This window comes from Thermobia domestica, chromosome 14 (genome assembly GCF_964235325.1).
Source record: "Thermobia domestica chromosome 14, izTheDome1.hap1.1, whole genome shotgun sequence".
Classification (NCBI taxonomy): domain Eukaryota; kingdom Metazoa; phylum Arthropoda; class Insecta; order Zygentoma; family Lepismatidae; genus Thermobia; species Thermobia domestica.
Genome location: NC_137467.1, coordinates 9,277,179 through 9,520,971, shown reverse-complemented (window position 1 = coordinate 9,520,971; position 243,793 = coordinate 9,277,179). Strand labels below are relative to the sequence as shown.

Below are 243,793 nucleotides of genomic sequence, written 5' to 3'. Positions count from 1 at the left end.
GTACAATTTAGTCACGCATTTATCGTCACTGAAAAGCTGAATGCGTGCTGGTTGGCAGACGGGACCGCAGGAGAAGAGAAAATAAGGTAAAGCCTGAGGTCTATGGATGTGCTGAAACACCTCACACGTGCGAAGTGCAATGGATTTTTTTCCGTTTCTCGCACATATACTAAAGAATAACTCATAGTGTATCAGAGACGAGAAGAATCCACAGTAGAATTCCAAATCATTCTCTGCGAAGCTTATACTCAAGTTATTATGAAGGAAAAATAGAAACACTATCTTAATGTACTTCACAATTTCAAAATTTAATAACACCTGATGTCTATATATAAGTAACTTTTTTTTTTTTTTTTTTTTTTGCAAGAATTTAGGGAACAGACGAAAATTATTGAATTACATTTTGAACTGATTTACCATTGAAATACTACTGTGAAAGCAAAAATGAAGACAGACAAATATGTGTATGTGTTAAGGTTGTAATTCAAAATTATAAAACAATAAGCAAAAAATAGTCAATTGTCGAGTCATATAGGATAGGTTAAGGTACGCAACACTGATGGGGTCATTAACTTGAGATTTTTGATCCTCTATATCTTTTGATCAACTGGATGGATCACTTGCATACTCTACATCTTAGGTAAACGTGATGGTGATCAATTAACTAATTTTTTAGATGTTTGGTTGTCAATATCTTAGGATCAATTGAATGAATCATCTCCATCAACGTACTCGATTCCTATAATTTGATCCTCTATAAACCAACATCCTTAAAAAGAATCCTTCCTAGATCACAGATTTAAAAAAAAAAAAAAAAAAAAAAAAAAAAACTTTCACTGTGATTTTGAAAACAAACGGGATTCCATAACATTGAAATAACTACAAAGACATTTAAGTGTAAATACTTTTTATTGACTTGTACACTTTATCTATGGCATGTCACTCTCATACGATGACAGACATTTTCGACTAGTGGTCTTAAGTGCATTTTATTTTATTAATAGTAACTACTACAAGTCAACAGCCGACGCAAAGACTATTTATTATTATTATTATTATTATACAGACGTAAAATATGTTTTTGTATATATATAATAAACAATAACAGAAAATACAACAACCAATTAATACTTTCGCCATACAATGAAAATTTGCTTTGGTTCTAAAAGACAATATTTTTTTAAAATTATTTTATTACACATCAAAACATAATGATGTTACAAGTACACATGTTAGCTCATTTTTTCTCATCTTTCACATAATATTAGCATTAACAAAAAAATACTGCTAGTTTTTTTATAAACAAACACAAAAATCAAATGCACTATGTAAAATAAAACACATTTTTGTTTTAGGAACTAAGTGAACACAAATGACTATAAATGCTAACTAAAATTGGTTTCTCGTGTTTCTCTCTCTATATCATCATTTGACTACATTATATTAAAATATATTATGTATATTATACACTATATATGTTAATATTTTCCTATAAAGTAACTTCAAATGCACCATTAAATTATTACCTCTATATATTGTGTATATATTTGCTGATACATTTACTCACACTATTAATACTTCCGAGAACTCATGCTAATTTCGTTTCCCTATCAATTATCATCATCTTTCCTTACTAAAAATAATCTTAACAGGCGACTTGTATAAACCGTTTCTCATACTCGCTCACATTCATGACACTTGAAATATCAATTCACCTTAAAATACACCATATTTGCCAGCATTAAGACACTTTTTCTTTTTCCTTTTTTCTTTTTTTTTTTGCCAGTGTATGAGACATTTTTCTTTTTTGCCAGCGTGTAAGACACATTTTTTTCTTTTCTAGATAAGTGCAAAAATGAAATGCGTCTTAGGTACGCCAATACGGATTAAAAAAAAAAAAAAAAATTACAATATGTATTCCCGATTCTGTGGTCTTTCCTTGCGGTGTGACATACAATAAACGTTAGTTAGTTTGGATAAATTACTTTAGTTACCGTTTCATAGTATGTATGCTATTCTCTCGACGCACATGCGCTATCCGCGTACTATTCTACATTTACTTAAGCATTGTTAACTCTACCTATTTTCCTTGTTTAAATAAGCCTTTGCACTAAAGAAAATCATTTATATTATGCAATGAAAATATTTTTCCGTCAAAATCGAATTTATAAAATGTGATGAGTCTTATATGCCAGCAAATAGAGTTATTTTATTTTATTTTTTTTTTAATTTTCACAAGTGTTTAATATAGAGTTGTACTGAGTTGAAATAGAGACAGTGTCTGATAGGGTCTAGTGAACCCAAAGTGTTAGTTGGCGAAACTATCACACGTATATGTAGTTTTTAAATGTGAAATATATTGTTTTACTCAGCAAATAGTTTGCTTGTGTTTAAATAGAGACAGCACAGAGCTTGTGGATTGAAATTTAAATCAGCGATGAGAAAAATCCAAAGAATCGAGAAAATACTTTCCACCCAATTCCCATTTCAAGCACTGAGACTGTACATAGTACATAAAGAAACTTGTTGTCTCCAAATTCACGCCATATACAAATAACAAGTTTTCAATAGTACGAGAAATCTCAACAATTACCAGGAATGAAATAGCATCACCTTCTAAAAACAGAATAGCACAACACAAGAAATAAAAAAGTGATAGAATTTACGTGTAGTACCCCTTCCCTTTGAATTTACTTCCTTATAAATCTAGTAGGTTTAACACTTAGAACACCTGAATTTCGGTAAGAAAGCTCGATACACTAGGTATAACATTAGTAAGGATACAGTTACATAACAACTAAAATAGTAATCTAGGTTTAACTTGAAAAATAGTGGTTTTATAAGTTAATAACACGTTATTCAGCGTCATTTGTACCTGCATTCTGTAGATTATCAGAATATACATTCTTTAAAGACAACGAAATAGAATTAGCAGTACCATCGATATATACTAATACTTTTAAGAATATAGTTTTTAAATCTATTTACTGGATATGATGTTCACACACAATTCAACAGAAATACAAAGACCAAATGAAAAGAGATATATATCTCACGATAAAAGTTATATAGATGATCAAGACAGAAATATCTACAAGCTAAAACACTAACACTTCCAGTGCACATTTTTTTTCTTTCTTTAAAATTTAGTTTTGAATTAGACTCAAGTGTTTCCTCATTAGTGCCGTGCCGTGGAAAATCAGCGCCCGGGGCGAGAGTATACGACGGTGCCGCCATACATATCAATAAGGTTGACAGACCAGCCGCGAAACATAAGAAAATTTTCAAAACTAAACCCTGCTTTCATTTTGAGCACTTTTTATTACTTTTTTTCCTTCTATTTTATAAAAGTGTCTAGAGACGCAAAAAGTTTAAAACTTACCCTGGTCAAATTAAATATTAGATTGAAAAATACCACTGTTCATCTAAAATATTCGAAGTAATTTTTCTTTTTTCTTTCGAATTTTTCACCCCTTACTTCGGCGCCCGCGGCCGTCGCCCCACTCGTCCCCCATCAGGCACGACACAGTTCCTCACATATTTTATCATACGCCAGAATTGAGCTTTATTAACTTACTGATTTTAGAAAAAGGAGACTCTATTACGACGTTGACAATAAAACTTTCTAAAAAGTGGCTGTGTGAAGTTAAGAATTAGATCGGTTAAAAACTGAAAATAGACAATTAACAAAATATGAAAACTGATAGAATTCGATGTTGAACCTAACATTATTTACAAATTATATTTGTTGGATAAACTAATTACTATTTGTTAACATAGCTTGAACTGATTTTCACCTGTGCACAGATGATTTCCGAAATAACAAGAATATTACTCGACAGGACATAAGAATTTCACATATTCAATATGCAAGATATATTTATTGACTAGTAATAAATTGAAACATTTAAAATTACTTAATATCTCCTTATATCTAAGATAAGCACTCTAACGTTAATACTAAAACAAATGTAAATAGTTCTTTCAGAGGCGGTTCGTGGTGGAAGTTACATTAGTAAATTTGCTCACTTAAACTAAAAGACGGAAACTTTCTCAATGTACTAATTGTTGTATACGAGAATTTAGGAAATTTTCCCCCTTAGTTTGGAACGATAAATCACTGATATGACTTCTTTCACGAGCCGCCTCTGAGTTCTTTGTACATCTATCAACAAACTGTGTTTTCTGTTTAAGTGAATTTAAGGGAAAGGACGGTAAGCTAATATTTTCCCGCCATTTCTAGTATCTTTTTCTGAGATCACATGAACTAAAAATTGATTAAATAAAATAATTAATAAAAGCGATAAACTGAATAGTTACAATTATATATATTGTGAGAAACAGAATCTTTATTTCTTTCCTGAATGTTTTCTTAATTAATGTTTAAGAAATTTAAACAGTTCGTACATGTTATCTGGCAAATTAGTAGGTTATGTGTTGAAGAAGAAAAGCTACTTTGTTGAAACATTGCGCCCTTTTTCAGCATCGAGGCTTTATCAGAAGTAGGCCTACACTTTAAAGTGGAATCTGAACCACAATAGTGCGTTCAAATTTTAATATTCTCCCACCAGAAATCGAACCCAGAATCACGTATTCTAAATGTGTTCAATATTCACTGTAAATGAATATCAATACAGGTGCAGGAAGTTGAAAACTATCCTGTGTTCTAGCAAGATATTTTTTTTAAAGTAAGCAACAGAAATTAGGTAAATGCACGTCATATTTGGAAAAATACACAAGAACGTGACTTATTTTCATCTGAAGAACCTTCAATAATATTTAAGTAATTCTAGTGATTCGAAGCATGAAAGAAGACAGAAATGTAATAGTTATACATAGGTATTTTACAATACAGACTACAAATTCGACTTTTCTTTCTCTTCTTTGTAAAGTTGAACTATATGGCACGGTTTTACATATACAAAGAACTATAAAATCTCTATATTCTATATGCAGTTTACCTGCTTATTAGTACTAACGAAGTTTCACAGAATGACTTTTCGATATACGGTAAATTACCTTTATTACGCAAGGGAAAGAGTACGTAGATTGCGTATTACTGTTATTTGGACGTACGAAAACAATTCAGTTGATAATTCTAATATTTCACGTAATACTCTGTGGGACACAAGATTCTACATATAAATCACTCGTTTCATCGATACTTCGAATTTGTAATTTTTAGACAAGAAAGTGTTTTACAAAATTAAATTCGACCAACACAGACTAAAGGTTTACCATGTTCTAGCTTAAACCAGTGGTTCCCCAACAGGTGTATCGTGAAATTTCAGAATTTCATAATCCAATTAGTTAGAATCAGTGGCGTAGGGAAGGGAAGCCTCCCCAAAGGGTTCCGAAAATGTATTTTAGTATTTTGATGTTTTAATTTTTTTTCTCGGAAGAAACACCACTGCTTCCATGTGCTCTATTTCAAAACAATATATGTCACTAAAGAATTCTTAGACAAGATGTGTTCGCCGCCGCCGTCTTTATTCTTTAAAAAGGTATAGGTATGGAGGGTATGGAAATTGAATTTTCCAGGAATCTCTGCTGTTCAAAGGGAAGAAAGGAAAGAAAGTAAGGACTTATATGCATATAGTGACCTTGAAGTTAATGTTCCACTGTTTGACATTGCAATGACCACAGATTCACGTATCTTCTTTGACCCAAAAACTTTGCAGACTGAGCCAGGCAATAATGAAAAGAATCAGTTCCTTTAAATCATAAAAAGAGGTTCCGAAAAAAATTACTTTACCGTAGTTGAAGGGTTAAGAGGGAATGGACATATTTGAACCCAAGAAATTATTCACCTCGATAAAAATAACAAAACAGGTGACCAGTTATCGCCTATTCTGAATTATTCACCGCCGTTCTAACAGGATTAACTACAACAAGAATCTTCGATTTAATACTACTCACTTCTGGCCGCAATCGACATCGAAGAAAGTAGTGATCAATGAATTTCGATAAATGTTCAGCCTACAAGAAAAAAGAAAGGAGATGTAAAAAAAATATATAAATAAATAAATAAAGATTTTCCTTTGTTGTTTTGGTTTCATTCACATGAAAGATATTCGATGAAAAGTTGTTAACAGGAGAGCATGGGAAACAATAGTAAAGACTTGTAGCATGTGCTTATCTCACACCAATCTCTGATGGTTGATTAATTAGAACAGTTCAAAAGATTTATTTGAATTAGATGTGTTCAGGGTGGCGAAATAAGAACTTGTTTTGCAACTGGAAATGTCGAAAAGCAGAAAAAAAAAGGCAATTGTGTTAATTTCGGTCAGGAAAATGTGCAAAGACACCAAAAAACAAGGGAGAAAAATCTAAACAAGATATTAATTCAAAGAAAGACTCGAAAAACGTTTGAGAAAAATGGTTAGAACGAAAGACACTAGTGGTGTTAATTTTGGCGAAGAAAATGTGCAAAAACAGTAATCGAGAAACAACGAAGAAATATCTGAAGAAGCCAGTACTTCAGAGAAAAATATAAGTATTATTATTTTTATTATAAAACTAAACATTCTGGCGCAACAAACGTGTATCTATCTATCTATATCACAACACTAAGTATCCTCCTCCCCCCCCCAAAAAAAAAATCCTGCCTGCACTACTGGTTAGAATTAATTTTGAGACAGACTATGTCACTCTGAGCCTCCAGCGGCAGCGAAAATGTCCAATACTGCACAGAGGCATTACTTTAGATAAACATAGTTCTACACTATTATCAGTGGCGTGAGTAAGAGGGGTTTCGGGGTTCTAACACTCCCATGAACAAGATATAGAAAAATAAACATTTACCATATTAAGATTTTTATATATAATGCTGGATATAGGGTGGTGCAAAAGTGCACGTGCCCCCCCCCCCCCCGTTTTAAATACACACTACCTAAAGTGAGAAAGTAGCACTGAAAATAGCAATACTTGCCGGAAATTTCTACTGTCATGTTTCGTTTGGTCTTAAAAAAAACTTTAAGTCAATTTTCTAACAGTTCAAAGAAAAGGATTCACGAAGAACAGACACTTAGCATTTCCAGGCAGGCCCGAAACCAGCCACAGAGGTTGGAAAGGGGGAGGGGGAGTCATTAAAAATTATCTTACAAATATCTAAATTGCGTTTTTTTGTATTAATAACAGCATTTTGCATTAATGTCTGGTGGGGCCACGAAAAGTTTAGGGGGGCCAGGCGGACCCCTAGCCCCTCTCTGGTTGCGGGCCTGTTTCCAGGGCTTTTCCTCATTCACACCACAGATGCCTAACGGCATTTAAAAATTCCAATTACATTCAAATGTACTGGTGGTTATTGGTGCACTTCCCCTCAGAAAATCCTGGATCCGACCCTATATAATGCGTGTTCTGAAAGATGAGATTAAATTTTTGAATCCCATCCCAATGAAACTGCGTACGCAACTGACTTATAATTTAATAAAAAAAATTAACAAGTGTGTCGTAGGCGTATACAGTAAAGTGTATCACTAAAAAAAAAAAAAAAAAAGTTGGTAACCACTAGCTTAAACTGCAGTGTGGACATTTATCCTAGCACTAAGTACCGGAAAACCTGACAAAATTAAGACACTTGTCAGTACACGGTTACGTAAATAAGTTGAGTTATGTTTACACAGAAATTTCGATTAACCTATACATCCATAAACTTTTTAGTATTTATAGTACCAGAAGTTGGAAGAATACCGTGAATAGTGTTTTCAATTTATGATATTCCAAGCACATAAATACGAAAGAAAGAGAAGTTACATACAAACATACACCCGATTAATGAAAAATACATATAAATATGACTATTACGATAATAAAAACAAACATTTTCTTGCTGTAATATTCAAGTGATGTAAACATAACAACGTTAAGTACCATAATTTACCGTTAAAATGTAACAAAAATAAAAGCGCTATTATCATTATTGTAAATTAACTTTACCCTGCGGAATTTTAGGTTCTGAAAATCGAATTTTACGTTCAGTATGTAACTTTGAAATGGGTATACGATGGCTTAGTATTAAATCACTCATCTCGTATAAAATAAGTTCAAACACGTTATGTTAGCTTGTGACGAATAATATTAAGCGTACAACTTTGCTTCCGCCGTTTTCTTCTCTTTTGACATTCGAGGTTTTATTGTAAAAAATTGCTTACACATTTACGATTTTTCATCGCTGAGCACTACTTTCTCCCATCTTCCGGACAGCGTACGAATTCCGCGTCGAAAAAAACTACTCATCCTTTGAGGCGAGCCAAGTATCAATCCGATTTGTGTTTCCTTCATAAGAACGTATGTGCTCGTCAACCAGGCTGTGTACCATTGATCGAAACAAGTGATAATCAGAGGGAGTAATGTCTGACGAATACGGCAGGTGGTGCAGAACTTGCACGCTTCCAAGTATGTTTTGACCGACTTTGCGACATGGGGTCAAGCATTATCATGCTGCATGATCCCTTTATTGTGCCTCTCGTTGTATTGTAGCCGTTTGTCTTTTAATGGTAGGCTAACCGCAGTAATCGCTTATAAATTGTTTCAGTCGGTTTTAGCAGCTCTTATTACACTACGCCGAACTGGTCTCACCGAATACAGAGCATGACCTTGGAGTTGTGAATATTCGGTTTGGCTGTCGACGTGGATGCATGGCCGGGAAGGCCCCATGGCTTTCTGTGCTTGAGTTATCGCAATGAACCCATTTTTTGCCCCCAGTCACAATACGAAGCAGAAATCCATTCCGTCTTTGCCTTTCAAGCAGCCGTTAACAAGTAAACAAAACGCCGTTCAACATCTCTCGGCTTCAACTCGTACGGCACCCAATTTCCTTGTCTTGAAATGGCTTATTGAATAACTTCTTATGGATACTACCAATTCTTGTTGCCTGACACGAGTCTTCAAGAAGTAATGCCTCCAATTCTGCATCTTTAAAAACCTTCTCTCTTTCACCGCCATGCCGGTCTCCCATGTCAAAATCACAGTTCCTGAAACACTGAAATCATTCATGACATGTTCTTTCACTAACAGCGGTCTCGCCGTAAGTATCCGAGAGCATTCAATGAGCCTCTGCCGCAAATTTCTTCATATTGAAGCAGAAAATTAAAGACCTCCCGCAAATGACGAGAATTTGGCTCGTAAATTGATATTTTTTAATCGAGAATAACTTTATACGACATGGACACAAATCGATTAATGTTTTGATAGGGTTATGTTGACAAATGCCCAAGCTTACTGTATGACGTCTACATCTGTTTTGCTTCCACCACCACTTACCGCTCGAACCATCTATTGGAAAATGGAGGAAACAAAGTTGTACACCTAATATATTATCCGCGAGGATAAATTTCATTCTTTCGGCTCCACACATTTTATCCCGCACCAATGCTTTCATCATTACCAACCCGCATTTCTCATTCGGCCTGCAGGAGACAAAAGCAGAATGATACACTCAAAGACTCTGTTCTATTTTATTAAAAATGTAAAAAGCCTTCACCTAAAACTCCGCAGCCTAACTACCACACAAAACACATCCACTTTAGTTTTAATATTATTAATAATAAAAAAAAAGTAGTTTGTATTTTAAGACATATGTACCTAGACAAACTATTATCTGTTCAAACACCATTTCAATTCTAAATCAAGCACTTCAGCCGTAAGTTTTATGACGCTATCACAGAATAATATATATATTTATATTTATTGTCTCAAGCACTAATATTATGCTTTGTTTTAAGAATCGAACTGAACTCAAATCATTATAAAACTCTGCAGACTTTAAACTTTTAAAATTTCGGAATGTGATGCATGGTACATGAAGCAGTTCCAAATAATAAGGATGTGGTTTATTGCAGTGCCAAAAAAATAAATCCTTAGTGTAATCTCACTCAGCAATTTTGAGACATGGAAAAAGCTGTTTCAGAAATTACAAACAAACAAAGTACAAATTCTGTATTAAAATAAATTCACTTTTTGGTGTTCCACTGGTATTTTCTCTATTTTTTAATTTAAAGTTTCAAACGCACTGACTGCGTTTTTCTTCAAGCTTGATTTCAAAATTGCAGTACATAATTTATTTTTTAGTACAAGATAAATCACCAAACTAATTATTATTTGATTGCGAAATAATCTGAGAATAGCATGCTTGACATATTCTTATAGTTTTATCATAATAACTGCAAATCACATTTTTTTTTTTTTTTTTTTTTGAATTATATCAGGATGTGCATATGTGTAGAATGAATCAACAGTCTGTTGCTTTAGAACAGAATATACAATTGTAACAGTCAAGCTGTTGTCTCGAGAATTATACTCGGACATTTTACAAATTTCTTAAATCGATGTAAGTTAAATGAAAACGCAAAAAAACTGGAACTAAAATTTATCTTTGTGGGCTCTTTTGGCTGCAAAGATTTCTACAATGTCCTCAAAACATAGCTTTGAAGCTAATTTATGCTGTATGGATATGATCCTAAGGTTGGTGAGTCGCTGTTGTCCTGTTAAGTTTCTGAGGTAATATTTTATGATCTTTAGTTTGCTAAAAGTCTTGCGTTATAGTAAAAATAAATATTTGCACAATTTTGCGCCCTCCCAGTCCGGCGCCCGTGGCACAAGCTCCGTTTGCCCCCTTAGTTACGTCACTGTCCGGATGGTTCACGAACAGATAGAACTTCGCTAATGTGAGTGCTCTTCAAATTATGTCATTCACGTTCGAATGTCTCACATGCAAATTGACGGTTTCATTGAAATTTATGTAACATAACCGTTTATTATAGTAATAAGACATTCTAAACATCGCTTAATTGCAAACCTTCCTCTCTGTTCAATTTACTATCACGTCGCGTAGTTTTATTTCCCTTGCTTCTCTTAATAAACTTTTACACACATGAGTGAATTTGCATATAACGGACGCTTTTTTTTTTTTTTTTTTTTTTGTTCTTGTGGTGCATGCTGTGCTAATACTGGCTTCTATAGTTGATTTAATCATAAACGTATATCTTGTATACTCTTCGCGTCTGATTTTTATTCTACGTCCTGTTTCTGCAATATATGTTGTCATGGAACGTTAGTTAAAATAAGATAAATAAAACACTTAATGAAACACCAAAAAATGAGTTTAGTTAATTACAGATATCTCCGTAAAAAATATGTCGAATATATAAAATGCAAATTCTATTTGAATATTTATGCTTCAGAGTCATGTGGTATTTATACAACCAATTTTCAAAAGTAAAAGTTGGATATTCAAAAGACTTATAGTCTTTCATTTAACTTCATATTATGAAGTGGATTGTGTAAGAACCCTATTATTTTAAACACGAATATTTCGATACATCATTGTACATGCATAACATCTTATTGTTGTTCCAGTTACAAATGTTTCCACCTTATTTCGAAAGCAATTATTATTTTACATGGAAATATTTTAAATTAAAAAAAATAAAAAATAAAAATAAAAAATAAAAAAAAAAGCTAGCAAATTACCATTCGGCCTTTAACATCACACAAATTTCTGCAGGCTACACATAAATTTTTTATGCCATTTATATGATTTTAAAAATTCGTTGTAGACGAATGAATGAATCAACTTAATAATAATAATAATTTATCAAGCAATTATGCTTTTAGTTTCAGTCTTAACCAGTGCAATTACAAATCTTAAGTTGAACTTCATTATTTGCACTGTTTTGATGTAATCAAGTTAATACAATTGAACAAAACTAAGCAGTAGATGTCTAAATTAGCATTACACTGTTCACGTAGCTTTTGTCTTGTACTGAATAACACATTTAGTTATAAAAATTTCAACTCATGTATTCATTATGAACCAAATACTGCATAACAAATTTTCAGTAAAATGGTTTCACAATTTACTACGGTGTGAGATGTTACAACATACTCATATGTTTGCTTGGTACATAGAGGCGTATTTAGAATCTGAATTATTCTATTACAAGATTTTTAAAAAAAAGGAAAAAAATGTTACATGGTAGTAAGAGCCTGACATGCTACAAATAATACAAAATTAACCATTTTTCTTTTGATTGTTTTTCATAAGTGAAACGAGATAATGAAATGCAACTTACCAGAATGATAGATAACGTTATTTTACAACAGAAAATATGAACCTAAAGAATTTTCAACGTTGCATCCATAGAAATTACAGTGTTGCCAGAATAAAGTTTTCCCCAAAATCTAAGTTAAGGCAGCGACTAGACGAAAGAACTCAACAACATTTGTTTACGTATCATGTTATTTTGGTATCCTCTGTGAACTACTTTTTAAATAGTATTATTATTTAATTTTAGTAACTGTATGTCAAAACTATTTTGTTTATTATAAACCAAATATAACTATTATTTAAAAAATGTAGTTCACAAGATTCCAAGACAACATGATACATAATCAAATGCAGTTGAGTTCGTTTCTCTAGTCGCTGCCTTACCTTAGATTTTTGGGGAAACGTTATTCTGGCAATACTGTAATTTCTATGGATACAAGAATGAAAATTCTTCAGGTTCATATTTTCTGTTGTAGAATAACATTATCTATGATTGTGTTAAGTTGCGTTTCATGATCTCCTTTCACTTATGAAAAACAAGCAAAAGAAAAATGGTAAATTTTGTTTTATTTTTAGTATGTCAGGCTCTAAAGACTGATTGGTGTATGTCAAAAACAACGAGCGAAATACTGTAAAATTATACTAAAACGTAAGAACAACTTTTTTTTTTAAAAAAAAAAGTTAAAAGCAATTAAATGACTACAAACGTACGATAAATCTATTAATACCACTCTTAAAAATATGTATCACGACACAGAAGTAAATTGCTTTCATTAAATAACAGATACTGATATTTTCCTGTAGTTAATACTTTTTGGCAAATAAAACTTCAAATATGTTTTAAAGTTACCTACAGAACTGGTATGACTTCTGATCAGTTTTATACCATCGACACCAAAAGTTATGTTTCGATCACAAGTACTGCTCAACACAAATCGTGAAATTATTATTTTCGTATATTTAATGGAACAAATGGTTCTACGGAAATGTTTATGAAACAGCCTGAAGTAGATTGCCCGGAGAGAACGTGCTCAAACATACTAAGAATTCGGCTACATAGTAACTTCAACAAGTGATACAGATGGGGCATCCTCATGGGGCTGACCTCAATTTTTGAACTGAGGTTGAAGTTTCACTAAGTAATACCAAGTTGAGAAGCCATGACGACATGTGAGGTTGAGATCAAATTAAGTTTACAGTTATGTGCAACTAGATATATAATAAAAAATGGCTCCGTGCTTCATATTTTTCGTTAAAAATTTTAAAGTTACAACTCCCAAAAGATTGTAATCCAATCTTAACCTCATTTATGAAGTTAACCAGTCAACGTGACAAATGAACAGATGACATGAGGTTGAGATTATTAAATGAAGCACTAAGCAATGGATATTTCCGAGAGAGAGAGAGAGAGAGAGAAAGAGAGAGAGAGAGAGAGAGAGAGAGAGAGAGAGAGAGAGAGAGAGAGAGAAAGAGAAAAAATCGGACAGAAGAAAAAATTTGCGAAATCCTTCCTTCAGGCTTTGTTGCTTTACTATAATAATACTCAACTTGATATATGCACCCTAATCGATTTCCAAATCTTTGGTCTGGAGGTGTTCCTTCAGTAAAATAGGAGCCTAAAACATCAAAATAAACAAACCAATTATAACAGCATTTGTAGATAAGAGAAAGCTTTCGACAACATAGATTAGAATATCATGTTTAGAGCATTGAAGAATTTGAAGATGGATTACAGAGACAGAAGAATAATATAACAACTTTACAGGAACCAGACAGCTGTTATAGGAAGAGATAAAAAGGAAGCAAGAATAAGTAAAGGAGTGAGGCAAGGATGTGCACTTTCACCTATTCTGTTCAACGTCTATATAGAAGAGCCCAGGGTGGATTGATTTAAATTACAATTTAAATCACTTGATTTTTTATTTAAAAATCGTTGATTTAAATTAAATTCCGAAATAATTAATTTAAAGTGAAAATAAGTAAAAATCCCGTTTCTGTTCTGTTATTTCAACTATGGAAGATTATAATCATAATACAATGAGACTTAAATGTATGTACAGCACAGTATGAAAACGAGCGTTTCATGCAGAGAATAATTACGGAAAACCCCGTGCTGGAAATATTCAAGCTGGAAACATTTGAAATGTGGTGTTGGTGCAGAATGCTGCGCATATCATGGACCAAAAGGAAAAGGAATGAAGACGTACTAAAGGAAGCTAATGAAGGACGACAGATCATGAAGATAATAGGAAACATAAGAAAGAACATGCTTCTCTATCTTATTCGACAATCTGATTGGATCACCGTGTTGATAGAGGGAAAGGCAGAAGGAAAACCAGGAAGAAGAAGACCAAGGATAGAATATCTAGATGCAGTTACGAAGGAGAGACCTTATCCAAGTATAACACAGCTCTCCCAAGGGAGAGAAAAGTTTCAAAATTTCCTGTTATCCATCAACCTATGGTTGAGGTGAGAAAGAAGAAGAAAACATAACGTTCGGTGTCGACGATATATATTGAATCAATAGATGCAACATGATAAATTATGCATCACAATAAATACTTCCTGTATTCAAAGTTAAGATTCCAAATTTCAACATGTAGATTCAACATGAGTCTTTACATGAAGTAAATAAATACACAATACTTAATAGAAATAAAAATTTTCTTTAAAAAATATAATTCACACTGGTACTTAAAGCACTAATAATGCAGTGACTCAACTTCTGTTTAAGCAAATATGTTTTCTTGGTTTTAGTAAAATCAGGTGAGAGTGAAGTTTTTAATACGAATTTCAACATCTTTCTTATTTTCCCTTTTCAATACATACACACACACATACAGACAGACAAATGTTCGGGTATTTTAAATTTTTACTGTGTAATAAAATAATGCTTTTACTGACCATTAGTCACTACAATTAATGACCAAACTTCCTTAAAAGCCAGTTTGAGCGAATTATGGGTCAAATCAAGGTACGAACAACATGTGAATCAACAGAGACAAGAAAGACATTTAGCATTAGAAGTAAATTGTTTTGATGATTAGTTATAATTTCACTGTCTTAAAATTACCTTAAATATATATGTACACGAGAGAATTATGGTAGATATATGAAGAATATACTAAAATACACACTGTTTTCCAGTGATATTAGCAATTGTTAGATCGGGATGTTCTAAAAATAGCGTACACGAAATAACAGAAAATTACTCTCTAATTCAAAATGTTATATAACGCTATATCCCCCGGAGCCTCTTTTAGACCCAAAAAGGGCATATCCACCCAATACATTATTGACTCCCTACTTTCTTGACCAGTGAGTACCGGAGTCGATATGGATATGCAGAGAACCGATAGGCTCTATAGGTCACGAACACGTTGGTCTCGACATCGTAAAGTGAGGTGTGTTCGAACAGGAGTCGAAAAACCGATCAACAGTTCCGACAGTATTGTGGTTACTTCTCGGGTCACCGTAGGCCACTGGAGAGGCTTTCGGTGGAGATCTTTGGGTCTATTCTCATCTCCTGACTCTGCTGCGTAATTCTATATCTCACACTACCCATGAAACCACAGAGATCAAGCAGGTTCCTCACAAGAAGTGACGAGAACCGGTCCAGAAGCAGGGACATTTTACTTGTGGGGGGACGCGTATTTTCGGTAGCTGGCGGGCCCCTCTGGCAATGGTGGGTATGGGAAGAACAAGCAGACATGCTGGTTTTCGAATATCCAAACCCGGAAGTTGCATTCGAAGTTGTTTCAGTTGCAGAGTTCAAAACGTTCCGACACTGCTGATGACTCTCGGCTATTTCGACCCAAGTGTCAGATGAGCTTGGGTTGGTTCCAATTGGAATCCATTCTTGGGTTTGGTTGTGATATCTAGCAGGACCGTAGCTAGGAATGTGTTATGGGGGAGGCACATTCAGTTTCTTCCCTGACACCCACACCCACACACAAAAACCAAGAACAGTTGACCACTGCTAGCCGATAGCGATTAGCAGTGTCTTTGGGTCCTAGTACTGAATAACTTCAAATGCGACATCAGGGTTTGCGCGCCTCCAAAAGTAAAAAAAAAAAAAACGTGCTTCTGGGCCGGTTTTCGTCATTTCTTGTGAGGACCCTGCTAGATCTCTGTGGTTTCAATGAGGGTAGACCAGAAGACTCTCTAGTGGTGCACGGTGACCCGAGACGTGACCACAACACTGTCGGAACCGTTGATCGGTTTTTCGACTCCTGTTCGAACACGCCTCATTTTGCGACATTAAGACCGACGTATTCGTCACCTACAGAGTCTATCAGTTCTCTACATAGTCATATCGACCCTGGTACTCACTGGTCAAGAAAGTAGGGAGTCACTGGAGATGACCTTTGACGATGTGGCACCGTCACAGATAAATATTGAGATATTTCTGTGGTCTGTGGGCGCGATTTTTAGAACATCTGAAAGATATAAAATACATTAATAAATAAATTTAAAAACTGAGACCAATAAAAGAATTTTGAAGAAACCACTCAAAATTCTTCACTTCACAAACGACAATGAATAAAATTTTAGCTTTTTCGTGCAATTAGTGCATAATAAATAAAATAAATTATTTTGTTATACCCGCGAAAACGTACAAATATATATATACTTTTTAGAAAATGCAGTCATTCCTTAAAATCTTATTCTCCCTGAAATATTTAAGGAAAAAATAACAATTTAAAAAAAAAATCTTCAAAGACTTAAATTCTTTAAAAGATTAACTGCATTTATGTTTACAGTAATCTTATTTCTTTGAGTACTAAACGCACTATCAAATAACAACTATTCGAATACTGAACAGCAAAAGCTTATCTCCTTACGTCTTACTAAAAATATTTAAGGCTTTCATGATACTGAATGGGATAACATCCCATTGGACAAGCACTGTTTATGTATATTTATCAACAATTTTTTGGGTTTTTTACCCTGTAAAAACTTTTTCCTTTTTATCAAATACCTATCTTTACTTTTCACCTGATCTTTAGTCTTATTTTTACCTTTCGTTACTTTTCGCATTTTTTGGTCACAAATTTGTAAATCTCCGATTTCACTATCACTACTTTCCGTATGCACTCGAATCACACTAGAATCACTCATCTTTGCATTATTTCCATCACTGTTCTCTTTGGTGTGTATTTGGCCTGGATCAGTGCTGGGCGCCGTTCCACTGTCGACATCAACAGGTACATTAAATACTGAATGCGTCTTAGGTAAATCTTCTTCCGTATGGTTTATTTTACAGCTCTTATTGTTAGGCACAAACTGTTCCAAATGTGATTTACTTTTCGTTACTTTTAGCATTTTGTCACACATTTCTAAATCTCCAATTTCACTATTACTACTTTCAGTATGCACTCGAATTACACTAGAATCACTCTTCGTATTATCATTATTTTCATCACTAGTTTCTTTGGTGTCCGTTTGGCCTGGATCAGTACTGGGTGTCGTTTCACTGTCACCAATAACAGGTACATTAAATATCGAATGCGTCTTAGGAAACTCAACTTCCGTGTTATTTATTTTATCATTTTTATTGTTAGGCACAAACTGTTCCGAATGTAACTTAAATTGATGTTTTTGTAAAAGAAAGTTGCGGGTAAAAGTGGCACAGCAGAGTTTACATTTGAACGGTCGTTCTCCAGTATGAGTGAGAATATGGCGCTTCAAGTCAGTCGACCAACCAAATCGTCGCCAACAATAGGTACACACGTATTTCTTTTCTACTGACTTTTGACTGTTTTTGGCATTCATACTCTGCGCTTCATTCGGAAGAGTTCCGTTTTGAAACAGAAAATTATGGTTATTTCCAGTCAAAAATGTTGCAGATGGACTGTTTTGTTTTGTATCTTTGGTTTCTGCATCGTTTAATTCCACATTGCCTTCACCTTCTTCCAAAGTAACTACACAAAACTTTAAGGGGTTAAACTCCTCAGAATTTAACTCATTGTCTGTTGTCTCCCCGTTCTCTGACTGTACAAGTAGTTGATCTTCGTGTAACTCTGTATCACTAGTTGTCTGCGGATCTAATAATGCAGTTTGATTCTCGGCAACAATATTTGATGATTCAGAAATTTTTGTTACGGTTTTAGCCTCTGACTGATGAACACCTTTTCTTAAGGAACTATCGTGCTTGACTAATTTTAAGACACAATTTTCCAACCTCTTCTGCAAGTCTAGTTTTACAAACATAACATTACCCAATGATGAGCATTTCGTTTTTGAGTCCTTCGATATCTCTAGAAGCATCGCTTTCCTGGGAACTTTGGCACCAAGTTTCGCTATACAAACATCCTTTGGCAGGAAGTTGGATGAAATCAATTTACTCTTTAAAGCTGTACTATATTTGGTTTTGTTTAATACAAGTGCTCCTTTTGGGAAAGACAGGCCTTCGCGACTACCCGAGGCTACTGGGTCTGATGACGGACCACCCGCCACTGAACTTTTGAGAACTTTTTCTAAAATACTTTCTTCCTTCTCCACTTTCGAATGTAAATAGCCAAAGTCGCCATTGGATTTCTTCTGTTCATATGCATTGTAGCCTTCTTCCTCACTGTTTTTCTGGATAATGTGTTCAGCGAAATGCCGTAAGAGCAGCGAAGCGGAATTGAAACTTGTGTCGCACTCTGTACAACCCAATGATGACTGAGTACCTACGGGACAAACAACAATTAAAAGGTTCCAGTTCTTATTAAATTAACAACAATCAATTAAATAAATAAATACATCAATAATTTCAGTATAATTGATTGATTGAAGCTTCGTGGAAACGTCAGCAGCTAGGTCATATGTTCCCATCATGAGAAGGCCAATGACTGCCATATTATTCATAAAATAATTAGTCAAAATAAGACTTTTTAAAAAAGAAAATCTAACATAAGTTGGGCATAGACTACAAGAAAACAAAAGAAGTACATAAAAATTAAAATACAGGTCGTGAAAAACTTAAAAAAATAAACAACATAATCTATATACGTACATAAAAATCAAAGTGACTATGTTTATGACTTAAGTCTTGAACCACCCGACTGATCTCAATCACATTTTCAACATAGATGAGGTTCATGCCTGTTTTTTTTTTTTTTTTTTTTTTTTTTTTTATCATTGCATTTTGACGGTCCAACTTAGGGGAGGGGAAATATATATAAAAATGATCGAAAACGACCAATATCAGTGTCGAATCCATAGTTTTCGAGGTCGCTGAGATGAGCAGTGACACTTCCAATGTCGTTTAAATCCAAATTCAGCTCCGCAACTTCGGGGACGTGGAAGGGGAAACATATAAAAATGATCGAGAGTATCAAATCCATGGTTTTCGCGGTTGCTGAGATGAACAGTGACATTTCCGATACCGTTTAAATCCAAATTCAGCTTACAACAGTAATACTTAATTTTTACTTATACAGATATATATTTCTAGCGATTTGAGCGCGCTTCAGTAATAGTAAAAAGTGACTGACTAACGGAATAGGGGAAGATGGGGTAATAAGACACACTCGGGGTAATAAGAGAGAAAAGTAATTTAAAATGTTAACAGTTTTCAAGTCACATTTCTAATTTTTTTGTGTATATATACACATTGTTACTGGGGAACACAATAGAAAATTATTTTATTTCTTCCCAATGTGGAAGAAGACTGGGATTTTTTTTTTTTTTTTTAATTTCAGTTGTTGTCCCTTATCATCCCGTATGGGGTAATAAGAGACGCTGCCCAGATTTCTTTCATGCTGTGCCTTGTTATTAAACTGAGGTTACAAAGGATATGCCTTAGATGTATTCGATTGCCCTACCTTTTTACATGTTTTTTTATTCTGGCTACTTTTCTGTCAATTGTCATATGAAATTCAAGGTTAGTGAAAGTCGTACTTGAAAGTTGAATGTTTTTAATTACAAACTATACAAATTACAGCCTTTCATAATTTATGAAGTTTTTCACTCATTCTGAACATTTTGGAATGACAAAAGTACACATTGTAGTCATATAAACCTTATTATTATTATTATTAAAAAGGTAGGGCCTACATCGTAAAACAACTCTTTATGCTACAGTGACTGCTTACACAGTAGGCTATACAAAATTAAATAGGCTATACCAAAATGAAAAATAGCCTGCGTGAATACTTTTAACAATAATGGAATGAAACTAAGCACTAAAACAGAAAATAGGCCTAGACCGAAACTTTTAAAACCAAACATTCTCTCTTTTTAACAATGAACGTATTATTTCCTAATAAAATTACAGGAGCATAAAAGACAAATATTTCATTCACTTCCTGAATAACATCAAGAGGAGGCCAATGGAATTTTAATCTTCAGTTGGTGAACCTGGAAACACCAAACAACTGTCTCTTATTACCCCGACAAAAAAGACAAGAGACACGCCATTTTCTGGCAAGCTCATTTATCAGAGAAAACCTGGAACAATTCCACTTTGACGTATCACTAATGCTGTACAAATTTATGCAATCAAGTTTTTAAAAACATTAAAAAAAATCTTCACGTAAAAGACCGACTTTAGGTACCTAAAATTTTTGGTAGACACTTTTTCAAAGGCAGAAAAGAAGGTAAAGAAGTTACCTAAAAGCAATTATTTTTTTTAGGCTTGCACACAGAAAGATACAGTAAGCCGTGGATTTTTTTTTCGTTTTTTTTTTCTGACGATAAACCGAACTAGGCATTTTGTCTCTTAGAAGTCATGTAATATGCACGTATGATTTACTGCTGTGAAGTAATTGATTATTAAGTGAAATAATTGATTAATATGTTCTGCAACAGCTAATTTTATATGTAGTTTGCTACACGTTTTTGTCAAAATCGAACTGTGGCGTAATATATTTTATGGTGTTTCACGGAGCCAAAAACGGAGTATACATTATTGAGAAATAAGTGAAAGATATACACCAACCAAAGCATGGAGCCTGTTCAAGAAATTAGAGCAGACGAACACTCTTTTTAGAAATCACTAACTTGGATTTTCAGAATTTCATGCAGCAGATGAAAGAATTACTTGGTTGAAAATGGAACAGATGAGAAATAAATTAGAACGATTAGAGCAATCTCAGACGACCAAGTTGGAGCAATTAGAGCAGTGTCACAGTCTCTCTGTCTCTTGAGACTGAAAAGCAAGTTTGATGGAAATGGAAGTACGAATCTACAATAATTCTGCCCAAATCTCACAGTTTCAAAAAGAAGTTTTGGACCTTAAGAATAAATTAAAGACCAGTAACGTGACCAACACGAATCTTTCAATTAGAGAAGTCCATGGACCCTGAGTGATTCAGCATCAAGATAGAAAATTGTGTGACTGATGATGGAGCAGAGTGGGTAGCGCCGTGGTTAAAGCATACACACTATAAACCGGAGACACGAATTCAATTCTTGGGCCAGTCGCACATGTTTTGTCTCTTTGAATAGTACTAAATTCGCAGTTATAGAGGAAATATATATATTAAAAAAAAAAAAAAAAAGTTTATGGCGTATTTCTTAGCTGTGAACATCATATCAGAAAATGGTAATATCTCTATTTTGTACTATTATTCTAATCTGTCAGCACAAAGTTCTGTTACTCATCTCTGTAACAGCGTCAAAGTGAAGAAATACATTTAGTACATGAGACAACATTAGTACACATTGGCTGCTAAAATTACTTCAGCAGTGTTCAATAGCCGTATCCCACTGATTTCTGTAGGCATTATTCTTCTGCTGTCTTTGAAAAGAACTAAATTTTAATGGTTAGGTTTAATAGATTTCTTCTTCAAATCCTTTACACGTTCCTTACTTGGTTATATATAATTTTAATATTTAATAATAATATCCTAACCGAGGTCTAGAGGAAAAACACTGTACAACATTCCTACCGAATTTAGTATACCGAAAAAGCTAGTTAAACTAATTAAGATGTATTTAAATGAATCCCAAATAAAGTCTCAGTAGGAAAATAACTGTCCACAAGTTTTGAGGTCGAGAATGGGATCTGAAGCACGGAGATAGGTTGCGTCCATTATTATTTAATTTTGTTCTGGAGCACGCTTATAAGGAAGATTAAAATAAAGGAAATCTTTCCGTTTAACGTCCCATGATTATGTTCTTTAGGCTAAGGAAGCGAGATGATTAAAGCAAGTGAATGATGGAAGAATTAGTAGAATGAGAAAGTAGGAGGAAGCAGAGACCCCGAGAAAACCCACGGACACGATGTTGTTCACCACAAACTTACTTAACCGGGAATCAAACCAGGCACCTCATGCACCAGAGATAAGGGCTCTACAACTGAGCCACCATGAGCCCCTTTTATAAGAAAATTTAAAAATACCAACCAGAGTCTAAAGTTGAGTGACACTCACTAGGTTATGGCTTATGCTGACGATGTAAATACAAAGTGAACGGTAACTACGTGGACAAACTTGGATGGGTGATAGTACATCTAAAAAGAAACATAAAAGTCCTAGTGAACATGGGGGAAATTCCGTCCCGTTTAGGAGTGACAGAGTGTCGAAAGCTGGAAACATGAACTTCAGAGGCCAACAGCTTAAAAACAATACAAAGTGTGCAGTTAAAAACCTCACTTAGAAAGTCATACCTACTCTATTGAAAAATGCATGTTTGAATACGCAGCTACGTGTGCGCACGGGATTCCCCACAGGAACGGAGGGATTCCCGGACATGCTGTAAAGGCAAGAAGTGTCAGACGTTGTTGATCCCGTGCGCACACGTAGCTGCGTCTTCAAACATGCATTTGCCAACAGAGTAGGTAAAATTTTCTAAATGACGATTCTAACCGCACTCTCTACGATGTATTGTTTTTAAGCTGTTTGCCTCTGAAGTTCATGTTCGAACGCTTTCGATACTTTGATACTCTTAAACGGGGCGGAATTTCCCCCATGTTCACTGACTTTTTTTTCTTTGCTTCTTTTTAGATGTACTATCACCCGTCCAAGTTTGTTCACGTAGTTACCGTTCACCCTGTATAATAGGGGATGATACGTGGACAATAGAAAGAAATGCAGAAGTTTTATTTAAATGGCTGCAGGGACACAGGTTTAGAAGTAAACGCGGAGAAAACTAAATACATGAAAATTTACCAGGATCGTAATACTATAAATTATGGGTACGTCACAATATCAAGTAATACTTTCCACAAAGTGGCTGGGATCAATATTAACAGACCAAAACCATATCGACGAAAAATTAAATGCCAACTGAAAGCAAGGAATTCGTGTTGATACTTAGTCCAAACTCTTTTTATCTTCGAGAAGCCTGTAGAAGAATTTGGAGCTTGAAATATATGAAACAATAACTATGCCTATTGTCCCATATGATTGTGAGAAATGGTCCCTTACTTTGAAAGAAGGTCTCACACTAAAAGTATTTGAATATAAAATCCTTAGGCGAAAATTCGAACAGAAGATGTGGAATTGCAGAAAAGAGGAGCCTCCATAATTTATGCGATTTATCTAATATTCTTAGTTTCGGCAAAAGAAGCTGTGTTCCACAGTTTTGCACGCCGGGAGTTTCTAATTCGGTCTAATATATGTTCTCCATATATATATATATATATATATATATATATATATATATATATATATATATATATATATATATATATACATAGACCAAGCTGGGTGCACAAATGCTTCCTTTCGGAGTTATAGGCTGCCCAAAACATGAAAAAATTAACTTTAAAGATACATAACTGTAATACTATGGGACTATCGTAGTCGGGTCAAGACTTCACTTAGGAACTAACAAGTGCCCTATCCCAATATCCATGTTTCAGAATCCTAAGGTACTTACGCAACAATTTTTATAGAGAGTTTGGCCATAGACACATAATTTGAAGTACTAACCAACTATCTGTATAAAACTTGTTACGGAAGTACTTCAGGACTGTGAAACTTGGATATTTGGTTATCTCATATACTAGTTCCTAAGTGAGGTCGTGACCTGACTGCGGTATGTCCCCATAGTTTTGGAGCTATTGACCTTTAAAGTTCATTTTTTCATGTTTTCGGGAGTATATAACTTCGAAGGGAAGTATTTGTGCACCCAGGTTGGTATATACTTTTTGTCCTATCTTGATGTCAGGAATCACTTCCCAAACTTTTATATATATATATATATATATATAGCTCCAGTATTCTTAATCTTTTCGATCTATTTCTCTGTGGTATGTCTATTAAAATTTACCAACTGCGATAGCGAAAAGAAAGCATTAAACAACAAAATGGATGTTTAAATTTTATACATATTAACTGAGTTCCTACTCATCCGAATTATTAACGCGCGCGACTTCAGCATTCCGGATCCCTTACTAACCGTGGGACTAATAAAATTATCCGCTGTTGACTCAGAATCATGAGGAATTGAAGAGTTATTGTATCTGGATTAAGAAGTATCAAACTTCGGTATAAAAGAAAGAAGAAAGAAAGAAAGAAAAAAGCTAGAAATACTGGAATCTGGGAGGCGATAGAATGACCATGTATCACCCACTGAACGGGCGCCATCTGATAGGCAATAGAACTGTATGAACTGTAGCGAAAGGAAGTTTAGTATTCTCCTCTATCTGTTAACAAATTTCACCTGTTTCTCAATACCATGTAACTAAAGAAAACTGAATAGAAAATGACTTCTATATAATGCTTTGCTACATATTACGGGCAGGACATGAAATGTCAGGTCTATATATACACCTAGTCTTACCATAAATACTGTCCCAACTTTTGACAGTGTCTATACTTCCGCCTGTACAAGAGCGTTATCTGAAGCGAGAGTCATTGCTAGATGAGCTAAAGAAGTGTAAAGGTGTCAGTTGTAAGCAGGGTTTGCCCAAGTGGGCCCAGCCCGAAAAAACCCACACCCACCTGCGTTTTTGAGCTTTTTGTTAATATATTATTGATACAACCAAGGTGATCATATTGAAAGTGATTTTTATCAGATTTTAGACTTTCCTTGGGCGAATTGAATGCTTTCACGTTAAGGTATACAACAACATTCAACACAAGACCTTTATAAAGTTCTGAATGCACTGAATGAATAAAAAGAAACCTTACCTTAGCTTGAGATAATTAAGTAACAAATTAATGTATGGATTATGCTTATAGCCTATTTGAAGGGAAAAAAAATGCAATTTTATACAGGGTGTCCGAGAAGTCCTTACCTGATTACAGAAATTGATAACTCAGGCTAGAAATAAGATAGAAATATGAAACTGGTGTTTAATTGTTTACAAACTATAAAAGTTTTGGTCACATCAGTACACTTCCACATGAGCACCCTTGGTAGCACGTAGCACATCTAGGCGATATTCAATTTCCATCCACACATTAGCCAACATCACTGGAAGGATCGATGCAACAACTGTGGTTATTCGTTGCTGCAGGGTTTCAAGATCTGGTACACGTAGCGATTCACTACTCCACTGACAAAGAATGTCACTTCGTCGGAAAAGGCAATTCGTCTGAGATAACCATTATCGTCCTCAATACGTGATAGCATTTCGACCGCAAAGTCATATCGACGTGTACCGTCGTCGGGCAACAAGGCCTGAACGAGTTGCACTTTGTAAGCACGAAACAATAAACGTTTGTGTAAAATGTCATGGATAGAGCTTTTTGGCATCTGTAATTCATGTGAGGCCCTGCGCACCGATTTCTTAGGACTTCTCAGAAAAGACTGCCGCACAGCCTCCACCGTGTCTGCTGAGGTTCTTGGTCGACCAGATCTCGGAAGGTCAGCAACCGACCCTGTGTTCTTGAACTTCTCATACCAGGCTTTAATGCTCTTGACATCAGGTGGAGTCCTCCCAAATGTTGTCTGGAACTGTCTCTGCACCGTGGTTGGTGATCGTGTCTCATGGTACCACAGGACACACTGTGCCTTCTCCTGGTTGGTTGGCATGGCTTCTTGGGCTTCTTACTTACGTACTACAAACCTTAAAAAAAAAAAAAAAAAAAAAAAAAAAAAAAAAAAAATCCGAGACTTGGTAAAACAGAACAAACCTAACACAGACAAAAACTTTTATAGTTTGTAAACAATTCAACACCAGTTTCATATTTCTATCTTATTTCTAGCCTGAGTTATCAATTTCTGTAATCAGGGAAGGACTTCTCGGACACCCTGTACTTTAGAAAATGCTTTCCGTGAATAGTGTGCTCACCAACTCGGCGACGCCGAGGGACGTTGTCCCTCATACGTTTGACGCGTTTAAAGGCATAGATGCCGATGCTACCAGTAAACATGTAGTGTATTAGTAAAACTATTAGTATTATTTTGGGATACAAAATCTTATTTTTTAAATAGTTGAAATAGGAAAAGAAATGATAGAATTGTGGGTTCAAGAGATGCGAGGCCGTAGGCCGAGCGAAGAAAGCGTGTGGGGGGCGATGCCCCCGGGTGGACAGATTCAGGAAATATGAAGAGCAAGTTCACGAAACTCACTGTTGATGCAAAGGGCAATAGATAAGAAATGTGAGGCCGTAGGCCGACCAAACTCGGGGATCTAGGGACAGAGCCCCCAGCTAGCCAAAAGCTAGTTTATTTTGTAAAATATGAATTATATCTTTCTTAATGGTCTTAAATTAATTTTCTGGAAAGATCTCTCTTGAAACAAGTGCTCGGGAAATTCCCGTAATTGAACGCACAAGGTATCGAAAGTGAACTTCAACAATAAAAAACATTTATTTTACGCTGTTAAATTAATATATTTGGTATTCATATTTGGCAAACGTCACTAAGGCTTCTGGGATGATTCAATCTGCATTTGTTCGTTCGTCTGCTTGTACCACACATACTACAGGGAATCACTTCCGGTCTTTTAAGTGTAAATTTTCAGAGTACAAGCACGAGACACACTAAATTTCCTGTATAGATTTTGGCGGCATACCAACGTAAAATTTCAAAATAGTGACAATTTATTTTTTTTCAAAATAGCGGGTATGCACGCTACAAAGCGCAATTTTCGGTCTTTTAAGTCGAAATTTTTAGAGTAGAAGCACGAGATACTCTAAATTAGCTGTATATATTTTGGCGATGATCCAACGTAAAATTTCAAAATGGCGGCCATTTTTTCAAAACAGCAGTGATTAGAAAATTGTTGCAAGTTGTGACAATGATAATTTTGAAATATAAATCACATTTTAACACCTTTACCCCAAAGACATTGAAATATTTTGATAAAACCCAATTAAACCCAATAAAACCCGAAAAAACCCATATGGGCCCAGGTGGGTTGGGCTTTTTCAGAAAAACCCGGGTTTTTTCAAACCCTGGTTGTAAGTGTTCAAGATGGAATGGGCCGAGTATGATAATCGTGTGGTCGTGATAGCATTGCACAAGGTAGGCAAATCACCAGGAGAGATTTTCAAAACCCTCCAAAAGCTGCTAATTAGTAAAAAATTCGTTTACCACAGTATCCAGCGCTTTGCTGAGACTGGAACTGTGAAAAATCGCCCGCAGCAAGGAAGACTACGAACACCGAAACTTGCGAAAGCAGTGGCGGTGCCTGTCCGACGAAATCCAATTGGGGAACTGTCAGTTATGGCTCATAAGCTAAGGATAAGAAAATGTCGGTATCGCACGTTAAGCAGTGACCTGGGACTCCATGCTTACAAACGACGCAAAGGACATCACCTGACAAATGAACTGAAGTACCAAAGGCTCCTAAAAACAAAGCGCTTACTTAAGCGTTATGCAGTAAATTGGTAACGTCGAATCCTTTTCACTGATGAAAAGATTTTCAGTGGTGAGGAGAATTTCAATGCCCAAAATGACAGGATCTACGCCACATCCTCTACAGAAGCTGATGAAAAGGTTCCAAGAATCCAGGGGGAGGACCGGCATCCTGCCTCAGTCATAGTAAGGTGGGGTATGAGCCACGAGGGTACAACGGAGCTCCATTTCTGTGAAAAGGGGTCACGACATCAGCCAAAATATACCAGCAGACAGTGCTTTAGAGACTAGCAAAGAATTTCACCGACATCCTTTCCATAGAAAGTACTGGAGTTTCAGCAAGACTCAGCCCCAGCACACAAGGCAAGAACAACCCAGCAGTGGCTGAAGGTGAATGTTCCGAACTTTATTTCCACTTCAGATTGGCCTTCTTCAAGTCCGGATCTACACCCTTTGGACTACAAATTGTGGCCCAACCTTCAGGAGATGGCTTGCAAGAAGAGACTTCCCAAGATAGAAATTTTAAAGCAGTCTCTTCGGAAGGCAGTAGCAGATTTTCCAGTTGGTGAGTTGCGTAATGGAATTGATGAATGGCCACAAAGACTTAAGAACTGTGTGCATGCTAATGATGGCCATTTTGAATAATTACTTGTGATTTTGGTTCATAATGCATCTGTGTAACTCATGTTATTAGGATATTAAAATATCTCTAACCATTTTGTGTCAGTGTACTTAAAACTTTGGAACAGTATTTATGGTGAAACTAGATATATATGTATTCTTGTTTGCGTGAGCTCTTTCTTTATAAGTTTCTAGCTACGTCTGACATTTAGCTACACTGAAGACAATCACATAATTACAATTCCTTAAAATAATAATAATAATAATAATAATAATAATAATAATAATAATAATAATAATAATAATAATAATAATAATAATAATAATAATTATTATTATTATTATTATTCCCAATAGAAATCAATGAACTAAAAAACAAAGATGCTTAGGAACTCCACATCGTTAACTCCGTGTTAAAATATTACCTAGTTATATCATAAATACTGTCACAAAGTTTGGAGTGGCGCTGTAGGCATCCGGAGTGGCACAAAGGAGAAGAGTGGAAGATGCATGCAGTGTGTGTTTGACTGTTCATGACATACGTTGATATTGTACTGAGTTCTGATGGAATGGGGCGATTACGAAAATTATGTAGCAGTAATTGCACTACACAAGGTCGGTAAGACAGCAGATGAGATTTTCAACCTCCTGAAACCCTTACAAATCAGCAAGAGATTCGTGTATCGCGCCATACAGCGATACACCGAGACTAGAACGGCAGCTGACCGCGCAAGGAGTGGCAGACCACGGACGGCACGAATCCCGCAGGTCCAGAAACCAGTCGCAGCAAGAATTCGAAGAAATCCTGTTCGAACACAAAGTGTGATGGCTGCTGAGATGAACATCAGCAGAAATTCCATGTCTCGTGTGCTCAGGAGCGACTTACATCTACGGGCGTATAAGAGGCGGACTGGTCACTTTCTGACCCAAACATTAATGCCGCAGAGGGTCCTTAAATCAAAGAGACTGTTGCGACGTTACGCCAACAATCTGCACAGAAAAATTCTGTTCACTTACGAAAAGGTGTTTACAATTGAGCAGGCCTACAACGCCCAAAATGACCGTGTGTATGCCACGTCATTTACTGCAGATGCTGAGGCAGCTCCAAGAGTTCAGAGGGCACATCATCCTGCCTCAGTGATGGTTTGGTGGGGAGTGAGCTACTCAGGCACAACTCAGCTGCATTTTTTGCGAACAAGGTGTTAAAACATCCGCCAAGGTGTACCAGGACACACTGCTAACACCTATAGTGAAACAACTGTCTGCTACCATGTTCCCTGGAGAAAGGTGGACCTTCCAGCAGGATCTCGCTCTAGGTCACGAAGCGAAAACCCAGGACTGGCTGGCACGGAACGTCCCCGACTTCATTTCTACCACTGATTTGCCTTCTAGCAGCCCGGATCTTAACCCATTGGACTACGAACTTTGGGTAGTCCTTCAGGCAAAGGTCTGCCATAAACGGCATCCATCTGTCGACAGTCTGAAACAATCCTTGACCCGAGCAGTGAACAATTTTCCCATGGACGTGGTACGTAATGCCATTGACCAGTGGCCGGACAGACTTCGTGCCTGCATCAAGATCAAGGGGGGACATTTCGAAAAATAATTCTTGCGTCAGGTGTACAACATATCAATGTAAAACATGACCAAATAAATTGCCTTTGTGTTAATATTCTCTGTGTTATTCACATTCAAACTTGTGACAGTATTTATGATATAATTAGGTAATTATATTTTCCACGAAGAGAACCAATATGACTTCTTATAAGCTCCACTTCTGTCATAACGGTCAGCATTCGTCGATTAGTATGCTATACAAACTATAATTTTGACTTCCGTTTCAGTTATTTTTATGAAAAATAATACCGCATAAATTTTACATGGAAGAAACATTTAATGCAAGACTAAAATTACCTGATACTGATTGCATTACAGGTGACCTATTGATGGGAACTTCTACTACAGGTAACAGCTTTCATGGTTACTGAAAAGTATACAAAACTACATTAGACGAAATATCGTTCATTTCTCACTAATAGGAACATACAAGGATATATTATTCAAAAGCAAGCAAATATAACAACTAAAATATACAAATACTGAGTTCACCACACTGCTTTATCTTTCCTATATATTACAAATACTAGTTTATTTCTGCGCAAATTAATAAAATAAAACATACATATTTTGGCTTCAAATTAAAATGAATCAAATTACTTGCTAATGTTCGCAAGCTGTATAAGTGGTAGTGTTATTTGAAAAGGAACTGGTTTCTTGTTCAGGGAGCTAGTGTTCATACAGCGAAGAACACTTGAAAAACAGCATAGAAGAAAATATGTTGTACGTTTATTTACTATATATATATATTAATCGCGCGTTTTTAAAAATGGCGCTCACGAACTACAGAGCACTATTGTATTCTACAAGACAAAACACATCGAAAAATACATATAATTGTATACCTTTCGGGGCTTCGTCTGCAGATGCGAGCTGCATTATGTGGCAACGTCGCAGATAAAGAACCATAAAGTAGATATATATCAATCCATCAAATAGATACACCTATTCTTTCGAACTGTTAATCAATATCGATAGATTGACAGTGGCGCCATCTTTTGTCGTAATAATCAATGTATCTGCTTGATGGATTCGTAGAGAAATGCGAATGGTTACAAGTTAATCTACCACATTTTGCGACATAATGAAGTTTTTTCATTCTTCATAGCGGTTGAAGAAAGCCTCCGAGGATATACAGTTATATAGCATTTTCGTTTTATTTTGACTTGAATAGCGTTCTGTTGTCTCCGTGGGTGACATTTTTAGAATACCCGTTACACACACACACACACACACACACACACACACACACACACACACACACACACACACACACACACACACACACACACACACACACACACACACACACACACACACACACACACACACACACACACACACACACACACACACACACACACACACACACACACACACACACACACACACACACACACACACACACACACATATATATATATATATATATATATATATATATATATATATATATATATATATATATATATATATATATATATATATATTACATATATATATACATTACAGGGTGTTTGAAAACAACACCGACAACGTTTGGGAGGGGATTCCTGACAGCGTGATAAAACGAAAAGTATAGACCAAACTGGGTGAACAAATGCTTCCTTTCGGAGTTAAGGCTGCCGAAAGCATGAAAAAATGAACTTTAAATGTCCATAACTCCAAAACTATGGAACTTAACGTAGTCCGGTCAAGACTTCACTTAGGAACTAATATGTGCGCTATCCAAAAATACATGTTTTAGAATCCTAAGATACTCACGCGACGATTTCTAGAGATGCAGTTTGGCTACGGGCATATGATTTGAAGTACTCACCAACTACCTCTATAAAAATTGTTGCGGAAGTACCGCAGGATTCGAAACATGGATATTTTGATAGGGCACATACTAGTTACTGAATGAAGTTACTGTTTGAAGTGGCTGGTCATCGACACCTTAGAGTAAAAGACAGTAACTTCCTTCACTTATGTTGTGGGTCCAGGTAAATGGCAACGTTGCATATTCATATAACATTGGGCGCATTAAGAGTGTACAGCCCAAATGGCTCGTCCGATTTCAAAAATTCCTTCACCTTAGATTGAGAACATATTTGGAGACGGTTTCCCCTCTTCTACTTTCATGTAACTCTGATAACAGAATTATCCTATATCAAGGGACTTTTGAGACATCCTGTATATGGGTTATATCAGAAGTGCGGGGAACTTCACTTCTGATAGACCACCTCTGTTGTGAGTAAGGATACGAAATAAATGAAAAAGAGAAGAAAATTGTAGGAAATAGGCATTTTTAATCTAAAATGAGGAATTTTTGCAACTGCACCAGTCGTTTGGGCTGCATATTAGTAAGGTGTCCTATGTTAAATGGCAAAGCAACTTCACCAGTTTAACAGGCTGTTCTCTTGGCACACCAAGAATATAGCATTGTTGGAAAACAAGGTCGAGGTGTTCCAGGTTTCCTTACACAACACTGTGGACGTTCCGTGCGTTCGTTTTGCATGCCCTGACGTTGTGTTCGAATAGCCTCTGAACTGGAAAGACTGGTTTTTCATTTACCATAGGCCACCTTACTAGTATGCAGCCCAAACGGTAGTGAGATTGGAAAAATTCCATCTTTTGAGACTGAAAATCCTATTTCCAACGGTTTTCTCTCTTCCTTTTTTTGTTGTACCTTTTGACTTATAACGGAGTTGCCCTATGCTCCCGGACTTTTGATATATCCTTGTACATATACGCATGTAGTTAGAATAAATGAACATGTCTCTGCATCGCAACATGTCGCCCATCTTGACACTTGTCAGCTTTTTATTTGTTCTTTAATTTTTCTTTGTTCGCTTTATAGTTGCCCGAATTCATGAGGTCGGGCGCTCACATGCTAATAACTCACGCTTACAATCAGACCCAACTTCACGGTGCGTGAAATTAAATAAACGCGAGTTCTAAATTCATGATGTGAGTGTGTGTGGGATCGAGTGAACGAAGTGCCAGATTGACGATAACGAGTGTGTGTGTGTGATGTTAGGTCAAAGTGGGCATCTCTGTTCCCTATTTCATCCCTTCCCTATCTCATGAAGCGTTACAGAGTAAGAGCTCATAGTGTAACTATACATAAAAATGCTCATACCTTGAAACATGTAGAAAGCATAAAAAATAGTTGCCACTGACATTGATTTCTATGATTTTCCATACTGAAATTGTGATATTAATTTCCCTGACTATCCATGATTAAGTAAGTAAATTTTAATGAAATCCATGAATAACAAAGAAAATTTTACTGAAATTGAGACATTGATTTTCTTGACTTTCCATGAGTAAGGAAGTGAATTTTACTGAAATTGTGATACAGTGAAACCTCTGAATAACGGACACCAATGGGACGTGAATATTTGTCCGTTACTGAGAGGTGTCCGTTACAGAGAGGTTACAGAAATTTAATTTCTCACAACGGTAATTGTATGCAGTAATATACAGTAAAAATATAGTATGTATGAGAGTAAATACGTAAAATTCAATGTGAAAATACTCTATTTAGTACGTATTTGAATTACTCGGAGGGATGAAGGAGAAATTCATTTCTGTTTAATAATATTATTGCTGAGGGATGTGTTAATATATTCGTATACTGCAACCGGCTAAACTCTTTAGTTTACCGAAAAAGGCATGCTTTTTTCTCAACTCATTAGGAAATGTCCTCTGAGAATCTCAGTACGGTTTCGGAAGAAACATGTGCGTGGGGGGAAGGGGCTAAATTTGTTAGGGAAGGGAAGATCTTTCGCATAGAATTCTTGGGTTAAGTTTAGAGTTACCCCTCCGCTTTTTATAAAAATCAGGAAAATTTACAAGAGAAATGAGGTAAGAAAGGATAATTTGAAGTTTTTATTTGATGTTTAGGAATGTAAGTTCGGCAGGATAGTTATGTTTAATGCGAGAAAAGATATGTGGAAGTTAGTACTATTTGCCGGATGCGGAAGCATTCGCGGAAGGTTTCAGCACATGGTGCTTGTAAAATATGGCGAACAGGTGTAACGGATGAATAATGAAGAAAACCTTTTAAATTTTTGTGAAGCCCACGGACTACTGAAGTCAAGTGAAATGTAAAAATTTTTAATACTTTGAGCACTGTTTTTTGTATGTTGCAAAGTCCAAGGGCACCTTCAGACTGGAGGGGCAACTCTAAACTTAAGCCGAATTCTTGGCCATACGACTGACCCTGCATGAGCGTTATTGCTTATTGAAGGTTATCTAGGATTTCTACCAGAAAGCAGTTTATTGCGGACAGAAAAAAATAATTTCAAGTTCAGCTTGAAGCTATTCTGTTTGATAATTCACCAGGTCTAGACTCATGATAGATGCACTTGTGGGGAAAAGACTTTTCTGTCTACTGTAATATATTGCAGAGCCGAGAATAATTCCTGTGCGTTATGAAGAGGTTATTGAAACGTTTGGGGGGAAAAGGACTGTCCGTATCTGAGAGTGTCCGTAAAAGGGAGGCTTTTGTTCCGTAAGAGAACATATATTTTTGCCGAGACAAAAAAATCTGTCCGTATTATAGAGGTGTCCGTTAAGGGAGGTTTCACTGTATTAATTTCCCTGACTATTCATGATTAAGTAAGTAAATTTTAATGAAACCCATATGAGCTTCCTGGCGCATTACAGACCTTCAAATATTACAAACCATGAACACAAACATTAGATACTTTGAAATGGCAGAAAGGTTTTAAAGTAAAAATATAGTGCAAGACCGATTATTTCTATTTTTCGCCTGGAGTCGCTCTTTCGTCGTTCACCCTTTTTGCATTCGCCCTTCTGTCATGCTACCATTGCGAGAAGATGTATAAGAATATAAATAAATAAATACGATTGTTATATCTAAAAAAACATTTCGAAGGGAGACCCCCACCCACTCACATAAATGATTGTTAAAGTCATCCTTATTGGTCAGTCAAGCTAAAAGAAAAAAGAAAAACTGAACTTCCCTGCTATAGAAGCGTCGCCAAAATAATCTGGTCAATATTTGAATCATCAATTTCAGATGCAAAATCAAGAGCAAACTCATCAAGCATATTCCATATTTCTTCTAAGGATAAATCTCCCAGTTTGAGTCAAAAATGCATATAAAGACGCGAGAGTAATTGCTGCTAGCGAAGGAAGAATGCTACTAAACACGCGGGAAACGTATGCCAATTGTTATCACTCTAATACCCTCTGCACCGGATGTACTGCTACCTGGATTTTTTTTACAAGTACTAAAATGATCACAAAGTATATGACAAGTCGAAAGTCGTCTACGGATAGCCATCCAATGTTCAAATTAACGGAAATTTCAGCACGTCGGGAAGACATGATACGTCCACTGCGGAGAAGAGAAACACCATAGCTATGTGACGTGCTGAGACTCGAATGTGTTAAATATACGGTTTATGTAAGTTCCTAGGATTCAATGACTGCCGGGCATCAGTGTTACCCCTTCTGAAGTAATACTTTTTCTCTCACATTCCTTTCGAAGAGCAACACTCTCGTATCCCTCTTAGCTACTCCTTTCCAGGGATATACGATAAGGGGTAATTAAATAATGACCTCTACTCTTCCAGAGGTAAAACAATACATATATGCAGGGGTAAAAGAGTATCTGAAAAGGCTGGGGGACGCATGACGTCACGCTGTCCCCTGTGCCTATCTTTGCCCATTGTAAATTTTTAGGAAGTGGAGGGACGCCATACATATTTTCTGGAAGTGGCGGAACGGCATTCCCCCTCACCTTTACCCTTGCATATATGAAATCAATAGTATAGTATAGCCCTTGTGAACTACCAAGAACATTGTTAACACAGGAATTACCGTGAGGTGTTCTAGAACCCCACCTAAATTATGTTCTTTACACAGAACCATCAAACATACAACTGAAATTTTTAGTAGGCATCTTTAGCATACACTCGAGATAGAATGCAAGAAAATGCTAAATTGTAATCTCACTTGTTTAAAAGATATATCATGATAAACACCTCTGGGGTCCCAAATCACCCCATGGTAGTACACAGGGGATAGTAATACACTACCTATGATATAGGCGAAGAACCTTGGCCCCTCCCCTAAGAAAAACCGGAAATGACCTTCTTGTTCCAAGCTTCGTGTACGTTAAACTTTATATCTGTTTCCTTTTTTCCCCCTCCAAATAAACTTTAGCAAAAGTCTCTCTACTCTGAACTTACGACCAACTTATATGTGATTAAAACACAACGTGTACGTAGCTAAATTTACAGTGCTTTGTATTACAACTAAATTTGGATAAAAGTTTAGACAGAAATGGAAGACGATTAGTGGTAATGGCCTATTTATATATTCATTATATTTCTTATATGGTGCACGAATCAACTGGCTAAATGTAAGGGAAAAAAAAATATCGAATTTAAAAATAAAACTTCTTTTTCTGTGATATATCTTCCCATAAAATTATCCGCAGTTAATGTCATCCTCTTTAAAATGTTCGAATGAAACTATTAATTAGCACAACAGAGGCCTAAATGGCTTATACCAGTGTTTCTTGCAGACTGCAGCTCACTACCGCCTTCTTTCACCCTTCCTGGAACTAATATAAATTTTTAAAAATGCTATTACATGTCATGTCTTGTGCAGGGTACGTCATTTAGCAAAGTGTTCCAGTGTAAACCCCTTGTATATTGTTATCTCCTCCGATTATTAAAAAAAAAAAAAAATCTGGGTTACCCTAGCAAACTTTATTGTTCTATCGTTCATATGAAGTTATTAATAAATCCTGTCAATTGTATACTTATTGTATGGGATACTTAGAATTGACAAATGCTCCTACCCAAGTCAAATCAAACTGCTCCCTTTTCTGCACATCAAGGGAGATTCCTTCTCTTTTTCCCTTCTTGCGAAGTTAATAACGTTCGATTTTCATATGTGATATGATTAAAATAAGCAGTATTCACAATGAATAGCAGCACAACTAGCTTTAATATACAGTGTACACTGCTTTACTGAAACCAGAATAATTTACGAATTCAATATTCAAATTATATGGTATAATAAACTAAGGGAAGAAGATAGGCATCGCTACGAATCGAACCTGGGAAATGCCAGGCAGAGGGCGCTGTAGTTCAGTGGTAAAGTGCTCATTTCTTGTGTGTGAGATCCCTTGCTTCACCTGGAATCCCAAATGATACCCCCTGCTTCTCTTTTTTCCTCCCCTCCCACTTTTTTGGAAAGGTTTAGAAAACAGGTCCGCCTAATGAAATATATTTTATGTATCTTGTTTTGGTTCGTTTTCGTTCTTTATTCTTTTCTTCCAATTTTTGGACTTTTTTAAATCGTTGAAATATATTATTACCGAAATTAAGAAAATTGAACTTCAATCTTTGAACCGTCCACTACCATGTTTGTTTACTTAACCACACTAGTCATATGTAGGTCTATTGTTTCATACATAAAGCAATAATAATGTTTTACTTAATTATAATTTTGGATAAATGAATTTTTTTTAGTTATTTCTTTGATTTTACATTGATAAATTTAATTTTAGTTTGCTTTTGTTTTATTCGAAATTCCATTCCCTTTCGTTTTCGTATTCGGAGTCGATGTTGAATTATTCATTGGCGGTTGACGTTGCATGTGATTGTATTGTCTGAATCTGCCGAAGTATTACAATACATTGTTTTATACGTTGTTTGTTCTGTGTACATTTTATATTTTATTTTAGTGTTCTATTTATTGATTAGTGTGTGATGGGGTTTTACGGGTTTACATTTCTTTTTTTTTTCATCCAGCGTGGTTTCATTAAAACTCATTTGTTCGCAGTGGGTATATTGTTTTGCATTGTCTGATGTTATTGACGTTCCTGGTTACTTTTGTTTTTTGGGGGCAAATTGGGTGAATTACGACAAAATAAATTATTCGAAATTACTAATTAACTAAAATTCCATTTGCATTGAAGGATTTCTTCTAATAACATAATCTGGCAAGAGTACACTTTGTGCACAACAAAAGATTTTAGGTATATTTTAGTTTCTCCCCCAATGTAGCAAATATCCAGTGTTACTGTAGAAAACATAGCTGAGAAAGCGAAGGGGGTTAGAAGCGCCGCAGGGCTCGTTTAGGTATGGTTCCTACGAATGTTCTGCACGAAGTGCACTTTTACCTATATTCTAAAATAATATACGTTTGGACGGTGTGGAAGGGGGGGTGCTCCAGGCCCGTATCCAGGGGGGTCTAGGGGGGACGGGCCCACCCTAAAGTTTTGCTGGCCCCCTCTAAAATTTTCATGATAGGCTTGCAAATGAACTACAATATGGTGATGAACTATAATATTGTTGGATCGGGCCCCCCCCTAAATTTTTGGGCTGGCTACCGGCCTGGGGTGCTCTGCCCCCACTGTTACTTTTATTTAATAGTTTGAAATAGTTTACTTTGTTGCAATTCACCTAACTTGGCCTTTGGGACATGGACCTGGGGGGCAGGGTTTCCAAATAAAATTAGTCAAGATAAAGGGACGGGCTGACCAGTTTTAATAAGTATTACGAGAAGGATTTTGATAAACACGTTCTAGTGGTAAAAAAATGAGCCACACATCAAATAAAAAATGTAATCATTTTAGATTGAAAGAAATAGAAAAGTATGAACTAATACAAAGAGTTATTATAAGAAATATTAGGTAAATCTTATTTTTAAAACATTGGATTTAAGTTACTTAAACTTTCTTTAAAAAATCGTACTTCACGCTTGACTTAACTGTTTATTATTATTATTATTATTATTATTATTATTATTATTATTATTATTATTATTATTATTATTATTATTATTTAGGCTGTAGAAAAACTCATTGCAGCTTAAAGTTGATTGCTACCATAAGTTCAGCTCTCAGCAACTGGGCAGATCACATAATTCTTGTGTCAGTCAATTTCAAATTCATATCGTATGTGAGAAAACAATTTCCACAAATGAATTTGACGGTGGGATGCATAGGAAAAAGGAGACGACCTTAAATAAATTTGGCAACTCAGAGCTTTTCTGAAATAGCATGTCATTTACTGCCACACTCATGTTCCTTTCCGCCACCAAGATATCAATACAGTCTTTTACTAAAGAAAATTCATAAGTCGTCTAACGATACCTTGTCTTCAAGCTTCAACTGTTCAACAACAGCCAATAAGTCGGTAAATTGAAGCTTGTGATTTAGAGCTATTGGTCTTACAACATATAGGGGATTGCCATTTGGTCAAAATACGGTAATTTTGCCGTCCCGTATCGAAGCTTCCCAGGACGCGGGACAAAATCATAAAATAAGGGACTATCATTTAAAATCCGGGACATTTGGGAACCCTGCTGGAGGGAGACCTGCATTCTAGAACCTTGTAAGGTTCGATATTCATATATCTATATATATAAAAGAGAACGTACAAAATCCTTTGTCCGCTCATCACGCTAATACGGCTGAACCAATTTCTTTCATTTTTGGGGGGTTATTAGGATTTGGACCCCAGATGGTTTTTATCATATCACTTTAATTTTTAATTACCAGTGTCATGAGATAATTGACCATTCAAGTGTCCATAACGTACAAATCCTTTGTTATTAGTTCAATCATAGGTAAAAATAAACGTATTTATATGCAACCCGCATGACCGTGTCACTCGGCGGGTTAACATAAATGACAGGCGATATACAGCGGAAAATAGCTTGAATCTTCTGTTTAAAATTTTTTAATTGATTTGCTTATTTTTACAGACACTTTTACAATATGCCAGCACCGGGATGACCGCAGCAAAGCGGGGCGGGTTAACATAAATGACAGGCGATATAATGTTAAGATTTACTGCAATCTTCTATGGTTTTTATCATATCACTTGAAAGCGAAAAAGTAAAAATTATCTAAGTAACAAAGTTTATTGCGTTCCGGGGTGACCGCAGCGAAGCGGGGTGAACGCTGCTAGTATATGATATGATTAAATCAAGTAGTATTCACATTGGATAGCAGAGCAATTCCCTTTAACATACTCTGTACACTGCCTTACTGAAACCAAAAGAATTTGTGAGCTCGGTACTCACGTTATATGGCATAGCAAACGAAGGGGAGACGAAGATAAACGTCGTTACGAAATGAACCTGAGAAATGCCAGTCAGAGGGCGCTGTAGCTCAGTGGTAAAGGCTCATATCTCGTGTGTAGGATCCCTTGGCTTACCTGGAATCCCAAATGACACCTGTCCTCCCATTTTCTTCACTCCACTATATCGTTTCTCATCATCATCGTTTTTACTAGCCTAGGACCATTAGCCTAGGGACATTAAACTAAACACACACGCATAAACAAAAGCCTTGGGAATGCACTCTTGTAACTCACATAGACCAATACCAAAATGTTGGAATTTCCTTTGGACTCCCTATCTTCTGTAATGTACATTTCATTTCGATGACCATGTAAAAGTAATAACTTTTACATATGCCCTTCACAGGATTTGAAAATTTGGTGCCCAGGACCCACACCAGAACGGTAGCTAGCTCAAAAATGTAGGGGGCCGATCCAACCATATTATAGTTCATTTGCAAGCCTACCGTGAAAATTTTAGGAGGGAAGCAAAAAATTTAGGGGGGCCTAGACCCCCGTGGATACGGGCCTGACCCCAGTGGCGTAACTAAAGGTTTGGGGGCCCTCCCGGAGACAGCGTGGAGCGGGGCCTCGTCTCTAAGTCCCACTTCACGAATTGGGCATCCTGATGATTTGAGGCCCCCTCCGCAATGCGGGGTCTGCGGGGCCCTTATTTACGCCGCTGCCTGACCCATCCCCCATCTTGTTTCTTGGTTCTGCAATTCAAGTTAATATTCGAATATACGAATTAATAAAGCTTTGCACTAACTAATCTACGTATATAGGTAAGTTCAAGATATCATATACTGATATACGAAGTATGACTTCGAGAGATCAATGAAATTTTATCTCCTCTGATATCAGTCAACAGTAAGGATTAATGAAATAGGAGTTGGAACAATATGGACTGAATTGGGATTCCCCGGCTCTCGATAATATACACCACTACTATAGGTTTTATGACTAAACATCATTTAAATTAACTTTTCAGATCTTGAAAGGTAATTCGATACATATTACACAATATATATTTGTTTACATAGATTATTTTTAGTTTATTTATTTAAGACGGTATTTTTTGTTTAAAAAAGTCTCGGGTAGCCTACTGTCGGCTTTATTTCTAGTGAAGTAGGAGTGGTCATATAAAAATTTTACACGTTATTTATTAGTAAACGCAAATTACTTCCTTATTAGGTTATGTCTATTGTATTTCTGATTCACATGATACTTGTCAAAACAATTGAAGTAACATACAATGCAAATACACTGCAAACGTAATACGCGATCCTCCCATTGGGTTATCGGGATCACTAGATATGTTTACAATTTCGTCCGCGTAACAACTATGGCGTTTTTAATTTCAATTAAGAAAAGAACAAAATATTAACAATTACACAACAATATTATGATAAACTTGAACTTACCGAGATAGTATTACTTCCCCTGTTTGTTGTTTTATTAACTTAAATACTTTCCATGATGTCAACAAAGTTCAGCCATCTTTGAGAATAAGTGCTACCAGTCCAGTTGTTTCTTTCTGCTGTGGCGAGTGGCGATCGTGGTGATTGGCGCTGCATGCTCCTCACATTTCGCCTGCTACTAAACGTCCTGATCCCGGAGCAAATTGAACTGTTTCTGTTAATTTTTTTATATTTATATAAATTAAATATTGTATCACTTTGATTTATATAGGATACTTTGGGAGAATATGTACAGGTTTTGATAATAAAATAAAAACATGGAATCAATCTTTGTTTTCATAATACAACTTAAAAGAATTAAGGGATAATATATAGGAAGCAAATAGCATTGAATAAGGTCGTAACAATTTATGCCTGATACGCATGCGCTGAGAACTGAGAAGTTCCGCCATTTTGCATATGAAGTTGTAATGCAAGAGAGAAGTTGCATGGCTTTTGATAACATGAAGTTGATTAATATTTGGGGATAATATGTGAGTACAAAAATATTTCTTACTTCTAAAGCCTTATGTTGCCATTCATTACACTCCCTGGTTTCTACAAGGCCTGTTATACATTCTTTGATTAGTTAAAATGGAAAATAAGCATGCCTATTTTTTAAGGCTTAGGAAAAGAAACTCTTATTTATAATACCATAAAACTATCTGTACTTAACGTAAAGTCTAGTAGAAGTTATACTTTATCGTTTCAACATTCGTAAATCAGTAATAATTGTGGAGTTCGCCCAAAGAGAGAAATAATTTGTGCTGATTTCGCAAGATCTCAACATGAACCACTTTCTCACTTTACATAAGAGATTTTAAAATCTACATTGTGCATCATGTTTTGTCCAAGTTAAATAGGGAATTAAGCACATGAAAATGTGGTCTAGTATTGCATTTAGCTTTAATATTGTCGTTTAACTGTTTATTTTGTCTTCACGTGGTGATACGTTCTCTAGTATTGTTGCCATATTGGACATTGTTGACCATTATTATGATCAACCTAAGGGAGAATTGTTGAAGTCTACCAATGACTATGAGGATATATGCATATTTCCACACATTATAGTTCTCAGTGTAGAAAACGTTTTTCTGACGACGAAAGCGTTGCGTAACGACATGTATACCAATGTTATCAGCTGTAAAAAAAGCTAAAGGAAAATTTCGAAACTGCAATTACTTGAAGACAGAACATAAAATTAATTTAATGGTTTATTGGTTTTGGATGCAGCCTGTGGATGATCTAGATTTCATATAGTGTTCAATTTGGATTATACTTAACCTTGGCAAGTATAAATAAGAGAAGACTGCTCAAGGTCATCGTATAAGGAAATCAAAAATACGATTAACCACAATATTCATGGGACGGTTTTATGCAGTCATTTCCGAGTTAGCAAGAAATATTGTTTGTGGTGGCAAATAACGTATTATACACATTGTAGTACCGTAGGTTTTGCGGGAAATACAAAAGCTTTAACTCCATTTAAAGTAATAGCACTTTTTTTTTGGAGCTTATTTGTTTTACTGATTTTTGCTGTGTTCTCGGGAAGTGAATGTTGGGATGGAGCAAACAAGAAATGTGTCTTGGAAAGTTGCTGTTCCAGCATTCGCCTCGTGCACAAAGAAACAGCAAGGAAGTAGGTCAGCCAGAACTCATTTTATTTGCAGTGGCGGCCCTTGAGGAAAGTCCAGTCAAGTGGAAAAGGCTACCTAGATAGTAATTACGGTGTACAGATTTTGAATCTTTCTTCACGTAGCTTGTAGCGATATTTTAACTTTTGATACTGTGACTTTTCTCAAAAGCCGCCAGTGCTTAAGTCCAGTGTTAAACTGCCTCTAAATAGGCCTAAATGTTATACGGGTGGGATAATCACTCCAGATGTCTCTGTTTCGAACATTGCATTAACGATATACTACACAAATTTGTAAGCAAATCTTAAACTATTTTGAAGATTGAAATCACCTACGTAGGCCTATATAAAACAAGCAAAAAAAAAAAAAAAAAAAAAAGAGCATCTCCACTTTGCAAGGTACCATTTCAATATTCACATGGCAATAACGTCATCGTTGTGGACAAACACCGTGTGCATTTTTTTCTCATTTCGTTCTTCCTATCGTCTTTATTACTCCATTTCATTCATTATCACTACCGTGACCCGTAGCTTTGATGCACAATCGGGACGTTAAGCTAAAAGAAAAGAAAACCTCTGAGACTTGAATTCGTTTAACTTAGCGCAAACACATATTGGAGGCACGGTGGCTCAGTGGTAGAGCGCTTACCTCTGGTGTGTGAAGTCCCTGGTTTGATTCCCGGAGAAGGAGGTTTCTGGTGGACAACATTGTGTCCGTGTGTGGCTCAGTGGTAGAGTGTTCACCTCTGGTGCATGGGGTCGCGGGTTGAAACCCTGCTCCTACCAAGTGAACTTTGTGCTGGACAAACACTGTACGCATGGGTTTTCTCGTGGTTCTCCCGTTTCCTCCCACTTCCTTCATTCCATCGTTTCATTCATTACTCACCATCACCGTCTCCTTTAGCCTAGCCGGCATAACTGTGGGACGTAAAACGCAAAAATTTAATTCCATTTCATTTCGGGTACTCCCTTTTCCTCCCACATCCTTATTCCACAAATTCTGCCATTATCATTCACTTGCCTTAATCGTCCCTCTCCCTTAGCTTAAAGGACGTTCAACTAAAAGATTCCATTTTGTAAACACGTATTAAAATCACACCCCACAGATCATGCTCTTTAGTTGCACATTTCTCACTTCAAAAGAACAGGATTATAAGTCTTCGCCTCAGATTCCGAGTTAAATTCGTTAGTTTTACGTCCCACATTTATGTCATGTGAACTAGTGAAGACTGATAGTAAGCTTTAATGAATAATGAAAGCAATTGGGTTTGCAACAGTGGCGACTTCAGCGGGTAGGCACGGGCCTACCCAAACATTTTGAGAAATATATATAAACGCTTAAAGATACAATAAAGAGTGAATTTACTTCCACTATTTATATTAATAGTAGATAATTATTTAACAAATAGCATCAGCCACTACTGTAAAAGTAATTTCCTACTGTCATTACTCAATCAAATGTGTGTGTCTGTCTCCATAAGGGAGGAAGCGAGCCTACCCCAAATTAAAATCCTAAAGCCGCCCCGGGTTTGCAAGGGGAGTTCGGGGTGTAATCCCTCTTTAAGCAAGATATTATGGAAAATAGACATCTAAATATACTCTATATACAAAAAAAATCTTGTCCTAAAAAAAAAAAAAAAAAAAAAAAACGAGATTCAGTGCTTAAACTCCATTTGATGAAATTCTACGTGCACCAAAGGATGATAAAACTAGTTCAGTTAAGAACTCGAAAGAAATGGAAGCATTTCTAGGAAAATTGAAGACAGGACATGATCTTATTTAGAGCCATACGTATTTAATATTTTGCTACCCTCTAAATATTAATAAATAATTATCAATATAGAAAACCTGAAACAAAATGTAAACAGTCAATATTTCAATGGAAATGGGTAGTAAGCAGGGTGGAAAAAAATCATGATTTTTTTTAAAAAAATCATTTTTGTTGATTTTTTTGATTTAAATCAAATCTTTCTCCTCGTATAATACAAGTCGCAAACTGAAGAAAAAGCATTAGGAATTAGTATTAAATGCTAATTATGCCATTTAAGTGAAAGTATTGGGGTTGAATTTTGAATTATCCCCAATCGTTAACCTATATCTATCCCAAACAATGGTTCTTAACACTTTTAAATTATGACTCTTTTTAAAGGTAAATTATAGACTTTCAGTCAAGCAGCTACAGCATCATCCCTATTTATCCTAGGATCATGGTACATACATCACTCTCTTTAGAATAGAACAGCTTTTGAAACGGTAACATTCACATTTCCCTATCATGTACCTGAAACGGGAAATTTTTAGACTAATCGGCATTTCTTTAACTTTTTAAAATTTTGATCCCCTCTGGATTCCACTGTGTTAACGCACAGATCACAAAATCAATTGGGAAATACTAAGGGTGTACTAAATGTGTGTACAAAATTTCAAGCTTCTATCTTGAGTAGTAAGGGTGAGGAAACTATTTAACAATGAGTTAAGAACATTCCCAGAATGCCCCAGATGACCCGGATGTAATATAACAATTTCCTCAGACATCCCTATTTATCCTAGGATCATGATTTGTACATTATTCTCTTCAGAATAAAACAAATTTTCAAACGGTACCCTTCAAATGTCTCCATCATGTATCTTGGGGGGGGGGAGGATTATTCACGAAAAAAGGAATTTTCTGTTAAAAATATCTTTTTTTTTTTTAAATTTTTACCTCTGTGGACACCTCCTCCTGTTTTAAGGCAGAGATCTGAAACAAATCTGAAAAATACTAAGGGGTACACTGAGTAAATGTGCAAAATTTCAATCTTGCAGGTGCAAAAGTAAGCCCGCGAAAAATAATATTCTCCAAATACACCAGATTCCCGTATTAAACAGGATCTCAGATAACAGTTTCTTGAGACATCTCTATTTATGGTAGGAGCATAGTACGTACATGATTTTCTTCAGAATAGAACAGCCTTTCAAACGGTGCCATTCATATGTCTCCATCTGAGGCGGGAAAATCACGAAAAAAGCTAATTTTTGTTAAAAATATCCTTTAAAAAAAATGCTCCTCTGGACCCCGCTGTTTCCACGCAGAGATCTGAAAACATCTGAAAATTATTAAGGGGTGCACTGAACGAGTGTGCAAAATTTCAGTCCCGCCCAAAAATAATAATACGCATAACAAAAAATATATTTTTAAATTTATGACGTCATCACACACTATGCCTCAACGCAGAAATGCGTTAAAGCATATGTAGCATGTTCTAAAATGCCTCCAGTCGTTTTCTAAAAGAAAACGAAGTAAAAAGCCTTATTGGTACTTTTTTAATCGAATAATGAAGATTTTACCCTATCACCTAAAAATAGGTGATATAATTTAAAAGGTTAAGCATTAAGGAAAAAGTACAGCAACGTTTATCAAAATGACACTTTTTTTCACAAAAGTTACTGATATTTGGCAGGGGCCTATTTTTAAAAACTCAGAAGTAGCTTGCGGCATGAAATAGATAAATTTCGCCTAAAGTTATAAAATTAAAAAAAAAAAAATGGAGAGGGGTAGGACCCCTCTAAATACGCCCTACTATCTGGGAACAAACAAGCAGACACGCACAAAAAAGAATTTTCGTCTTAAATGTCGATGGTGATTTCCCCGTTGGAATAGTTAACGATTTTAAAACCCAAACCCAATGTTACGAAAAGAAGAAAGCAGGATTGCTCCGTTACCTGTTCAAAACGGGATTTTCCCCTAATCATCCTTTGCATGACACTTGTTTTTATACTATACTGTATATTTGAGTCTCATTTTATTATGATTATTAACTTCCATAATCGAAATAACAGAACAGAAACGGAATTTTACTTATTTTCGCTTTAAATTAATTTATTTCGGAATTCGATTTAAATCAACGATTTTTATTTAAAAAATCAAGTGATTTAAATCTTGATTTAAATCGTGATTTAAATCAGACTGATTTAAATCAATCCACCCTGGTAGTAAGTATAGTAATATACAAGCTCCAGTTAAAAGTTTTGGTTGATTTTATTACACATAAATATAAGGTCACTAGTGAAAATGAGTATTAAAATCCTGTGAGAAAATTTGCCCCCCCCCCCCGGGCTATGACTCATGCGTAAATACCGACTGAATCTTATCCATTACAAATAAAAACTGGGATTGAGTAGGTCAGTGGCTGGGATTCGAATCTGATAGTTGTAATCCGAATTTTTCTCAGTTCAACAGGGTGAATTATGGGATCGTACTTTGTACACAGTCTGTCTACTATGGCTGTCTACTATTTCGAGACTGGTGGCCTCTCTACCAAAATTTTCATTTTAATACCACAAAACTGCTACAAGTACGAAACACCACTTCAACGCTTGCACTCATATTGACACAAGGCAAAATGATGCAACAGAAATACTTGGAACGAATACCACTATGCGGAACTGGCAAGTAAACAGTCAAGGCCAGTTACGTTGATCATGTCTTTTTTTTTTTTTTTCTTGTTTTGAAAGTTGGGTTTATTTTTACATACCTCATATATAAGGAAAGGCCCAAATTTGGAGTGAACTCATTTTCTCGTAATCCTTTATCCTTGACCAGTTGCAAATCTAATTACTGGAATCAGTGTTCGAAGTGAAAAAGAAAAAAAACAGGCGCTATGTTTTATTACGATTTTGACTTGACATACCGGCTGTCTAAATGTTGAAATATAGTGAGAGTATATTGCCTAAGGATTGCATTTCTGTTCACATAATGATTCAAAACCATGGGAGAACTTCTCGTAGTCATGGGCGGGGCATGAAGATACTTGTCCACGCCCCCAACTTTCTGCGATAATAAAAAAAATAATTATCCCCTTATGTTTTATTATACACGAAAATGTTCTAAAACCGATTTTTTTTTTAAAACCATTTCCCGCGGGTAAACTCCCGGACTCCCCACTCGACTCAGGGGTATACCAAACCCTCGGAAGGTTGCTATCCAGTTATTAGAAAGACGCAAAAATACGTTTTAATGAAAACGTATAAGCTCCACCAATTTAATATTCTTGACACACCAGACAATAATCGAACACTTAAGCAAAATAACAAACATATTTTTTGATTGCATAAACTATGTTTTTCCTCATGAATACCGGACTCAGGTAGACACAAAGAATTCCGGCGAACATATACTTTCCGATTTCAGTTTAAACGAGTCGCCTCAACACACTGCCTTTTGTTTGGATTGCGCCCGTGACTGATTTCTTTATGTCATGTGACCATTATCTGCAACCAACACGAGTTCTTCCATAGAAGCAAGGGATGAACTTTGTTGACACCCCATTTTAAAAGCAAAAAATAGAAAAAATATTTACAAAAATGATCGTGTTGCCAACTTAGAAATTATTTCTACATAAGGAATAAAATCTTCGATGTGCAAAGCAATTCGTCAATTACTGTGAGTAAAAATTGATTTTTTAAAGGTATTTTAGCATCCACTTTCCAGTGACGGTGTCTTGATCACTGAAAAACCAGAGACAATATGTCTTCATCACTGAGAAATCAGAGGTGGTATGGCATACCAGTGCACACTGTCTCATTTCGACCACTGACCATGATGATGATAAATGAAAGAAATGGTGGAATGAAGAAAGTGGGAGGAAACGGGAGAACCCCAGAAAACCCACGCACACGGTGTTTGTCCACCACAAAGTTCACTTGGCGGGGGCTGGGATCGAACCCGGGACCCCAAGCATCAGAGGTGAGCGCGCTTCCACTGAGCCACCGCGGCCACCTTGAAACGAATAGTCTCTGGTTTCGTAACCATATGTTATTATTCCACATATCCCTACCCTATTGATGCAAGTAATGGCTCGGGAGTAGAGTTGGTAAGATTCCCTTCTGGAAGTCTTGTGGGATCCCATTCAGTTCAGTGATAACCTGTTAGATAGCAGAAATAGAGTCAAACGTCTTCCCCTTCAGATTGGATTTAACCTTAGGAAACAAGTTGCTGGGACTAGGTCGGGGAAATAATGGGGAAGTGCTAATCAGTAGGTCTACGAAACCGAAGAAAACGCGCTTTCAGAAGTCATGTGTGAAGACGATGTTGGTCTTTTGATTAAGGAAGACTTCGTATCCAAGGGTTACATCAACAGTTTACGAAGACTGTGAATCGATTGTTGAAGAGACTTCGAGGTGTGAGACCGGAAGTTAGTGATTCCTACGAATGGTTCCTCCTCCATGAAAACGCGCTTTGTCTCAAGGCGATTCTTGTTGAGCAGTTTTGACCAAGAAAAGTTATCTGCAACCACCACCTCACCCGACCTAGCCCCAGCTGACTTTTTTCTTTTCCTGGAGCTTAAATCCAAATTGAAGGGAGAGAGAAGTTTGGCTTTATTTCTAATATCCAGCAGGCTGTTACCAGTGAATTGAATGGGATCTCACAACATAACTTTCAGAAGGGAATCTTACAGTTCTACGTCCGTGGTACTACGAGGGTAGTCCGAAAATAAGTTTTCCCCAGGAAAGCGAACAGCAATGCGGGAAACAGGACAGCAGTTGAACGCGCAACACATCCAGACACAAGTCAGTATCGTTCGCCCGCGATCCTGCAGATGGCGTCTGTGCAAAGCAGAGACGAGTCGCCCAGTCTGAGTCTGGTAGCTATGGAATGAAGGCGCGTTTTGACGTGGTCAAAGGAGGAATCACGAGCGGTTGTGTGCTATGAATGGGCACGTGGCTTATTGGGAGCAGATATCCATAACTGCCTCGTAGAAATCTATGGGCTTGATGGGATGTCGAAGCAAATGGTGCGGAGATGGTGTTCCTAAATCAGTGAGGGGCAGCAGCAAGTTCTGGATACACCGAGATCAGGAAGGACGTACACGGCCACTATGGACGAAAATGTCAAGATAGTGGATGACTCTCGGCGGCACTTTGGAAGCAATGCTGAAGTCATAGAAGCAGAGCCCTCAATTTTTCCTGGAAGGGTTTTTGAAACTTACAGACCGATATGACCAAATGGTTTAATATATGCGGTACAAAGTACGCCTGATCTGTAATGTCATATGCTTGCATCCCCACCTCTGTGCACAGTCGTCTGGGAAAATTTCTTTTCGAACTCCCCATCTTACTTGTATTGGAAGGTAGGGTGTATTGAATAATATGTGGTTATGGTCATTCTGTCGTTTCTTTTTATGCCACCAGTCTCGAAACTTACTAGACGGACTGTGTATATAGGCTATGACTGATTTCCCCTTCCTCTATACATATTTGTTGATGTTGATTGTTAAGAATTCCAGACCTTTGCAAGTTCTAGCTATCTGAAAACCTATTGAGTATAGTACCAGAGTCTGGCATCAAAATCAGACTATTTGTTCCAATGTAAACACTGAGTCTTCGTGCTGTAAAGTTTTCCTATCATTCCAGTGCTTAGAGTTGCAACTGATCAAGGGTAAAGGGCTAAAAGAGAATGAGTTCACTTCAAATTTGGGTCTTTCCTTATAGATGAGCAATGTCGGACCTGCCAAGTTGAGGGTCCTTGGCGCAGGGTCCTTAAAGCCACCCACCCACCCATATACAGTATATTGTTTCAAAAGACCCCTGACAGGATAATTGTTATTATCAGAGTTACAACAAAATGTAAGAGGGAAAGTCGTCTAAAAATATGATGGTTTCAGTCTAAAGTGAAGGAAGTTTTTAAATCGAACTGGTCGTTTGGGCTCTACACTCTTTATGCGCCTAATGTTAAACGAAAAGCAACATTGCCATTTACCTGGACCCACAACGTAAGTGAATGAAGTTACTATCTTTTAGGCTAACGTGTCGATGGCCAGCCTCCCATATCAAAATCTCCGGTGCAATCTACATCAAGCAAAATCAATATTATTTGTATTAAATAGATGACACTAATATTCTTATTACTGACAAGGATAAACATCATTTCGAAACTAAAATAAAAACTACAACTAATGAACTTTTCAAATTGGTTTTCTCAAAATAAACTCAAATTAAATTTGCAGAAAACAATAAGTGTAAACTTCCACCACACCCAAAATAAACAACCAAATCTAGCAAATATCATGCTTAACAATACACTAATACAAAATGCATCAAAGGTTAAGTTTTTGGGATTATACATATCAGACATCCTTACATGGGATGATCATATACTGTCACTTACCGGGAAGCTCAGTCACGTGTGCTATGCAATTAAAATACTTTCTAACGTATTAAACCTTTCTACACTGAAAGTAATTTATTTTAGTCTGTTTCAGTCGATATTGAGTTAAGGAATTATTTTGGGGGGAAACACATCTAAATGTAAAGCAATATTCAGGTTACAAAAAAAGATTGTAAGAATAATTACCAAATCAAAATATAATGAGCATTGTAGGCTAATATTAAAAAAAAAAAAAAAAAAAAACTCAAAATACTGTCATTACTTTCTCTGTACATTTTCCGTCTGCTGTTATTTGTAAAGAAAAACCTAGGCCATGTCCTTACTCGACATAGCGATCAGCACGAGTACAACACCAGAAATAGAAGGAATTTTTCCTTAATAGCCCACAATACATGTATTTATGAGAAAGGTCTTAAATATGCTGGAATTCTTATGTATAACAAGTTACCAAGGGAAATTAAAAATATAAGTCCAGAAACTCATTTTAAGGGGGCAGCTACTAAATATTTTTCAAAAGCTAACAATTTTTCTTTTGCCTGTTTTTCGTAAGTGAAAAGAGATAATGAAATGTAACTTACCACATTAATAGATAATGTTATTCTACACCTGAAAATATGAATCGGAAGAATTATCAGTGTTGCTATCCATAGAAATGACAGTGTGAACTAAATTTGAATTACCCAAAAATCTTGGTTAAGTCAGAGACTAGAAAAATAAACTCAACGGTAATTGATGACTTATTATGATATCTGTGTTCCATGTTAACTACTCTAATAATGGCAACGTTGCATTTTCATTTAATATTGGGAGCATAAAGAGTGTACAGCCGAAACGGCTAGTTCGATTTAAAAAAATAAAAAAAAAAACCTTCACTTTAGATTGAAAACATCATATTTGGAGACTATATATATATACAGTGGCGGATCCAGAATATGATCAAAGGAAAGACTAAACCATAGTTTGCAGCTTTATCCAGTATAAAACAGGATTGAAGCCCATTTTATCCAGTGTATACCTGAGTGTCAAGGGGGGCGATAGCACCTATATCATCCCTCTTGAATCCGCGCCTATATATATATATATATATATATATATATATATATATATATTCTGTATTGAATAAATATGCAGTACAAAACAGATCACAAAAGAGCTACAATAATACTGAGATAATCAAACGTAATCGTGAAGATACTTTCATCACTTTGACAGCTTTTTACGTAGTTGTTCACTTGATGAGGCAATCAAATCAATTACTTTTTCGCGAGAATTCGACCAAGGCCTACAGGTCCTGAACCTCGTGATCTCTGTGGAACCTCTCGGGCTCTTGGCAGGCGTGTAGCCAGCCCAAAAATGTAGGGGAGCACGGCTGAAAGTAGGGGGGGGGGGGGCGATGCAACCATATTATAGTTCATGTGCCAGTCTACCGTGAAAATTTTAGGGGACCAGCCAAAATTTTGGGGGGCGGCCCCCTTGACCCCCCTGGATATGGACCTCGCTCTTGGCGATCGCCAAGTAGCCAACGTAGCCAGTCCAGCAATGTATATGAGGCTTGTTCAGAAAGAAGCCGAACTTTCAAAAAATTATGATCAACAAAAGTGTTCTTGACTTTCTGCTTGTCAGTTCCAAGTTAGTGGGATTCATTCCAAGCATTTTTACAGTAATTAGAACATCTTGCCTTGTGTCATTGTGAGTCTGGAAGCGTTGAAGTGGTTCTATATACGCTATTTGCATATTAGTTGCTTTGAATTGCAATTAAAACGGAATTCCTGTAGCTTTCTTAACTCCAAGGGAAGACAAATAACCAAAACGTACTCACGCAACGGCAAATATTATATGGCACCATTTTTTTTCTATGAACCAGTAATACATACAAAAACTTTACATTTTGAAATGAAACTATGGGATCACTTCAAGAAAGTGGGGGAAACTGCCCCCTCTTGCCCCCTAATCGCCGCCACTGTTAGGAGGAAGATGTTATAATTCTCATGCACTAGTTATTTTTTTAATTACATACTATTGTTTGATTTGGTTTAATTTGAAGAAATTAAATGATTAATTATAGCTCAACCTACAGGACTTAAGAATTAGATTTCTGGGCTTTCAGCATTTTTGGCCATGTTAGCCCTACACGTATGAGATAACGTCCCCAGGCGATTATACTATCCGATGGAAGGGAAGGAAGCGGTCTGGGATATGTGTAGTATATATGTCAGGTACACTCATGTCCAAAATGATTGTCGCATATCTATAACTGTCTTCTTGTGAGAATATAATTTGATAATGATTTTGCGGAATGCTTTTAATACTGATAGTATGCGTATAATCGGGAAATATATATTTGTGGTAAATTTCATAGGAAAAGAATTATAAATACGAAAATTAGAATGAGTAAAACAAAACGTTGCTAAATGGACAAGAAAGTTTTATTGTTCATATTTACTGCTCTTTTGACATGAAATTTGTCACATACATGTCTTTGCCAATTATACAAATACTAACATTATAAGAAATACCGGGCGAATTCGTTATCAAATTATATTTCTACCAAAACATATTTATAGACATGCGACAGTAATTTTGGGCATGAATGCACATCCCAGCATTTGCCTAGTGTGAATGAGGGAAACCACATTCATGATAGCTAACCTAAAAGAGCTTTTTACACTTTTTTCGACTGAGTGCCCCCACCGGGAATTGAACCCGGGACCACTCGCACTGGAGGTGAGGGCATTGGCGACTTCGCTAATTATGCGGGGCCACTACAGTACAAACCGAACTATCATTGTATTGTATTGTATTTATTTCGTCCTTTTTTCATTCATTTAGCACTGTATTGCAATGCATATGAAGTGGACACGTCATTCATATTCAAACACAAAAGTAAAAAGAACAATAATAATGAAAATTACACACACTATAGTACTCGCGCCGAGTCGTGAAGCTTGGGCTCTAAACCAATCATAGAAATATTTTGCTTGAGCTCCAACCCATCGGAAAACTTCGGTACAATTCGTGGAGCCGCTTCCCGAGCGCACACTTGGGGAAACGTCAAACAGCCGAAATTCACCAACAATGTTGCCAAACTTTGAAGACATAGTAAATGAGCATATAAAAAAAAAGCATTTAAAAATTACCAATAATAACACTGCACAACAATAACTACTGTAACAACTATTCTAAAATGGTAACAATAGCACAAATAGTAACAACGAAAACAACACAACAAAAAAGAATTAACAAAACGGAACTTGACGCCAATCCGACGGAACTTGACGCCAATCCGACGGAACTTGACGCCTCATTATTCTTTACCTTCAGATCTGGCAGCACTGGTTCGAATCGCACATTAGGCTGTAGATCAATATATCTAATTAGCCTCGCTGCTGAAAGGGACACTAAAATCAAATCAAGCAGTCTCGCCTACGATGATCATCACATTCCGTTTCCCTTATTCTAATAACTTTCATTGAGTTACATCTGACGAATTTCCCAATGGCCACTCTACCCCTAACATGTTGTGTGCGTTTGTCTCTTTTTGCCATCTCATGTGTGTAGGCATTAGCTTCTGTTTTCAAATCGGTATTGTTTTCATTACGTATTTCCTCACTTGTGAAACGTCCTGTTTCATGTGTTGTGATGTACACTCATGTCCAAAATTATTGTCGCATGTCTATAAATATGGTTTTCGAAGAATATAATTTGATAACGAATTCGCCCGGTATTTCTTATAATGTTAGTATGTGTATATAATCGGCAAAGACATGTATGTGGCAAATTTCATGTCAAAAGAGCAGTAAATAAGAACAATAAAACAGAAAATAAAACTTTCTGGTCCATTTAGCAACATTTTGTTTTACGCATTCTAATTTTCGTATTTATAATTCTTTTCCTCTGACATTTACCGTAAATATACATTTCCAGATGATACACATAATAACAGTATTAAAAAGTACCCTGCAAAATCATTATCATATTATATTCTTACAAGAAGACAGTTATAGATATGCGACAATAATTTTGGACATGAGTGTACGTACTACACTGCAGATGTCTCTGTACAACTATTTATTTCATATTAACTGCTTTACTATTTGAGTTGATTTTGAGTTTTTTACGTCCCGTTCAGCAGCGAGGCTATATGAGACGTGGACCTACTGATTAACGTGGAATCCGAACCACATGAGCTCCCGCCGGGAATCGAACCCGGGCTTCCCACGCCAAAGGCGCGTATGCTAACCGCTTAGCCACGGAGGAGCTCTGCTTTACTATTTATCACGATCACCGTCAGTGCCTAAGTGGTTATGCAACCACGCATAGCGGGTATAAGAGTGTCCACCATTTTGTCTTGGTATAGAGGCATTGTTATTATTATCATGTAAGAAACCTCTCCATCTATACACATTGCGACCCGTCTTTACTTGGCAAATTATCCGAGAATACCTACGTCCTTTCAGGGAAATTCCTTGAAATCAAGCGCATGCGTTCCAGGGTTTAAATAGAGCAGGCATGACTTCGAAAGTGATTTTTTAAGTCGCACTCTCTACGTAGCATAGTTTTTGGAATATACTCCCTCTGAAATTCATTTTCCTACACTCAGTGGCGTATCCAGGATATGATCAGGGAGGGGCTAAACCATAGTTTGCCGTTTTATCCAGTGTAAAGCAGGATTGCAGCCCATTTTATTCAGTGTAAACATGAGTGTCAAGGGGGGATATAGCCCCTATAGCCCCCCTTGGATCCGCACGTGCCTACACTTATATCTCTGAAACAACTCGTTGTAAGACACATGTTTACCGATATATTTTGCTCATTTTCATAAGAGAAAATTCTAGTTTGTCGGTTGAAGTTTTTGATACCCGAAGTATCAAACTCAGGGGGAAATAATTGCTCCCCCTCCCGAAGTTCCAAATTACGCGCCTGATTTAGATACTTAGAATAAATAAAGTACTAGTAGCAAGAGGAAACGAAAATCTTTTTAGAAACTTTGTAGGTAACGATATTTTGGAACACTTTCCAAATTTTGCTGGTGGTGACATAAAAAAATTATAGACCGTTAAAACAACTTTCTTATCACAATTGGCATGAAGAAAATTTACCAATATGCTTACAATATCAGTTCTCACGGAATTATTAGTTCTTTTTCGAAAGATTGGAAATATCGATTAACAAGAGCTTGATTTTGGTATTTGACTGGCTTAGATTTTTGGCTTGTGGAGAGTTAGGAGATTTCCACTGTGCATTTTGACATTTTATTGACGGGTCATATTAAATAACGTATGTCTCATCTCCAGTAACGATATTGAGGAGGGAGTTTGGATTAGTGCTGTCGAATTTTTGTGACATTGCGGTTTTCTAAAAACCGAAAACCGCAAAAGCGATTTTCAAAACCGAAACCGCAAAAGCGGATTTCCAAACGGAAACCGCAAAAGTTCTTTACTAAAGTGAAAGCCGCCCGAAACCGTGTTTGCGGATTTATAAGTGAAACCATGTTTGTCCTTTTCAAAGCAGAAACAATGTTTACTATTTTTAATTACACCTTTTAACAATTGTGAAAGCATCTACCAATCGAGACAATTGTATTGATTGATAATTGGACACATTCGCCCGACTGCAGTCACACCAGTGAATATCGCACGTGTTGAACAAATGATTCTTGAGGACCGGGGGCTGAGAGTTTTCTGTGTTTTCTTCTGTCATTGTAGACGAATCTTGAATTGCACCTTGAATGAAGGCAGCGGACGCTTTATTCCATTTTTTCCGGATTTATTCTTTCATTTTCCTCTACATGGTTAACCTAACGCTATAAATACGCGACGGTAATTAAACCACAACCAACCTTCAGAATCGTCTTTTCTCTCTCTCTACCATTTAAAACAAAACGCATTAATACATGCAGAGGAATCTACATACAGTATATTATTCCTGTTTTAAAACACAGAAAAGTCTTGCCATAAATCGCGCTACCAGACGTTTTCCCAAGGTATTGTATGTTCAGTTGACTATCGATAATAATTTCCTCCGCCTCACATATCACCTGTGCAAGACACCAGTTTTTTGCAATTTACGTATTGTAAGTACAATTTTTACAATGTTCTGGAAAAATTAGGCGAACAAGGCATTTTTTTAAAATCGACAGTAAATGAAGACTAAAGTGCAACTTTGAAATCCAAAAACACCCTCCTAAGAGCTGAACGGCAAACACACTCTGAAAACCGAACGCAGCAAAGCACTTTCGAAAATCATAATGCGGTTTTGAAGTACGAAAACCCAATAGCTATTTTCTAAACCGACGCAAAAGCGGTTTCTGACGAAACCGCGAAATCGGTTTGCGGTTTTTGAAAACCGAAACGGCAAAAGCGGTATTCAAAACCGAAGCCGCAAAAACGATTTTCGAAACCGACATTTCGGTTTCATGAAATTTCACTTTTTCAAATACCGGTTGTCGGCTTTTTCAAAAAACGACTTCGACAGCACTAGTATGGATCCCTGTTAGCGGTAGCAATCAATTCTTTGCAGTGATGAATCCCATTCATTTGTTGGTAATTTATTAAGGAATGAGGCACAAAACGGGCATAGACCTTCTTCTTGTTAAGATCGTTTTTTGCCGCACAGTTTCTTTATTCACGTGCAACTCCTCAGCAAGAATTCGCACTAACTAACTCTATGGCCTATGGAGCCCGGAGGTTCAACGCTGCGTTCACAAAAGCTCTCCGCTGACTTCTATCCTTAGCTAACTGCATCCAGTTTCTACTTTGTATTCCTATCTCTGTGAGATCCATCTTAATATTATCCTCCCATCTGCGCCTAGGTCTTCCTAATGGTCGTTTTCCGATTGGTCTTTCAGTCAAGACTTTGAAAGCGTTTCTACTTTCTTCCATTCTAGCTACATGACCCACCCATCTAAGCCTCCTAGACTTGACGACCCTAACAATGTTGGGTAAACCATATAACTTATGTAGTTCCTCGTTATGAAGTTTCTCCATTCCCGTTCCTCTTGGGTCCGAATATTCTTCTCAGGATCTTGTTCTCAAATACTTTCAGTCAATGTTCTTCCCTCAGTGTAAGCGACCATGTTTTGCATCCATATAGAACGACAGGCATGATTATCGATTTATATATTTTAAGCTTCAAATTCCTCGACAGAATTCGTGACGACAAGAGATTTTGAACCGAATAGTAATACGAATTTCCTGCTTTTAGTCGACATTTAATTTCCTCGTGGATATGATTTTCCTCTGTTAATGTTGATGCTAGATATTTGAAACTATCCACTTTATCAAAAGTATTATTTAATATTTTAACGCATCTATAATTTGCTGTATTACGGTCCCGACACACTTCCATGTATTTAGAATTATAAACATATCTATATATATAAAAGAGAACGTACAAAATTTTGTCCGCTCATCACGCTAATACGGCTGAACCAATTTCTTTCATTTTTGGGGGGTTATTAGGATTTGGACCCTAGATGGTTTTTATCATATCACTTTAATTTTTAATTACCAGTGTCTTGAGATAATTGACCATTCAAGTGTCCATAACGTACAAATCCTTTGTTATTAGTTCATCATAGGTAAAAATAAACGTATTTATATGCAACCCGCATGATCGTGTCACTCGGCGGGTTAACATAAATGACAGGCGATATACAGCGGAAAATAGCTTGAATCTTCTGTTTAAAATTTTTTAATTGATTTGCTTATTTTTACAGACACTTTTACAATATGCCAGCACCGGGATGACCGCAGCGAAGCGGGGCGGGTTAACATAAATGACAGGCGATATAATGTTAAGATTTACTGCAATCTTCTATGGTTTTTATCATATCACTTGAAAGCGAAAAAGTAAAAATTATCTAAGTAACAAAGTTTATTGCGTTCCGGGGTGACCGCAGCGAAGCGGGGTGAACGCTGCTAGTGGTGAATAAATATTTTACTTGTAGTTACAAATTGCTATTTTATTAGTTACAACAAGAAAAATGCCTCGAGCGAGACGTTTTGCACGTATGGTATAGATATTCCTCACTCTGTCTCTTGATAACGCGTTCTATCATTTATAAGGAGAGTAAGAAACTTTAAGACGGGTTTTCTGGCTATTGCAGTTTGTAATATTGACACTAAATGTGCACTCCTACCTCGCGAAAGGTAGCGCGGAAGTTCATTTAGCAAAGTCTGCTTTTCCTTTGTAAATAACCTGTGTTCCTACTCGGTTATACACGTTCTACAGTTATTTCCAGTAACCTTGAGCGACAGGGACACGAACACAAACACATCGAGAACATTTAAAATTCCAAAAGTTCTCCCACCGGGAATCGAACCCGGGACCCCGTACACCACAGACGCACGTGCTAGCCACTAAACCACACAGGGAAGTTATAAGGCCAGCGCGTTTTAGTAGTTCTACTGGAAATACTCGAGATATGCACTTGTAATACATTGAGTAATTTATTCGAGAGAGGCAAAGCATTTTACATTGAATCATTGTCCTTGTTTCGTTTTTGTGTTTATTCTTTGTATGTTTCGTATAGCGTATGAAATAAGAAATACATTTTTCGCTACGATGTCCAGAAATACTATTTTAACTGATCATAAAACAGAAATCTGTCGGTGAAGTAATATGGGGTAATATGTGGTATTCTATTTTTATACCTGGAATGGGAGACCCGGGTTCGATTCCCGGTGGGAGCTCATGTGGTTCGGATTCCACGTTAATCAGTAGGTCCACGTCTCATATAGCTTCGCTGCTGAAACGGATGCTAAACTAAAATCAACTCAACTCTATTTTCATACTGAGTTCCTTCGTTGCTTAGCGGTTAGCGTACGCACCTTTGACGTAAGAGACCCGGTTCGATTCCCGCTGTGAGCTCATGTGGTTCGAATTCCACGCTAATCAGTTGGTAAACGTCTCATATAGCCTTACTGCTGAAAGGAAAATTAAACTCAACATCAACTCAACGTTAGTTTTATACCATCAATAGAAGCAAGAGGTAGACGATACTATCCTGCTAGAACCATGCATTTATTTTTTTGGCACATATTCCAAAGCATCGGACTATTTGCGACATTAATTATAAAAGCTTTAAGAAAAAGAAGCTTTATGAACATTAAGTCGCTTCAAGAGTTCAAATCGCTTCATAAAAATCCAGATTATGAATTACAAAAACTTTTTACATTGTAAGTAAAAAATACAAGCATATATTATTTTTATCTCTCTCTCTCTCTCTTTTCCCCCTGTCTCTCTCACACACAAGTATCTCTCTTTCTCTACATATACACTTGTATATTGCAGTAGGTATCAGGAATATAAATCATTTTTATTTTCGACGTGTGGTTTAAGGTTGGTATTCAAATCAGAAATCTGTTCCCATTAAAACAATGTTAACGTTCCTCATTTTAGCGTCTTCGTATATAAATGGTAGACATTGTGAATAAATGTGACTGAGGTTTGAAATATGACGAAATGAGTTGACTTTATTTTTTCGAGCACTTCAAAACAGAACTTTATATTTAAGGAAATGTTTCCATATATATATATATAAACTTCCAGCACCGCAGTGGTCGAGCGCCTTGACAACTGAACCATGATTACTACTCATTAATTGATTCGTTTTTAGTCTGTTTACGTGTATATTATACGCGCAGTATTTACTTCAAAATAAAGGACTTTTGTATTAAAAAAAAAAAAATCTGCAATGTTGATAGTTTAGTATATACAATGGTATAATGCCCTGCGAGTCCTCAATTACATATTCTTGTTTTGCCAATCTATTTGACTATAAACAAGCTACTGTTTTGAGCTACAAGAAAGGGTTCTTTATTTAGGCGAGCCAGAGTAAGTAACGCTTTAGGTGAATGGTTAGCGTGGAGATTTTTCTAATTTTCCGGTCGGGGTTCGATTCGCGCCCTCTTCTTTTATACTTTTTCCTATGTTTCATTTACAAGGTTGAGCTCCAGTTGGGTGCTGCTAAACGAAGCTAATCTCCAGTGGAGAAATTCAGTGATTATGTAATCCTGAAAATAAAGGAAGAAAAATGAATGGAGAAAACGAGTTACAGAGTTAATTCTGTTAATGGTTCTATATTTGATATTATCCGTTAATTTCGTGCATTTTTAAATTGTTGTTAATTGACACTATATTCTCCCCTTTTCGTCTTGTGTCTCAATGTGTAAATTATCACAAATACTATACAAATCAGGAACTTTCAGTTATATTTGCAACCTAAGGGGAAATACGCTTAGTACGGATAAGTTCTCCAACTCGTTTGAGTATTATCGAATTTTGCATTTTTAATATTTACAAATAAATTACTGCATACCAATATTTAGTATTCTCTAAAGTCATTTAACGAATAATGAAATCGGATAAGTTCTTCTTTCGAAGTAGTATTACGTATCAATCAGTGGCGCCGGAACCAAGGAGCTCAGGCCCTGTTAGACCCCCAAAATTTTCATTGGAGGCTGGGCTCTTCCCTCGAATGATCGTTCCATATTTTAATTGGTTTGCAAGTAGGACTATTGTTAATAGTTTCAAAACTCAGCGCTAGGCTTTGTGTTTACTTAAAAAAAATGACCTACTACATATTAGGGTGGGCCGAAAAAACTCATTTTTTTATTTCGAAGTTGTAATAGCGCGGAAAAGTTGCGAATTATATAGACAAAGAAAAATAAAAAAAAAATAGCAAAATCGGTTGACATCTTCCGGTTGCGCATAGACCCTAAAGTTTGACAAAATATGAAAAAAAAATCATTTTTGCGATTTTTTTAAATTTTTGAATTAAATGTTTTCGTAATGTAATAGTTTTTAACGTCTACAAATAGAGCCTAAAAACATTGTATTTTAATTTGGTTTAGATCAGTTGATATCTTCCGGTCGCCCATAGGGCCTAAAATTTGTCAAAATGTTGAAAATGTTACATTTTTACGAGTTTTTAAAAATATCTTTAATAAACTGTTTTTAAACATAATACAGTATTTTCATTTTTGAACATAAGAACATTGTGATTTATTAAGATGCGAAAAAATTAACAACTTCTCATTGCGCAATGATCCCAATGCTATAAAAAACAGTACCTAAAAAAGATAGTCTTGTGACATGATGGGTGATAACAGTAACAACGTGCATGGTACTTTTTGACTTGCTCTATATTTAAAAAGCTTAAATATTTATTAAGCTCATTCAAAAAGGTTTCGTAGAATTATTATGGAAGAGCATTTCTCGCTGATTCAAGAACTCGGCTCACTGTACGTTGGCCACGTTACTCCAAATTCTGGAAGCTCTGAAGATATTGTCAAATCTGTAATTTCTTACCTGTCTGAGCGTGGTATTTCTCTTGAAAATCTAATTGTCATCGGATGTGATGGTAGTGTTGTGAATACAGTTTGGAAAACTGATCTGGTTCGACGAGTTGAACTTCATTTGGGGAAACCTGTACAATGGGCAATTTGCCTACTTCATTTTAATGAGTTACCATTCCGCCACATGTTTGAGCACCTCGATGGGCCTAGTTGTTCTAAAGGGCCAATCGGTGAAAATTTCGTAGGCTGCCAAAAACTTCCGGTGGTTAACTTCCAGAGTATTGATTGTCAGATCCCAGAGATAGATAGAAACGTGCTTAGCAAAGATCAGCAATACCTACTTCATATATCAAATGCAATAAAATCAGGAACCTGTGATGAAGATTTGGCTGTACGAGATCGTGGGCACTTATCACATTCGAGGTGTTGACAAAAGCAAACAGAACTCTCAGATTGTACATTAGTGAAGAAAGCCCCTCACCTGAACTTCAAGAACTAGTTTTGTTTGTATTAAAATCATACATGCCAATGTGGTTTACTATCAAAACAAGTAAACACTTTACAGACGGCCCGAAACTTGTTTACCAAGCAGTAGTCTACCAGATATTTGCCAAAACCTTTGCTTGATGTTGTCAACCCTGTGATCGAACGGAATGTTTTTTTCGCCCACCCAGAACACTTACTGTTAGCCTGACTCAAGATGACAGGAAACACATAAGAGAGCTCGGACTGCGAAGAATTCTGAAGGTAAGGCAGAGAGATGCAAGAAGGAGAACATTCATGCCACCAAAAATCAACTTTAATGTGCAAGAATACTCAGAAATTATCAACTGGATGGACTGTGAATTATTTTCTCCCCCATTGTTGGCAGAAATCAGTGACGACGAGATCAAATTGCATATCGGCAGTGATTCAATCCCTGACTGGAATATTACTTTCAAGCAATTCCCTGTTCACACGCAGGCTGTTGAACGCTGTGTAAAACTCGTCACGGAAGCCTCAGGAAAAGTTTGTGGAGCTGAATCACGAGATGCATTTATTTATTTATTTATTTATTTATTTATTTTGCGTTCAAGAGACCACAGTATTGTACATTTGTACATGCGGTATAGAACATGTCAAATTCTATTATTGTCTATATAATAAACTACTACTATACTACCTTATACATCACTTAGTCTTACAACATGATACATATATGTACACTCATGTCCAAAATGATTGTCGCATATCTATAACTGTCTTCTTGTAAGAATATAATTCGATAATGATTTTGCAGGGTACTTTTAATACTGCTACAATGTGTGTAATCGGGAAATGTATATTTGTGATAAATTTCATAGGAAAAGAATTATAAATACGAAAATTAGAATGAGTAAAACAAAATGTTGCTAAATGGATAAGAAAGTTTTATTTTAGTCTTATTGTTCTTATTTACTGCACTTTTAACATGAAATTTTCCACATACATGTCTTTGCCGATTATACACATACTAACATTATAAGAAATACCGGACGAATTCGTTAGCAAATTATATTCCTACAACAACATATTTATAGACCTGCGACAATAATTTTGGACATGAGTGTACATAGAAATACCATACCTTATCTATTCATCTACCTGATTTTATTCATAGTGCGAGAATCTATAGTTTTTTTCTTTACATTATGCTATCTTCATTTAGTATTTAGGAAACACGTATTCAAGATATTTGATTATAATAATATATAAATATGTAATAGTAAAATAAATACCTTCCTATTGATTCATACAACTACAAGTTTCTAGTTTGAGCATGTTTATAAAATTCCGAGACAGTATAAAAGCAGTGCTCTTGTAGGTACTTTGTTAGTCTTTGTTTAAAGAGGTGATCAGATTCTGAGTTTTTTTATGTTGATGGGTAAGCTATTATAAATTTGTATTCCTGTATATTTTGGACCTTTTTGGTAAAGTGCTGTATTATGAATGGGAATTGCAAAATCGCTTTTGTTTCTGGTATTGTATGTGTGAATGTCACTGTTGCATTTAAGAGATGGTTTCAGGTATTTTCTTATAAAGATTGCCGTTCGTAATATATAAAGGCAAGGCAGTGGGAGAATTTTAAGCTCACGGAATATTCTTTTGCATGATACTCTTGATTTTGTACCTTTCATTGTTCTCAGTACTCTTTTTTGAATCTTAAAAATTGTCTTGCTTTCTGCTGCGTTTCCCCAGTGTACTATTCCATACGTAAGTAGACTCTCAAACTGACTATGATAAATTACTTTTAAGGCTGATATGTTGAACACTCTGCTGTCCAGATCATTTATGCCTAAATTCACCAGCAAATCAGTCTTCAAAGTACCTTCGCCTACAAAATAGAGAAGAGTACTAATGGACACTGGACAGGTTCAACTAACATGGACTATTTATTCAGAACTCTGTTTCTTCCATTTTTTATAAAAGTAAGTTTATTGTAAATATTTAAGCTTTTTAAATATAGAGCAAGTCAAAAAGTACCATGCACGTTGTTACTGTTATCACCCATCATGTCACAAGACTATCTTTTTTAGGTACTGTTTTTCTATAGCATTGGGATCATTGCGCAATGAGATGTTGTTAATTTTTTCGCATCTTAATAAATCACAATGTTCTTATGTTCAAAAATAAAAATAATGTAAGTATTATGTTTAAAAACAGTTTATTAAAGATATTTTTAAAAACTCGTAAAAATGTAACATTTTCAACATTTTGACAAATTTTAGGCCCTATGGGCGACCGGAAGATATCAACTGATCTAAACCAAATTAAAATACAATGTTTTTAGGCTCTAGACGTTAAAAACTATTACATTACGAAAACATTTAATACAAAAATTAAAAAAAAAAAAAATATCACAAAAATGATTTTGTTTTCATATTTTGTCAAACTTTAGGGTCTATGCGCGACCGGAAGATGTCAACCAATTTTGATAATTTTTTTAAAATTTTTCTTTGTCCATAATTCGCAACTTTTCCGCGCTATTACAACTTCGAAATAAAAAAATGAGTTTTTTCGGCCCACCCTACTACATATACCACATAATCTATCCGTATATTATTTGATACGCATATATGTATAGCCATTTGAAGTAAGTTAACTTGTTTATAATCCCTCATTTTGAGTTAATTATAGGATTATTCAAGTCTCCTGACTGTTATCTTCTCATCGGCGCCTCTGGTGTCCGTATATTTTTCTGGTATTGTGCTGTTTACTGTGAGTACACATATCGAAAGACTCCCTTCTGTCATTTCGTCAGCCAGCGTTTCGCTCCAGTTTTGCACAAAAACACTCTTTACGATTTGTGCTTTTAGCAGTTGGGGGCAACTTCAATCTGCTGTGCTAGCTACTACAAGGGTAATTAATCTTGGAGCAGGCGTTAGTTGGGTTGCCTGTCTCGCGGACTTTGTACATCAAAAATTTCTGTGGCCCACTGTAAACCCATTGAACGTAGATGAATTATGTATTTTTGGATTGTGCATGCGTGACTCCCTTTGCGCTGATAAGAACCACCATCCACAGCTTCTCGAATTTGGAATAGGACCTCTTGAAATTTATTTTTTCCGCGATTTTGGGCAGCCCTAGTTCTGAAACTATAGACTTTTCCCCACAGGTCCATATGAACCTTTTTTTCCTCTTATTTTGATGTAAGGGATCACTTCTTACAGTTTGTCGGTATAGTTCATTAACAACCTGTATAAATTACACTCATTATATAAACAAGTAAGAATCGCCATTCTTCAGTGGAAAGAGTGACTTAGAAATGGCACATATTTGTCTTATTGTTTACGAGTATACTTGTTTATTTATAAGTGACATTGAGCACGTATTACCTGACCAGCGAACGAGTGCGGGCTGCCGGTTTTGGAACTAAAATGCAAGCAGCAGTGTTTCTAACTGGATTACTTGTAATCAATCTATCACAGTTCTTTTTGTCCTGTTCGTAATAAACCACTTCACGCATATACTCAAGTCAAGGGCAGATTCAGGGGGGGGGAGATCGGGGGATTGCCCCCCAGAATGGGATATTTTTTTATTTTAAAAATAAAACCTAAGAATTTTCATCTTTGTATTATAAATGTAAAATAAAACCTAAAATAGGTAGGCCTTACTTTTTTTTTGCTTTACGTTGCAGAAGTCAAATAATAAGTTGCAAGAAATTACTTACATTGGTGTTCTTGCTAAAAAAAAAAAAAAAAATGTCCACCTTCAAAATCGCAGGTGGCCATTTCCGTTCTAGAAATTGCAGACAAAAGCTACTTCTCCTCTTCTAAAGTTGTTTTACTTTTTTTTTTTTTTTTTCAATAAACTCTCAACTTGATTTGACTTCGAACGACCACCCTCCAAACATTCAGCCTGTATCCGTCCTTGGCTCAAGTTAAGACAAACAGTTTCAAAGGTTATTGAAGTTATTTGCAGAACATCTTAAGTAACAAGAAAAAAAAAACTCCATATTAACTTGCGAACAAACTAACGAGAGCAGCGTTTTACAGGTTGCTTCTGTTTTATAATGTCATCGAATAAAACGTAATCAGTTTTTATACAATCTTTTTAATACACGGTAGAAGCTCACTGAATTGTCAATTGTGCTGTGTTGTTCTTAAATTGGTAATTTCCATTCCTATATCACTATTCACAATACATCTGCATTATTGCAGGAATGGTTCACTACAATCACATAACTTACGGCGTTCTTTATTAAGCGGAAAGAGATTAGGTTATGCATAACATCTAAACTGCAACTTTTAAAAACCGTTGGATACACTGCAGAGTGAAACTCTCCGCCCCCCTGTCCCGCCGCGCTTGCCAATAAACTGATGTAAACACAACAGCAGCGCCATCCTCCCAAAACTGCACTGCTATCCTGGTCAGGTAATACTAGCAAAGGACTCCGATGACAAGTGATTCCGTATCTGTCGATATGAAATTCTAAGTGAAACTGAAGATCACTTCAGCGGTGTTGAAAGTTTTAATTACCATCGAGAATTCGAAGGAACGAAAATTAGTCGTAGTTGTAGTGACAATGAAGGAGTAAAACTCTTCTTCATCGAATATGAAATACAGGGTGGGCACGAAGTGTCGTCATCCTCTCTTGAAGTATACTAAATATTTAAACTATGTAAACTTTAATTATAACTATAGATGTACACACTATTGACTTATGTGCAACGGACACGTGTTGCTTTAATGTATAAATGTCTAACACCGTATGCGCTCCATCCAGGGGCGGTCTGGCCAGATCGGCAATCGCCGAGGGCCCCGGAACGGCCCCCCAGAAACAAAACGACAAATGTTTGGTTGGTATTAAAAATGTTTACATACATGTAACACTATTCCATCGCATTCAAGGATAGGATATGTGAAACTTATTTCAAACCTATAGGGATATACCTCGTCCTCACCAACTCATGTTTGCAAGAAGCTTTAATATAAACGTATCTTGTGGTCAGAGCCGTAGCTAGAGATTTCTGCGCCCGGGGCGAAGTAGAATTCAGCGCCCCTACACTCACTTTAGCAATCATTATATATATATATATATATATATATATATATATATATATATATATATATATATATATATATATATATATATATATATATATATATATATATAAGAAAAGCAGCGTTTGTTGTTACGCTGAATTTTTATTAATCTTCTTGGAAAGACCATTACAACAACCAAAAACGATCATTATGTATCCTTTTCCAAATAAGAGCTGTTTTCGAGAGTCTTATTTTGGACTTTTTGTTAAACTTGACAAAACTACCTTTGGTTGTATACAAATTCGCTAGGAGAACAGTTATGGAAAGTTACTACTATTTACAACATTTCATACTATTGATAAGAAATGAAATTTTAATACATTAAAAACTATGTGCTTTTAAATTGTTCCAAATGGGTGACAGTATTAATTTCCAGTAATAATTGTAAACTTTTTAATTTTATTCTGTATATGACCACATCAATAGTATGTTAATTTCGATCTTTTAACGGTAAAAAATATTTTGTGAAATGTAATGGAAATTCAGAAGGATCCTTCTTTGTGAATTTCTAAATATTGATCGATGGAGGTGAAGAATATGTTCAATGTTTGTACTTAAAATCCAAAATATACTTTGGCTACTACATATGTCTGAAATTATAGTAATTACTTAATTCCTTAATGAATGAAAATTCCGAATTTAAGGTACTTATTATTAATTAACATATTAAAACACACTAACACGTACATATATGAAGAATGTGTGTACTTATGTTTTGTATGTATGTAGATAGATAAAAACATCACACAACTAGACACGCATACACAAAATAATATGGTGCCCATATAAAAAGTTGATGAAAAATGACCTCAATAAATTCCTCCAAATTGGAAGCATTTGATATGTCAATGGAATTTTAAAATAAATCATTGGTAGTGATTAGTGTGTGTAAAAAAGTCGAACTTCGTCGGTCTAAGTTCTGATCCCTTAAGCCCTTATTCTACAACTGCTTGAAGTTCGAAAATGTTATTGTTTCCCTCGTTTACTCTTATTTTTAATATTTCCGCGCAAACAGCAGCTTGAATGTGTCTCTTCACTCTTCTCACTTTCATACCTTCATTCTCAACGTCGCACAGTGGGGCCAAACCAGGCAATTCTTAGCAAAACTCGAAGAATGAAGTAAAAGATTGACTTGATATAATTTGCTATAATGAAACCTTAATAGTGTATACATAAGATAGTGTGCAGGAAAAGAAGTGATAGCTATTTACAATGAATTCATGGGACGTGTAAATTTGGTTATCACCGAAGCAGGAAAGGTGCTGCTTAGTGACAGAAGATAGGAAATTGACTTTGAATGTGACTATTCCTACATTGCGTGTAGATATTCCGTGACTGGTAAACATGGTGACACGACCGACATGTATGTATCGTTTTGTATATTTAGAATGTTGAGGTAATGTGTAATCAATAATCATATTTGGAATGATGTTAATATCAGTATCATATCCCTATGGTAATCCCCTACTTAATATCATATTTGGAAAATGCTGTGGTACTGAAAGCATATAAACTGTAGTCAAACGATAGAATGGCATTTTAGTAGAAAATATGGCATAATAATGTTATGTCTGTGATTTTTTAATATATCGTAGCGGAAACATTGTTCTTACTGTATGCAAAGTGAAAACCTGCACATATTTGCACTTTTGGGAAATATAGCGCATGAAAATGTTTGAGGAAAACCGCATTTTGGATGCAATGCTGCTTTTGAATTGAGATGGGATGAATGTGAGAGCAAGTGTTAGATTATTAGACGTGTGATCCCCATGCACACAGTGACAAAGTTGAATATAGATCGATTCTGGGAATTTTGCCGCCAAACCTACTTGGTACTTCGCCCTCTAGGACCCATCTTGTTACCAACATCCAATCATACTTCTCTGGCATTCGCCAACAGAACTAAACTCTAGTCAAACATGTGTGATTAATAGTGGCGATATTTTGAAACGTCAATGTTTGCCAAACAATCTATGGACCATAAGGTAGAACCATATTTAAAATGGAGTTGATCAATTCAGTATTGCGTTTTTTTGTGATGCGATGCGTGCACAGAAGTGACATTGGAATCAACTGTAATGAGCCTCCGCTCGCTCCAGCTCCGAGTGTTCTAATCAAGCCCTGAAATCAGCCCACGTAATGCACGATGCAATATATGAAACAAGCTGAACAGGTTACTGATGCTTGTAAATCATAATATGTTTAATACATCTGATTTGTCGATACATAATATGTTTATGTATTTATCGAGAACTTGTGATGAGATAATTTTTATGTATTGAAGCGTCCTTGCATCTTCATTGTCATAACGAATCCTCCACAACTTGGAAATAATTTTGAGAAGCAAGAACTTTTCTTCAATTTTATTACTCTTCAGTTGTAAAAAGAATAAGTACACTTTTTCCTTTCATGCGTAAGAATGTAAGTCAATCGTAAGTTGCCAAATCAAAGCATATTGCCCACGCGTTTGTTTATGCCAATCATATAATCTGTTATATTATTTAGGCGCGAATATAAGGAATATTTCCTTTTATGATGTAACAATCTATGTTTTTGATAAAATAATGTCGAAATAACATTATTGTAGCCACTGCACACACCAAACTAATTGGTTTTCTTTCAATTTTCTGCTTCATATTGCGAATTCTTATTTTTGCCAAGAATTCAGTGCCTTGGCTCCACTGTGCGTCGTGATTAATCGGATTGGATAGGGGAAAAAATGAAATGAAATCTTTGATTTTTACGTCCCACGGTTATGCCGGTTAGGCTAAAGGAGACGGTGTTGATGAGTAACGAATGAAATGGTGGAATGAAGAAAGCGGGAGGAAACGAGAGAACCCCGAGAAAACACACGCAAGCGGTGTTTGTCCACCACAAAGTTCACTTGGCGGGGCTGGGATCGAATCCGGGACCCCAAGTACCAGAGGTGAACGCTCTACCACTGAGCCCCCAGGGGTAGAAAAACGTTTTGAACTAAGCAAACTCATCACTGTCAAAACGCCGAACACGACTTTGCTCGTTTCTGAGTTTGAAAATGCCCCTGCATACACTATAAGTCATTACTTGGCACCTTGTATACCACATGTCATTAAGAAATCATCTATAACTCTTTAAGTAATAAGTAAAAACTTGTTGTGACTTATTTAAACTTTTGGATTGCGAGCGAAGCGAGCAAGAAAATTTTTAAGAAATCTACGTATTTCATTGATAACCGACAGCAATATTGATCTAATAGGGCGCCAATACTTTCTGGGGGCGACTCGTCTTTTATTCATGTCCAACACACTTTTTCTTTCTCCTTGCTCGTTCGGCGCCCCCTTGTTGTCAGCGCCCGGGGCGGGCGCCCCGCTGGCCCCCCCTTAGCTACGGCTCTGCTTGTGGTACACACATTTGGTTAACATTCTCAAAGAAAGCAGTTATGGTGGACTGCTGAAATTTAGACCTTAAATATGAAACTTATATAACTTAAGTAATGCCCAGTAAACAATTGCGACAGTACAAACGTTGGAACGCACGGGGCAACCGCTGAGCCCTTTTATTACACCGTACTGAATATTTATATTGTTATTCATTTCTTATGTGTGAGAAAGAATTATTGCGAACATTTAATTACTAGCAATTTTGGTACCATTTTTTATGTTTTGCCCCCCCCCCCCTTTTCAATTGTCAAAATACAAGTAGGCCTAACGTTGAAAATTAAAAAAATAATTTCGCTTATTAATATTGTGTTTATCGTAAGGGTTAGCATGCGTGCATACGGTACTCATGATCCCCGGTTCGATTCCCAGCGGGGACACTCAAAAACTTCGGTGTTGACCCAGCATCGTGAGGATAATTGGGGAGCTATCTGAATCAAGAGGTAGCGGACTCCGGTCTAGAAAGCCGACATTAAGGAATTTGGATGTCATTGCGCTGATTATGCATCCCCGAGTTTGAAGTAAGTCTACTGGTAGACCATAGACCTTCGGGGCTGTTGTTCCATGGAGTTTAGTTAGCATTGTGTTCATTAATAAAGTGCCAAAAGACATAGAAGCTGATTATCAACAGGGACTAAAATATTCAGTGTGGTGGAAGTACCTCTCTGAGCTACTTTATATGAATGTAGAACGAGATTTGTTTGTAAATTTAGATAATTTGATTATAGATGGAACGGCAACAACGAGAGAGGAACATAGTTTAATGAAGCATTTAGGCGTTAGGCCTGTAGACCTGATCTAGGTGGGGCCGAGGTGGCTCAGTGGTAGAGCGTTCACCTCTGGTGTTTGGGGTCCCGGGTTCAAACCCTGCTCCCGCCAAATGAACTTTGTGGTGGTGTGGTGAACATCGTGTGCGTGGGTTTTCTCGGGGTTCTCCCGTTTCCTCTCACTTTCCACAATTTCATTCATCTCTCATCATTACCGTCTCCTTTAGCATAACTGGCATAACCGTGGGACGTAAAACTCAAAAATTTCATTTCACTTGATCTAGGTAGAAGGACACTTCTGTCCTTTCTTAGTAAATATTATTATAAATACATACTATGCCAGTATTCTTCTTCATCAACAGTATACAGTGTTAGATATTCAAAATAATAATTTTACAGGTGATAGTTTCGAAATGTTCTTTTTCTGAGTGAATTTAAGTAAAATACATACATTATTTGTATATATTTCTTTGATTGTATAGGATTTTTTAATGTAGATTTTTATACGCCTATGCAAAATCACTATTTTAAAGTTTGAAGTAACCTACGTATAGTGAGTTTCATGTATAAGGTAACCAAGAAAGCTCTGTCGCTTTTTCGCCCAACACCTTCGAACATCGATATTTCATCTAAGACGTACCTGGAAGATCAAAAACCATCCCCATCAGCATCGATGACCTTCTGCCAACTTTCTGGAAGGCCATGTATTCCATTGCTGTAGAACTTAGTGGGCTGTGAAGCGAAGGTATCAAGTGCATTTTGCACCTCTACTTAGATTTAAAGTGGCGTCCTCTAAGGTGATTGTTCACGGAATGGAAGTGATAATCTGACGGTGCAATGTCTGGGAAATGTGGCAGATGCAAGGCGTAGAATAGTGTCCCGGGTCATCCTAACCACGTGGGGCTTAGTATTATCCTGTAACAGGAGAACCCCTTTGCGATTCAGAAGTGCTGGTTCAGAGTGTTGAGTTTTTCTTGAACACGGCTCACCTGCTGACAGTTGTATTCATGCTCTGACCACCTTATAGCAGTTCCCGATGCACGATGCCACGAGCACTTCATGAAACACACAGGAGGACCTTCTTCTGCTGGTGTTGGTTTCGGATATTTTGGAACCGATTCATGGGATGCTAACCAATGATGACGGCGCCGTGAGCTTCTTACAGGACCCACTTCTCAGCACATCTCAACACCCTGTCCAGAAATGGCTCCTTCCTCAGACGCAATAGCAAGAAACACAGGTGTCTACTCGCGTTGCTTTCTGACCCGGAGTCAAATCATGTGGGATCCATCGACCCAACTTGTAGTGCTTCCCAAGCTGATGAAGGTGCTTCCGAATGGTTTCTCCACTCACACTGAATTGTAGTCCTCAGTTTCTCACATGTCTGGCCACTGTTCGCCTCAATTGGTGCCTGAAGATGTTAATTTTGTACATGTGTTGGTCTTCCGGCACGTGGTGCATCCTCGAGTGTTTCGTCGCCGTCCTTAAACTAGTTATACTACCGCTGCACTGTCAGCGTAGTCAATACAACCTCACGAAAAGCCTGGCATATCTTCCGCCCCGCTACAGCTGCGTTTGACCCCAGTTTGAACTCGTAGAGCATATACGCCCTTATGACGCTCTGTGGAGGTCCCATGTTCAGTCTGTCCTTACGCAAGTTTACGTTGGAACTGAACTGCCACAACCAGGTAGTATGTTGGATATACCCACACCAACAACTTACTTTAAAAAAATCGTGACCCAAAAGCTAAATTTCATGACTTTTTCGTGACTTTCATGACCGTTTTCTGATTTCGTGACTTTCGTGACCGATAGACACCCTGCATATGCTTTTCATACCTTATTTAGACTTACTTCAAACTCGGGAATGCGTAATCAGCGCAACGACATCCAAATTCCTTGATCAATGATATAAGGTAAGTGACCAATAAATACTACTAGGAATGCTTTATGCTTTTCATACCTTATTATAAAGGTAACCAAGAAAGTTCTATTGCTTTTTGTGGAGGTCTATGTTCAATTGGCCCTTACACTGTGAGTTGAATGCAAATGGAGATAAGGCAAATTGAACATAGACCTTCGCCTTATCTCCATTCATATATATTAGAGGCGGATCCAAGGGGGGAACTCCTTGGGTTGAGTATAAAACCATTCTGTCACAGCTTGCTGCACTTCTTCATCCGAACCATAGTCGTGCCCCCGGAGTTGTTTTTTGAGTAACACAAAAACGTGGAAATCACAGGGTCTCAAGTCAGGACTATACGCGGAGTGGTCTAGCACTTCCACGACGCCAAAAGATCCTGTATTTGTTTGGCAACATGAGGCCGGACATTGTTTTGCAATAAAATGATGCCGTTTGTGAGGTTACCACGGCGTTTATTCTTGATTGCTAGCCGCAGCCGACGGAGATGTCGCAGTTTTGTTGGCGTTTATTGTTTCTCCTTTGGGGAAAAACTTCACTAGCAGAGGCTCCTGCTCGTCGAAGAACAGTCACCATGACCTTAGCAGCGGACGTTGTGGAACGGATTTTCTTTGGTTTAGGCGACCCTGCATGCTTCCACTGCATACTCTCACGTTTGGATTCCGGTTGAAAAAAATGGGAATATGAATTCATCTTCGGCAATGATATTTCCAAGGAAATCGTCGCCCTCGTTCTGATATTGCGTCAAATGGTTCAGTGATATTCAAATTCTATTGTGTCACTGTTCCTTGGACAAATACTTGGGGACCCATTGAGCACAAACTTTCCAAGTAACTAAGTCTATTGCGTACACTGCCAGTGGATACCCGTACTTGAGCAGTAATGGCGTCCAAAGAGACCCGTCTATCAGTTTGAATGCAACTCTCAATAGCAGCAACTGGCTCATCAGAAATACAATTCCGTACTGCCCGGGTCGCGCATCATCAGTTAGTCTCTTCCTGCCAGGAAAACGCCAACATCACTTTCGCACTGTCTCTCTGTTCGCACTATATACATCCTGCATTCTCCCATGTACGTCTGCTGGATGGAGAACTTCCGCAGAAAGAAAGCGTATTACACCCTTCGCTGTTCTTCCTTGGTAACGTTGGTCACTGGCATCTCCACTGGTGTCACACGGCGCCACGTCTTACCTGGGGGAGAGGAAGAAACATCGATGTGGTCCACGCGTATGTGGATATAAACAGCAAACAGAGCTAACATTTCCCTCAACACGTTTTCCGCATATTTACAATTGGACCTTTTCACTTGAATTGAACCTTATATATATATATATATATATATATATATATATATATATATATATATATATACAGTGTTGGGTAAGTTACTTGTAAAAATGTAACGCGTTACAAGTTACTTTACTTTCTCTTAAAATGTAACGCGTTAGTAACGCGTTACTTGCCCCCAAAAAGTAACTGTTACTTTACAAGGAAAGTAACGCGTTAGTAACGCGTTACTTTTAGGTCCGAAACTTTAAAAATGTGAAAAAAAATTGACTTCAATTTTCCGTACTACTATTACTACCGCTATTATTATTATTGTTATTATTATTATTATTATTATTATTATTATTATTATTATTATTATTATTATTATTATTATTATTATTATTATTATTGCATGTTCTGAATCGCTTTATGTAAATGCAAGGACAAATTTTTACTTGATATATGAACATTTTCATATAATGTAACATTGATAAAATGCCATACTGCGTTACTCGTAGGGATGAACACGAGCGAGTTCGAGCGAGTTTTCTTTGACACTCGATTCGACTAGAAACAGACATCTTTTGAGCTCGACCCGAGAACTCGACTCGAAAAATTTCCTCCAACTCGACTCGAATTGGGGTCGAGTTCCGAGTCGACTCGAGCCAAATCCTGTGTGTAGTTTCGAGTACATTCTTCAAGTATATTACATAGACAGTATAATTATTATCAATGACACTACTACTACTACAACTTATATTATTATTATTATTATTATTATTATTATTATTATTAATTATAACAACACTGTATATAAAAAGAAAGATAGGTGGTTTGTATTTGTATACTAAAAAACTAGTTGATTGGCAACCTCGGTAGTCGTGAAGTCTAGGAGTCAAGGACATTGTACACGAGCTTCTGAATTTGGGTTGAGGGTCTAGGTTGAGTATTCGGGCTCGTGCCAAACACTGTTAAATTTATAGGGCACTGGCCAAATATCTTCAAAACTGCTCGGCTAGGGTTTAGAATTGTCAACGACTCGAGCTGCTCGGCTCACAGCTCATTCACTATCGACCCGAACCGAGAAGTGATCCGAGCCAACAGCTCACCCAACCGACTCGGCTAGAGCCATCGGATCAGTTGAGCTGAACCGAGCAAATGGCTCATCCCTACCAAGCCAGCTCGAGCCGATGGTTCACCCCAAGTGAGCCCGCTCGAGCCATCTTCTCAGTTGAGCCAAGCCGAGCTGAGCTCTTTATGAAAAGTCTCTTGTGGTTTCGCTATCGAGACGAGACGAGATGCGAGCAGTGTCCCCTTTCGTGAGCAACACTAAAAATATTCCATATTACTGTTTTGCTTACATTTCTCATGGCTTTCGTTTTCCAGTGTAATCAGGCCATGATTTCAAGACGACTCAAAACGAACGAGCCATTTATCAAACTCGACTGGACTCGAAACTCGACGCGAAAAACTGAATCGGCTCGGAACTCGACTCGAGGATATTACCCTTGACTTGACTCGAAACTCGACTTGAATTCGAGTCGAGTCGAGTTTTAGCTTGACTCGTGTTCATCCCTATGCGTTAGAAAAAATGGTTACTTATTATTATTGTGCTAAACTAATTATATAATAATAACAATGTTGTTATGTAAAATTAAAAATAAAGAATATAGAGAAACATTACACTACTCTATAATCAACGGGACTCTAGGATAAGCAAACTGATCTGAAAGAACTCCAATATTACATACCATCAGCAAACTATTTTCTAGTAATAAAGCAGGCCTGCTCATCAAAACACAGTTTATTCATATTAACTCCTTACTGTAAATCGTTAATTATGACACCCTAGTTGTTGATAAATATTTTCCGCCGGGGCACTTCAGACACTTTACTTTTAAATTCTGTCCACCATCATCCTCAGCTCTTAAGAAAAAAGTACTCTTTCAAATGTTCGAAGGGTAAACTATTTTCGTTCTCCATCTTTATAAAAACAACACCAATCAAAGTAAAATAGACTATCGGTATCATTGCACTCCTAGTTCACTCACTGAATGTATTGATTTGAAGCTGTCAAAATCTACGACAAAATCTTCCAGGTGCTTGCAATCAGTACACGTGATTTCTCTAAGGCTCTTCAAAAAACAGCAAGTGGCATTACGAACTTATCTGTTTCTCTGTGTGTCTGTGAGTGTCGGTCACTGACATACATAGTTCATGCTCGATTGTTTCATTCTGAGAAATCCACCTACAGGAAAGAAACATTTGTTTCCGAAAAAAAAATGTATATATATTGTAGTTACTCATCCGAAATGTAACGCGAAAAAAGTAACGCAAACTAGGTACGTTACTTAAAAATTTGTAACGCGTTACCGTTACAGTTACTTTGGAAAAAATGTAACGCGTTACTAGGAAACGTTACTTAAAAGTAACGCGTTACAAGTGACGCGTTACTTGCATTACGTTACTTCCCAACACTGTATATATATATATATATATATATATAGTAGGGCAAATAAAAGTGGCCCGGAGAATAGAGTTCCAGGGTGCAAGGAAACACAGCAAAGGAAAGGAAATAGTGCGCAAACCTGCTTATAGCAGATGTTTGAAATGCCAACCATTCATCTCTTGAATGACCATATGAATGAAAACGACAACAATTTCAGTTGTTCGGGTACTTTTCGGAATATTTTTGCCTTATTCAAAACAGATTCTATCTGATGCCATTTTATGACTAATCGATGCATTGCACTCTTTGCTGGCACTTTGACATCATGAAATTCATGAGCAAACAACTGCCCACACTCTTTCCACGAATTTGTTTTCACATAACTTTCCACTACGAACACCCTCTGCTGCATGGTGAGTAGTACCTTCACCTGTGTACTGCTCAACTCACACTGACAGAGCCCGCATTAAGATCTGAACCGGTGGTGTGGGTACATATTGTGTACGCGTCACGTGGTGTAGTTTGCAAACATCCACATCCAGTCCTATCCTTTCGTCCGGGCCACTTTTATTTGTACAGGGTGTCTCAAAAGTCCTCTTATTATCAGTTACAGCAAAATGTTAAAATATTAGAGGGAAAACCGTTTCCAAATATGATTTTTTCCACTAAAGTGAAGATTTTTTTTTTTTTTTTTTTTTTTAATCGGACGAGCCATTAGGGCTATACACTCTTGATGCGTCCAATGTTAAATGAAAATGCAACGTTGCCATTTACCTAGATCTACAACATAAGTGATTGAAGTTAATATATTTTACGCTAACGTGTTGATGGCCAGCCCTTATTTCAAACAATAACTTCATTTACTTATGTTGAGGGTCCAGGTAAATGACAGCGTTGCTTTTTATGATGATATTAATACTTGCATACTTACTGTATTACTACCGTTACTTCAATCGCTTATAACCATTCTTACTGGCTAGTAACGCTATCACTACTACTAACTTAAGTATACTGTACCGAACTAAATGAAAATAAATTAGTAATTATAGACGCTTACCTTATTATTTATATTATTTTTAAATTCCTCCCTGGGTCAAGTAGAGTCCTGGTTTTCAGAACCGTTTTGTGGAAATCTTCATGGGTCTTTTTTTTTTAATTCATCTTAATACAAATTTCGACCCATCGCAAATTCCCTTTGTATCATCTGATGCTAAACATTTGCGTGACTTGTGCTTTACTGACCGGTATAGCGAGAATATATTGCATTATTTTCAATAGGCTTGGTGTGTTTTCTTTCTCAAAAGATGCATTTCATAATTTACAACAATTATTATTGATTGATTTGATTGATCGGCGGAGAATCAGGGCAACACAATTATTATTATCCTTCCTATGAGCTGTTGATATTAAAGATTTCAAAACACAAGTTCATTTCCTTGGAAAGAGATCGTTGGCACTACTCAATAATACTGGCGCAACAATGAAAAATAAATAAAATAAACGTAGTCTTTTTTAAAAAATTATAATGTATAATCCTTGTAAATAACTAAGTACAACATATAAGCCATAAATGGAATGTATAATTAATAATAAATAATTTAATATTTGAGCCCGTAGCTTTAGTTTGTTGTCCCGTAGACCTGTAGAATATACCCGGACACTCAGGACTGTGCCCAGACATCTGCCAACACTATCCAATGCTTAACTTAACCCAGCGAATGTCCACTCCAAAACTTACGCAGGAATTGCTGTTAACATGGCCTTGTCAATCTGGTTTTCCAGTAAGTGCAAACAAACTTTCGCTGCTACAGAATATACCACCAATACAATTTTCAACCAACTTTTGTGCACACTTATTTGTATTTGTATTTACGTACACAGTGGCAAGACAACTTCATTTGCGTCTGTCAAAATTTAATTTAATACCTAAATATAAATTACATTATGTTCTTTCTTAGGGTTTGGGGAGAACTGTAGCTCCCAATGTTTCTATATTTCATCATTGTCACTTTTTATCGAGACCAAGGTTTCAGGTAGGAGCCGAAAGATATCATATTTTTAAGTCCGCAGTTTTTCGATTGATTTCATGCTGATTTCAATATTTCCTTAGCCCGACTTTTTATTTCTTGCAGTTTTTTTTCTTCCACATATATTGTGCTACTTGGTCCGTATCAGGACCGTGCCGGGGGGGGGGGCAAGTGGGACCACGGCTCCGGGCGCCGAAGTAAAGGGGGCGAAAAATTCGGGAGAAAAAAGGAAAAAAGATAGGAAAAATTGTTTGCAATCTTTGTATGGGGCGCCATCGTATACTCTCGCCCCGGACGCTGATTTTCCACGGCACGGCCCAGATCCGTATGTTTCAATATCGGCTTTCTGCCATGATTTCTCCATTTGGGTCCAATCATCGTACCCTTCCTTTCGAAAAAGTCTTCATTGTACTCCGTTTGTAAAGATCTTCGTTTACCAACGAAACGAAATCTCCTTTATATGTTTAACATGTCTGCCTAGGAGACAAAAAATGTCAAGGAGTACTTCATGAAGTACTGGATGGATATAGTATCATTGACATGTTCTATACTATATACAGATTTCAGCCAATATAAATGGTCATTGAACGCAGTAAATTTCAATTTCAGTTCAATCAATTTTGGCCAAAATGTAGATGGGCGAAAGTTAACATCGTGTATGAAGGTGATCCTTCCACCGGAAGCAGTAGAAATAAACCATTTCCGGTTTTAACGATGATGATTTGAGCAAAAATGGCAATAGATTGGTAGAAATTGTTTCCTGCAATCATTTTAAGTGCTCCAAGAATGCATTTCATCTCCATCCTTATCTCTATACTAAAGCCAGCGCTGATAGAAAACCACTGCAACTTCCGGTTTCAATATTGGTGTACATAGAACGAAAATGATAGGAGCTAGGAGGAGCAGTTTTCTTGGAATCGATTCAGTCTTAACCCTTGACTGAAATCGAGTGTGGCAGAAATCAACCACTTTCGATATTAATGTTAATAGCTATAGAGTTAAAACGGTAATAGATAGCGAAAAGCTGATATCTGCAATCAATTAGGCGTCTCAAGAATATATTTCGTCTCCACTCTAAAGGAGATGCGGTGGCTCACTGGTAGAGCGTTTACCTCTGATGCGTGGGGTCCGTGGTTCGATTGCATCTCTTACCAAGTGGGCTTTGTAGTTTATAAACACCCTGTGTGTGGATTTTTTCAGGGTTCTCCCGTTTCTTTCCACCTCCTTCGTTCCACTATTTTGTTCATTCTCATCATTACCGTCTCCTTCAGTCTATATAACATAGTAGTGGGACTTAAAACGGAAAGATTTCATCATTTTACATCTTCACTCTAATTTTTGTACTAAAATTGGAGGTTGTAGAAATCTACAACAACTTCCGGTTTCAATATTAATTGAGAGAATATCGTGCCATAGAAACCAAACTCTCACGTTCAGTACATGTGACACTACTATTTGTTATACAGTTTCCAACACTGTTATTTGATATATTTATCTACTCACTTAATTTTCAGCATTCTTCTTTAACACTATATTTCGGCGTATGCCGTATCTGTCCGCAGTGTTTTCCATTTATATTTAGAATGTTTTTGGCGTTATGATATAGGCCTATCTGTCCACATTGTTTTCCCGGTATACTGCCACAGAAATATATTTTACACGGAGCTGCAGATTTTATTGAATTTATTGCATTCAATGTACCTGATATATGTGCAAATTGCACCTTGGTACAGAGCATATGTCAGAAAACATTAACATTATTAGTATATATTATATTTACATGTAGTTAATTGATTGCAATATATGAAAATAATATTTACATACCGGGTCCACATAAAGCGTTGAGTAGTTCCTTTGTCATAAGTTACACTGTTTGCCAAATTATAATATTGTCTTTTGTTTTAGAATAGGATTCTTTTTAGAGGAAAATACAGCCAAATTTACGTTGGATAACTCTTAAGTGCAATCAGTAATCTGTTACGTCCCTTTTTGGCAATGAAAACTTCTTTTAATGTGTAAGTTGCTTAATAGTGTAGCGAAACCGATTTCTAGTATACGAATCGTTGTAGCAAATGGAGACGAAACTACTGAAAAGTTGTAAAATATTACCGGATAAGCTATGTATTTTTTTAAAATTATAGTTTCTAGTATACAAAGAATACGCGTTTGATAAGCTAACGTTGTCACAGTGTACGTAATGTAAAACTTGAAGTTTTTTTTTTTTTTTTTTTTTTTTTTTTTTTTTTAAGGAGTTCAACAATAGAAAATCCTTCCCGTCGTCTACCTATTAACAATTTCCGGCATTTTTCCTTGCCCGTTATTTCCCATGATATACTTGCAAGGAGATGGGAGGCGGCAATACAAATTTGTATTGCACGCTGCCCCAAGTCTCTTCACAACAATTAATTTTTCCTAACCCTACATACCCCACTCAAAAACTTCAATGTTGACATGGCAGTCGAATTTTATTACATTTAAGACTTACTAATGGCATTATTATATTTACTAATTGGGTGTTTCTCAATTAATATTGAAAACGAGATTTCTGCTACGTCCCGTTTTAATAGAGATAATAGAGTGGAGATAGAATATATGCTTGAGACACTTAATTAATTGCAGAAAATCACTATCTGCTCTCTATTACCGTTTTTACTCTATGGCGATCAACGTCGAAACCGGATGTGGTTGATTTGTGCCATTTCCGGTATAATAGAAACTTGAGAGAGATAATAAGTATTTTTTTAGAATGCTAAATCGATTCCAAAGAAACCGGAATCACCATCATTTATCGTTTTTGCTGTATGTATTGTAGATCAATATTGAAACCAGATGAGATTGTGTATTTGTACTACTTCCGGTTTTAGTTAAAACTTAAAGATGGAAATGAAATGTATTCTTCGACAGTGGCGGCGCTACAAGGGAACGAGGAGGGGCGACCGACACCCTAATATTTTTTTCTCGCCCCTCCTGTGCCCCAATTTTTCCTTGTACAAACAGTGAATAATAATAACAATATGTACAACCGATAATAATAATATTCAAAGCAAAACAAGTGTGGCTGCCTCGCCTTCCTAAAATTTTTCTTGTCTCCCCTCTTGCCCCCTACTATACAAGCCTAGCACCGCTACTGTTCTTGGGTCGCTTAATCGACCGTAGGAAAAAGGTTTTGCCTTTTTTAAAACTATTTTTTACTACTTTTACTCTATAGTGTTCAACGTTAAAACCAGAAAATAGGTGATTTCCAGCACTTTCGGTTTGAATATCACTTTTAACCTTTTACCTCCCGGTCAAAGCTGATGATGATCCAACAGGTAGAGCTTGAGATTTGTGTCTCTCTGACACACGTACAGACATATTACACAGTTGTAAAACAAACTCCTTAATAAAATAGACTTTAGTACTGTTCAAAATTGATATTTTATTGCTTGTAATTTCGACATAAATTCCGTCGTCGTTGTCGGACCACATAATAACACTGTTCGAAAAAAAAAAAAAAAAAAATGTGTGCTACAAATTGTAATATTTAATGGAAAGAAAACGCTTTCGTGTAAGTTATTAATTTTCTCAATAGTTGCGTTTGTGGGCATGAACCTTATTGTTTTTAGGTCTTCTTGTTTTTCCGTATTAAGTGCTCTGATGAAGACAACAAACTAAAAATGGCCGAAATAATTGACTACTAAGTACTTATTTTGAACGCTAGTAAGTTTAGTTTTATTTGAGAGTAAGAATTGCTTCGTTCTTCTGTAAGATTGAAGAAACGCTTGTTGTTCCAAAGAAGAACGTCTGTAAGATGAACGTAGAGTCAGAAGAATGTACGCCACTGTTTAATTAAAGGAAAAAAATAAAGTTTCTCAAAGAAATCTAGGAGAGAATTGTTTTGATCATGTTGGTAATCACGTGAAGCTCTATTTCCGAAAACATATTGTGCAACTTCGTACGGCAAAGTCGTGATGACTGGTGGCGTAGTACTGTGATCCAATACTCTTGGAGGCAAATTAGAGTGGTGAGGAGCGATCTGTAGTGTGAGAATTCCTCTTACATGATCTGTGTACTCGCTTACTGCACCAGATTAAAGGTTCGATTATGATCAACACATTAACTGTCACGCGATATATATATAGGGTGTTAATGAACTATACCAACAAACTTTAAGAGGTGATTCCTCACATCAAAATAAGAAAAAAAAAGTCCATATGGACCTATGGCGAAAAGTGCATAGTTCAGAGCTAGGGCTGTCCAAAATCGCGGAAAAGACAAATTTCAAGAGGCCCTATTTCGAAATGAAAATGAAATCGTTGAGTTTTACGTCCCACGGTTATGCCGGTTAGGCTAAAGGAGACGGTATGCCCTATTTCGAGTTCGAGAAACTGTGGATGGTGGTCCTTATCAGCGTAAAGGAAGTCACGCATACGCAATCAAAAAATGCATATTTCATTAATGTTCAAGGCTGTACAAAGTATTCCCTGCAGGTTGAAATTCCCAGACATGCCATCAACCGAATTTTGAGATATGCTCTGACTTTATGATTGGGCCAAAGTAAGCAAACGATAAGTCTTGATAACAATGAACACTGAATTTTTTGGCGCAATGTCGGAAGTGATAAGGGTGGTCAGCAGCACGATCTCTTGTACTCGGGAAAACGCATGCTGCGATGTTTCCTTTCACGCATATAAGTGAAGAAAACGTGAAATATACCATGATGAAATACATCGCATCACATGTTATTCTGAACACAAAAACCACTGGAGCTGCCGATTCCTAACATTTCCGACTTCCCTCCGAAGCACTGGAAATCCATTATTGTCAAGGTTTACCTCCTTCCAACTTTGGACCCCCCCCCCCCTTGTAAACGGTAAATCTGAAAACTGTATTGAGAGCATATCTGAGAATTACACCCTGTAGAGAATACCCTCTACACCTATTGAAAATTGATGAAATATGCACTTTTGGATTGTGTATGCATGGCTACCTTTACGCTGAAAAGGACTACCATCCACAGCTTCTGCAATTCGAAATAGGGCCTGTTGAAATTTAGCTTTTCCGCGATTTTGGACAGCCCTAGCTCTAAAACTATGCACCTTTCGCCATAGGTCCATATGAACTTTTTTTCTTATTTTGATGTGAGGAATCACCTCTTACAGTTTGTCGGTATAGTTCATTAACACTCTGTATATATATATATATATATATATATATATATATATATATATATATATATATATATATATATATATATATATATAATATGAGTCCACGTGCCAGTTAATGTGTTAGTAGTAAGTCCTATCCTTCATAACTTTTGTCTTGTATACGGACACAGAAAAAACGAACGAATAAACCCTCAAAACTTCAAATACTAAATTATATTTAATAACATGATTGCACGTATGCTAATATACAATAAAATAATGCATACTAAATAAGCCCAATACATACATATAGCTTAGAATAGTGTATTGAGGGGCACGGTGGCTCAGTGGTAAAGCGCTTTTCTCGGATACGTAGGGTCCCTGGTTCGATCTCAGACCAAGTAAGTTTGTGGTGGACAACATCGTGTCCGGGGTTTTCTCGGGCACTCCCGTTTCCTTCCGCATTATCATTCCACCAATTGTTTCGCCATCATTCACTTGCCTTAATCATTTTCTCCCATAGCGTAAAGAACATAATCATTTATTTATTTTTTAATATTGTAATAGAGTATAGTATAGTTAGGTACAATAATTCTCCATACTTCTTTTGACATATATATATATATATATATATATATATATATATATATATATATAGAGAGAGAGAGAGAGAGATAGATATAGATATATATATAGATATAGATATATAGATATATATAAATTAATTAATGTAGGTATTTGGCAGTAAGGCAAAATTTGGAGAAATGCCTCTACAGTTCACATAAACCTCGAAAGTCAGGAAAATTAAAATGAATCAGAGAAATGGTTCAAAATATGCCGAGAATCAGGGAAATTGCTATGTTTCGCAGAAGAGTTAGGGAAAATACGATCAGATTTCAGGAAAATATTGCGAGTTCCTACTACCTAAGCAATATTAACACGCATTACAGCTACTCACAGAAGATACGTAGAAAATTTGAAGATATGTGAAGAACACCTCAAAGAATCAGTATAGATTTCAAAAAGATGATGATTAAAACGCTGAAAAAAAAAAAAAAAAAAAGTATAGGCCTATATGTCTTTGGAAATAAACAAACTTGAAGAGCATCAAAATATGGTTTTTAAACTTAAAGCTTTGAAAGGAGAACAAGTTAAATAAAATATTTAATTGCTGCAAGGGAATAAAATAAGTTAGGCTTCTTGGTTGTAGATAGTCAAAGAGATAGGCCAAATTATAGTATGTATGTTTACTTGTTTATATTCGATTGCGCAGATATGGGAGATAATGGTGCAGCTCAGGGAAATTGTATTGTAATTGAAGTTCAAGGAAATCAATATCAGAATTTCAGTGTGAACCTTGTTTAAACTAAGACGAGGAACACTTTTATGCAGAATCACTCTAGAATTTATACAAAATAAGAGTGACCCGTGCCTTGCGTATCTCTGCAATGGTTCCAAAGTGTAACAATAAAATTTACTCCATAGGTGTTAAATTAATTTGCATTCCGCTAACTAAAATCTTAATACTTTTCAAGGAACCAGATAGAACACTATGTCTTTTTACGAATCTCGAATGCTCCAATTTATTCATAATGACAGACAGCACACGAAACCACCAACTGTGTAATGAAGTAGAGATAGAGATGATGTTTTAATATTCAGGTGTCAATATTGAGTGGTAAAGGATATCTTTTACTGAATAGAGGCAGAAAATTTTGTAAATATTTACTTCCATAGGCACTATGCCATTCTTGTAATAGTCGAAATGGTTAGCCCTCAGTAGCGGCTCGATACCATAATCTGAGGTAGTTCTGCACAGTGTGTTTTTTGTATATTAAATTTCCCGTTTGCAGTAATTAATTATAAAATCTACACGAACCGCATATCTTTTAGCACTCTAATCGTTATACGTAAATGACAATTATAATTGAAATTAACAAATATATATACAACTTTACTGTATCGCAACCAAAACACTATTGTTTTGCTTATTGGGTGTCAGTGGCGTATTTAGGATTTTGTTCCGGGAGGAGCTATGCACAGCATATGAATAAGCACTTAATTTTTCCTTTGGGATGCCTACAAGTTTAAATGAATTTCGGGGGATCTTGAGCCTTATAGCTCCTCTCTAAATACGCCACCGTTGCGTGTAACAAACTTTAAAAATACCATACCCATATCGTAAGAAACACTGTTTTCAAATATCATAACAATTTCGGATTCACGTAATGTATACAGGTAGAAATTGTATTAATACTGCTGAATTATAAATAGTTTATCGTTTGTAAATAGTCTATCCGACGTGTCTTCTGCTGTACAAAATGTCCTATTACTCTATCATTAAAGTTCGGCATGATGGATATGAAATCACGCTCGATTGATAAGGCAGCCAAAGCATTGATTCTTTCCTGACATATTGTGCTTCCCGAAAATGTTTTAACTATTTTAAAATTAGAGAAGTAACGTTCTGCTTCAGCTATTGTCGTTGGGGTAATTGAAGAATTTCCAAAAGGTTTACAGTTTCCTTAAAATTGTCACACAAATTGTGTTTGTTCAGAAAATTTGCACAAACTTGAACATGGAATGCTATTATTTTCAAAGCGCACAACAATTACACTGGACAGCGTTATCAAAAACAAGAGAAGGGAGCCTCATGTACATCACGTCGTGTGTCTTCGGCTTCTTCGGAAGTATTCGTGAGTTCTGAGCTGCTGGGAGTGCAGCTCTAGTAAATCCTATCCAAGAGACAAGGAAAACGTAATACAGTGCGGCTGGTGAAGATTTTGGTTTCAATGCTAAAGCATAGGGCAATCCGTGCACAGCTCTTGCAATATTATTAAGCTTCAGAAGGTGTTTCCAGTAATACTACGATATGTAGCATATCCAGCAGTACAATTTCAGGACACCGTTAGACCAAATATCATCATTACATGTTATTACCTTGATTCAATTAAACACAATTCAACTCAATTGAAAATACATTTATGCCACTAAAATAGCTGGTAGTTCTGCAGCTCTGCAGCACTTATAGGTAAGCCGCCCCTGTTAGCCCTTATCATTTTTACATTCTAGCTAACTTACAAAGAAGAAGATAATGACACTTACCACCGTTTGTGGAAAGAACAGTAACGTCCTTATCAACATTTATCGTGGATTACTTCTAGTAGCCAATTTATTCAGAAAGGCTTAGCGCCTTCTTTTGAACCAAAGGCAGTGGTGGTATTCAGCCGGTTTGCTAGAACCGGTTGTTAAAATATTTCGAGTTCGCAGAACCGTTTGTTACCCAGTCATAAACACATAAATACATACACACACATGACCTAGCCAAGAGTAAAAGAAAGAAGCCAAACAAATTATGTGCGTGAAACTGGAAGAACCATTTTCGGAAATCGAAAGTTAAACCAGATTATTTGTTCATCAATTGTTCACGAGTTACAAATAATTTATACCAAAAACAAAACGGTCGGTGCCAATTTCACGTATTAGAACCCATTTTCGGAAATAAATCGAAAATTAACCATGCACACAAGATTTCTTTATCTTTTGTACTTATATTAGCATAGGAACCGTGTTTTGCATATTTCAGCTGGAAAAGATAGCTTGCTGAATACAAATTTTTCACAGCCGAAAACAATTGACCTATTTAGAGAACCTTGCTTTGCTCTGTACATACCTGAAGAGTAATTGAGGGTAGGGGAACGGTAAATTTTATTTTAAGTGTCTTTGGTTTTAGAAATTCTTATAGCTACAGGGTTAAACATACGATCTCTCAGAACAAGGTATAGGCGTTTATTCCTTAATCTCAAATGCTCAGATATCAAGAAAGAAAATTGGATTTACATGAGTGAAGTGATGAGGATTAGTTATACATATTTGACACACATTGAGACCATTATCAACAATTGTCGATCCATTGCGGGATGAAAGTCTTTCCAATACTTCTTGACAATCATTTATCTTGGATAATTTTTCAACTCTTTTCCAGGATATTCCAAGTGCTATATAATTTCGTTACACAACCTTGTATTGGTATGCTGTGTAGGTCGCTATATGTCATAAAAAATTATATTTATCTATTTCCCTATGCATCACTATATATATAATATGTAACGTAAAGAACCGGTTGTTAAAAAATTAGAATAACACCACTGACCAAAGGCAATATCGGGAAAAATCTTTTTCTTATAACGTGAGTTAACCAATTTGCTAGATTTTAATAGGGAAATAGATTAATTTTTTTATCATTGAGAAACATGGGCGTCTAGGGGATTTTTCGCAGGGAATGGCAAAGTTTATTGTGTTTTATTTATTTATTTATTTATTTAAAATTTTATTTTTGACCTTTTGCCATCTAAAGATCAGCTCGGGACAAGGAAAGAGAATTACATGGAAACGAGTCATCCAGGGACTGACTCATATGATACTGTCTCGTTGTTTCCTCATGTGGCTGAGAGAATGATACTGTCTTGTTGTTTCCTCATGTGACTGAGAGAAAGCCTTCAAGACACTTGAAATTACATTCTGGCAAGCTGCTCCTGAATCTCACTGTATACTGCCGGTATTACTAATCCAACAATGAAAACTGGCATTATTCTAGCACTGAAAAGATATAATCTCTGCTCTTTGTTTTATGTTTCAAGTTGGACCTAATTATTCAAAAGGATTAATAATCACGGCATAGTTTTCAGCTCAAAGAGAAATGCTTTCGTATTTCGCTAATCACATAATATTATTTAACAGGTATTTTTGGAACAGAATTTGGAAACTGAAAGAAATAAAGAAAATATTGGAGAATTGAATTTAGGAGATATTTTTCGGGAGCTCGGAAACTGAATTCAAATTATTGATTCACTTAGGGAGATTTCATCCCCCCTCCCCTTTTGCTCCTCCTTGCGGACGTTCATGTTGGGAAAGCCAGAGAATATGGCATTGAAACTTTATATAAAATGTTCACACCCGTTACATGGATAATGCTTCCCCAATTTTCAAGTCTTACACTTTTTCGTTTGTTGAGAAGTACAATTTAAAACCGACTCAAGAACTCATCCTTTGATGCCGAAAGTTATTCGTAGGTCACAAATATTATTTCACCAAAAAATTATCCGTTATCTATCTGATAACGTGTGAGTGTGATGGCCATGCGGAACGTAAAACTTAGAACCAAAGAACACACAGCACTCTAAGGGACTTCGATACCTCAACTTAAGTGTTTTTGACGTATTTGTTTGAAAATAAAGGCAAAATATTCAAAATACAAATTTCCCATTAGTCAAAAAGGGTCAAAAAGGGACACATAGAAACAACTTACTTATGAATCAAATCACATAGCACCATAAATATTGATAAACACATTTTGAGAAGCACAAGAAATTAAATTGTAGGCAGTTTTACAAACAAAAGTTTCAGTAAATGCAGATAAATAATTAACGGAAATGTATTTTATTAGCAAAAGCATTTTATTAGCTGTCCAATTTACTTGCAGAACATACTATAAACATATTTTTTTTTTGCATTTTTTTATGTTATTATAAGTTTGCTTAAGTATAAGATATGTTTACACTACATGCAAAGTTGAAGAAAAATCATGACAGTACAAAATGGAAGTGTTCCCATCACTGTAACCCAAATATTGTTTAACCCCCCCCCCCCTTTTTTTTAAAGAAAGAGTTGGAGTCATTGAAGAAAATAGTTGATTTCCTTGTCGCTCAAGTCCACATTAATCCCCCCTCCTTCACACACACACACACACACACTCGATCAGAAATTATTAACTGTTTTCTTGTTCGCTGACGTCCACATTAAGATCTCACTCACTCAATCAAAAAGAATATGCTGTTTTATTGTTCGCTGACGTTCACATTAAAACCTCATTCACTCAGTTAAAAAGTATTAGCTGTTTTCTTGTTGGTTGACGTCCACATTAAAGCCTCACTCACTCAATTATAAAGTATTAGCTGTTTTCTTGTTCGCTGACGTCCACATTAAAGCCTAACTCACTCAAATCAAGAAGTATTAGCTATTTTCATGTTCGCTGACGTCCACATTAAAGCCTAACTCACTCAATCAAAAAGTATTAGCTGTTTTCTTCTTCGCTGACGCCCATATTAAAGCCTAACTCACTCAATTAGAAAGTATTAGCTTTTTTCTTCTTCGCTGACGTCCACATTAAAGCCTAACTCACTCAATTAAAAAGTATTAGCTGTTTTCTTGTTCGCTGACTTTCACATTAAAGCCTAACTCAATCAAAAAGTATTAGCTGTTTTCTTGTTCGCTGACGTCCATATTAAAGCCTAACTCACTCAATTAGAAAGTATTAGCTTTTTTCTTCTTCGCTGACGTCCACATTAAAGCCTAACTCACTCAATTAAAAAGTATTAGCTGTTTTCTTGTTCGCTGACGTCTACATTAAAGCCTAACTCACTCAATTAGAAAGTATTAGCATTTTTCTTGTTCGCTGACGTCCACATTAAAGCCTAACTTACTCAATTAAAAAGTATTAGCTGTTTTCTTGTTCGCTGACGTCCACATTAAAGCCTAACTCACTCAATTAAAAAGTATTAGCTATTTTCTTGTTCGCTGACGTCCACATTAAAGCCTAACTCACTCAATTAAAAAGTATTAGCTATTTTCTTGTTCGCTGACGTCCACATTAAAGCCTAACTCACTCAATTAGAAATTATTAGCTTTTTTCTTGTTCGCTGACGTCCACATTAAAGCCTAACTCACTCAATTAGAAAGTATTAGCTGTTTTCTTGTTCGCTTACGTCCACATTAAAGCCTAACTCACTCAATTAGAAAGTATTAGCTGTTTTCTTGTTCGCTGACGTCCACATTAAAGCCTAACTCACTCAATTAGAAAGTATTAGCTGTTTTCTTGTTCGCTGACGTCCACATTAAAGCCTAACTCACTCAATTAAAAAGTATTAGCTGTTTTCTTGTTCGCTGACGTCCACATTAAAGCCTAACTCACTCAATTAAAAAGTATTAGCTGTTTTCTTGTTCGCTGACGTCCACATTAAAACCTAACTCACTCAATTAGAAACTATTAGCTTTTTTCTTGTTCGCTGACGTCCACATTAAAGCCTAACTCACTCAATTAAAAAGTATTAGCTGTTTTCTTGTTCGCTGACGTCCACATTAAAGCCTAACTCACTCAATTAGAAAGTATTAGCTTTTTTCTTGTTCGCTGACGTCCACATTAAAGCCTAACTCACTCAATTAAAAAGTATTAGCTGTTTTCTTGTTCGCTGACGTCCACATTAAAGCCTAACTCACTCATTCAAAAAGTAGGCCTATTAGCTGTTTTCTTGTTCGCTGACTTTCACATTAAAGCCTAACTCACTCAATCAAAAACTATTAGCTGTTTTCTTGTTCGCTGACGTCCATATTAAAGCCTAACTCACTCAATTAGAAAGTATTAGCTTTTTTCTTGTTCGCTGACGTCCACATTAAAGCCTAACTCACTCAATTAAAAAGTATTAGCTGTTTTTTTTTTGTTCGCTGACGTCCACATTAAAGCCTAACTTACTCAATTAAAAAGTATTAGCTCTTTTCTTGTTCGCTGACGTCCACATTAAAGCCTAACTCACTCAATTAAAAAGTATTAGCTATTTTCTTGTTCGCTGACGTCCACATTAAAGCCTAACTCACTCAATTAAAAAGTATTAGCTGTTTTCTTGTTCGCTGACGTCCACATTAAAGCCTAACTCACTCAATTAAAAAGTATTAGCTATTTTCTTGTTCGCTGACGTCCACATTAAAGCCTAACTCACTCAATTAAAAAGTATTAGCTGTTTTCTTGTTCGCTGACGTCCACATTAAAGCCTAACTCACTCAATTAGAAAGTATTAGCTTTTTTCTTGTTCGCTGACGTCCACATTAAAGCCTAACTCACTCAATTAAAAAGTATTAGCTGTTTTCTTGTTCGCTGACGTCCACATTAAAGCCTAACTCACTCATTCAAAAAGTAGGCCTATTAGCTGTTTTCTTGTTCGCTGACTTTCACATTAAAGCCTAACTCACTCAATCAAAAACTATTAGCTGTTTTCTTGTTCGCTGACGTCCATATTAAAGCCTAACTCACTCAATTAGAAAGTATTAGCTTTTTTCTTGTTCGCTGACGTCCACATTAAAGCCTAACTCACTCAATTAAAAAGTATTAGCTGTTTTTTTTTGTTCGCTGACGTCCACATTAAAGCCTAACTTACTCAATTAAAAAGTATTAGCTCTTTTCTTGTTCGCTGACGTCCACATTAAAGCCTAACTCACTCAATTAAAAAGTATTAGCTATTTTCTTGTTCGCTGACGTCCACATTAAAGCCTAACTCACTCAATTAAAAAGTATTAGCTGTTTTCTTGTTCGCTGACGTCCACATTAAAGCCTAACTCACTCAATTAAAAAGTATTAGCTATTTTCTTGTTCGCTGACGTCCACATTAAAGCCTAACTCACTCAATTAAAAAGTATTAGCTGTTTTCTTGTTCGCTGACGTCCACATTAAAGCCTAACTCACTCAATTAAAAAGTATTAGCTGTTTTCTTGTTCGCTGACGCCCACATTAAAGCCTAACTCACTCAATCAAAATGAAATAAATGGTTTGTCGAAACTTTTGTGAAATGAAACCACAAGGACATTAGAAAAGAAAAATATAATAAAGTGCTTCAGGTAATGTAGCAGGTTGTTCGTGCATCCAATTATAGTATGCCATATAAGCATTTTAGTGCCCTTTCAACTCGATTCTGTAGAAGGAGTATTATTATGAATATTACATACTTTTTGTCTAATCCATGTAAATGTGATGTTTAATGTTAATGGCAAGGGAAATTAAAGTTCCTTATTTTCTAGAAAATTGATTTCTACTTTCTAAAGAAAAGTGAAAATAAATATGAGAGTTAATCAAACAGTTCAGTTATGATAAAAGTCAGATACAAACGTTATTTGCTCCGTGTTTAGGTTGGAAACTAAAGGACACAGCACCGGAAAGAAATGTCGATGTTCACTTATTTTTTTTTTAAACAATAAGTATATTATTTACGCTTGTAAACTAATTAGTTCATCATACTTGCGACTCTGTTGTATAATGACAAATGGTGTGGTACACAAATTAAGTGAAGTGTAATAGTGGTAAATTATGGCTTCGTCTAATATCGAGGCTTCACTGACAATTTTCGCAACATTTCTTAATGTCCTGCTGTCTCAGTGCTTTATAAAATTATTCTGAAACAGAGCGGTAGCAAACACAATAGATCCAATTATTTATTTGTATCTTATTCGAGGTTTATACCTTGATTTGAGAGTGATAAATTACTGCAACCCTTCTAAATAAATAAAACCCTTTAAGCAAAGTGTCGACAACGTAATGTACAAAGCTTTAAACACTTTTGTATTTCTAAACGCGAGTATGAAAAGATCTTTTATATGTTTTTTTTTAACAATCATAAACATGTGTAGTGTGTTTTGTGAGAAATAAATAGGTAAATATTATTATCTAAATTCAAAAGTTAGTTTACAGAGAAAAAAAATGACGGAGGAAGTCTATATTTTCGAATTATATATACGAATGACGGAAAGAAGTCTCAAAAATTAGGACTTGGGGTTATATAAATAATTCCATGAAACAATGAAATTATATTTTCTTGTTTGTCGAAGTATTTTTTGACAACAAACACAAAGCCAGGACAAGGATCTGCGATGGCTCAATGGTAGAGCGTTCACCTCTGCTGTGTGGTGTCTCTGGTTCGATCCCAGATCGCGCCAAGCAGGGTTGGCAAAATCCATGGTTTTTATTGGTTTAAACCCGGTTTTTTTGGTTTAAATAATTTACTCTATGTATTTATATTAGATATGGACAGAAATTAGTTTGTTTCGCCTTGGTGTTATTATGCAACAACAAGGTTATGCTGGAAGGGGTCACATAAGCTTAAAGCTGAATCCAAACCACTTCTCGGCTTCATCCAAGAAAAATTGACCATTTCAACACGAAACCGGGACTAACTGGTCACAAATGCGATTGCCAACTCACTCACGAAGGACTCCTGATAAAAATACGTTGTACTGATCTTTACATAGGCCTAGTTGTTAATATAATTGTCAAGAGTCATTTCAGAAGGGCAAAAAGATGAACAGTTACACAAGTAAAAACATTATACAATTATATATAAATCGGGAAACTCCCGCCTTAGCCATTGGGAAAATCCTGTTACTTTAAATGTATTTGTATATAAAATTTTAAGATCAACGTATCATAATCACTACGCTAAAACTGAGGTATTAAATTACAAATTTGGTATGTAGATATCATTCAATAAAATTAAAACAAAGTCAAATCCAAGCTGATGTTGGAAGCTGCGTAAGCAGTTGATAAATTTTGCCAATTTCTATCAATATATTTAAGCAACTTTGGCTGCTTTATAAAACAACAGGCATTCAGCCAAGTAGAAATATATAATTCCGTTTCGTTTCGTATGTTTAGGCTTAACATCCTTATGAAATACCAAGGTTATCACGGAGGACTTTCACTTAAACACCTCGAGTCGCTACTTGGTTTACACTTGAAAGATGGGTTGTGGTCGACCGAGAATTGAACACGGGACCCCTTGATTAAAAGGTTAAAAGTACATAAACGTAATGTAGATGGTTTCATATGTGGAGACGTCACCATGAAGTTCACACGATTTAATTCATTTTTCGTTCTTTTTTTGTTTGGTTTAAACCAGTTGGTTTTTTTTTTTTTAAAAAAAAAACTGGTTTAAACCACCTTGGCTTAAACCAGCCAACCCTGGCGCCAAGTGAACTTTGTGGTGGACAAACACCATGTGCGTGGGTTTTCTGGGATTCTTATGTTTCCTCCCATTTTACTCATTCCACAATTCCATCCATTTCTCATCATCACCATCTCCTTTAGCCTACCTGGCATAACCATGGGACGTAGGACTCAAAGATTTCATTTCATTTCATTTACAAAAGCCAGGACTGAAAAAATCGCTTAAAATTTCGAAACACAATTTACAAGAATTTCATACATTTCGTTTCTCGTTTTCACCAAGAATTTCATTAAATTTGGACAGTGGTAACTTAAACAAAATATGGCAAAACAGTGTAAAACTTACAAAAATCAGTGATAAAGTCTTATAACATTTAATTTCATATGCACCAAAATCATATTTCTTTAGTTTAAGTATATTAATGGCAACTTACTCTCAAACTTGAGGAGTAATACAGAACTTCATATTTAAAATATTTTTTTTATTGAAAATGATTGTCTCACATTATCTGATGTATAAACTTTCTACTACTTTCTCAATCTTCCCAGCGGCCGCGGTGGTTCAGTGGTAGAGCGTTCACCTTTGGTGCATGGGGTTGGATCCCAGCTCGTGCCACGTGAACTTTGTGGTGGACAAACACCGTAAGCGTGTTTTCTCGGGGTTCTCCCTTTTCCTCCCACTTTCTTCATTACACCATTTCATTTATTTCTCATCATCACCGTCTCCTTTAGCCAAGTCGGCATAACCGTTGGACGTAAAACTTAAAGATTTCATTCTCTCACTGTTCCCAAAAAGCTAAGCAAGTCGAAGTTTGTAACAAATGCTCAAAAATTATGTTGCACATTCTCTACAAAAGAAACGTAAAGCATTGTGTTCATGATGCTTTGCGTCTTACGTACAATTACAAATACCCAATACCTAAAGTTTTATTACATGAGTGTATCATTTTTATCTGAATACACATCAAACCTAGAAACCGCCCTAATCCACACTCTGATGAGCATGACGATATGAATTGCTTTTCTGGTTGTCATTCTTTGGCAACACTGCTTGAAATTCTTCTGGAAACACAATGCTTTGTACTTAAAAGAAAGAAAAGAAACAAAAAACTGGATTGAAATCAGAAATGATATTTCGGTGACCAAACAATGACCTTGCTCTGTCCATCCATTTTCCTGGGATATCAGTTATGGAGCGCTTGGCCTGTAAAGCTATTTGACGTTATTATTATCAGCTAAGGAATATCTGAGCTAACCCTTAACAATTGTCACTTTACAATTACTCTCAAAAACACCATTTTATATTTCGACAGAAACAATGTAGTCATTCTTAAAACTCTTGAGTTTCTTTTTTGATACCATGTAATATTTCTTTTGCACAATACTTTCTGAATGATCTTATCAGTGTGAGTAAACTTCATGTCCTAAACTAAATTATTTTCTGTTCAGTTTACAGGAAGTTGAATACAAATTATGTTATTAGTTCCGAAGTTAATGCGGAGAGAAAATTTATCTGAGACCAGTGATCGAATTGTTTGCTTTACTTTATTCAGTCTTTACAAACATATGGCATAATCTTCTGAGCGAATTCCCCAGAAAGTAATATGTTGTTCATGATTCAAAACAGGGTTTTAAGAACTATAACAGGGGCCAAAATAAACGACTCGTGTAGGCCAATATTGAAGGAACTTAAAATATTGCCTTTACCTTCACTATACATATTTCGGATGTTGCTCTTCGTTAAAACCAAGATTAAATTAATTAACACACCATCAACCCATAAATACGATACCAGACGTAAGGATAAAATCCCCAGCAAACAGCATCGCACAAAATTATACGAAAGAAATCCAACGTATAGGGGTACCATATTATATAATAAACTTCCTTAGTATATTCGAATGACAAAACAAAGAGAAGAATTTAAGAGATTACTGAAAACCTATTTATTACAGCACTGCATTTATTCTGTGAATGTATTCCTAGATGTGTAAATGAATTTGACAACTGATAGTATTAAAAATGTCTATTTTTTTTGTGTGTGTTTCTTTTGTATCGAAGATGTAGCCTAGTATTTTAATGTAATCAGTATGTATGCAGGGTGTCTACTGACCTGGAAAACCTTGAAAACCTGGAATTAGCCTGGATTTTACTTTTGGACCTGGAAAACCTGGAAATAGCCTGGAATTGGACGAGGAACCTGGAAGTTTTAAAATTGTTTTTAAAATGTTGTTTTTGGGATTGGTATGGAATAAGTATATTTTTGTTAAATGCAAGAAAGTTATATACTACAGTATAAGTTAAAAGCCAATAATAACTTATTCCGTGGAGACGTAGTTTAGAAAGACAGACAGACATGAGCAGAGTGCAGGCGGTGAATGTTTTTGGAAAGTATGTTGAGGGTACAAGAAGAGACTGAATAAGATTTTGTTTGTTTGGCATGGTCTTTGTGAATAACAGTGACTACAAAAAGAGCTAAATTAGTCCCCGATAATGAGAGTAAGATAATTGAAAAAGTTAAATTTCATTATCTTTTAAGTTTGTTGAGTTGAGTTGGGTTGATTTTGAGTTTAACGTCCTGTTCAGCAGCGAGGCTATATGAGACGTGGACCTACTGATTAACGTGGAATCCGAACCACATGAGCTCCCGCCGGGAATCGAACCCAGGTCTCCCACGTCAAAGACGCGTACGCTATCCGCTTAGCCACGAAGGAGCTCTCTATTAAGTTTGTGTCTTACACTGAGGGAATACTGGCACACAAGCCAGAAGCTTTCTTTGTAGTTACTGCTTCTTTGCATAGTATAAATTAAGCTTATTTGCTGCTTTGTGAAGACCTTGGTTTACATGTTTCTGTAGCAAGAGTAGAAAACAGGTCTGGAACAACATTCCGCTTATACTCCTGTACCAAAGCTTTTTAACAGGAGTCCAAGCCCGCATAGCCCGGCACCTTTTAGCTCGGAAACTATGCGCCCTGAAGAAGAGTTAAAGAGGATTTTTTTTTTTTTTTTTTTTTTTTTTTTGTGCCGAGAATCATTTCCCGACGTTTGTCGGTTTAATTAAGGTTCACCCCTGTATAGTATTCCTACATTAGGATATTTAAAGCTACTGCACATTTTTCTCAACCGGCCTTCTGGTAGGGGATATTTTAATTAAACATTTTCTTGTGTAAAATGTTTTGAGAAACTACATTTCAGTCATTTTTTTTATCTTCTCACTTAAAGAAACTATCACTTGCCATATGCATTCTTTAATTATAACCAATTATTTAATTATAACCGGTCTTTAATTATAACCAGAACTATATAAAATTGCATTAACTTATACGTACGTATTACAATAAATGTCACTCTACTGAATAGACGTGGAAAAAAGGAAAAATAAACCTTGAAAACCTTGATAAAACTTGGAATTTGAAAATGAACATTTAGTAGACACCCTGGTATGTGTCACAAATATGTATCTTTATGTATCTTTATACTTTGACGAGTCTTATTCATACGCACGAATTCGTGCAATATGTATGATTATAAAGACGAAATAAAATGAAATCAAATCAAATACCGATAGTAAATTAAGATGGCCAAAATCATACCAGCTACGAACGGTGCAACGACATTGCGGAAAATTTTCTAAGGATTAGATCGTTGATAATCTCTGTAATCTATGACTTATTAACGAGGAGCAGAAAGTGCTGAAATTGCGCAAATTTCTACCGCGACGTTGCCAACAATAGGATTCAGGGAATTGTGTGCCATTTTGCACCGACCATTCCGTTGTGATATATAGTTGTATTGCAAAGCAAAATACATATATTTACAGAACTTTTCACTTTTACAGCTTGAATCCGCGGAATTTAAATCCTATAGTTTTTAAAATGCCATACGTGCTTTCTCACGGTTTATCTATATATTCCTAAATTCAGTGTATTTCCTGATGACGAACTCTCTCCTTTTGACTTCTGCTGGTCTTCGGGCCTAAGAAATTCTTTTCAGTATCGACGTCATTTTAATCTCAATAATGTTTCTCCAGTTGATTGCTTGTTGTTTATATTATCCTCCTCACTATAATTTGCTATTAATTCTCGATCCTGATTGACTCGTTGTGATTCTCGTTCCTCATTGGCTTGTTATATTATTGTCTTATCATATTCGCAACCAACACACTCACCACTCATTCTTGTAACAGTTCATACGAGAATAATATATAACAATCTTTCTCACAGCAACTAAGAGCAGTAACTTAAAATGGAAATGCAAATATAAGGATCATGTATAGAAAGGTGAAAGGACAATTACTAAGATGAATGTTAGCCACACATGAAATATGTAAACAAATACTTGTTTGTGATTGGCCAAACCTGGAAAATGTAAGCAAAATGTTATCTCTGATTGGTCAAATGCCTGCCCACGATATTTAAGGGGAATAGAATAGAATAGAATATTTTATTGTCATTGAGCTTTACAAGCAATAGACAACGTTCGAATGATATATAATATTACAGATATAAAAAAAAGTAATCATAGCATACAGACAATCAGTTGCTTGTTAATAGTATAATGAACAACCTAATAATATTTGGAATAAAGTGACACTGCAAATTACGATAAAGTTTCTTGACATTCACTTAACTCTTGAAACGAGTAAAATGGATTCATTACTAACCAATCATATAAGTTTTTCTTAAAAACCTTAAACGGCAGCTGCTATATGGAGGATGTTAGTTTATTAAACAGCTTCGGTCCTATAACTAAATAACTATTTTTGATATTCAATAATCTAGTGAAGGGTATATCAATGTTCTTACACAATCTAGTATTATATGTATATACTTCATCCCTGAGTGTCATAATTGCCAGGTTTTATAAAGTAGCACTTGATAAATATACATGAACTCCTGTCATTATCTTAAGCCTAATAAATAGTGGTTTACAGTGTTCTTTATCATGTGTTCCAACAATAATCCTGATAGCTTTCTTTTGCAAAACTAGAACATCATGTGTTTGGCTACTGTTACCCCAAAGCAAAATCCCATATCAAATTATGCTGTGAAAAAAAAATGCAGAATATGAATTCCTCAGATACTCATCCGGAACTGTATCTTTCAGTTTTCTTAACAGCAAGAGCACTCGGGAGAGCTTTGTACATACATATTTGACATGTTGTTCCCAGGTTAGTTGGCTGTCTATACATATACCAAGAAATTTAACTCAGATTCATCATAGTTTTCTCTATCATTGTAGTGATTGAGACTAAAGGTTACTTTTTTTTTTTTTTTTTTTGTTTTATCTTAATTTAGCACAAAACCATTTCTTTTAAAGCAGGTCGCTGCCTCTCTTAACGCACCTTGAGCTTCTATATACACTTCTTCAAAGCACTAAGGAAAACAAACTTTTAGAAATATTTATATTTTTATGTTTATTTTATATAAGTTTGTTTTCCTTACAGTTTTCAATGACTATTTTCTCACTGTTTTAATTTTACAGGCAATCTTATAGTTATATATGATACAGAAAATTATTGACTGGGACATTTTCCCCGTTCCCCTTTCTAACGACGCCCGTGCACACATATAATAGCGGTAACTGAAAATGCTATTACTTTTCCATTTTTTCTTTTTTAACTAAAACGATTTGCGTTTTAGTGACTGTTTTTGTTAGGCGAAACGCTTACGGTAATGATGACAACGTTGCACTTTTTTTTTTTTTTTTTGCGCAATTTCCAATTTTGTTGCCTACTTATTAAGGCTTTATCTGTATCAACAGATAAGGGAGTGAAAGTTTGTGCAATTTCAGCGCACCCGCTATAAAAACTTAAAATAAGTTCTACCATATTGAAGTAGTGCCCAAGTGCACATTCTTCATTTGTTTTTTCTGTCTCTCGCACACACACACACTTATTTAGTTTTTCTTGCTTGGTCGTTTAAATTGTACTGATGAGTTCAGCATTTTGTAAACTTGCTATTATTTATTATACTCATAATTCACCTACTTCATCTTTGACAAGTCTGTAATGCTATGCACCTGTTTTAGACACGTCTGCATTTTGATAAAAGAGGGCAATAAAAGCAACTTCTTTAATAAGTATTCCTAGCACTGGTCTACGCATACGAGCGTACTGGTGCTAATTTATTGCCAATTTGACCACAGCTAGCAGAATCGATGTTTGAACGTGTCTTACGTATATATCAATATCTGAATTAATCCGAAAACGTGCTGCATCATCATCTAAATCCTTTCTAAGAAATTTCATGGGGATCCCGCTGCGTAGTATGGTGATCAGGTAGCTTCATTTTCCTTACTGTTACGCAATGTTTATGATGAGTGGGCGTTATGTACTGGCTTTTCACTGTTCATTTCACTATCATAATTCATTGATGGTTTTCTTTAACCTGAATGACACCCCTGTAGGACATAGAACCAATAAATAAATAAACACAATTCATAAATATATGGTCTCATGTGTTTGGCTAATTTTAAAATAGTTCAAAAAAAAAAAAAAAACTGCGTATCTTGTATTCTAGCAAGATTTAGTTTTATATTTTATTAACGTTTTACTTGCCAGTAAGAGGTATGTGGGAGTTGAATGCGATCACTTTATATATTTTTTTGTTTTTTCCGCCAAAACTATAAATCAACCAATGATAGAAGTACACAGTAGCTAAGATGACTGTCAGACAAATCGGTGCGTACATAATGTATTTGACTCTTTGATTCTATGATGAATCAGTGCGTTGCTCATTGTATTCATGCACGTTGGAAGCACTACTTCCGTTTCAGTGGTGCGAAGCGGAAAATCAGAAATCTCACAGACTATGGTGTGCATTTGATCGAGATTTAGTATACTTTATAACATAAAATTTCGAAACAAATGGATTCTTAGATCAAAGTTGAAAAAACTCAGATAAGAACACCACTTTGAGATTTAAAAAAAAAAAAAAAAAAAAAAAAAAAAAAAACGAAGATTTTGGCCTTGACTGTAAGAACAGTATGAAAATCTGTTTCGTATAAGAGATCTTAATTGTTGGCGTTTGTTCCATGTTTTTGTACGATAATGATCGATATCACGTTATCGCATCTGTAACTGAATACTAAGCGATCAGATTTTCAGAAACTTGTTTATGAAAATGAATGAAGATACGAAACAATGTTTCTAAGTGACGGAGGAGATAACCGTTGTTTTTGAGTAGTAGCTCATCCAGAGTCAGTAATTGTGATCACGTAACAAAAGTAAAGGTTATGAGAAGCCATATTGGTCTGCCTGCATGAAAAGTATTCTCAGCATTTTAACACAGAATTAAACTAATATCCAGTGACAAATATGGCGGAATGCGCAGTATAATGTAATTTATATTCATCATGTTTGATTGATTTGCTGTGGTAGCGTCTCTATTTAGATATAAACTCGCAGAACCAGACCATCAACAGAAACATCCATCCACATGATGCTTAGGCTTTCCATGAATGTAAAAGATAAATATGAAATGTGGATTGAATTGTTTGTAAATAAACCTAAAGACACGTGATAGAGTTATTGCCGAATTGAATTGTTTGTAAATAAACCTAAAGACACGTGATAGAGTTATTGCCGAATTGAATTGTTTGTAAATAAACCTATAGACGCGTGATAGAGTTATTGCCGAATTGAATTGTTTGTAAATAAACCTATAGACACGTGATAGAGTTGTTGCCGAATTGAATTGATAGGAAATAAACGTATAGACGAGTGATAGAATTATTGCATGTGCTTATACAATTATTCCAACTGATGAAGTTATTGTTTAGGCTGTCCGCAGAGAATTTTCAATAAGAGGAAAGAAGTGTGCTTTCAGAAAGTGTTGAAACTTCTACTCTACTATCGTTTATGTAAGTTGCAGAGTTTTAATGATAGGTATCCCTTCTTTCTCTTGCTGTTAACGTTATTTAATGTGTTAACTAAATTAAAAAGCTGAGAATGAACATGATATACCTTTTTAATATAAATTTTATTCGGTTCATGTCACGAAAAGGATCCATTTTTCTTATTCTTTCTACACACGTGTTTAGGTCAAGCATGACGTATTTCTGCCAGTGCTTCCGGCTGTATTTGTTTCCAGTGGCTTCTATACACATGAGCTACATACGGAACTTACAGTGATAATGTTTTGTATTGGCTTAAAAATTTTATAATAAAAGAAATAATTGCAATTTTAGTTTAAATTTCCAAAAGAAGATACTTTATAAAGCAAATGGGTCAAAGATGAACTAGGTAAGGAAATATATTTACATGAAATTAAAATGAAACACACATCAGCCTAACTATGCTTTGTTTACTTGACGGACGTATTGTTTGGAATCAAAAATTTGAGCTTTTGAACTTTACACTTTGGTTGACAGCGGAAGGGACGAGACAACTTGAGTCATCCATTTATTACACTTTGTTTTAAAGATTGCGTTCTTTGAGATTTTACTAAATCTAGAATTCTACCGACATTGTTTAGAAGAGTACTGAGTCAAGAGTCAAGCCATGATATTATCTGCGATATAATTGACAAGACAACAATAGTTTGCACAAAACAATCTAAAAAATTAAACACAGGCAAATCCGCAGCACTAAATTTTCATCACATTCAAAATAAGCATTGCCTAGATATCGATATAATGTTAAATAATCAAAAAATAATGTACTCAAACTCAACTAAATTTCTGGGACTTTGGCTAAACCACAATCTTTCCTGGGAACACACATATTTTCATTGCCACAAAAGCTCAGTGAAATTCTCTATCAAACATGTTTTAAAACTAGATACGATTCGTAACTTAGATCTCGGACTCCTTCAGTCTTTAGATTCAAAAAAGGGTTTTAAGAACTATAAAATGGGCCAAAATAAACGACTCGTGTAGGTCAATATTCAAGGAACTAAAAAATACTGCCGTTACCCTTACTTTACATATTTCGAATATTCTCTTTGCTAAAATCAACATTGACGTATTTAACGCACCATCAACCCATAAATACGATACCAGACGTAAGGATAGAATCCCCAGCAAACAGCATCGCACAAAGTTATACGAAAGAAACCCAACGTATAGGGGTACCATATTATATAGTAAAGTGCCTCAATATCTTCGAAAGACAGAAAAAAAGAGGAAAATTCAAGAGATTACTGAAAACCTATCTGTTACAGCACTGCTTTTATTCCGTGAAATAATACGTAGATGTGTAAATTAATTTGATTTCTTATAGTATTAAAAATGTCTACTTTTTGTGTTTCTTTTATGTAGTAAATAGACGTAGCTTAGTATTTTAATTTAATCGGTATGTGTATGTTAGAACTGTGTGTGTTTATGTATTTTTATACCCTGACCAGTCTTATTCATACGCACAAATTCGTGCAATATGTATGATTATAAAGACGAAATAAAATGAATGAGTTCTTACGCATATATGAAAAAAAAAAGGTTTAACTTTATATTTCTTTCAATTTCTTTTTTGGCAGGTACACTAAATAAAAGTAAACTTTAGCGAACGATTAGTATTCTCGCTTTCCAAGCGGAAAGTCCTGTGTTCGAATCCCAGTGCTGGTTACTGCGGTAGTTCGTTTCAGAGACGCATGTATGCAGGAATTTATTTTAGGGGGGAGCAAAACTTTTGGGCGGTCCAAAAAGGGGATAAATTATATTAAAATTTGTAAAAATACCTCTAAAATTAGATTAAATTTACAAGAAAGTCGGGATTTCGGGGGTCCCTGTTTCAGAGTTTTGCATACAGCGAAACAAAATATTCATCTGACCAGAATTGTGATGTTCGTACGCATATAATTTACATGAAACTTAACAATAACAATTTCATTTGATTTGATTTTTAGTTTAGCATTTTTTTCAAGCATCGAGGCTATGTGAGACGACCTACAGTTTAACGTGGGATCCGAACAATATGAGTTCCCACCGGAAATCGAACCCACGTCTTCCATGCCAAAGGCTATACGCTAACCGCTTGAGATTCGAAGAAGCTGTCAACAATAACAACACCAGCTAATCACAAATAGGTATTTACATTATGCACATACATAGTACAAACAGAAATAGATAAATAGATAGCGTTTTATGATGGTATAGATTGTGTAACGTGAAAAGATCTGTTTCTGAAAGTGCTTGAAAACTTGCCTTCTTTTTTGAGCCGCTACTGCTCACATCTCCTTGCTCAGTACGACGCACCCTATCTATGAAACTTTTTACCAGCTTGGTACAGCGGTTTGAGTGTTAACTTTCGCCCATGCTACCCTTACAATAGCAAGAACTTCATATTCAGGGCAGTGTGCTTCGGATCGTTGTCTTGGGTGAATTTGTAAGGCTATACGCTTTTGTTTTCGCATCAACTGCACAATCTATGGCAAAGCCCACATTGAAGCCGATGAAAGCTATGCTGTGCTCTTGATGGGATTGGAAGGGCAGAACGATAGACTCAGATCTGTATTGTCTACAATTAGCATGAATCCACGTAGCAAGTTAAAAGAAACGGACGGAACTGTTCAACAGAAAGACTGTCGTATACTACGCTGATAACGTCAGACCACATCCAGGAATTGGGAGAAAACTTGGCCGGGATGTTTCAATCCATCCATCGTATACCCTGTATCTGGCATCGTCAGCCTATCATTTCTTTTGATCTCTCTCTCTCTCTCTTCCCGGTCCGGTGGAGGCACTTAGTTGGAGAGGTGTAGCGGCCATCCTGTTGAGGTTTTTCTGGGTTTTCCTCATTCACATCAGGCGAATGCTGGGATGGTACAATCCGCGGCAAAAAACCTGCAACATGAGCATATAAGTTTATTGTGAAATGACGAAGTCTTTTGCTCCAAAATAAGTGTGCACGGGAGGAGGCCGAGGTTTATCCTGACATGATTCGTTCCACTTAGACGTTATGTTCATTCCCTGTGATGTTAGGCGTAGTTTCACAATAAACATACATCCTCATGTTGCAGGTTTTTTGCCGCGGATTGTACCTAACACACAGGTCCTAGACCGTTTTCTTTCTTCTCCATTCCTTTTCCTCCCCAATTCCTCTTTCTCATTCTTCATACTTCACAGGCTAACATGTCCATACATAACGAAAACCTGAAATATAGGGTGTTTCAAAATGAATATCGCGGTTTTAAAGCTTTGTAGTATTTATTACATTTAACGTACGCACCTATGTAAATAATACATGAAATGAAAGAGCAACTCAAACAGTTTTTCTTACAACTGTTCAATGTGAATACTATTCATCACACGGTGTACATCAAGTCAATAGGCGAGTTCTTCCTAAACCTTGTTCAGTGTGTTTGGAGTAATTGGTGCAACAATTACTTCAATTCACTTTCTTAAATTCTTCAATCTCCTTAAAATTCCCCACACAGATGTCGCTGGTATCGCTAATTCACGACTTGTCTTCCAAACTGTTTTTTTGGGGCTACTCTCAAAGACTCTCTCACTCGTTCAACACGTTCGTCAGTCATTTTTGGTCGTCCCGTACTTTTCGCTTTGCACAGACAGACGGTGTTTGCAAACTGATGATACCATCTACGGATATTATCACTTGGTGGATTGCAATTGAACTTAATACGGAAATCACGTTGCAGTGTAACTACGAATTCAGTCTTTGCAAGACGTAAAACACATAAATCTTTCTGGTCACTAGTCGCCATCTTTGCTACTAGCGCATTCTAACGGCAGACAGAGGAAACAGTGCATTAGCGTGCGTGCGTACAAAACTGTTTGAGTTGTTCTTTCATTTGATGCATTATTTTTAATTGTAAGATAATTGTAATACTGTAAATACTATAAAACCGTAAACCCCAATATTCATTCTGAAACACTCTGTATAATTCCTTATCGTAATTCTAGTTTCGGTCTCTGCATAACTTCCTGAATGGTATATAGTAGTTTCAAAAGAGGCATATGAAATCCACTAGTTACATTTTTTTTTTTTAAATCGGGAACACATCTCAGGTCGCGCCGTGTGGACTTTGTGGTGGACAAACACCGTGCTCGTGAGTTTTCTCGGGGTTTTCCCGTTTCCTCTCACTTTCACTATTTCACTCATCTCTCATTATCACTGTCTCCTTTAGCATAACCGGCATAATCGTGGGACGTAAAACTTAAAGATTTCATTTCATTTTTTCGGGAACACAGAAGTTCCTTATCGACAGAATTATATTGTTGCCGAAAAATGGCACGAGTTCGTCGAACAAACTGGTACATAAAAATACGTGGTTTCATAATGACATTTTCAAATCATCATAAATGTATTCTGAATTTTGACTTTCAAAGGCTCAATACTCGTGGAAAAATACTGGAAGAAAGAAAAAAAAATGCCTAGAAAATTCAGATCTTTAAGTGCGATGTCCCCTGATACATCCTGTCTCGGATGAGCAACTTCCCGTATCACTTCTCAAATTAACATTTCTACGACTTGGTAAAAACACTATTCGATTAGTGAGGGAAATATGATTTAATTGTAAGGGACGATCAACTGAATTCATGAAATAAATTTTATTTCGAAAGGAAACTTGTACACTATCTAGAGGCGACTATGGTTAGTGTGCAGAAAAAATATTGTTCAGAAGAAGTAACGATGAGCGTTGAGATACTTGTCCCACTGTGTCACTAACTTACAAATGCCGTCCATGTAAAATTTGGACGGCTGACTATCACAATCACGCACAGCGTCCTGAACATCAGCGTCAGACTGAAATCTCAGACCTTTCTATGCCTTCTTTAGAGTCCCAAAGATGTGAAAGTCACAAGGCTGTAGGGCGGGTGTCGCAACATTTCCTACTTGAATCGTTGAAACAAATCCTGCACTTGGTTTGCAACATGTGGACGCGCGTTGTCATGCAACACAATAACTCCAGAGGCCAATAAACCAGACCTTTTGTTTTTGATGGCTCTCCGTAACTGTGTCCAGGTCTGACAGTAGCGTGCGGCGTTGATGGACTGTCCTGGTTCCTTGAAGTCGAGAATAATGGTTCATGGCAATCAAAGAACACAGACACCATAACTTTCCCCGCAGACGGTTGCGTCTTGAACTTTTTGGGACGTGGAGATGAGGGGTGTTTCCACTACATACTGGAAGACTTTGTTCAAAATGATGACACCAAGTTTCATCCTCAGTAACAGTGCGCAGCAAGAAGTCGTTCCCTTCCAAATGGTAACGTGACAATTATTCAATGGCGCAACCCATACGCTTCAACTTTTGGTCTTCCGTCAACATCCTGGAGATCCACTGAGCGCACACTTTATGATGCCCCAGATCTTTCACAATTTTCTGAGCAGTATCATAACTCATGTTTAATCCGTTCGCTGTGGATTGAATACTAATGCGTCTATCCGCAGTTACAGCATTCGCCTTTTGACGCGTGTCTTCTGGCAACAACATGGGCTTGACCAGGACGGGAATAATCAGTGATTTGTTCACGCCCCTTTCGAAACATTCTGGCCCAGTCCACCACTGTTGTTTCGGAGACGCATGCATCACCATACACGTCTCTCATACGCCGGAACACTTTAGCTGGTTGACAACCTTCGGGACTCAGAAACTGGATGACGGCACGCTTGTCCTGTTTGGACGGATTGGGGATCTTGAACGCCATCTTTCACTCGTTATATTTGGAAAACGGAAACACGTAGCAACAACATTCCTACACCCAACACACAGGGATATTAGCCATTACACACTATTAAACAAACCTGTGGTGCCCACCCCCCTTATGTCCATGACGCACCCCCCCGCAATTGTCTTCATAGGTGTTCTTCCATTTAAAAAAAATCTTTTCGATTAATTTTTACACCTCCTCAAACATATTTATATAGATTTTTACCCCCCCCAAATATTTAAATGACGCAGTTTGCGTCATAACCCCCCCCTTGTGGGCACCCCTGAACAAACAATATCCTCCTACACAATATACCAATAATACATGGAACGAACAGGTTTCAGTTGATCGACCCTTATGCTTCTTATAAAGCTATTGCAGCAAAGTTTATGTGACAGAAAATGCAATATGCAAAGTTAGTCGAGTGAGTTATGCTCAATTATATCTACCTTTAAACTGCTCGAAGAATGTTTCCTGCATATGCTTTAAATAAATCTCAGCTGTTCTCTATATCCGAAAACTCATAATGCTTCAAAAGAATAAAGTAATTTATTAAAGTAAATCTGCACCAAGAAATGGAACGTCACGTGAAATACGATTTTTGAATGTGCTTCAAGTCGTTTGTATCAAAAAGTAAGGGTATATGCGTTAACAGTTACGGTCTAAGAGGAGTCGTTAACTCATGGATTAAATCAGATTTGCAAAATCGCACCCAAGCTGTTGAAATATCTTTTTCGTCAGACACGGCTGAATCAGCAACTTATAAATCTCAATTTAGAAGCATCTCTACCGGCGTCCCTCAGGGTTCGATACTAGGACCCATATTATTTTTGTTATACGTAAATGATTTGCCACATGACGTATCATTAGCAAATACAACTATGTACGCAGATGACACAAGCCTAACAATAACAGGTACAAACTATGATATTGTCTGCGATAAAATTGACGAGACAACTCGTAGTTTAGAAAACTGGTTTGCCCAAAACAAACTAAAATTAAACACAGACAAATCTACAGCTCTAAATTTCCATCACATTCAAAATAAGCAGTGCGTAGAAATTGATATAATGCTAAATAATCATAAAATCATGTACTCAAAGTCAACCAATTTTTTGGGACTCTGGCTAAATCACAACCTCTCGTGGGAAACTCACATATTTTCAGTGGCCCAAAAACTCAATAAAATGCTCTATGCATTAAAATCAATTAAACATGTTTTACAATTTGACACGATTCGTAACTTATATTTCGGGCTCTTTCAGTCTTTACTTACATATAGCATAATCTTCTGGGGAAATTCTCGAAAAAGTAATATGTTGTTTGTAATTCAAAAAAGGCTTTTAAGAACTATAGCAGGGGCCAAAATAAACGACCCATGTAGGCCAATATTTAAGGAATTTAAAATTTTGCCGTTACCCTCTTTTTACATGTTTCGACTGCTGCTCTTCGTCAAAAACAACATTGACTTATTTAACACACCATCAACACATAAATATGATACCAGGCGCAAGGATAAAATCCCCAGCAAACAACACTTCACTAAGTTATATGAAAGGAATCCAATGTTTATGGGTTCTATATTGTACAATAAACTACCTCAGAATCAGTGGCGGCGGTTGGACGTTAAAAGTGAGGGGGCAAGACATGATCTGAATATTTGTATATAAATGTTAGTTTTCCTGGTTGTTTCTAACATTTTGTTTGACGAAAGGTTGTGTAACTAATAGGATACTATATTTTCAGTTAAAATACCGTATATCGTATATAATAGTTTATTAAGTAAATTGAGAAGAACAACGCAAGTAGATACTAGCCCTTTGTACTCTTAAACAACGAAAGTGTAAGAAGAGATTTGATTCCTTGCTCATGAACATCTTAAAATTCTGTCTGGAAAATTGTGTGATCAGATTATTTAATAAATTTGCAAAACAAATAAATAGAAAGGATAATATTAATCATAGTAATGAATAATGATGCTTGTTTTGCAAAAGTTATATTGAAACTGAGGATTAATGAAAAACTTAATATTTAATTCCACACATGATATTAAATGTATGTTATTACTCTTAGAAAATGAAAGACAGTAAATACTACAAGCATATGCTACGACATTTAAAGAAATATTTGCTTTTGCAACTTCTTGAAATATGTTCGTTGCCATTAGGTGCAGATTTCACTTTCTTGGAACACATCAAAACACAACAATACTTACAATCCACACTTCAGTTATACAAAATAAACTTAAAACCTAGAATTATGTTCAATTTACTAAATTTTATTGTATATACACTCGTACATCCTTAAACACAACACTTCACTCGTATATTACACTACAAAACAATGGAAAAGGTAGAAGTTGTTTCTTATCACGCTCTTTTTAATCGATATTCCTTACTTTAGAAAGAAGAAAAGACATTTTAGGAACTGTCAATTTTTGTGCAATTAAAGAATAACTTGTGAAATAGGCCCTACTTTTTTGCATAATGTTCTTTCGATTAGCTTCAAAGCGGCTCACTAACATATCGAGCCCTTATAAGAAGAAACGAAAGTATGCTGAAATTGTGCTCCAATGGGTTATTTTTTGGGGTTATTTTCTGTGGCGATTAAAACGCAATTACTGTAGCTTTCTTTACTCCACGGGAAGACAACCAATACGTATTCACGCAACAGCAAATATTATATGGCAGCATTTTTTCCTATTAATCAGTAACACATACAAAATCGTTACATTTCCAAATGAAACTATATACATTAATTGGTTACTTAAAAAAGTGCGGGGGCAACTGCCCCCCTTTGCCCCCCCTAATCGCCGCCCATGCTCAGAATATTCGAAGGACAGAACAAAAAGGAGAGTTCAAGAGGTTAATGAAAACTTATCTGTTGCAGCACTGTTTTTATTCTGTAAACGAATTTTTAGATATGTAAGTGAATTTGTCTATTGATAGTTTTGGGTAGCATAGTAGTTCAATTCAATTGTCTATTGATAGTTTTGGAAATATATTGTTATGTAATGCTTTTATATCGTAGATGTAGCATAGTAGTTTATTTCAATAGGTATGTATTTGTCATTACGACGTGTTTTATATATTTGTACCCTTGACGAGTCTTATTCATACGCACGTAATCGTGCAATATGTATGACTAAAAAGACGAAATGAATGAACGAATGAATGAATTATCTATAGGTAATCCTGTTCTTAATCTGCACAGGTAAATAAGATCCAATGAGCACAGTACCCTTTTATCAAAATTTAGTTCTCTTGTACCTTCGTTGTTATGATTACATTTTATCTTAGCTCCAGGAGGTGAGGGCAAATCTCCACGAAAGTATGCCTGAGAGAAAAACCAAGTGTGGGTAAACTCGAGAAATTAACAAATCCAGTTTTAAAATCTTGCCGGGAAACTTGCTTTTCTTATCCGTATTAAAACGTTGAAAAGTGTGGACAGAGCTGCGAAGAGTGCTTGAACTTCTTGCTGAACTCCTTCATTGCTAAAAAACTTATCTATGAAGTACAGTACATAGACATAGTCAACTGGAAGTCTACTTTTAGTGTATCTTTGCGCTCTAACAGAGGTAGATTTTTTTTTGGGGGGGGGGCAACATTTAATTCCATTCGTCCTCACCCTCTGCTGCCCTGCTAATTATTAAAATGAAGGAGAGGAAGGGGCCCACCTCATCCTGAAACGGAATGTTAATACCTAAACAAACCAATTATTCCTTCATGCCCAGAGGCTAATGCACATGCTTTCTCATGCGTAATTCCGGGTTCGATCCCTGATGGAACTGTTTTACCGTATATACTCGAATCTAAGCCGCACACCCGATTTCTAAATTTTAAAAGTTGTGTCGATTTGTTGTATTCAGTTCTAAGATGTATCGTGGATATTCAATGAAGCAACTAAGAATTTGGCAGCACAACTTAAATCTTACGGGAAAAACTGCATCTTCGATTCGAGTATATATCCTACGGTACTTGGATACAGTATTCCTTTCAGGCAACCCCCTCCCCCCTTGGAGCTAAGAAAAATTGCGATTAAATATAATCTTCAGGGCACATACTTTAATAAATTACATCCCAGTGCAGCCCCTCACACGGGTGTCTCTGGCGAGGGAGACACGTACCCCCAATATTTTGATGTACAAAATATTCAATATTTTATTGTAATTTAATTTATTTACTAACGATAGAATAACGTATAAATAAAAATAATTATATTTATTTGGAATATAATAATCAAACTGTGAAACGATTATAACAGTGTTCTTGTTACCAGGGGCATCATTTAGGGGGGGCAGGGAGGGGCATTTGCCCCCTCCCCCTGAGTTTGAGATTTATATAGATTTTATCAATAGAGTAGTAGTAAATGAGTGAAAACACGAAATTCTACTTATATCAAGGGGTTTTGCCCCTCCAAGCAAAATCTGAAATGACGCTCCTGCTTGTTATACCTCAGGGGGTCCGTGAAGGTAAACAGAAAGGTAAGAAATGGAATCGAAAATAATAAACAGGTTGGGCTAGGCAGTACCATTTAAATCACTTTTTTGATGTCCCCCCAAATTTTATGTCAGAGACGCCAGTGGCCCCTCACATTTTGATTGTTCTCCCTTCAGACAAAATTTTCTGGAAAAATGCTTCCTTGGATACAAACTCAATTAAAGCAGTAGGTGACGTCTTTTATAGAATTAGAGCTCCACAGGATCGGTCAATTAATGAAACCACCTAAAGAAGCAAACATATTACTGTGTGTACTAAGCAATCTTTGGCACCCTGTCCTGATATCCTTTCTCATTTACCCAGTCAACTCCAATGCAATAAGTCAGCAAGTCTTTTAAGGGGAAATTTCCATAGTTTTACTCGGGATATACCACAATGACATGCCCTCAGGCCCGTATCCAGGGGGGTCTATGGGGGCCGGACCCCCTAAATTTTTGCTGGTCTTCTATTACTATTTTAAGATAGGTATGTTCAAAAGTAACGTGTATCCTGAAAGATTATTCTCCTTAATCCCTTCTTGATAAAATTTTGAATATTTATATACCGGTATAGCCTATCAGCAGAAGCTTGGAATTCTAATACTATACAGAATTTATGGTATGATAAGTTAGTTTTATGTAGTTGCTCCAATGTTAGGCCTTTTTGTATAATTTGTGTATCCAACAATGACAATGCTAGAGGGGGCAGATGCCTCTTTCTTTCCAGTAGATAATCCGGCCTTTCAGACATATTGAATTGTAATGTATGTGAAGCAAAATAAAATTTATCATTTATTTTAGATATCCAATATATATATACATATACATATACATACATATATATATATATATATATATATATTTAAATCCCTCTACCAATATAGAGACCGTTATAAAACGTATCCTTTTTGCAACCGGTAGAACGGCTGGAGTATAGAAATTTGTTTTTGGATATATCGTCTCTAGACATTGAGGATGACACCGTAGTCAACTTTTTTTCTTCAAAATAGATGTATTTCTGCCTGTTCCCAAAGTGGCGTTCTTCTGGAGACAATTCACTCAAGTACCTCTTCGGAGTCCAGTATAGATGCTTTTTTGCGTACAGTTTCAGGCAATTTCTGCGCCCATTCAAGCAGAAGTACCAACATTTGCTTGGGCGTCGAATTAGCCTTACAATGAAGCAGACTTCCGGCGAAGCTGTGTATAGATGCTTTACGCACCTCTAGTGCTCTAGTTATGGTAGAAGATATGTATGTATTTATCTGATAGAGCGACGAGCTCTTTATTCTGTTCCTTCAGCTTTTTACTATATAGGCCTACAAGGAGTATCAGACCACCCGTCCCAGGCACTTTTCTCGCCTCGTAGTGCACGTAGACACTTCAAACAAAAAATGAACTACCAAATCGTATGTGAAGAATCAAATAGTGGTGCTTCCGTATCCAGTGGCGTAGCGGGAATACTTCCACGGGGGATCAACTTCGAAAAATTTATATGGAAATTTTTCTTCAGTTTCGATTTCTTTGGAAGTATTATTAAAAACAAGCAATTTTGCAGGAAGCACTTTTTGTTAAATTCTACGGTTTGGCATCTATGTGTGTTATTTGTTGTTGAATTGCTATCAGACCACCCGTCCCACGCATTTTTCTCAGTTCGTACTTCGTAGTGCAGGTAGACACTTCAAACAAACAAAAAAATGAATGCCAAATCGTAAGTGAAGAATCAAACTGTGATTCTTTCATATTCAGTGGCGTAGCGAGAATACTTCAGCGGGGAATGAACTCCAAAATTTTAAATGGAGAGTGGTACCAATTTCGATTTATTTGGAAGTATTATTGAAAAGGAAACAACTTTTACAGGAACATTTTCCGTTAAACTCTCCGGTTTGGCATCTATGTATTATTTGCTGTTGAATTGCAATTAAGAACAACAGTTTTAGTTGGTAATGACTCCAAAAGAACATCAGATAGCACATGTTCTATTAAATAGTTGTTGAAAACACTTTATGGCATTTAGTATCAAACGTTAGGGCATATCTCGTCTACTTATCAACAAACGAAAACAATATTACAGGACAGTACTAGTTTAAATTTCGGAATCTGAACCAGTTTAAAACAGAAAAACAGAGAAAAACACTCTTTGGTTTTAAACAACGTATGAAAGAAATTTGGGTGTAAAGTTCAACAACTCCAAAAAAATCAAACTTACGAAATCACTGACACTCTCTTAGTCTTCTTAACTTATGTAAACATTTTAATAAATCACTTTTCGGAACTCATTGCACAAACAATTGTTCAAGAATAATAAAAATAAACAAACTGAAGATAATAAATAAAATAAATAACATGAACTGCAAGTTCTGAACATTCTCACCAAAATATCGTACTCCCCCCCAAAAAAAAAATATAAAACACAATAAATGTTCAAAGGATCGTCCAGCACGTGCGATGCACATTCGAATGCGCACCGGGACATTGTAGATTGCTCTTAACACTTCATTTCCTCTTAGACCATGGCAGACATTATAGAGCTTGTTCATTATGTCTTCCCTTGTAGTAGGACGCTCTTGCTAAACCAGCTCGTTCACTCGTACCCAAAAGAAAAATCGTACTGACCAGGAAACGGCCTCCTCTTCCGATCCACCTGTTTGGAAATAAATGAGCAACAGTTTGTCCGGCAACTGTTGCAAAATGAGCAGAGTAACCGTCTTGTAATCACATTATTTCACGAGTTGCTAATGAGACATCTTCCAAGCGCTCACAAAGAACATCTGACAAATAATTAGCGTATCCTACTTCCGTTAAAGTACCTTCGAAGAAATAAAGACCAATTTGGCCTCCCACTATACCACGTCAGACATTTAGACTCCAGATATGTTGATTGTCAACTTCACGTACCCAGTGAGCATTCTCGCTGGACTAGTAGTGAGCGTTGTGTACGTTGACCTACATTAATCTTGAAGGTCACCTCATCCGTACACAGAATGTTGTGGTCAAACATGGGTTCCTGTCGCTCAGCCATTGACTCCAGATGGTTATGGAAATCTTGTTCTCGGAGTTTTTGGTGCAGACGAACATGATAAGGATTTAACGCGTTATTGTGCAGAGTCCTCCAAATCATAATGTGGCTCATAGCAGCATCCCTAGCTACTCGTCCTATTGAGATTTGGGGAACCATAAAGACTGCATCAAGGATGTCGGGAGACCGTTTATCCTGAACATGTCACCTGATCTCCAGACGTTTGTTGTGGTGAGGATGGACGTGCCCAATCCTTTGCACACAAATTGCCGATCAGATACTCGTGAACGTTTGCGGACAGATAGTCAGCGTCTGTGAATATCTGAGGGTTCAGTGAATATATTCTTGTGAAGGCAAATCGGTTGAGAGCTATGTCCATGTGACATACTTTTTGGTGTGCCTCTGAAACAAGATGCGCTACATCGTATTCGGATGTCTTTACTCCAGCATTCTTGCGCATCCACAGTGAACAAGCATCATTGTATGTGTCTTGAAATCGTTTCATAAAACACCTATCAGTGAGTTGAGTCTTGTGAGTGATATGTGGAGGAGTACTGAGCAGTGAATCCTGTGATCCCTCGCATATTTAATCACTTTCAGTTCTTTATGGCTGCCATGTCCATCAACAATTAGCAGAACTGGGATGTGAGGGGAAGGCTGACAGAATTTTACAAAGTGTTGCAACGAAGTTTAAAAAAAATATCAGTCGTTATCCAATCAGTACTTTGTGCTACAGCAATACTCTCAGGTGGAGCATCAACAAACAGTCCCTCACTCTTCTTCTGGCGCGGAAATACGACTATGAAGAGGGGTAGTACAAACTGACCAGTAGCACTCACGCAGAATATCAATGTTATATTCCGACCTCTTTCGCCCGACGTAGGATTGCCAGATTTTGTAAGCGAAAAACCCGGACACCAACCTCACGCTATATAGCCATTAAGATCATGGTTCCTACTCATTTGGTAAGAATCTATTATACCAGTCTTTTCAGACTAGTAGCTACTCACAATTTTCCAGTTCATTCTTTTTATAAACAGTTAGCACAAATGAAGCCCCACAAAGGATGTATAAAAAATGTGGAGAGGTAACGGGAGAGTTGCCTGGTGCCCCTATCTCCGAATTCCGAGCTTTTGTGTTTAACAGGCCCTAAATATTGCGCCAATTACGACACACTCTCCCATTTATGATTGAAGAGATACTCTTTTCTTTGTTGAGCTCCTCCGTGGCTAAGCGGTTAGCGTACGCGCCTTTGGCGCGGGAGACCCGCGTTCGATTCCCGGCGGGAGCTCATGTGTTTCGGATTCCACGTTAATCAGTAGGTCCACGTCTCATATAGCCTCGCTGCTGAAAGGGACGCTAAACTAAAATCAACTCAACTCTTTTCTTTGTTGCGTCAATATTTGTGTCAGAAATACTACCTTCCGTTTTCAAGTGAGACATACTAGTTCTTGCGGGCTGATTTTTTTTTTAAATCTGAAGAGCGAAAACAGGCGTCCTGAAAGCCTTTTTCGGGACAGTTAATTCTTTCATTGAAAACCGGGAAGTCTGGCAACCCTAGCCCGATGTCAACTTGCCCAGAACTCGTTTCCGTTTTTCACATATCACTTTGGAGTTAATATGAACACACGATAAACCAATCTCATGAGCGTTCATATTCGTGATGGTGGAAAAGAACATTTCTTCATCGGTGTGCACTAATTTGTATAGAACTTTGCAATTTGTTCCTTATTGAAACTTGTTCACGATATACTTACAGGTCGTGGTTTCTCAGTGGTAGAGCGTTCACCTCTGCTGCATAGAGTTCTTGGTTCGTTCACAGCCCCGCCAAGTGACCTTTGTGGTGGACAAACACCGTGTGTGTGGGTTTCCTCCAGATTCTTCCGTTTTCTTCCACTTTCTTGATTCCACCACTTCATTCATTTCTCATCATTGCCGTCTCCATTAGCCTAGCCGGCATAAGCGTGGGAAATAAAACTCAAAGATTTAAATATACTTGTAGACACAGGTGTTCTAACAAATAAATTGGGAAGTCACTTCTTAAACTCGTATAAAAACCTTTCACAGCACCCTGTTTATCTTTGTTGAACCTGTCATTGATATTTAGTTCTTCAACTAAGTCAAAATATCTTCACTTATTCTTATCGTGAGAATGACATTAAACGATCAGCTAACTGTTTCACATGGCATTTCAGCTCTTTTCCATACATATCGGGGAAAGTGTTTTCTCAAATCCTAACTTACGCGCAACAGGTAATTTCATTCCTTGCTTTCGCTGTGACAGTCTGTGTTGCAGAGAAGTATTTGAGTCACCAAATCTATGTATCAAATGCCATGTGAAGCAGTTAGCTGATCGCTTAATGGCATTATCATAATAAGAATACCTGAAGCTAGTTAGACTTAGTTGAAGAACCAAATATGAAAGCATCACCATTTGTTGTTTGAAGTGTATACGGGCACTACGAGCCGAGAAAAAGCCTGGGACGGTGTGATCTGATACACCCTGTATACATGTTACTTTAAAATTTCTGCATAATTCCTGAAATGGGTTAAGTGAAATAACATCTGAGGTTTGAAAACATTTCTTTCAGTTTCAAACAGTGATCAGTTCTTTGAAAATAAAACGTTTACTTTCCTTTAAATGTGTGAATATGCAAGTGAGGTAAACTGTATGGCGTTTTATTCTTCAAATGTAATTTTATGTTATGTATAAGTAAAGCGTTGACTTTCATTTATATAACTAACTAACTAACTCTATGGCCTATGGAACCCGGAGGTTCAGTGCCGCGTTCACAAAAGCTCTCCACTGACTTCTATCCTTAGCTAACTGGATCCAGTTTCTACTTTGTATTCCTATCTCTGCGAGATCCATCTTAATATTATCCTCCCATCTGCGCCTAGGTCTTCCTAATGGTCGTTTTCCTATGGGTCTTCCAGTCAAGACTTTGAAAGCGTTTCTACTTTCTTCCATTCTAGCTACATGACCTGCCCACCTAAGCCTCCTAGACTTGACGACCCTAACAATGTTGGGTAAACCGTATAAACTATGTAGTTCCTCGTTATGAAGCTTCCGCCATTCCCCATTCCCGTTCCTCTTGGATTCGAATATTCGTCTCAGGATCTTGTTCTCAAATACTTTCAGTCTATGTTCTTCCCTCAGAGTAAGCGACCATTTTTCGCAACCATACAGAACAACAGGCAGGTTTTGTATATTTTAAGCTTCAAATTCCTCGACAGAATTGGCGACAAGAGATTTTGAACCGAATAGTAACACGAATTCCCTGCTTTTAATCGACATTTAATTTCTTCGTGAATATGATTTTCGTCTGTTAATATTGATCCTAGATATTTGAAAGTATCCACTTTATCAAAAATATTATTTAATATTTTAACGCATCCATAATTTGCCGTATTACGGTCCCGACGCACTTCCATGTATTTAGTTTTCTCTGCATTTACTTCTAAACCCATGTCCCTGCAAGCGTTTAATAATATCTCTGCATTTATTTCTACTGTTCTCCTATCCTCTCCTATTAAATTTACGTCATCAGCATATGCCATAACCTGGTGAATGCCGTTCAACTCTAGGCCCTGGTTGCTATCTTTGATTTTCCTTATGGCGTATTCCAGCACAAAGTTAAATAATAATGGCGACAATATTATATATCTTTCATTTATATATCTACAGAATACTTCAAAAGTGCTGTAATATACAAGAAATTGGTGAAACTGAATTTGCGGTGAAAATGTGAGAACAACATTTTTACAATTTTAAACATTATGTTCACTTCTGTATATATTAAGTGTTTCCGAGGTTCCCAACATACTTTCGTTGGGGTGAAAGTCCGTGGCCATAGGAAAAATTGTTGAATATGCATCTCAACTAAAAGTTCATAAGAATAAAAGTTTAGCAGTTTCAAGTGTAGGTTTTAATTAAAGCGGGTTGCAGGACATTTTAGATACCGTATTTACGCGAGTCTAAAACGTCCTCAAATGTGAGACAAAAAAAAAAAAAAAAAAAAAAAAAAACTACTCGGCATTGACTTTTAAGAATGAAAAAGATAAATAAACATGTGAAAACACAATGAAAATTTTTCGTCTTCCATTTTGTTTCCAATTTCCGGATAAAACAATTTCCCATTTTTCGCAAAATGTGGGTATTCCTAGTACACATTTTTCACAGAATCATGACTAACGAGATTAGCTATCTCCGTCAAAACTCAATCGTTTTCTGCTATAAATTGGGCCTTACTGACAGTGCAAAATGTAGGCCTAAACTTGCAAACTCGAATGTAAGACACACCTTATTTTGGGGCTGAAAAATAAATAAAAATGTGCGTTTTAGGATTGCGTAAATACGGTATTTGAAAACGAAGGGAGGACAGGAGGATAAGATGGTCATTTCTTGAACATGGATAAGAATATTGCACTTTGTTAGTAGAATATATAAAGAAAGCATGGTCCATGCAAGTTGGTGTCCTAGCACACTACGTCTTGCTCATACTAAACTACTTGAACACTAGATTTCAGCCAAACTGTATTGATCGTCAAGGAGCCCGAGGCTTACTTTGAGTTCGATGAACTACGCTTTCTGGGAGTACGGTTAATCTATGTTGTAATTCAGCGTATATATTCCCGACAGGGCTCATCTTGCACGAAAACAAAGGATATATAAGGGAAGCAATTTACCGAAATTGTCCCCCCTTATTTTCATTCTTTACCATTACGCTTCAAAACATAGGTAGAATTCAACAGAGGGCACATTGAACAAATGTGCTCTCATCTATGATACGGGACTTTTTGGACACGCTGTAAACAAACTCCATATTTCTTTGCTTCTTGAAACTATTGTCATCCCTTAAAAATTTTACCCTTATACGTATAGCTTTACTACGAACTTTTATATTTACCTATCATCCTCCGCAACAAAATCTACTTTTTTTTCTTGACACTCACCCTCTTTAAATCAAACCTTTTTCAGGCTGTTACTTCGTAATGAACAATTTAATTCAGTCTCATTTTTCATTACAACCTTACGTGCTCATTGACGAGTGTCACATCAGGAGGCAAGTAAAAGTCTTGAAGTCTAAAATACCAATTAATCTATAAAGAAATCTTACTTCCAGTAGTTACAGCAATGCAATAGTGTTGATTATCCGCATTAATTGAGACCACGGTTATGCATCTAATTAAGCATGCGTTTGTTTAGCAGAAAGGCACTACAGTGCGTTGTTACTTTTCTTATAATACTTCAAGGTTGAAAAAGTGATGGCAACCTTCAAAACCTTCAAGTATTAATTTAGACTATCATGTTTACGTTGTTCCAAGGAAAATATATAAAGAGAAAATGTCTGAACAGTGATCAGAAGGAATGATGCTTGCTTCAATTCGTTATTTCTGATCACTGTTCAGATGGTGTATGTCAATTAAATATTGACCCACAACCCATTGACCCACCACCCATCATGACTATGACTCACTGTGATCCACCATCCACCATGACCCACTTCAACAAACCGTGACCCAATATGTCCCACTTCCTAACGTGACGCACTCTGACCCACTACCCATCAAAACACATCGTAATCATCTTTAACCCATGATCCACGTCCTCCTGTCTACTGATTAGAGAGTTTACACTTGCAATTAAACAATGCTGTGAAATTATCACTAATCGGAGTTTGAATTTCTACGGTTAATCGCTCAAGCACCGCTCTGTTACAATAAGGTGGATCTGACCTTTACAATATAAAATGGTAAAGTGTTTGTCATGGGTAAAATTACGATGAATTTGAAATATATATAATTATTTCCTTGCTGAATTACAGATACTTTTCAGTGGAAAATGGGATGAAATTTGAAAGTCTCAAATCAAGGTATAGTGGACCAAAGTAAATGTGAATAAAGATGTAAAGTTTTTCATATAATTAAGTATACAGTGAAAACTTAAGACTTCCATGTAATTAAACTTACAGTACAAATTTTGTATATATGTATATATTTCTCGCAACCTTATAGCTTCAGTGCCTTGTGCTGTGAAGGATCCATATAATAAACATAAGATTCAAAAATTATTATATTAGGAAGTAGTGAATATATGATACCACTGCTTTCTAATTATTACTGCTTTCTAATTAATTGAGACTGTATTTTTTGTGTCTCAATTAATAATTGTTTCTTAATTTTTTCTCAACTAATATCGATCGTTTTTGATTAGTTTTACAGATCAACCCACTACCAATTTCCCGTATATAGAGTCTCCCCCATAGAAGAGAAATTTAAAAAACTGCTAGAACACGTTCTGTTTATTTTTAATAAAGAGTTAATATACTGAATTTCACGCCCTAAGTTGAACGACTTGTGAGATACACAATTTTTCGTAAAAACTTGGACCTCCTCTCCCCCTTTAGTACATGTATTATAATAAAAGCGATATGATAACATCCCAGTTGAGATTAGGGTCTAACTATCTACCAAAATTCATTTCATTTGGCTTTGCCATTTGTCCGTGATCATCACTCACACTTAGTTACATTCGCTTTTATGCAATAATTCATGTATTACAGATGATTCAAATATATTTTTTCAGTAGTTAGCTCCTCTAAAAACTCAAAGGCAGGTAGTAAGTCCTATTGTTGTTACAACAGTTACAAATATCAATATTCAAAATACCTGAAGTTGTTTTTTTCACATAGATATACTCATCTCAGATAAGTAAACAGAAAAAAATGAAAAATGAATAAAATGGATGCCTTGAAAGTGAAACACAGGCACATTCACCAGTGTTCAGAAGATGCTGTCTACTATGGACTGAATAGAGTGAGTCAGTCGGTCTGAGTGTGTCGGTGAGTCAGAGTGGGTCACGGTGATTGGTAAGTAGCAGTGGGTCACGTCCTGCTGACCACGACCCACTGACCCGCTCACAAATCTTGACCCACTAACCCATGTGAATGTTCAACTTTCTAAATTAAAACATTCTCATTTGCTCAGTGATGATATTAATGTATATTAAATGAAATCTTTGAGTTTTACGTCCCACGGTTATGCCGGTTAGGCTAAAGGAGACGGTGATTATGAGAGATGAGTGAAATGGTGGAATGAAGAAAGTGGGAGGAAACGGGAGAACCCCGAGAAAACCCACGAGCACGGTGTTTGTCCACCACAAAGTTCACTTGGCGGGAGCTGGGATCGAACCCGGGACCCCAAGCACCAGAGGTGAACGCTCTACCACTGAGCCACCGAGCCCCCCTAATGTATATTAAGTAAGCAAAGCTTGTAACATGTAAAATGTCACAAACATTATCACAAAGACATACTGGAAGTGAAAATACAAGTATGATAAGTTACTTTGAATAAAACCGTCAGTAATAGAACTTAATTATTTGACCAATAATTATGTAGTAATGTTTGCACTAAATTATTTTGAGAACCATCTCACATCATTTACTTCAATTATTTTAAACCCAGCCAAAAACCAATAATAATAATAATAATAATAATAATAATAATAATAATAATAATAATAATAATAATAATAATAATAATAATAATAATAATAATAATAATAAAGGACGAAAATGAGTGATTGAACAATGTTGAAGAGTTGTACCTAAACACATGAAATTACTCGTACTTTTAAAGAAGCTCGAAAGCAGTTGACTGTACCAGTAAATATATCAGCACAATCTTCCTGTCTTTACCCAACAATGAAAACTTAAAATTACCCTTACCAATTTCAACCTAGAGATTACAAATGTTCAGAAAAGGAAGTTCATATCTCATTTAAGGGCTTGATTATGCCGACGTTTTAAAGTTATTTGCCTTTCTCATTGTTAAAACATGCCATACACCATGAATGAGCTCGGTATTCCGTTTTGTACGCACTCCGAACTTTTTACTTAAAAAAATACCGTCAACCAGAGCCGTAACTAGAGATTTCGGCGCCCGGGGTGAAGTAGAATTCGGCACCCAGTACAGACACCTTACCAAGCTTTCTTTTCTTTTCTTTCTTTCTTTTTTTTTTTTTTTACATAAGAAAAGCAGCTTTTGTTATTATGCTACACTGAATTTTTATTAAGCTGCTTGAAAGAGCATTACAACAGCCAAAAGCGATCATTATGTATTCTTTTACAAATAAGAGCTGCTTTCAAGAGGTTTATTTTGGAATTTTTGTTAAACTTGACAAAACTCCCTTTGGTTCTATACAAATCCATTTGGAGAACAGTTATGGAAACTTAAAGTACAACTATTTGCAATATTTCATACTATCGGTAAGAAATGATATTTCAGTACAGTAGAAACTATGTGCTTTTAAAATGTTCGAAATGAATTATAGCTAGAATTTCCAGTAATAATTGTAAACTTTTGTAATTTTATTCTGTAGGCAAATGGGATTTTAATTTCAATTCTTTTAGGACAAAAAATATTTTGTGAAATGTAATGGACATTTAGAAGGAGCCTTCTTTGCGAATTTCTCAATATTGATCTATGGAGCTAAAGAATATGTTTAATGTTGTATTTCAAATCCAAACTATAGTTCGCTACAACATTTTGAAATAATAGTAATTACTTAATCTCTTAATCAATAGAAGTTCAGAATTTAAGGTTGCTTATTATTAATTATCATATTAAAAATACACTAATACACATACACACATATATATTATATATGTGTATACTTTTGGTATGTATGCTGATAGAAAAACCACAAAACTAGATATTTATGCACAAAAGAAAATATCCTGACGATACAAGTGGTTGATGGAGAAATGATTCCAACAAATTCCTTCAAATTGGAAGCATTTCATATAGCCTATCAAAGGAATAAAAAAATACACTAGTAGTGATCAGTCTTTGGAAAAGAGAAAATTCGCTGACTCTTTTTTTACAACTGCTTGAAGTTCGAAAGTGTTATTGTTCGTCTTGTTTACTTATATTTTTAATATTCCCGCGCAAATAGCAACTGGCATGTTCTCTCGTGTCTCTTTACTCCTTTTATTTTTGTGTCTTCATTCTCAAGAAATATTAATCCCATTGGGTAGAAAAGCATGATTAAGTAAGCAAACTCATCACCACCAACGTATTTTAGACTCAGACTTTGACTGTTTCTGATTTTGAAAACGCTCTTGAGTACATCATTACTTAGCACCTTATGTATATCACATCGTCATTAAAAATCATATACAGCAATAACTTTCTTTAAGTACTAACATGTAACAATTCCCAAGTGTAACACTCCGATTTTGATCAAATTTGGCAGGTAGATATTACACATGAAATAAATGAATACGTATTTTCTTTTTACGGAAAAACAGTTTTAAGGTACAGAAGCCCCAACCCAGAATTTTGAAAGTTGGCGCTCAAAAAACAAGAAGAAGTGGACCGAAGTAAATGAAATTATGCATAGATACCGTAGAATTAAAACGAAGAAATACGTATTTCGTATTTTCTTAAAAAAATAAAAATAAAAATAAAAATAAAGTAGGTGGGTGGGGCACAGACCTTTCCAAACCTTTGATTACAAAATATCAAAAGTGCGAATAAGTATATATTAGAAGTGCCTAAAGGATAAGGAGAATTACTACAACACTTGTTGTAAGGACAATAGGCAAAAATAAATAAATAAATAAAGCGAACACGTGTTTTTAGTTTCTGCGGAAAAATAGTGTTGGGCCAAGGCCCCTCCGAAGAAAGTAAATATTACAGCAGAAGAGCAAGAAGGAGTGGACCGAAGCGAATGAAATTGTGTGTAGATATTGTATAAGTAAAATAAAAGAATTCGTGTTTCCCAAGTGTCCCGTACTGATTTGTTTCAAATTTGCACATCGACCAGTAAACAGCAAATAAATCGGCACGTGCTTTTATTTATGGGAAAAACACTGTAAGGGTTAAAGGCGCACCCCGAAATACTATAAAATACGCTATATGTAGAAAAAAAAACTAGTGTGAAAATAGTGAAATTTTAGCAATAGATAGATGACCTAAAAGAAGGAATCAATGCGGTGAATTTCGAGTGTTTCGTGTTTCTGCCCTCAAAAGTTCAAGTTCAAAGACTGAAGTTAGCGCCCCCTAGCTACTTGCGAAACACGTATTGCCTTATCTATATATATAAAAGAGAACGTACAATATTTTGTCCGCTCATCACGCTAATACGGCTGAACCAATTTCTTTCATTTTTGGGGGGTTATTAGGATTTGGACCCTAGATGGTTTTTATCATATCACTTTAATTTTTAATTACCAGTGTCTTGAGATAATTGACCATTCAAGTGTCCATAACGTACAAATCCTTTGTTATTAGTTCATCATAGGTAAAAATAAACGTATTTATATGCAACCCGCATGACCGTGTCACTCGGCGGGTTAACATAAATGACAGGCGATATACAGCGGAAAATAGCTTGAATCTTCTGTTTAAAATTTTTTAATTGATTTGCTTATTTTTACAGACACTTTTACAATATGCCAGCACCGGGATGACCGCAGCGAAGCGGGGCGGGTTAACATAAATGACAGGCGATATAATGTTAAGATTTACTGCAATCTTCTATGGTTTTTATCATATCACTTGAAAGCGAAAAAGTAAAAATTATCTAAGTAACAAAGTTTATTGCGTTCCGGGGTGACCGCAGCGAAGCGGGGTGAACGCTGCTAGTTTTACATATACAAGATATATGTATAATTTCATTCGCTTCGGCCCACTCCTTCCTGCGCTTCTGCTTTATTATGTACTTTTTTAGGACAGGACCTTGGCATCCACACAGTTTTTCCGCACAAACCACAAAACACGGGTTAGCTTATTTTTTGTATCGTTTCTTAACACACTTTCGTTGCGTTCTCTATGTAATTTAGGCACTTCGAAAGTATACTCATAAGCACTTTTCATATTTCGTAATCAAATATTTGGAAGGGTCTTTGCCCCACCCATTTATTTCTTTGTTTCAGGAAAATACGAAACAAGTATTCCCTCATTTTACATCTACTAAGTGCAATATCTGTGCACAATTTCATTCACTTCGGTCCACTTCATACTGCGTTCGAGCGTCAACTTCCGAAATATTGGATATGGGCTTTGGTCCCCAATAATTGTTTCTCCTCTACAGAAAATTATAAAAGAAAAAAAAAACACGTATTAGTGTATTTTATGTGTGGTATCTTACTGCCAAATTTTATCAAAGTCGGAGTGTTACAGTTGTATCAAATTGTATCAAAACCGACAACAACATTGATTTAATAGGGCGTCAATACTTTTTAAAATCATTTCTAGCACTTTTCTTTCTTTTTGCTCTTTCGGCGCTTTCTAGCCATCAGCGCCTGGGACGACCGCCCCGCGCGTCCCCTTCTTGCTATGGCTCTGCTGGAAACGGATCCGAGGTTTAAGGAAACTAGTATAAAATAATTGACAATTTTCTTATAAATGGATATAAAACATTTTTAAACTTCTGCCAGTAACTTTCGGCTTTTGTTATGTGAAAGTGGCCCAAAGACACCCAACACTGCTTGTAAAAGTATTTGACATCCCACACGATTAATATGTATGATAATAGTTGAAACAACGTATTATAATAATTATTTGCAGATAGTCACATGTATTCTATGTACAAGCTAAAAAAACATTGTAACTTTTTCTTATCGTCTTGTATATTACTATATAAAATATTCTGTCAGTTTTTTTCAGTTATTTTTTAATCATTGTTTGATTCCTTCATTCATGTTGTTTCTTCAGCTTCCGAAACCGTGATAAATCTCTCTATCTGCAAACAGAACAAAGTGCATGTACGAGCCAATGGTGAGCACAGCTGCCAACTGCGAAATGAGAACTTCCGGTGGTCCAACGCGCCTTGATGTATATAGAACTATACGCTCGACAAGCTATACGCTCACGACTGTCGCGCACCTGCCGATGAAACCCTGAACTACAGTTATACAAGAAAAAGTTATCTCAGCACCGTTGGGACTACCAACATCAATTTTCAAAGTTGATTTCTACGCACTAGTGGTGGTGAGAGGAGACCGTCTATCACGGTTTCCCACTGGACGACCATATAGTGTCGCCTGATCGACCAGGTTGCCTGATGGAATGCAAATCGCCAATGTATGGTCGTTCCATCGGTATCGGGATAAATAAATATATATATATATATATATATATATATATATATATATATATATATATATATATATATATATATATATATAATATCTCCCGCTAGAAAATTCTGTCTTTCCATTCCCCTTTCCTTCGCCAGAAGTTAGCCCAAAAGTTGATGGTCACGTAAAGAAATAGCAAAAGATTAAAATGTGCGCTATGCCCAGGAATATTTGAGTGTTATCCTTGACGGTTCTGAGTCGTGAACACGCGTTCTTTGCGAGTCATGCTTGAGTGTGTGTAAGGCGAAGATGAAGAGGATCTGCTTATAGTTAGAAAATAAGCCCATAGACTTAAAACATCGAACTTGTAAGTTAGTTTCAGTTTATCTTTTCATTTATCGTCCACTGTTTATGACAGAGGATATAAAGAATACATTTAACTGCAAATGAATTGTTAATAATTCGAATCAAAAGATAGTGAAAGAAATGGGAAAACTTGTAAATGCAATATTTCCGGCTACAGCCTCATGTGGGCTGGAAGTAAACCAGCTCTACACATCAGACAAATCACCTCTTTACTAGTTCAGTGTCGTTAGAAGTTCCTTTAATTGATATACTGCTATGTGAAGATGAGTTTAATAAGATTAAGTTACTATTTGAAGGTTCCTGTTTGTTTGTTTGTTTTTCTCCTTACGAATGCATTCTTTGTGCTAGAAATTTTAAAAGCTTTATATACCACTTTTCGTTACGTCAATAACTTAGGCGTGGTCCGATTCAGTGTTTGATTCGTGTGCATCCCTTGGCAGTGTTATCTTCTAATCTAAATATATCAATATCGATATGGAATTATCTTGTTACCTACACTATTGTCTCAGAAGATATTTAGGGATATGTATAGTATATCGGAATATATACTTTTTGATCCATCTCCACGTTACGTGCTAACATATATGTGAGTTTATTGTGTGAACATAAATTCTCCATTTGCTATTTTCATTTACATAGAATAGTTTTGGGAAGAGGAAGTTAACTTTAATGCACAACGTAAGTCATATAAATCTATAAAATAATTCAAAACCTTAGAAAGAAAAGTCTACTCCCATAGGCCTATTCAGGAAACTTGACGATTTTTGCTTTCCGTTTGTTTGTCGTTTCTTTTTTCCATTTTGTGTATATTAAATTATAAATTTCCTCTTGTCAAACAAATAACGTCACGTGATCGCTGTATGCCATACTAGTAAATATATTATACTGGACTCCAAAGATCGAATTCACATTGTTCTTATTGCATATAGGCCTAGCAGAGGGACTTGTTCTGAACACGAGGATATATCTATATCGAAAACATGACTCTACTTTATCAGCCAACACAAAACGTCAAGAGGGGAAAAAAAGAAAAAAGATCAGTGAACATGTCACGTCGGTCATTCAGTGTTGCCAATCGGATACATTTAATGTTTTAAAAAATACATGTGTGATAGCTTGGGGGGAAAAGCCTAAAACCATATTCCGTACGGTTTTACGTAATCGCAACGAAGAATATGTGTTTTACTTTGCGATAATCGGTATAGCTATTATAGAATTATTTTTCCAGGTTTTGCGTTTTGTTATGGTCCGCAAAATTTTGCGACATCTGGTACGGAATGATCTTGTTCTTTGGTATATTATCCAAAATTATAATTCGTTGACTCGTAGCATAATTAGAAAATGGCAAATTTAATAAACCCGCTGACTGTAATTTTAAGCTGCTTAACCACTTTTTCTTTATACTTTTTAAAAGACAAGTGAATTTTCACTTAAATATTAGCATAGGTATATTTTTCTATTTTAAATTCCAGTGACGTACGCAAGGAGATCCTCGGTTGTAATCATCATGCAAAACCAAACATTAACATATTCAAATATGTATACAAATATCTGAAAGCACTGTAGGCTATATGAACTTGGAGCTTCAACTCCCCATTGACACACTTTTGCGTACGCCACTGTTACTAGTGTACCTCAGCTCGCATTCAATAAAGCAATTCGAAATATTCGCCATTGTGTACCTGAGAATGGAAAAGGAAAAGGAACTATACCTCAGTATTGATCTTGGCTGTAAACGTCTTTAAACAGTTTTTGAACTCATATTAAAGTACTAGGTTTCTTCTTATGCTTCGTGGTTCGTCGAATACAGAAGAAAGCCTATTGAATCAAAAAGAACAGTACTAGTACCGAAAGATTAGAGTCTACTGATCTTACAAAACAGTCAAAATCGTGTCTTTAATAACACTATTTTTTTATTTTCTGTACCAAAAATAATTGGTTAGGCTAAGTTAGGTTTGGTTTGAACATAATATTATAATAATATATATAAAAGTGCATTTTCTAAGGTGAGAATGCATTATTCAAATGAGGCCCGCAACCAGAGGTGGGCTACCCCCTAAACTTTTCGTGGCTCCTCCAGACTTCAATACAAAATGCTATTATTAATATAAAAAACACAACTTAGATACTTGTAAGAGAATTTTTAATGACTTGACCCCCCTGACATATTCATGCCCCCCAAACCTCTGTGGCTGGTGTCGGGCCTGATTCAAATTGTAGTGATAATACTTTGATACTAAAATGGAGTTTGATTTCCTTTTTTTTCTTTTTTTTCTTTTTTTTAACACGGAACTATATGAAACATGGTCGATTAACTCTACACCGAATTACGTTCGAAAAGTCTCCAAATGATTCGATTCAATCTCACTCGTATGGTAAGCATGCTAATAAAACTTCTAATAGACATGCCATGAGGTGAGAAATAGTAGCTTACTGTGAAAACAATACTAACCCATATTGAGCATGGACGGCGATGTGTTGCTGGGGCAATTTCTTCCGGGTCATTGCTGCACACTAAAATTATCATTGCATTACGTAGTAAAACAATAATGATTTCAGGGAGTAGCCCGATAGGAAAATGCTTTCCCTCCTTTGCACGCACACAACCTTCCTCCGATAGTCTTCAACCTGGATTATCAAGATTTCCGCAGTATACTATTTTCACTCTACACTTATTCAAATCCTCCGTGCCGTCTCCTTTAGCCTAACTGGCATAATCGTGGGACGTAAAACTCAAAATTTCATTTCATTTCATTTTTCAAATCCTTCGTGGGGGAAATCCAAATTAAGAATTAGCTTTCAGGGCTTTCGGCGTCTATAACCATTTTAATTCGTCACGTATGAGGGATGGCGTAACCTGGGGAAATGTAGAAGGGAAGCGGTCTGGAGCAATTATATTAGGTACTACCCCGGCATTTGCTTGGTGTGAATGAGGAAAACCAGGAAAAAGATGACTGGCCTGAAAAGGCTTTTATGCCTTTCCGGCTTAAAATCGATCCAGAGACTACTCGGGGGGGGGGGGACCGAAAGCAACACTAGTAAAAGCTCCTTAGTTACTGTATGGTTCGTATATTCGCCTTCCGCACGGGAGACGGTAGCAATTTCTTGGGGTTGAGTTGGCAAACGTAGTTGTACAAAAGTTTTGGGGGCAGCTTTTTTTTTTTTTTTTTTTTGCATACATAAAAGCAGAGGGTAAGAGTGAGGGGGAACGCGGGGACACCCAAGCCGGTAGCCAGCCCAAAAATGTAGGGGGGCCCGGCTGAAGTCAGGGAGGGACTGACCCCAAAATAATATAGTTCATCACCATATTATAGTTCATTTGCAATTCTACCGTGAAAATTTGAGGGGGGAGCCGCAAACTTTTAGGGGGGGCAGACCCCCTAGACCCCCTGGATACGGGCCTGGGGACACCGTCCCACGACCTTCAAAATATGTACGGCGTTCCCCTGTTCTTAAAAAATTACAATGGAGGAAGATTTTACTTGGCCTACGTTACAGCGTGTCTTGACGGGGTAGAGGTAGCTACCGGGATGACACCCGCCCGTAGACCCTTCCAACGACATCACTGGAAACCCGTGTTCGCTTCCCTGTTGCAGTGATTTCAAGAAGATAATCCGGGAAACTCCATCTCAATACCGTATATCCGGTTGCGCAAAACGTGTGTCCTTAGTATTTTCGGGGTATGCATTTTCACTCCCCCGTGTATTAAGATCCCAGGAATATCCTATCGAGTGGCGGTGCTTGAGGGAAATCACGCCAACAAAAATGTAAATTTTATGCTTACAAGCAAAACAAGAAAGAGGAGTATGACCAAACAAAACCATTTTTGTTAATTTTGTTAACTTTGTTCTTCTGTGTGTTTATTTTCACTTCCTATGCTGGTATTTTTTTTTATAAATAATAAAATAAAAAGTTTCCTACCACTAGCGTTAAATATTGTGTACTAGCGCGAAACAATCTATGTGCAATTCATGCTTCTTTTTATTATATGCTATTGTTATAGACAAATAGACATTCCGTATACATAGAATAGTAAAATGTAGGTGTATTCAATATTTAGGCTGTTTAAATAACATTTTAAAGAACGTTTAAATTTACGTCTTTTGTTGGAAATGTGCCTAAATCATGGCAGTAGATTTGTAAGATTCGTTGTCAGCCATGTTGTTTACAACGGTCCATGTTTTTCTTCCTCTGAATATACAAAACAATTTTTAGATACTGATATTGTGTGATTATTACATGGGGATTCTGAAATTAAGACCAGTGTAGAATTGAGAGATAACAAATAAAGGAACGAAATTTTGTTTTCAAGATACATTACGTAGAATGCACTTCGAAACATCTAATTTCAACTATTATAACAGGCCTACTAATAAAATGGAAAACATGCCTATTGAACGTTAATAACGGTAACACAAAAATTGAATTATTTTATTAATGTAATTGTTATTGTCTGTATTAATATTAAAAATTGTGGTAAATGTTTTGACTTAAGATGTTATTTTGGAGCTGTTTGTTGCTAATCGTCTGCAACACATGACAACATGTATGGAACTTTCTATACTCGCTGTTGTCAAATTTTTGACTCGCACTAATACGTTATCCATTATTATCATATTCAGAGTTCTATATTGTGTTATATGTACATGGTAGCTAACACACAATTTTTCTTGATTGCCAGTTACAAAGTAATATATACATATACCCAAACCTTACAGCTGGGCAGCCATTTTACATTTTACAGTTTACCACTGCGTGGCGCTAGTTGCATGGACGTCATAATCAGAAGCATGGATATCGGAGGGAATATCACGTCGTTTTATTTTCTAGTTAAGTATTAAAACACGTGTTAGTAGATGATCGAGACCAAAAATATTCGTATTGGATATGATGAACAGGGTGTTGTTTTACCATCCATGGAACGAAAATTACGGAAAATTATTGTGACAAGCGATTTTTAACTGTGAAATGTAGAGCTTTGTAACGTGAACTTTACCAATCGAATTCGTTAAAATGAAATAACCTTTGTACTACATTTAATTGTAATTAACTTCAAAACCATTATGTTGAACGCTACATAAGTGACATTGAGTGTTACTATAAACTGTTATGTGATTCTTTCTTACTGAACATTCCACTCATCAACAATGACTACGGGAAGTTCGTGATTGTTACATGGGAGAAGTAACAATGGAAGAAACCGATTGTAGTGGCAGGATTAACGTAGTATTGTTACTTTTGATTTCTGAACAATAGCCCCTGGAAGAAGCATTTACAGTGTAAGTATTAAACTTAATACAAGGATATTTACTATGATAATGGTCGTGAAATAGCAAGACCTTACGGTTGTTAATCACAATTATAATTTTTAAGAAAGTTGTGGATGTTAATTATAATACGTTCAGTGCGATTGTTTCACGTAAAAAGAAAATATCCATTTAAGGAGAATGTTAATAATAGTTTCTGCACAATAGCTAACCCAAGAACCGTAGAAAATAAATCCCATAATTAATGAATTTTAGTTTTGCACTTTACAGTTTACTAAGAGGTGTTATTATTAGTAGCCTACTCGAAAACGTTCTAGGCTACTGTGTTGTTGACAACAACGACATCAGAAGGGGACGAGCGTCCCTCCCCGTCTGTGAATGTCTACCCCTCAAATGTGTTACATTTTATGTAGGCTTAGGTTCCGGTATATAAAATAATAACTCCCTCCTCTCTGCCGCCCACGAAATTCAACCTGGCATCCGTTGCCACTGACTTGTGACATGTAGTTTTTTTTTTTTAATGTTATTTAAAGTGCTAAACATTGTCCGATTGTGATTTCCTTGTGGGCTTACTCATGGAATTACATAGCCTGACATAGATTTTGGGTTTGTGGACTGAGCCTATATTCTAATCGTGAAATACGCTCTTACAAATATATAACCTATGCCCGTATAATATTGTCAGATTTGTAGTCGCGCTTGGAATACATAAATTTGTAATATTTTTTTTCTGCTTGTACACTGTGTTCATATGTTTTATGGGTTTAAACAATACGCAGAGTTTTTCGGTGCTTTTTTTTTTTTTAATTTCACTTCACGTTCAGAATATTTTGGGGATTAAAAAAAAAACTATAGGGCAAGCACAAGTCTACATATGAAGCATAAAATATTTCATTTGTCAGATAATAGTTCAGCTTTAAAATACAGGTTCAGAACTAAAATGACTGGGGGAAAAGAGAGTTTATCTGTGTGGTGCATCTTTGCGTATTATTTTTCTACGATATTTCGCGAACCTCAGTTTGCTTCCAAATCTCTGGATCACTTTCTGAATCGCTTCAGTTCATGTTCCCTCTCTTCCGTTTGGTAAAGATATGCTCTCTTTAAATGTTAAAATGCCTACTTTCATGTGAAAACGGAGTAGTTTTACTGTATTTCTCCCCCTGCTGTTAGTATGTTAGTACAAACCGACAGATACACATCCAAATACAAGGCAAAAATCAACAATGTAGTAGTACGTTTTTCTTTCCAGTGAATGGATAGACTTGGCAATTAAGAGTAGGAATATCTAAACTAAACTATCACGTACTCAAGAATTGATATGCCAAGAGGTAGTATTCTTGTAATATATGGTACTGACCTACAACAATGTCAGGTTCTTTACCGATATAATCTTGATAGCTTTTAAAATATACTTATAACTGAGAGAAGAATGTTGAGAACTTTATTTCTCAAGTATAGTCTTTATACATACAGACCGTAGGATTACGGGGACAACAATCACTGGGTAAATGGGCATTAGGATTTAAACGTGAAACCATATATACCAAAGGTAGTGAACGTACAAACCATATTAGTTCACGGCAGTCATGATTATACTAATCTTCTTAATGTCGTTTTGCTGTTTTACTGTTGTATTACATGTAGTAATACTGAATACTTTGCTTACAGTCAGGTCTATCTCTGTTCTCTTTTAATACGCCTGTTGGATTTCACTTGTTGATAATAGCCAGGCGTATTGTGGAATCAATAAGAAACGTAGCTTATAAGTGTAACTACTCGTTTTGCTGTAGTTCGAATATTTAAAATCCAGGGTCGCAGCTGCAAGAAAGACAAGCAAAATATTCAAAATTTGAATCGTAATATTATGATAAGATCACAGTGTTAGTCAGCAACCACACACCAACGTCAAAAGTGTGAGGATGATTCGGGAAAAACACTAGATACCGCTGTGCTTAACGCATCGACACTGTAAGTTGAAGGGCGAAGTTTCAGGTTGGTATTGGTAACCAATTAGTTTAAATTGAAAATAGGCATTTAGTCTTTACAGTTTGTCAAAGAACGACCAAGCTCTCTGGTCTGGCTACCGGATTCACGCTGGAAGTTTCGTGCTGTGGTCTGACTCGATACTCACGGCCCAGTCGCACTTTTTTTTTTTTTCGACTATACGAGCTGTCACTTTTAACTTCCAGCTTTTGTAATGGTCAAATGTATATCGGTTGTTGTCGGGAACTAATGTTAATACATTACGAACCTTACATGATTCACAGGTGAAGAATGTTGTTGAGTTAATGTTATTACCGTTGGAAATGCAGGGGGGCTTTTGAACTAGAGTAAAATGTTCCTGCTTGCCTGACTTTCAATTTTCAGTTTCAATCACGAATCTTTGTTCTTAGTCGCGCAACTTTTTCCAATAGGAAAAAAAAAGTTAGGGAAGAGTAAGGCTAGAGAAATGGGATGATGGACAGATCAGCACTTTTTAAGTAAGTGTGTGTGTGTATATGTATATACACACACTGCGTGTACTTTGTCGGTATGTGAGAACCATGAGATGTTTCTAAGTCTGTCGGCAACTTTCTGCTAGCATTTCAAATTACATTCTCATTGACTATCTATCTATGATACGGTAACCTAGAATACCACAGCTTTAATATCCCTAAGATAACTCAGCCCTGAAATAAAGACAGTTGTCTTACAAACACTTGATGAATGGTTAACCAGAAAGGGGCCCTAAATGTGAGTATAAAACCACTAATATATCGTGTACCATTTGTTCTGGAACTAATATGAAAACTCAGTTCTTTAAACAGAGCTCCTCCGTGGCTAAGCGGTTAGCGCACGTGCCTGTGGCGTGGGAGACAGGTTCGATTCCCGGCGGGAGCTCACGTGGTTCGGATTCCATGTTAATCAGTAGATCCCGTCTCATATAGCCTCACTGTTGAACGGGATGTTAAAATCAACTCAACTCAATTCTTTAAACAACTTTATCTTAAGTGTCTTTTGCATAAATTAATATTACAGACTGTTGGACTGAGTTCCTTCTAATGTTATCATTGAGGTGTTTTTTACTTTGACAGGTATTTATTTAAGGATACGATTTGACGCTTATTTCTGTAAGTTGTAAAAATATAGCAACTTAACTGCGTCCAGCTGTACTTGAATTGGGAATGCGGTATCTTAGTTGTAGAGCGCTTACCTGTTACACGTGGAAGTGGATTCACTGTGGTTCAGTGGTAGAGCGTTCATGTCTGGTGCATGGGGATCCTTGGTTCGATCCCAGCTTGCACTAAGTGAGCTTTGTGGTCGACAGACACTGTGTGTGTGGGTTTTCTCAGGGTTCTCCCGTTTCCATCATTTCATCATTATCATTCATCTAATTATCATCGTCTTCGCCTTGGTGCACAAATGTGGGAACTTAAATTAAAAAAACAAAAAAACAAAAGTACTTTAATCGTCTAAATTGTTTCAGCAATATCTGTCGCTGTCGTCAGTAGCTGTGGGAAACTCACATGAACGTTTTGTTATTACTATTATACTTCTGAGAATGTCACAAACCTCTTATGTGAGTATGTCGAAGTTAGTGATGAAGGTCACAATAATTGCTGAAATAGTTTAGTACGATTACATTAATTTGGACACAATATTTTTTTTATTTTCTTGCAAGACATACAGATTTGCGTAAGTTACGTCATAAACTTGCATCAAAATCCGCTTCTATCTACAAGTAACGTACAGGTGTAATTTTGTACTACTTACTTCAAATATACACAAGGCAGTTACTGCTATAGGTGAGACAATCCAATTTTATTTTTTACACGCTGAAAAATAATATAATACACTCATTTCTTCTACCTTTTGTCACAGTGATACAGAGTCACACATCCGTGACAAAAATAAACAATGTCACCTCGGAGAATTTTATATTAAAAGTAACAAAAATGCTATTTCAACAATATATGATGGTTAAAATATTGTTGGAATATAAATAAAGCATGGGAAAAATTTGCTAGCATGTGGTCAAAGCGAACGAAACGACGTTTTCATCCGTTAAAAGGGGTGGGACTAAGCAGACACACAAGATCGCACACAAGTGACAGATAGACTGATGTGAATGTGTAGGACGAGGTGACAACACCACAGCCCTTTCATTTGCTAACAGCGTTTAAAGGGAACTCGGAACACCGCATTATTATTATTCTCGTATTAAAAACATGCACACGCATTTATACAGTTACTAACATTGTATAACGTTTGACATAAAGACTATAAGTTTCTTTGATGTTTTTTTTAGCAAACTGCGTGGACTTTCGGTCGGTGCTTCAGCTTTTTTTTTTTGCTTTAGCAGAGTTACCACGAGCTTTGAAATCACCCTCGTACTTAAGCACTCTATGTCTTTGCTGTTGAGCTCTTGTACTTTTATTATAAACGTTTTGTCCGTTTTTCGCACGAGAAAAGTGATATTTATGCAAAATCTCGGAAAGAAAAGAAATGCGTGAAATTATAACTACAAACCATACTGTCGAGATCGCCTGAGCGATTTTCGAGCCACAACCTGGATTACATGAAAAACGGTTGGGTGCCTATGCCGACAGGCAATATAGTTTACTTACTTTAAATTGTGAACCCTCCTCAAACCTTTCTCGAGTCGAAAATTGAAAAAAAACTTCTTCGCAAGTGACGAGATCTGGGATTGAACTAGGGACCCCCATGCACTAGAAGAGGCGCTTTTACACTGAGCTACCGCGGTCCCTTCAGAAAAATTATTGAGGCTTTGAAAATGCATTTAAAAACTCTTTCAGTTAAATTTTAAGCATATTTTTAATGTCTTTCACTAATCGGAATTGAGTGTAAATAACTTGAATATTTTAATAGCATACAAAGATTTCTAAATTGTTATTACCATTTTTTTAAAAATGCTTTATGTGCTGTATCTCCATTAAATTTACTGTATATTGATATCGTACAAAATCGTGTGTTCTTGCTTATGGGCCATTCGAGGCAATACTACTAATATTACTCTGCATTAAAAAAAAAAAAAAAAAAAAGTTTCCTTTGAATGCTTCATAAATAAGAGGGTGCATGTTGCCTCATTGGTAGAACACTCACCTGTAGTGCAAAGATTTCCTGGTTCGAATCCAGGTCATGTGAGTTTGTGGTGGTAGAGAACAGTGTGTCCGTTGCTTTGCTTGTTTCCTTCCACATTATCATTCCACCAGATACTTTAATTAATAACTAGCAAATCCGCACATTCTGCGCAAACATAGGACACTATTATTGTCTGAATGATTGAATTTCTATATATTAATCTCCCTTCCCCCTCTCTTAGGTTCTACCGTCAAACTGAAACTAAAAAAAAAAAAAAAAAAAAAAAACGCTCGAACGTTATCGATGTTGAAAATTTGAGGAGATGGGTCAGGTGGTTTGTTTTATATATATATCCATCCCCCTCCTACCCTAAGTTCTACCGTCAAAGGGATATGATAACTACCCCAGGTCAGAACCTCATCTATGTTGATAGTTTAATTAAGATCAGTTCGGTGATTTATTGTGATGAAGTCACAAAGACAGTCACTTTTTTTTTTTTACATGTATATCCCCCTTCCCCTCCCCTAGATTGTGCCCTCAAAGTAAAATGATGAAAACATCCCACATCCGAACCTTATCTATGTTGAAAGTTTGATCGAGATCGGTCGGGTGGTTCAAGAGTTATTAAGTTTTATTCGTTTTCATATATTTACCGTCCTCCCCTCCTCTCCCCTAAGATCTACCATCAAAGTGAAATAATAAAAAACTTCCCAGGTTTGAACTTCATCTATGTTAAAAGAATTTGATTGAGATCGATCGAGTGGTTCAAGAGTTATTAACTCACGAACATGGTCATTTTCATTTTTATATTTATTGATTTTTGTATTTCTTCCCTTACGTTATTCCGTGAAAGTGAAATGTTAAAATCCATCCCAGGCATAAACGTCATCTACTGTATGTTAAAAATTTGATTGAGATTGGTTGTTTGGTTCAAGAGTTATTAAGGTATATATATTTTCTATAATTCTCCCTCCCCTAAGTTCTACCGTCAAAGTGAATAGCTAAAAACACTCCCAGGCTATTTGGTCTAGGAATTAATTCGTGCGGTTGGTACGCACACATTGAAGCTGTAGTACAAACACAAAATACATAAATACCTTAAGAAAAATATTGTCCATCGCTAGCCATCACTTTCGCCCATCTGTCAGGCAATGTACGGATTCCGTGGCGAAAGAAGTCCTCATCCTTGGAAGCGATCCAGTCAGAGACCCATGTTTCGATATCTTCTGAAGAAGTAAACCGCTGTCCAATCAAATCGTTGTTCATGCAATCGAACAAGTAGTAGTCCGAAGGAGCAACGTCTGGTGAAAACGGCGGGTGGGGTAAAATTTCCCATCCGACATTTTCTAAATAGGTTTTGACCGGTTTTGCGACATGTGGGCGAGCGTTATCATGTTGAACAATAAGTTTATCATGTCTGTTCCCCCATTCTGGTCGTGTTCTGGCCAGAGCTTGCTTCAAACGCATTAATTGTCGTCGATAACGTTCTCCATTCATAGTTTCACCCGGTTGCAGCAGCTCATAGTACACCACACCTTTCATATCCCACCATATGCACAGCATAACCTTTGCACAATGAATATCTCGTTTTGGTTGTGATGGACCTGGTTCACCTGGTTTCACCCAGGCCTTTTTTCGTTTAGGGTTCTCGTAATGGATCCACTTCTCATCACCCGTAATAATTCGATGCAGAAACCCCTTTCTGCTCTGTCGTTGAAGCAGCAATTCGCAAATGGTTTTTCGTCTTTCAACGTCTCTGTCTTTCAATTCATGTGGAACCCAATGTGACATCTTTTGAATCATTCCCATGGCTTTCAAGCGTTTGGAGACTGTTGTTTGATCAACGTCTAATGCTGCTGCAAGTTGTTCCTGCGTTTGACACGAATCCTGCTCGAGCAATGCTGTCAATTCTTCGTCTTGAAATTTTTTTGGCTGTCCAGCTCGCTCTTGGTCTGCCAAGCCGAAATCACCACTTCTAAACCGTGCAAACCACTTCTGACACGTTCGCTCAGCTAGAGCATGGTCACCATACACTTCCACCAAAATACGATGACTTTCAGTAGCACTTTTCTGCATGTTAAAGTAATGCAGCAGGACACCCCGCAAAAACACTTTATCAGGCACAAATTGCGCCATGTTCACTTAACTACAAACTGGTGTTGTTGACGCTTTAATCCACTGCCCTATACTACGAACGATACGCGATGACAGGGGTTTGCAACACATGTGTGGATACACGGAACTGTGGGACGCTCCGTTCGTTGCGCCATCTCTTGTCCACCCGCACGAATTAATTCCAAGACCAAATAGAACTGCATCTACGTGAAAAATTTGGTCGAAATTGGTCGGGTGGTTCAAGAGTTATTAAGTTATATATATTTTCTATAATTCTCCCTCCCCTAAGTTCTACCGTCAAAGTGAATAGCTAAAAACACTCCCAGGCTAAAACTGCATCTACGTGAAAAATTTGGTCGAGATTGGACGGGTGGTTCAAGAGATTAAGAGTTACAAACATAGTCACTTTCAATTTGGATCTGAAGTTTTAATTTGTTCACTGCCGCTATTAATATGTAGATTCGTCTACTTCAACATAAAGGGCATAATCGTGGGACATAAAACTAGAATTTTTTTCATTAGTAGGATACTACCTAGGTATAGTTAGTAATTTCAGATCTATACAAGACCTTTGTAATATAAGTGCATTTTCCGGCCACTGGAGGATGATTATTTGTGATGCCAGCTGTAGCAAATCAGGGAACTGCTCACGTTTTCTATTGGAACCATTCTTGAAAGCAGTCTTCTGGATAGGTTTGCTGTATTGCCATTGGTTTCGAAAAGTAACTGGTATAGCCTATTATGTACCCAAAACACCTCTATCGGATTTTTATCCTACTATATAAGAAACTTTTCTTTACTTGTGCACGGTTGTATCCAGTTTGTGAGTTATTCGTGCGGAGTATTTTATTATTATTATTATTATTCCCGGCGGGATATCATGTGGTTCGGATCCCACGTTAAGTTTTAAGTCCACGTCTCATGTAGGCCTAGCCTTGCTGCTGAAAGGGACGCTAAACAAATTAAAATCAAATCAAATTTTATTGTTCAGTGAAGGCGTTCAACAAAACTGAGATGACAAGAATTTTCGATTACGTGCGAATTGAACTCACAGAGGTAGCAGTGTGCCTCACAAAACGCAACAATCGAAACACAGTACTAGATTGTTTCTACTGTAAATCTGTGTTGGCTAATTTACATAGCCCTAGGAAGTCATTTTCCTGCTCTTTCCGGCGAAGGGTTTCTGGATATTACATATAACTTCTGGATTTACATTTACTGTATCATGTTCAATTCTCTTTGGTAGGAAACAAATCTATTCGCGTGGTCATTCAATGCAGTTCGCTCACTATGAGTTTGTAAGGAGAGTAAAAATGAAATTGTGTTTTATGTACCATGGTTGTGTGCCCAGTAGGCTAAAGGAATCAGATGATTACTGGAAATGAGTCACTATTTAGGGGTTTGGTGGGATGAAAATATAGGAGGACATGATAGTCCGGAACAGAGACCCCTCGCACCAGCAGTGAGCACTCTGGCACTGAGTTACCAAAATCCTCCTTATGTCACGATCAAAACAGTGAAGTGACATTGCATGCCGACATGCTTACGGAAGAACTGTGCCTTCACCTTGGCAATATTTTAGCACGTACGTACACGCTTTAAACTGCCAGCTCTTTACCTGAGTGAAGAACATAATCTTTTCCGAGTTCTTAATCCGTGTTTAGATTATATGGGCAGACGGTACCAGATTACTACGTGATTTCAAAATCTTTCCGAAGTGCAAGCTGTATAGACGCGTAGGGATCATGGTTTTCGTAATACAGTTTTCAGAAATAGCATGTGGTCGCTGTGCACTGTTTCACGACCTCATCACAATTAAGTGGCAAAGCAGGGACTTCAGGACGTCAGTTCCGGTAGTGATTTATAAATTGTGATTCTACAACTAATCATATCCAATGTTCCTCTGGCGTGGGAGACCCGGGTTCGAGTCCCGGCTGGAGCCCATGTGGTTCGAATTTGCTATCACTCTGAATATGCGTCTGCATAATTCTGTAGATGTACTGTATAGTCAGATTAAGTGGATGATGAAACTTCTAAAATTTTACTTTCCACAAGAATTCTGCCATCACTGGAAGTACATATGCAAATGCAAATTGTAAATTTGCTATACAGTACTGTTGTTAGCTGTCCTTTTCATTTTGGCGTAGCAGTCATGTTCACCTTGCTTCTCAGGTAATTTTTCTCCGCACGAAATAGTGTATTAAGATGAAATGTTAAATTAGTTACATTTCTGCTGATTTCAAAAGTTTTACTGTGTATATCCATTTCCTCGAGTGAAAAGTAAATTTTAAAAAGTAAGTAAGTAATTGAAAATATTATAATTTTGCCTTACAATAAACTACTGTTCTTTCGAATTTGTTTGAAAGTCAGTAACGATATTGTCAATGTAGAGGAGGCAAATTTATTTTATTTAACCCTGCAACTACCATACATTTTTACATAGATGTTCTACCATTCGGGTTCAATGCACCCTAATTTAGAATCGAGGATATGGAGTAATTTTATGAGATTTTCACATTGTTTTATTGTATGAAAAAAACAAATACAGCGCAACAAATTAACTTTCATGAGTTCAAAAGTATTCACAAGTGTTCAGAGGTCCAACAGTGTTCACAATCTCACGAAGTATATTGAAAAAAATTATATGATTATATTGTACATATTATTTTTATTGGACAAAAAACATAAAATAAAAATCCTGCAAAACTTAGTGTTGTGCGACGTGCTCACAAGTTCAGAATCTCAGTCTATTTGAGAAATTTTATATGATTTCCAAAAGGTTTTAATATGTGAGAAAGAAAAGAAAACTTAATATAGGATGTGTTCACAATTTCACAAAGTTTACTCAGTGCCGCGATTTTTGCAGACAAATACACAATGTTCGTGACAAACATTGTTCTTGCACAAATCACACACAGTTCTGGTCTTTCTATCTATGCGTGATGGGCACATATGGCACCGTGCCTTTTTTGTCTGGCACAACCCTTTTATCCTGATTGACTTCCCTTGGTTGATTTCTTGCCACCCAGTATAAATTTGCATGTTCCATGCATAACTCGTAGCACTGTCACAAAGAACCCATATCTTGATTCGATATTTTCCAGGTTTGCTGGGGATATATTGACGGAAAGGACATCGGCCTCGAAATACCACAAGTTGTTCGTCAATGGTTGCATTATCCCCCAAAATAAAAGCACCCTGAAGTGTACATACCCAAGAGTCAAATATTTCGCGAATTGGTTGCAGTTTGTCTGGGGACCGATTTTTGCGTCTTGAGGCTGCGTCGTCAAAACGGAGCACTCTGTTTATTGACTGAAACCGGTTACGAGACATTATACGGTTGAACACTGGGCGACCATCTTCAACTGCTCTACAGCTGGGTGACTTCTTCATTTTTGGATTTGTAGACACCAATTAGAATCAACACTCCAACATATTTCTCAAATTCGTCCCGAGTTACACATTTCCAATCAGCGCCATATACAATCTCCCCTTCTTTATTCGTCCATTTCGTTAATACTGTCAATCAGAGAATCACGAAAGAAAAGCCTAAAAGCAGAAAGTTCATCATCCAAATTTCTTAGTGTATAACGAGTAGGTCCTGATTTTTCATAAATAACTTTTTTTTTTTTTTTTTTTTTTAAGCACGACCTTGACTTGATTTCGGGGGATGTAATTGCCATACTTCCACACCATTTTTGACACATACTCCAAATTTCCGGTGGGAGTGTCTAACATTTGGGCCAGTCTTACACGCTACGACAGAGGAACATCATTAAGCGATTCAGGTTCACTTATAATATCCTCTTCTGATTCCACATAATCTAATTCACCATCATCTGATGGCACGTACTCACTGTCGGACACATCATTGTCAGAACTCAACTCATGTAAATATTTTTCAATATTGAGCTCTAGCATTTAGGAAAAATACTATTCAATGTACATCTAGTGGCAGTCACACCAGCTAAATTCAGGTCTGTAAAGTGACAGCGCATACCATCTATATTTTATGGTAGGAACACAAAATAAGCAAGTATATACAGCACATACATAATGCTATTTGGCAATGGGCCCATTGGACCCGAATGGTAGACAATGGGACAGTTGAGGAAATTTGGCAATCCATGAACACGAGTGAAGTCTTTCTTCTGTTTTTTTTTTTATTATTTATTTATTTATTTATTTATTTATTTATTCAGATTGATCAAAAAGTAGAAGCCACTAAATGAGACAGTCATTGCTTAAACAGGAAGAGAATAAAAATATTGAAAAGTATAATCGCGGGTCCAATGGGCCTGCTTGGTAGTTCTCGGATTAAAACAGAAATAGCATGCGATATTTCTGATTATTCTGACTTTCAGGGACACTAATCAAAACTAGCATCAGAATCTATGTGATAGTAGAATCTTAATAATATAGGTTTAAACAAACTTTTTTTTAAGATTACAGTTAATGAGCCAAAAATCTTGACAATGTACTGATTTAATCATTTCCTATTGTACAGGAAACTTTAGAACAAAGCTTGAACTCATTTAATATTCAATAGACACAATTTTTAGTTCAGTAGTTAGTATATATATATATATATATATATATATATATATATATATATATATATCAGGGTGGAAAAAAATCATGATTTTTTTCTTAAAAAATCATTTTTGTTGACTTTTTTGATTTAAATCAAATCTTTCTCCTCGTAAATTACAAGTTGCGAACTGATGAAAAACATTAGAAATTAGTATTAAATGCTAATTATGCAATTTAAGTGGAAGTATTAGGGTTGAATTTTGAATTAATCCAGAATTGTTATCCTATATCAATCCCAAACAATGTTTCTTGACCCTTTTAAGTTATGGCTTTCTTTAAATGTAAATTATAGACTTTCAGTCAAGCAGCTACATCATCATCCCTATTTATCCTAGGATTATGATTCATACCTCATTCTCTTCAGAATAGAACAGCCTTTGAAACGGTAACATTCACATTTCCCTATCGTGTCCTTGAAGCGAGAAATTTTGACAGAAAATGGATTTTTTTTTTTCAAATTTTGATCCCCTCTGTACTCCCTTGAGTTAATGCACCTATCTCAAAATCAACTGGGAAATATTAAGGGGTGTAGTAAATGTGTACGTAAAATTTCAATCTGTCTTTAAGAGTAAGGGCGGGGAAAATATTTAACAATGAGCTAAGAACATCCCCACAATGTCCCAGATAACCTGCATGTAATATAAAAATTTCCTCAGACATCCCTATTTATCCTAGGGTCGTGATTTTTACATTATTCTCTTCGGAATAAAAGAGATTTTCAATCGTACCATTCAAGTGTCTCCATCGTGTATCTGGGGCGGTAAAAGGAAAGGTTCTAGGATACAAGTTCCCCTATATAGGTTAGTACCTAATTTGATTCTTTTCTGTACCAAAGTTTAATATTTAATTTGCCGAGCGAGAGTTAGCGAGTGAAGGCGGATTAGAGCCCCGCAGGGCACATTGTTTTCGATCTTTATTACAGCTAAATGCAATGGGGGACCTGTGTTCTAGAACCTTGCCGCGGAAAAATCACGAAAAAAGGGATTTTCTGTTAAAAGTATCCTTTTTTACATGTTACCCCTCTGGACTAATCCCCTGTTTTCAGGTAGAGATTTGAAACACTGAAAAATACTAAGGGGTGCGTTGAATAAATGTGCAAAATTTCAATTTTCTAGGTGCGAAAGTAAGCCCGCAAAAAATAATATTCCCCAGATTCCCGTATAAAACAGGATCTCAGGTAAGTTTCCTGAAACATCCCTATTTATCCTAGGATCATGGTTTCTACATCATTCTCTTCAAAATAGAACAACCTTTCAAACGGTACCATTCATATGCCTCAATCTGAATCGCGAAAAAAGCTATTTAAAAAAAATCTTTTTTTTATATTTTCCCCTCTGGACCCCCCCTTCCTGTTTTCACGCAGAAGTCTGAAAACATCTGAAAAATACTAAGGGGTGCACTGAACGAGTGTGCAAAATTTCAGTCTTTTGAATGCAAAATGTAAGCCCGCCAAAAAAAAAAAGGCATAACAAAAAATATCTTTTTAAATTTATGACGTCATCACACACTGTCTCTCAAAGCAGAAAGGCGTGAAAGCATACGTAACATGTTCTATAATGCCTCCAGTCTTGAAAAAGAAACGAAGTATAAAGGTTTATTGGTACATTTTTAATCGAATAATGAAGATTCGATTTTTAATAGAATAAAAATAGGCAATATAATTGAAAAGGTTAAGCATTAAGGAAAAACATAGTAACGTTTATCAAAATAACACTTTTTTTTTTCCACAAAAGTTACTGATATTTGATAGGGACATATTTTTAAAAAATTGGAACTAGCTTGAGGCACGAAATACATAAATTTCGCCTAAGTTATAAATCTTAAAAGAAAATCGGAGAGGGAATAGGACCCCTCTAAATACGCCCTATTATCTGGGAACAAACAACCGGACGCGCACACGAAAGAATTTTCGTCTTAAATGTCGATGGTGATTTCCCCGTTGGAATAGTTAACGATTTAAAAACCCAAACCCATTGTTACGAAGAGAAGAAAGCAGGATTGCTCTGTTACCCGTTTAAAACGGGATTTTCCCTAATCATCCAGTGCATGACACTTGTTTTCATACTATGCTGTACATACTGTACATTTGAGTCTCCCATAAACGAAATAACAGAACAGAAACGGGATTTTACTTATTTTCACTTTAAATTATTTTATTTCGGAATTTGATTTGAATCAACGATTTTTATTTAAAAAATCAAGTGATTTAAATCAGACTGATTTAAATCAATCCACCCTGATATATACCATAGTCTTGTTACTGTAACTAGGACTTGTACATACACACACACACACAGATATATATATATATATATATATATATATATATATATATATATAATGAGCTGACCTCTTTGAAACAAATTTTTAACATAAAATAGTACGTACAGTGAAACCTGTCAACTTGGCCACCTCTCTAAGTTGGCCACCTGCTTATCTTGGTCTAGTTCGTCTTGAACCTGCATTTTCCCATAAGACATTCGTTACTTACTACTCTATAAGTTGGCCACCTGTCTATCTTGGAAGTTGGCCACACTGAAGCAATGTTTACCCTATGATGATAATGATAAATTTACCTGCGTATCTTGGCCACGAAAAATACAGTTTTGTTATTTTTCTTAACTCTTTCGAATTCCCATACGAGAGACAGATGTTCTGTATTTGTGACTGGATACAAAGAACCATAGATTCGCACGATTTGTTCTTCTAAGTCAATGGCCAGAACACCACCCTCATGAAGGAATGGTGAAGGAAGGAAGGTATGAATAAGAAAAGGCATGTACAGGAATTCAGGAAATGGTTGTACGTATTCGTTTACGCTGTCTGTTTTTGGTAAAACCATTAGCTATATCAACTCCTCTCATCAGTGGGGAGCTTTAGTAATTCCGGAAAGTTCTCAAGGTTAAAACAAACCATCTCTATTGTCAACTATTGGCACCTGTCGGCTTGTCAAAAGATAGCGTAGTCTTTGAAATATCAATTCCCTCAAGATTTTCTCAAAATATCTTTTGCTCCGAGGGAAACACTTCTAGCTCATTAACAAGAGGTAGTTAACTACAATATTAGAATGTGCATATCTGCCAAAAAGAATAAAACAAATACGTGTAGAATGAACCAGCATTCAGTAACAACTGAAAAGATGTCATATAAATTGCATATGAATTTCTCAATTTATAACTTAGCTTTTCTTGTTTTCAATCAGAATAACTCAGTGTGCTATAATATCAATTTCAATAAACTGCGGACATACGCTTCTATTTTATGGTTGTTTGTGTTACTGTGTTTTCAATCCAAATAATACAATGTACCAGACTAGTTTTCAGGAAGAGAAAGGTATTCACATATATTAAACATACTATAGTAATATTTTCAAGTACTGTATATTTTTATGATTACTCTATACATTATTTATAAGTAGCTGTCGTGCCACTGCTTATTAAAATTTTACAATCAAGTAATACTAGAAACCCTATTCTAAAAATACACAAATCACACTTATTTTCTGTAAGTTGGCCACTTTTCGATGGAACCGATGGTGGCCAACATAGACAGGTTTCACTGTATTTCGATCTGGGATTTTACTATGTGAGTTTGAAATGCCTATCCTAAGGAAAAAAATGAAATCTTTCAGTTTAACGTCGCGCTATTATGCCCTTTAGGGTATGGGAGACGATGATTAAGGCAAGTGAATGATGACGGAAGAATCGATGGAATGAGAAAGTGGGAGGAAACGGAAGTATACCGAGAAAACCCAGTGACACCATGTTGTCCACCACAAACGTACTTAGTCGGGGATCGAACCAGGGACCTCACAGACCAGAGATAAGCGCTTTAGCACTGTGCTACCTTGTCTCTTTACCCTAATTTGGGCAGTGCGCTATCACCGGCCCAAATTCTAATGAGCCGTACACTTAAAACAAGGCTGCCGATACACACGGTGCTATTAAAACCGAAAGTACAAGAGAATGTAAGTACGCTCTTAAGAGAAAAACAAAACAAAGACAAAAGTTATTATGACAAACAATCAAAACAAATTGGCAGAATTAAAGCCTGGGGAAAATTGTCTGATACAAATGGGTCAAACTTGGTCCAGGTCAAATTGTAAGTGTAGATGCAAATTTTAAACGCTTATTAAACGCTTGCAGGGACATGGGTTTAGAAGTAAATGCAGAGAAAACTAAATACATGGAAGTGCGTCGGGACCGTAATACGGCAAATTGTGGAGGCGTTAAAATATTAAATAATGCTTTTGATAAAGTGGATACTTTCAAATATTTAGGATCAATATTAACAGACGAAAATCATATTCACGAAGAAATTAAATGTCGACTAAAAGCAGGGAATTCGTGTTACTACTCGGTTCAAAATCTCTTGTCGTCGCGAATTCTGTCGAGGAATTTGAAGCTTAATATATATAAATCGATAATCATGCCCGTTGTTCTGTATGGTTGCGAAACATGGTCGCTTACTCTGAGGGAAGAACATAGACTGAAAGTATTTGAGAACAGGATCCTGAGAAGAATATTTGGACCCAAGAGGAGCGAGAATGGGGAATGGCGGAAGCTTCATAACGAGGAACTACATAGTTTATACGGTTTACCCAACATTGTTAGGGTCGTCAAGTCTAGGAGGCTTAGGTGGGCAGGTCATGTAGCTAGAATGGAAGAAAGTAGAAACGCTTTCAAAGTCTTGACTGGTAGACCCAGAGGAAAACGACCATTAGGAAGACCTAGGCGCAGATGGGAGGATAATATTAAGATGGATCTCGCAGAGATAGGTATACAAAGTAGAAACTGGATGCAATTAGCTAAGGATAGAAGTCAGTGGAGAACTTTTGTGAACGCGGCACTGAACTTCCGGGTTCCATAGGCCATAGAGTTAGTTAGTTAGTTAGTTAGATGCAAATTTTAGATCTTTCGTTGTTAAAGATATTAATAACAGAAATGAAATGAAATCTTTTAAGTTTTACGTCCCACGATTATGCCGGTTAGGCTAAAGGAGACGGTGATAATGAGAGATGAGTGAAATGGTGGAATGAAGAAAGTGGGAGAAAACGGGAGAACCCCGAGAAAATCCACTAGCACGGTGTTTGTCCACCACAAAGTCCACACGGCGTGAGCTGGGATCGAACCAGGGACCCCAAGCACCGGAGGTGAACGCTCTACCACTGAGCCACCGCGCCCCCACATATTAATAACAGAGTTCTCAGAAGATTCATCTATAGAAAATCATACAATGAACCTGAATTTATACACAGAAAATGTTGCATATGATGATTCACGAAGTAATGTTAACAGTAAGGTGGTGTCTGAAGTAATGTTAACAGTAAGGTGGTGTCTGATAGAAGGGTTACAGGCAATAATGTTCCAGGTAGTGACACAGTAACAATGCAAGATAATGTAAGTGAAAGTGACACAGGAGTTCGTAGATTTAAAAGAGTAACAAGAAAACCAGTTTGGTAGAATGATTTTGTTTAAGTTTCAAAAGGGGAAGATGTAACGGTAGAGCTGGCAACATTGCCTGTCATAAGGCATAGAGTAGTCTGTGTGTATAATCAGCATGTCCTCACTGGTAGCTAGATTTCGGTAATAACACAGTTAACGTGTTAATTTATTAGTCAGAGGTGCCTTCATTAAAATAAGAAAGACAAAGGCTACGACACAGAAGGAAACAACGATGAAAATTTATGACAAAAAGTACTTCTATAGTGTCTCAAGGGCCTCGCAAGCTAGGGAAGCGCGGAAGAATTGTGAGTAAGAGAGAGAGAGAGGGAAAAGAAACACATTTTAGACGACAGTGGAAACTTTAAATAAATAAATACTTTCCTTTCTGCTCATTATTTGATTCTCGTTTGTTTCTGACAACTTTGTCCGGGGTTGAATTTCGAGTGGTGTTGTTTCTCGGTTTCTTTTCTCAATACTAAAAGTTTAAATCATTCGTAGCTTATAAAGAAGAATAATATAGTAATATGACTCAAGAGAAAATACCTGGACAAAACTCAGCACTATACGAGAGCGAAATACATAATAGATCAACCTAAAAGCATAGCACTTTAGACATATAATTTCTTCCCTGAACATAATTTTGGTTATCGAAGGGTCCAGCTAAAATTAATTTTAAAACTAAAAGCATTATTATATAAAATAAAATATAATTCTTGGAGAATTAAAATGGTTCGTTTACACGTTATTGCAAGCTTTTGTTTATTACTCTCTCTCTGTCCATTTTATCTTCTTCATCTTTCTTTAACACCATATATCTAAGTTCTTTACCTATTTCTTCTCTTGACTTCCGTAATGTCCAAGTTTCTAAACCATACAATCCCTTGCTTCATATATAGCACTTGACCACCTTCTTCTTTAGTCCAGTGCTAAGCGTGCTAGGTAGGAGTGATCTTTTCTCTTAACCTGTCAATAGGCAGAATACTTAATGATAATTTTAAGCTTTATTTCCAACAACAATGAAAAGCTACAAATTTTTAACAACAGATATTTTTTAAAAGTAAAGAATTGTTCTCGAAACTTTCGAAACTATATTTAAGTTTCGAACTGCAGTTTATTAATTAAAAAATATAATTGCAGTTCTGTGAAGAACAGGACAGTTATTAAAGTCAGATTACAGCATGTAAAATCGAACTATTTCATAGTGAGTGCACAATTTGATTCAGAGCAATTCATAATCTGTTTTGGTTGCATGAAGGTTTTCTCAGTTGGATTTTGAATCGTAAATGGCCGTGCGTGACAAGACAATCTTGACGCACACCTAAAATTTGTAGTTAATCAACCTCTTGAGGGTGGTCTAGATTACAAGACTAGATAGCAATGCTTTGTTGTTATTGCATTGTACTTTTATAACTTAATACAGGGTGTCTATCGGTCACGAAATCAGAAAACAGTCACGAAAGTCAAGAAATTTAGCTTCTAGCTCACGATTTTTTTTTTTTTTTTTTTTTTAAGAGAAATATGGTATAGACTGGAAAATTTTGTTCTATAAAACGTCAAAATTCACCACCAAAAATGTCTATTTTCGGCGTTAGACGCTACCAAATCGCAAGCAAAGCACGCTTCTATTGCATGCATAAAAATTTGGCCCAATTCGCACCCAAATTTGCTTTTCAGAATGTTACTAAATTTTATGGTTTGGGAAAGAAAAGGTCACGAAACTTCATTTTGGAATTTTAGTAGACACCCTGTAATACTGTGTTAAAAATTAAACTGCATTGTTAAAAAAAGTTTTTACAATGTTGATAAATAGCGTTTGATTTCGGTTCATTGGTATGGAGCACAGAGATGTATACAATACTGATAAATAGATCGAAAATAAGCTATTTAGAATATTTGTATTCCATTATTAATTATGAAAGCAAATTTAAGAAAAAAGCGTAATGTTGGTTTATCTACAAATAACGCATACAAAGTTAAGTATTTAATTATAAAGTAAGTGCGTAAAGTGGGTTTTTAAAAGGTAAAACTGTTTCTAGCGGAACATGCTCAACATGCCTGACAAAACTCCAGTGAAGAAATACGATCATCCCGTAAGTGATGTCATATTTTTTGCTCCGTGAGGAAAAGAACAATAACTTTCGTGAAACGCTGTTGTTAGTCAAAAAATTATCTCCATCCAACTCCACTGTGCTATCTGTCACACAGGTGTTGAGTCTCCCGTTGAAAGAAGAAACCGGTTTTGGAGGCAGAGAACTGGGTCGCTGTTCCTCACACGTCATCCTTGCAGTGTGTTTCCGGAAAAGTGGTTCTCAGGCTGCGAAACTGAGAGTAGTCTGTTAGTGCAAGATAAGATCTGGTTAAAACGACTCCATATATTTTCAATCTATTTATAATTTTTTCCCCTCCCAGCCACATTCCTCGATCTTAACACAGATCCTTCTTACCGTATGTGGGCGCGCATCATCATGGATGAATACACCCTTGCGATGAACTGGAACAGGACGTTTTTCCAGCAATGCGGTCCACAGCCGTTCAAGCTGCTGACAGTAGACATCTGCATTGATTATCTAGTTACGTGGCATAAACTTAAGATGGATTATCCCACCAGACACTTAACATTACTTTGGAGCGTGGAGGTCCTGTTTTGGTACATTTCCGTCGCTTCCCCCATTCTTTGATACTGATCTTTGCATGTAATTTTATGGTAGAGGACCCCAATTTTCATACCATGTCACCAGTTTTCTCAGAAATGGCTCAAGTCTGTGACAGGTAAGCAGGGAAGTACAGACGACTGCTTTTGCTGAGGCATTAACGAATGGGGGTTCCATTTCCAGAGTTTCGACACAGTAAATGTACCTCTACCGCTGCTCACAGGGCATCGTTGTCCGACTGTAGAGGTCTCCCTTCTCGTGGTTTATCGATGAGGCTAATATCCCCAGATTGAAACCTCTGGATATACCTCTGTCACTTCTAAACATCCACAGCACCCTGACCATATATAGCATTGATATTTTGTGTTGCTGCGCTGACTGAACATCTATGGGGAAATAAGTATACTGTAGCATGATATGCTGTATGTGGTCCTCCGATTCTACCATGATCAAATTCAAGCCACAAATCGTGGAGTGGACTTCTACACACTGCTGCACAATAAAGTACCCTATGTGACATACAGATTGCAAATGTCGTCTGCTTCAGTAGATGGCGTCGTTGCAGCAATCATCGGATAAGCGTCATTATTGTTGGGCTAAGGTCATGCTAGATATGAAATAGTAGAATACTATCTTCAGACAACACGCAAGCAGCTTTCGCCACAGCCACCTTATGTAATGATAAAAGTGCATCAGGGATCATGGTGTTTTTACTTTCCGTGGTTTAAACAGTTTTTGGTGGGAAAAAAGTAGTATGTTTACTTAAATAACATATCTTTCTCTTGCGATATCTTAATATCCTGAGTCCAGGAGTACGCAGAAATAATTTTGATCTGAAATTTCTTCTTAAGATAGTTAATGGAAACTTGTAACCGGAAACACTACTTCAGGAACTATCTTTACGTGTTCCTTCCCGCCTAACACGGAGTACCCACCTATTCCATCTTGACCACCTTATGTTGGCAATTATGCAGTTTTTTTCTCTTCTTTTCAGAATACCGAACTATTATAATAATCTAACAACTGATATGGATGCTTCCTTTAAAGCTGCCCGGTGTTTGACGGAGCAATTAAACGAATTTGGCCAAATAAGATTATTTTTGTACTCTGTTGACACTGTTGTTTTGTTCTTTTTTTTCTGTTTTTAACATTTCCGTGTGTAAAAGGGCAAAGTTATGTCGTACCTGGGAATTTGTTCAATAAATAAATATATTAATATTTGAATGACTTAGAAATTTTAATATTGAAAAGGTGGTAAAATACTAGCCTTGAACCTTAATAGTGTGTTAATTATTCTTTTACTATTCTGAAAGAAAACAGCTTTTATTGTGACACAGACCTCGCCTGTATCGCCAGTAACGCTGTTATTATTGTATCGTGTAAACTATTGGATTTTTTTCTTTTTTAATATATTGTGATTTTACTTCATATGTATTGCTTTTTCATTTTTAGATAATTGATGGTGGGCATTTTTGATAATTGTATTTCATTTCATTTCATTTATTTTGCCTTTTTAAAATATTTTTCGTCATTCTTTAGTGCTAATATATTTCTTATTGAGTAAGGAGTCTGTCCTCGGATATTATGTAGTATAATTTAAAAGATTAATTTTGTATTTAATTTACATCGAAAATGATTTAGTTCTTGTCACCAGTTGCTTCAGTACACCAACCACCATATCGGGTATCTGTTAAGTAAATGTTATAATGTACAGCCGGGGACAATTCCGCATGAAGTCTCAATCTTAAGAGCCTGACTTAGTAAAATAATACAAAATTAACCATTTTTCTTTTGCTTGTTTTTCATAAGTGAAAGGAGATAATGAAATGCAACTTACCATAGTCATAGATAATGTTATTCTATAATATTTGGTCTAGGAATTAATTCGTGCGGGTGGACAAGAGATGGCGCAACGAACGGAGCGTCCCACAGTTCCGTGTATCCACACATGTGTTGCAAACCCCTGTCATCGCGTATCGTTCGTAGTATAGGGCAGTGGATTAAAGCGTCAACAACACCAGTTTGTAGTTAAGTGAACATGGCGCAATTTGTGCCTGATAAAGTGTTTTTGCGGGGTGTCCTGCTGCATTACTTTAACATGCAGAAAAGTGCGACTGAAAGTCATCGTATTTTGGTGGGAGTGTATGGGGACCATGCTCTAGCTGAGCGAACGTGTCAGAAGTAGTTTGCACGGTTTAGAAGTGGTGATTTCGGCTTGGCAGACCAAGAGCGAGCTGGACAGCCAAAAAAATTTCAAGACGAAGAATTGACAGCATTGCTCGAGCAGGATTCGTGTCAAACGCAGGAACAACTTGCAGCAGCATTAGGCGTTGATCAAACAACAGTCTCCAAACGCTTGAAAGCCATGGGAATGATTCAAAAGATGTCACATTGGGTTCCACATGAATTGAAAGACAGAGACGTTGAAAGACGAAAAACCGTTTGCGAATTGCTGCTTCAACGACAGAGCAGAAAGGGGTTTCTGCATCGAATTATTACGGGTGATGAGAAGTGGATCCATTACGAGAACCCTAAACGAAAAAAGGCCTGGGTGAAACCAGGTGAACCAGGTCCATCACAACCAAAACGAGATATTCACTGTGCAAAGATTATGCTGTGCATATGGTGGGATATGAAAGGTGTGGTGTACTATGAGCTGCTGCAACCGGGTGAAACTATGAATGGAGAACGTTATCGACGACAATTAATGCGTTTGAAGCAAGCTCTGGCCAGAACACGACCAGAATAGGAGAACAGACATGATAAACTTATTGTTCAACATGATAACGCTCGCTCACATGTCGCAAAACCGGTCAAAACCTATTTAGAAAATGTCGGATGGGAAGTTTTACCCCACCCGCCGTATTCACCAGACGTTGCTCCTTCGGACTACTACTTGTTCGATTGCATGAACAACGATTTGATTGGACAGCGGTTTACTTCTTCAGAAGATATCGAAACATGGGTCTCTGACTGGATCGCTTCCAAGGATGAGGACTTCTTTCGCCACGGAATCCGTACATTGCCTGACAGATGGGCGAAAGTGGTGGCTAGCGATGGACAATATTTTTCTTAAGGTATTTATGCATTTTGTGTTTGTACTACAGCTTCAATGTGTGCGTACCAACCGCACGAATTAATTCCTAGACCCATGTTTCGATATCTTCTGAAGAAGTAAACCGCTGTCTAATCAAATCGTTGTTCATGCAATCGAACAAGTAGTAGTCCGAAGGAGCAACGTCTGGTGAATACGGCGGGTGGGGTAAAACTTCCCATCCGACATTTTCTAAATAGGTTTTGACCGGTTTTGCGACATGTGGGCGAGCGTTATCATGTTGAACAATAAGTTTATCATGTCTGTTCTCCTATTCTGGTCGTGTTCTGGCCAGAGCTTGCTTCAAACGCATTAATTGTCGTCGATAACGTTCTCCATTCATAGTTTCACCCGGTTGCAGCAGCTCATAGTACACCACACCTTTCATATCCCACCATATGCACAGCATAATCTTTGCACAGTGAATATCTCGTTTTGGTTGTGATGGACCTGGTTCACCTGGTTTCACCCAGGCCTTTTTTCGTTTAGGGTTCTCGTAATGGATCCACTTCTCATCACCCGTAATAATTCGATGCAGAAACCCCTTTCTGCTCTGTCGTTGAAGCAGCAATTCGCAAACGGTTTTTCGTCTTTCAACGTCTCTGTCTTTCAATTCATGTGGAACCCAATGTGACATCTTTTGAATCATTCCCATGGCTTTCAAACGTTTGGAGACTGTTGTTTGATCAACGCCTAATGCTGCTGCAAGTTGTTCCTGCGTTTGACACGAATCCTGCTCGAGCAATGCTGTCAATTCTTCGTCTTGAAATTTTTTTGGCTGTCCAGCTCGCTCTTGGTCTGCCAAGCCGAAATCACCACTTCTAAACCGTGCAAACTACTTCTGACACGTTCGCTCAGCTAGAGCATGGTCCCCATACACTTCCACCAAAATACGATGACTTTCAGTCGCACTTTTCTGCATGTTAAAGTAATGCAGCAGGACACCCCGCAAAAACACTTTATCAGGCACAAATTGCGCCATGTTCACTTAACTACAAACTGGTGTTGTTGACGCTTTAATCCACTGCCCTATACTACGAACGATACGCGATGACAGGGGTTTGCAACACATGTGTGGATACACGGAACTGTGGGACGCTCCGTTCGTTGCGCCATCTCTTGTCCACCCGCACGAATTAATTCCTAGACCAAATATTTTCTATTTAAATATAACCTGAAGAATTTTCAGTGTTGCTATCCATAGAAATTACAGTGTTACCACAATAACATTTCTCCCAAAATCTAAGTTAAGGCAGCGACTAGAGAAACGAACTCAAACCTATTTGATTACGTATCGTGTTTTCTTGGAATCCTGTGAACTACTTTTTAAAATAATAGTTGTATTTAGTTTGTAATAATTAAAATAGTTTTAACATTTAGTTATTAAAATTAAATAATGGTATTTAAAAAGTAGTTCACAGAATTCCAAAACAACATGATACGTAATCAAATGCAGTTGAGTTCATTCCTCTAGTCGCTGCCTTAACTTAGATTTTGGGGGAAATGTTATTCTGGTAACACTGTAATTTCTATGGAGGACAACACGGAAAAGTCTTCAGGTTCATATTTTTTGTTGAAGAATAACATCTATGATTGTGGTAAGTTGCATTTCATTATCTCCTTTCACATATGAAAAACAATCAGCAGTTCATAGTTGTGTAATGTATAATTAACAATATCACTCAAATCTGCGTAATAATTACTGTGTTTTGAGTATTTATTCTTAATTACTAATGATTAATGTTTCTTTGTATAGCTGACATTGTTACTAGCAATAACGATATTTTTTTTCTGTTTTCTAGTTCGTCGCATGACCCGTCTGATTTCTGGACCATGGGAAGGGTTGTTGACTCATTCCTGAAGAAGATGGATTTAATAATGTGTATCAACACTTGAATCATGAGATTGTGTTGGACGATGGAGGAACAAGTGAAATATTCGTAGAAGTCTTTATCTGAAGATCGTAAAGTGAGCAGTAGTAGAATGGAAAGTTCGAAAACAGAAGCCGAAAAAATGACGTGCAACAATATCTTATCTCGTTCTGCAAGCAAGAGGAAAAAATTGTTCAACGGAAATAACTTTGAGACTCCAGAACATGAGGTTGGGAAAGAAAACCACCTTGATACTACTCCTGTCGTAAGAAGCGCGCGGCTCAAAGAAAAAGCGAGTCTTTTGAACAGTGAACGGATTGGTTTGAAAGACCTTCTAAAATGTAGGCAAGAACAAGAAGAACGGGTTAGCACTGGACTTACACAAGGGAAACGACGCGGCACACTAACACAATCTGCTGAGAAACAGAAGACAAAATCACAGGAAAAGAAAGTTGTGTGCCGAACTCCATCACCAAAAAGTAGTCCCGACTCAGCTTCGTTAAGAACGTCGCCGCGGAAGAAGCAAGAAGAAACTCTCAAGACTCCAGATGTACGAGAAACATCAGATCTAGATAATAGCAGCTCTGAGGAGGTATTTTTAGGGTTCCCTTGGGATGAATCGTCTAACATGAAACAAAATTCTATAGAGTTAAATTTACCAGACCTTTCGCGTTACCTTACTGAAAGTGATGATGATAAAGACGACAATTCGCCTGTCAAAGTACCTGTTGTTGATACGAGGCCAGAAGAGAATTTGCCAAATCCAGACGATCTGGAACCTTTAAATAAACTCTTAGCGAAAAAACGACGGAAAGTTAATTCATTATATAAGGTACTTCATGAGAGCATTAGTGAAAGTGTTAGCGAGGAGACCATGGAGGAGGACTGTTCCCCTACGACTGAAACCAAAAGGGAGGAAGGAAAAGTTAGGGGTGGGAGGCGAAAACGTAACACAGAAGAGCTCAGGTTGATGGGAAGTGAGGGTGAAGTTAGTGAGGACAGAAGGGGTAGACCTAAAAGACGCTCTAGAAAAAATCGAAAATACGACATATATGACACAGAAGATGACAGTTGGGTTATACGATCTGCAGAATACATTGAATCGCAGTTTTCTTTATTGGAGGAAGACTCTAGGAAAAAAGAGACTGTAAATACTTCTTCAAATACTGCAGGTGGAAGTAAAACAGAGTCAAAGAAGACTCGAACAAAAAAAGGATCAAAATCAAACCATGTGAAACAATCAAGTGTTGCTGGGAGGGGGGAGAAATCAGATATTCCATCCTTGGACGATATGCTTCGAAGATTAGGTTCCGACTCAGAGAGCGAGTCTTCGATGAGCAACTTTGCTAATTCATTTCGTTTTAGTATGGAGATGGAGGAACATTGTTTTCCACCAGTAAAAGTGAGTACAGGTCGCGAAGAAAGGGATACTATTGATGGAATTGAGTTCTTGGCGTTTGAAACTGAACACGACATGGTCGAATTCACAAAGTTAGAATTGGATTACAAAGGGATGACATATAGAAGCGCCGGTAGCACATTTAGCGATGAAGGATTGGAACTTGATTTCAACGCGAGCAGTGAGTTTGACTCACAGTTTCCAGCCATTATTCCTACCAAAACGAATGATATAACCAAAATTAAAGGCTGGCGAAATAAAATGTTTGCAGTAAATCAGAATCCACTAGATTTAGATGATAGTTTTATTGAAGATGGCTTTGTGGAAGACAATGATCTCGATGAGGGGAGGGTGAAAAGTGAAGCGGAGTCTTCTTTTCCCAACGGCTCAAGTAGTGAAACTCAGGGATCTGCTAGAGTCAAGACACTGGTAGAAGAACCTCAGTCGCAGCAAATTACAAACACTGGCCCAAAAAATAAGTATGTGGAAACTAAATTATCCCAAAGATCTGAAGAAACCTGGAACAGTACACTCTCAGAGAATGGAAAAATTAAACTAACCTGTGTAAATCGTAATAAAGTGAAACTGGAAAACGTATCCGCAAACGACGCAGTGAATGTAAGCTTCCCATCAAAGCCAAATCAAACAGAAATTGATGTGAAATGGGCCAAGTTCGCAGCATCAGCCGTAGTTTACCCCACTGATGAAAAACGGGCCAAATCTGCAGCAACAACCGTGGCCAACCTCTCTGATGGAAATTGTAACAAGTTTGCAGCACCAGCTGTGGGTGACCTCACGGATGAAAATTGGGTCAAGTTCGCGGCATCAGCTGTGGTTAATCCCATCCGCAAAACAAATGACAGTGCAATTAGTGATTGTAATCTCAAGTTACGGACAAAACAGTGTAAACGTACTTTAAGCTCAGATGAGTGCAGTGACATATGTTGCAATCTAGAAAATAAACAGGTGATGATGTCTGTGAAAGTAGATGATCAAAATTCCACGGATAACCTCTCAATTCCAAGCAGCAAGAAGAGTAAATTTAGTATTTCTAGCAGTGCTGTGTCAAACATAAATTCTCAGGATGGAAAATCTGAAGATGGTATGGATGCGGCTGAGGACCAGAACATTCGAGAATGGACTGAAATTACCTCACATGTGAATAAAACAGTGGAAGATTTAGTGAGTTATGTGTGTCAAAATGAAGCTATTTCTGCGCTACCGGAAGTAGTAGATCCAAAAGAGCGGAAACGGAAGAAGCGTACGAAGAAGAAGGGGCTATGTATGGTGAGGCAGTTGAGTCATATTGGCGTCAACCTTATAGATCTTAACAAACCAAAATTACAGACAGAAAATGTAGAAAAGTCTTGTACTAATGACTTCTGTAGGCTTGGATGTGTATGTGAAAGTTTACAAACTAGTGAACGTATACCAGAACATTGTGGGAGGATTGAATGTATGTTTGAGTGCTCATGTTCCGCAGATGATTGGAAACAAAAAACTACGGGAACGAGTCGTTTATCCCTGTTATCTGCTGGTGCTGTTGCTCGTCTTGAAGAGGAGAATGTAAGACATTTAGCGAAAGAGGAAAAGACATTTAAGAAGACAGTGATTCGGTCCGATAACGAAGTAGTTATGGTTGGTGAACGTAGGCGTCGGGAAATCAAGCTGCCACAAAGATTCAGGGATTCTGCGATGATCATGGGTCGAGAGTTCGTTGTTGCTGACATCCCAGACGCTAGCCTACGTTCGGACACCAAAGAACCAAATGTGCGTGGAAAATCTCAGTCTTCTTCTACCGACAATGAATGCGACAAAGCGGTTCAAGATAAGTTCCATTTGAAACCATGTTCAGTACAGATGCCTCGATTGCACTCAGACGAAAATTCAAAATTGCAGGTGAAATCATGCTGCGTAAAACATTTGAGATCAAATTGTCCGTGCTTGCGCAATGCTGGTAAGGGGTTGTCTCGCAATGTTGCATTAAAGAAAACCACGTCAATTAGAACTAAGTACTACCATAATGTTGAAGAAAGTTGTGCCAGAACAGCTGGGTACAGAGTATCAAGACGTCTCACACAACACACGCGATACAATTTGCTAAATAAAGCAAAATTAATTCAGACTCTGCGTAAATCTGGATATCCAGACCAGCTTGTTGATCATTTTGGATCTAAATATGCTTTCCTGAGAACCTTCTTCGTTGTTGCAAATGACCCAAATGCGGCAAACATGTATAGTGCTGTTAATAGTGCTCAAACTGGTGCTACTGGTTTGAGTCATAACTGGGGACAATCTGTTGTTAATCTGGATCCATATAGTGTGCATACTGAAAGTGGCAATACAGATGATGAAGCTCCGGCTAATTTTGGGAAGATTGTAAGTGTTACTTCGCTGAAACCGGAAGAATTTGAAAAAGATTTACCTCCAGAGATGTCTGGTGAAGAACTGAACATGGGCAATCACTTATCTGAAGGTGTAAACCTTGATCAAAGTAATCGTAATCGAACAGAACAGCAGTTACAAGATATGTTACATCGGTGTATCGATATGAAGTATATAGTGAACCATGCAGCGGAACCTCTGCATCTGGCTAAAAAATCAAAGGACAGGGTGCATTTGGTCAATATTAACGTTCTTAAATCGCTCTTCGAAAGACGTCTAGTGAATTTATGGCTTTTAGAGAAGAACAGTAATAAAATAATGGATGTACCAACGAAAATCTTTATCACCGAGGATAATATTAAACCTTATCCAGGGTGTGTAAATGTTAAAGATGTGGGAAGGGATAAACTGCCAGAATTAGTAACTAGCTGTCTCTCGGGCTCAAGTGAAAACGTACAGTCTGAAATTGCTAATACAGAATGCGCTATCTTGGCACATGATGGACATTATTGGCATATATACGGAATACTAAAGGTTGAGAGTTCCTCTAAAAATAATGTTCAGTTTACTGCCAGTGAACGTGGTGGTAAAATACAGAAAGAATCTGTTCCCCCTGTGGAAGAGAACACCAAGTCCGAAGATTCAAATACCGCACAGGATGAAGCATTGCAGAAGTTAGAAAGTGTTCGCAATAACTCAGACTGGTACGTAATAAAGATGGAGGAACCGTTTGATGTGTTAGTTGTAAACTCGAAACGATGTTCTGTTAAGTTTGGACTTTTGAAGCAAGCGATAGTTTTAGCTCAGGAGAAGAAGAAAACCATGAGGGTCATCTTGGACAAGAGTGATAAAAAGACCAACTTTCCCAAGTACGGTATCTATGTCGTACCGGGTATAAAAGATTACACTTTTATTGGGCCTTACAATCGAGGTGAAGAACATGAAATTCATATGTATAACTTGATCAATGGCAAAGCTGTCAATATAAACAGCATGCAGAGACACAATAAACCGAGAAGTGTTTCTAAGCGTTCTAGAGCTGTTAATGAGCCTTGTTTGCTCAGTTTGGACGGAAGCGAATGCACCATTAATTTCCCGTTGTCAAAGAAAGACATTATCAAAACTTTAATTAATTGTTCCACTCAATCTACAAGAACTTCAGGTGAAGGAGAGAGAATCGTGATGAATAATGCAAATAAATTTCCCAACAAATCTCGTAACGTTGCTATTCCAAAGGCAGCTAGTACCAGTACGTCATCTGATTCATCTGATGATGTAATAATACTGGACAAGGAGGAACCTTCTGTCAAGCAAGAAGTAGAAAATAAAGTCACTTTGAAAAGTAACTTAGACAAAAATAAATGTAATGTTAGTAATATGAACGTGCAAGAAATTGAAAATAAAATCGCCGCAAAAGGTGACGTTGATGATAATAAATGTAATGTAAATAAAATGAACGTGCAAGAAGTTGCCGTAAAAAGTGATTTAGATAAAAATAAGTGTAATGTGGGTAAGATGAACGAGCAAGAAGAAGAAAATAATGTAGCAAAGAAGCTTGATCCAGATGAAAGTAAATCTGAGGCAGATAAAACAGTTACGCAGAAAGTTGAGAACAGAGTCACTATAGAAAGCAGTCCAGATGAAAATAAATGTGGCGCAAATAAGATAATTGAACAGGAAATACAAAATAAAGTTAATACAGAAAGTGATCCAGATAAGAATAAATTGAGTAATAAACTGGATCAACCACAATGCAGTCAGACTGAAACTGTTAAAGAGAATGAAGTCGCTTCTCCTACAATGGAGAATGAAAAAGAATTGAATCTGGATACTAATACAAAACATGTCGCAGAAGACAGTAGCATCAAGGAACAATCTAAAGAAGGAAATAATAATAATGGAGACTCTGTTAAAATGTATGAAAGTGAGGAGCAACATAAGAAGCAAACAGAGGAAGATGGTACCTGTGATAGAACGCAAACCAAGTTAGAATCCGCTTCAAGCGCTGAAGAAACCAATTACTTAAATTCTCAAACGAGAGAGAATTCCATAGCTGGTGACAAAAGTAATGAAGATTCTGCAAGAAATAAGAGTACAGTCGACATAAATAAAAAAGAGACGGAAGATAAGGAAACTGTTGCAGATACTGCAGAAGAGCCCAAAATAGATAAAGATAGCACTGAAGAAGAACCGAAAGTAGACAAAGTTGTTGCAAGTAAAGAAGAATCTCAAGATCAAAACCCTGTTGAATGTCATCAAAATGCGTCTCCTGGAAATGATACAAAAGTTGCAATGGATGATGGTGCATCAGATCTCTCAGAAAAAGAAAATGCTGTCGAAAGTGGAGACAAAAGTATTGATGAAAGTAACCAAGAAGCTAATAAAACGGATACAAATGACGAAATTGTTGCTCAGAATCAAGAGCTGCTCTGTAAAGAAGTGTTGGGTGATAATTCTGATGATGAAAGCAACCAAACAATGGAAGAAGGAAGTGAAGAATTAGTGAAAGAAGATAGTGTAGCGCTGAATGATGTGTTAACAAATGTACAACAGAATCAGTCAAGTGAATCTCGTAGTGCAAATAGGTCGTCTGCTAACTGTATTGATGCCCATGAGCAAGTGTGTAGTGAGGAACTGAAACCTGTTCCAGTCATTAGTGTAGGAAAATCTGAACTTGACCGCGACGATGATTTGGACGTCGAGACACCTTGTGATAATATTGCTGATGAATTACGAAAAACGAGCGCAGAGGAAGAAGTCTTCAAAGTTCCAATTCAACCTGTTAAAACTATTCGAGTAGGGCAAGTGGTATCTAATGTTTCTGGGATGACTGTAATACCAGCGTGTTGGGGTACAGATGGTGTTATAACCATTCCACATCCCGAATATCCTCGCAAGAACGTCTTCTTCGCTACTTCTCGAGCGATGAATCGATGGTTGAACGCCTTCTTTAGGAAGAAAGTTTCGTTTTACCCGCCCGACTTCAAATTGCGATGGCGGTTCCTGACGTGCTCGAAGGAGACCGCCAAAAGTCTTCACAAAAGTTTGTTTAAAGGGAAGCAATTCTTCATGGATGAAAACTGCGTAAGTTATGTTTAATTTTCTATCTTAACATATCTGCATCTGAAACCTTGAATTTGTTAGTCGTAATTGCGTGTTTCGTTTAATTAAATAATAATCCGTATTGTAAAAGGGAAACGTCTGAATCAGTGAGTGACGCTAATATCTAATAGAGGGTCCGGCAAAAAGGCTTTCCGTATTTGGAGAGGGCGCTGTGTGAGTTGTGGGGATACGGTGGAAGAGGGAGCATCGATCGATAACGGTATACGTGTCGTTTTCAGTAGTCGAATTGGCATAGCACGATGAGCATTATGCTTTTGTTGTGGAGGGTTGTATATTCCTAATGGTGCTTTTGTGATTACTACACAGTGGGCATTTTGCATTCGGTTCGGACTTGGCCGACATGATTGTTACGGATAGAAAATCTATTCAAGTTTGGGTATCAAACTTTAAGCTGCAGGTTCCACACAGAAAAAATCACCTAGCCGACTTGTTTTAAGTGCTGAATACTTTGGAGATTGCTGGACGGACGTTTTCACACGTGCCTCATTTTGCGGCGTTGTTACGGTGAAGTTGGCCGACTTGTTTTAAGTGCTAGATGTTTTGGAAATTGTTGGACGGACGCTTTCACATGTGCCTTATTTTCCGGCGTTGTTATGGCGAAGTTGGCCGACTTCTTTCAAGTGCTGAATGCTTTGGAGATTGCTAGACGGACGCTTTCACACGTGCCTCATTTTCCGGCGTTGTTATGGCGAAGTTGGCCGATTTGTTTAAGTGCTGAATGCTTTGGAGATTGCTGGACGGACGCTTTCACACGTGCCTCATTTTCCGGCGTTGATATGGCGAAGTTGGCCGACTTGTTTTAAGTGCTAAATGCTTTGGAGATTGCTGGACGGACGCTTTCACACGTGCCTCATTTTCCGGCGTTGTTACGGCGAAGTTGGTCGATTTGTTTAAGTGCTGAATGCTTTGGAGATTGCTGGACGGACGCTTTCACACGCGCCTCATTTTCCGGCGTTGTTACGTCCAAGTTGGCCGACTTGTTTAAGTGCTGAATGCTTTGGAGATTGCTGGACGGACGCTTTCACACGTGCCTCATTTTCCGGCGTTGTTACGGCGAAGTTGGTCGATTTGTTTAAGTGCTGAATGCTTCGGAGATTGCTGGACGGACGCTTTCACACGTGCCTTATTTTCCGGCGTTGTTACGGCGAAGTTGGCCAACTTGTTTCAAGTGCTAAATGCTTTGGAGATTGCTGGACGGACGCTTTCACATGAGCCACATGTTACGGTTCGAAATCGGACAGGCGATTTTTTTCTCAGTGCAAAACCTGTTGCTGTAGTTTGATACCCAAACTTGAATAGTTTTTGTATCCAGAACAGAATCATGTCGGCGAAGTCCGAACCGAATTGTAAATGCATACTGAGTAGTAATCACAGAACCACCATTACGAATGTACTCCTCCACAACAAACACACAATGCTCACCGCGCTATGCCGTTGCGACTACTAAAAATAAGCACATATACCGCTATCGATCGATATTGACTCCGCCGCCTTATCCGCACCACAACTCACACAGCGCCGTCTCCAAATACTGAAGGTCTTTTGGCTGGACCTTGTATTTAACAGTTGGACTAGAAGGTGACGTTGCCTGCCTGTCTGACGCCAATAGATGGCGCTAACGTGCACATAGTTTGTCAGCTTAATTACAGCTCAAAAACGTAACTGGTTCAGTTTCATTATTTCAGAATAGCACAAGAGACGTAATGATATATACATTAGAGCGTTAATATTTGTGTATTTCTAAAACAATGTACTGTGATGATTTAATTGCAATTTAAATTTTTATTGTTTCAATTTAATTATTGCAAAATTCATAGTGATAATGCTGAACATGAACGTTATTAGTAAAACAAAACGCCTTAACCATATTTATATTTGAGCATAAATACAGGGTGGCTCATAATTGTGTATATGATATTTCAAAGACTTCGATAAAGAAACTAACACATAACTTGAACTTAAAATTCAACATAAACACATTACAGGAATTTTAAGACCACTCATTCTAACTTTGGAGCTTCCTGTATAAAATAAAAGACAAATTCTGACCAAAACATATACTATCGAAGCGTTACAGTTTCGGCAAAGTATCTTTGCCTTCATCAGACACATTATCTGATGGTCAGATACATTATTGGGGTCCCTGGTTCGATTCCAGCTCGCGCACAGTGGGTTTTGTGGTGGACAAACACCGTGTGCGTGGGTTTTCTCGAGGTTCTCCCGTTTCAAATAATGTGTCTGATGAAGGCAAAGATACTTTGCCGAAACTCTAACGATATTATTTATTAAATTGTCTGTATGCTTTGGTCTAAATTTGTCTTCTGTTTTATACAAGAATTTTAATCTCTGTTCTCCATGGCATAGATCACCAATGCACCATCCAAATCGATACATGCCTGGAGACGAAGAGCAACCATCCAAATCGATACATGCCTGGAGACGAAGAGCAACCACCCAAATCGATATATGCCTGGAGATGAAGAGCAACCATTCAAATTGATACATGTCTGAAGACGAAGAGCAACCATCCAAATCGATACATGCCTGGAGACGAAGAGCAACCATCCAAATCGATATATGCCTGGAGACGAAGAGCAACCATCCAAATCGATACATGTCTGAAGACGAAGAGCAACCATCCAAATCGATACATGTCTGAAGACGAAGAGCAACCATCCAAATCGATATATGCCTGGAGATGAAGAGCAACCACCCAAATCGATACATGCCTGGAGACGAAGAGCAATCATTCAAATCGATACATGCCTGGAGACGAAAAGCAAGTTGTCACAAGCAGCCTAACAGACCCGTATTGGTCTCATGTTATTTCCTTGGCACGAGCTAACAAGGTTGATTTTTATTTACGATCAGCAGCGAGGCTATATAAGACGAGACGTAGGATTTTAAATTGAATCTGAACTAAGACAGTGCAATCAGTTCTTCCCATTAGGAATCAAACCCGAGACCTTGTATACCTGAGGTACGGGCTATAGTTACCAGACAAGCGGAGAGAGCATAAGCTGACTAGGATTGAAACAATTCAATTGCGAACATTTCCAAAGTCGCGTATAAAACCGGTACGACGAAGTAATGTCTGATGTATAAGGATACCTTGGCACTTGTACAAGGCAGAAAAAAATGCGTATTGCAAAAATGAAAATAAAAGAAGAAAGATTTTATTGTTGATTCTATAGATGTACAGTCATGTCCAAAATGATTGTCTCATATCTATAACTATCTTGTTGTGGGAATATAATTAGATAATGATTTTGCAAGGTTCTTTTAATACTGTTACTATGTGTATAATCGGGAAATGTATATTTGTGGTAAATTTCATACGAAAAGAATTATAAATACGAAAATTGGAATGAGTAAAACAAAATGTTGCTAAATGGACAAGGAAGTTTTATTTTCGTTTTATTGTTCTTGTTTACTGCTCTTTTGACATGAAATTTACCACATGTATGTCTTTACCGATTATGCACAAACCAACATTATAAGAAATACCGGGCGAAATCGTTACCAAATTATATTCCTACAACAATATATTTATAGACATGCCACAATAATTTTGGACATGACTGTACATACCTTAGCTTATTTTCTATTAGTCACCATGAAGCTGCAGACATTTGTGGTAGAGAGGCGCAAGCTTTCGTGGACCTTCTGTGTAGAAATCTGATACCTGAGACTTCAGCCAGTCGAGAACTAATGTTTTGAAATCTGCGAAGGAAACTCAAATCAGAGGAAGGATAAAGAAATCACTAGGGACAGAATCAGGGCTGTATGATGGGTAATTAAAAAGTTCCCATCTGAAGTTTTGAATTGTTTCAACAGCACGGGCAGCTGGTGTGAGCAGGCATTGTCATGAATGAGGAATTCCAGGCCGTAGCGTTCCTCTTCAGTGGCTATGGATGGCATGTCGCAGATTACGCAATGATTGGCAATACACATCTGCTATGGTGCCAGTTTTATTGTGTCCATTTGCATTGAGAAATCAAATTACAGACCTCACTTGATGTTTGACAGGTTTTCCTATGACGAAAGTCATTTCATCTTGTTATTCATACCTACGAAATGCCACATTTTAATTGTATCTTCGTCAGGTTATCAGTTCTACATGAAACCAAAATGCCTTTCTTTATCTTTTTTTCCTTAGATGCACCTGATAAATAGCTTCAAAGATTTTACAGAATAAAATTTCTAAGATTGATTAGTTTTGTTATGTATATTTTACGTGGATTATGGTGCGAGTGGTTGTGGGTTCGATTCCCGGTGGAAACACTCAGTCGAAAAAGTGTAAAAAGCTTTTTCAGGTCAGTCATCCTAGCAAGGTTTTCTTGGGTTTTCCTCATTCACACCAGGCAGATGCCGGGATGGTACCTAAGGTACAGGTCAGAGTCCGTCCCTCATACGTGACGAGCTTTATATGGCCATAGATGCCGAGAGCCCAGAAATCTAATTCCTAATCCTAGTGACGGGCTAATATGGCCATAGATGCCGAGAGCCCAGAAATCTAATTCCTAATTCCTAACCGTGACAAAATAGCTTGAATTAGTCTTACTAAAATTATATTTAAGGAACAAGGATTCTTGTATATTCCTACTTTTACATTTTATATTGCAGATTATCACGCCAAAGGGCGTACGGCATTTAAACACTATTAGCCATGCGGAAGCAGTGCAATTTGGCATCACTCGTTCTGATTTATGTAGAATTAAAGAGAAGAAAAGGAGAGAAGATATCACACAATATCTGATAAACCTTGGAGAATTGGTAACTGAAGATGTCAATGCAGCCACCGTGTCAAAATTATCCATCCTTAGGAAGGTATGTATAGTAAAAGTCTTGTTCTGTGCCCATGTGTATCTGGTTGGTTTGTATATTTGTACAATCTTGTTCAAAAAATCAACAAAACAAAAATAAAATAAAACACTCACCTCTCTTTGAAAAGTCTTGTACTCTTACCCAAAGCTGAGGGGGCCACGGTGGCTCAGTGGTAGAGCGTTCGCATCCGGTGCTTGGGGTTCCTGGTTCAATCCCAGCTCGCGCCGTGTGGATTTTGTGGTGGACAACCACTGTGCTCGTGGGTTTTCGCCTAATCATCCAAATAGCAGTGCGAACGCAAACGTTTCGGTGGTCTTGGGAAGACAATACATGTTTTAAAAGTTCTTCCTTAATAATTCAGACTGATATTAGTATTTGATATTTAGCACAAATGATGTGCAATAGTTTGTTTTGACACAGATATATAATTTCTTGTTGCCATTTTTAACTACAGTTTTGAGCACTGATAATGGGGAAACAGTACGGGTTATAAAACCAGGAACTTTCAGCACTGTTGTAATAATCACTGATAATTATTTGTGCAGAGTAGACGTTTATTCTGCAAGTGTGGCTAAAGGTAATGAGTAGATAGCATAGGTTGTTAATAGGAAATGGTTCAGAAACCATTTATATTCTTTCTACAGTCAAAGAATTTAATAGAAAGATATAATTCAACTGACATTAATTTTTTGAAGGTTACGCAGTGAAGATGGCAAAATGAAAGGGTCCATGACACTTGGGCGCAGACACTTGGACGTGGCCGTTTGGGTGTGAGACTTTTGGGCGCAAAACCTTTTATCCAAGTAGGTTTACCTAATTACATATGTTATAATGTATTGCAAAACTACAGCTCGGATGTTTGGACACTAAAATATGAAAATAGGCATTGGAAATCTCGAAAAACTTCCACAAATAATTTTGCAAAAAACTAAACATCTTGAACACAGCAACGTTTCTGCATATTATGCACAACTTGTCTCTACCAGTTGAAAAGAAATGGGAAGGAACTGCAGCAAACTATTGACAATCCGGTCTCAGTATTATACGGTCTAGTTTTAAAAGAATAATTCCTTTTAATAAAATAAGACATAAAGACATGTAATTTGTGTAAAAAGACTACGTTTTTCATTAATGTTTAGTTATTTAAAAGTTCTGACTATATATTCACATCTTTAAAATAACTTGATTGACTTGATTTTTTGTCAGACATTATTACATTTATTTTTAAATGTGTACAATACTGTACATATTTTCATTTTGTATAATAAATTATTAAAACGCGTGGTACAAAACATAAGAAGTGTTTATTAAGTACTGGCCTCTACCAGGAGGTCAGAAGAAACGAATAAGAGCTAGTATTGGAATAAAAATGGTGCTTTTAATGCTATGGGTGGTTTAGGAAGTACTATGTAAGTATTTATTGAATGCTTTTTTGTTTGGTCTGCCCATTAGGCCGGATAGTCGATATTCTATTGTATTAATAAAGAGTTTTCAGATTTCATAAAAACAGGCACTTATAGGCACTAGCTATAAATTGAAATAGGAAGAATAGGCGAAATAAAATTTACTGTAGGCAGCCTATGACATCCCAAAACAAATTTTTGTCCTTTATAACATATCGAACGTAAAGGAACGATACGTTGGGCGGCATAAGAAAAACAGCATTATTTCCAATAAGAACATGGAATTTGTATGACAGAGTTCTCAATGACGAGTCAACATCGGACAACGACGCCGAAGCAGCTCATCGTAGACTGCTTTGCGCCGAAACGTCCTGCTCCGGAATGAAAGAGAGTAAGAACGTTTTCAAAGTTTTAACTGAAAATTCAATCGGAAAACGACCATTAGGAAGACCTAGGCGCACATGGAAGGATAACATTAAGATGGATCTCGCAGAAATAGAAATACCTAGGTACAAAGTAGAAACTGGATCCAGTTGGCTAAAGATAGAAGTCAGTGGAGAGCTTTTGTGAACGCCACATTGAACCTCCGGGTTGCATAGGCCGTATAGTTAGTAGTCAATTTTCATAATGAAACGATAGTCAAACTAAGAAATAAAGCAAAATAAAACGACTGACGAATGAATAAAGCTGGAATTATAGTTGTGTACTAGTATCACCAGAAATCTATTTTTTAGTGTTTATTCATTGTATCAGACTAGAATATTGTATGTGTGTAGCATTTTGGACCAAATCAGACTTACATATCACCGCGCTAATTAGACCTCAGTTCGACGAGAATCCGTAACCATAGCTTTTGAAGACTTAAAGAATATTTTACACTAAGTTCCATCAATGTGTGTATATTGTTCTGAACAATCACGTTCATGGTATTTTATGAGAAACATACCGAAAATAAGTTACTTCTTTTTTTCCGCCATCGGAAGTAACACCCGTTTGTTGGTTCAACTACGGAAGGAGCGCAGCGGAGTTGGAATGACGCATGTACAGAACGTCGTAGAAGAGAGAGTAGCAGCAGACTGGCGTGCCCGAGGTTATTCGAGTACAAATCACGATGGCAGACAGACTTGTACTGACAACGTGGTCGCCACTGGAAGTAATACGTGCTCTTATCCGGTATGAATGAGCACCTGGTGCTATTGCGTCCGTCATCCATCAACGTCGCCTGCCGACTGTATATGGTGAAGAGGTCATATCTCGTCAAATGGTTGGTTGGTCGTTGGTTTTGCATGTTCAGTGAAACAAGGCAGTGTGAAGGATGAAGGTCGAAGTGGACATCCCATTGGACTTTCATCTGTTTCCTGTATTTGAAAGCCGTACTCTCGGGACGACACTTCCAAAATAATACTGAGATAGAGCAGGCTGTGTGACAGTTCGTTGTATCGCAAGGTACCAAGTTTTACCAGAGTGGTTTCTTCAAACTGATTGCTCGCTACGACAAATGTCTCAAAGTCGGTGGCGAATACTGTGTCGGAAAATAGTGCAAGGTATATAATTCATAATGCAATAGTGTATTTGTGTTTGACAATGAAGTTTCCATGTAACAGTAAATGACGAAACTTACTTTCGGAATGTTTCTCGTATATATTATATATTAGTGTTAATTGTTGCCTTGTAGCCGTAAATATAATTGGATTTTTTTCTTTTTGTTTGTTACAGGCGGGCCGAGAGATATGTTCGTTGAAAGACGCAGATATCCGTTTATCGAATGAGAAGGAAAATCTACTTGGTAGGAGACAAGAGTTATTTGACGAGTTTTCCCAAGGTCTCAAAGGTAGGAGTTCTTATCATTCATGTTCTGGCCTATATACTTTTTTCAACAAAAAGCAAACATTCGCTGCAGTATAACGGAAGTTTCAAAATTATTTCTGTTACGTTTTATAGGTTGGGTATGAGTTTGTTTGGTACTCAGTAGCACTTTGGATTTTTAATTATTATTTTTTAAATTTGTTATGTTTTTTAATTGGCTGATGTCGTTCATAATTGGCAGAGATTTCTTATGATGCAAGGTTCCAAGGCTGTGAACATGTATGGGAAGAATACCTAATAGTAGCGTAGCAAGGGTCGGGCGGCATTTTTGCGGGATACCAAAGTGAAGAATGTCATTTTGGGGAACGTAGTTCTAAATGTGCCTACTTGACAAAAAATATATAAAATCAAATCTTGATAATTTGAATCTCGATAGCTGGAGTCCTAGAGTCACCGAAAAAAGATCCGAACACTAACGAACAAGAATTTTGTTCAAGGCTTGCTCCTGAAGTCAATTAACTTTGTTGTCGCAACAATAATGAAGAGGTATATACCTTGTACAGAAATCTAAAACACACTTAATTTTTCCTGACCGCTCCAGCTCCAGACCGTTTCTCTAAAACATTTGTTCCTTTTTTCTTGTATATTTCAGTTTTAGTTTGAGCGTTTGATTGAAATAGAGTACTAATATTAACTGTAAAGACAACGTTAGAGACATTCCGGAGACTAGATTGAGACAAGCCATTTAAGGGGAAAAAAACTGTCTGGTTCGTGTTAGCTTTGCTTTAGTAATTCAAAATAAAAATAACAAACAGGTTCTGAGCGAAGCACAATGTTCTTATTTTTAAAATACCGATGTGTAACAATTTCGCCGACTGACTAAGTCCTTGGCGTCATCAGACATTTTATCTACCTAGTGTAGCCATAAATAGTCACAAAAAAAAAAAAAAAAAAAAAAAGCAAGAAAAGAAAAGGGAATTTAATATACATATAGTATGTGAAGCATACATGGTTTGACAACAGTTTACACCAATCATATTTCAAAATGTTCGCCGTTAGCACGCGCTCATGCTCAGAGTCTGGCGGGCCACTCGCCTATGGGAGCACGCACTGTCTCCACTAGAATTAACGCCATTACAGCCACTAAAGGGCGCTTCAAACTGGTAACTGTGGGATGACGCTTCTTGCAGGCAATATTCTCAATCACTGTCCATAGTTTCTAATTCAGGGGATTAAGGTCAGGGCTGCTTGAGGGCCAATCCTCAGTGGATATGAACTCCGGCACATTGTCCACCAGCCACTCCTGGGTTGATTTGCCTTGTGAGCAGGAGTCGAGTCTTGCTGGAAAGTCCATGTGGGTGTTCTTTAGAGGGTGGTGGTCAAGTCCATCACTATAGGCTCCAGCACAGTGTTTTGGTACACCCGGGCACTAGTTCCCTCCTTTCTCAAAAATGAAGACGTGTGGTGCCAGCATAGGTCACTCTCTGCCACACCAGGACGGACGCGGTATGACGGGCTCTGTGGATTTTCGGACTCACCCCATTCTATCCTGCCTATACGGGTTCGTGTATGCCTTTCTACAGCAGCACTCTCAATGCATCATCACACTTCTCACCGCCAAGTTCGTTCTTTCTACTCACAACAAACAGTGTTGCAGCCTCTGGTACTTTTGTAACAGTGTTTATGGTATGGCTAGATTACGTATGTTTAATGAAGCCAAAGATTGAGTTAGTTAGCTAAGCTGTTACAATATTGATATTTTAATAAAAACATTGTGCTTCGTCAGACATTTTGTTTCTGTTATATAAATCTGCAGATGATGTATTGAAATAACCGTATGAGATTGGTGTCGAAATACAAACAGAAAAGAGCAGTTGTGATTTAAGCAGGAAGATTCCAGTTCACAATTATAAATAAAAAAAAAATTAAAAAAAAAAGTACTAATTGAATAATGCCGTGTAGTAAGATAACAACGTTCCCCTCTTCGGATTCACAGCTTGTAATATCCTTTAATCTATACTCAGACAGGCTTACATGTTACTTGTCATACTTATATGTCACACTATCAGAAATGAAAAGAACACACAAAAACAAAACTTTATAGCACTACCTTAAATCTAGGACATAGGTGAAAGTATACACTGAATGTGTTAAATTACATGTAATTGGGCTAGTTTTGTCTCAGTTGAATCTGTATCAACACTAATCATCGTTCAGCTTTAATAATCCTAATTCTAGTACAGTAATTGCTTGAATTATGAAACTACGAAGTATCTTGGCTGTGTAGCTAAAAACATAACATGACATAAGCTTTGAAACCACCCAGAAGAAGGGCATTCGATAAACGTGCTCGAAATATAAGTGATCAATTGAAGAAATTTGGTCGCTACAGGAATATTTTCAGGCTAGAATTTTTTGGTAGATGTGATCTCGTCCGCTTTCAAAAATCTACCCCCGTATAAGTTCTTCTTTCGTAAACGTAAGGTAAGTATTTTCCGGACCGTAAAAGTATTAGATGGATATACGCCATTTACTCACGTATACGCTGTGTACACCCCTTACATCCCTGCTTGCAGGTTAGTATTGTAACATACATGTAGGTAGTTTATTTATACTATGCTGTACGTATACAAAATGTGTTCCGTAAAATTGGAAGTAGCCTCAGTCCCATTCAGATTGAAATGAAGATTTGGTACTGTACTGTTTCTTCGTAAGTAATACCAGCTAAGTTGGCAGGCAGCTTATTTGGCTTTTTTTTAATTTTATTTATTATTATTATTATTATTATTATTATTATTATTATTATGGCCATGATAGAAGAATGTCCATTCTTTGTCCCGGTCTCCTAATTGTGTAGCTTCGTTATTGTTTGTGAGGTGTGCTTTTGGTAATGGGTAGACGCTTTCTTTAATATTTTGACTTCTCAGAAAAGAACTGTAAAAATTAAAACAACCTTTAAGATAAAATAGTAATGTAGCGAACAGGTATGCAAGATATTCAATTAAAGGCAAGTAATTGACGCATTTTCTAATCTGATTGTTAAAAGAGAGAAGTGCAGGGCTCCCAGCTGTCCTGTTTTCCTATTTTTTCCTATATTTTGGAAATTCTCTATATATGTCCTATATTTTAATTTTCTCTTTTATTTCCTATATTTTTCAGTGATTGAATTATTATAAATCAAGCCAAAGGCAGTTCTAGTGATGATTTAAATTGCTCCATATTAGCAATATGCCTAAATGTGTCATAGTATTTTTTTTTTCTGAAGGACAGTCACTAATTCTCACTATTTTTTTTTTTTTTTTTTTGTTTTTCCTATCCTTCCATGGCCACTTTTTTCCCTCTTTGTCGCCCATGTACTTATTCTTCCCCAATGAAGCTTAGCTGAGGAACCTTGCCATGGTCCACTTTCTTATAACGCAAGCTGTGTAGCATTTTCCTTCAGTAGTGTGTGCAGCACTATTGGCTAGACATTGAGGTATGTTGGTATCCACCAACATATCCCAACACCTTCCAATATTGCTGTACATAATACGCGTCCTGGAAAACCTGGAAATAAAAGTGTGTTGAGGAAACGCTCTGGAAAAGTCATGGAAAGCAGATAAATGGTGGAAATCTTGGGAATGTCCTGGAAATTATTTATGAAGTGGAAATATTCTGAAATTTATGTTGTGTAACAGTTGTTAGAAGTGTATATATAATTTACAGAGTTATGATGAATGAAATGGTGTTACATATTTATTTCAGAAGGAAATAGTTCGATCAAATAATTCAATGTTTAACTAGATTCAAGTATTTTATTACAGAGAAATAAGTTATCAGTCTTCTTTTTTTATTATAAAGATATGAAGTAATGAAAAATAATGTCAAAGTTTATCTGTAAATAAAAGAACTAGAAAAATAGTAGGAAGGTAGACAAATAGTTAATATTTTTGCATGCATTAATTAAATTTACGTATTCAAAATTATATATGAATAACGGCATGTTAAAAGTGTTAAATGCCATGGTAATCCTATAAATAAGAGTTAACTATTTCTTTTTCTTCTGAGGTAGTGCGAATATGTTCTGAATTCTAAAAATATTGGAGCTGCATTTTTTTAGTATTTTTACTATTTTCAATAACAAATAGTTGTCCATTGGGTGAAGGGTGGCCTTTTCTTACAATACATTTATATTTTTTTCCTTTGCTTCAGAGCATATTATTCTATTGTATAAAGGAAACTGTCCTATTTTATAAACCAAACCGTCCTATATTTTTCAAATATCCTGCTGGGAGGCCTGGAAGTGAAATACTTTACTTCGTAGTTTTCATCTATAAGTTTCCTTGTACGGTTTCAATTATTTTTTCTGTGGTCTTGTTATGTTTATTAGGTTATCAAAAATTCAAAATGTGTGTACAAAGTGATCCCATCTTTACACGAGTGAAATAACTTGATAAACAAGGAAACAGAATATGTGGTTAAAACTGACAGGAAACCTCTTACAGATTAAATTAACGAAGGAAGTATTTCAGTTATCTCCGTAATAATTCGGGATCTCATATATCTCTGAGAAGAGGAATGTAATTTACCACTATGTAAAGTACAGTTGAAACAAGTTAAAATTCACATAATGCTCAAGCTTTATTTAAAAACTGAAAGACTACAAATTACTCACCAAGCTACGACGAACGAAATACTAATGCATATTAACTTTGGCTCAATATAAATGAGTCACCCTCTGTATGTGCCATTTCCAGACAGTTTCAATATAAAATGTTTTTATGTTTAAGAAGATCAATGTTTATATATTTAATTTTAGATTTATCAAATTGGTCAAATTTAGTGAGTTAGCGTAAACTAGTTTTTCACTAAGAACTATAATTTATACCGGTTTAAGATTCTTAAGTAAAGTATGTGATACTGCATCCACTGGATCCTTTTCTGTCTTAAGGAGTTCGATTTACCAAAATTCCTTTATATGTTTACCCAGTCTTTCCATTCGTCCCTCCAAACTTTTTTATATTTGCCTTGTCTATCCATGTGTCCGTCCAAACTCCGTTATATATTTACCCTGTCTGTCCATGTGTCCTTCCAAACTCCTTTATATATTTACCTTGTCAGTTCATGTGTCCATCCATACTCCTTTATATGGTTACCCTGTCTCTCCATGTGTCCGTCCAAATTCCGTTATATGTTTATCCTGTCTGTCCATGTGTCCATCCAAACTCCTTTATATATGTACCCTGTCTGTCCATGTGTCCGTCCGAACTCCTTTATATATTTACCCTGTCTGTCCATGTGTCCCTCCAAATCCCTATATATATTTACCCTGTCTGTCTATGTGTCCTTGCAAACTCGTTTATATATTTACCCTGTCTGTCCATATGTCCGTCGAAACTCCTTTATATATTTACCCTGTTTGTCCATGTGTCCGTCCATACTCCTTTTATATATTTACCTAGTTTGCCCATGTGTCCGTCCGAATTTCTTTATATATTTACCCGGTTCCCATGTGTCCTTCCAAACTCCTTTATATATTTACCCTGTCTGTCCATGTGTCCGTCCAAACTTCTTTGTATATTTACCCTGTCTGTCCATGTGTTCCTCCAAACTCCTTTATATATTTACCCTGTCTGCCCATATGTCCGTCCGAACTTTTATATATTTACCCTGTCTGTCCATGTATCCGTTCGAATTTATATATTTACCCTGTATGTTCATGTGTCCGTTCGAATTTATATATTTACCCTGTCTGCCCATGTGTCCGTCCAAGCTCCTATATATATATTTACCCTGTCTGTCCATGTGTCCGTCCAAACTCCATTATATGTTTACCCTGTCTGTCCATGTGTCCGTCCAAATTCCGTTATATATTTATCCTGTCTCTAAATGTGTCCGTCCAAACTCCTTTATATATTTACCCGGTCTGTCCATGTGTTCCTCCAAACTCCTTCATATATTTGCCCTGTCTGCCCATATGTCCGTCCGAACTTTTATATATTTACCCTGTCTGTTCATGTGTCCGTTCGAATTTATATATTTACCCTGTATGTTCATGTGTCCGTTCGAATTTATATATTTACCGTCTGCCGATGTGTCCGTCCAAGCTCCTTTATATATTTACCCTGTCTGTCCATGTGTTCCTCCAAACTCCTTTATATATTTACCCTGTCTGCCCATATGTCCGTCCGAACTTTTATATATTTACCCTGTCTGTTCATGTGTCCGTTCGAATTTATATAATTACCCTGTATGTTCATGTGTCCGTTCGAATTTATATATTTACCGTCTGCCCATGTGTCCGTCCAAGCTCCTTTATATATTTACCCTGTCTGTCCATGTGTCCGTCCAAACTCCATTATATGTTTACCCTGTCTGTCCATGTGTCCGTCCAAATTCCGTTATATATTTATCCTGTCTCTAAATGTGTCCGTCCAAACTCCTTTATATATTTACCCTGTCTGTCCATGTGTACAATTTAAGAAATATTGGTTTAAGGCGTATGATTAGCAATTGCAAACGTGAATGTCTCGGATTGGAATCCCGTTGAAGATAGGGGTCTTATGTGTATTCTTCTATTATTCATTTCTGTCATCTATAACGAGAACTGAACAGTAGGACGTACAACACATGGTAAAGGAATTCAAGATATGAATTGGCACTTGTCGAATAATTTGTTAACATGATGTCTGTCGGTCACGAAAGTGACGAAAAAGTTGCGAAATCAGAAATCGGTCCTAAGTCAAGAAAGTTAGGAAATTTAGATTTTGGGTCACTATTTTTTGTATCTGTACAAAAATAAGTAGTCTGGAAAATCTTGTTTCATAAAACGTCAAAAATCATCACCGAAAATGTCTATGGTCGGCTTTAGACGCCACCAAATCGCAAGCAAAGGTCGCTTCTATTGCTTGCATGAAAATTCGGCCTAACTCGCACCCAAATTCGCCCTTGAGAATGTTACAAAATTTTATGGTTTGATAAAGAAAAAGTCACGAAATTTAATTTTTGAATTTTAGTAGACACCCTGGTTAATTTACTCTTTTATTTACTGCGTTTAACATTCAATTTTAGTTTATATAGATTAACTGCACTGTTTCGTTGTTCCCTGATAAATTCTTCAGCTAATCTAAGCAACTCACGCGCAACTTATGTCACTTGTTAGAATTTAGTTTTGCACTATTTCGTTTGCAAGGTAAATAATAGTGTCAAAAAACTTTATTATGTGGTAATGTATTGGGTTGATTTATTAATTTGTCGCGTTCATTTCGTCAGTAATGATGGCAGTGCTGCGAATATACTAAATTGTAGCACCATGTTGAGTAATGTGTAGCATTATTTGTAGTTTTGCTGGGGTTAATAAATTTTAGTTTTTCAGTGTCTGAAGTATGGAATGTCACGTTGAAAAGAAGGTTTCTATCTTACATGTTCTCCTGTACAAGTACGTCAAAGGTTCTAGTGTCGCAGAGCCATCCAGACAAATCTATACAGTGTATGGAGAGGACGCTATTACTGAATGGACTACCGAAAAGTAGTTTGACACGTTTCAAAGTGGAAATTTTGACCTGTCCCATGTTCTCTTCGCCGATCCCTCTTTGATGTCGAACAGACTTGATCAACCTGAACCATGTCAAAGCACCCGGCAATTGGACATGGAAATTACCAAATGGACAGGCAGTTATGCGATACTTTCAATGTATGGGGTAGGTTCTGAAATAGAGTTCTTGGGTACCTCATTTACTAAGTGCAGACAAGGACCAATGTGTTGCCCTTTGTGGTTCTCGATATGCCATCGTAACTCCTGTCGCCAGCATCAGTTCTTTCTCTCACGTATTGTTACCGAAGATAAAAATGGTGCTTGTAAGTAAACTTAAAGCAGAGGAAGGAATGAGTCAGCCCAAACAGAAAGGCATCACCACATTTCAAACAGGATTTGCATTCCGAAAAAATAATAATAATAATAATAACAACGTTGTGCGTGTGGTGAAACTTGGAAAGAATTATGTATAGTGAATTCCTAGCCCGTAATCATACCGTACTGTGAACAACTCCAATGTATTCATACAACACTTGAAGAAAAAAGGCCGAAACCACATAATGATCATCCTCATGGACAACGGGGGGGGGGGAGGGGGGCTCAGTGGTAGAGCGTTCACCTCTGGTGCTTGGGGTCCCGGGTTCGATCCCAGCCTCCGCCAAGTAAACTTTGTGGTGGACAAACACCGTGCTCGTGGGTTTTCTCGGGGTTCTCCCGTTTCCTCCCACTTTCTTCATTCCGTCATTTCACTCATCTCTCATAATCACCGTCTCCTTTAGCCTAACCGGCATAACCGTGGGACGTAAAGCTGAAAGATTTCATTTCCTCATGGACAACGCTAGACCACATGTGACAAAATGACAACCGTTGCTATTAGAAGCTACAATTGGAGATTCTTTGTCATTGGCATATTCCTTAAATTGCCATCTTTTCCGGTTCCAGTGGAATGCTCTTTGTGGCATATTCTTTGGAAACTATGAACATCTGGAAATTTTCATTTAGGTTGGTGTAAAAAGACAACTTTCGCCGATAGATGTTACTACAGTCTTTTTTTTTTTTTTTTTTTTTTTATAACCTTTTACGAAAATTTACAATTTCTCTTACAAATTTCAACCTAGAGACTTCAAATTTTTAGAGAAGGAACTTCATAACCTATCGAAGGCAACAATTCGTTCCACATTTTTATTTAGAATTTTATTTTCTTCATTGTCGAAACAGTTCCATTGTTAAAGGTTTGGGTATCCATTTGAACAATCAAGCTGTGTCAACAAAGAAGAAAATTCTAAATAAAAAATCGGCATGGATTGTTGCCTTCGATAGGTTATGAAGTTCCCTTCTCTAAAAATTTGAAGTCTGTAGGTTGAAATTTGTAAGAGAAATTGTGAATTTTCGTGAAAGGTGAAAAATACATGAGGGAGATACGAAGACTGTAGTGACATCTATCGGTAAAACTTGTCCCTTTAAACCAACCGTAATGATTTCTATGCATCACCTTTTTTTTTTTTTTTTTAAAAAAATCATAAATGAGTTTAATGACTGCCTGAACGTTGCGAACAAATTGTGAACCATACGGAGAAATACATGAGTGATCCATGGAAGGCACTGTAGCTCAGTGGTAGAGCTTTTACCTGTGGTGCATGGGGTCCCTGTTTTATCTCTGGCCAAGTTTATGGTGAACAAGACCGTGTCCGTGGGTTTTCTCGGGGTACTGCCGTTCCTTCCCAATTTCATTCCACTAATTCATCTCATTCACTTCCTTTAATCATCGTCTCCCTTAGCCTAAAGGGTATAATCGTGGGACGTTAAACTGAAAGATTTTATTTCATTTTCCATCAGAGATCCATTGTCTAATAAGTTCAACTGTCAAACAAGAAATGTATCCATTGGTTCCAAACGATATGAAGTAATGAATCAACCCAATAAATTCTTTGCATTAAAATCCTCTTCTGTTTGAACGTCTTATTAGCGTATAAAAAAATAGCAGATTTTTTTATGAAAAAGAATTTTGTGGTAGTTTGTAGAAAATCTGTTCACTTGTAACAGATACTCTATGAAAATACTGTTATAATCTTAAATCTACGATTAAACTAATTTGTACGCTAAACTTCATTATGTAGTAAACAAGTAGTCGTCTTTTTACGAACTACACTTGGGTGGTCCTATGCCAAAATGGACTAACTACATTTTTGATGAAATTGAAATAGAGTGACATTTGTATTGAGAACTGAAAAGTTCCTCACTCGCCATAGAATCCACTCATCACAACAACTTGCTCCATCTCTTGGCAAATTAAAGAAGCTACAAACTTCGTTCATCCTGGCATGATAAGACTCTCACTTCAGAAAATCTCGCTCTATCTAGATTTCATCACAAATGTAGTTAGTCCGTTTTGGCATGGGACCACCCAATTGTGATTTTCTTCCTCTGTTTTGTTGGTTTTGACAGAAGTCTTTGTTTTGTTTGTGTTGTGAGGTCTCCTTGGATTTCATTGAATAAAAGTAGAGGAAAGTAGCCGCCAATAACAAGTTTACAATTAAAATAGCATGAAAAGGTAACACGGGAACTTGATGAACTTCCGTATTAGAGGGTTTTTTTTTTTTTTTTTTTTTAAGTAGTAGTCGTTTTCATTACTCTGTTTATCTATTATGAAATGAAATCTAAACGCGTGCAGATAGATTTTACTGTGATCTTTTAGGATTTAACACTGCTTGGTGTAAACAAGTAATTTTTTTTTTTTTTTTAAGGTCTTTCCATGGAAGAGAAGAAGAAGGCGATATCGAAGTTGCGGGCGGCGCTTCAGTCTTCTAGTTCTAATCATGCAGCAAATGAAACCGAGGAAAACAGAGCGATTGAAAATGACGATCATTCATACACCTTCAAACAGATCAGGTTGGTATATCTATTAGGAAAATTCAAGCATAGTGCAATATTAAATTGATGGTAGTACAAATATGAAGAGTCTTAGCTTGTTTTACGAATTTTTTGTAATTTATTCATATAGTTTCAGTGTTTTGTAATTATTTCTTAAGTGCGTCTCAAAATGGCTAAACTGAAAGCATTGTAAAGATTCCTTCTTTTCAGTAGAACCCTTCTGAGATGATATGCCCTGTAGAGAGCACAGGTTCAGCTAGTATTATCTATAAAATATTAACTAATATGTATATATTTGTTAGTAAGTAGATTAGAAAAGCCTATTACAATTTATAACAGTTTAAAGTGTATTTACATTTTAAGTGAGTTGTTTTTCAACATACATTTTAAATTGTTGACCACTTTTTTACAATGGAACTGATGGTAATCAACATGCAAGTTTCACTGTAATAATTTAATTTTACTTACTAAATAATTATTTAAAAGATACCCTACGTTATCTTCTTTTGTTCCGCTTTGTCTTACAGAACGAATCGTAACAGTGTAGTTGATTCTGATACAGAAGAGAATCCCGAGGAACTGGCTTTCGATGAAGATTTGCGTGACACGGATGACTTCGAAGCTCATGACGATCCAATTTTTGCCTCGGATGAAGAATTCGATGCTGAAAGCGAAACGGAACTTTCAAAAATAGTTGCTGGTGGCGATGATGACAATCTTTCAGATAAAGTCGTAAAGGCTTCTGAGAATGTCCAGGATTCTTCAGATGGAACTCCAGAGATAGTTATTAATCCAGAGCTTCCGACATCTACATCAAATCCAGCTTACGATGTACAAGATGATGATATCATACTGGAAAACGCAAAATCCGTGGACAAATGCAATAATATTAAGAAAGAAGCGGTTGAAGTCACAATTACGGAGGCATTTGGTAAGTGTTAAGAATTTCTTTTATTGTAAACCTGTATAAACAAATGAATGAAATTTTAGCGAAAGCTTTTATGAGTATTGCTATCAGTTGATGCTATATGGCAATAGTCGTTGTTGAATATGACCTTATAAAAAAAATGAAACTACCATAGAATTGTGAAATATTTCGCATATTAAATATTGCTTTTCCTTTCAGTTTAGGACAAATTTCAGTTACTGACAAATTTTATAGCATCAGGATGTGACCAAATTTATTACGCATTTTTGCAAGAAAATATCCTTTCCAAGATCACCCTTACTTCTGTAAGGTCTTCAATGTTTAGATGCTAAATGACCTTTTTTTTCTATGAAATTATCTTTGTTAATTACGAGCCTTAGCTTTTCATTAATTGTGTCTATTCTGAGTATTTAAAGAGGGCCGCGGTGGCTCAGTGGTAGAGCGTTCAACTCTGGTGCTTGGGGTCCCGGGTTCGATCCCAGCCCACGCCAAGTGAACCTTGTGGTGGACAAACACCGTGTGCGTTGCTTTCTTCGGGTTCTCCCGTTTCCTCCCACTTTCTTCAGTCCACCATTTTCACTCATTACTCATAATCACAGTCTCCTTTAGCCTAACCGGCATAATCGTGGGACGTAAAACTCAAAAATTTCATTTCATTTTTTTTTTAACACTCAAGAAAAGAAAAAAGGGGGAGGAATAGGATTAACAAATTATACAATCACACACAGACAATATAGCTTCTGATATGGATTTTCACAAGAAAAGCAATCCTCGATATTAAAGATGCATCACCAAGAAGAAAATTAGGTAGAAGCCCCAAGTGTGGCAAACAGCTTGAGGTAGAAGTGGGAAATGATTGTGCTTATGACTACATCGTGAGAGTCTAGCAGAAAGTTAAAGTTAGTAGTATGTGTTACCGCTATGGAGCTCTAGAACTCCTGCGTATATCTATGAGAATGTTGCGAGAGCCTAGCAGAAAGTCCGAAAGTTAGTAGTGCATGAATCCACCAAGGGCATCCAGAACTGCTGCGATGCGATGCGGCATAGGCAGACACACCCTTGTCATGGAACACATTGTCATTAGTAAGCTATGGTTTTATTACCTGCTCCCGGTGGCTGTTTCCAGGATGAGACTTTAATGTCCTCTTGAGTAAGTCAAGCCATGCGTGACCAGGCGAGTTCGCTGGCCAAAGAAGCAATGGAATCGTGAACATCCTGAAAGTATAGGACATTGCGTTCCACATGCGGTGACGTTATTGGAAAATGGCGTCGTGTAGGATCTGCAGTAAAGGGACCATAGCTGAGTCAAACATCTCATCGATGAATCGTTAGTTAGTCAATGAGTCGCGAGCGAATTCAATGACATCCCATAACTCTCAGTTCCGGTAGCGGTTCGGAATTCAGGCGTCGTGTAGCCTATTAGCACGGTTTCATCCGAGAAGAGGATGTCATGCGGGACGGTCGTGGCACCAATACACCGCAGCTGAGCACGTTTATGTTGTGTAGTCAGACAAAACCGCAACAATGGACGCTGAGCAGATATGTTCCCTCTTCCTCCCAGATGATGTCTAACGGTTCATGGGAACACAGTTGCTGTGCAATAACCCTGAATTGATGGGAAAGTGTTGATGCGGTTGTCTGATCCTTCATAGCTCTGCGCACTAGTCTTCTGTCTTCTCCGTCCGTGGTATAACGGAGCCTTTGGAATCGTACATATCGTGTATTGCCTTCCTACAGTCATCGAGTCCCTAGCCGCACCATGAATTTCCAAACAACCTACTCTATGGTCTATAGAGCACAGAGGTTCAATGCCGCGTTCACAAAAGCCCTCCATTGGCTTCTATCCTTAGCCAACTAGATCTACTTACTTTGTATTTCTATTTCTGCGAGATCCATCTCAAGATTGTCCTCCCGTGTACATCTATATCTTCCTAGTGTTCGTTTTCCGATTGGACTTCCAGTTAAAAATTGGAAAGCATTCCTACTTTCTTCCATTCTGGCTATATGATCTACCCACCTGAGCCTCCTAGATTTGATGACCCTAACGATGTTTGGTGAACACCGCCATTCCCCATTTCCGTTCCTCTTGGATCCGAATATTTGTCTCAGGATCTTGTTCTTAAATACTTTCAGTTCACGTTCTTCCCTCACAGTAAGCAAAACTGCGTCAGCTTGTTTGTAGTCATCCAAATTAAGCACAATCACTTCTCAGCATCTCAGCATCACCAGCATCTGATTCTTCACTCTCGTTAGACGATCCAGAATGCTGCTCAGTCATTATCACAAAGAAGGTCATATTCAGTTCCACAAGGTTATTGGAAATTCCAGGCTTTTTAACTTTTCATGATAAGTTCTTCCGATTGACCGCCAAGCATCCAAAATCCAACGGCATACTTCTGGCACAGATGCACGCTGCAAACTGCTTCCTGGCGTCGAAGTTGCTTTGTTCATTATATAATTTCTGTAGAATTGTTTTACACTAGCTTTGAATGGGTGACCCAAGCTGCAACACACAACTTTCTCGTAAATTTAGTAGTGCGGTCTATATTCGCACATGGCTTACATTCGCGCAAATACGGTACTACTAAAAAACTGCGGTTTTCTGGCCTGCCCCTGATTGCTATATATCCATGGGTTGTACGTGGTGCGTCGTGGGAGTTACACTGTTGATCACATTACTGTTCTTTTCTCCTTTAAATGTGATGTAAATTGTAGGACTCGGTTTTGGCCCTGTAGTTTTAAATATTTAGCAGTGGTCTTGTAATCCAGCTCTCGTGAAGGCGAGATAGTATAGTGAGGAACTGTCTATACTCTGAGGCTTGATCTAGCACCTGCCTACTGCAACGGATTGAATCCCTGGTCGTGTTCTTCTTAACCTCGGTGTTGTGTAAGGACTCAAGACAGAAACTGAAGTGTCTAGCGGGATTGCTTTTTGTTGAGATAACCACCGTTGTTCGAAGTGTCCATGTTCAATATCATATCAACCCAAATATCTCTACACCAGATTCTCTTTAGGTGAGAGTTGATGACAATTCAAAGTAAAAATCTACGACTGGACCGAGAATCAAATCTGGGTCTACTGCGCAGGGTGCCTATCGATCACGAAAGTCATGAAATCAGAAATCGGTCATGAAAGTCATGAAAAAGTCACGAAATTTAGTTTTTTTTTTTTTTTTTTCGTTCGAAATATAAGTGCAGACCGGGAACGTGAAACCACCAAAAATGTCTGTGGTCGGCGTTAGACACTACCAAATTGCAACCAAAGTATGCTTCTATCCCATGTGTGAAAATTCGGCCTAATTCGCACTTGAGAATGTTACGAAATTTTATGGTTTGGTAAAGAAAAGATCACGAAATTTCAGTTTGAAATTTTAGTATACACCCTGCTGCGTAACAATACCCTTCTACTATAGATATTGGGGTTGTCCAAGCAGAGCAGCCTCAGTGGTAGAGCGTTCACCTCTGGTGCGTGGGGTCCTTGATTCGATCCCAGCTCGCTCCAAGTGGGCTTTGTGGTAGACACACTGTGTGCGTGGGTTTTCTCGCGTTTCCTCTCACTTTCTTCATGCCTCCATTTTCATTCATTCCTCATCTCCTTTCCCCTAGCCGACATAAACGTGGGACGTGAAACTCAAAGATTTTCAAAGCACAGCAGGAGTTGTGATACAATCGATGTGGATGGAATGATTCAGCATCGACCTCAAGTGTGGAACTATGTTAATTAGTGTACCAGCACGATACTTTATGAATTCTCATCGCGTTCGCATCTGATGTAAAGCAAAAATTGGGATAATTCATCCATTTCTAACATTACATTTAATTCAATTATCGTAGGTGTTTATTAGCATAAACAGTGGCTTCTCCAAGCACAATTGTGGTACAGTCCATATGAACCTCAGAAGGTTTTTTTATGTTGGGCCTTATAATTATGATTTGTTTCTTTTTAATGTGAATTCTCTCGTGTCTTTCCATGAATAACTTCGTGGCCTAAATTGTCTGTTGGATTAATTGGAGGGTGATTAATGTGTTGTGAATTGATACGCTGATTCGGAGGGAGTGGCTTTATATTAGACTCCGGCCATACATTTTTTGATTCAATCGACAGATACATGACGGAACGTTGCGGTTTCAATATATATTTTATTACATTAATTATTTACAATTCACACTATATATAATACAAATGTTTGTGTTGATTTTTTTTATGTTTCAAGACAGTTAATAAATGTTAATGTATTGCGCTGTCACATGAATGCTTAGTCCTTGTACTGGCTACGGTAACGATAAATGTTTGATATTAGCGAGGCTTCTTGGTGCCAGGTATGCTTCATTGCGTCCATTGATCACTCATGCACTCATTGACTGCTTTTCCGTTTATAGTTTGAAATACGGTATAAACCAAACTGTTCCTATCTTATCCAGTCTTTCTGTTTACCACCCCTGCAATAAAAATAGTCTCGATGAAGAAGGGGGGTGAAAAGTCGCCAAAGTTCTTGCGAGGAACCAATGGAGAGAACGAATGCGTAATAGATGTTTCTTGTTACACAAGAAATACACGAAAAGGACACAGATTAAAAATACAGATATTTGAATGTTATATACACGAACATTTGTATCTTTTTTATATCCACATATTATGTGAACTTTCAGTTATGTTACCCCAATAATCTTTCTCCTGTTTCAAACTCGTCTTGAAAATATTTCTACAAAAGACAACGAAAATATCACTATTGTTCAGTAAGTTCGGAATACAATAAGAAAAACGGGAGAGCATTTATTGTTTTTCTTATCTAGGACAGCTCTAGACGGCTTACGTTAATGTTGAAATAACATGTCCCTCATTGGTGAAATTTGAAGGGAAGAAGGGTGACATGGTCGCTCACTCCTATTCAGTCCCACGCCATGCGATATTGTGGTTGACACGTCGTATCTGTGAGTTTTCTTGGGTGTCTCTCCTTTACCCCAACATTCTCATTCCATGAAGTCGCCCATTATCATTCATTTTCGTTAATCATCTGTCTTTTTTTTAGCTAAAGGCCATAACCGCGGGACGTTAAATTAGATTTTTTATTATATTTTTAAGGGGAACAAAAATTAAGATTACTTCTGTGTCCAGGAAAGCTGGCCTACAATAAAAATTTTAAAAATGGAGAGGATATGCGTTTGGTACAGTTTTGTGTATGAAAGAGGATAGTTATTTTATAAAAAACGCATGAGGCTGTTGCTTTGAAATAATAATAATAATAATAATAATAATAATAATAATAATGTAAAGGAATACTGAACTAACTAAATTTATAGTACACACGAGTGGAAAAGTGACCGACTGGACCGGAACTCGAATCTGGAACCTCCGACATACTGTGCCGATGCGTTAACCATTACGCTACCCAGTCCGCTTTCCAGAATAGCCACTCATTCCCGAGGTCTGTACTCTCATCTCGGACAACTGGGTTGTACCACAGATTCCTGTTGTGATTGAAGAAATACTGTGTCCACCTTATGATGGTTGTGATTTCATATACACTAATGAAAGGAGGGAACAATATATTTTTGTTACACACCAGATCCTCTATAGGTAAAAATTCTATAACACACAGGAATGAAAAAGTGATCGACTGGATCGGAACTCGAACCCGGAACCTCCGGCATACTATGCCGATGCGTTAACCACTACGCCACCTAATTCGCAGAACAGCCACACAATCTTCGAGGAGTGAGGAGCAGGAGTTTGTGGTGCAACCCAGTGGTCCGAGGTGAGGGTGCTGATCTCGAGACTGACTGACTTCTGGGAAGTAGTAGAGAGTGACTGACTGTAGTTAACGCTTCGGCACGGTATGGGAAGGTCCCAGATTCGAGTCCCAGTTCAGTCGGTCACTTTTTCACTCATTTTGTATTATAGAATTCGCGCGTATGGAGAATTTGGTGTATAAAAAAAGTCGGTTGGTTCCTCTTGTATATAACTAAATGTAAATTCTTTAATTGTCGAATATTCACTTAGCTTTGTATCGTTTGCAAGGATCTTCTAAGTGGAGAAATGAGTCAGCTTCTTAGTGGAAAGTGAGAAAAATTAGAATGGACAAGAATTTTTTTTTTTTTCAGTAAAGGTGAAAATTTGTCAAATCCTTGAGTATTAGAGGTCTGCACGGGTCGGAATTTTTAGCCCGGGCCCGGCCCGTGAATTTATAATGTGAGGCGCGACTCAAGTCCGAAAAATGTTTTAGCCTTTAGGCTAGAGCTCGTGTGATAATCAAATAAGCCCGAACGTAAAATTGTATTTTTATTTAAATCAATTAGAGGTTTAATTTTCAGTTGTGCTTTTAAAGTTCTTCAGAAAAAACGGTCCGATAAATATCATTGTACAGTATATTTAGAAAGTTAGGCCCGAAATGGCCCGAGAAATATTTTTGTATACTTAAAAATTTATGGCCTGATGTGATATATGCTTTGTAGGCCCGAGTTCGGCCCGGGCCGGGTCTGGGCCAGCAGGCTCGACCCGAGCCCATGCAGACTTCTATTGAGTATATGTTAACTGTTCAGTTTAATTATTCCAAGATATAGAATAGTGCCTTAAGACACCTGTCTTATTAACGAAAACGTAAGATTTATTGGAGCAAGTAAAAGGAACTTGTGACGTTATTCATTACACTTAAAGGTATCTACAATTGCTTCTGCTTCAGCAAGTTTTAGAATAAATAAATAAATAAATAAATAAACTCGTCAGAAGATTTGTATTGTACCTCCCAAATTATTATAATTATAAAGTATCATCAGACGGTAAGTTCTTTGTTTAGCTCGTATTTCGTTACTTTTTTCACAGCTCCTTGATATTACCGAGCTACGAACAATGTTCAAATAACTTTGCGAAGAGTGTTGTATCGTTAATAAAGGTATGTGAACATAAAAGCTTTCATTTCGAAAAGCACTGCTATTCACTGTATGTATGTAGGTCTGGTGCACAAAGTGTGAGTTCTTCACTTAACATTACTGCTAACTGGGATGAGTGTGTCTTTAGCTAAAGGTCTCAGGTATTATTATTATTTTGTTATATTTCAGAGGTTTTCTAATGAAAATGACTTAACAAGGTGCAAACGATTTGTGTTCGTTACGTTCATTGTTGAAGTGCAGATATGAAATATGCAAGCTCTGTGTTAAATCATGTATGCTGCATGTCCAATTAAGGTTGGTGTAAAGAGACACGTTTTGCCAATAGATGTCACTACAGTCTTCTTATTTCTCTCATGGATTTTTTTAACTTTCACGAAAATTTACAATTTCTCTTACAAATTTCAACCTAGACTTCAAATTTTTAGAGGTGCTTGCGGTCCCTGGTTCGATCCCAGCTCGCGCCGTGTGGACTTTGTGGTGGAAAACACCGTGCTCGTGGGTTTTCTCGGGGTTCTCCCGTTTCCTTCCACTTTCTTCATTCCACCATTTCATTCATTTCTCGTCATCGCCGTCTCCTTTAGCCTAACCGGCATAATCGTGGGACGTAAAACAAAGATTTCTTTCTTTTTTTTTCAAATTTTTGGAGAAAGAACTTCATAACCTATCGAAGACAACAATCCGTGCCGATTTTTTATTTAGAATTTTCTTCATTGTTGAAACAGCTATACTGTTAAAGGTTTGGATATCCATTTCAACAATGAAGAAAATTCTAAATAGAAAATTGGTGCGGATTGTTGCCTTCGATAGGCTATGAAGTTCCTTCTCTAAAAATTTGAAGTCTGTACGTTGAATTTGTAAGAGAAATCGTGAATTTTCGTGAGAGGTAAAAAATACATGAGAGAGACAAGACTGTAGTGACATCTATTGGCAAAACTTGTCCCTTTAAACCAACCGTTTATTCGGGGCAGTATTCATTAAGACTGAAATGGAAATGGTTAAAGAGATGAGTGAAGTTTTCTTAAATGATAAATTAGTTTCGTGTAGAATATGAGACATTGAACCCATTGCGGATTCTCGACGTAGACCAAAATGAGAAGATCTTGTTCATATTTGTAGAACGCAGGGACCTGCTCATTGGACTGAAATTTGTAGGCTACGAGAATTTAAATAAACGTAAAAGAGGGCAAGAAATGTTGAAAGGGCCTTGAAAGTTTGGGTGTTACATCCATTTGACAAAAATTTGAACACTGCTTGTTTAACACCCTGTATAACATGTTCAAGAAGTCCCATGATTGCCATTCCTGTCGTCTTCTTGTGTATTAACTTTTGGGTCTTATCCGAGCACTCCATTGGGTGTCTTTGAAATGCATTTCCTCTGGTGTATATAGGGACGTACTCCGTTAAATTGTGTAATTCTACAAAAGATACAAGGGTTTTCAAATTGAAGCAAGGAATTCAATTATTGTGAATGTGACTCAACATTGAATTTTGTCTGCTGAGTTCATATGATTGTGCATACTCTTGCTCCCGTAGTTTACACTCAAATAGAGTAGGCTTGAGCGGTCCCGGGCTCGATTCCCGTTGGGGGCACTTCATCGAAAAAGTGTAAAAAGCTTTTTCGGGCCAGCCATCCTGAATGAGGCTTTCCTGACAAGAAACGGACATGAATCTGTCATCCGGACATCCAAATCAAACCTAGACATTCGATAAGCATAAGAAAGATATGTTAATGCACTAAAAATTAGGTGCCATGGACAACGGAATAAGTCCCTGGGGCCCATTAACCCTGTTAGTATAAAGAAAATCGTAGACTAGCAGTGAAATAACTATTGCATCAACACTGTTCATTATAAAGCCATCGTTTATAGTTCATTCTCTTTAGCATGAAACAAGCTTTCCAGAGGTGCTAAGTATTTGGACCCCTAATGTACTTGAAGAGGGAAAATTGGAAGAATATCAGGAAAATTCCCTCCAGAAATCCAATCAAATTTGGATCCCTTTGGAGTGACTCCGAATAAAGGACACAATCGAAATGTATCTCGAAAAATACTATAGGGGATAAGAAAATGTGTACCAAGTTTTGTATTGATAGACGGAACAGATATGAGGGAAAAACTTGTATACCAATACACGTTTTTCCCTCATACCTATTCTGTCTATCAATACAAAACTTGGTACACATTTTCTTATCCCCTATAGTATTTTTCGAGATACATTTCGATTGTGTGCTTTTATCCGGGAAGGGGGGTCTCCAAAGGGCTCCAAATTTGATGGGAGGGATTTCTGGATGGAATTTTCCCGATATTCTCCAAATTTTCCCTGTAAAAGTACATTAGGGATCCCAATACATAGCACCTCTGGAAAGCTTACTTCATGCTGAAGAGAATGAACTATATATAAACCATGACTTTCCAATAAACAGTGTTGATGCAGTAGTTATTTCATTGCGAGTCTACGATGTTCTTTATACTAACAGGTTTATTGGGCCCCAGCAAATTACTTCTTTGTCCATGGCACCTAATTTTTTGTGCATGAACATATCTTTGTTATGTTTATCGAATGGACTAGGTTTGATTCAGATGTCCGGATGACAAGTTCATGTCCGTTTCTTGTGAGTTTTCCTCATTCACATGAGGCAAATGCCGGGGCGGAACTTATAGGTCCCAGACCGCTTCCTTCCTTCCCTTTCCCCGGATAGTGTGCTCGCCGAATGACGTCATCCCTCAAACGTGACAGGCTAAATGGCCATAAATTCCAAAAGCCCAGAAATCTAAATCCTAAATCTAATAGAGCAATCAATTTCTCTGTGGTTCTTAATTTCTTTTATTTGTGTTTTTGAACTTTTTCTGTTGCATTTCAACCTCTGTTTCTAGAAGTATAACTAGAATCTTTCTTATGCAGATAATAAGTGTAGAATTCTCAGTATTTGTACTGTAGAATTAGTACGACACAGACTCATGTCAATTATAATTTCTTTTAATATTAACATTATTACCAAACCAAAATACAATAACCATTGAAAAGGGCAAAGTAGTTAATATCTTAAATCTAACTTTCCCGAAATTTGTGTAAATCGATACGTAGAAATAATATCTTGGAGTCATCTCAGTTTCAACTTAGTTTAGTTTTATTGCATCCCCAGATTGTATACCTGACATTGGTTTTGGCAATTGCATACATAATTACATGTCACTAGATTTAAATTTACAGAAGTAAACGACAATATAAAAACAATTTTTGCAAAATTCGTAAATTCGACTAATTTTTCGTAAATTTAAGAATATTTCGTCTTAGTTTTATTACAGTAGGTAACATGTTATATAATTTTAGATATATGTGGCCTATTTTTTGATACATTATATTGCCATTAATGACCGAGCATCACAAAGAATTTGCTGAGCTTGTGCTGATAAGTTAGTATAACGTAAATCCACTATTCGCCATGACCACATTCTCGACATTCTTGGACGATGGACTTTGCGGCAGGGAATGTTCTGTATTCTTGTTGCAATATGATGAACAATGCGGTACTAATTTTGGGACGTTGTGGTCCTTCGATCAAGCAGCGGCCAATTCATCCCAAAGATGTGTAATAGGGTTGATATAGTGGCTTCTTTGGGCTAGATGTAGACCAGAACTGGCACCTTAATCTACTCAAACCACTGCATGAAGGCGTACGTTTTATGTACGCTGGCATTGTCATGTTGAAACATGTATGACTCACTACCGAGCTGTTGCCAATGGGTAGGTAGCAGAGAATTGTCGTAGGCTTCAGCATTCATGGCACCAGGCATCTCAGTCCAAATCATGAGAAACAAGCCAACAATCTGGTTTCTCCACTGCCAAATTTCACAATGGGAAGAATTCATCCCGCTAACTAGCACCCCCCTTCCATATGCCTGACCCATACACGCTCGTCAGATTGCTACAACATATAACATGATTCGTCACCCATAGGATGCTCTTTCACTGTTCAGCTGTCCACTTGCGTCGTGTTTTGCACCACTGTAATCGGCGGCGCGCGTTTAATTGTGATTCTTGGCTTATAGGCTGCAGCTTGCTCAGAAACCAAGCGCAAACGCCTCGCGACGAATAGTACTGTACTGGTATCACTCCCAGATGTTGGCCGAAACTGTACTGATACATATAAAATCATCCATGTTTTGTAAGCCGATCCATTTTATAAATTGCATTCTAATACTGGTTTTTAAATATATCGTGCATGAAATATATACATTCATTTATAACATTAGCTGCGACACTAGAAAAAACAATATATTCCTAGGGGCCACATGTATTATCAACACGGCGAATCCCATGTAGTTCGGATTCCACGTTAATCAGTAGGTTTCGTCTCATATAGCTTCGCTGCTGAAAGGGACATTAAAAACTCAAAATCAACTCAACTCAGCGTGTATTATCAAGTAAATAAGTGTTCTGTATATGAGGCAAATAGAGTTTGAAGAATTTTAGATTCGAAATTATACACTAGGAAGCAATATTTCTATCGATAAAATTTGAATGATTCCATTTTCAGCGTAAACTTATGTTCCGTCCTCCATTTGATTTTTCTTTCTTAAAAAAAAAGTCAATATTACGAAGACTATCGTATCATATTTACTAGAATATAAGCATCTCCCTAAAAAATTTCACGTCTGATTTGAGACGAATGTAATCAATCACCCTTGTGCGACATCAGAGAGAGAGTTAGGTAGTACATCTGTCCATTCTGAAAACGTATAAGCTTCGACTTCTACGTGCAGTGTTACGAACTAAAAAATTAGAAGTCTACGTTGTCAGCATTTTCAGTTCTCCGTTCCCCATTTCTCAACGGTATTCTGACGCAGGAAGATTAAACAAGGGCAGCGTTGTATGATTGACAATGGTGTTAGGGTAAGTCTCACCACTCGTCAACATTCTCACTATTATTATAAAATTTCTAATTTATTTTCATCGGCGCAAGTAGGATCGTTATTAAGTGCGAAGTGATGTAATTATACATAAATATAAGCTAGTGAACTTCTTCTAAGGAATGCTGTTACAAGAATCATACTTACTTTCACTTGTTGGATACTATTAATTTAAAGTGCGTAAGGGTTATTTTAACATAATGAAACATCAGCATTATTCTTGCATTTTAAATATTCCAATTTCTTTTCCTGGCAATAGGTAGAATTTCCATGAAATTTATCTTAAAAACCGTTTTTGGGTCTAATTTAAAACTAGAAGAACTTTTTGTTTAGTTTAACATCCACGTATATGCACCAAGGCTAAAGGAGACGGAGATAATACGATGGAAGGTAATGGTAGAATGAAGAGAATGGGAGGAAATGAAGTAACACCGAGAACGCCCACGCTCATGGTGTTTGTCCACCACAAAGTTCAGGGACCTCGCGCACCAGAGATAGAAGTAACAAAGAAATCATTATATTGCAATGTCTATTGGTAGAGATAATAATAGTCCGGGATTAGCACATCACCATATTATATTATAAGAATAGTTTTCTACAAAGTAGTTTACAAAATTTCTTTGTAAATGTGTTTTTTTTTTTTTTTTTTTTTTAATTATTTCTTAACTAATGATAAAGGTTAATTGAGGTATGCACGGAAGCCTTTTCGCCCAAAGGAGTTCCAGAGGTGGCATGTGATTAGAAATCTCCTTCCCCAATGCGAGTTCAGGAGTAAGTTTGAAATGGATTGATAGTTTGGACATCATCTCGTCCTCTTTTATAGGCGACTCCTGGGTAGTTGGTTCCTCGTCGGGTTCCGTTGTGCAGGCTTCGTGTCTTCCTGTTTATTTCATGTGTTGTCTGCTTGAATTGATGATTACAAAGAATAGCACGTGTTTTATAAATGTAACATGTGGTTGAAATAGTACACACTGAAAGGTGGAGATCCTTACAGTATGTTTTGTAAAGATTCATAATTTTAAAGTTCCTTCTTCTCGTGTTTGTATGTTTATAATACTAATTACAGAGTTACTTGCTGAAGGGCTTTACAGAAGTAATAAATTACAGAAGTCTTTATCTGTTTTCCTGACAAAAATAATTTTTTAAGAGCCGAGCTTAAAAAAGAAAGAAACAAAAGTAACTCGCCTTTATGCCCTGCAAAATTTATTCAAGTTTTGGTATATTTTCTACTAGGTTGTAATACTGACATTGCAAGTAAATATGATTTTACTTTTGTTTCCTGAAAATAAAGTTCCCTTTTAATCTCTTATGCAAAATATTGGTCAAATGGATCACATGTTATATCAGAAAACGACACAATGTTTTCAAATATTGTGGCTTTACCCTGGTAACTTCAATGGGCTTTTCAGAAATTACTCCTTAGTTTTGGCATCAAAGAAGGTTAACTAGACAAAGGTATGTTTTGAGGACACTCGAATTGGCAGTGAAACAGTTACCAAATCGCGTAAAGCAGATGGTTAAGTATTGTACTCTGTAGTTACAATATTTTCCCTACTACTCCTGGGCCAGATGAACCCATCTGGGAATCCGAGGCTAGAAAAAAAAATGTAGCCCCTACTGAGTTTGCCTATGGCATTTTTGTGAAGTACAGTTGGAACGTTAAGGGACTGTGTCTCATATTTTTGGTATATTTTGTCTTGTGATGTTGATGGTATCTTTTGTGGTTCTTTTTGGACAGCCAGCTGAGATTTTGATCCGAGTGAAGGCCCCCGGAGCTACAGCCCCACTAAGCCCCTCCCTTAATCCGGTTCTGCCTACTCCCATCACTTATTTAATTGTTGTAGAGTAAAATTATAAATAATGTAGCTCATTTGTGATTTAAAATACGTAGTATAGCTATTTTGTTTGTTCTACAACGAAATTATCACATGCATACTGCAGTATTATCGTTCAATTTTGCATCCCGGACTACCAAAAATGCAGGGGAAAAAAAGCCAGACCTAAAAGGAAATTGTAAGGATCTAGGGTCATTTTTTCGGACAGTCTCTGGAACGCAATCCCAATTTTTGTGTCCAGAACTGTACATTCTCAGGTGGGCTCATCCGATCTTCATGAATCTTAGTTTCATATCTTAGTATGCATATGACAAACTTTCTTGTCCATATGTTTCTCGTAGCTCTTCCTGCTGGTGCAGTAGATAGCGCGCGCGCCTATAGTGCACGGAGTCTTGGGTTCGATTCCCGGCGAAAGTGCTTTAAGGTGCCACCTTAATGCCAGTCTCATGTAGCCTCGGTGCTGAAAGGGGGTGCCCAATTTGGTAAAAATGTTGGTAAACGTTGTCAAGTGAATTTATTTAATCTTCATTAAACTTCTGTAGAAAGCATGTGTAATATTTTCATGTACAAACTTTTGTTTCTGGATTTCCCAGCTCGCGCCGTGTGGACTTTGTGGTGGACAAACACCGTGTGCGTGGGTTTCCTCGGGGTTCTCCCGTTTCCTCCCACTTTATTCATTTCACTCATTTCTCAGTATCACCGTCTCCTTTAGCCTCACCGGCATAACCGTGAGACGTTAAACTTAATGATTTCATTTCATTTCATTTTTTGTTTCTGGATTTTCGGACATTAAAGTTATTTTTACAACAAAAAAGGCCTCTTAATTTCTATTCACAAACTTACGAGGCTCCATCAGCGAAGACTGAGTTATTAAGGAGCGAACCTCAATGACCTCCTTCAAGTGCTCGTAATTCTTTGATAACGAAATTCAGAGTGGTGGAAGTGTTGTTAGCTGACCGCTCATTATCCGATTATTATGTACATGGTATCCTAGTGTTATGTGCTTTATTATACATAGGAATTTCTGCCACTTTTCATTATTGCTAACTTCGACTTTGTTGCGACCTTTAAATGTATTGTTGCTGTTGTTATTATGGCAACGGGAGTTGGTCAGTTACCAACAGTTCTGTGATATGTTGTAGATTCACCGCTGATTAACTGTTAGATGGAAATGATCTTATTATTATATGGATTATTATACAAAGATTTCTGACACCTTCCATTGTTGTGAACTTTGACTTCGTCACGGCCTTTAAATGTATTGTTGCACGAGTGTATGCATTTGTGCAAGGGTACGATCAAACTACACCAGTTCGCCAGTCGCCTACATACGAAGTAGTCCTTTGTTTCGCAGAAACATTGAATATATCCTCCATATTCCCCATACTTAGCTTTGCGTGACTTTTTCTCTTGTCTGAAAAGGGAGCTGTGTGTGGGCTTCAGAGGTCGTCGTGAAGAAATTTTAAGATTGATGGAAGATTATGTCAAAACCACGTGTTCCAGGACGTTGGGGGGAAATTGCGTTCAACTCAACGGAGACTGCTTTCAGAAAGGCCACACTAATCTGGACTCAGCCTAATGTATTCCATAATTGAAAAAAAAAAAAAAAAGAAGAAGAAAACATTCTGTTTTTGACTAGTCCTCGTACATGGAACAAGATTGTTAAACAATTAATGTAAGAAATAGAAATAATTATACAGTAGATTAGAATGTTGAAAATTGGTATGTACTTACCGACCGTATATTTCCGAATCAAAGACAAGGTTCTTTTGGCCGCAATTTCGTACCCCAAAAAAAGTGCGATCGCTTTGGTTTCGCGACATAGGATGTTGAACTGAGGGCACCAATGTTTACAATGACACTGAAGTTTCCAGTAAGAAAGACTAAAGGAGGACTGTATTAGCGCTGTTAAAATTATTCGAATTTGTCCGAATAACTGTTCGAATATTGAATACTATTGAAATTTCAACAGCACTAGTATGTATCTGATTCGATTTTTAGTGTAGTTGTATTGTAAGTTTTGAAAATGTACTCAGTATGTGCTGTAGGTTTTTCGTAAACCTTCCTTTCAAGAATGCGAGTCAGAAATGTACGGTAACAACAAAGATTTTCTAAAATCATTTTTATTTATTTATTTATTTATTTATTTATTTATTTATTTATTTTTCTGTTCTATAGGAAGATTCATTCGTAATATTTATCTTGGTTCTGTACTGACCTTTCTTTTCATTTTCTTTGTTGTAGACACTCGTTGCGGTGAGGACGAAGATATAATCATTGAGAAGGACACCAAGAGTTCAGTGAATGCGAATCGTGTCTCTGTGAAGGAAAATAAAAAGTATTCCAAATATTTCTCTGGCGTTGGTGATGATGATGATGGGATTAGTATAACTGTGGTCAAGGCTGGGACTGACGAAAGCGAAAATCGGACGCTTAGCAGGCAAAATGTCGAAGCTGATGTGACAGTGACGTGTATTCCTTGTGATGAGCCGGTGACTCTTACGAAACCAAAGACGATCAAGGAGGAAGAGAACGATGTTGAAGTTACGGAAATAATAAAAAGTTCCAAACGTCAGCGAAGGAAGCGATCCGAAACAGTTCCTAAAGATCTAGTTCCAAGTGGCAAAAGAACTAGAAGAAGGCGTAGTGTGTTAGAAAGTAACAGTTTGTCAGTAACTCCAATTGTTGTGGATTTAGATTCCAATGGTGAGAAAACGGAACCAGAGGTTATGTCATTACCATTGAAACAGACGTTGGTACAGGTGTCTGCTTCTGACCCATCAAACGTTACGACTAATATTCCTACGTCTGTCTACGTCCTGCCTGGTCAAACAAGCTCGAATATTACTACTACAACCAATAGTGTGAAAAGCATTTCTAGTACTTCCCTCTCAGGTACTCCGAGAACAGTAAATCGTATGAACTCAAATATTGCAGAAAATACAGCAAAACGAGACTTTATAGCTCTTACTTCAGGAGGTAGACAATTAAAATTTGTTAATTTAGGTAGTTTTCCGCCAAATGTAAATGTATCTGCAAAAGGGGCAACAGTACCAAGTGATATACCAACGTTCGCCCAATTGCCCCTATCAACAGCAGGTAGTCAGCAAACAAAATACTACCGTCTTTGGCCTAAACCAACGGTAGTTTCTCCTCCGTTTAGTGAAAAGGCGTCTCCGACCGGAGTTGCGCATCCTTTAACGACAAAACACATTTCCGTCCCAATTTCAAGCATGCCATTTGTGTCTACGACAATGAGTACCTCATCAGGATTTGTAACAACAAAAAGTTCCGCAGTTGTTTCAGTGGCAAATACTTTACCCGTATCTGTCAACATTGTGTCTTCAAAAGCAGGCTCTGTCTGTTCTGCAGCGCCAGTGAATGTAGCTGGGCAGCTGCCCATATACACCCAAACGGGAACAGCCTCCAATTTGCCAGTGTTTCGACTTCGTCCAAAATATACAATTGTTCAGCCCAAAAGTAGTGGCGACACGAATTTAGCAGTGCGTGGGTTGAGTGAAGCTCAAACGAGTGGCAAGTTCATCAAATTGGCTCCAGGAACTGGAAAGATGCCATCACTTGCGTATGTACTTGATGGCGGGAAAATGGTTGCCAAACCAACTTCTTCAGAAACAAAATTAGAGTCGGTATCTCAGTGTAAATTATCAGTGTCCCCGGCATCGAATGTTCATTTGAGACCTCTTCCAGTCGGGTCTACAGTAAAAACTGTTCCGTTAATAGTGCATAAAGGTATGGGAAGCAACCCGCCCGCAGTTATTCCTATGAAAAGTGCATCAGTGATCCGGGTGTTGAAATCGGCACCTCCGAAAGAAAAAGATATGGGTGAAATTTCCCAAACTGTTGTATCTGCAGAAGTAAACAGTACAATCCCCTCTGCTTCAGTCAACAGGACTACAGAAGATGCTCTGATTGTAACTCCTGTGACGAAACAAGTACCTGAAAACACTTTCACCGTAGATGAAGCTAGTAGTAGTAATAGTGAAATGTCTGTTGTTAATGCGACGAATGATGATAATAGTAAAAGTGTGCAAGAACAAAGTTTATCGAAAGAAAGTGCTAATGTTGCAGTAGAACAAGACATTTGTTCAAAGAAAAGCGAAAAAGTTACCAACATAGAAATTTCTTGACTGTAGTAAGTGTGCCATTTGTGTTCTCAAGAGAGAAAAATGTAACATGAATGAGAAGTACATTATATATATAAAAAAATATTTTTTTTCTGAACTAGTCAGCGATAAAAATGCACTAGAAATTGTTAACACTGTATGATGAAGTACATTTGTAGACTTTTTATGTTTCTTTTGTGTATATCGATACGTGTAAATATTGTGTTGTCATTTTTTTTAAAAACAGAGAATGATGTTTAGAAGAATGTATTGTTTAACAAAGCACCTACGCTCCGAAATGTTGATCCCAGGTGTTTTATGTGAAGTATTTCAAATGAGTTACAAGATACGTGATGGATACAAGTGAATCCAAAGCCGAGAAAGATATTTAATATGTTCCTTAGAGTTTTCTTGCTTTACGTGTTAAAAAAGAAATGTTAGTTGATACGTAGAACATATTTTTTTTTTGTTTGTTCTTGTAAGAGTGTAATTAGTTTAATCTTTTCCTTTATTTCTTCAAGAAACTTTTTCATGGAAAGGAACCCCAAATGTGTTCCCAATGAAATATTGTAAACATTGTTAACATATCATGATTGACTTGGTTGAGTGATCTAAAAATTACGTTTTCACAAACTTTAACGATTTCAACTATTACTGTTACAAAGTTACTTTGGAAACAAAGAATGAATTGAATGTATTAACACGTTCATAGATTATACAGGGTATTTTTAAAACATCACCGACAACGTTTGGGAGGTGATTCCTGACACCAAGATAAGACAAAAAGTATAGACCGACCTGGGTGTACAAATGCTTCCTTTCGGAGTTATAAGTTGCCGAAAACATGAAAAAATGAACTTTAAAGGTCCATAACTCATAAACTATGGGACCTACCGTAGTTGGATCAAAACTTAATTAAGAAACTAGTATGTGCACTATCCAAATATCCATGTTTCAGAATCCTGCAGTACTTCCGCAATAATTTTTATCGAGGTAGTTAGTGAGTACTTCAAATTATATGCCCGTAACGAAACTCCCTCTATAAAAATTGTTGCGTGAGTACCTTAGGATTCCGAAATATGTATTTTTGGATAGCGCACATATTAGTTCCTAAGTGAAGTCTTGACCAGACTACAGTTGGTACTATAGTTTTGGAGCTGTGGACTTTTTAAAGTTCATTTTTTCATGTTTTCGGCAGTCCATAACTCCGAAAGGAAGCATTTGTGCACCAAGGTTGGTCTATACTTTTTGTTTTATCTTAGTGTCAGGAATCACCTCTCAAACGTTGTTGGTGTAGTTTTGAAACACCCTGTATATGTAAACAGACTGAAGCCAAATAAGAGAGAGGATAAAACAATACCATTGCATATGTTTTTCTTTGTTTCTTTTCAGTGGTATGTTGCTACCTAATCGTAAATTAAGCCAATGTTAGATTTCGAAAACTCATTATTTTCTGAGGAAAATAAGTGTTATTGTTCCGAGTTTAATAACAGTTTGTAATATTGAATTCGGAACAATAGCTCGTGAGACAAAAATTGTTCTTCAAATGTTTATATTTTTCTTTTCCCTCCTGGTGAAAATGTGAACTGTCAAAAACTAAAATTTAGCTGTTTCGACCTAATCCATGCAAAGACATTTTTAAAGCCTCTCATTATCTGGTTACAGTTCTTCGTCTCCTGTGTAATATGTTAACAGTACTGCAACGATTTGAATGTTGTCAAATTAATATATATTCCTGATGCTCATATAAAATCTAATAGTTTTGTAATGTATGACATGTCTAAGCCCATCTGATTTCGCAAATATTCTTAAGAAATAATTGTGGTATACACAGGTTTCAAGTGAAGATTTCTCATTGTTTTTAATAATATTATGCTTTTCCTTCCCATCATTCATTCATTTGACTTGTTGAACATGTAAATATAATTTATGCATGTACTATTTCGTTCATGATCATTTTTCGACATGTTTTTCCTATTTAATTTTACACAACACCCTAGGAACAAGCAAATATATATATATATATATATATTATTTATAATAGTTACTGTTGCTTGCTTAGTTTCGCACAAAACTAGATAAAAGTTTTTTTTTCTTTAAAAAAAAAGAAAAAAAGTCTGTAATTTCTGTTATTGTAGTACTGGTTTACATGTAATTAGGCCGATTTATATCTGTTATGTTCTATTTAAGTATGTGGCTTTCTTAATTGAAACTGTTTGTGAGTCCTCCAATCAATAATAATAATAATAATTTTCATGCTGTTTCTACGGAATTTTCTAGTACTTCAAAATATAATTCGAACATTTAGTGTCATGAAATATTGTTCTGGTGGTAGTCAGTTCGTTGCCAAAACGTCTAATATCATATTTGGTTGAAAGGTGATTTTTTTTTTTTTTCTAATCAAGAACATTTCGATAACAATACTTACACAGTAAAACCTGTCTTTAGCGGAATCGAACGGGACTCGCAAAAATTTCTGTTAATTTCCGGTTATTGAAAGTAGACCTATGCAAGAAGAAAAAAGTGCATTCATATAATGGACATGCTGAAATAAAGTAAAATGCTGTAAGTATGTAAGTCAATTTGTAGTATTTATTTCTACTACGAATTAATACAGCAAAATTTACAATGAACATAAAAAACACTGTATACACGTTAACTTAAAATACTGCATACACGTTAACTTACTTTTTCCAATATTCGAGGGGAATTTTCTGTACACACCGTGGCTTTTCTGCTCAACTTTACACAAAGACTTTAGCCTGAGAAACCACATGAAGCATATCAGTGTCATTTCGACGTAAAGCATAAGAGTTCCTTTAAATTTCGACAGAATTTTGGTGTCTGTAGCGTACACTCTTTCTACTCAATGCCTTATTTCTCTTTTTCCTCCAACTCCTCTTCTTCTTTCAGACTTTTTATTTAATTCTCAATTAAAGCATGTATACTTGTCGTGTCTTCTTCGATTTGCACATCACTGAGTAATTTTGCTAGAACTATATGTAACCTCCCATAGAATGTCTAATAAATTTCTAAATGCTGCACTCCGAAACTTGAAATTTTCCGTTAAGAGGCTTATTTTGATTTTCGTTGTCGACGTAATACAGTTTCCGTTGAATGAAGGGAATTTTAACACGAATTTTGCCAGTAAATTCATGGGACCGTGAATATTTCCATTTAACACAAGTTTTTTTTGTTTAATAAAGGGTCTATTAAAGACAGGTTTTACTGTACTAAATGTCTAAAAATTAGAAAGTTACACAGAGATTCTAAGATCCTATTTGAATTTTGTTGCATTTTGAGATACATGCATATCGTTAAATAAGAATAATACTCTCGAAAAATTACATGAAAGTTTTATTAGTCACTATCAAGATTACATACCTCGAAGTTTATATGTACAGTGATATGAGTAAGTCTTTCAGTTGATTACTAGTTGAACAATGATTTGTTGCATGAATATTTTACAAATGACACCAGTATTTCTGTTATTTATAATGATAACGAGTTATTCTGAGAGGGGTTTGTAATTTGATGTTGCAGATCGTATAAACAGGGTGTTTCAAAACAACAACAACAACAACATTTCTGAGGTGATTCCTGACACCAAGATAAGACAAAAAGTATAGACCAACCTGGGTGCACAAATGCTTTCTTTGGGAGTTACAGGCTGCCGAAAACATGAAAAGATGAAGTATAAAAGTCCATAACTCCAAAACTATGGGACATATCGTAGTCGGGTGAAGACTTCACTTAGGAACTATCCATAAATACATGTTTCAGAATCCTAAGGTACTCACGCAACACTTTTTATAAGAGGTAGTTTGGCTGCGGGCATATAATTTGAAGTACTCACCAACTACCACTATAAAAATTGTTGTGGAAGTACCGCAGGATTCTGAAACCTGTAATTTTCGATTGTGCACATACTAGTTCCTAAGTGATGTCTTGACCCGACTATGATCAGTCCTAAAGTAGTGGAACTTTGGACCTTTTAAGTTCATTTTTTCATGTTTTCGGGAGCCTATAACTCCGAAATGACTGATTTCTGCATCCGGGTTGGTCTATACTTTTTGACTTGTCTTGGTGTCAGGAATCACCTCCGAAACGTTGTCGATGTTGTTTTAAAACACCCTGTATACAAACAATATACGATAATCGTCTACATTATAGATGCTATAAGGCAAGAGTAAAACGTTCTTAAACATATTAGTTTTATTATATAGTATTATTTAAATCTCTGTGTTTATTTTCTGTAATCAAATTGAGAGAAAAAGAGTCCCAGTGTGGGTGTTTTCCAATAATCAGTGATAACTTCTGTAAAAGAAAGAAAAAAAAATCGGTTTGTTAGTGTGAAGACAGTTGAGAAAAGTTGGCTTCAAGTCGTCATAAAGAACCATAAAGTAAAATTTTATTTTGAGAATATTCAGATAATGAAATACAACGATATATATTCTCTGAAATAATTGAATGCTTTATAAATAGTACAATATAATATAATATTGAGAAAGATTCGTTATTGTATATTCTGTTTAGTTCATGCGTATGTATGACTTCTTTGGTGTATTTTAAGTGGGTATGTACGTTAAGAGCATGACATACTAAAAATAATACAAACTTCACCATTTTTCTTGTGCTTGTTTCTCATAAGTGAAAGGAGATAATGAAATGCAACTTACCACAATCATAGATAATGTTATTATACAACAGAAAATATGAACCTGAAGAACTTTCAGTGCTGCCATCCATAGAAATTACAGTGTTGCCAGATTAACATTTAAGATAACGACTAGAGGAACGAACTCAACTGTATTTGATTACGTATCACGTTGTTTTGGTATCATGTGATCTACTTTTTAAATAACATTATTATTTAATTTTAATAACTGTATGGTAAAACTATTTTGTTTATTACAAACTAAACGTAACTATTATTTAAAATGTAGTTCACAGGATTTCAAAACAACATGATACGTAATCAAATGCAGTTGAGTTTGTTCCTCTAGTCGCTGGAGATTTTGGAGCAAATGTTATTTCCACAACACTAATTTCTATGGATGGCAACACTGAAAACTTTAAAGTTCGTATTTCCTGTTGTAGAATAACATTATCAGTGATTGTAATAAGTTACATTTCATTATCTTCTTTCACGTATGAAAAAACAAGCAAAAGAAAAGTGGTAAATTTTGTATTATTTTTAGTATGTCAGGATCTTAACTTTTGCGAAATGCTAAAATAGTGAAATTCGGAATGTCGTCTCTGTACAGATTTTTTTCTTCTTTTTTTTCATATAAATCTTGGAATATTGCAAGTTCTTTGATGGAATAAACTGTACCCGGGGTTAAGTATACTTGGCGGTCTGAACATTTTCTAAGTTAAGCTGTGTACTATATTTGATATTTTATCAGTTTCCACGAATCAGTTAATATAATCATGTAAACAGTGTAGAATTAAAGTACACGATGTCACTGTATCTTAATCTTAATATTTCACAAAGACTGCTGGAAGTCAAATAATCCAAAAGGTAATTATTGTCTTGTTTCTTCAAAACTCTCCAGAAAAAAAAAAAAAAAAAAAAAAAGTTTTGGTTCAAACACAGTACGTGTAAAATGGAATTTAATTGTACATGTATTATTCTCTTATTTATTTTTGTGGCGTGTATTTCTCTGTGCTTTTTTTTTTTTTTTTTGTCGTACAGGAGAATATGCTATAAAAATTCACGGAAATGTGAAATTTAAAAATTCGTAATGAATTCAAATTGAAGATATAATGATACAGCCTTAAAACCATATACATTTTATTATTATAAATCAATTATTTTTCCTTATTATTTTCAGTATTGTGATTAAATGAATTGATTTGTAAATTTCTGATAAATTAAATTCTTGTGTTGATACAAGATATTTTAGGAAAGTGTAAAAAAAAAATTGCAAACTGCTCTTTGAAATAACTATAACGATACAAAAAAGGATAAAATCGTACGCTTTATTCGAAAGCGAACATTTAGACCTACTTTGTTTTCATTTGCTTCAGGTGTGAGCGTGCAGCTTCATTTTATGTTGTCGAATTTTGGAGAATCATGATATGTTAATAGTGTGAACGTCCGTGCTTACTTATGTCAAGACTTGTCTTTTTTTTTTTTTTTTTCAGTGATTCTACGTGTAAATCATTAAAATAAAAAACTTTCTTTTTTTCTGTTGGAATTTTTATTTTACCCAGTTGAGTAGATCTTGTACTTGAGTTTCCTTGCAGGTAACTAAAGCATGGGACAAATTTTATGGCCTGTGGTCTAAGCAAATGAAACGAAGGCTTGAGACACGACGTTGCTATGTGGTGAAGGGGCGTGGCTAAACAGATGCACTACAGCGCGAAGAAGTGAGCAGGGTGGCAGATAGACTGATGTCAATGTTTAAGGGCTGAATAAAAATCAATGCAGGGTTCCTACTGGTCAGAAAAGTTAGAGGAAAAAGCTCGAAATCAAAAGTTTTATAAAATATATATTTTTTTAACATTAATTGTACACCGATTTCAGCTTAGCCAACCATTATAATACCTATTTTTATGGGAGATAAGTGGAATGTACAGTCAGAAACTAAATAAAATATAGGTTGGAGTATAAGGAATGATAACTATAATCTATACTTAATATTGTTTCTGACTTTACATATGAGCAATTGATTATTATTTGTCTCTATAGAATAAATGTGCTCATATACAAATATTCACCGTTTTTATTCCTTATTTATATGTCGACGTCATCCGATACCTGTTGTGAAAGTCAAAGAAATAGATTTCTCCAGATCAGTAGGAACTCTGTAATGGCAACATTGTTACAATTCGTAAATGGCTTTATCCACGGTACACGTTAAAATCCATGCAATCGCCTTCCATTTCAATTATCTTCTGCTACATGTATGAGAGGCGTCGGACTCTGTCAGCATGTCAATGTCCTGCAGGGATCATCATATGCCTCCGATGAGTGCTTCACGCAAAGTGTTTCCTTCATTTTGGCGGGAAGATCGTCACGAAATCCCTGAAAACAATGTTGAGCATTGCGCCCACGTGCAACTTCAATTTTGATCCACGTATCTTCTTCGTCTTTCCGAAACTTTTTATTATGTCACTCTCACTTTTCTCCTCTGCTTCGCGGTATTGCTGCTTTTGACTGAATAACAGTCATTTCCATTCGCCACGCTTCATCATCATATACCCCTTATGGTGCTGACACACAGCCCTCTGACCCGAGAACAGTTGCCACTACTTTTATCCAACCTGTCTATACAACGAGATGGCAACACCAGAGCCCTCTCTCATTTGCTAACAGCGTTTCAAGGGAACTCGGAACACCGCCTTCAAATGCCATCGACTTCATTTCACGCTTTAATTCAGTGGGAATATTGTATGGCCTCTTGATTTTTCAGGGCTTAAGTGGGAAACGCTTCTCCAGTTTCTATGTTCCTTGTTCGTATATGTTCCATAGACATCTTCATTCAGCTTCGGTGCATTAGATAGTTTTGAGAAATATATATATGCAATTAACAAATACAGTATACGTTTTATAGAGTAGGGTAGCCACAGGGAGTGAGATAAGGAGACCTTGGAGGCATTGCAGAAGAGCCGCGTCATCCTAACAATGAAGACCGATCCATCGTTGGGGGGGAAAAAAACCTAATTCAACCAATTCTGTACTTGAAGCGCCATCTTGTTGCCAGATGATCTTTTTTTCTCACGATCCAGGTGAGAGTAGATCTAGCATGTTACACTTCAATTGCTGAGTTACATCTTTCCGTTTATAAATTTGTATCACAGGAAAAAGAACTGACTATCCTACCCATGCCTAACTGGCTTAGAGACATCACCTATCTGTGATAAGGTAAGTGGACTAGAACTTTCTTTCGGGCAGAGTAAAATGAAGAATTTGCTGTAAAGTAAATGTACCTTTGTACCTCGGAGATACTTATTCGTAACGTATAATTTCGATCAGCGTTGCGTTGTGATTTCGGTTGGCATCATGTCAACAGAAGAATCTTTACTTAATTTTGAGAAAAGTGGCCTAGATAGGGACAGTTTAAAGAGCGACAAAGCATGAGCCTTGCATAATTTCAGTTTTTCACCATATGTGTTAATTCCACAGTTTTTAAATTATAAAATTTTTAAACATGTCCATAATCTATATATCGTCGCCTAAGATTCAACACCGCGGAAGTAACATTTCACCAACTTCTAAGAGAGAGAGAAAAAAATAAAAAAACGGTTTGATAACTAGCGTTAGCCTGATTATACGCGGTATTACTTTTAAGGGAATAACAGTCATTTGTCGCGATATATGGTACTACGTAACCAGATTGTGCGCCATCATATGCTGATTCTAATGGTGTCAAAAACTCAAATTCGCCAAAATTGGAGATATATTTGTGTTGAATCTCAGGCGACGGCATATAAAATTGTGATTTTATACTTCTTGAACCACGAGACCGATCTCGAACAAATTTTCAACATACATGAGGTTTGGAGCTGCAATGGATTTTATCGTTTCACTTTGACGGTGCAACTTGGGAGGGGGAGAGAGAGAAAATGAAAGTAACCAATATTAGTACTGAATCCATAGTTTTCGGGGTCGCTGAGATGAAAAATGACACTTCCGATGCCGCTTAAATCCAAATTCAGCCCGCAACTTGGAGAAGGAGATTTTATATATATTAAGGTGGAGTGGAAACATCGAAGTTTGGAAATTTGAAATTGGCTAGTGTGCAAAAGTTGTCATTCAGTCCCTACAAAATCCACACACACACACAAAAAAAAAAAAACTTAAAATCAGATATTTTCTGCCTCCCTAACGACCTTAAAAATGGGCAAAAATCCATTTTTTTATTTTTAGAAAATCGAATTTAACAAATTTGAAATCGGCTAGTGTGCAAAAGTCATTCGGTCCCTACAAAATCTGAGAAAAAAAAAATCATGCAGATCAGATATCTTCTGCCTCCCCAACGACCTTGAAAAATGGTAAAAATCGAGTTTTTTTAACGTTTTTATTTATTTTTAGAAAATCGAATTTAACAAATCTGACATCAGCTGATGTGCAAAAGTTGTCATTCGGCTTTTACATAATCTGCAAATTTTAATGGTTTAAAAATATTAAAACTACTTATAGTGGTGAACAACAATGTTCTTATTTCAAAGGTAAAGTTTTCAATCAGAAGATATTATCTGATTTTTATGAAATTTTTTGTGGATTTTGTAGGTACTGAATGACAACTTTTGCACACTAGCCAATTTCAAATTTTCAAAATTCGATTTTTTCACTTCACCCTAATATATATATATATATATATATATATATATATATATATATATATATATATATATATATATATACACGATGGAAAATTATTGTCGAATCCATGGTTTTCTGGGTCGCTGAGACACAGTGACACCTCTGGTGCCGTTTAAATCCATATTCAGCTCTTTTTTATGTACAAAATGAGACTTATTCTTCCCGTGCGAGGAATGGGTATTCCGCTAATAAGAAATAAAAACTGAAAAATCAAGTTTTAATTTTAACAAGAATTGTCAGGGTCAAATTATTTTCGAATTAAAACTTTGGATCTGCTCACAGTACTCAGCGCGGAGGTAAGATCACGTTTCGTAGTTCAGATAACCGGAATAAAAGAATAGAGAAGACACTATGTGAAAAGAAGCATGAAAATCATATTGCAGACAATTTATGTGTATTTAATACTAGCAGCGTTCACCCCGCTTCGCTGCGGTCACCCCGGAACGCAATAAACTTTGTTACTTAGATAATTTTTACTTTTTCGCTTTCAAGTGATATGATAAAAACCATAGAAGATTGCAGTAAATGTTAACATTATATCGCCTGTCATTTATGTTAACCCGCCCCGCTTCGCTGCGGTCACCCCGGAACGCAATAAACTTTGTTACTTAGATAATTTTTACTTTTTCGCTTTCAAGTGATTGCAGTAAATGTTAACATTATATCGCCTGTCATTTATGTTAACCCGCCGAGTGACACGGTCGTGCGGGTTGCATATAAATACGTTTATTTTTACCTATGATGAATAACTAACAAAGGATTTGTACGTTATGGACACTTGAATGGTCAATTATCTCAAGACACTGGTAATTAAAAATTAAAGTGATATGATAAAAACCATCTAGGGTCCAAATCCTAATAACCCCCCAAAAATAAAAGAAATTGGTTCAGCCGTATTAGCGTGATGAGGGAACAAAGGATTTTGTACGTTCTCTTTTATATATAAGATTGTTTCAAACATTTCGTAAACAAAAACGTTTTTCACCCGTTATAAAGGAAACGTTTCTAGTGAAAAAAATTCTTAGTTATCAAAATATGGAAGATTTAACGTGTGGACGTTGAAGTATTCGTTACAAAATGGTACGCAGGGTGCGAAATCATGGGGGGATGAGGGGGAATTCCCCCTCACTTCCTGTTTTTTGGAAAATAATCCCCCTCACCGCAGAGTTACTGGGGGGGAAGAGAATATGCAGGTATTTGTCAGAAATCATACATATTTCTTGAAAATGTAACGTTAGTTTTGCTACAAAATACTTTCAAAGGCACACGTACCCCATTAATACAACTATAATGAAAGTCATCTAAGTGCAGTTAGCGTTAAGCAAAAATAAAATGCAGTGAATAATTAAACTGTGCTTTGATCCGGCAACTCTGAAAACAAAATAGGGATAAAATTCGAAGTAACTATTCTTTCTTGTCCTTCTACTACTAAGGTGATCATACTTGAGTGCGGTGTAATTGACTACTTGAATGCAACAAAAATGAAACGTAGGAAGTGTGCTAAGAATAATGTAATTACAAACTACTTCAACGTTAATTCTGAGTCAGACAATAAAGTTCGCAAACTAAATAGTGACAATTCGCATGCTACTAATAATGGTCGCTATTCACGAACAAAAGCAGGGACGAATGCAGTAGTGGTGAAACGGGTGAAGCTGAGAAGAAATGTTTTAGTGCAAATGTGATGGAAGCTTCTAAGATATATTTGTTAGAGAGTTCGTGTGATGGTAGTGATAAAACAATGTCAAGTAAAATGAACCAAAATGTAACATTGTTAGAAGAAAGTCAACCGCCCATGGAATGGAAAAGATTTCAGAATTCGTGAAACAAGATAGATCATGGCTTATTTTCGAAATGAAAGCAGGACAGGAGGTGATGATGTGTAATGTTTGTAAACTGCATGCTTCTTTCGTATGTAAAAACAATAAGATTAAAACTGTCAATAATGACTTGCCGTGGTCATCGAAAAGTGTTTCTCGGAAAAAGAAACAGAAAATTTTGGATGCCGTATACAGACATGAACTAAGTTCAGTTCATCGGTTGTGCTTAGATGCAGAAGTTACTCGTCAGAAAAAGGCACTGGGAAAAAGCGCAGAGATAGCAAGGGAAACGTGTCTGAGAAAGCTAGAATAGCAATTGGGTGTAACGGTAAAAGTACCTAGGTATTTCGTACTGTATATACTAGTGCAAAGCAAGGTTGGAGTTTCAGGGATCACCCAGAACTGATTAAATTACAACGTGCAAATGGTTTAGACATGGGAAGTCACCTCCATACAGACAAAAGTGCTGCTTTGAGAACACGTTTCATTGCAGACCAGCTACACAAGAAATTTGTAACATTTTTTAAGTCTACTGATTGCTACTCTATATCCATTGATGAGTCTACAGATCGATTCTCTGAAAAGCATTTGATTCAGGACTAACTCGGGAGAGTAATGCTCCCGGAAGTAGAAACAAGAAACACACTTCTGATTGGTTGCCGTTATCCACTTCTTGCCACGTTGCATTAAAATACCAGAAATCAAACGCTTACTGCTGTTGGCCTTAGTGGCCGAGTGGGCTAGCGCTATATGCTAGTAATAAAATTCTCTTTTGGCGTGAGTTCAAACCTGGCCCGAGGAAAGTTTTTTTTTTTTTTTTTACATTTTTTTACGTTTTTATAACACTTATTAAATTAAAATAATATGAAAATAATACTTAAAAAAGTGATTTATTTACTTTTGTGCAGGTAAGTAGTTGTAGTACTTATGCCCTTGTACTCCATGATATAGAGCTCGTTTTGTTCCCCTTGTACTTCATGATATAAATTTTGTTACCAACTTAAAACAACTGACTAGGATAGCGCGTAAAACAGCTGGCTAGAGTAGCGCGCGGAAAAACGCACTTCCGGGAGTATTACTCTCCCGAGCGGGTCGTTTTGATTCTGTATATTACATACGTGGATGAGAGGAATATTGCTTGAAGCTGTTTTCATAAACTAGTACGCATTGAAAAAGCAGACGCAAAAGCAATAGAAATGAAGATTATTGAACCTTTCGCAAAGGATGGCATAGATTCTGATATTATTAAAAAGAAGCTTGCGGGTCTTAGACCAGATGGCGCATCGGTTTTCATAGGTAAGCACGATGGAGTTGCTGCTCACATTAGAAGAAATTTTGCTCCCAACTTAGTCAGTATTCATTGCATGGCTCATAGGCTTGATTTAGTAACAGAAAAAGTTTTTGGAGTCTTGAACGCAGTACACCACTTCAAAAATCTGCTTGACGAACTTTATAAAGTCTTCAGTAAGCCTTCTGCATTTGCTGGCCTCGAAAACATTGCCAAAGTCATTGGTGAAGAAGGTGTTTTTAAAGTAAAGAAATTGTTTCGAATCCGTTGGATTTCCAGTGAAAATGATGTGCTCTTAGCCGTATATAGAGACTATCCATCCATAATTGATTATTTGTCTTGTGTCTTCTGCACAACTCTTACTGAAATGAAAGAAAATGATTACGTTTATCTCGCAAATTGCAAAGAGAAGTATCTGTGTTATTGTGTTGACAGTGACTCGACATCATTTCAATTCGAGCGAGTAAGATGTCAAATCTTACAAGGGATTTTAGATGAACGACCAAGAAGATTTCCAGCAGATGAACTGATTTCCTACTTGAAAGTATTTGATGAAACTTTAAGTTCAAAGAAACTTAGCCCATTGTACGGCAATTCTGATGTCTATAAGGCTGTTCAATTATTGGGTATAGATCCATCTATAGCTGTAATAGAATGGAGACATTTGAAATATGGTCTCAAATCTATCGATGATCTTCCGGTATTTAAACTGCTGTTAGGGAAAATAAAATCAGTTCCACTGTCGACTGCAGAGTGTGAGCGTCTTTTCAGTGATGCACATGACTTGAAAAGTTATGAAAGAAATCGATTGACAATAGAGACATTAGAAGCCTTGATGCCAGTTAAATTGTGTGGACCCTTGAATATGTGGAACGCATTGAGTGTGGCACAGTCTTGGGTTAAGGAGGGGCGCCATATGGCTGGCAGACAGTAAATATACCACTATACGGAACAATGAAGATAAGTATGAACATAATTTGTTTCTATAAAGAGTGCTGGCAGGTTACACGTAGTCTCGTGTTTGTCAGATTTAAAGGATGGCTGTAATTTTTATTTGTTATACAGTTTCTCATATCGGTATTGTTTTGACTGGTAACCTACCGAGCTATCACCTAACCAATATTCTTTTAACTTGTGGTTATATTAATAAAGAATATGAGCTAATAGACACGAATTTATATTTGTAAAAGAATAAAATTAAATACTTAAATGGCCAATCATTTTTAGGTGTAACACTAGGTAATAACCTAGCCTGGTAGGTCACCAGTTAGAACAATACCCTTATTTCTAATTTTGATGGCTTACTAATGCAAGATTGTAGGACACATTGAAGGTCAATAAAATAAAGCACAACGTTTTAGTTCAGAGTGCATTTTTCTTGCATTGTTCAAGTTTTATTCAACACGGAATAGCATAATTGGAAATGAATGTGTTTTGCGGCAAGCTGATAAGCTTAGGTTAGCTTCTTTTCTTTCTGATAGGTTACGATGTTGTGTACAGGTATTACGTTTAAAAGAACTTCCCCCTCACTTTGAATGAGATGATTTCGCACCCTGATGGTACGCTACCATGTTTGTTTTTTTTTTTTTTTTTTTTTTTAGTTTGTGAAGATTGTTAAAAATGTTACATTTCTTGTTGCTTTCAGAATCTTGTTTTCTCACATTTATTTCATACAATATACCATCAAAATAATTATAAACTTATATGAGGTAACCAGGTACCCAATGAAACAGACAGACATAGTAGCGGTCAAGATCACAGAGCAGGTCGAAATTATACCCAAAGAATATAAATATCCGAGATACGAAGGTAGGTTTACTGTACTTAGTGGTATTTACCCTATAGCTTTAGTCACTAAATAGACGGCTGTAATTTTCGTACTAAAATAATTGACATCTAATTCTTTTCATAATCGAATACCCAGATGAAGCCACAGTAGCGCAAGGAAATTCGTCGCAAATGTTAGTTCAGCTTTTATTTATATATTTAATAATATCCCTGCAAGTTTATAATAGTTCGTGCAAATTTGAAAGCAATCCAACAAATACAAGAACAAACGAAAATGTATTCATTTTGCGTTCAATGCACCACACTTCTTATAATGCATGAAAGAGAATGTCTTGGGCTATATTATCTCTTAAGAAATATAAGCTATAGAGAAATGTGGTTATTCATACTTACTGTGACGTCCGCACTTGACTATATAATCAACCTCTCAATCGTGCTGTACCATTCTTCTATCCATTCTCGTTGTGCAGGTGTTCAGGATTACACACACGGAGTGTTGAAGTTACCAAACGTCTAGTGAAACTAGTGTGCATTTTAGAAGAAAAGTTGTGTAATTCATTTACATCGGACATGAAATGGAACACGGACAAAAGCCAGTAAAATTCGAACATTACGCAAGGGTGGCAAAACCAATGCTGAAATTGCGCGGATTATGAAAATGCACAAAAACACAGTAGCTAGGCACTTGGCTAAGATTTGGGAAGCAGGGTGCTTAAAAAGTGGAAGAATTGGTAGATGTCGAAAAGTAAAATCCTCCCCTAAACAAAACAGTGCATTGCGACGGTTGTATCTTGCAGGCAGATGTCAGTCATCACAAGATCTTGCAATGAGTTGGCGGGAAACATCTAGTGTCAATGTTTGTTCACGTACAGTGAGAAACAAGTTGAAATCTGTGTCTTTGCGTTCATACAGAGCTGTTAAGAAGCCATGCCTTAAACAATAGCTCAAAGTACTGTTCAGTGATGAGATAAAAATCAACATTTATGGAAATGATTCACATGCCAGGGTGTATCGTATGTCTGGTGAAGCACTTTGTTCTGCGTATACTGTTAAAATCTCGAAGTACCCTATCATGATTTGGGATCTTTTTCTTTCAGTGGGGTCAGTAGAATCAATATTTGTGAAGGTGTTGTTAATCCTCAAACATACAGAATGATTCTTCAGACTAAAATAATACCTTCGGGAAGAGATGTATTCAACGGTGAATGCTTTATTTTTCATGACGATTGCACCCTTTCTACCGTCCCCGAGTTACAAAAGATTATATTCTGTTCTTGTAACATGTTACATCACTTCCTTAGACCGGTAATTCACCGGGCTTAAATCCTATTCAAAGTTTATGATATAATTTGAAGGTTATGGTTCGTACAATGACATCTACAACCAATTAGATAATTGAAGGAATAAACGATGTCGGACAACATTGCATTGAAGTACAGACACTACATAACTTAGTGAACATCATGCTAAAACGTTACAATCTACTTATCAAATCGCGTGGGTATCTAATTAATTATTATTAGTTCAAAGGTAGAATATAGTCCATTCAGAGCATACGCCTTTTGTGCATCTGCCACACATAAACTTGACATGTTACTAAACATGAAAAAAGATGAGTAATTGGACCATATTATGCTATCATCGGTGGTCCATCTTTCGTTCTCGTTAAGGTCTTTTACGGACTACGTAGCCACCGGCTATTCCAAAATCGCAACCCAACGTCATGCTCCCGCTAGCCTATGATTGTAAAAACAGGTCTACATGTTTACTGATTTCTGTCGTGAATTATACCGCATTAGATCTACAGCTCTTTGTAACAACGTTTGGCGATCTTTCTCAGCTAGGCTTTGTTTTCATGAATTATTCTATTCCTCTTCTCTGATGCTGTCTGCTAATTATGTACGCTAACATTACCTTGGACACTGTATTCTCGACTGACTTAACACTTTGATAATTTATGATAACTTGCTCCATTCGATGAAGCAACCCTAATTTGTTCACCTTGAAAAAGAGGCCTCTCACTTTGCACACGATTCCGTACTACACTGTTTCGTATACTACTCATTACCTTACAGAGTTCCAATGCACGAATTTTAGTATTAGAATTAGTAACCCACAAAGGTTATGCAACTACGTACAATACATAGATTTTTTGAAGGGTAATAACTACATTTGTGAAAATTGTAACAGATAGGTGTAATGACTGCAATACCTTGATTTGCACCTGTAGTATGACCCACGAGTAATTACAATTTTAACGGAATAGCACCTACGTGGATCGAGCAGCGTCCTAGGTCCGATGCTCGTAGTAGTATTGCAAAACAACGGTTTTTAATAGCATTCAGGTAATGAAACGTGAACAAGTAAATAGGAAGCGTAACCATGCGTCATCGATGAGGAAGGGCGCGACACAAACGAATTACTGTGTATGTGAAGGTGGCTTCCCAACCGTGAAATGAGTGGGCGTACACAGCATAAAGACAGACTGATACATGTGTATAAGCATTTAACAGAACGTAACCCTGCAAACGACCCAGTCTTGTAGTGGGTCACGTGCTGCGAGTATATCACGGGATAAGACATCGTCTATGTGTGACGGTGTGATGATGTCGAGTATGATTGAAGTTTCAGCTACTACACATTTAGGCCACCTTCACCAACGATCGCTATATCAAGAAAATTGTAAAAGTCGATGTCATATTCTTCCTTAAGACAGCGCTGGACCTCGTCTTTCAACAGGACAATGCTCGGCCACATACCAAGTGTTCCAGTTAGTAATGCGGATTTTGTTCGATACGTGGTGTTGAAACAGTGCTTTCGGTTCGATATTAGGTGTGTGCTATTTCGTTCTAGCGATAAGAAGTGTGCAGTCCTCGGTGATCAAGTGGGACGAAGCTGTTAACTGCATATAAATTTTTTTATGCTTAGACATGGCAAAGTTCGTGCGGAAAAAAGAGCATGTGCGCGAAGTGTTACTTCATTACTTCATTTTGAACAAAAGTGATCCTGAAAGTTTTCGAATTCTTCGGAAACCTTAAGGTAAACATAATCCATCTCAAGATACGTGTGAACGCTGGTTTAAATGCTTTAAGAAGGGCGATTTCAATGTTAAAGACGTCGAACGACCAGGCCAACCGAAAAAGTTTGACGACCAAGAACTGCAAACATTATTGGATGAATGCGTGTCAAACTCAGAAACAACTCACCAAAAGACTGAACGTTGCTCAGCAGTTTCCAATCGTTTTAAAGCAATGGATAAGGTTTTGAAGGAAGGGAAATGGGTGCCAGATGAACTGACTGAGAGACAGATGGAAAATCGAAAAATCACCTGTGAAATCCTACTTCAACGTCACCAAAGAAAATCCTTTCTACATCGCATAATGACTGGTGACGAAAAGTGGCTTTATTTTGAAAATCCTAAACGCAAAATGTCGTGGGTTCATCCAGGTCAACCATCAACATCGACTGCAAGGCCAAATCGGTTTGGATAAAAGACAATGCTCTGTGTGTGATGGGATCAGGAGGGTGTAGTGTACTATGAGCTTCTCAAACCCGGTGAAACCGTTAATAGTGATCGCTACCGACAACAAATCATCAATCTCAGCCAGACTTTTATCGTGAAACGACCAAGACACGGCAAAATAATTTTGCCTCATGATAACGCGTCATCACACACTTCAAAACCTGTTAAAGACACGTTAAAGAACCTAGGCTGGGAAATATTAGCTCACCCACCCTATTCAGCAGACCTTGCTCGGGTCGATGGCACACGCACTTTCTGAGCAGTACTTCCGAACGTATAAAGATGTGGAAAAGTGGGACTCTTCCAAGGACACTAAGTTCTTTTGGGACAGTATCCACAAATTGCCTGAAAGATGGAAGCAATGTGTAGATAGCAATGGGCATTACTTTGAATAAACCCCTTTTGTTGTTTCCGTTGAACTTTTCGTATTTCCTTTGCTTACCAAATCCGCATTATTAACTGGTACATCTGGTACTCGGGAACGTGCAAGGCTTCTTCGAGGACCATCAGGCGCTGCTACTTCTCTAACTTGACATGCCGCTCATCAAACTTAAATAGGATATAGTTTATTGACATATGGTTCGTCACGGCTCCGTGAGATATAGGTCTACATCGTACAGAGCAATCATAGAATCAGCGTGGTGAGCGATTGCCCAAGAATCGGTCAAACGCTACTACTATACAGACCATGATTAGTATGTAGAGGCTTAACTCCATCCAATAAGCGTGTCAAGCAATTTCTCAGGAACATATCCAGCGCTATGACATATAGGGGCTCTTATTTTATTACATATAAGCTTTACGCCATAGATACAATCAGCAAGGCAAGCAACTCTTAAATATATTTAAAGCCACAACGTATACGAACCTCTGATTTTAATACGTAGAAACATCACGCAATACAATCAGCGTGGCAGGCCATTCTTCAGGAACACATCCAAAACCATGACGTATACAGCCTCTGATCTTGGTACGTTTAAATTTCACGCCACACAATCACCGTGCAGGCAATTTCTTAAAAACATCCATAGCCATATCGTATGGATTCTCTGATTTTGGACTAGATACTTCGTGATTCTTCAGGAATACATCTGAGCGCTATGACGTATAAAGCCTCTGATTTTGGTACATAGAAACTTCACGCCATACAATCAGCGTGGCAGGCTATTCCTCTGGAACACATCCAAACCCACAACGTATAGAGCCTCTGATTTTACTGAGAAACTTCACGCCATACAATCAACGTGGCAGGCGATTACTCAGGAATACATCCAAAAGCATGGCGTACAAAGCCTCTTACTTTAGTATGTAGAAACTTCATGCCATAATCAGTCTGGCAGGCAATTCTTCAGCAATACATTCGAAGTCATGATGTATAGAGCAGTGTTCGAAGTGGAAAAAAAAGTAGAGGCGGTATGTGTTTTTACGATTTTGACTCGACATACTGGCTATCTAATAGTTGAAATACAGTGAGGGTATGTTGCCTAAAAGATTGCATTTCTATTTATATACTGACTCAAAACCATTGGAGAACTTCTCTGTAGTTACGGGGGAATGATATGGAGAGACTTTGATCCCCTGCCAACAACTTTCTGGGGAGAAAATATCCCCTTATATTATAGAGAATTATACACTAAAATACTCAAAAACCTAGTTTTTATATTAACAGTTTCTTGCGGAAAAACTCCCGGACCCTCTACTCGACTAAGAGATATTCCAAGCGCCCGGAAGATACACGCCACAGAAGATAATCGCTAAATTCGCCCATGCTCAAAACATGATTTATATGCATTAAGTGTATGGCTATTCGAGAATGCGTTACCCCCTGCAGCGAACGCGACCTAGGTGTCTACTCGGTAATTTTACTTTCTCCAGAGTTATAAATCTTACTGTGAGACAGTCAGGGTTACCATTTTTCTTTTACTTTTTTCTTTATTTATTTATTATTTTTTGTGCCAGGTCCAGTTCTATCATAGCAGAGTTCCAATACTCTGCACAAAGCGTCTTCAAAGCAACTCTTTCTTGCTAAAATCCCCTTGCCTGGCAACACGTCTTTCTTCTTTTTCCGTCCTTTAGACATCTTTAAAACAGCAGGAGGTCTATTGTTCCGAAACGCACCAAATACGCTCGAGCCAACGTTTTCTGAGCGTTATTTTATTGATTTTGCGTTTGCAGCACATTGTGAATAACCATTCATATTTAAATACATGGTCAGCGTATTCCAAGCGCATGCATGAGCAATAAAAACGCGTTGCGACCCCTTCGATTGGCCGCCTAAGAAGTTAAATCTTTTTACGTGAAAAGCTATTTGATAGTTACTGTGTATAAAAATGGATTTATTAAAGGTATTCCGACTGGAAGACCAATCGGAAAACGACCATTAGGAAGACTTAGGCGCAGATGGGAGGACAATATTAAGATGGATGTCGCAGAAATTGGAATACAAAGTAGTAACTGGATGCAGTTAGCTAAGGATAGAAGTCAGTGGAAAGCTTTTGTGAACGCGGCATTGAACCTCCGGGTATCATAGGCCATAGAGTTAGTTAGAGTTACAGTTAAAGGTATTTAGCATCCACTCTCCAGTGATGGTATGTCTTGATGACTGATAAACCAGAGGCGGTATGGCATACCACGGCATACCGTCTCACTTCGACCACTGGTATTTTAGTATCTAGAAACTTCATGCCATAATCAGTGGGGCAGGCAATTTCCTCAGAAATATATCCAAAGCCACAACATATACCCAGAGCCTCTGATTTTGGTACGTAGAAACTTTACACTATACAATCAGCGTAGTAGGCGATTCCTCTGGAAAACATACAAAAACATTACGTATAGAGCCTCTGATTCTGATACGTAGAAACTTTACACCATACAATCAGCGTAGTAGGCGATTCTTCTGGAACACATACAAAAACATTACGTATAGAGCCTCTGATTTTGGTACGTAGGAACTTTACACCATACAATCAGCGTAGTAGGCGATTCTTCTGGAACACATACAAAAACATGACGTATAGAGCCTCTGATTTTGATACGTAGGAACTTTACACCATACAATCCGCGTAGTAGGCGATTCTTCTGGAACACATACAAAAACATGACGTATAGAGCCTCTGATTTTGGTACGTAGGAACTTTACACCATACAATCAGCGTAGTAGGCGATTCTTCTGGAACACATACAAAAACATGACGTATATAGCCTCTGATTTTGGTACGTAGGAACTTTACACCATACAATCAGCGTAGTAGGCGATTCTTCTGGAACACATACAAAAACATGACGTATAGAACCTCTGATTTTGGTACGTAGGAACTTTACACCATACAATCAGCGTAGTAGGCGATTCTTCTGGAACACATACAAAAACATGACGTATATAGCCTCTGATTTTGATACGTAGAAACTTTACGCCATACAATCAGCGTAGTAGGCGATTCTTCTGGAACACACACAAAAACATGACGTATAGAGCCTCTGATTTTGATACGTAGAAACTTTACACCATACAATCTGCGTAGTAGGCGATTCTTCTGGAACACATACAAAAACATGACGTATAGAGCCTCTGATTTTGGTACGTAGGAACTTTACACCATACAATCAGCGTAGTAGGCGATTCTTCTGGAACACATACAAAAACATGACGTACCGTCAAATGGGGTGAATAGAAACACATTTTTGGCTATATGAGAATATAAGTCTGGTAATGTTAAAGATTTCGCGTATCAGATTATTCCAAAAGAAAGGTCTTAATATGCTAATGAATTTCATTAAACGTCATATTAATTTATCAACTCCACTTTTCTTCACCTTGATTTTTCTTAATGTTTCTATTCACCCCTACCCTTGGGGTGAATAGAAACAATTACTTTATTTTCTTGTTGTTTCTTTTATACTATTGGAAAGGTAAAAAAGAAACAGCGTATTTGTTGAAACGAACTATTTATTTGATACCTGCAAGATATTAGTTCAATAAGACCAGTATTACATAAGTTACAAACTTATAAAACAATACAATGCACAATATAGGTATAAACGACCATATAGTTTTGATGATATTTGAATAAGATTTAAACCACTGAAATCATCAGGGAAACTTATCATGAGTTGAGTTGATTTTGAGGTTTACGTCCCGTTCAGCAGCGAGGCTATATGAGACGTGGACCTACTGATTAACGTAGAATCAGAACTACATGAGCTCCCGCCGGGAATCGAACCTGGGTCTCCCACACCAAAGGCGCGTACGCTAACCGCTTAGCCACGAAGGGGCCCGAAAGTTATCATATACTTAAAGCGTGCTGACGAACTCCTAATAAAACCCAACAGTTTCGTTCTGAAAATTTAATTGTTTATGTGCTCTCTTATAAAACACTCCCACATATGCATCATGTTCCCATTTTCGCACTTGGGTGCTGAATAGTCTCATCGAGTTTTAGCTTCTCAATTTACCACAGCAAAATCACTAGCTTTAGAAAACCATCATCTAGTTCGTAATCATCTGGAATGTTGTCTTCTGGAGTGTCGTCTTTCTCCTCTTCCGACAATACAAAGGTAGGTTGAGTTTCGTTGTGATTTGATGAAAATGTATCATTTTCAGAAAACAAACCAAAACTCTTACCAGAAACATCTATTCGTACTCTCTTCTTCCCTTATTTAATTTTTTCATCTTCTCTCATGCTCCTGAGAAGATCCATAAGGGAACGGTTTACAGTCTGAGATGACTTTTGCTGTTCTGTTTCTTCTCGTTCATTGTCTTTTTTTGGCAACATCCTCAGTATTTGGTTTCGGCAAAGGGGAAAAATTCCACACTTTTCAAATCCAGCCCTGATATTTTCCTCCTTCAGTTTCACTTTTTTTTTTCAGAAGACTTGGAAATTTGTTCTTAGAGATGGTTGATACATTCCTATCAGGTCCTTTTTTCTGCTCCTCAAGAATTTTCCACTCCTTGAGGAATTTCAAGAATTTCCCAAGAAGTGTTTCTATTCACCCCACTAATTAAAAATCATAACAATAATCCAGTAAAGTTAAATTTTGATTAAAAATAATTTACGAAAGGAAAACTTTTACTATGAACGACAGTAAATGAAACAACAAACTACAAAATAGGCATATGTTCAAATGCAACAAATATGAAAATGTCATACTTACCAAGAAAGTTTAAGGAGCGCTAAAATACCGTGTAAGATTTCAGTAACACATTAATGCTACCGCCGTCTACCTCAGTGTTCCCAACTCAGTAAAACATTTTGTCTCTGCCCTGGACACTTTAGCCGTATAAGACTATGTTAAGAAATTTCAGTTTTCTTGATTAATTTATCGTCCAGATAAATCCAAAACTAATCTGGGAGTTTTGTTTCTATTCACCCCCATGTTTCTATTCACCCCATTTGACGGTATATAGCCTCTGATTTTGGTACGTAGGAACTTTACACCATACAATCAGCGTAGTAGGCGATTCTTCTGGAACACATACAAAAACATGACGTATAGAACCTCTGATTTTGGTACGTAGGAACTTTACACCATACAATCAGCGTAGTAGGCGATTCTTCTGGAACACATACAAAAACATGACGTATAGAACCTCTGATTTTGGTACGTAGGAACTTTACACCATACAATCAGCGTAGTAGGCGATTCTTCTGGAACACATACAAAAACATGACGTATATAGCCTCTGATTTTGATACGTAGAAACTTTACACCATACAATCAGCGTAGTAGGCGATTCTTCTGGAACACATACAAAAACATGACGTATATAGCCTCTGATTTTGATACGTAGGAACTTTACACCATACAATCAGCGTAGTAGGCGATTCTTCTGGAACACATACAAAAACATGACGTATAGAACCTCTGATTTTGGTACGTAGGAACTTTACACCATACAATCAGCATAGTAGGCGATTCTTCTGGAACACATACAAAAACATGACGTATAGAACCTCTGATTTTGGTACGTAGGAACTTTACATCATACAATCAGCGTAGTAGGAGATTCTTCTGGAACACATACAAAAACATGACGTATAGAACCTCTGATTTTGGTACGTAGGAACTTTACACCATACAATCAGCATAGTAGGCGATTCTTCTGGAACACATACAAAAACATGACGTATAGAACCTCTGATTTTGGTACGTAGGAACTTTACATCATACAATCAGCGTAGTAGGAGATTCTTCTGGAACACATACAAAAACATGACGTATATAGCCTCTGATTTTGATACGTAGAAACTTTACACCATACAATCAGCGTAGTAGGCGATTCTTCTGGAACACATACAAAAACATGACGTATATAGCCTCTGATTTTGATACGTAGAAACTTTACACCATACAATCAGCGTAGTAGGCGATTCTTCTGGAACACATACAAAAACATGACGTATAGAACCTCTGATTTTGGTACGTAGGAACTTTACACCATACGATCAGCGTAGTAGGCGATTCTTCTGGAACACATACAAAAACATGACGTATAGAACATCTGATTTTGGTACGTAGGAACTTTACACCATACAATCAGCGTAGTAGGAGATTCTTCTGGAACACATACAAAAACATGACGTATATAGCCTGATTTTGATACGTAGAAACTTTACACCATACAATCAGCGTAGTAGGCGATTCTTCTGGAACACATACAAAAACATGACGTATAGAACCTCTGATTTTGGTACGTAGGAACTTTACACCATACAATCAGCGTAGTAGGCGATTCTTCTGGAACACATACAAAACATGACGTATATAGCCTCTGATTTTGGTACGTAGGAACTTTACACCATACAATCAGCGTAGTAGGCGATTCTTCTGGAACACATACAAAAACATGACGTATAGAACCTCTGATTTTGGTACGTAGGAACTTTACACCATACAATCAGCGTAGTAGGCGATTCTTCTGGAACACATACAAAAACATGACGTAGAGAGCCTCTGATTTTGGTACGTAGGAACTTCATGACATTCAATCAGCGTGGCAGGCGATTCCTCAGTAACATATCCGAATCCATGATGTTTAGAGCCTCTGATTAGAAACTTCACGTTGAGTTGATTTTAGTTTAGCGTCCCTTTCAGCAGCGAGGCTATATGAGACGTGGACCTACTGATTAACGTGGAATCCGAACCACATGAGATCCCGCCGGGAATCGAACCCGTGTCTCCCACGCCAAAGGCGCGTACGCTAACCGCTTAGCCACGGAGGAGCTCTAGAAACTTCACGCCATACTATCAGCGTGGCAGGCGATTCTTCTGGAACACATACAAAAACATGACGTATAGAACCTCTGATTTTGGTACGTAGGAACTTTACATCATACAATCAGCGTAGTAGGCGATTCTTCTGGAACACATACAAAAACATGACGTATAGAACCTCTGATTTTGGTACGTAGGAACTTTACAGCATACAATCAGCGTAGTAGGCGATTCTTCTGGAACACATACAAAAACATGACGTATATAGCCTCTGATTTTGATTAGTAGAAACTTTACACCATACAATCAGCGTAGTAGGCGATTCTTCTGGAATACATACAAAAACATGACGTATAGAACCTCTGATTTTGGTACGTAGGAACTTTACACCATACAATCAGCGTAGTAGGCGATTCTTCTGGAACACATACAAAAACATGACGTATAGAACCTCTGATTTTGGTACGTAGGAACTTTACACCATACAATCAGCGTAGTAGGCGATTCTTCTGGAACACATACAAAAACATGACGTATAGAACCTCTGATTTTGGTACGTAGGAACTTTACACCATACAATCAGGGTAGTAGGCAATTCTTCTGGAACACATACAAAAACATGACGTATATAGCCTGATTTTGATACGTAGAAACTTTACACCATACAATCAGCGTAGTAGGCGATTCTTCTGGAATACATACAAAAACATGACGTATAGAACCTCTGATTTTGGTACGTAGGAACTTTACACCATACAATCAGCGTAGTAGGCGATTCTTCTGGAACACATACAAAAACATGACGTATAGAACCTCTGATTTTGGTACGTAGGAACTTTACACCATACAATCAGGGTAGTAGGCAATTCTTCTGGAACACATACAAAAACATGACGTATATAGCCTGATTTTGATACGTAGAAACTTTACACCATACAATCAGCGTAGTAGGCGATTCTTCTGGAATACATACAAAAACATGACGTATAGAACCTCTGATTTTGGTACGTAGGAACTTTACACCATACAATCAGCGTAGTAGGCGATTCTTCTGGAACACATACAAAAACATGACGTATAGAACCTCTGATTTTGGTACGTAGGAACTTTACACCATACAATCAGCGTAGTAGGCGATTCTTCTGGAACACATACAAAAACATGACGTATAGAGCCTCTGATTTTGGTACGTAGGAACTTCATGACATTCAATCAGCGTGGCAGGCGATTCCTCAGTAACATATCCGAATCCATGACGTTTAGAGCCTCTGATTAGAAACTTCACGCCATACTATCAGCGTGGCAGGCGATTCCTAAGGAACAAATTCAATGCCACGATGTCTAGAGGCTCTGACTGCAGCTCGTAATAGAGTTTTTACGTCATACTTATCAAAGTTAGAGATGCTGTATTTTCTCTATAAGGGAAAGAGGGACATGAGTACGCAAATTTTGATCAAACTGATGTATTATCGGAAATAATGGCCGGGGCAGCTGCTACGCCACTGGTCACCGATAATTGGCAAGGAGCAAAAGCTTCAGAAAGATGCAGGTGAAACAGGATCTAAAGAACTGTCAACGAACTCTTTTCCGGGGTACAGGGTGATTCATGTATTTGAAGTTCGTCGACGATGCAAGGAAGTTTTCTTCGTCGACCGCAGATTCGAAGTGATTTCACATGTGAAAGAGCAGGGACATATCGTTTGTGAACAGGCTTTCAAGCATCTTCTTTGGACTTTGGACTTCAGTTTATTCCTTTTCAAACTCTTCTTGCCCTAAATCAGTGCCAAAATGCGAATAAACTAGATTTCTCCAAAAATATTCAAATCCAAAACTGGAAAAAAAAAAAAATCAGTATGAGATGAATATCCGACGAAATAGGTTTTTAATATCTTATTTTGCTCTGCTAATCGTGGATCGTTCCATCGCGGAAAATATTATCTCACCAAAAAGAGTTTCTTCTGTTTCACAAGGAAAACCGTTAGAAGAATAGAGTGGGGTAGAGATTCAAATCAAAAGTATTAAATAAGAGTTTCAGAAATAGCGATACGAGTGTGAACGCGAGGGGATTTTCAAGTGATGGTTATGATAATTAAGAATTAACTCCAGAAAAGCGTGTGCTGAAGTGCAATGCTGCGATAGCCACAAAACGAAGTTTTATTGTATTGTAATACACGAAGTGTTCGTCACCAGTCATGCTAGTGTCCAGTAGCGTCTTTGAATTCAATTTACATAGGCTATATGTTCGCAATTTCCCCCCAAAATATTTATTTATAAGAAAGAAAACAACTGAATAAAATTATTTATTTAAAAGATTGCAGAAAATGACAGCAAAAACACATACGTTACGTAACGAAGACGTAAACCCCCTCCTCCCCACTTGTCACACATCGTAACGCAAGGCCGAACCCCCTCACCCCGTTGGCACGTTACGTAATATGTGGACAACCCCTTAAACATAAATCTCAAGTCAAACAGAGGAGATCTTTTAGTGCGCGGGACCAAAGCACACTCCAACTTGGCCGCCATATTGATGTCGTCATTGCAAGTCAATATCTAAATTCAATTTTCACCAGCAGTTGCAGGGTTCCTAAAATAACATATAACAACACTAGTTATCTTTCCAAATGTTTGTTTCTTTATTTGTAAAAGTATTTGCGCATGCCACTTCGTTTAACGCAATCTAAGTTCTCAAAATCCAGGACCTTGGCCTAGGCATATTTTCGAAATACAGTCAGCCCTAGCCAGAAGGCATTAGGTTTGGCAACATAGCACGGAAACGAATGCTGAATTGCATTCTAACCCGTTCCTATTATTATTATTATTATTATTATTATTATTATTATTATTATTATTATTATTATTATTATTATTATTATTATTATTATTACTTTTGCTATGGGTCTGTATAAGTACAAGGGCAAAATTATTTTAATGAAAGAAGTTTAATGAAAATTTTTAAAAATAATCGTTAAATCACTTCTTGAATATTATTTTAATCTTACTTTAACGAAAGAAGTATTATAAAAAAAATTAAAAAATAGTAAGAAAAACTTTCCTAACGCAGAATTTGAACCCACGCCAACAACGATTTTCCTTACTAATATGTTGCGGTAGCCCACTTTTTTTTAACTAACTTTTTTTTATTCGCTTATTATTTACTTATTGTCGAATTACAATAATAAAGTTACATAATTGACAGTTATAATTACATTCTCAGTACAGAATATGTAATATAAAAATTTGTAAAGATTGACCATAGAAGAGATAATTCAGATAATTAGCAAATAATATTTTCTTTCTTGGCGGAGGGAATTTACCATATCGTAAACACAGGAAGTCCTTGTACGTATGACGTGCTTCAGGAGAACAAGGAGACATAATAAATTCAATTGTGTTCGCTACCAGGCCACCAGGCTACCAGGGCCGACAACAGCTGGCGTTTACTTTGTGCTATATGTATGTCATGACTCGTGATCGCGATATAAACGTCATTAATTTTTCGTACATTGTTGCCAAGCGTAACCCCGTTCACAATGCCTTCTGGCAAGAGTTCAGTGTATTTCGAAAATATGCTTGGCCTAGATAAAATGGGCTAGCTCCTTCAGCGTTTAAGATGCTGGAATAATATATATACAGTTTGAAAGTGAGACTCTACTCGATAGCGTTTATTTCGAAGTATTTTTTTCCGTAACTCTGGCAATTTCATAGTAATTCACTATGAAACGAATATAATGGAACTTAGAAATTCATTTTTTTTTAAATGATGATAGCCGCCATATTTAAAATTTTCGGTAACGTAATGGAATGGTATTAAATCATGCATTATCTTTAATTTGACAGCAGAATGAAGTTTGTATCTGTTTTGTGATGAGATATTACTGCATAAGCATAAATGGATGTAATCACTTGGCCGTTATATTGGAACTCAAGATGGCGGTCGGTGAGACCAAACCCAAGTCATACGACCATTTTTTAAAAAAAAAAAAAAAAAAAGAAGTGGCCACCCTAAATATGAATCTGAAGACAGAGGGGAGTTTTCAGTGCGCACGGGACCGTAGCAGGTGCCTACACTACATGTTATTAGTATGCGGCAAAAGTATGTATGCGTATCCTTACCCCATCCAAAAGTGCGTATTCCTTCATTTTATGCATATATTGGCCTAATCCGTGGCAATTATGACATGAAACTAGTGCAAAATAAATACAAGGTGTGTCGCATATTTTGTTTTAATTGTAGTTTAACCCTAGTTTCTTTGAATGGTTCACCTTAAGGAGTTTGCTTTGTTATATCCGGTGTAACAGAAGTCTGGCTCAATCATGAGTAAAGATATTAATAAATGGAGAGAGAAAAGTCTTTGGAAATATTCAATATATAGTTTTTATTCTAAAATGCTGGATTTTCTTTCTTTCTTTCTTTCTTTTTTTTTAATTGTTTCATTCGTTTGGGATCCACACTGGTAATAAGGCACCGTATGTTAAATGAAAAACCAATGTTTTTAGTTCAGTAAGCTGTTCGACCGAAAGGTAAAAGCATGCAAAAGTGATCCTTGGAATATACATATTGTTGTGAGGGAACGTAGAAGATTTCGAATTAGGGCTGTTCCGATAATCGAGTAATCGATAACAATTCGATAAAATTTCAAAACCGTTTCATCGATAAAGAATTTTAATTTTATCGAATTATCGAACTTTCGAGACTCCCGAAATGTTTGAGACTCTGGAAATGTTCGAGACTCTCAAAATGATCGAGACTCCCGAAATGTTCGGGACTCTCGAAGTGTTCGAGGCACTCGAAATATAAGAAACATTAGACAACTTCGAGACACTCGAACTGTTCGAGAATCTCGAATTGTTTGAAAGCAGCAAATACAGAAATATATCAATATGATCGCATTTGTCGAGTCGCTTGAATATTTAGAAAAGTTCGGGATTATCGGAGTGTTCGAAAGAAACGATGTATTCGAGGTTATCATAGTTGTATATATGTATTACATATATGCAGTGTTCATTTTAAAACTTCTCTCCTTAGAAATGTAGTGAAGGAAAAGTTTTTCCCCACAAATCTGTACAAGGTTTAAGCAGTCTGTCAGTAGAGAGAAAGAGGAAGAGAAAACATGCATCACACGAATGGAATTGGAATCGAAGACAACATTAGTCTACTAATAGTCACTTTGCCGATTGCGCCGATACGCCAATTACGGGGCAGGCAGAAAAATAATTTTACATATGATTTCGACAAATACAACTTTGCAATAACTTATCAGATGAAAAAAGTTGTTTGACTAGTTTGGCTGCAAGAAGAAATCATTGGAGAGGTGAAGTAACCGAACTGTTCATCATTACTTTTGATAATACCCGAAACTTTGATAATACTCGAAATGTCGATAATACCCGAAACTTCGATAATACTCGAAATGTCGATAATACCCGAAACTTCGATAATACTCGAAATGTCGATAATACCCGAAACTTCGATAATACTCGAAATGTCGATAATACTCGAAATTTCGATAATACCCGAAACTTCGATAATTTCAAATACTCGAACAGTTTCGAGTAACCGATGACAACTCGATAAATTTTCACTCCCAAAGTTCGATAGGTCTTCAGCCTTATCGAACACCCCTATTTCGAATCTGTTTCCTAACAATGCTGTATTGTTGGTATGGTAGGTGCCCTAGGACAACAGAATGCTGGACTGGCAACGCTGCTTTTCTCTCTCTCTCTCTCTCTCTCGCTCTCCATTTTTCGTATCTTTACTCACAACAGAATTGCCTATGGCCCTGGACTTTTGATGCACCCTATATTTAACCTTTATGTTCATCTCACCAGAAAACAAAATATTTCAAGAACTACTTTATGGATCGCCATCGATTTTCGCCAGGATGTAAACGGGTCAAATTTAGGAATGGAATTTGTTGTTGATGCCTATTCAGTTGATGCCAACACGCAGACAACAACAAATCGATTCCCCATTTATTCTTGAAAGTAATTAAAATATCCTTAGCTGATAGGCTACCCGCGGTGCTGTTAAGATTAGCGGCTTAGTGTAATATTTAGGATGCAACAAGCTTAAGTCATAATTCTTGCAATATTCTAGTACACGACATACATGTGTTAATTACAGTACAAGGAAAGCAGGTTAACATTCCAAGAGTAGCCCGTTATGTTGAACTGTCTTCAGGCACATTCCTGCCAGTTCCTCGATTGCACGTCTGTCCTTACAGGCAAAAGTCAGTCACTGCAGTTTAGACCTTCTGCTCATTAGTGAAGCATCGTGATTTCAAAAAGTGAGATTCCCGGCGGGAGCTCATGTGGTTCGGATTCCACGTTAATCAGTAGGTCCACGCCTCATATAGCCTCGCTGCTGAAAAGGGACGTTAAACTCAAAATCAACTCATCTCAAAAGGTGCGCCATGGACCGAAACAGATAGTAGAGCAAAGTTTGGACTATATGTCAGGTGTAGCCTCAGTTCCATGGTATTGTGCCGGTGCTGTGCCATCAGTCGTAGCTCAGAATAACCTCTAAAATACTCATTAAATAAATGCAACAATTGGGGATGAAACTGATGCACAACACTACGAAATTATGGTTGAATTTAAATGAAATTCAAATGTTTTAATTTTGAGAATGACTAGTTGGGAAAGTAGATGAGAGAGATAGGTTGTGATTAAAGATAAAGGATGAGCACTAGCCTGACAGATCCAATTAGACTGGTGTCGTCCTGGTCATCTGGATGATGAATGGTTTTCCTGGATGTACTGGAGTCAGCCAACAACTGGATCTTAATCCTGCTGGACTGCCAGGGGCGTCGAATTCTGTCTTAACAATGCGCTTCTTACGATGATGCTCCTACGCCTTCATGCCACTACTCAGATGTCAAACTCAAAGTGTGTCTGCGGCAATGAACCAGCAAAATGGTATTCTCGGGACATGGAGGCGGTCTTCCTCCAATGGTGCGATCTGCTTGCCTCCGATGATCCTGCACCTTCCTCAACTTAGTGGCGAATACCCCTTGTCGATGTGTCCTCCGTGGTTTTGTCTGGGTGTAAAGTGATGACTCTGATGTTCAGTGAACTTGGATATGTCAAGCTGGGCAGAAAGGAACGCAGAAAGGTGAAGGAAACTAGTCGAGTTTATTGACAATTTCGAAAGTGACAATTAACAAATATGTAATTACAGAAGCTGTCTGAAAATGTGGAATCTTAATAAAATCTTTTGTTCCGATGGATTTTAGAGAGTTCAAAGTTCTGTCGTTGATAAATGTAAGTTTAATTTAATAAAATAATTGAATTTAGCGAATTAAGTTAAGAGTTTACACAATTATCACATGGTTATTTCACATCTAATACACAGCTATTTCACAGTATCAGGTTCAATTTTTTGTTGCGATTTTCGAGCCGCGCATGTTTTTGCGTTACCCTGTTGCAGCAGGGCACGCTTTCGGTTTACCAATGAAGGATATTTTTGGCGTAATACAGCATACATCCGTTTCAACTGTTCGGAATAAAGGTTGACATTGACGGTACGCAAGGGCGCCGATTTCTCTGTAATTTTTTTTTGGGGGGGGGATTCAGATGCAGAAGGCATATATGAGAATTTTAAGACAAATTGCATTCAAATGATGCCAAATATTGTATATTCACAAATACAATGAGGAGGCCCACATGAGCTTTAGGGGGCGGTCCCCGTCCCCCCCCAGGATCGACGCCCTTGACGGTACAACTGTTAGGAACAAACTCAGAGTGAATTGTCCCCTCTTAGTTCCACCATTCACAGAGCATGACTTTATGCTATAAAAGGCCCTGTTTGACGACTGTTTCTGAAAGTTGCCCTTGATCAACCACTGTTTTCGTAGATTCGAATTTCGAAAAATTACCAACTTTTCGTCACGTGTAACAACTAGTTTGAGAAGAAGCACAGCACGCGGATTTAGCAGCAGTTCTTGGCACACATCCACCCTCCTCTGAGAGACTGAGCTGGAGTAGCACAAGGGAGGCTCAATGGTAGACCGCTTAACTCTGAGGCGTGGGGTCCTTGGTTCACTCCCTGACCAAGTAAGCTTGTAGTGGACAACATCGTGTCCGTGGGTTTTCTCGGGTTACTCCTACATTCTCATTCCACCAATTCTTTCATCATCATTCACTTGTTTTAATCATCTGTCTCCCTTAGCCTAAAGGGCATAATTATGGGGCGTTAAAATGAAAGATTCCATTTTTATTTCCTTTTGGGGGGCACAATGTGGCAGTTCCTGATGGTTGTCCCGAGTTCGTCAAAGTAGCTCACTACAATGGTTGCCGAGTTAGTTTCGCAAAGGTCGAGTCCTAATGAATGGATTCTCCTCAGTGTTGTGTCTTGTGACCTCAGAATCTGTTACCTTGGGGCTGCCGTACATTGCCTGATTTTCAACATTTTTACTGGACCTGCACAAAATTTCTGGAACCAATAAAATGCTGTACTGTAGTTAATTGCACCTTCCTCTTTCGCATGACAAATAGTTTGGTTTGCTGCCGCAGCCTATAGCGTAACTAAGGATATGTTCCCTACCTTCCGCAAAAATACCAAGAGGGCCCCCTACTTTCCACGTCCATGAAGGCACGTAAAAAATTATGCACCAATAAAAAACTTCTTCTTCTTCTTCTTCTTCCTTTTTTACTTGCATGTTCCATCTAGTAAGTCATTATTTGCTCATATTACAAAAATTGCACACTATTAAGCAATTACATGGAACTAAAAGAAAAAATTCCTTAATAACAGAAACAATTTCTTTCTAAATGCACTAACATTTAAAACAATCACGACTAATATCTATATTTGAGAATGAAATAAAACTTCTGGATTTTGCTCACAACTTTTTAAACCGGTAATCTTTTTGGGAGAGGAATTCGTTGATTACTTTCTCAAGATCAACATTACGACTTTCTTCGTTTTCAATACCCAGGATTGTCAAAGACTTCAACCATATCTGCGAAGTTGTGCTACGAATACGAGGAGGAGGGTTAGATAAGCTTCCGGCGTAACAGTAAATGAACTCATATTTCAAAATACTTATAATATTTTATGTAACTATATTTTTAGACGATGTTTCGCAAAAAGTCGTAAATATATTTCAAATATTTATCTTTTGTTGCAGGTTTGCAAGTGACAATGGCACAGCATATTGTGACTTCTAGCAATATGACAAAAGAGCAGTCATTAAATACCTCTTCTCAAAGAATATGGGGGCGAAGGAAATTTTTGATGAATTGACACAGACAATGACTGTTCTTCATAGCACAGTGAAATCGTGGGTAGCAGAGTTCCAGAGGGGCAAGGGGAGTATCGAGGGTGAGGAGAGGTGTGGAAGAACCCAAAGCAGTGGTGGAAGACCGTGGAAACTGGCGTGTGCACGACATGGTCCTTAGAGACAGGCTAACTGGTCTTTCACGTATTATAGAGACCCTAAGGGATCAGTGTGGAGCGTGTATATTACATTGTGCATGAAGAATTTGGTATGAAAACATTGTCTCCAAAGTGGGTGCCCAGACTTCTCACAGCTGATCAGAAGCGGACAAGACGGGACTGCGCACAGAATGTGTGTTGCGCCATTTTTCAGTGAATGCTTCTGACTCACTCAAAATATGAGCATTGTAGGCCAATATTTAAAAAACTCAATATGCTGTCGTTACTTTCTCTGTACATTTTCCATCTGCTGTTATTTGTAAAGAAAAACCTAGGCCATGTCCTTACTCAACATAGCGATCAGCACGAGTACAACACCAGAAATAAAGAGAATTTTTCCTTAATAGCCCACAATACATGTATTTATGAGAAAGATCCTAAATACGCTGGTATTCTTATGTATAACAAGTTACCAAGGGAGATTAAAATTATAAATTCAGAAACTCGTTTTAAAAAAGAACTTTACAATTACCTTGTGCAACATTGTTTTTATTCAGCAGACGAATATCGAAACAATAGTTAAACTGAAATAAGAAAGGAAAGTAAATAGTTTCATCAGTTTATACAAGTTTCTCGAGCATACTATGATAGATTCTACAAACTGCAAGTACCAAAATTTCATATTCAATGTCATATTCAATTCAATTCAATGGCGGAAGTACAGTACTCAATATTTATTTAGGAGCCGCGGTGGCTGTGGTAGAGCGTTCACCTTTGGTGCTTCGGGTCCCGGGTTCGATACCAGCCCCCGCCAAGTGAACTTTGAGGTGAACAAACACCGTGTGCGTGAGTTTTCTCGGGGTTCTCCTGTTTCCTTCCACTTCATTCACCATTTCATCCATTACTCATCATCACCGTCTCCTTTAGCCTAACCGGCATAACCGTGGGACGTAAAACTTAAAGATTTCATTTTCAATATTTATTTAGAGTTTACTGGAAAATTTGTTGAATACAAATTTGTAATTCGTTTAATGTATACCGGTATGTAACATCCACACTTATTATATCTTCATCATGACAAGTCCTATATTATACTCTGTATAATCAAAAGGATGCAAATACAAATACAAATTTTTTGATTGCAGCGTTATGCCCAAGTTTGAACTCACACAGTAAGAATTCAGATATCAGACGTTGTTGAGCACTCACGGTGACTGCTACTAAAAAGTGACTGAAGATACTGATGGAGTGGCGGCCTCCGTGTTAAAAAATGAAATGCAATCTTTAAGTCTTACGTCCCACGGTTATGTCGGTTAGGCTAAAGTAGACGGTGAAGATGAGAGATGAGTGAAATGAAGAAAGTGCGGGGAAACGGGAGAACCCCCAGAAAACTCACGAGCACGATGTTTGCCCACCACAAAGTCCACACGGCGCGAGCTGGGATCGAACCAGGGACCCCAAGCACCGGAGGTGAACGCTCTACCACTGAACCACCGCGCCCCCTTGCCTTCGTGTTAAATAGTCCGCTTGCCACACACCTTTTGGGCCAGTATGACCTTGTACTTATATTCGAGGACGGCGTATAAATTGGCTTGTGGAAAAATTTACGTGTTATGATTCAGCGTTGTGAATAACTTTGTACTCCACAAATCTAAAAATATATATATATATATATATATATATATATATATATATATATATATATATATATATATTATCTTCCATTTTCTGATAGACTGCAGAGAGTTCAAAATATACGAGGGTAAGTCAGAAATTATCCGCAATTTTGCCGTAACTCTTGTTACATTGTTCATACTGCCCTCTGCCCTCTTTATTTTATCGTTATGCTGTTGTAGTCATGCTATGAAAGTTTGATCCTAATTCCTCCATTTCTCTTCCTTTTGTTGCATTTACATCTTATGGTTTGAAATCAAATCAAACCATAAAAGCCCTCCATTAAAATTTGCACCAAAGAGGAACAACAAGCAGTGATCCAGTTTTTGTGACCGGAAGTTAACCTCAACAGCATAATCATAAAATAAACGAGGACAGAGGTCAGCATGAACAATGTAACAAGATCTATGCCAAAATTGTGGATAATTTTTGACTTACCCTCGTATTTATCTTGAAATGTTCAGATCATTTAACCAACAACTTTGAAAAGCTTAAATGAATGAAAGTGAAGGTAAGACGTGAATATTACATACTTACAACTTTATTTAAGATATTAAGAAGTAAAACAAACAAACAAACAAACAAAAAACAGAGTCCTAATGTCATGTTTTCAATATTAGCACGAACCTCCTCAACGTAACACCAGGAGTAATGAAACGTCACTTTTTCTCGGCCAAGAGATATAACTAGTACCGTGTCAAACTCATTCACTGTCACAGCCATCAAATTATGGAATGACCTTCCAGAAGATATTCGAAAGTCCTTCTTTAATAGCCGTGTTTAAAAATTAACTCAAAAATTACTTCTTGTTTCAGACACCACCATAGGTAAGTAAATCAACATTTTTATTTCGGTGTGTATTCTAACACATGATCATTACTCTTATTATTATTATATATATATATATATTTTGTTTTGTAGTTTTAAGTGTTTTATTTTAAATGTGTTCTCTTTTCAATCTTCTTGCCATGCTTGGTATTTTTTTCTTTTTTAATTTTCTATTTTATTTTTATTTGTTATTAGCTGAACCTGTGCTCTCTACACAGCGCATCATTCACATATGAGTATGGATCTCCTTGTCATTCCTTACATCTGTACATGTCCCTTTACAAACACAAGTGAAAGACGCCTAGATAAAAATCGGCAAGGGGTACCATAAAGGGGAGATTTTTTCGATTATTTTATCAATATCTCGAACCGTTTGCAAGATTTAAACCTACTTCCGGTTCGAGTTTATGTATGGCCAATGTTTTCTTTCTTCTTGCATGCAGTATGTAATAAGCAAATATTTTACACATACAATTAATTACGTATAATGTCATTGATATATGATGTTCATTGGGCAAAAAACTCCAAACAATAGATTCAACTTAGATCGGAGAAATGTTTATCGTTTGTTTTTCATTATCATTTGGCCATGAAACAAACGCCTGATAGATATACAATCCTTATATAAAACTTTGTGGTGTTGGAATGTATCTCATAGGATATGTTTTACTTTAAAAAAAATTCAACACTTCCAGTGTACCCCTAAAGAATATACTATAGAAATAACATCTTTTTTTTTTTTAATATTCAATTAGAACTGTACAATCTACACAAAATGTGGAACTGACCAGTGGAAACGACACGTTTCTAGCACTGGTGGTTTTCGAGATCTCATTGTTGAAAGGATTGCGGACAAACATATAAACCTAGCATTTTAATATATAGACTAGCTGAACCTGCGCTCTCTACACAGCGCATTATTCGCATATGAGCATACATCTCCTTATCATTCCTTACAACATCTGTACATGTCCCTTTACAGACACAAGTGAAAGACGTATTGATTTTTTAAAAAAAGCCAAGGGGTATCATAAAGGGGAGACTTTTTTCGATTATTTTTTTCTCAATATCTCGCACCGTTTGCAAGATTTGAGCCTGCTTCCGGTTGGAGTTTCTAATTCATGTATGACCAGTGTTTTCTTTCTTCTTGCATGCAGTATGTAATAACCAAATACATTACATACACAATTAATTATAATGTCAGTTATATATGGTGTTCATTGGGCAAAACACTCCCAAAAAGGAGGTTTATCTTAGATTGGAGAAATGGTTATCCTTCCTTTTCCATTATTATTTGGCCATGAAACAAGCGCCTGAGACATATACAACCCCTATATACAACAGTATGGTGTTGGAATATAAAATGCTTAGGATGTGATGCTTGAGTTTTTTTTTTTTAATTTCAACACTTCCAATGTACCCGTAAAAATGTAATAAAGAAATAGTGCCCATGTTTTTTAAATATTCAATTAGAACTGGACAATCTACATGAGATTTACAATCGATCAGTGAAAATGTCATCTTTCTAGAGCCTGTAATTTTTGAGATCTCATTGTTGAAAGGATTGGACACAAACATATAAACGTAGTTTAAAAGAGCTCCAAAGATGGCAGCACAATTCATTTGCATTTATTTCGGACAAGGCTTATTAAAGGCAAAGGCCTTTGAACAATAATTTAAAAGGATAAACATTGTGAAAAATATTTCGTTAAGTAATTTATTTAAAGTACATTCTTTTAAAAATATTTGTCTTTGTTATAAACGTGAAATCACAAATAACCGTAAATCAAAGGTTTGAAAGCTAAGGTTATAGGTTAGAGCTCGGTCGCTCTTAATTGGTATTGTAGCATTTTAATAGATAGATTGTTCATAATGTAACTATGTAGTAGACCGAGTGGAAGATAAGGCTCAAACCTTAACTCAGTTTTTAATAAATTGAAAATATTCATCATAGAGATGGGAAGTTTGATTCCTTTTATGGAATCGACTCCTTTGATTCCGTTCACTAGAAGAACTCATAAAAAGGAACGAATCCATGGAACGAGTCGTTCCTTTCTAACATGAATACTTTGATTCCATCGGAGATGCAAGCAACACATGTTCGTTCATTTCTTCCGTTGTATATCGTGAAAACTCGGAAACCTTCGGTTGTGGTGGAACCAATACATTTAAAGCTTGCAGGAAGTTGTAAAAAAAAAAAAAAAAAAAAAAAAAAAAAACTATTGCCATCTCATTTGTTTCTGCTGGTCTGACTGTAGGGGGCGGGGAGTTCTGGTTTGGAACAAAGCTCATGTTCTTTGGGAAAGGGAGGTATGTTGCTTGGGTTGTCATATGTTTGTCCTCATTCAGGAAACAAAAGAGACGAACCTGTGCGTCTAGGTCAAGAGTAAAAACTTCAATCCATATTGGTATTGTTTGAAGAAACATAAAATTTCCGTCTATCTACCCGGTAACCATCTTCTCTTCCTCCGTCTCTCTTGGCGGGCATGGACCCAAATAAAGAAAACAACAACAAAATGAACATTGGAAACAAGGAACGAGTACAATAAAGTTCTTCAAGATGAATGAAGATGGGTTGTCATTCTTTTTTCTCTTACTTATAATACCAAGGAAACAGTGGCAGAACTTCAGAATGAGCCCCCACGCAAAAATTCTTCTCGGTCCCACGCGTGAAAATTCATCTCACCCTACTCTCTCGCAAAATTCTTATCAGGGCCTATAAAGCAATTCCTATTTTCCCAACACAGATATTCGAAATGAGGCAATGATTGTACTACGTAACACAAGTATCTAATTATCAGAAAACTATTTTTGCATGAGAACTGTTACGTTGTTTAAAACTGTATTTACTACATGTGAATGGACTGTTTATGATTATTGGGGGCGCGGGGGCTCAGTGGTAGAGCACTTACCTCTGGTGTGAAGGTTCGCGGGTTCGATCCCCGCCCAAGTAAGTTCGGGGTGGACGATATCGTTGCTCTGGGTTTTCTCGGGGTTCTCCCGTTTCCTCCCACTTTCTCATTCCACCATTTCTTTTCATCATTCACTTGCAATTTCATCCGTCTCCTTTAGCACTCCGTTTTCATATTCGTGGGACGTTAAACTAAAGCTTTCCTTTCTTTTGTTTATGATTATTACACTGTTGTACTGCAACGAACATATGTGTATTTATATACGACTGATTCAGTGTTGAATTCAGATTTTTGTACAAGGAGGGGCAATAGATATTCTAGATATACACTATATTCTAGGTATGCACTATATATAGATATTCAAGGGGGGTTGAGCCCCCTTGAACATGTCTGAATTCAACATTGGACTGATTCACAGTGAG

At 36.8% G+C, this 243,793-nt stretch overlaps 3 protein-coding genes across 6 annotated transcripts; 2 read left to right on the top strand and 1 right to left on the bottom strand.

The window, feature by feature from the left end:
* Positions 1 to 1,903: 1,903 nt before the first annotated feature.
* On the bottom strand, positions 1,904 to 41,699 carry LOC145669508 (uncharacterized). Its single transcript, XM_081737692.1, has 3 exons — positions 41,499 to 41,699; positions 30,269 to 30,338; positions 1,904 to 18,723 (listed from the first exon to the last, which is right to left on the bottom strand). Exons 2-3 carry the CDS (start codon positions 30,282 to 30,284, stop codon positions 16,919 to 16,921), a joined length of 1,821 nt encoding a protein of 606 aa, XP_081593818.1. The 5' UTR covers positions 30,285 to 30,338; positions 41,499 to 41,699; the 3' UTR covers positions 1,904 to 16,918.
* Positions 41,700 to 41,932: 233 nt separating this feature from the next.
* On the top strand, positions 41,933 to 209,802 carry LOC145669507 (uncharacterized). 4 transcript variants are annotated; one of them, XR_014128203.1, is made up of 8 exons: positions 134,035 to 134,757; positions 159,527 to 166,463; positions 171,129 to 171,332; positions 174,449 to 174,563; positions 184,796 to 184,940; positions 185,450 to 185,853; positions 192,671 to 192,740; positions 201,728 to 201,864. XR_014128203.1 is itself a non-coding variant. In XM_081737690.1 (7 exons), exons 2-7 carry the CDS (start codon positions 159,708 to 159,710, stop codon positions 203,629 to 203,631), a joined length of 9,528 nt encoding a protein of 3,175 aa, XP_081593816.1. In that variant the 5' UTR covers positions 41,933 to 42,028; positions 159,527 to 159,707; the 3' UTR covers positions 203,632 to 209,802. The 4 variants fall into 4 exon arrangements, 3 of the variants coding, with proteins under 3 accessions (XP_081593816.1, XP_081593817.1, XP_081593815.1); XM_081737690.1 differs by lacking the exons at positions 134,035 to 134,757; positions 192,671 to 192,740 and adding an exon at positions 41,933 to 42,028 and having other exon boundaries at positions 201,728 to 209,802; XM_081737691.1 differs by lacking the exon at positions 192,671 to 192,740 and having other exon boundaries at positions 134,038 to 134,757; positions 174,449 to 174,518; positions 201,728 to 209,802.
* Positions 209,803 to 215,957: 6,155 nt separating this feature from the next.
* On the top strand, positions 215,958 to 216,983 carry LOC145670675 (E3 SUMO-protein ligase KIAA1586-like). The gene has a single exon (XM_081739467.1). The coding sequence runs from the start codon at positions 215,958 to 215,960 to the stop codon at positions 216,981 to 216,983; it is 1,026 nt and encodes a 341-aa protein (XP_081595593.1).
* The last annotated feature ends 26,810 nt before the right edge of the window (positions 216,984 to 243,793 follow it).

What these genes read in the sequence shown, in the direction of transcription:
- LOC145670675 (XM_081739467.1), top strand. Translation starts at nt 215,958, where the DNA reads ATGAAGATTATTGAACCTTTCGCAAAGGATGGCATAGATTCTGATATT.
- LOC145669507 (XM_081737690.1), top strand. Translation starts at nt 159,708, where the DNA reads ATGGAAAGTTCGAAAACAGAAGCCGAAAAAATGACGTGCAACAATATC. An exon ending in TCTTCATGGATGAAAACTGC is followed by an intron (nt 166,464 to 171,128) that starts GTAAGTTATGTT and finishes TTTATATTGCAG; the next exon opens with ATTATCACGCCAAAGGGCGT. An exon ending in GTTTTCCCAAGGTCTCAAAG is followed by an intron (nt 174,564 to 184,795) that starts GTAGGAGTTCTT and finishes TTTTTTTTTAAG; the next exon opens with GTCTTTCCATGGAAGAGAAG.